The 280,601-nt window shown below is 28.9% G+C and overlaps 38 protein-coding genes, 1 long non-coding RNA gene and 2 pseudogenes across 51 annotated transcripts in view; 22 read left to right on the forward strand and 19 right to left on the reverse strand.

Moving 5' to 3' along the window:
* Positions 1-5,106: 5,106 nt before the first annotated feature.
* Positions 5,107-9,704, reverse strand: LOC145750674 (uncharacterized). Its single transcript, XM_082566751.1, has 6 exons — positions 9,543-9,704; positions 7,984-8,189; positions 7,439-7,510; positions 6,589-6,636; positions 6,321-6,437; positions 5,107-6,062 (listed from the first exon to the last, which is right to left on the reverse strand). Exons 2-6 carry the CDS (start codon positions 8,185-8,187, stop codon positions 5,778-5,780), a joined length of 726 nt encoding a protein of 241 aa, XP_082422877.1. The 5' UTR covers positions 8,188-8,189; positions 9,543-9,704; the 3' UTR covers positions 5,107-5,777.
* Positions 9,705-10,550: 846 nt separating this feature from the next.
* On the reverse strand, positions 10,551-28,047 carry LOC145751530 (glutamate receptor-interacting protein 2-like). Of its 2 annotated transcripts, XM_082567703.1 has the most exons (23): positions 27,857-28,047; positions 27,662-27,733; positions 27,274-27,409; positions 26,600-26,745; positions 26,135-26,294; positions 25,492-25,637; positions 24,255-24,402; positions 22,778-22,950; positions 22,516-22,683; positions 19,367-19,423; positions 18,068-18,284; positions 17,056-17,170; positions 16,713-16,824; positions 16,059-16,274; positions 15,708-15,852; positions 15,247-15,463; positions 14,567-14,771; positions 13,922-14,093; positions 13,687-13,773; positions 13,503-13,587; positions 13,193-13,384; positions 12,689-12,835; positions 10,551-11,334 (listed from the first exon to the last, which is right to left on the reverse strand). In XM_082567703.1, the coding sequence occupies exons 1-23, from the start codon at positions 27,906-27,908 to the stop codon at positions 11,146-11,148; spliced, it is 3,357 nt and encodes a 1,118-aa protein (XP_082423829.1). In that variant the 5' UTR covers positions 27,909-28,047; the 3' UTR covers positions 10,551-11,145. The 2 variants fall into 2 exon arrangements, with proteins under 2 accessions (XP_082423829.1, XP_082423830.1); XM_082567704.1 differs by lacking the exon at positions 19,367-19,423.
* On the forward strand, positions 20,404-22,226 carry LOC145751531 (uncharacterized). Its single transcript, XM_082567705.1, has one exon. The coding sequence runs from the start codon at positions 20,449-20,451 to the stop codon at positions 21,151-21,153; it is 705 nt and encodes a 234-aa protein (XP_082423831.1). The 5' UTR covers positions 20,404-20,448; the 3' UTR covers positions 21,154-22,226.
* Positions 28,048-28,669: 622 nt separating the features above from the next.
* Positions 28,670-38,193, forward strand: LOC145750208 (rho family-interacting cell polarization regulator 2-like). 2 transcript variants are annotated; one of them, XM_082566186.1, is made up of 23 exons: positions 28,670-28,959; positions 29,575-29,751; positions 30,067-30,219; positions 30,826-30,901; positions 31,028-31,051; positions 31,171-31,273; positions 31,802-31,896; positions 32,856-32,919; positions 33,453-33,622; positions 33,979-34,065; positions 34,195-34,256; positions 34,532-34,711; positions 34,899-34,992; positions 35,127-35,303; positions 35,511-35,654; positions 35,740-35,813; positions 35,903-35,984; positions 36,048-36,174; positions 36,334-36,495; positions 36,746-36,904; positions 37,204-37,403; positions 37,550-37,727; positions 38,084-38,193. In XM_082566186.1, the coding sequence occupies exons 1-23, from the start codon at positions 28,844-28,846 to the stop codon at positions 38,191-38,193; spliced, it is 2,814 nt and encodes a 937-aa protein (XP_082422312.1). In that variant the 5' UTR covers positions 28,670-28,843. The 2 variants fall into 2 exon arrangements, with proteins under 2 accessions (XP_082422312.1, XP_082422313.1); XM_082566187.1 differs by having other exon boundaries at positions 29,578-29,751.
* Positions 38,194-38,513: 320 nt separating this feature from the next.
* LOC145751030 (transmembrane protein 234 homolog) lies at positions 38,514-40,993 on the reverse strand. The gene is made up of 4 exons (XM_082567100.1): positions 40,624-40,993; positions 40,426-40,515; positions 39,895-40,077; positions 38,514-39,111 (listed from the first exon to the last, which is right to left on the reverse strand). The coding sequence occupies exons 1-3, from the start codon at positions 40,847-40,849 to the stop codon at positions 39,980-39,982; spliced, it is 414 nt and encodes a 137-aa protein (XP_082423226.1). The 5' UTR covers positions 40,850-40,993; the 3' UTR covers positions 38,514-39,111; positions 39,895-39,979.
* A 1,767-nt stretch (positions 40,994-42,760) lies between these two features.
* Positions 42,761-44,448, reverse strand: LOC145750972 (transmembrane protein 234 homolog pseudogene; annotated as a pseudogene). Its single transcript, XR_014283697.1, has 4 exons — positions 44,223-44,448; positions 44,020-44,109; positions 43,323-43,505; positions 42,761-43,122 (listed from the first exon to the last, which is right to left on the reverse strand). The product of XR_014283697.1 is annotated as a transmembrane protein 234 homolog pseudogene (transcript).
* Positions 44,449-47,939: 3,491 nt separating this feature from the next.
* On the reverse strand, positions 47,940-50,059 carry LOC145750974 (nuclear receptor 2C2-associated protein-like). The gene is made up of 4 exons (XM_082567042.1): positions 49,794-50,059; positions 49,594-49,679; positions 49,103-49,285; positions 47,940-48,335 (listed from the first exon to the last, which is right to left on the reverse strand). The coding sequence occupies exons 3-4, from the start codon at positions 49,223-49,225 to the stop codon at positions 47,940-47,942; spliced, it is 519 nt and encodes a 172-aa protein (XP_082423168.1). The 5' UTR covers positions 49,226-49,285; positions 49,594-49,679; positions 49,794-50,059.
* Positions 50,060-54,147: 4,088 nt separating this feature from the next.
* On the forward strand, positions 54,148-58,620 carry LOC145749551 (uncharacterized). 2 transcript variants are annotated; one of them, XM_082565347.1, is made up of 6 exons: positions 54,148-55,126; positions 55,250-55,324; positions 55,528-55,552; positions 56,974-57,156; positions 57,251-57,298; positions 57,476-58,620. In XM_082565347.1, exons 1-6 carry the CDS (start codon positions 54,824-54,826, stop codon positions 58,297-58,299), a joined length of 1,458 nt encoding a protein of 485 aa, XP_082421473.1. In that variant the 5' UTR covers positions 54,148-54,823; the 3' UTR covers positions 58,300-58,620. The 2 variants fall into 2 exon arrangements, with proteins under 2 accessions (XP_082421473.1, XP_082421472.1); XM_082565346.1 differs by having other exon boundaries at positions 54,149-55,324.
* A 524-nt stretch (positions 58,621-59,144) lies between these two features.
* Positions 59,145-61,336, reverse strand: LOC145751117 (nuclear receptor 2C2-associated protein-like). Of its 2 annotated transcripts, XM_082567202.1 has the most exons (4): positions 61,096-61,336; positions 60,892-60,981; positions 60,353-60,535; positions 59,436-59,575 (listed from the first exon to the last, which is right to left on the reverse strand). In XM_082567202.1, exons 1-3 carry the CDS (start codon positions 61,319-61,321, stop codon positions 60,438-60,440), a joined length of 414 nt encoding a protein of 137 aa, XP_082423328.1. In that variant the 5' UTR covers positions 61,322-61,336; the 3' UTR covers positions 59,436-59,575; positions 60,353-60,437. The 2 variants fall into 2 exon arrangements, with proteins under 2 accessions (XP_082423327.1, XP_082423328.1); XM_082567201.1 differs by lacking the exon at positions 61,096-61,336 and having other exon boundaries at positions 59,145-59,575; positions 60,892-60,975.
* A 2,174-nt stretch (positions 61,337-63,510) lies between these two features.
* LOC145749552 (uncharacterized) lies at positions 63,511-69,401 on the forward strand. The gene is made up of 5 exons (XM_082565348.1): positions 63,511-63,576; positions 63,751-63,775; positions 67,698-67,985; positions 68,095-68,142; positions 68,263-69,401. The coding sequence occupies exons 1-5, from the start codon at positions 63,532-63,534 to the stop codon at positions 69,084-69,086; spliced, it is 1,230 nt and encodes a 409-aa protein (XP_082421474.1). The 5' UTR covers positions 63,511-63,531; the 3' UTR covers positions 69,087-69,401.
* Positions 69,402-73,088: 3,687 nt separating this feature from the next.
* Positions 73,089-74,227, reverse strand: LOC145750976 (transmembrane protein 234 homolog). Its single transcript, XM_082567044.1, has 2 exons — positions 73,950-74,227; positions 73,089-73,182 (listed from the first exon to the last, which is right to left on the reverse strand). The coding sequence occupies exons 1-2, from the start codon at positions 74,225-74,227 to the stop codon at positions 73,089-73,091; spliced, it is 372 nt and encodes a 123-aa protein (XP_082423170.1).
* A 766-nt stretch (positions 74,228-74,993) lies between these two features.
* On the forward strand, positions 74,994-79,064 carry LOC145750513 (uncharacterized). Its single transcript, XM_082566567.1, has 5 exons — positions 74,994-75,727; positions 75,901-75,925; positions 77,430-77,612; positions 77,712-77,759; positions 77,926-79,064. Exons 1-5 carry the CDS (start codon positions 75,020-75,022, stop codon positions 78,747-78,749), a joined length of 1,788 nt encoding a protein of 595 aa, XP_082422693.1. The 5' UTR covers positions 74,994-75,019; the 3' UTR covers positions 78,750-79,064.
* Positions 79,065-81,922: 2,858 nt separating this feature from the next.
* Positions 81,923-83,138, reverse strand: LOC145750977 (transmembrane protein 234 homolog pseudogene; annotated as a pseudogene). The gene is made up of 3 exons (XR_014283698.1): positions 82,925-83,138; positions 82,718-82,810; positions 81,923-82,223 (listed from the first exon to the last, which is right to left on the reverse strand). The product of XR_014283698.1 is annotated as a transmembrane protein 234 homolog pseudogene (transcript).
* Positions 83,139-83,892: 754 nt separating this feature from the next.
* Positions 83,893-90,458, forward strand: LOC145750445 (uncharacterized). Its single transcript, XM_082566484.1, has 5 exons — positions 83,893-84,744; positions 84,919-84,943; positions 88,834-89,016; positions 89,108-89,155; positions 89,322-90,458. Exons 1-5 carry the CDS (start codon positions 84,025-84,027, stop codon positions 90,143-90,145), a joined length of 1,800 nt encoding a protein of 599 aa, XP_082422610.1. The 5' UTR covers positions 83,893-84,024; the 3' UTR covers positions 90,146-90,458.
* A 1,261-nt stretch (positions 90,459-91,719) lies between these two features.
* On the reverse strand, positions 91,720-110,049 carry LOC145750360 (uncharacterized). Its single transcript, XM_082566377.1, has 2 exons — positions 107,886-110,049; positions 91,720-93,068 (listed from the first exon to the last, which is right to left on the reverse strand). Exons 1-2 carry the CDS (start codon positions 109,257-109,259, stop codon positions 92,898-92,900), a joined length of 1,545 nt encoding a protein of 514 aa, XP_082422503.1. The 5' UTR covers positions 109,260-110,049; the 3' UTR covers positions 91,720-92,897.
* Positions 110,050-110,428: 379 nt separating this feature from the next.
* On the reverse strand, positions 110,429-125,983 carry LOC145750531 (SUN domain-containing ossification factor-like). Of its 2 annotated transcripts, none has more exons than XM_082566589.1 (22): positions 125,834-125,983; positions 124,943-125,360; positions 122,197-122,298; positions 121,703-121,792; positions 121,506-121,596; positions 120,908-121,018; positions 120,594-120,682; positions 120,118-120,243; positions 119,525-119,623; positions 119,215-119,312; positions 118,964-119,054; positions 117,884-118,033; positions 117,461-117,588; positions 116,843-116,926; positions 116,421-116,588; positions 115,312-116,017; positions 115,020-115,130; positions 114,629-114,756; positions 114,186-114,336; positions 113,695-113,825; positions 113,375-113,500; positions 110,429-113,001 (listed from the first exon to the last, which is right to left on the reverse strand). In XM_082566589.1, exons 1-22 carry the CDS (start codon positions 125,896-125,898, stop codon positions 112,509-112,511), a joined length of 3,756 nt encoding a protein of 1,251 aa, XP_082422715.1. In that variant the 5' UTR covers positions 125,899-125,983; the 3' UTR covers positions 110,429-112,508. The 2 variants fall into 2 exon arrangements, with proteins under 2 accessions (XP_082422715.1, XP_082422716.1); XM_082566590.1 differs by having other exon boundaries at positions 117,461-117,586; positions 117,867-118,033.
* A 1,738-nt stretch (positions 125,984-127,721) lies between these two features.
* On the forward strand, positions 127,722-132,050 carry LOC145751124 (gap junction beta-2 protein-like). Its single transcript, XM_082567214.1, has 10 exons — positions 127,722-127,864; positions 128,004-128,094; positions 128,535-128,647; positions 129,289-129,426; positions 130,162-130,272; positions 130,347-130,454; positions 130,638-130,841; positions 130,963-131,084; positions 131,298-131,389; positions 131,874-132,050. Exons 1-10 carry the CDS (start codon positions 127,832-127,834, stop codon positions 131,981-131,983), a joined length of 1,122 nt encoding a protein of 373 aa, XP_082423340.1. The 5' UTR covers positions 127,722-127,831; the 3' UTR covers positions 131,984-132,050.
* Positions 132,051-133,077: 1,027 nt separating this feature from the next.
* Positions 133,078-136,075, forward strand: LOC145751224 (gap junction beta-2 protein-like). The gene is made up of 9 exons (XM_082567328.1): positions 133,078-133,217; positions 133,397-133,487; positions 133,704-133,813; positions 134,328-134,429; positions 134,540-134,647; positions 134,830-135,033; positions 135,489-135,619; positions 135,713-135,815; positions 135,944-136,075. The coding sequence occupies exons 1-9, from the start codon at positions 133,188-133,190 to the stop codon at positions 135,959-135,961; spliced, it is 897 nt and encodes a 298-aa protein (XP_082423454.1). The 5' UTR covers positions 133,078-133,187; the 3' UTR covers positions 135,962-136,075.
* An 811-nt stretch (positions 136,076-136,886) lies between these two features.
* On the forward strand, positions 136,887-140,052 carry LOC145751654 (ras-related protein rab7-like). Of its 2 annotated transcripts, XM_082567850.1 has the most exons (5): positions 136,887-137,011; positions 137,175-137,230; positions 137,687-137,813; positions 138,553-138,771; positions 139,140-140,051. In XM_082567850.1, the coding sequence occupies exons 2-5, from the start codon at positions 137,178-137,180 to the stop codon at positions 139,359-139,361; spliced, it is 621 nt and encodes a 206-aa protein (XP_082423976.1). In that variant the 5' UTR covers positions 136,887-137,011; positions 137,175-137,177; the 3' UTR covers positions 139,362-140,051. The 2 variants fall into 2 exon arrangements, with proteins under 2 accessions (XP_082423976.1, XP_082423977.1); XM_082567851.1 differs by lacking the exon at positions 136,887-137,011 and having other exon boundaries at positions 137,169-137,230; positions 139,140-140,052.
* Positions 140,053-140,545: 493 nt separating this feature from the next.
* LOC145751391 (ATP-dependent RNA helicase DDX19B-like) lies at positions 140,546-144,169 on the reverse strand. The gene is made up of 6 exons (XM_082567523.1): positions 143,696-144,169; positions 143,216-143,506; positions 142,905-142,981; positions 142,484-142,684; positions 141,737-141,981; positions 140,546-141,404 (listed from the first exon to the last, which is right to left on the reverse strand). Exons 1-6 carry the CDS (start codon positions 144,000-144,002, stop codon positions 141,092-141,094), a joined length of 1,434 nt encoding a protein of 477 aa, XP_082423649.1. The 5' UTR covers positions 144,003-144,169; the 3' UTR covers positions 140,546-141,091.
* Positions 144,170-144,857: 688 nt separating this feature from the next.
* LOC145749304 (ATP synthase subunit d, mitochondrial-like) lies at positions 144,858-145,479 on the forward strand. The gene has a single exon (XM_082565032.1). It carries the CDS (start codon positions 144,908-144,910, stop codon positions 145,406-145,408), a length of 501 nt encoding a protein of 166 aa, XP_082421158.1. The 5' UTR covers positions 144,858-144,907; the 3' UTR covers positions 145,409-145,479.
* Positions 145,480-145,898: 419 nt separating this feature from the next.
* Positions 145,899-155,953, reverse strand: LOC145749303 (valine--tRNA ligase-like). Its single transcript, XM_082565031.1, has 20 exons — positions 155,838-155,953; positions 155,255-155,318; positions 154,919-155,120; positions 154,408-154,572; positions 154,053-154,169; positions 153,439-153,635; positions 152,874-153,062; positions 152,307-152,520; positions 151,937-152,026; positions 151,411-151,590; positions 150,947-151,132; positions 150,265-150,358; positions 149,975-150,088; positions 149,546-149,611; positions 149,111-149,233; positions 148,465-148,650; positions 147,534-147,782; positions 146,902-147,186; positions 146,417-146,527; positions 145,899-146,007 (listed from the first exon to the last, which is right to left on the reverse strand). Exons 3-20 carry the CDS (start codon positions 155,002-155,004, stop codon positions 145,933-145,935), a joined length of 2,727 nt encoding a protein of 908 aa, XP_082421157.1. The 5' UTR covers positions 155,005-155,120; positions 155,255-155,318; positions 155,838-155,953; the 3' UTR covers positions 145,899-145,932.
* Positions 155,954-156,445: 492 nt separating this feature from the next.
* On the forward strand, positions 156,446-159,872 carry LOC145750087 (COP9 signalosome complex subunit 7a-like). Its single transcript, XM_082566024.1, has 8 exons — positions 156,446-156,527; positions 156,936-157,132; positions 157,471-157,638; positions 157,768-157,892; positions 158,227-158,304; positions 158,406-158,511; positions 158,815-158,951; positions 159,283-159,872. Exons 2-8 carry the CDS (start codon positions 156,950-156,952, stop codon positions 159,323-159,325), a joined length of 840 nt encoding a protein of 279 aa, XP_082422150.1. The 5' UTR covers positions 156,446-156,527; positions 156,936-156,949; the 3' UTR covers positions 159,326-159,872.
* LOC145750088 (uncharacterized) lies at positions 159,607-160,725 on the reverse strand. Its single transcript, XM_082566026.1, has 3 exons — positions 160,409-160,725; positions 160,010-160,157; positions 159,607-159,715 (listed from the first exon to the last, which is right to left on the reverse strand). Exons 1-2 carry the CDS (start codon positions 160,562-160,564, stop codon positions 160,020-160,022), a joined length of 294 nt encoding a protein of 97 aa, XP_082422152.1. The 5' UTR covers positions 160,565-160,725; the 3' UTR covers positions 159,607-159,715; positions 160,010-160,019.
* A 251-nt stretch (positions 160,726-160,976) lies between these two features.
* Positions 160,977-165,189, reverse strand: LOC145749672 (asparagine synthetase [glutamine-hydrolyzing]-like). The gene is made up of 12 exons (XM_082565501.1): positions 164,950-165,189; positions 164,762-164,830; positions 164,609-164,692; positions 164,258-164,411; positions 163,644-163,835; positions 163,372-163,473; positions 163,047-163,174; positions 162,753-162,879; positions 162,416-162,557; positions 162,056-162,203; positions 161,693-161,848; positions 160,977-161,454 (listed from the first exon to the last, which is right to left on the reverse strand). The coding sequence occupies exons 1-12, from the start codon at positions 165,127-165,129 to the stop codon at positions 161,242-161,244; spliced, it is 1,695 nt and encodes a 564-aa protein (XP_082421627.1). The 5' UTR covers positions 165,130-165,189; the 3' UTR covers positions 160,977-161,241.
* Positions 165,190-165,907: 718 nt separating this feature from the next.
* LOC145750539 (gamma-glutamylaminecyclotransferase C-like) lies at positions 165,908-167,374 on the reverse strand. The gene is made up of 3 exons (XM_082566598.1): positions 167,175-167,374; positions 166,763-166,836; positions 165,908-166,569 (listed from the first exon to the last, which is right to left on the reverse strand). Exons 1-3 carry the CDS (start codon positions 167,355-167,357, stop codon positions 166,377-166,379), a joined length of 450 nt encoding a protein of 149 aa, XP_082422724.1. The 5' UTR covers positions 167,358-167,374; the 3' UTR covers positions 165,908-166,376.
* Positions 167,375-168,087: 713 nt separating this feature from the next.
* Positions 168,088-172,634, forward strand: LOC145750086 (uncharacterized). The gene is made up of 6 exons (XM_082566023.1): positions 168,088-168,741; positions 169,272-169,433; positions 169,933-170,079; positions 170,611-170,717; positions 171,159-171,320; positions 172,202-172,634. Exons 1-6 carry the CDS (start codon positions 168,115-168,117, stop codon positions 172,269-172,271), a joined length of 1,275 nt encoding a protein of 424 aa, XP_082422149.1. The 5' UTR covers positions 168,088-168,114; the 3' UTR covers positions 172,272-172,634.
* Positions 172,635-174,398: 1,764 nt separating this feature from the next.
* Positions 174,399-180,929, forward strand: LOC145751660 (acetylcholine receptor subunit beta-like). Its single transcript, XM_082567857.1, has 12 exons — positions 174,399-174,518; positions 175,065-175,139; positions 175,316-175,470; positions 175,902-176,010; positions 176,163-176,283; positions 176,646-176,846; positions 177,249-177,402; positions 177,769-177,923; positions 178,087-178,178; positions 178,351-178,518; positions 179,162-179,314; positions 180,629-180,929. Exons 2-11 carry the CDS (start codon positions 175,113-175,115, stop codon positions 179,303-179,305), a joined length of 1,326 nt encoding a protein of 441 aa, XP_082423983.1. The 5' UTR covers positions 174,399-174,518; positions 175,065-175,112; the 3' UTR covers positions 179,306-179,314; positions 180,629-180,929.
* Positions 180,930-181,745: 816 nt separating this feature from the next.
* LOC145750396 (ADP-ribosylation factor-like protein 6-interacting protein 1) lies at positions 181,746-183,386 on the forward strand. Its single transcript, XM_082566427.1, has one exon. The coding sequence runs from the start codon at positions 181,786-181,788 to the stop codon at positions 182,353-182,355; it is 570 nt and encodes a 189-aa protein (XP_082422553.1). The 5' UTR covers positions 181,746-181,785; the 3' UTR covers positions 182,356-183,386.
* Positions 183,387-183,567: 181 nt separating this feature from the next.
* On the forward strand, positions 183,568-188,110 carry LOC145750395 (vesicle transport through interaction with t-SNAREs homolog 1B-like). 3 transcript variants are annotated; one of them, XM_082566426.1, is made up of 6 exons: positions 183,568-183,742; positions 183,866-183,924; positions 184,593-184,706; positions 185,017-185,079; positions 185,321-185,497; positions 187,925-188,110. In XM_082566426.1, exons 1-6 carry the CDS (start codon positions 183,640-183,642, stop codon positions 187,973-187,975), a joined length of 567 nt encoding a protein of 188 aa, XP_082422552.1. In that variant the 5' UTR covers positions 183,568-183,639; the 3' UTR covers positions 187,976-188,110. The 3 variants fall into 3 exon arrangements, with proteins under 3 accessions (XP_082422552.1, XP_082422550.1, XP_082422551.1); XM_082566424.1 differs by lacking the exon at positions 187,925-188,110 and adding an exon at positions 185,831-186,223; XM_082566425.1 differs by lacking the exon at positions 187,925-188,110 and adding an exon at positions 185,831-186,223 and having other exon boundaries at positions 183,869-183,924.
* Positions 188,111-192,203: 4,093 nt separating this feature from the next.
* Positions 192,204-193,728, forward strand: LOC145749988 (glutathione S-transferase 1-like). The gene has a single exon (XM_082565890.1). The coding sequence runs from the start codon at positions 192,259-192,261 to the stop codon at positions 192,931-192,933; it is 675 nt and encodes a 224-aa protein (XP_082422016.1). The 5' UTR covers positions 192,204-192,258; the 3' UTR covers positions 192,934-193,728.
* Positions 193,729-193,731: 3 nt separating this feature from the next.
* LOC145750978 (uncharacterized) lies at positions 193,732-201,820 on the forward strand. The gene is made up of 18 exons (XM_082567046.1): positions 193,732-193,894; positions 194,175-194,358; positions 194,711-194,896; positions 195,369-195,481; positions 195,754-195,810; positions 196,247-196,402; positions 196,772-196,910; positions 197,232-198,097; positions 198,455-198,591; positions 198,954-199,046; positions 199,185-199,262; positions 199,612-199,707; positions 199,827-199,898; positions 200,087-200,194; positions 200,377-200,486; positions 200,685-200,745; positions 200,975-201,169; positions 201,443-201,820. Exons 1-18 carry the CDS (start codon positions 193,747-193,749, stop codon positions 201,527-201,529), a joined length of 2,886 nt encoding a protein of 961 aa, XP_082423172.1. The 5' UTR covers positions 193,732-193,746; the 3' UTR covers positions 201,530-201,820.
* A 780-nt stretch (positions 201,821-202,600) lies between these two features.
* Positions 202,601-210,521, forward strand: LOC145749985 (uncharacterized). Its single transcript, XM_082565886.1, has 11 exons — positions 202,601-202,864; positions 203,331-203,470; positions 203,749-203,834; positions 204,142-204,244; positions 205,195-205,343; positions 205,748-205,890; positions 206,332-206,419; positions 207,250-207,373; positions 207,539-207,693; positions 207,907-208,061; positions 208,388-210,521. Exons 1-11 carry the CDS (start codon positions 202,620-202,622, stop codon positions 209,763-209,765), a joined length of 2,766 nt encoding a protein of 921 aa, XP_082422012.1. The 5' UTR covers positions 202,601-202,619; the 3' UTR covers positions 209,766-210,521.
* Positions 210,522-210,826: 305 nt separating this feature from the next.
* LOC145750438 (cytochrome c oxidase subunit 6B1-like) lies at positions 210,827-211,252 on the reverse strand. Its single transcript, XM_082566476.1, has one exon. The coding sequence runs from the start codon at positions 211,190-211,192 to the stop codon at positions 210,935-210,937; it is 258 nt and encodes an 85-aa protein (XP_082422602.1). The 5' UTR covers positions 211,193-211,252; the 3' UTR covers positions 210,827-210,934.
* A 3,508-nt stretch (positions 211,253-214,760) lies between these two features.
* Positions 214,761-215,607, forward strand: LOC145751479 (ubiquitin-conjugating enzyme E2 D2B-like). Its single transcript, XM_082567643.1, has one exon. It carries the CDS (start codon positions 214,950-214,952, stop codon positions 215,409-215,411), a length of 462 nt encoding a protein of 153 aa, XP_082423769.1. The 5' UTR covers positions 214,761-214,949; the 3' UTR covers positions 215,412-215,607.
* A 4,457-nt stretch (positions 215,608-220,064) lies between these two features.
* On the forward strand, positions 220,065-223,034 carry LOC145750979 (alpha-tectorin-like). The gene is made up of 10 exons (XM_082567047.1): positions 220,065-220,218; positions 220,366-220,596; positions 221,237-221,454; positions 221,515-221,675; positions 221,828-222,008; positions 222,074-222,144; positions 222,213-222,399; positions 222,469-222,564; positions 222,654-222,756; positions 222,883-223,034. The coding sequence occupies exons 1-10, from the start codon at positions 220,065-220,067 to the stop codon at positions 223,032-223,034; spliced, it is 1,554 nt and encodes a 517-aa protein (XP_082423173.1).
* Positions 223,035-224,672: 1,638 nt separating this feature from the next.
* LOC145751070 (uncharacterized) lies at positions 224,673-225,210 on the reverse strand. Its single transcript, XR_014283706.1, has 3 exons — positions 225,143-225,210; positions 224,949-225,051; positions 224,673-224,821 (listed from the first exon to the last, which is right to left on the reverse strand). It is a non-coding gene; the product is annotated as an uncharacterized LOC145751070 (long non-coding RNA).
* LOC145750980 (zona pellucida sperm-binding protein 4-like) lies at positions 225,173-227,694 on the reverse strand (the record flags this gene model as incomplete). Its single annotated transcript, XM_082567048.1, has 9 exons — positions 227,646-227,694; positions 227,233-227,397; positions 226,944-227,162; positions 226,282-226,511; positions 226,057-226,217; positions 225,748-225,928; positions 225,611-225,681; positions 225,352-225,538; positions 225,173-225,238 (listed from the first exon to the last, which is right to left on the reverse strand). Coding segments are annotated over exons 1-9 (1,329 nt in total), but the record flags the coding sequence as incomplete, so codon positions are not given.
* Positions 227,695-256,450: 28,756 nt separating this feature from the next.
* On the forward strand, positions 256,451-261,440 carry LOC145750210 (arrestin domain-containing protein 3-like). The gene is made up of 9 exons (XM_082566190.1): positions 256,451-256,600; positions 257,291-257,437; positions 257,682-257,780; positions 258,025-258,152; positions 258,744-258,886; positions 259,227-259,383; positions 259,579-259,644; positions 260,398-260,650; positions 260,935-261,440. Exons 1-9 carry the CDS (start codon positions 256,483-256,485, stop codon positions 261,081-261,083), a joined length of 1,260 nt encoding a protein of 419 aa, XP_082422316.1. The 5' UTR covers positions 256,451-256,482; the 3' UTR covers positions 261,084-261,440.
* Positions 261,441-264,168: 2,728 nt separating this feature from the next.
* Positions 264,169-266,367, reverse strand: LOC145750981 (stearoyl-CoA desaturase 5-like). Its single transcript, XM_082567049.1, has 6 exons — positions 266,208-266,367; positions 265,923-266,053; positions 265,210-265,415; positions 264,952-264,998; positions 264,705-264,884; positions 264,169-264,386 (listed from the first exon to the last, which is right to left on the reverse strand). The coding sequence occupies exons 1-6, from the start codon at positions 266,365-266,367 to the stop codon at positions 264,169-264,171; spliced, it is 942 nt and encodes a 313-aa protein (XP_082423175.1).
* Positions 266,368-267,549: 1,182 nt separating this feature from the next.
* Positions 267,550-280,601, forward strand: part of LOC145749986 (nuclear receptor subfamily 6 group A member 1-like) — a 22,811-nt gene continuing 9,759 nt past the window's right edge. The window contains exons 1-3 of one of the 3 annotated variants that reach the window (XM_082565888.1): positions 267,550-268,019; positions 268,169-268,317; positions 268,700-268,801. In XM_082565888.1, the coding sequence (XP_082422014.1) occupies positions 268,260-268,317; positions 268,700-268,801 (160 nt within the window). In that variant the 5' untranslated portion in view covers positions 267,550-268,019; positions 268,169-268,259. Of the gene's footprint in view, positions 268,020-268,168; positions 268,318-268,699; positions 268,802-275,318; positions 275,412-280,346 lie in introns of those variants that run through there. The other 2 variants (XM_082565889.1, XM_082565887.1) reach the window with 2 other exon arrangements.

The raw sequence follows: 280,601 nt of genomic DNA on the forward strand, positions 1-280,601 counted from the left end.
CAACAATTCCGACAACTCCAGACAGAAGTATCCAAAAGCAATCAGTTAAGCATGGCAAATACCACGTAGAGTCGTTTATTCTCATAAATATTAGCATAGAAAAAGAGCCTAGTCCGCCAGCGTAAAACAGTAATTCAAAATTATTAATTACATTCACAACTTTATGTTCGGAAATAAGTCGGATTGAAAATGAAATACAACTTGCCAACGCAAGAAGAAATCCTTTAATATTGGTTAAGTTGTACACAACGCCTTTTTCGAATATAAAGGAAGGTCTTGCAACTAAAAATACTCCACCAACTGATATAAAAGCCAGCACGATATTAACAGGATGTGGTTTTTCTGCAAAATAACATAACATTTTAATTTGCAATATGTAAACAAATCTGCAAGTTATTCAACTAACTATAAGAATTTAATCAGTATTACACTTATGGTAAAACCTAATTTATGCCTTAAACTAGCATAATTAAAACAAGAACAATTCTTGAAATTACTAACAAATAAACAAAAAGCCTACCTTTAAAAACTACAAACAATATTAAAATTGTTGGTAATATATAAGCGTTTACTATCGCAAAAGCGTCTCCAAGGCTGATATATTCCAAAGATGAAGTTAAAAAAACTGGGTCCAGAAAGAAAAAAAAAGCAGCTGTAATTAAAAACAAAGTCGTTTTCGAAAAGTCAAAATTAAATCGAGATTTTTTCAGGTAAAACGTTCTGTATGTTACTATAGGAAGAGATGTTAAGTAGTATATTAACATCAAACCAAAAATAGCTTGCAGACCAGATGGTTTGGACAATCTAGAACATAGTAAACCCCATATACTGTTGAAAAATGAAGCAAGAAATGCATAAAACAAACCCAAGGACGAATTACATTTTACAAAATAACAGCTAGGCATATTTTAACTGATTTTTGCCCTATACAAAATGAAAATCTAGAAAATAATATAGTTAATATTGCTACATAAGATTAACAGATATCAGCTTAACTAAAAATTGTTAACACTCTGCTTGCTTAAGACTTATTCTATTTATTAATGATAGTAATCGAAAACTTCCTGTTACAACAAACAGCATTTAATGAATTCGTTTTTGTATATTTACAAAATACATTTTCATTTATTGCTAATCTACATACAATATAACATGTAAAACTATATATTTCTCTTCCCAATTATTTACAACAGAAAAACAAAAACATTATAAAAACAAGCAAACAACCAATTACTAAAATTTTGTTAATATACTTAATAACAGGAAAGAGAAACATATGTTAAAGATATTTCCTTCCGTGGAACTAGATTTAGAAGATGTAGTGACGTCATTATCAGTTAAATTCAACGTTGTCCCTCCACTTGTTGTATGACGTAATACAGCTATAAACAATTAAGTATTATTAAGTAATACAGTTTTACGTAATAAATTAGTTAACTTACTGTAAGTTTTTGTTGTTTCTTTTGATAAAGTGCTAAGAGATGGTGTAGGTCTGGTTGTTATTGCTTTAATAGGTGTAGTAGATTTATCAATTGCTGTGGTTTTAGTAACTGGCATAGTAGCTTTGTGAATAGTAGAACTTTCAGGTTCTAGGGGCATAGTTGCTTTTGTAGTAGTACTTTCTGGTTCTGTAGGTTCAGTGGTTTTATTTCTAGACGTAGTTTCTGGTACCAAATGTACAATTACCCCATGGATAGCTATTCTTTCTGTTTTCAAAGTCATGGTAGGATTAGGCAAGGTTGTAGCTTCTGCATTTGTTTTGGTGATTGGCTCCATAGGTTTTGGAACATTCATTTGAGCTGGCCAGTCTTTATTACAGCCATCTTGAAAACAGTTTTATTTTAATAGAAAAGCTATCTTTAAGGTAGAAGGCTTCCTATCGAAAAACGTTATGTATAATTTATAATATAACAACAAGTTTAATAATGTAACCAGTAAATCAGAAGTTAATTTTACGATTTCATATCTAAAACTGTCAAAGGCAACTTGAGACTTAATCGGGGTAACTAATGTTACTTTATGTTTAAGCAGTAAAGCCGACCTTCTTACGTTTAGAAGAAAAATATACAGAAAAAAAAAGCTTAACCAAATAGTTTATACCAGACTGACAAGTTGCCAAAGAACACGAAGCAGCTGCTAGGTCCCGCACTGCATTGCGACAAAAAGATTTTCCGTTTTGTCGAGAGCAACCTCGCACATAGTTGGTGTCTAAAACGAGAAAATAAATGTAGTTTTTCAAAACGCTAAACTACCCCTCTTTATTTTAAAAAGTAACACCTCAAAATGAAAAAAATTTATAAATTCGGGACGTTAGGATTTATCGCATTTAAATAACCGAATTTGGGTTGCTAAGATCACATTAAAACACCAAATTAAAACAATTTTGATGTGCAAACCTACTATTTTTTCACGTATAAAATAAAGTAAGTCACTAGCAAAACTATCTCAATTCTTACCCCCGCCACTGGCTACAAAACTTCCAACAATACAATAGATTTCAAGAGCCGAGCAGTCGTGCAATAACTGTTCCCCACACAGTGATTCCATGCAGTCGTAACACTGAAGACTTGACCCTTAACAACAGTTTTAAATACTTTTTGTACGAATCGAAAAGGGATATAAAAAACTGAAATTGCAACTCAATGAAGCAAGTTACTCTTACTACAGAGGCTAGGCCAAGCTTAAATAATAGGCATAACGTATAATTAGCAATTAAAATCTAATCATTACCTCGCTCAGTAAAAACAGCAAAAATCCACAAACAAATAAATAAAATCTTCATTCTAATATTAAAAAGTTTAAAATATTATTTTAAAAACAACTTATTTTGTTAATCAAGTTTCAACTGATTTGATAAACTAATATTTTTAAAGTTCAATTTCCACTGTAATTAGGTAAAGGAAGTAAATTGACAATTATATCGTTTAAAAGTTATTAAATTTGAAATAAAATTTGATAGATATACCAGTTAAAAAGGACATTTCAGTTTAAAATAATTGTTTTTAATGTAGATTATTACTCCATGTCATACGAGTGGCTAAGATTAATGTAGTTACACAAACTGCCTGTGACTGGGTTGGGGTAAAATCATGAAGTCAATCATATCTTAAACTTGAACAACTTTAGATTGGGTTGGGGTAACATCATGAAGTCAATAATATCTTGAACTTGTACAACTTTGAACTGGGTTGGGGTAACATCATGAAGTCAATAATATCTTAAACTTGTACAACTTGAGACTGGGTTGGGGTAATATCATGAAGTCAATAATATCTTAAACTTGTACAACTTTAACCTGGGTTGGGGTAATATCATGAGATCAATAATATCTTAAACTTATATAACTTTGAACTGGGTTGGGGTAATATTATGAGGTCAATAATATCTTAAACTTGTACAACTTTGAACTGGGTTGGGGTAACATCATGAGATCAATAATATCTTAAACTTGTACAACTTGAGACTGGGTTGGGGTAATAATTTGAGGTCAATGATATCTTGAACTTGTACAACTTTAAACTGGGTTGGGGTAATATCATGAGGTCAATAATATTTTGAACTTGTACAACTTCGAACTGGGTTGGGGTAATATTATAAAGTCATTAATATCTTGAACTTGTACAACTTGGGACTGGGTTAGGGTAATATTATGAGGTCAATAATATCTTGAACTTGTACAACTTTAAACTGGGTTAGGGTAATATTATGAGGTCGTTAATACATTTAACTTGTACAACTTGAGGCTAGTTTCAAAAAGTAAGCCATATTTTATGAATTCTCTTTAGTTAAGACTTTTTTCGAGTATAATATGTTGAAAATTGTGCAGTTTTAATTAAATGTATTCTCTATAACACCCTTAGTGGTAAATAATAACACAGGATAAAAAATAAACAAGAAATATGCTGCATTAAACACTTAGAAGCATGCAAACATGAAAAATGTGAAATAATAAAAGGATATGTAACTTATCAAAGGTCTTAACACACAAAATATTTAAGTATTTTTACTCACAAATATGCAACAAAAATGAAGTAATTAAAATGTAGATTGTGAATTGATGAAAGCAAAAATGGTAGAGCACCATAAAATGACGTCAGAATAAAAGGTGATCATGTGACAGGATGTTTAAAATAGCATTTCATGACCAAAATAATTAAATTGAATTTCGTTTAGTTGTGTTTTAAATTGTGTTTTAAAAACAAAAAAATAATTTTGAAGAAAATAAAATATTTGCAACTAAAGCAGTGAAGTAATACTGCATTTACATTTGTTCTACGGCCAAACAGAGCGATATTTGAAGCAACAGCACACTCTAGCGGAATATATTTCACAGTGAAAGACGTGGCAGTGATGACGTAATAATAATAAAACTATCCGGTAATTATTCGGTAATGAATTGAACATTGAAAGATAATGATAGAAATAAAGAAATTGTGAAAAATAAATTTTAACAAAAAAAAAATTTAAAAATGTCACATTATTTAAATATGTTGATATAAAGAATTTGAAGAATAAGTCTACAGTTGAATGCTTACAGAAAAAGTTTAAAAATTTACAGAAATTTAGAAAAGTTCAAATTTAAAATAAAACAAATTAATCAATTGTCGGTTTCGAGCCAAAAAAAGTAAAATAAAAGGGAGTAGAAACTGAAAATAATCAATATAAAACGTTCATAATGAAGCCAAAATCAGAATAAAACCCATATAAGCTTACTGAAAATACAAAATAATTTATTACACTAAGTTTAGACGTAAAATCATACAACTTTAAGCAACAAAGTTGTAGTTTTTTTTATAAAAAACACGAAAATTGATCTAAAAACATTAAAAAACAAATAAAAAATTGGTGGAACAAAAATGAACTATAATATGGAACATACAACATTGAAACTCTAGTGTAAAAATCATGCTGGCAAGAAACAAATGCAAAAATAAAAACACGGTTAGGTAGAAAATCTTTGGTAAATTGTTTGTATACAAATACAACATAAATAGAATATTACCTATGTTAAAAATATAAGAAAAATTCAGATCACTATTACTTAAAAACATATGCTGAAGAAAAAGCACTTATATAGCATTGCTGATAATAAAATATATGCTGAAGAATACAATTGAAGAAATATTATTTGTGATAATAAAAAATATGCTGAAAAAATAAGAATATTACCTAAGATTAAAATACATGCTGTGAAAAAAATCTATTCAGTAATTAATATTTATAAAGAAAATATGTGAAAGAGATACAAAATTAAATAACCCCACTATTACAAATAAATTCTCAACAAAAAAACGTTAAAATTTGGTTGATTATGACGTGTAAAGGCACGTGATGCCGCTTTAGTATGACGTCACAAAAATGGAATCATTATCACGTAATAATGACGTAACAAACACAAATAGAGGTAACAGCTAATAAGATTTGAGGTTTCGTGGAGGTAGACGCGTCTTTTGCCGATTTGTGACGTCATCTCATATTGTTATGACGTCACAAAAGGTGAAAGTACCAAAGAAGTGAGGAGAGGAGAATTGGAGGTAGATATCTTCTCTTCAATCTTTGCATAAAACCCGGTTTTTGTCTGACAACCATTTTGTGGAATTTTTTAAGATTTTATCAATAAAAAAGGAAAATTATTTTGTTAATTAAAAAACTTTGCCTAAGTAAAAAGTTGTAGAATTTTTCTAAAGTAAATTTGTATCAAAGAAAAAAAAAGTTTCAAATCCTCCAAAAAAGTAAAAAAACTCCTCCTAAATGAAGAGAGAAAGAAAAGTAAGAGATCATGAGGTAGTACTTGGGGGAGGCTGCTGGAGCTGCTGCATCCACAAAAGCTCCTCTTCTTCCTGCTCCTCCGGAGGAATGAGGAGTTGTTGGGAGGAAGAAGGCATGAGGAGCATTTGAGGGGGATCAGGCGGATGTTGGTGGACATATTGATGTTGTTGCTGCTGAGGAGGAGGAGGGATTTGCGGGATGTAGTGTTGTTGTTGTTGTAGTCTCATACCAGCCTCTTGTTGTTGTTGTTGTTGTTGTTGAGGATCAAGGTACATGTGACTGGGTCCAGGCATCTATGACATCACAAAACCCAATTTATGACATCACAAAACCAAATTGTTTAAACAAAAATATTGTTTGAAAATCCAATTTTAAAACTTTACAAAAATAAAAAGTTAAAAATAATTCAAATTATTTAAATTTAACAATTTTAAATGGCATACAACTATAGGTAAATGCTATAGACTACAGAACAAGCAATATTATAAACCATTTTAAATTTTTCACTCCCCAAACTTGACATTTTTTAAAATAAAGTTAAAAATAGCGACCTCATGTTGTGGTGGAGCGTGGTGTAATTGTTGATGATGGATTCCATGGTGGTGTTTAAGTTGTTGTTGCACCACTGCCTCGTGTGTTCGTTGAAATCCCTCCCACATCTCAGGTGGCTGAACATAAATCAAATTTTTAATTAAAAATTTTTTAAAGAATTTTCAAAAAAAATTTAGTTGCTTTAAGACAGTCTTTTTATGGCAAAAATGTGAAGTCTACATGTTTAAACAAAAGTTAGTTAAAAATTAAACAAATTTTTCGCCTCACCCATTTTCTGGGTCTCCCTCTTGGTCTTTTCGGCGGTCTTTCGATTCTCTATAAAAAATACATTAACTAATCAATTCCTAACCAGCTAATCATACTTCATGCATAATTAAAACTTAGGTACTTCCCCACATTAGTCAGGAAAGTTTGGATGGAAGGGCCGAGTGTCAGCAGTTTTTTTTTATTTAGTTACAAAATCGAAATTAAGAATAATTTTGCCACATTTCCCGAGGGGTTTAAAATGTGATTTAAAACACTCGCAGTCTTGCCGGCCCAAGAGAGAACAGGGCTAGGTCAAAAATGCAAAGATAAACACAAAACTGGACATACATGACAGATGACAACCTAATTTCGACTCTGTGGACCAATTGCGCACCAACACTATTAGATTAACTTCGCAAATTGACAGTTTTACAGAAAATTTAATTAATTTTGGGGTGGACAATATTAGGACATTTCAAACACAGTATTTCAATTATTGTAATTTTAAAAATTTAAAACTTTGCAGTTTTAATATAAATTAAAATTATTTAATACCAGAAAATGATAATTTTAATAAAATATTAAAGTAATTTTCATAACTTACCATTACCTCTTTTCTCTTAAAGCAAATTTAAAAAATTAGTAATTAAAAATAATTTTAACTTTAATTAAATTAAATAATTAAAAATATAAAATCTTTAAATTAATAATCAAAAAAAGTTTAATTTAGTATGTCATGGTCTATACAAATTTTATATATATTTTCTTTATAAATAATAAAGTATTTACATATTAATGGGATCAGACAGTTTACTATTAAAAATGCTATTTTAAATTAAATTTTATACAAAGTTTAAAAGTTGAAATTTACCTTTCTTGGCTTCTTGTTTTTCGATCCTTTCGGCCTCCCTCTCGGTCTGCTAATACCAGCTGGTTTGGGTGGCTACAAAATACGAGTCAGACATTAATTATACATGCACATATGTCCATCATATTATAAGGTTAAGTTACAGTTTATATCTGTAAACATATGTGTCATAAGATTATAAATATAATTCATATCAAGTCTGAGTCATCACTCATGTGCTTATGACAGTAAAATTAAATGCTTATACAAGCTGCAGTTCACAGACACAGCCAAGCTTTGCTAATAGAATATTTATAAATTTTGGGTTCATCAGTTTGACTCCAGCCAAAAGCATTGCCATTTTTAATTAAATTCGGCAAATGTGCTTGTTTCAGTGCATTTAAAAAAAAACTTTTTATATAAGTTAAAAAAGGAACTAGTTTATATATATATATATACATCCTTTGTTGACAATTTCCTGTACTTATTTAAATAAAGTTCAGGCAATTTTCTATTTTAAATTTTCCAAAATTAGTATTTGAATAAAAAGCTTAAAGTGTTTAACTTACATGAATACGAGGTCTTCCCGGCCCTCGAGATCTCATTGTTGAAGAAGTTCCCTGCTCTTGCTCTGCCGGGAGGCGATAACTTGGCCCCGGCTCGTCGTAGAAGTACTCTGAGGGTTGAGTAGGACGCTTTGGAGGGTACTTCCCCTCTTCTTCTTCCTCTTCTTCGCCCCCTGGTGGCGGTGGGTCCATTTTTCTCTTGCTCATTCCTACGAGAAAAAATTTAACAAAATTTAATTAAAAAATAAAATTAAACAAAAATTTTGAGCCTGATAAATTAAATGATAACAAAGGATAATCTACTTTTAATTTGGCTGAACCAAACTTGGTTTAAAAATTGATGTGAGGTCATTTAAATTAAGTAAATTGCACATGTTGCTTGTGTGCTTGCAATCATTTTTTAATCAAGAAAATAGGGTTGCTGGCAATGTCCTAATAATAAAAAAGCATAACAACTTAATGCAATATGTCATTGCCTACTTTATATTTTATTATATAATCTTATTATCTAACTTAGAATTTAATGATTGTTGTAATAAGGATTTTATTTTAATTAGGATTATTACGAAAAAACGCATTTTTTATCTGAATTTAATTGCAAGTCGAAAATTAAATCTAGACTTTATTGGAAGATATTTAGTCGATTGCGGCACAATTCCAGCTTTTTTGGATAAGAAAATTAAATTCTCCCGACAAGGGCTTATCAAATATTAATGAGCTGCGCAGACCATTTTTGCAAGACCGAAAGTTAAAACTATATTCTCTATATAAAATGAATATTTCTTTTTATAGAAGTGCTATATTAAAATGCCATACAACTCTTCTATTTTAAGAATTAATGCTTCTCTTTAATCATACAGCTTTACATATTTTCTCATCATACCAATATTAAACTTTTGATTGCTATTAACTCGACCGTACTATTAACTTTTTAATGTTTAAAATATAAAACTAGAGTACTTACCGATTGTTTTGAACACACACTAAAAGCAACGCAAAACTAGTTTAAACTGATCGATAAATTCAGACAAATTTAGACTCAGATTTCTCAAGTTCGAAAAAATAATTTTAAAACTTGAAATATAATTTTTAGAATAAAAAAGCTGATTTTATAGGAAAATCTGTTAATCCAAAGGGAAATAAAACCCCCCTCCGAAAAATGAATTTTTATTATGAGTAAGACTTTAAACTTTAATTTTAAATAAAAAATACAAGCAATTAAATATGTTTCATAAATTTTATGCCCACAACACCATATGGAAGTGTTAAGAAACTGATTTAAGTGTAATATGCCATATGGTTTATATAAAAAAAAATTTCGATGATTAAGAAAAAAAATTCGGGAAAAAAAATGAAAAAAATATTCCCAGACCCAAAAGTGCTTCATAACCCAAAATTAAAAATTACCAAAAAAACAGAAACCAAAAGTCAAAATCAAGTTTAAATTAGGAGCTAATAGGCAACCGAAATGTAATGCTTTTTTTTCCTATTAAATTAAAAACTATATAAAATCATAATCTTAAATTAAAAAATAAACTAATAACTTTAGCTCGAAAACTTACCAAAAGTTATTGGTTAAGCTGGTTCTATGTTGAAATATTGCAAAGCAGCAGTGCTGATATGTCGAGGTAGTTATATAATGTACTAGAATTGAGGTTAAATTGGTTCTCTTCATTCTTTATGATCTACACATATCACACCACCTTATAACAAGGCATGTAAATTCTTTGGTTGTGCAATATTTTTTACTTCAACATAACTACACTCTTAACAAAACAAACACTGCTTTGCTGTTGAAAAATGAAAAAAATATTGCAGGATAAGTTGAATAATTTTTCTTAAAATATAGTATCTTGCAGATCCTTTACATAATTTATGAAATAAAACATGGTAACTTGCCAATTTAATGCAGCTTTGTAATGCTTAGACCTATTTTCTCATTACAACTGCTTATAGAATACCCAACATGATAAACTATTAAAGCATTTGCACAATTCAGCATTAGTAAGAGTAACAAAACGAAAAAACACGTGGTTTAGATTACATCGAATTTTTCAATATTAGAAGCTTACGACCGAAAAAACTCAAGAATTTGACAAAAATTTAACTTTAGGATTAACCTTTTATTATCTAAATTAAATTACAACAAATTACATGGCTTAAATAATTAAAACAAACTAATTAAAACTTTAATTTAAAAACGTCTTCAGAATTGCACAACATGTGACCTAATTTTCTGAAGACATTGCACGCCTCACTGATTTCCATATTTTAAGTCTTCAGAACAGCTGTTTTTATTAAAAGGTCAGTTTTAACTTGGCTAAACTATCTTTACACTACATAAAATCATGTTTAATTTGTTTTTTTTATAAAAAGGATGGTCTGCAAATATTTAAATAATGAAATTAGGTGGCTAATTCTACATTTTTTCATTACTGATGCAATTATATTGCTTCAGAACGTTCCTATGAATTAGTTACCCTACTTAAAAGCTACCTTACAAACTATTTTGAACCATAAATCGTAAACAAAATGTTTAGTAGAACTATTAAAATCTTTTATTAGTCAGAAAAAATACTGCAAGAAGGTATAAATATGAATTGTACCAATATGTTACGAAAAAAAAGGTTGTTACTTTAAAAATAACAAACTATAAGCACCATAATTCGAATAAAATTTATATACCACTACTATGTAGCAGATGAAATTCAACATTTTTATGTTAAAGAGTTGATATTAACCACTTGGCATCGTTGATTTACACAGAAATATGCTGAACATAATGGTAATAAAGATATATACAAAGTGTCATATATATAAAACAACAAACAGGTAAAATGTTTAATTTGATTATCAAATAGTTAATAAAAAAGTCAAGGCAGATTTTAAAACGTTGAGGTATAATAAAAAGTTGGAGAAATTAAACCACCATCTTGCAAAAGTTAAAAAATATTCGTAGCACCGTCAAATAGGTTAATAAACAAACAAAACAGGCAACAATTTTAACAAAATTGCGTAACTTAGCACCGTCAATAGGATAAAAATGTATTTTTATTATATTATTTTAATATGCGTGTACCAAACGTCAAACAAAGGCAAACTTAGTTGAAAAATTCCCTTTCAAATTATTTGCACATTTACTTTTACAAGTGTACATAATCCACCCTACATTGGCGGAAAAACATCGTGGGCCCGAGTAGCTGGGGGTGTTAAAAGAGGTCTTCCTTGGTGGTGGGTTATCATTGAGTTGTTGGTGTAATTCCGGGATAACAATAAATCTAATCGGTTGTGAGCATTTGCAACTAAGGGTAGAGCATGATTGCAGTCTGAATCATGGGTCGAAACACCGTTTATCTAGTTAGAAAATTAAGTTTTACCCACTTCAAGACAGTAACTTTTTATTGTTAATATAAAAGGCTGACTTTAAGGGCCTAAACATAAGGTAACATTCGTTACATCGACCCAATCTCGAAATAAAAGTTTAAATTAGTAAGAAAGTACTGACAAAAGTAGAAATTAAAAAAGTTTTTTAAAACAAAAATAAGAATAACTTTTAGTACATTTCTGTAGTAAAAAAATTTTTAGTTAAGGCTTTTAAACCAGATTTTCCAATCAACAAAACACGATATAAAAAATTTAAGAAATATTTAATTTTTCCTTGTGTTTAATTTCTTGTTTACAACCGCAAAAAAGCTTAAAATTAATTAGTTTGGCCAATACCTTAATAGCTTTGGCATAATCTTGCACACCAATATTTAAATGATAAAACATTAAAATATTCAATTTCTAATTAATCAGACCTATCGTATTTAAAATTAATAATTAATAAATTGTAATCTTCAATACCGTTTAATTACTTGTAATGATAAGACGATGGGTTTATTTAATTGTAAAGCTTGTGGAAAGGTTAAATTGTCTTGGAGTTCAACTGATAAAATTACCGAGAACCATTTTACCGAATTGACATTTTTTCGAAAACCAAAATTTTAAAACTGATATTTTACCGGAATTTAGCAGGGTACGAATTAACGTTTAAAAAACGATTCGCTAAAAATGAGGTTGAATTTTTATTAGGTTCAAGTCATAATCTTCGTTTTTTTGTAACACTTGACGTGTTGCGTGGCATTTTTAAAATGTAACGTATTGTTAAACAATGGTTAAGAATATTTTGCACGAAAAACAAGACATTTTTAATTCTTTTAAGGCTGTGTTATGCATTTAAAAAATTGCGCAACAACTGAACGACCTCGGTAGCGAAATTTACGCATTGCCAAAACATGGAAAGTTATTGTTATTAAATGCCTTATAGTAACCTACATTTACGCAGGATTATAATGATGTAATTAAATTAGTGTGAAACCGGTGTAAAATAGATCGTAAAAATATACACGAGAGTTTTATCACTGCCTGAACCTTTTTTGGTTGATTCGCTAATTCGAATATATTTGTAAAAAAACGATTCGCTAATTTTAAAAAACGATTCGCTTTTAGCGAATAGCGACCCGTTATTTCGTTCCCTGTTTAGGTCAACATTTTGTTAGAAATTAGAAAGCATTTCCAACAGGGGAGTTTTAAAAAAGGTGTTCAATTAATAAGCGTTTTAGAAAAAAAAAATTATTTTGGTAATGTGGTTTTAGATGATATGACACAGATTTATCACAGCCAAAAAACCACACGACCAATACCTTATTTATAACGTTATATTTACCTGTAATATACGATCATATGGTAGCACTCCGCCCCTATAAGCTGGCCCACCAGGTTTAATAGAATGAACGTAAACGCCAGGTTCGATTTTGCCATCGGACAAAGAGAATCCGAAATCAGCTTCAAATCCTTCTTTAGTTATTGTGACCTGGCAAAAAGTTTGTAAATTACCATTTTTATTATATATCTCTTTGGGAAAGGGTGAGTTGTTGTGATATGTTAGGGCTAATCGTAAACGCTGGGCTCAAGGGTGATTAATGTGGCATTAGTGCGGCTCAAACCCGGAACCTTAAGGCTTTAATACATTGCTATGTCCACTACATTCTATTGGACAAGGTTTTTTGTTAGGACTAGTTACTATCTAATAATTGGTTTGAAAAAAAGTAAATGTTAAAATATTTTAAACATGAACAACTTAATATTAAGATTGTAGTATTCCAAATTGCGCCAATATTTAGCCTTACTGTCATATTTTCGAAGCGAAACCAACAAATTATAAACCAACCTTGTGTAGTTGTTGGTGGTAGTTTGGAGTATGTGATTTCATTACCTCCCTCCTTGAATAACTATCATAAGAGCCCTGTCTTCTATGGTAGGGTTGGTTATACTGGGGTATATGGGGTTGTGAGGTGTAGTGGGGGCTGGTATATTGATGGGGTGATGGGTTGTAGTCGTCGCTTTTAAGAGTTAACTTTGTCTAATAATAATAAGATTTTATTAGGTCATAATACAATATGTTTTACATAGTAAAATATATAATTATTAAATGGATATTATTTACATTTTAAATTATGTTTTTTTTGTATATTTTTCACCTCTAAATCTTTTAAATAATCCGACGATTGCCCAACTGATTGTAAATCATCGATTGCACTTTCCCAATCTACTGACTGCAGTTTACTAAAAGAGCAAATATATAAAATTTAATTTTAATTTTACTTAAGACCAATTAATAGGTATTAAAAGCTCTCTTTCCCAAGTTTTAATGGCCCCTATTACCTTGTATCTGGTGATCTTTGATTTCTGGCGCGAATTTGCTCTCTGGTTCCCCAAGTGTCCGAATACGTGCGCGAGCCTGTATCGTATCTAAGTAAAAAAAAAATTTAAATTAATAACAAAAAAAAATTTCAGACTTTTTAACTTAAATTCTTTACGTCATAAGATATTACGTCACAACTAATGTCATAAGATATGACGTCACATAAAACCCAAAATTTTGACGTCATCAACTTACTTATTTTTTAGCGTGTCGAAATGTTTTTTATTCGGTAAAATAGGGTCTTTAATTTTCGGTAACCTTGACATTGTTGAAGATTTCTCGGGTTTCTTTTTTCCCATTATGAGAGGAGGAGGATCGGAAAACGAGTGGGAGAAACTATTTGGAGGAGCGGGAGAATGGTGGCTTCCTATTGGTTGAAATTATTTAATTTTTTTTTTTAAATTAACAAAAAAAGTGTTTTAAAAAAATAATTTGCAACCTATTAATAACGCGCCTAATTCACTTTGAAAAAATTACAAATCTATAATAATAAACAATTATAAAAATACCTAAATAACTTTATTTAAAATCCAAGTTAATATGAAAAAAGGGCAGCGTGGTATAGTGGTGGTAACGTTTTGCTTCACTACATGAGGTCGTGTGTTTGATCCCCACTGCTCTCATGCTGTTGAGTAAGGCGCTATAAACGGTATGAACTCGTGCTGAGTCAGCACTTAATCAGCAGCTTAATTACCGGGCAATTATAATCTATCCTAAACTGTTAAAGTGAACTAGAGACTCGGTTGGAATAACTGAAGTTACGTCATGTTTAAGTCGTGAAGTCAACCTTCAAATATTAAGAATAGAAAAATATGAAATTTAAATAAAAGATCCACTTACCCACACTACTTCTTGTCCGATACAAATCTACACTTGAATCTTCCCACAATTCTACAGCACTATCAATACTCGGGGCTCCAGCCGGACCCGGTCTTACCCCCTTCACGTGACCGGATCTGACGTCATCGTTGGAGGAGTGGATGAGTTTCATCCGTTGTGGAAGGATGTCGTCTTCCGGATCACTAAGCTCGGGCGGAGAGTCGGTCTAAAAATTAAATCAATAATAATAATTTTAATACGGCTTTTTGATATCTTTATTCTCGGTGTTAGAAGGTTGACTTTATGACCTAAACATTGAGTACCATTTGTTACCCTGACTCAGTTTGGAATCGTCTTTGACAGTTCGAGATTTTGTTATCCTGGTAATATTGACCTTTTAACCTGATTGTAGTAAGTTTGTTTAATACCTTACATGTTTTAAACTAAAACGTCAGTGGGCCAACTAAGGGACAAAAATTTGGAAGAATTTTAACTCCTTTTATCGTCAAAACGTTACCCGTTCCAAAAGTGTAATATACCGGTAATAACATCGGACTACGAACCAAAAGGTTTTGGGTTCGAGTTCCACCAAATGCCACACTATTCGCTCTTAAGCTCGGCGTTAGCTATAGTTTAAATATCACGAAAATTATCAGAAAGTTAATCTAAAGCTTGTGTAACAATAATTAAAACCAACTTACAAAATGTTCTTGTTTTTCCATCGTACTTGTCGAAAACTGAGTTGGTTTCGGTTTAGGGGAATAAACCTTAAGTTCCTCCGATATTTGTCGTTTAATCTTCAAGTTGACAGTTTCACCAGCGTTTCTAAGCAACTGGATGGCCTCACTCAATGGTTTTGCTCTCAGTGAAACATTGTTAATGGATAAGATCTTGTCGCCTTCATGTATAGCACCAGTTCTATTTAAAAAAACATTTTCAAGCGCTGTTAGAAGTTGCAAAATGATTAATTGTAAAAATTTAAAACTTTTTTTTAGTTTTTTTAATAAGCAATACAAATAATAATGTTTTTTTATATTTTTTTTTGAAGTTGTAAAAAAAATTATTAAAAAATTATTTTAAATTTTTCAAAAACAAAAAATGTTGGATTTCTATTTAATTTAAAAAAAAATGTCCCCAAATTTATCCTCTTTTGTCCCCTTACCTTGCCGCTAATCCTCCTGGGGTAAGACCCGAGATAACGACGGGGTCGAAAGGCTCCTCCGTCCCCGAAATAGTGACCCCTAGTGGTCCCCCATGACGTTTTAGTTCAACTGTATAAGATATTGAACGACTAGTGTCAGGTTCTTCTATAAATAAATTTTTTTTTTTGAAGATAAATAAAAGTAAAATTTAGACAGAAGATGAATTTAAGTTTAACTTAATTTTTAAATTGTTTTCATATAAAAAAATTACACAAAATTGTACTCAAAAAATTAGAAAATTAACTTAATTTTTTAACAGAATTTGAACTAACCTACATTGTTTTTACAAAGTAAATTCCAAAATATTTTACCTGAATTTTCTTCATCTTTCTGTACTTTCAATCTGACCACATCTTCAGCGCTCGCAAGTAACTCATGAGCGTCCTCTGGTGAGCAATCATTCATCTTGACCCCATCTATTGCAAGTAATCGATCTCCTACTTCCAAGGTTCCGGTTCTGTGTGCAACTGAACCTTTTTTCACGTTGGAAATCAGTAAATATTCTCCTTGATGATGGCCTGTGGGACCTGGAAAAATAATAATTTTAAAATATTGGTAGCAGTTTACAAGTTCATTAACTTATTAGAGGGTGCCCTACAGACTGCATTTTAACCCATCCGGTCGGCTATAAGAAACCAACTGATGCTAGATGGTTGCAACAAATGTTTATTTCTAGGAATTTACTTGCATACACCAACGCCAGTTTTTTTTATTTTGAAAAGTTTTTAAAAGCACAAGAAAAAACAAGAATTTGAGTTATTTTAAGGGGTGTTTGGTTCAATGCCAGCTAACTGCTGTTATGCCAAAGTGCTCCTTAGTTAGGTTTTAACGTTGCTTACACCAAGCCAGCCATACGGTTTACAATCATCACAATATCGTCTTATTAGTATAACAAAAGTCCGGGTTGTTGTGACAAAATTTATTTTTTTACATTATAAATTAAATATAAATTAATGTTAACTCACAACTAACAACTATCCCAAGATCGACCCCTCTTCGTTTAGGAAGTTTAGCATGAAAAGTTCCACTACTTGGTAAAACTGATTCTGCTACATCGAACTCTATCTCAAGTAAAACCTAAAATATTATAATAAATTGTCACAAAAATTATGTTTAAAGAAGTATTTAAAAAATTAAAATAAATACAATAAATAGAAAATTAAAATAAATATAAATGTTGAAATTGTTTTATACATAGTAATAACAACATAAAAAGAGTTTTAAAAAAAGGATAATAATTAATTGTTGCTTACAAAATTTCAGTTTTAAATACTTGATATTTAAGGTTTTTTTTAGCTATTTTTGTACCTGCCCCTCTGAGTAGGCATCACTTAAAAGTTGGTTAATTTCTTCTACGTTGTAAGCTTCGCATGGAAATCTGTTAATTGAAACCAATCTGTCCCCTGTTTGGATCATTCCACATCTGAACAAGTTTAAAATAGTTAAAATAATATAAATAGAGAATGTGTAACGGTAGCACAATATTCAGAACACAAGCTAGTTTATTTATCATTATGTTTAACAATCACCTGTAAAAATCTGCCGTTTTAAATGTGTTACAAAACCTAGTAAAAGTCGCTTTATCTAAGGCATGGCATAACTGAGACGCCGCTTTATCTAAGGCATGGCACAACTGAGACGCCGCTTTATCTAATGCATGGCACAACTGAGACGCCGCTTTATCTAAGGCATAGCATAACTGAGACGCCGCTTTATCTAAGGCATGGCACAACTAAGACGCCGCTTTATCTAAGGCATGGCACAACTGAGACGCCGCTTTATCTAAGGCATAGCATAACTAAGACGCCGCTTTATCTAAGGCATGGCACAACTGAGACGCCGCTTTATCTAAGGCATAGCATAACTGAGACGCCGCTTTATCTAAGGCATGGCACAACTAAGACGCCGCTATATCTAAGGCATGGCACAACTGAGACGCCGCTTTATCTAAGGCATGGCACAACTAAGACGCCGCTTTATCTAAGGCATGGCACAACTGAGACGCCGCTTTATCTAAGGCATGGCACAACTGAGACGCCGCTTTATCTAAGGCATGGCATAACACAACCAATTTCTCTTGTTGCCCCAATTTAGCTCTAATATTCTGATAGTTTGGGATACCCTTAATGGAACAAACCACGATCCAAAAGGTTTCGGGTTCGAGCCGCACCAATGCCACACCAATCGCCCTTAAGCCCGGCGTTTACAGATAGCTTAAACACGTCACAGCAGCCCACTTTTTACCGAAAATATGCAAAAACTTTAGATATTGAATGACAGCAGTGAGAATCGAACCCAAGATTTAAAAACGTTTGTTTACCTTTGCGCTGCTCTTTCTGGTTCGACGTAAGCAATAACTGGCGCTGAATTTAAAATCTCGGTGGAGAAAATACTGCCTTGTAATTGGATGCCAAAATTCGGGGTCAAAGTTGAATTGATCACGTGGTCGTCGTCGTCATCGGTCAGTAAAGGAACCTCTATCGCCTCAGTGTGGACGATTTGGTTTCCGCTCAAGAAATCAGTCGAAGCTAGTGACACTAAAAATAAATTTAAAAAAAATTAATAATATGTAAAAATTAGATTTTAAATTAATTTATTAATTAATATCAGTAATATTTTTTTATCAAAAATCTTTTTATTTATTTTTTAATTGATGGTTTTTTAAAAGGCTAACTTTTTTAAAAAGGCTAAATAAATATTTTAAATCAACAAATTTTTATTCTAATTGATAAAAAAAACATTTTTTTCATTTAAAAAAGTAAAAATAATTATTCAAAATTAACAAAAATGCAAATTTGGGAATTTTAAAGCCACATGATTAGCATGATACGTAAGCAAGCTCCTTAAAACGTAAGCAGAAACTCCAGCCAAACACAACCATTGATTGATTAGAAGCAAAACTCGAAATCGAACAACAAAAGTAATTCGAAACAAGTACGCACCAGTTAGCACAAGAAATTAAAAATAAATTCTCTGTTCATTTAACTAGAAAGATAGCTAGATTTTTCCCAGCACCCTAAACCGTGTTTTATTTAGAATACAGATAACAAACTTGAAAATTAGATAAAATTACTGTGTCTGCTTACAGGCCAGGCCATACATAGTCAGGATTTTTTAACTGATAAAAATTATATGAAAAAAAATTATATAAAAATTTTTTAAGTGATAAAAATTATATGAAATTTAAATTTAGCGTTTACAAAATTAACTAATTATAAAAAAAAGCGTTAATCAGACAGTTTATATAAAGATAAATAACTAAGTTTAATACTACTGCGGGTTATATTAAGCATGTGTACATTGTATTATAGCATATATAGCAAGCACAGGCTTACTAGAAGCAGGGGTATAATAAACGCAGACCAAGTTACATTTGTTGTGCCATTTAACAATTGGTCAAAATAGCTAAAATAAGTCAAAAATTTAATCCTAATTTAAATTTTCTACAAGCGAGTATAATTTCAATTTAAAAGAAATACAAAATGAATTATTGTATGCAACAACTAATTAATTAAGCGTTTTTAATTAATAACCAATCTAATCACCAGCCAAAATCTAATAACTTAATATTTAAATAAAAACGTGCAAATCTACTGCTACAAGCTTTTTTGCGTCTTACTAATTTTTTCCCTTTTTTGCAAAGTCCCAAAATTGTCGGGGTCGCCGTCCAACCTACCTTTAAAAAAATCAAAAATTTCAAGTAAAAAAATTAAGTATTTTTTACCCATTTTTGAGTTTAAAAATCCCCAAAAATTAGGCGAATAAAAGTTACATAAAATTAATAAAATATGTGAAATTCTACTACATCTCGATAAGGGCAGGGCATTCTCAAATAACATTGTTACGCTTCACCCACGTCATAAAGAGTAATTGATAACATATTAATACTCATTATTTGGTTAGAAATACAACTAACAACTATAATCATATAAGGTATTTAAGTTATGAATTGTTAAAGTTAGAAACACAAAAAATGTTTTATGCAAACAATATCAAGTCGTTGGTTTAAGCTTTCAAAAAGCAAAATCAACTGAAAGTTTTACAAGCGGATTTTGACAACTTTTTGCTGTCAAGGATTAGGAACAATTGACAAAGTCAATAACTGATAATCTTAACTTAAACATTGTAATTTAAAAGACCAACGCAAGGTTAATTTATAGATATAGTAACAAGATAAAGGTGTTAAAATCAAAGTTTAGTCTTTAAAATATTATACCGAATTTTTTACGTTTTTTTTTGCAGAATTTTTGACAGTTTTTAATATAACATTTACACCAATATTGCTGTAGATATTGAATTTAATTTAGTTAATAAAAGTTGGCTAAATAGTCCACACCCTAATAAAGTCAATTTAATAAAACGCGATATTAAGTTTAAATAACCAACATATATGTTAGAAAGCTCTGCAAAAAGGTCTATTTAAATTGAATTAACCAAATCGTTTTTTTTAAGTTTAAATATAATTTTATTAATTTTTTAATTAAGTTATCGTTTTTTTTTAATAATGTTTTTTGTAATTTCAACTATAAGCTAGCAAGCGTCATTATCAGAGTTTGGTAAAAGTAAAGTAGATAAAAAGATCATTAAAAAATTATATAAAAATATAGTGAAGAACCTATATGACTTTTAAAATTAGAAATTTTGTTTTATAGATTTGATATTTATAAAAAAAAATGTTAAAAAAATGATTTAACAAAAAGTATGAAAAATTGTTGGATATTTTCCTATGGAATTTTCATTTTTCTGCTGAAACAAAACCTTGGAATAACAGTTCTATTTCTTAAAGCTAATGTTGATTATGATATAGTTTTAGTGGAGAACTGTACATGTACTTCTGATTTTAACTGTGTGCTGTTAGCTATTCTAAAATTGTGCCACTGCACAACGAACAACATCGACGATATTGAGACGATTTCGAGGGAAAACGAAGCTAATAATGCCGTGAGTTGGTGGTATACTGTACCGGTAACAATTTGTTGTAACAATGCCCCGAATTCAAATTCAAATAAAGTTGTTTTAAAAAATATCATCGACTATTCTTATTCTGCCAGTATGCGGTTGAGATACTGTCAGAAAATGGTCGATTCTGACGATTTTTTTACAATCTACGGACTTGAAACTTTTTCATTTACAGCACCAATATTAAACGAAGTATCAAGTGGTTATATTAACACTGGTGAAACCGACCTAACCCGAAAATCAAGATCATACCGTGACCACTCCGTAGCGTTTGTTCGAAAGGATTCGTATGGTGGAGATAAAGAGTTAAAATCAATTACGTATTTCACTTCAATACACGAGAAATTGAACGAAAAATTAGAGCTAGCTTTAAAAAGAGGTCCCGACCGGTTAATCCAGCACCCGGACCAGAATGTTATGTTGTTTATTATATATGGGGCTGACTGAATTTATTGTGTTTTTAATATGACGTGGTGCTATACGCATTGAAATATAATTTAATATGCAAAATTGATTTATAAATTTTTAACCAATGAACAAAGTAGATTTAAATAGAAAGTACTAATTAAATTTCTATAAATATTTTAATGCATGTGTAAAAGTGGTTTATAATTCAGCCTAACTTATAATTAAAATTACATTCACACCATTACCACTTATACCAATTAAATCCTCCACTTAATTCACACGAATATTATAAGTACAACTCTATACATTTCACACATATATAATTTCATGATGTTAAAATATACCAAGTAACATAAGTACCACAAACCACAGGCAATGTTGCATTAAATATTTAGTTTTACTAAGCGGAACTTAAATCAATCTAGAGTTACAGACGAGGTGTATTTTGGTGATGATTTAGGCATAACTCTACATGGAAAAGAAACTTTTTTCTAAATACTACTAGGCTTTGCTTTTTTAAATGGTTTTAACTGCTGTTTTATTTTGTCTAAAAATGTGTATACGGTAGTTATAGTACGCTGTAAATGTTGGCAGTTATTTAACACATATTTAAATATGTTAATTAAGCGCAAATTAAGTCTAATTAAAAAATATGTAAAGAAAAAAAAATTACTTTTTTTATCAAAATTTTATCAGAAACTTTTTAATTTCAAGGATTGGCGTTAAATTTTGAGTAATAACACAAAATTTTAAACATAATTTAACCTCAAACATAGAAGTTCAAAATAACTTCAATCTCTTAATCTCTCCAGTAATTGACCACCACAACTTTAAAGTTTAATTATTAATTTATCAGCACATTTGGTGATGATGGCCAGACGATAATATCTGCATAACAAACAACACAGAAAAAATCGGGCATTTTTCTCACACTGATTCGTACATTATGTTAAAGTGGACAACATAGGAGAGCACCAACCGTTATGAATGTTGTTTTAGTTAACATAAATAGTTAAGTTTCAGGTTTCCGTCAATTTTACAGACAACTTGTTGTAACTTTAAAATTATTTACAAAAATAGCGCAAAAATAATTCTATAAACCTGATAATTAAATACTCTATCACTAACTATTCTTTTAAAATTAAATTAGTTACATAAATTGAGTTAAAATATAGAATTTTGAGCATTTAAATCTGTCAATAAATTTAATTTTTTTGTATTGTAAACTGTATGCGTTTTATACAAAAAAGAAATTATAACTAAACGGGTTTTTTTTTGCTTGTTTAACCTAATTCACTTTACATCAAAGTGAAACAAATTATAACCTGTTTTTAATTTTATAAATACTAAAAAAAAAAATTTCAAGTTCTAAAAAAAACAAATTTTTTTTTTATTTCTTACTTGCACTTGCGCTATATTTTCCTCTCTGCATTTTTCTTCGACTAAACCTTCCGCTTCCCCCTCTATTATAACCCAAGGTGGCGCTGTTAGAGGGGTATCGGCCCCCCACAAATCTGCTGTTGAGGGCGTGCATCGATTGTGACGTGATAGTCGGTGCAAATCTGTTCTCTGTGACGTAATAATGTTAATTTATTTTTGCTAAAAATTAAATAAATATTTTATCTTCCTTCATAATACAAGTTTATTATGACGTCATACTCACGGTTGAATGGTTTGGCGGCAATCGCGAGACGAGCCACTGGTAAAATCTCTAATTTAACTTGATCGGAAACAGAGTTGAGCATATCTGAAGCTTCTTTAACGCTCACTGATTGGTTGGTCATTGTCACGTGATCTATGGATAGGATTTGGTCGCCAGTATGTAAAGCGCCACATCTGAAAAAAAAATTTTGTTATTTTGATTAAAATAATTAATTACATTTTTAAGGTGTGTTTATTAATTAATTTAATTTATTAAACAAAGTGTTTTTTTATTTTTTTAAAGTTTTGATTGTGAAATTTAATATTTTTTAGCTTAAATAATAATTAAATTTTTGTTGCGTTAATTAATTAAAATATTTAAAACAAAAGTTTTTTAAGTTTTAATTTTTAACTTATATTTAAACTTTTGTTTTATTTAGAAGTGGTTACTGTTTGTTATTATTTAAAAGCGATATAATTGAAATATTTAAACAATCTTATTTACAAAATAAAGCGCAGATAACCAAGATAAGAAGTTGATATTTTGTAAACTTTAAATTTTGTTTAAAAATTTTAAAACTTTATTTACTAAACATTTGGCTCAAGTAATATAAAAATAAACAAATAATTTTAACTTGTATGTCCTTTAAAAGAATTTAATTTGCTTTTTAAAGTCAATTTTAACAAAATAAAAATGGGAATTAAATATTTTAAAAATAAAAAATTAAACTTTTATCGTTAAAAAAAACTTTTTAAAATCGACAAAAAACGGAAAATTTTTGAAATATTTTGGCCGCCAATCAATCTGTGAGGTCTACGAAATTTAAACTTATTTAAGTTAACATCATTCTTAATCAATCAGCATTTAAATGAAAGCACTTAAAACTAAGGCTTACGTCTTCTCAACCGTATTACCACGAATTGAAGTAAACTTAAATGACTTCGTAGATTCCCGTGACTAGTTTTGTAAATTTTTAACACAAAACGACCGGAAATTAAACCCGTTACAAAATAGTATTTTATTTTAACCCAAAACTTTAAACTTATTAAGGTTTATAGGACCGCAGTATGTTTACTATACATTGCATTTCAACCTTAACTTTATATCAAATAAGAATGCTGTCAAAAAACTACTAAGATGTGCCATTTGATCTTGTTTTAATTTGTTAATTTATCGCAGACCGCTTGACTTTAAAATTTTGATATTTTGTTCTTTAACTGAATATATTAATTCTCGTATTTTTGTTTACTACACAAAACCATTAATTTTTAGCTTAAAAAGACAAATTTAAAGCACAATTATTAGGCAAATCATTGCCCTGTCTAGTTTTTACATGCACTAGAAAATAAGGTACATTATGAACCTGGTCGTATTATTCAAAAAAAAACTGGCTAATTTATTTTGGGTTAGATAAGAGTAAGTATTGTCAGCAGTAAGCTACAATAAACCAATTAATAAAAGGCTTACAATATTCTTATAGGTCAAATTAACACTTTACCTGTCTGATATGCTTGCAGGTTTAACATAATCGATACAAATACAAGGTTTCTTTCTGAACGTTGACTTGGTCAAAGTTAAACCTAACTCGGCACCCGGAGTTTTCGACATTTCGATTAAGAGTGGACCACTCGCATTTGCTACAGCTTCTAAAAAAGTAAAAATATTGGTCGTTAATGCTTAGAGTTTTGCTGTCACAAGGTGTTTTTTTGTATATCTTTATTCTCGTTGTGGAAAGGTCAAATACGCGACCTAAACATAGAGTAACATCAGTTACCTGACCCAGTCTCGAGTTGCCTGTGGAAGTTTGGGATATTATAGATTATAATTGCCTGATAATTATGCTGCTGATTAAGTTCTGGCTTAGCAGGAGTTCATACTGTTTATAGCGCCTTACTCAAGGGCGCTACAGCATGAGAGCAGTGGGAATTGAACCCAAGACCTCATGTAGTGTAGGAAGTGTTCTAACCACTCACCGCGTTGCCAGTTTTGTCAGTTTCTGTTTATTTTAATTAACCTGATAATTGTTTTTTTGTCTTAGTAGATTTACAAACTGTTAACGTGAAGTTTAAAATATTTTAAACCCTCAAATTCCCGACATTTTTGATCGATTAATGTTGATAATAAACAAAGATAAAAACCACTTAAATAAGGAAGTTATTTGATGTAAAATCTTAGATAAGAAAAAGACATTAAACAAATTTTTATATCGCAAATCTTTGACGTGAAAACGTGATATGAAACATATATGCAAACGTAGGATAAAGATTTTCTTGTTCATTTAAAGTCTATATACTTTAAAACGTTAAAATATATCAATTGAAATATTAATTGGTCTATAAATCTATTGTGTAAATAGTGTTAAAATACTTTTTTCGTTAAAATACATTTAAAAAATATTACAAAATTACAACCAACGCTCTACATGTTAATTTAAACTGTTTTTTAAATACATGCCACCAATACACAAATTGCCAACAAACAATTATTTTGACGATTTAAACGTCGAGACAATATAGTGTTTACTACGGGAAGAAATTAGGGCCAATTGTCTGCTAATATGATACAACACTCTAAACTATTATAACAGCTTCGCAAACATAGAAGTAAAACCACATACTCAAACTACTTGTAAAATGAATAGGAATATAGGTATAAATCACCAACACAGGCAATTTTTCTTTTATAAAATATCTTTTTAAGTATATTAAAAAGGTTATTTTAAAATGTAAGCTTACCCATTACAGATACATCATATTCGATAGTTAGTTGGGTATGGTCGTTACAACATCTTATTATATCACTAACTTGATCCAAAGTCATCGATATTAAAGGTGTATTTCCTATTGCTATTATTCTATCCCCTGTTTTAAGGCTCCCTTCTCTAAAAATAATTAAAAAAAAAATTGTATTACAATTAAGTGTGTACTTTATGTTAAAGCCTATGTTAATAAAACATTACAAAAAAACATTGGCAGCGTGGTGTAGTGGTCAGAACACTTGACTTTTCTACATATGATCCTGGGATCCTCACTCCTCTTGTGCTGTGTCGACCTTAGGTACAGCACTAACCTTAGGTACGGCACATGAACTCCCGCTGAGCCAGCACTTAATCAGAAGCGTAAATATTGAGCATTTATAATCTTTAATATCCCAAACTGCCAAAGCGACTCCAGACTGGGTCTAAGTAACTGATGTTACTCTATGTTTAGATCATGAAATTGACCTTTCCACATCAAAAATAAATAATAGTAAAAGGAGAGTTTTATGTAAAATCAAAAACTCTTTTTTAATTTAGAACATAAAAAAAATCCACAAAATATACTTAATTTAAACATGAAATAAATTTAAAGTCAACCTAGTTGAAATTAAGAATCTTACTTATCAGCAGGTGATCCAGGTGAAATATTGGTTACAACAATCGGTCGAACTTTACAATATTCATCATTATGACCCCCCCTTAAAACAAAACCGAACGAATTGTTGATTTTTCGCAAGTGGATGTCAGTTGTCTTTTGAATAATACTATTGGTTTGTACAGCTAAAAATTAATTGTTTGTGTTATAAATATATTTGCAACTAAAACTTGTTTATTCCATCTACATAAGCACAACCAAAATATATTTTTTAAAAAGTAAAAAAGTTTAAATTTAATACAAACAGCTACAAACAATTTGAACAACTTAGTAACAGGCTTTATGCCAGTTAGTTTTTTTTTTTTTAAATCTTTTTAAAAATATCCATTGGTTTTGCATAGGTTTGTATGACTTTCTTTATATATGTAGAGTTTAAAAACAATATCATAAATTTAAACTTTATTAAATAAATATTTTTCTTATAACTTACTAGTGGGGGGAAGTCTGTATTCAATTTCCAAACAAACTCGTTCACCAATATTTTTCAACAAGCTGATTATTTCACCGTGCTTGAGTTTGGAGGTTCGAATCCCGTTGACGGAGGTAATAAAATCATCAATTTGAAGCTGGTCACTTCTGTTTAAACACAATAACAAAAATTAAAAAATTTATATTTCCGTCAAAAAATACCTTTAAAAAAAACTATTTTTTTGTATATATCTATATCTTTCATGTAGAAAAGTCGAATGTACGCCCTAAACATAGAGTAACAACTGTTACCCCGTAAGTCTCGAGTTGCCTGTGGCAGTTTGGAATATTATAGAAAGTAATTGACTAATAATTATACTGCTGATTAAGTGCTGGCTTGGTAAAAGTTCATGTCGTTTATAGCGCCTTACTCAAGGCCGCTACAGCTTGAGTTCACAGGGGATCAAACACAGGACCACATGTATTGTGGAAAGTGTTCTGACCACTAGACCACACTGCTGGTTAAATTATTTTATGTGGAAAAATAATGTAAACTAAACAAAACAAATGTACAATAAGCTTTTTCATGTAAAAACTTAAATTTAATATTATATTACTAATTGTTTGGGATACATTTTAATTCAAACATTTTAAAATAATAAAATGACTTTTATAAATTGTTTATCAACAACTTACTTAGCAGCAATACCAGTACTTCTCAAGCTTGAAACTCTTGGTCTGGATTCTTTATCTACACCACCTGACACAGTTAATCCCAAACCACAACCATCTGTCTTCTCTAAATTAACCACACAGGTTCCTCTCTCTTCATCTGTGAAGTTTAAACATTTTAAAATTGACATCAACAATTTAAATTCATAAAATTAACATAAAAATGAAAGAATTTAACTTTGTATTTAAAAATCTAGTAATAAAACTAACTGAGACAATAACACCCCTAAAAAACACCCCTAAAAAAGAACTTCCGATTTTCATTTTAAAATTATTTTTCCTGAAGTAAAAACTATTATAAAAAAAGTATCCAATATTACACTATATATTTGCAAATTAAATAAATATAAACCTGGTATTTCATCGGGTTTGACTACGACGAGTTGCAATTCACTTTCATCCGCTGTTTTCCTTCTTGGCTTTTCTACAAAAAACAATTTATATAAATTTAATTTAAACCACATATTAAAAATAACAATCACATTAAGTCTTCTTTAGTATTACCAATTAAAAAAAAACAAAAAAAAACAATATTAATACTTTTTACCATGATTTTCTTGGTCTGGAGAAGCTAGACAAGACAGTTTTCTAAAAGGCATTCTTTTAGTTATATTTTAAACCATCAGATCATAGGTGAAATTATGCTTTTTATTCTGTTGCTAGCCAAGTAAAAAACAGCTTAAACTTCACTTAACTTTAATATTATTTTACTAAAATCGTCACTTCGTTTTCAATACCCTATTCGTCTTAAATAAACACATACGTTATATAGAATACAAAATAACTGCAATAGCATAGCATACAACATAGACAACTGAGTTATGTTGCCAGACAGTCTACTGCATGGTTATCTGATTTCATTCGCATGGAAACTAATAATAACGGTGTATAACTTCTTCTAACGGTCTAACTCTGAGAGTTAATTTTAACCTGAGCTATCTCTCTTAAATAGAAAAAGGTAACAATAAATATAATGTTAAAATTCACTTAAATACTAGTTATGATTAAAAACACCTTAATTTTACAGACTAGCAAAGTTAAATGTAATTTTAAGTTTGTTCACTTTCTAGTCAACTTCTAGTCAACATTTTTGATATTTTTCGTAAGAATAAAGCTGTCATATTTAGTACATGGTTTTACTAACATACTTGACCCAAATCTGTCTTATAATTTAACATTTTTTGTTTTAAAATACACGTGAAATATTTAGTTTAACATTTTACCTTTTTGAGGTAGTTTATTTCAGAAACAATACGAGAGAGATTCGCATGACCGATTCTCTCGGAAATAAAAAAAAGGCGCAACTTCAATTCATTAAATTCCGTTGCGAGCATTCTCATTCGGCTGTCAATCAAGTAACGTAAATAAAGTAAACAAAATATAATCTAAAAGCGGTATTTTAATGCATTTGTAAACAAAGCAAGGCAGTATAGCATATAATTATAGTCTTAAAGTGTTAAAAGGCTTGAGTATTTAGCATTTTAAGTTAAATTTGAGGCTAAGCTTACAGTGAAATTAAAGTTTTTCTTTTAAAATGCCTGATTCGGCTAGCGATAAAAAGAATAAAATAAAATCGAAAAAAAGTATTCAAGGATCGGAAACTTCGAGCCGAAATGTTTCTTCGTATACGTCATCAGTTGATGAGATCATGTAAATAATTTTTTAATAAATTACAAAAAAAATTATTTTTTTATATAAAAATAAATTCTTTAACGATAAATTATAAGTTTTGTGAAATAATTAAATTTGTATATTGCATTTTTTTAAGTATTTTCAACAATCTTATGATTATTATTCTAGTAAAACCAGTCCTTAAATTGTATTTAAATTGTTTTATTACACACACTATAATTTAGCTGCAGGCTTTTTTATTGTTTTATTACTAGAGTTTAAATTGAACGCCTCTGAATTTCTGTTTCGTTTATAAATAAAATATTCAAGTATTTTTATCAGCATATTAGATTTATTTTTAAACAAAATAAATCAATATTAATAACACCATATACTTAGTCAAGGATAATCTTTGTTAAAAACTAGATTAAGCTATGCTAGTGTAAAACGTTATAGATTTAAAAAGCCTGTAAAAAATATAATATCTGCCTTAACAAACATTTAAAATATAATTTTAATTCAAAAACTAATGTCTTAATTTAAATAACTACTAAAAAAATATGTGCCAGCATTTGGAATTAAACCTTCGACCTCTAGTAGACACTAACCATGTCTCATTGAATTACTACTGTTAAATATTTTTAACTTGTGCAGAAGTTCTTCTTCCCCATCTGTTTCACCCCCTCAAACCTTAAGGGGGTCAACTTCACCATCAATAAGGGAGTCAAGTCCCCAAACTTGGAGGGGGGCAGCAACCCTCCCCCATAATTCAACTTTATCGAGGTCTTACTCCATTCCCTGTCAACCCAGTTTCGATTCACCCAGACTTGGGTAAGGGGGGTTTTTAATCTTTAATATTTTTATGTAAAAATAATAAATAATTTGACAAAAGTAATTAATTTTAAAGAAAATGTTTAATGTAATTTGATTGTTGATTTAAACATATTTTAATATTGTCTACACATTTAAATGTTGTTGATTATTATAATTTATATATAATAGAACTTGGACATTAATCATATAAATGTATGTCCAATTTAAAGGTAAACCTAATAAATAATACTCCTGTTTGTGGTGTGCAGGTAAATTAGTTGTGATCATTATATTAACTAGCTATCTTAATAAAATATCAATTTATTTTATTAGGAGAAGCCGTTTATCATTTTTTGGTCGCAAGAATTCAGATTTAATGTCGGCTTCATCGAGCTCTTTTGAGCAAGCACCGAGTGGTAGCAACCCCAAAATGCCTTCTCCTTTAAGGTTAAATTTAATGTATCACGCTGTGCGTAAAGGTGTCAGGTTTGCGAATCTATTAAATTATTTATGTCTGGTTTTATATTTAACAACCTTCAATAAAATTTGAAAATATATTTAAAATGTATTTATTTATTAAAATTGCTGTTTTTTGTTAAGATGAAATTAAAATAGATTTTTTTCATTAATATAATAGGCTACCTTTAATTCTAGGGCCATTATTTTAAAGTATTTTTAAAATACAGTTATTATTCCCAAGCAATAGTTTATGAAATTGTCAGAAATTTAAGTTTGTCATTTCTTTGCCAAGTAAAAATGGGAAATAATACTTTACAACAACTTCCTTTATTATATCCAATTCTCTCAACCTTTTAAAACTGAATTTAAACAATTTTAAATTAATAAAATATGAATTTAAAAGTTTGGCAATGTAATTTTAGTTTTTAAACGTAATTATTTGTCCTAAATATGGTTACAATATTTGTTTATTGCCATTATATACAAATATAAAAGTCATTTAACAATACAGTCTTTAAAAAAGTTAAATTTTATCAAAACATAAAAAAACAATATTTTACCAAAGTTTTAAATAATTAAAGTTACAATAATTTATTATAATTTTCTTTGCAAATATATAAAAATGTTTTTTAGGGAGCATATATCTGTTAACACTGCTGAATTAAATGTTTTGCAAGTTAAACATTCGGAAATGCAATCTACAAATGTGGTAAGAACGTTCACTACTTTACTTTTACTTTATATAAGATTGTCAACATTACTTACTACAATATATAACGCCTAATAAAACATTAGTTCAATTTCTATAAACATTTGTTTTATATTTTATGTTTAGGCACAAAATTATGAAGTGGACAAGGTAAGAAAAATACATAAAAAAAAAATTTTTTAAACATCTTATAGTGTTGTTTATATAAAACATACTTGTATTTATGTCAAGTGCTAGTGTAAGTAATTAGTTCTCTATTTAATTTCTAGTACATCAAGCACTTGGAAAGAGTTATAAGCAAGTTACAATATCAACAAAGCCAGTTAGATGAGTTGCACGAAACTTACACTTTACAACAGAGATATAGAGAAGGTGATATTTAAAATAACATATACTAAAGCTTTCAATAAGAAGTATTAAATTTTTTGTACATATATATTCAATGTTATATATATTTTTTACATATTTTAAATTGTTATTTTCCCTTCAGTGTAATAACATTAGCTTAAAAGGTATTGATTTTTGTATTGGAAATGTTGTGATAACAATTTTTATTCAATTTGCCATTGCTGACAAATAGCATTGAAATAATATTTGTCACAATCAATAATATAAAAAGATCCAAAACATTTTAAGTAAAAATTTAGACATATACAATTAGGTACTTACATGTTTCTTTAATAACAAGTAAGGCAAGGTGATGGTATGGAAAAATACTACCTAAATTTAAGACAAAATATAAGTCTTCCAAAAGTTGATTGTAAAGCAATACAATATACATTCATTTTTTCTCCTTTTTAAAGTTTGTTGAATAGAGACAATATTACTTAATGTAGGCCTGATATTAATATTAATTGTTTTAAATGTGCTTAAGTTAACTCTACGTTTATTTATTTTAAGGAGCTTACAAGTTAAAGTCAGCACTCAGTTCCTCTAGAGTGAGTAGAAGAACATCAATGCTCGGAATAAAAACTGACTTATCCCGTTGCACGGAGGTGCTAGCATGTTACTTACTGGTGTCATAATTATGTCATGTTTTCTGTTTTAAAATTTTATTTTAAATTTTTATTTTCTCTAGGTTTTTTTCATTTTTTTAACAAAGTTTATTTTTTAAATTTAAGAATTTTGTTTTTAAGGTAACCAATACATAGGGCCTGTAAGAAACATAACATTTTATTGAATAACATAACATATAAGTTAAAATTATTGTGTAATGTATAATACATATGACTAAATAATGGTATAGAGTTACGTAAAAGTAATTATAATGAATCATATTAATATGTAAGTTATTTTAAACACATCAAGGCTTAACTTTTTAACAGTAACTTGGAGAGATTATGGTATGAAAATAGTTTCACATAAGTGTGTGATCTACTAATTGCTTCACTTTGTTTGATTACTAATTTAATTTCCTATACATTTCCTTAATCTCCTGAAATTCCTAATTAGATTCAATCTAAAGATTTTTAAAGTTTAATAATTTTAAAATAACAATATTTTTTTCCTACTAGGAATGTTAATTTTTAATTCATTTAATTAGTTTTGTTCTTACATATTTCTAAAATTATATACATCAATAATTATTAAGGGTCATTTTTTTCGACTATAGTAGTTTAAAAATGCTTTAATAACATTAATTTGGTGGTTATTAAAACATTTAATTAAAATTAATAAGCTTCAATCTGATTTTTCATGTAGTAAATCACTTTAATTCATGGTGGCTTAATAAGCTTTAGACTTACTTATGCATAATTTATAATAATTAATTAAGTGTACATTAAGTAGTATTTTAATTCCTAAAAAAAGCATGTCTTATTTATTATAAATTTAGCAAACTTTACAACTTATTATGAGAAATAAAGATTTTTTTGTTTTAACAGTTGCTATATGTAAATATGTTGTGTTAAAAATTTCCAAAATCATTTTTTAATATTTTTTGTTAAATTTTTAGACACTCTGTCAAATTGAACAACAGTTGGTTACATTTCTGGGCAGGTTTCATGTGGAAATGAAAGGTAAAATTTTAATACATTTACAAAACAATATTAACTCACTAATTGTGGCAAATATCAAACTTTAACTTTATCCTAAAAATATTTAAATTAAATTATATAAATTACTGGCTTATAAAAAACTATATTAAATAAATAAAGGTAATATCATGGGAATTAGAAATAATTCACATTAAAGGCCTTGTTAGATTTTTATGTCCACAGGGAATAATGTTTTGTATTAAAATATTGTTGATAATAACATGATGTCATAATAAGATTAATATTAATCATTATTGGGTAAATTAATTTAGATTCAAATTATTATTTGTTAATCTAAAGTAAAAATGAAGGGTAAATGTATGTTTACATGTACAGGCCAAAAACCAACAAGACTATTTTTATAATGGAGCTTAAGGCCTTTAAAATAATAAAAAAATGTCATTTGTACTTCCTGGGTATGCTACAAGCCTATATTAGTTACTTCTGTTGAAAAATTTAGATTTAAAATCAAAAATAATTTTATGTTTAAATAATTTAACAAAAATATTTTCCAGGTCTTTTGGGGTTTGCCCGACTAAGAACAGGAGACCATTATGAGGTCATAATAAGATACGGAACACAAAAGTGGAAAATGAAAGGTTCGGTGAAATCCTCGTTTGATCAAACGTGGGGGAATACAACGAGAACGTTACAACCCCTGCTCAATGACCTTATTCATATAAGAGTAAGAAATTTACCTTGTAGAGCTTAACGACCCACTCTAGTGTGAGATTAATTAACATACAATGCCACAATAAAAAATTCAAGTAATATAACACTTCAACAATCTACAAAAGAAGAATCCTAACTAATTTGGTGCGCTCAAGGGCAAATAGTATGGCATTGGGGGGATCAAACCAAACACCTTCTGATTTGGTTGTCATAGCTAATATACAACACTACCGGACATCAATTTAGATTCTAATAGCACTTAAACAGATGTATTTTTGAAACCTGTTTAACCAACAAATTGTATGAAAGGAGGTATTAAATATATAAGAGTAATTTGCTTATGTTATCAAATATACATTTGTTTAACAGGTAAATGAAGTTAAAATCTTAGGCAAGCATTCCACAGTTGGGAATGTAACTTGTGAGACTAAAGATCTGTTTAAAGTAGAACCTCAGGTAAGAACAGTTTACAACTTATAAATTATTATATTAAACAAGTTTTATTACACATAAGACTAAAGTAAAAATATGCTTTGCCAAATATAAGGTTTCAAAATTGACTTTTAAATATTTTTGTTGTTGTAGGATCTTCTGGTGGATTTAAATGATATGGCAACTCTGAAATTAAATCTGAAAATCTCATGGAGGTAAGAGTTTGTAAACTAAGGTATATTTCTGGTATAGAAAGCGCAATAAAGAGCTTGAACTGCAATGAAAATCCATTTGACTTGTTGTTAGCTGTGCAGTTTTAACTTAAAGTAACAACTGATATCTAGTACACAACGTTTAAAAAAATCAAACAAAGAAAAAAAACACATTTGAATTCATCTCAAGATACACTTAGATCTTTAAAACGTAATCTAAGGTTTAAAAAAAAAAAAAAACACTGATGCAAAATAAAACAAACACTGATGCATTTCAGCCCTTATGATGGATACGAATCTCCAGCAAACGCAAGTGTGGAACCTCCTTCCAATTCTTTATTCTCCACCACTTCAAGATTAAGATCAAAATCAGTTGTTGAGAGATCAAGTGATCCATTCATCACACCAAGAAGTCGACTGTCTACAGCTTTCTCAAGGCCATTATCAGTTATATATTCGTAAGAATTATGTTTTGTAGTTTTATAGTATTATAATATCAGGTAAACAAACTTAAGATGGAACTAAATATGCAACATAAACTGTATAGAAACCAAGCCTAAATTTGTATGTATAGTAAAAGTTGAAATAAAGTAAAGTTAAATGTATGAAAATTGTTTTAAAATATGTTGTAAATATTCTTTTTAGAGCTTCTTCTGCAAGAATGAACTACAATGGTAATAACAACAATAACAGCAACAACCAAGATATTGAAAACTTACAACCAGAATACAATGAAACAGTATTTAGCATTACTTTGTTTACATATAGTTGATTGCATGCATTTCAAAATTTAATATTTTCTGTTCCATATAAAGATTTACCTATCAGTATATTTTAAAACTCATGATAATTAATCCAATTTGTTTGTAACAGAACTTATCAAGGAAACCTTGCCTTAGTGAGGAAGATGCTTTCATGGCTGCACTTACGAACAATTCAATCAATAAACAACAAACAAAACCAGTTGAAAACATAGTGGAACTACCGACAGATAATGAAGTTTTTGAGACTACAACAGAACCCAATATTGAAGTTGAATCTGTTCAATTGGTAACATAAAATCTGGTTTTTGTTTTCCTTTTTTACATTAAAACATAGAAACAAAAGCATGTGAATATGTATTTGGAAATAAAAAACTTGGTAATTTAAAGGCTTTGTTGTTAAACCTAAATACTGCTTGGCTGAGTTTAAAACACTTTAGGTAATTTTAAAGTTGATAAATAACATTTGTTTTCGTGTATATACATATACATTTAGAATGAAGGTCCAGATAGACAGATTGGTTATGATTTAGTGGATTGGGGCATAAAGGTTAACTCACAAATGAACGATTACAGAGGAAGATATAAAGAACTGAAGGAACTGGAAACGACTTTAACTGATCTACAACATCAGTTAAAGGTTATTTGAAGATTTGACTTCATACAGTTTAAATAAATTCTTTCCAATTTGAAAAAAATATTGAATAAATTTGATGTTTTAACAGATTACATCAAATAGTTATGATGGAATTATATTAAACAGCACAGAATTACCAGATAGTGGCGACGACTATACAAAGTAAGTAACTATTATTATTTTTAACCAATCATTAAATTTAATTAGGAATTTGCCGGCTCATATTTTAACAAAATAAATTTGATGTTTAGAAAAGAATGGGCAACAAGTGGATCAATTATTTGTGATGAAGCTTTAACAATCCATCTAAAACTTGTGCATCAACTTCTTGTTGTAAGTTGTATAATAAATTAAATTATGGAACTGGTATATAAGTGAAGTACTTATGTTTCACAGAATGTTGGTGTGTTCGGTCCTTTAAAAGTGAATGAAATTCTTGCATTAGATCAACTGCAGGACCAGGCTGAAAATATCACAAGATTATGTGAGATTGCTGTTTCTAAACAACAAGTCAACTATGAGGGTAAGGTGTCTGATTCATAAATAAAGATTAACTTTACATATTAAACTCTATGTTATGTAGAGATCCAAGTTTTGCCTGATAATTACAACATAAAAGCAAAAATACTCTTGGTCTTAAAAACACAGCCTTTTTTTCAATAAAAATTTTGCTTTTTTAAAGAAATGAAGGAGTTTAAAGATCGGCCAGTTTTACTAAAACTTTGGCAATCGGCAAACGAGGATAAAGAGTCGTTTTGCATCAGTGGTTGCATGTTGAGACTTGAACTAACTTCGATGTTTGGGGCGAGCGTGAGGAGTCGACATCCAGATGTAGGAGATGATGGTAAGAAGATAATTTTAATTATTTTAAAGTTTAAAGAAATACAATTACTAGTTAATATAAATAGGTTTTTAGTTGTCATAATTTGGTTACAACTTTCAACTAAGATTTGCAAATTGGACATATAAATATATATGTTTATATCATCAACCCAGATCCAATATATGTAGATTTTTAAAATAAAACTTTTGAATGACTAAGTTAAAGTTCAATGGCGCTTTCAATAAAAAATTATTTGTTTTTTCTACTGTAGCATTTTCTGAACTTGTGAAAAGAATTTTGTTAAACGAAGAAAAGCTTGATATCGAGACAGAGATGGTGACCTTATTCCAGGTTACAACCTTTGTTTCTTCGTCAACTGATGATCAAGCCGATGATTTGGATAAAATTGTTGAGAAACTGGCACTAGAAAGTATGTCAAAAAAATTCAGTTCCAAATGTAGAAGTTTAAAAATCTAACAGCAAAACCAAATAGACCACCATACCATTTTTTTTCGTATTAACTATTACAAAATTGTCCCAAACTTTTAAAAATAAATTCTATAGTGATTGATAACATAACTTATCGCAAATAGAAGTTGATATCTGTTTTAAAAAAATATTTTTTAACGTAATGTACAATAAGACTAAGAAATCTGTCAAGGATTTTATATATAACAGAAAAAATTAAGGTATGTATCAGTACATAGAATATAACTCGATTGTTTTTAGTGTTCATAACATCAACATTACGCAGTGGAATTCGTGATTTAGTCCTGGTTGCTATTAAAAGACTGAGTTCACTTCTAGCTCTTAAACTTTCAAATCTGCGAGCATTATCTCATCTTTTACTTGATCAAGATGGGGCAATAAGAACTGCTGCTGCTGCACATATAAAACATATCTCAACAGAGAAGTTGCTTAGAGAAAAGGTCTAATAACCCTGTTTTATATAATACTAAACTAAATATAAACAAACTATACTAAATATAAACAAACTATTTATGTCTGAATTAACAAACAAAACTAACAATATTTTAATCAGAGACTTATACAACATTTATCTCTTTTTTTGTAGGCTATAACATTCTACGCAAGGTTACTCGAAAGCAAGGCAAAAACAGACCGGCAATGCGCTTGTATATCACTTGGTTTTTTATCAGCTGAGCAATGTATTCCACAACTTGCTTACTTATACCACAGTGATGCTGAACCTAGTGTTAGAGAAGCTGCTTCAAATGTTCTTTTATCACTCGGTAAGTGAAAGTTTTTTTGTTTAAAAGGGGAAAAAATAACCAACAATATTGCCCAAGATAAATTTAAATTTATACAAATCACTATTGTTTAAATCTTGCTAGAAAAGTTTGATTTAGAAAATATTCTGGTCTCATTGAATACTGGGTGTTACCATTGGACCACAAGTGAAAAGGTTTCAGGTTTAAGCCGCACTAACGTTACACTATTAACCCTTGAGCCGGAGTTTATGGAAAGCTTCACATACATAACACCCTGTTAAAAATACAAAAACAACATAAAATGGCCACCCAAACTGTAGCTATTTAACATTAACTGGCAATTTAGATACCAAATTAATTTTAAAATTTATATATAGGCGAAGAAGGGACAACTGCTTTGGACCATGCTTCATCAACTCTCTTAGCACAGACAATGACCCAACAAGTTTCATTAAAAAGTACAGCTAGAATGGGGACTGCAATGTAAATTATGTTCTTTGATATACCAAGTGCTTTAAGTGTTTTTTTTTGGTAATAAATCATTTTTCAGACACATTTTGTTTTTAATAATTTAGGTATTAATACAGTATAGTTATGTTGTGTACAAAATACAGAATCAGGCGTCTCCAAAAACTTTAGGACCAACAGCGATGAGACATGAAACAAAAAGGGTAACAGAAGTTTTAGGATTGTTACAGAAATGAGACGTGTAAACAAAATATGTCACAAAAATATTTCTAAATATTCCGATTACAATTTAATAACCCATTATTAGATAAAAAGCGATTACATTTGTTATAGTTTTTTTTTATTAAATTTATATATACTCGATATATACTTTTTTTAATTTATATATACTCGAAAAACTGTAATAATGGAGGAAGTATAGGGACTTTTAAGTACCCATTATTTAACCACATCTAAAAAAATCATCAAGTCCAAAACCCCAGTACAAAAAATAATAAAATAAAACTTGGCAACAAAATGGTTTCCACCTTTCACATTTTATTTAAATAAAATTCAAATTAAACAAAATAAATTGGAGATCAAGATTTTAACCACAATTATTCCAACAATAAAAACATGATCAGTATTTTTATACAATATCCAAATGGTAAACTGTAACCCTCCCAAAAAAGTCGGTAAAAGACTTAAAAATAATCTTCATAGTTTGTATATTTGGGTTTATAGAGTTTTCGTTTAAATTAAAATTTAAGTCAAAAGTTTGGATAGAGTTGATATCGTCAGGATAAATATCAGTAGAACATAAATTTCCTTCTTTATCAGAAACTTCAATGGTGCAATGCTTGCTACTAAACCCACCTTGGAATTGGAGTTTTAACTGATTAAGTTTGCTTATATCTAACGAGTTTTCAAACAAAAGTTTAATCCATTGGTGCTCACCCTATAAACAATATTGGAAGAAATTACTCATAAATTGGGTTTTTAAAGCAGTTTTAAACATGACCACTATTTATTTTTAAATCAGTGAATACTTATACTGTAATTAGGCATAATACTTGTATTCCCATGCAAACTTATATTAAGATAGATTTCCAATCCATCACAGAATTATCTTGCCATGCATTATTATATTAGTACTACCATTAAGAAAGAAAAGGCAATTCTTGTTTGTAGTACTTAGATTGCTTCAGTTAATGAATAAGAATGGTTAACTCCGCGTGCACATAACACTTATGCCATGCAGTATAACTATCAGTTTAAAGCAATAAAGCAAACGATTAAAGATTTTAATAGTTGGCTGCAGGTGAAGTATTAAACCAATTTTAATTGTTACTTATTCATGCAATAATCAGATTAATATGACTTGCAATATAAGGAAGAACTGTTATTTAAAAGTTAAATGCAAAAAAAGGTAACTTGGTTAGCTATACCAATGTTACACTAAGATGATTTAGCAAGTGTTCTGTGCCAATAAGATGTTATTTAGCTGACTTACCTTTGTCCGTCATATAGAACATAGAAATTATTTAGAAATTAAAGTTGGCAAATTACAACGTTGATGTGATAATATTTCACTGTTAAGGTTAACCTTCTAAATTCTTATCAGTTCATGCAATTTAGTAACATTATTTTGCATGCGTTTTGTTATAAAATAAACAAAAAATGACACAGATTTCTAATAGGCAAAACCATTTTTTAAATAAACAAAATAAATTATAAAAACCTGATCAGAATTCCAACAAGTTTCAGGTTTCCCATCAAGCAAATATTTCTTCCCGTATTGTTTTGTGTCCCTGTTTAGAACACTGCTAACTTGGATCTTCACCGAGTCCTTCAACATCGACATTTTTTCCAAGAACACAAAAACTAACGCCGCTGATGATTAGAATTGAACCAATAACTTGTACTAAACAATTAAAACTTTGTTATAATTAGTTTAATAAACCAAAACATTGGAAATCTAAAATGACCGGCAGCGTGGTGTAGTGGTCAAAACACTTCCTACACTACATAAGGTCATGAATTTGACCCCCAATGCTCTTTTGCTGTAGCGCTTAATTAAGGCGCTATTAACATCATGAACTTCTACTGAGCCTACACTTAATCAGCAGCTTAATTATTGGACAATTATAATTTATATAATATCCCAAACTGCGAATGTCAATATAAGATTGGGTCGGCGTAACTGAAGTCACCCTTCCCACATCAAGGATAAAAGAAATAAAAACTATAAATCTTGTTTTAATTTACTTACTGGTTGTAATTCTTTCTCCAAGGCAATATCCAGATATTGTTGTGAACAAAAGAGTTAAAGAGTTGGTTAAAGGCACAGCAAGAGTTATATCTAAAACATAAAATAAAGTTTTAAATTAGGTTTCTAAAAAGCTTATAGCTTTTCAATTAAGTAAATATACCAAACAGTTCTTTCTGTAGATTGTAAGTTAATACTGACCTGTTATAGATAGAGCAATATAATACAACACTGATCCAAACTGGTTAACAAGTAAAGGCAAACCACATCTCCAATTAAGAAGTAAATACGAAAGTTTTTTGAAAATTTCTTTGTATTTTTTGTCCTCTTTTATTTGGTCAAATCCTTTGCTACCTTTCTTAATAAATGGGTTGGTTATTCCCCAACAAAAAGCAGCCAAAACTACGCAAAATATTGCTTGCCACATAAACTTTTAGTTGCAATAAAGTAAAAATTGTTTGAAATTATCAAGTTACTATGCACACGTGTGCTGTTTGTATACAGTAACTACTTTAAACATGACCAGTAAACACTTTTTTGCCATAAAATATTACTATTATGTTTTAACAAATATAAACTACTTTTTATGTAATCACAATTAAACAAAATTTTACTAATTTTAGGTTTAATCTATTTTTTAACATAAACCTTAATATTAAATTGGCATACAATAAAATACATTTATAACAACTTTTCTATGAACAAACCTGTTTATAAAACTAGAGCACTTACTATTAAACTACAATCAACTATAAAACCTTTTAATATATACTAAATACAAGGCTTAACTATAAGGATAATTAAGATAAAAACGTTAAACGTACAAACGTATTTTACTTCAAGCTTAAAAACGCCAAGCGAAAAATATGACGTCATTATATGGTATGTTAGTTAAGGTTAGGTTAAAAGTGAACGTTAAATATTAATTAGTGGTATTTTACTGTTGTTAATGTAAAAAACATAAAATTTATAAACTAACTTAAAAATTGTTAAAATAATATGATTTATTTGTTTTAAATTTATTTTAAATTATATAAGTAAAAATTGTGTGAGCTTATAAACTGTGCTTACATTTTTTTAACATAATTTCCCCTTTTTTCTTTTTGTTTTTTTTTGAAACTAACTTTGATGTAAAAAAATAAAAACTCTTAAATTTTGTACAATTTTGTAAAAGTTTTTTAACTTCAAACCCCGCTTCTAAAATACGCGGAAACGCAAAAAAAAGAGAAAATTTCATAGTCTCTAACCAGCAGAGCTATAATAAGAGATGAAAAAAGGCAGAAAATGCAAGAAAAATATTTAGCGAGGCAGGTACTGTACACGGCGTTTCAAAAACAAGAATTTCAAAAACCAATTTTTTGTCGAATAAATGTTGAAATAAAAATCGATTATAAAAAAGCTGTAAAAATTCTAAAATACAAAACTACTAATAACTAATTCTAGACTAAAATATTTTACAAATTGCAAAAAAATTACAATTTTAGTTTTTTGTTAAAAATAATTTGCCCAAAAGAATTATCAAAAATCAGCAATGTGCTTCTGTATTGAGATTTTAAGTATTATTTTACAAATACAAATCGAACATTAATATGGCAATATTTACTTTGTACGATAAACAAAATTAACTATTTACAAAAAGTTAAATTTTAGAAATTTTTCAATTTTTGGATTTTAAATTTGGTCTTGCATAATGTAACGGATTGTTGTAGATTATGACGTGCAAACGCTAGCCAATCAGAATAAAGGAAAATGAATCAGAAGAAGATGGTCAATTTTTAGTTTTAAAAAATCTAGTAAAAATTGACTAAAAATTTATCTAGTGAATTTTAATGAATTTAGTTAAAGGGGGTAGGATGAAAATATGTATTATCTGATTTCGATTAAAAATTTTTTATATTTAAAACCAAGATTTTAACAAATATAACAAAAAAAAATAAAGTTTTAAAATTATCTGAGGTAAAAAAGTTTCAATTTTCGAATTGTACCGAAAATTATGGAACAAAAGTTTTAAAAATGGCTTTTTTAAAATAATTTAAATAAAATAACCGAAATTATTTAACAAAAAAGGCAAAAACAAGAAAAAATTAAGCTAAGTTATTTGTTAAAAAGCAAAATTAGATTTACGTAAATGTTGCATTTTAAAAACATGGCAAAAAAGCAAAAACTCGGTTTTAACGTTGCAGCAAAAAAGTGAAAAATAATTTGTAAAATATTTACAATTTATTCCCAAAAAAACAAATTTAAAATCCTATTTTTTACTTGTATTTTTAAACAAATTTAGATTACAAATGTACTGCTAATTTTTGTATTAAATTTTTGTAAAAATATAAACACCAAAATTTCAGGAAAAAATTCGGTATTTTTTCTACCACGTGGTGTCGTAAGCGGGCCAGTGTAAATCAATTTTGCTTTTGATGATTAGTTGAATCATGAAATTCATGATTAGTTGAATCATGAACTTTAATTGTAGCTGTTGCTTTCTGCTTGGAATCATCTCACGAAAACTCACGCTCACGAACAATCACGAAACTTTCATGAGTCTTTAAGAAAGCAATTTCATGAAACTTATCATCATGATGATACAAAATCATGTGATCATGACATGATTTCTCATGAACAACTTAGTGATCACAACGACTTCATTCTACCTCATGAATCTCATGATGTGGTTTTTAATCATGATCACAATAAAAGTCTTGGCTTTGATCATGTAAAATTAAAGTTGACAAATTACAACATTGATGTGATAATATTTCACTGTTAAGGTTAACCATCTAAATTCTTATCAGTTCATGCAATTTGGTAACATTATTTTGCATGCAGTTTGTTATAAAAAAAACTTTTATTTTCTAATTGACAGAACCCTTTTTTAGATAAACAAAATAAACAATTATAAAAACCTGATCAGAATTCCAACAAGTTTCAGGTTTCCCATCGAGCAAATATTTCTTCCCGTATTGTTTTGTGTCCCTGTTTAGAACACTGCTAACTTGGATCTTCACCGACTCCTTCAACATCGACATTTTTTCCAAGAACACAAAAACTAACGCCGCTGATGATTAGAATTGAACCAATAATTTGTCCTAAACAATTAAAACTTTGTTATAAATTAGTTTAATAAACCAAAACATTGGAAAGCTAAAATGACCGGCAGAGTGGTGTAGTGGTCAAAACACTTCCTACACTACATAGGGCCATGAATTTGACCTCCAATGCTCTTATGCTGTAGCGCTTGATTAAAGTCAACATAAGACTGGGTCGGGGTAACTGAGGTCACCCTTCCCCAGTCTGGAAAGTAGGGCACTGTGCACGCACAAGATTTTTTTATTAAAAAAAATGCACGCCTGGAGTTAGCGTTTTGCACGCCTGTTTTTTTTTAAAGGTGCATGCCCAGTACTGACGCCTAAAACATGCTAACATATATCACATGTGCACGCATAGACCAGAAATTTTGGTACGCGTGCACGCACGTTCACACATTTTTTACGCTTGCACGCACAAGATCTCGTCGAAAACTGCCCTACTTTCCAGAGTGGACCCTTCTCACATTAAGGATAAAAAAAATAAAAACTATAAATCTTGTTTTAATTTACTTACTGGTTGTAATTCTTTCTCCAAGGCAATATCCAGATATTGTTGTGAACAAAAGAGTTAAAGAGTTGGTTAAAGGCACAGCAAGAGTTATATCTAAAACATAAAATAAAGTTTTTTAAAGGTTTCTAAAATTTAAATGCTCATAGCTTTTTAATTAAGTAAATATACTAAACAATTCTTTCTGTAGATTGTAAGTCAATACTGACCTGTTATAGATAGAGCAATATAATACGACACTGATCCAAACTGGTTAACAAGTAAAGGCAAACCACATCTCCAATTAAGAAGTAAATACGAAAGTTTTCGGAAAATTTCTTTGTATTTTTTGTCCTCTTTTATTTGGTCAAATCCTTTGCTACCTTTCTTAATAAATGGGTTGGTTATTCCCCAACAAAAAGCAGCTAAAACTACGCAAAATATTGCTTGCCACATAAATTTTTAGTTGCAATAAAGTAGAAGTTGTTTGAAATTATCAAGTTATTATGCACACGTGCGCTGTTTGTATACAGTAACTACTTTAAATTTGTTAAGTAAACACTTTTTCGACTTTTTAAACAAAAATGTCGTTTATCCTCGAAAAAAATTAATTTTACAAAAATTGTTACTTTTAAATTAAGGTTTTATTTAAAATACAAAAAAAATTCAAGTTTTATGTGTATATATTAACGTAAGTGCTTTAAATTTAAAAACTTTAATTTTGAATTTAAAAGTTTATAACTTGCTATATTTGGTCTTTTAAATTAAAACATGGTTAAAAATTAACATCAAAAATTCAAAATCTTTCAACTGTACAAATACGTAAGGGTCGCAGTGCAAATTTTTTAGGAAAAAGCTAAACTCTAAATTTTAGAAAAAAAAGATTATTAATGTTTTCTTAATATTGTTAATATAATACGTTGTTGTTTAAAAAAGGAATTTAAATCTTCTACTAATAAGAACCACACCATTACAAAATATTTTATCTAGTATTGTGGTTTTACAAACAGACTTTGGTTGAGTTTCTGTTAGCTGTCAAGCCTACGTTATAATAGATTAAAGAATGTTAAGTGCTGATAGTTACGTTTTTAAACTTGTTTTAGTCAAGTTAAAGACGAATATAAAATCAGGCAAACAATGAAAGTTAAATGTATAAAATAACTTAATTTTATAGTAACAAAGACGAAATTAAATTCGAATATACGATTTATAAAAACGATAAAATAGACAAACAAAAGTAATTAACGATTCAAGTATTTTCAAGCTGTTAAGCAACTTTAAATTAGTAAATTATTATTAAAAGTAAAAAAAAATTGAAAAATCATCATGGCAGAAGAACCAGGTCAAATTGTTGAACAAATAAATCAACAAATCGAACAAATCCAACTCGAAGATCAAGCAGAAGCGGAACCAGGACATAATACACAACTTACAGTTATCCACGAATTACATCAACACATCCAAGAACAACAAGTTCCGATCAATAGATTCAATCTTAACCTTAAATTTATGGAGTTAAGGTTGGAAGGGCGCGCAGCTGAAATCATGGCCTTTGTAACAACAGGGGCCGTTATTGGGGCAGCTGCGGTAGGAATTGGTGCATGTGCTTACACCTTATTTACAAGTGAAAACAAAGAAAAGTTCTGTACAGATATGCTTAAAATTGTAGTAGCAGCTGCTGGTGGGGCTGCTTTTATTAACCGAGTGACGTCAGGATCTCTATCTGTCCACGTCATAGCTAAAGATCAAGAGGCAATGGATCTTATTTTGGCTGACTATGCTTCGAAAAATATGCTGAAGAGATTAAACGAATATGTGGCCGATTTTTCTATGGATTTCGGCAAGTTTGATAAAGTTGACCTTATGGGTGTTGAGGTTATTGAGACGGACGAAACCTACGAAGAAATGAAGTTGGAAGCTTATGAAAGATTAACTAGGATGTTGGCACAGGTAATTTTAACATGAAGTGATAAAAATAGAGTTTGCTAGTTATTAAATTTGAATGTAATTGTTAAATATGGATTTTAAATTTAAAAATTTACTTTAATTCCGATTTTTTTTTGAAAAGGTAATAATTTTAAATAAAACACACCTATATAATTTTTGTTTGTTTGTTACAGACAGATGACAAACAAGTTGATGTCGGTAAGTTCATACTTAAAAATAAATTGTCAACATTTTGTGAAATATAATATTATATTGTTTATTTATTGTGAATAGCACCATAATAGTTACTAGATAAACTAAAATAAACTTAAACAATTTTTTAACAGAACAAATTTCTAAGGATTTTGAAAAACGAATTTATCCGAAAAGTTTTTTACATGATGATGACCAGTCAAGCGTGTCCAGCGGGATAGGAACCTTATCCAGTGCGCAATCAACTGTGTCTGTTCTATCAAGCGTATCAGGTCACATGACCCAACCAAAACCAACAACACAGTCAGGTTTAAAAGGTAAACAATATCATAGAGAAAGCTATATACCACTACTTACTCTATAGTGCCCACTACCGATTTTTTTTTATTAAATCAACGTTTCTTTAATAATTTGCAGATCAAAATCGCCAGGAAATAAATTTGCAAACTCTATTTGACTTAGAAGGTAACAAATAGAACAATGTTAAATTTAACTTATTTTTAACAATAAGCGAATAAAACCTAAAAAATCAGTTAACATTATTTGCGCTAAAAATAATTTTTTGTAATAATAAGTGAAATTTTACTTTTACAACATTTATTTTACTGATAATATTTTACGTGTTAAAACATTAACAGAAAAGTCAGTAAACCACTGGACCAAGGGTGAATATGACAAGTCATTTTTGGAGCTAAAGACCCTGCATAAATTTGGAGCAAACGTCAATTACATTCCTAAACTCACCAAGCTCTATGTCTCAAGTTTAATGACGGACAGATTCAATACCGCTATGGAAATCATTACCGAAATGACGTCACTGATCCAAAACCACACTCAATTGGACGCAAGACAAATTAACTCATTTGCTTTTACTCTCTATGATAAAGAGAAATATCTGGAAGGAATTTTGTTTAGTGGAGTATCAGCAAATATGTGGATGAATGAAGAAAGGAATCCGAACAAAAATTTGGGACTTTTCCATTCAAGTTCGCGTGGAATTAGTTGGTGTGTTGATAGACTTAAAAAAAAAGAAAACAAGAAGAATATAATTCAAGGTCACGTGGCTCCACTCATGCAGAGAATAAAAACTTTTGTTATTAACAACAAACATCTGAGCGTCATTAACAAAGCTGAGTGTTTACAAATGATGGGGCATCACGAAAACGTCATGAAAATGGATGATATGTTACAAACACTTAAAACTGGGTTGAACTTGATGGATAACGAGTTTGGATCTAATGCAAATAAACACAAAGTTTACAACGATCTTTTACGCAGCATTGGTGATTATTATAAAGGTAAATCACAAAACTTAGATGCAAAAAAAAATTATTTTCAAGCAATCAAAGCTTACAAGAAAGCTGAGGATATAAAAGACGCAAAAAGGAAATGGTTGATCGGGATTTGTAATTCTAAGTTGTCTGAGATCAAAAAACAACTTCAATCTTCATCTAAGAAGTAAACTAAATTCAAGTTTTAATGTTAACACCGAACCCCAATTCAGTTGTGCTATTGTTTAAACAATTACCATTTGGATCGTTCTATGACATCATATTGTGCGTTGTAATTGTTTTAACGCTACAAACTTAATACTGGTTAAACATTAACATGTTGTACCAATATTGGTTCCTATACAGGTTTAAGATATAAACTCTTGTTTAAGAACAAAATTGTAATCCTGTGTTTTGTGTTTTCTTTAATTTCTGTGCATGATTTATTAACCATTAGTAGTTTGTATATAAATGCATTTAACAAAATTGTCTTAATTGCTTATGCTTAATAAACAATAGAACTGATATATTTTGTACTTAGACTATAGTTAAGGTTAAATAGTAAACACTATGGACCTGTGACGTCATCACATACTTATATGACGTCATCGATAAACAACATTGAAAAAAATTCGAAACCAACAAAAAGTAAACTGTTATTCTCCCACAAAAGGCGATAAAAGACTTAAAAATAATTTTCATAGTTTGTATATTTGGGTTTATAGAGTTTAAATTAAAATTTAAGTCAAAAGTTTGGATAGAGTTGATATCGTCAGGATAAATATCAGTAGAACATAAAATCCCTTCTTTATCAGAAACTTCAATAGTGCAATGTTTGCTACTAAACCCACCTTGGAATTGGAGTTTAAACTGATTAAGTTTGCTTATATCTAACGAGTTTTCAAATAAAAGTTTAATCCATTGGTGCTCACCCTATTAACAATATTGGAGGAAATTATTTAGAAATTGTGTTTTCAAAGCAGTTTTAAACATAACCATTATTTATTTCAATCAGTGAATACTTATACAGTTATCCAGTATAATACTTGTATTCCCATGCAAACTTATATTAAGATAGATTTTCAATCCATAACAGAATTACCTTGCCATGCATTATTATATTAGTACTACCATTAAGAAAGAAAAGGCAAAACTTGTTTGTAGAACTTAGATTGCTTTAGTTCATGGATATGGTTAATTTGGCATGCAACACTTATGCCATGCAGTATTGCTATTAGTTTAAAGCAATAAGGCAACTGGTTAAAGATTTTAATAGTTGGCTTCAGGTGAAGTATTAAACCAATTTTAATTGTTCCTTATCCATGCAATAATCAGATTAATATGACTTGCAATATAAGGAAGAACTGTTATTTGGAAGTTAAATACAAAGAAGGTAACTTGGTTAGCTATACCAATGTTACAATAAGAAGATTTAGCAAGCGTTCTGTGCCGCCCAAATGTTATTTAGCTAACCTACCTTTGTCCTGTCATATAGAACATAGAAATTATTTAGAAATTAAAGTTGGCAAATTACAACGTTTATGTGATAATATATCACTGTTAAGGTTAACCTTCTAAATTCTTATCAGTTCATGCAATTTAGTAACATTATTTTGCATGCAGTTTGTTACAAAATAAACTTTTTTTTTCTAATTGACAAAACCCTTTTTTAGGTAAACAAAATAAACAATTATAAAAACCTGATCAGAATTCCAACAAGTTTCAGGTTTCCCATCGAGCAAATATTTCTTCCCGTATTGTTTTGTGTCCCTGTTTAGAACACTGCTAACTTGGATCCTCACCGAGTCCTTCAACATCGACATTTTTTCCGAGAACACAAAAACTAACGCCGCTGATGATTAGAATTGAACCAATAATTTTTCCTAAACAATTAAAACTTTGTTATAATTAGTTTAATAAACCAAAACATTGGAAAGCTAAAAAGACCGGCAGAGTGGTGTAGTGGTCAGAACACTTCCTACACTACATAAGGTCATAAATTTGACCCCTGAAGCTCTTTTGCTGTAGCGCTTAATTAAGGCGCTATTAACATCATGAACTTCTACTGAACCTACACTTAATCAGCAGATTAGTTGTTCAACATAAGACTGGGTTGGGGTAACTGAAGTCACCCTTCCCACATCGAGGATAAAAAAATTAAAAACTATAAATTTTGTTTTAATTTACTTACTGGTTGCAATTCTTTCTCCAAGGCAATATCCAGATATTGTTGTGAACAAAAGAGTTGAAGAGTTGGTTAAAGGCACAGAGTTATATCTAAAACATAAAATAAAGTTTTAAATAGGGTTTCTAAAATTTAAATGGTTATAGCTTTTCAATTAAGTAAATATACCAAACAATTCTTTCTGTAACTTGTAAGTTAATACTGACCTGTTATAGATAGACCAATATAATACAACACTAATCCAAACTGGTTAACAAGTAAAGGCAAACCACATCTCCAATTAAGAACTAAATACGAAAGTTTTTGGAACATTTTTTTGTATTTTTTTGACCTCTTTTATTTGGTCAAATCCTTTGCTACCTTTCTTAATAAATGGGTTGGTTATTCCCCAACAAAAAGCAGCTAAAACTACGCAAAATATTGCTTGCCACATAAACTTTTAGTTGCAATAAAGTAAAAATTGTTTGAAATTATCAAGTTACTATGCACACGTGCGCTGTTTGTATACAGCAACTACTTTAAATATGTTAAGTAATCACTTTGTTGACATTTTAAACAAAAATGTCGTTTATCCTCGACAAAAATAATTTTACAAAAATTTTATTTTTTAATTTAAGTTTTTTGTGTTGACCAAATTATTATTATTTTTTAAATATATATTTACGTAAGCGCTTTAAGTCTAAAAACTTTAATTTTTAATATAAAAGTATTATAACTTTATAAACTTAAAACATGAGCCATAAAATATAACCATTATGTTTTAACAAATATAAACTACTGTATATGTAACCACAATTAAACAAAACTTTAATAATTTTAGGTTTAATCTATTTCTAAACATAAATCTTAATATTAAATTGGCATACAATAAAATATATTTATAACAACTTTTCTATAAACAAACCTATTTATAAAACTACAGCACTTACTATTAAACTACAATCAACTATACAACATTTTAACATATGTTAAATACAAGGCTTTACTATAAGGGTTATTAAGATAAAAACGTTAAACGTACAAACGTATTTTACTTCAAGCTTAAAAACGAAAGCGAAAAATATGACGTCATTATATGGTATGTTAGTTAAGGTTAGGTTAAAAGTAAACGTTAAATATTAATTATTGGTATTTTATTTGATTTTTTAATTCGTTTAATAAAATTTTAGAGCAAACTTTAAAGGACGAAATGTCATGTTAGGAACTCAGATCCGAATCGGAAAAGATAATGTTTCGGGGAACCCCCCGCTAGAACAAAACTTCGCGCGGCGCGTGGTTGGAAACGTTTCATTCATTACCATGACGATTACATTCAGTAGGGTTGGTATTTAGCTGAACAACAACACAAGGTCGCTATTCACAATAAAACAAGACCGTCGTCACTTTATTTGAACAGTTAAAAGTTACATAGCGTAGAAAAAGCGAGTGAAATAAAAAGTAGTGTTCAAAATATTAAATATTTAGTAAACTGACAATATTTTTATAGAGTATAAGCTAAACATATTTATTTTTATGAGGTGTTATAAAAGATATTTACAAAATCTTGAATATTTTAAATCTTTTGATACTAACGACTTGCTAAATATTGTTTTGTTGCCAAACATCTTTCATTAACTTAAACAAAATTGTTTTTAACAAAGTATAAATGGCTAATTGGCAAAAATTAAAATAAGATAAAATAATAAACTAATTTGTTAAAAAAGGTGAATGGTCTTTAAAATAATATTTTAACCTTGAACGTTTACGATTTTAGGCTAGTGGTGACCTAACCCACTGCTCTATATACCCTATTAAGTTTTTTTTTTGTGTTTTCAGTTTTTTATAAAACTACAGCACTTACTATTAAACTACAATCAACTAAACAACCTTTTAACATATGCTAAATACAAGGCTTTACTATAAAGATAATTAAAAAAAAACGTTAAACGTACAAAACGTATTTTACTTCAAGCTTAAAAACGCCAAGCGCAAAATATGACGTCATTATATGGTATGTTAGTTAAGGTTAGGTTAAAAGTAAAATGTTTAAATTTTAACATTGATATTTTATTTGTTGTTAATGTAAAAAACATAAAATTTAACTAATTTGAAAGTTGTTAAAATAATATGATTTATTTGTTTTAAATTTATTTTAAATTATATAAGTAAAAATTGTGTAAGCTTATAAATTGTGCTTACATTTTTTTCAATATAATTTCCCCTTTTCTTTTGTTTTTTTTTTAAACTAACTTTGATGTAAAAAATAAAAACTCTTAAATTTTGTACAATTTTGTGAAAATTTTTTTAACTTCAAACCCCGCTTCTAAAATACGCGGAAACGCAAAAAAAAGGAAAATTTCATAGTCTCTAACCAGCAGAGCTATAATAAGAGAAGAAAAAGGGCAGAAAATGCAAGAAAAATATTTAGCGAGGCAGGTACTGTACACGGCGTTTCAAAAACAAGAATTTCAAAAACCAATTCTTTGTCGAATAAATGTTGAAATAAAAATCGATTATAAAAAAGCTGTAAAAATTCTAAAATACAAAACTACTTATAACTAATTCTAGACTAAAGTATTTTACAAATTGCAAAAAAATTACAATTTTAGTTTTTTGTTAAAAATAATTTGCCCAAAAAAATTATCAAAAAGCAGCAATGTGCTTCTGTATTGAGATTTTAAGTATTATTTTACAAATACAAATCGAATAATAATATGGCAATATTTACTTTGTACGATAAACAAAATTAACTATTTACAAAAAGTTAAATTTTAGAAATTTTTCAATTTTTGGATTTTAAATTTGGTCTTGCATAATGTAACGGATTGTTGTAGATTATGACGTGTCAAACGCTAGCCAATCAGAATAAAGGAAAATGAATAAGAAGAAGGTGGTCAATTTTTAGTTTAAAATATCTAGTAAAAATTGATTAAAAATTTATCAAGTGAATTTTAATGAATTTAGTTAAAGGGGATAAGATGAAAATATGTATTATCTGATTTCGATTAAAATTTTTTATATTTAAAACCAAGATTTTAACAAAAATAACAAAAAAAAATAAAGTTTTAAAATTATCTAAGGTAAAAAAGTTTCAATTTTCGAATTGTACCGAAAATTATGGAACAAAAGTTTTAAAAATGGCTTTTTTAAAATAATTTCAATAAAATAACCGAAATTATTTAACAAAAAAGGCAAAAACAAGAAAAAATTAAGCTAAGTTATTTGTTAAAAAGCAAAATTAGATTTACGTAAATGTTGCATTTTAAAAACATGGCAAAAAGCAAAAACTTGGTTTTAACGTTGCAGCAAAAAAGTGAAAAATATTTTGTAAAATATTTACAATTTATTCCCAAAAAAACAAATTTAAAATCCAATTTTTTCCTTGTATTTTTAAACAAATCTAGATTACAAATGTACTGCTAATTTTTGTATTTATTTTTTTGTAAAAATATAAACACCAAAATTTCAGGAAAAAATTCGGTATTTTTTCTACCACGTGGTGTCGTAAGCGGGCCAGTGTAAATCAATTTTGCTTTTGATGATTAGTTGAATCATGAAATTCATGATTAGTTGAATCATGAACTTTAATTGTAGCTGTTGCTTCCCGCTTGAAATCATCTCACGAAAACTCACGCCAACAAACAATCACGAAACTTTCATGAGTCTTTAAGAAAGCAATTTCATGAAACTTATCATCATGATTATACAAAATCATGTGATCATGACATGATTTCTCATGAACAACTTAGTGATCACAACAACTTCATTCTACCTCATGAATCTCAAATAATCATGATCACAATAAAAGTCTTGGCTTTGATCATGTAAAATTAAAGTTGACAAATTACAACAGTGATGTGATAATATTTCACTGTTAAGGTTAACCTTCTAAATTCTTATCCGTTCATGCAATTTAGTAACATTATTTTGCCATGTGTTTTGTTATAAAATAAACTTTTTTTTGTCAATAGTTAAACTCTAAAATTCAAGAAAATAAAGATTATTAATGTTTTCTTAATTTTGTTAATATCACATGTTGTTGTTTTTAATAAAGCGAATTGTTTAAACACTGAAGATACAAACATCTTAAATTTAATCGTCTACTAACATGAACTACAATATTACAAAATGTTTTTCTGGGTAATGTGGTTTTACAAACAGGCTTCGGTTGAGTTATTTCTATTTGCTGTCAAACCCATGTAATAACAGGCTAAAGAATGTTAAGCTCGGGTAGTTACGTTTTTAAACTTAATTTAGTCAAGTTAAAGACGAAAATAAAATCAGGCAAACTAAAATAAAAGTTAAAAATAAACACCATGAAAATTGTGACGTCACTACATACACACGTGATGTGTATACTACATACACACGTGATGTGTACTACATACACACTGATAAAGAAAAATAAAAAAAAATTCTAAACCAACAAAAAGTTTTTTAGTTATTGGCAAAAATTAAAAATTTAATTAAAAAATTTATTGGAGCAAACATTATTGGAGCAAACTTTAAAGGACGAAATGTCATGTTAGGAACTCAGATCCGAATCGGAAAAGATAATGTTTCGGGAAACCAAACCCCGCTAGAACTAAACTTCGCACGGCACGTACTTGGAAACCTTTCATCCATTACCATGACGATCACCCTCAGTAGGGTTGGTATTTAGCTGAACAACATAAGGTGGCTATTCACAATAAAACGAGTCGTCGTCACTTTATTTGAACAGTTAAAAGTTACACAGCGTAGAAAAGCGAGTTAAATAAAAAGTAGTATTCAAAATATTAAATATTTAGTAAACTGACAATATTTTTATAGAGTATAAGCTCAACATATTTATTTAATGTGGTGTTATAAATGATATCAACAAAAGATTTAATATTTTTTTTTTATACTTACAATTTTATAAATAACTTTTCGCGGTCTAAAATTGGTCGTTAACAAAAACAAAATTGGTTTCAACAAAATAAAAATCTTTGTAAAACGTAAGTTCAAAATAAAAATGATTAAATAATTTGTGGGTTGAAATAAAAAAAAACTAAACAATAATAAAAAAAGTATTTAAGTAATATTTTAATATTTATTGTCGTTGATTTTAGATCAGTGCAATTAAATTTTTACTAATTACTTTGAATTTTAATAATGATTTGCTCTTACTTAACATAGATTTAAATTTAAACAACATTTTTGGTAATTTATCTTTACAAAAAAAGCATAACATTATAAAAAATAAATTTAATATCTTGTCAGTCTAATAATCATAATGGCAGAAGAAGCTGGTCAAATCGTAGCACAGCAAATAGTTAGTTCGTGTAGCGGAAAACTTTTGTTTATGGAATTTCAGTTGCATGGAGCTGCAGCTGAGAACATGGTTTATGTAGTGACTGGTACAGCTGCTGCAGTAGGAGTCGGTGCATGTGCATACACTTTATATAAAAGTGAAAACAAGGAAAAGTTCTGTACAGATATGCTTAAAATTTTAGTAGCAGCTGCTGGTGGGGCTGCTTTTATTAACCGAGTGACGTCAGGATCTCTTTCTGTCCACGTCATAGCTAAGGATCATGAGGTAATGGATCTTATTCTGACCGACTATGTTTCGAAAAATATGCTAAACAGATTAAACGAATATGTGGCCGAGTGTTCTGAAGATTTTGGCAAGTTTGATAAAGTTAAGCTTATGGGTGTTAAGGTTATTGAAACGGACGAAACCTACGAAGAAATGAAGTTGGAAGCTGATGAAAGATTAACTACGATGTTGGCACAGGTAATTTGAATAAAACAATAATAAACAATAATAATTTTGACAAAAGAATGATAAAAATAGATTTTTCAGTTTTTTAAATTCAATATAATTGTAAAATATGGATTTTAAATTTAAAAATTTAATTTAACTCCAAATTTTTTTAATAAGGTAATAAATGTAAATAAAACACAAACATTTAAATTTTACTTTTTTGTTTGTTACAGACAGATGACAAACAAGTTGATGTCGGTAAGTTTAAACTTAAAGAGATGGTTCGGTCGCAGAGTTTCTTTTTTAATTATGTTGGAATTTTTCCAACTTGCACGAGGATACCATTATTTTAAAAATTGGTCAAATAGTTTTTGAGATATCGGAATTTGAAGGTAAATATTGTAAATAGTCCCAACGCTCGCGAGTCACGTGACGCACGACGTCATCGTCGGAAGTTCATATGCTGGCAGACATAGGAAAATAGCCTTATTTTGCCCTCTCTGAGCCGTTTGTTGTACTTTTTTAAAAAAGTTTTTTTGCAGAAAACAAACTTAGCATGAAAAGCAAAGTTTATCCACATTATATAAGACAGTTGTTACTTTTTAAGTATTTTTAATTGGGTAGGCCGTATTTAAAAAATTTAACAAATTATGACTATGCTGTTAATTTTGAAAGTTTACCAACCAAAAAATCTTACAAACACTTGCAAGAAAGACCAGGTCAACTAAGTGTTATTGAAGCAAAGTTTACCTGTTAACACAGTCTTCGTTTTGTTTAAAATAAAATCACTTCGTTGTTGTTAACTAATATATTGTCAAATTGTTCAAGTTAGCTTATATATATATAAAGTCTATATAGACGATATATAACAATAATTTTGGTTAAATTTTTCCAAGTATAAAGCACAAACTAAAGTTAAGAAAGGCAGCGAACACTAATATTTGTTGCCAGGGGTACAAGTACTTATGTATATTGTAGGTTATATTAAAAATTGTTTGGAATTATTAATAAAAAAACACATTAAAGATGTTAACCAGAATATTTAGTGTTTATAGTTTATTGATGTATAATATACTTTATGTGTCTTAACCCATGTGACGTTTAGCGATTAGAACTATTTTTATATGATACCCAACAAAATTGTCGGATATATTAAATTTTAAACAAAACCTACTGTTCTAACAGGTAAACTTTGCTTCGGTAACACTCAGTTGACTTGTCTGTTTCTTTTAAGTGTTTGTCAGCCAATATCAACCGTTTCTAGCTGGTAAATTTTCAAAATTAACAGCATAGCCTTAATTTGTTAGAATTTTTCACATACAGCCTACCTAATTAAAAACACTTTAAAAGTAAAAAATGTCTTATATATTATGACGTCGTGCGTCACGTGACTCGCGAGCGTAGAGACTTTCCCTATTTAAAATATTTTAACTACAAATTCCGATATTTTAAAAACTACTTGACCAATTTTTAAAATAACAGTATCCTCGTGCAATTTGGAAAAATTTCAACATAATTAAAAAAGAAACTCTGCGACTACACCATTTTTTTAAAAATAAATTTGAAAAATTCAAGAATTCGAAATATAATATTTATATTATTTCCTATATTAAATCATAGTAAATATAAGTTGAAAAAATTAACAATTGACAAATAAATCTGAACAATTTTTTAAACAGAACAAATATCTAAAGAATTTGAAAAACGATTTTATCCGAAAAGTTTTCTGTATAAGGATGATCAATCAAGCGTGTCCAGCGGGGTAGGAACTTTATCCAGTGCGCAACCAAGCATGTCTGATCTATCAAGCGTATCAGGTCACATGACCCGATCAAAACCAACAACACAGTCACGTTTAAAAGGTAAACAATATTAAAGAGAAAGTAATATACCACTGCTTACTCTGTAGCGCCCACCACCGGTCAGTTTTTTTCTTAATTTTTTATTTTATTTTAGATCAAAATCTTCAGCAAGTGAATTTGCAAACTCTATTTGACTTAGAAGGTAATAAATAAAATAATGTTAAATTTAACTTATTTTTAAACAATAAACGAATAAAACATTAAAAATCAGTTTACTTTAATTGCGCTAAAATTCATTTTTGTAATAAGCTGAATTTAAATCTGAAACTTTACAATAGTTATGTTACTGATAATATTTCACGTGTAAAAATATTAACAGAAAAGTCAATGAACCACTGGACCAAGGGTGAATATGACAAGTCATTTTTAAAGCTAAAAACCCTGCACAAATTCGGAGCAAACATCAATTACATTCCTAAACTCACCAAGCTCTATGTCTCAAGTTTAATGACGGACAGATTCGATACCGCTATGGAAATCATTACCGAGATGACGTCACTGATCCAAAACCACACTCGATTGGACGCAGAACAAATTAACTCATTCGCTCGTACTCTTCATAATAAAGAGAAATATCCGGAAGGAATTTTGTTTAACGGAGTATTAGCAAATATGTTAATGAATGAAGAAGGGGATCCGAACAAAATTGTTCGATTTTTAGATTTATGGTTAGTTGGAATAAGTTTGTGTGTTAATAAACTTAAGAAAAAAGAAAACAAGAAGAATATAATTCAAAGTCACGTGGCTCCACTTATGCAGAGAATAAAAACTTTAGTTATTGATAACAAACATATTGACGTCATCAACAAAGCTGGTTATTTAACTTGGATCGGGAGTTACGAAAACAAAATGAAAATCAATGATGCGTTTCAAACACTTAAAACTGGGTTGAATTTGATGGATAACGAGTTTGGATCAAATGCAAATCAACACAAAGTTTACGGCCAACTTTTATATGACATTGGTGATTATTATAAAAGTAAATCACAATACTCGGAGGCACAAGAAAATTATCTTCAAGCAATCAAAGCTTACGAGAAAGCTGAGGATATGGACGATGGAATAAGAATATGGAGGATCCATAATTGTAATTCTCAGTTGTCTGAGATCAACAAACAACTTCAATCTTTATCTAAAAAGTAAAATAAATTTAAGTTTAAAGTTAACACCGAACTACAACCAAGTTGTGGTAACCATTGTTTAAACAATAACCATTCAGAGTGTTCTGTGACATCATATTGTGCGTTGTAATTGTTTTAACGCCACAAACTTAATACTGGTTAAACGTTAACATGTTGTACCAATATTGGTTCCTATACAGGTTTAAGATATAAACTCTTGCTTAAAAACAAAATTGTAATCCTATGTTTTGTGTTTTCTTTAATTTCTGTGCATGATTTATTAACCATCAGTAGTTTGTATATAAATGTATTTAACCAAATTGTCTTAATTGCTTATGCTAAATAAACAATAACAATAATCTTTTTTGTACCTAGACTATGGTTAAGGTTAAATAGTTAATGCTTTAGGACCTGTGACGTCATCACATACTTATATGACGTCATAGATAAACAACATTGAAAAAGTTTTAAAACCAACAAAAAGTCAAAGAAAAATTGCATATAGTTTAAAACCCTTAAAATACTTTGTAATTAAACATTTAATTATAAAAATATTGGTAATATTTAAACAACAATTCACTTTATAAAACCCTATACATCCTTTAAGACTAACAGCGATGAGACATAAAATAGAAAGTGTAACAACAAAAATAGTTTCGAATATAGAGATTAAAAAAACACTAACCTAACCCATTATAAGATATATATTGATTACATTTGTTACAGTTTTTTAAATTTATAAATACTCGAACTGTAAATAACGAGAGTATTACAGGGACTCTAAAGTACCATCATTCGACCTACATCTTAAAAAAATTATCAATCACTAAGTCCAAAACCCCAGTACAAAAAATAATAAAATAAAACTTGGCAACAAAATGGTTTCCACCTTTCACATTTTATTTAATTAAATTCAAATTAAACAAAATAAATTGGAGATCAAGATTTTAACCACAATTATTCCAACAATAAAAACATGATCAGTATTTTTAAACAATATCCAAATGGTAAACTGTTATTCTCCCAAAAAAGTCGGTAAAAGACTTAAAAATAATCTTCATAGTTTGTATATTTGGGTTTATAGAGTTTTCATTTAAATTAAAATTTAAGTCAAAAGTTTGGATAGAGTTGATATCGTCAGGATAAATATCAGTAGAACATAAAATTCCTTCTTTATCAGAAACTTCAATAGTGCAATGCTTGCTACTAAACCCACCTTGGAATTGGAGTTTTAACTGATTAAGTTTGCTTATATCTAACGAGTTTTCAAACAAAAGTTTAATCCATTGGTGCTCACCCTATAAACAATATTGGAAGAAATTATTTAGAAATTGTGTTTTTAAAGCAGTTTTAAACATAACCATTATTTATTTCAATCAGTGAATACTTATACAGTTATCCAGTATAATACTTGTATTCCCATGCAAACTTATATTAAGATAGATTTTCAATCCATAACAGAATTACCTTGCCATGCATTATTATATTAGTACTACCATTAAGAAAGAAAAGGCAAAACTTGTTTGTAGAACTTAGATTGCTTTAGTTCATGGATATGAATGGTTAACTCGGCATGCACATAACACTTATGCCATGCAGTATAACTAATAGTTTAAAGCAATAAAGCAAACGGTTAAAGATTTTAATAGTTCGCTGCAGGCGAAGTATTAAACCCATTTTAATTGTTACTCATCCATGCAATAATCAGATTAATATGACTTGCAATATAAGGGAGAACTGTTATTTAAAAGTTAAATGCAAAATAAAGGTAACTTGGTTAGCTATACCAATGTTACACCAAGATGATTTAGCAAGCGTTCTGTGCCGCCTAAATGTTATTTAGCTAACCTACCTTTGTCCTGTCATATAGAACATAGAAATTATTTAGAAATTAAAGTTGGCAAATTACAACGTTTATGTGATAATATTTCACTGTTAAGGTTAACCTTCTAAATTCTTATCAGTTCATGCAATTTAGTAACATTATTTTGCATGCAGTTTGTTACAAAATAAATTTTTTTTTTCTAATTGACAAAACCCTTTTTTAGGTAAACAAAATAAACAATTATAAAAACCTGATCAGAATTCCAACAGGTTTCAGGTTTCCCATCGAGCAAATATTTCTTCCCGTATTGTTTTGTGTCCCTGTTTAGAACACTGCTAACTTGGATCCTCACCGAGTCCTTCAACATCGACATTTTTTCCAAGAACACAAAAACTAACGCCGCTGATGATTAGAATTGAACCAATAATTTGTCCTAAACAATTAAAACTTTGTTATAATTAGTTTAATAAACAAAAACATTGGAAAGCTAAAATGACCGGCAGCGTGGTGTAGTGGTCAGAACACTTCCTACCCTACATAAGGTCATAAATTTGACCCCTGAAGCTCTTTTGCTGTAGCGCTTAATTAAGGCGCTATTAACATCATGAACTTCTACTGAGCCTACACTTAATCAGCAGCTTAATTATTGGACAATTATAATCTATATAATATCCCAAACTGCGAAAGTCAACATAAAACTGGGTCAGGGTAACTGAAGTCACCCTTCCCACATCAACAGATCAAGGATAAAAGAAATAAAAACTATAAATCTTGTTTTAATTTACTTACTGGTTGTAATTCTTTCTCCAAGGCAATATCCAGATATAGTTGTGAACAAAAGAGTTAAAGAGTTGGTTAAAGGCACAGCAAGAGTTATATCTAAAACATAAAACAAAGTTTAAAATAAGGTTTCTAAAATTTAAATGCTCATAGCTTTTCAATTAAGTAAATATACCAAACAATTCTTTCTGTAACTTGTAAGTTAATACTGACCTGTTATAGATAGAGCAATATAATACAACACTGATCCAAACTGGTTAACAAGTAAAGGCAAACCACATCTCCAATTAAGAACTAAATACGAAAGTTTTCGGAAAATTTCTTTGTATTGTTTGTCCTCTTTTATTTGGTCAAATCCTTTGCTACCTTTCTTAATAAATGGGTTGGTTATTCCCCAACAAAAAGCAGCCAAAACTACGCATAATATTGCTTGCCACATAAACTTTTAGTTGCAATAAAGTAAAAATTGTTTGAAATTATCAAGTTACTATGCACACGTGCGCTGTTTGTATACAGTAACTACTTTAAACATGAGCAGTAAACACTTTTTTGCCATAAAATATTACTATTATGTTTTAACAAATATAAACTACTTTTTATGTAATCACAATTAAACAAAATTTTACTAATTTTAGGTTTAATCTATTTTTTAACATAAACCTTAATATTAAATTGGCATACAATAAAATACATTTATAACAACTTTTCTATGAACAAACCTGTTTATAAAACTAGAGCACTTACTATTAAACTACAATCAACTATATAACCTTTTACCATATGCTAAATACAAGGCCTAACTATAAGGATAATCAGGAAAAAAAACGTTAAACGTACAAACGTATTCTACTTCAAGCTTAAAAGCGCAAAGCGAAAAATATGACGTCATTATATGGTATGTTAGTTAAGGTTAGGTTAAAAGTGAACGTTAAATATTAATTAGTGGTATTTTATTTGGTTTTATAATTTGTTTAATTAAATATTAGAGCAAACTTTAAAGGACGAAATGTCATGTTAGGAACTCAGATCCGAATCGGAAAAGATAATGTTTCGGGGAACCCCCCGCTAGAACAAAACTTCGCGCCGCACGTGCTTGGAAACCTTTCATTCATTACCATGACGATTACATTCAGTAGGGTTGGTATTTAGCTGAACAACAACACAAGGTTGCCATTCACAATAAAACAAGACGTCGCCACTTTATTTGAACAGTTAAAAGTTACACAGCGTAGAAAAAGCGAGTGAAATAAAAAGTAGTATTCAAAATATTAAATATTTTATAGAGTATAAGCTCAACATATTTATTTTATGGAGTTTCATAAAAGATATTTACAAAGGCTTTAATATTTTAAATCTTTTGATACTAACAACTCGATAAATATTGTTTTGTTGCCAAACAACTTTCATTAACTTAAACGAAATTGTTTTTAACAAAGTATAAATGGCTAATTGGCAAAAATTAAAATAAGATAAAATAATAAACTAATTTGTTAAAAAAGGTGAATGGTCTTTAAAATAATATTTTAACCTTAAACGTTTACGATTTTAGGCTAGTGGTGACCTTACCCACTGCTCTATAGCCTATTAAGTTTTCTCTTTGTGTTTTTAGTTCTCATGATTTGTTTTGATTTAATTTAGGTTACAGTTAATAAAAAACAATTTAATATTTTAAAAATCAAAGCATTAAAAAATCGCAGGTAAATTAACTTTTAAACAAACTACAACGAAAACGTTTTACGAAATATATATCGTATCTACCGAATTAACATCATGGCAGGAAAACCAGGTCAAATGGTTGAACAAATAAATCAACAAATCGAACCCGAAGATCCACAAAACCAACCCGAAGATCCACAAAACCAACCCGAAGATCCACAAAACCAACCCGAAGATCCACAAAACCAAGAAGATCCACAAAACCAACCTGAAGATCCACAAAACCAAGAAGATCCACAAAACCAACCCGAAGGTCCACAAAACCGACCCGAAGGTCCACAAAACCAACCCGAAGATCCACAAAACCAACCCGAAGATCCACAAAACCAACCCGAAGATCCACAAAACCAACCCGAAGATCCACAAAACCAACCCGAAGGTCCACAAAACCGACCCGAAGGTCCACAAAACCAACCCGAAGGTCAAGAAGGAGCGGAACCAGGACAAAATCAACAAATCAATATTATTCACGAGTTACATCAACATATCCAACAACAACAAGTTCCGATCAGTAGATTCAATCTTAACCTTAAATTTATGGAGTTAAGGTTGGAAGGACGCGCAGCCGAAATCATGGCCTTTGTAACAACAGGAGCTGTTATAGGGGCAGCTGCAATAGGAGTCGGTGCATTTGCTTACACTTTATTTACAAGTGAAAACAAGGAAAAGTTCTGTAAAGATATGTTTAATATTGTAGTAGCAGCTGCTGTTGGGGCTGCTTTTATTAACCGAGTGACACCAGGTTCTCTTTCTGTCCACGTCATACCTAAAGATCAAGAAACAATGGATCTTATTCTGGCCGACTATGTTTCGAAAAATATGCTAAAGAGATTGAACGAATATCTGGCCAAATATGCTTTGGATTTTGGCAAGTTTGATAAAGTTGAGCTTATGGGTGTTGAGGTTATTGAAACGGACAAAACCTACGAAGAAATGAAGTTGGAAGCTGATGAAAGATTAACTACGATGTTGGCACAGGTAATTTGATTAAAACAATAATAAAAATAGATTTTACTGGTAATTAAATTTGAATATAATTGTAAAATATAGATTTTTAAATTTAAAAAATTTAATTTAATTCCGAACTTTTCTAATAAGGTAATAAATTCAAATAAAACACAAATATTTAAACGTTACTTTTGTTTATTACAGACAGATGACAAACAAGTTGATGTCGGTAAGTTTAAACCTAAATAGATTCGGTTGCAGAGTTTTTTTTTTAATTATGTTGAAATTTTTCCAACTTGCACGAGGATACCATAATTTTAAAAATTGGTCAAATAGTTTTTGAGATATCGGAATTTGAAGGTAAATATTGTAAATAGTCCCAACGCTCGCGAATCACGTGACGCACGTCGTCGGAAGTTCATATGCTGGCAGACATAGGATAATAGCCTTATTTTGCCCTCTCTGAGCCGTTTGTTGTACTTTAAAAAAAAAAATTGCAGAAAACAAACTTAGCATGAAAAGCAAAATTTATCCACATTATATAAGTCAGTTGTTACTTTTTAAGTATTTTTAATTGGGTCGGCCGTATTTAAAAATTTTAACAAATTATCGGTATGCTGTTAATTTTAAAAGTTTACCAGTCAAAAACGCTTACAAACTCTTTCAAAAAACGGAAAGGTCAACTAAGTCTTATTAAAGCAAAGTTTACCGTTAACACAGTCTTAGTTTTGTTTAAAATAAAATCACTTTAACGTTGGTAACTAATATATTGTCAAATTGTTCAAGTTAGCTTATATATATATAAAGTCTATACAGACGATATATACTTTTATTTTGGTTATATTTTCAAAGTGTAAAGAACAAACTATAGTTAAGAAAGGCAGTAAACACTAATATTTGTTGCCAGGGGTACAAATACTTACGTATATTGTACGTTATATTTAAAAAATTGTGTTACAAGATAAGTTTGGTCGTCTCGTAATTTAGCCTAACGTTTAGGTGGCGATATAATAAAGGTCCTAATTGTATTAAACCCTCACCCTTAACTGTTTATTAGGACGAGACGATCTCCCTAATTTAGTAAAGCCTAGGATACCCCGCTTTAACGGTCCACCGTAAAAACCAAGTTGGCTAACTCTGTTATTTATATTAACATGTACGGTAGGTGTGTAAGCTTACTTTTAATAATCAATAAAAACTACTAAAACAATACTTGCAATAAAAACATAAGAGTAATGAAACAGTATAAAAACAATACGACTACACCTAACCGCACCCAAGTCAGAACTAACCTTTTGGTAGGCGCTACATACAACATTCGGCGCTACATTTCCGTTTAGGGCAAGATATCCCGATAAAGTTAACTAACTAGATATAATAGGGCATATACAGACTATCAGGTGTCAGGAGCCACTGACGCATGACAAAACATATATGTTACACCCCCCCACTTAAATACAACCAACTCCTGTGGTTGAAATACTACAAAAAACAGATTCCTTATGACATAAAGAAAACATCAACAATTACAATACTTAGAGGTAAAAAAAACGTAGGCCTGCAATAACATTGTGATACAAAAAGTGAAACAAACATTTAAATACTACTAAAGGCACGACAACAACAAAATCTGAACTTTTACGTTACAGGAAAATTCAATACAACAACAAACTATTTAAGTGTAAGCGTTAATAGTGTTTTAAATAACAAACACAATTAAGAGTAAAAGAAAACAAGAAACGCATTATAAACTACAAAACATGTTTAAGTGAAAGAAAAAACAATACTGTTGGTTATGATCAACGCAAGTCTAAAGTGACAATAATGTGCAAGTAAACAAAAACGAGGGAAATTTAGTGAGATAATATAGAAAAACATAAAAAATATCATTATACGTGGAAAATTCCCAGCTACTAACTTCTGCTCTTGTTGCAGGTTTCTTTTAAGGGCCATATGTTTAATCTTGTGGGCAGGGTCTTGATAAGCCTGTTTGTCCAGATTTAGAATATTAAATTTAGTAGACGTTTTCGTCCCACCCTTATCAAGTATTAAAGTGTTTACCATGTTGGGTAAAATCACAACTTCATTGCAATATTTATCTGAGGCATACGATGTTTTTACAATTTGCCTAAAATAGTCATTTAATACTGATTCCCACGTTCTTCTAATATTTTTGCAGTAGTTATGCTTTAACCCATAGCGTGGCTGATTTATTTGATTTAATTTACTGGAACAACTGCGAATTCGGACATATTGTTGTGCCAACATCGCCTTTCTCTGTTTTGCAGTTTTATGCAGGCCACCAACAACAGGGTTCTTTATATTTCTTGATTCATCGACTGAATCCATAACCGAATGTGGTAAATTATTTCTTTTCAGTTTGGACTCCATATCTGTCAAATCCAACTTCTCAAATGGGATTTCTTCTTCATTTTTATTGGCCTTTCGAGCCAAGATTGTTAACTGACGGTAAACGCCGGGGATAAGCATTTTGTGCACTGTGGCTTCCAAAGCCCTTTGAATAATTACATTGTAATCCAGCGCGTAAACATTGATGTCTCTTTGCTGAATTTTCGATTTTAGAATGACATCAATTTGGCCAAGAAATAAATGTCTCTTTTGTGCATCCGTGGCTTCAATACATGTACAAAACGAATTAAATTCATAAAAAAACTAAATAAAATTTTCTCCCGTTAGAAACCGTGGAGGAGTTATAACGTTAATATAAAACGGGGGCACATCATAACATCCATATACTACCATACTAACATAAGCATAGATTCCCAAGTACTGACTATATCTAACAGAGCTAGCACGGTGGCGGGGTCCTGGCGCGCTCGCCAATTTGTTACAAGATAAGTTTGATCGTCTCGTAATTTAGCCTAACGTTTAGGTGGAGATATAATAAAGGTCCTAATTGTATTAAACCCTCACCCTTAACTGTTTATTAGGACGAGACGATCTCCCTAATTTAGTAAAACCTAGGATACCCCGCTTTAACGGTCCACCGTAAAAACCAAGTTGGCTAACTCTGTTATTTATATTAACATGTACGGTAGGCGTGTAAGCTTACTTTTAATAATCAATAAAAACTACTAAAACAATACTTGCAATAAAAACATAAGAGTAATAAAACAGTATAAAAACAATACGACTACACCTAACCGCACCCAAGTCAGAACTAACCTTTTGGTAGGCGCTACATACAACATTCGGCGCTACATTTCCGTTTAGGGCAAGATATCCCGATAAGGTTAATTAATTAGATATACTAAGGCATATACAGACTATCAGGTGTCAGGAGCCACTGACGCATAACAAAACATATATGTTACAATTGTTTGAAATTATTAATAAAAAAACACATTAAAGATGTTAACCAGAATATTTAGTTTATAGTTTATTGATGTATAATATACTTGTGTCTTAACCCATGTGACGTTTAGTGATTAGAACTATTTTTATATGATACCCAACAAAACTGTCGGATATATTAAGTTTTAAGCAAAACCTACTGTTCTAACAGGTAAACTTTGCTTCGGTAACACTCAGTTGACTTGTCTGTTTCTTGTAAGTGTTTGTCAGCCAATATCAACCGTTTCTAGCTGGTAAATCTTCAAAATTAACAAGATAACCTTAATTTGTTAGAATTTTTTAAATACAGCCTAACTAATTAAAAATACTTTAAAAGTAAAAAATGTCTTATATAACATGGCTAAATATTTCTTTTCATGCCAAGTTTGTTTTTTTGCAAAAAAATTTTTAAAAAAAGTACAACAAACGGCTTAGAAAGACCAAAATAAGAATATTTTCTTGTGTCTGCCAGCGTATGAACTTAAGACGATGACGTCGTGCGTCACGTGACTCGCGAGCGTAGGGACTTTCCCTATTTATAATATTTTAACTACAAATTCCGATATTTTAAAAACTACTTGACCAATTTTTAAAATAATAGTATCCTCGTGCAAGTTGGAAAAATTTCAACATAATTAAAAAAAAAACCTGCGACTACACCATTTTTTTTAAAATAAATTTGAAAAATTCAAGAATTCGAAATATAATATTTATATTATTTCTTATATCAAATCATAGTAAATATAAGTTGAAAAAATAACAAATTGACAAATAAATCTGGACAATTTTTTGAACAGATAAAATTTCTAAAGAATTTGAAAAACGATTTTATCCGAAAAGTTTTCCGTATAAGGACGATCAATCAAGCGGGTCCAGCGCATATGGAACTTTATCGAGTGGGTATGGGACTTTATCGAGTGGGTATGGGTCTTCATCGAGTGGGTTTGGGTCTTCATCGAGTGGGTTTGGGTCTTCATCGAGTGGGTTTGGGTCTTTGTTCAGTGCGCAATCAACCGTGCCTGATCCATCAAGCGTATCAGGTCACATGACCCGAACAAAACCACCAACACAGCCACGTTTAAAAGGTAAACAATATTCTTAAGATCCAATACATACTATCCACTTCTTACTCTATAGCGCCCACTACCGATTAGTTTATCTTTCATTAATTTGTTTTTTTTTAATTATTTGCAGATCAAAATCGCCAAAAAGTGGATTTACAAACTTTATTTGACTTCGAAGGTATATATAATAATGTTAAAAACAATAAGCAAATAAAACTTAAAAAACCAGTTTACATTATTTGCGCTAAAATTTATTTTTGTAGTAAAAGTAATTTTTCGCGTGTTAAAATATTAACAGAAAAGTCAGTGAGGCACTGGACCAATGGTGAATATGACAAGTCATTTTTGGAGCTAAAAACCCTGCACAAATTCGGAGCAAACATCAATTACATTCCTAAACTCACCAAGCTCTATGTCTCAAGTTTAATGACGGACAAATTCGATACTGCTATGAAAATCATTACCGAAGTTACGTCACTGATCCAAAACCACACTCAATTGGATGCAGAACAAATTAACCCATTTGCTCATACCTTTTATAATAAAGAGAAATATCTGGAAGGAATTTTGTTTAATGGAGTATCAGTAAATATGTTGATGGATGAAGAAGGAAATCCAAACAAAAACATTAGAATTTTAGATTTATGTTTATTTAGAATAAGTTTGTGTGTTAATAGACTTAAGGAAAACGAAAACAAGAAGAATATAATTCAACGTCACGTGGCTCCACTCATGCAGAGAATAAAAACTTTAGTTATTAACAACAAACATCTTGACGTCATCAACAAAGCTGAGTGTTTATGTTTGATCGGGGATAACGAAAACTTAATGGAAATCGATGATGCGCTACAAACCTACAAAACTGGGTTGAATTTGATGGATAACGAGTTTGGCTCAAATGCAAATAAACACAAAGTTTACGGTGATCTTTTGTCTGACATTGGTCTTTATTATAATAGAAAATCACAATACTCGGAGGCAGAAGAAAATATTCTTCAAGCAATCAAAGCTTACGGGAAAGCTGAGGATATGGACGACGAATGGAAGAAAATGGTGATCCAGGGTTGTAATTCTTATTTGTCTGAGATCAACAAACAACTTCAATCTTCATCTAAGAAGTAAAATGAATTCAAGTTTCAAAGTTAACACCGAACTACAACCAAGTTGTGGTAACCATTGTTCTAACAATCACCATTCTGATTGTTCGGTGACGTCATATTGAGCGTTGTAATTGTTTTAACGCTACCCACTTAATACTGGTTAAACATTAACATATTGTACCAATATTGGTTCCTATACAGGTTGAAGATATAAACTCTTGTTTAAAAACAAAATTGTAATCCTGTGTTTTTTGTTTTCTTTAATTTCTGTGCATGATTTATTAACCATTAGTAGTTTGTATATAAATGTATTTAACCAAACTGTCTTAATTGCTTATGCTTAATAAACAATAGAACTGATTTATTTTGTACTTAGACTATGGTTAAGGTTAAATAGTTAATACTATAGGACCTGTGACGTCATCACATACTTATATGACGTCATAGATAAACAACATTAAAAAAATTTCGAAACCAACAAAAAGTCAAAGAAAAATTAAAAGATTTGATTAAATGAATAAATTTAAAAAAATATTAACAATACCGCCCCTAGTGACGAATTATATTTAAATAAACATTTCTTATAGAAAATAAAATTAAAACAGGCTCACATATAAACTAAAATATATTCTTTTCTATACATCTTAAATTTTAAAGACTCACAAAACCTGATCAGCAATCTAGCATTTAAAACCTTAGTTCAACTTCAAATAGTTTAATACCCGTTAAAATACTTCGTAATTAAACATTTAATTATAAAAACATTGGTAATATTTAAACAATTAACTTTATAAAACGTTATATATCCTTATACCACGTGGTCTGATATTAAATTATTAAAAATCTAATTATAATATTATATATGTAATAATAACTAAACAAAAATTATTAATTTACTAAAAACTTTTTACGTAACTTTTGACATACTTCTTATCTTACAAACGCTACAGCTAAACAAAAATTAACGTAAAGTTTATAAACCTAAAATATAACCATTATGTTTTAACATATATAAACTACTGTATAAGTAACCACAATTAAACAAAATTTTACTAATTTTAGGTTAAATCTATTTCTAAACATAAACGTTATTACTAAATTGGCATACAATAAAATATATTTATAACAACTCTACTATAAACAAACCTGTTGTTTAAACAACAGCACTTACTATTAAACTATTATCAATTATACAACATTTCAACATATGCTAAATACAAGGCTCAACTATAAGGATAATTAAGAAAAAATGTTAAACGTACAAACGTATTTTACTTCAAGCTTAAAAACGCAAAGCGAAAAATATGACGTTATTATATGGTGTGTTAGTTAAGGTTAGGTTAAAAGTGAATGTTTAAGATTGGTTGTTAATATTTTACTGTTGTTAATGTAAAAAACAAAAAATTTATAAACTAACTTTAAAATTTTTAAAATAATATGATTTATTTGTTTTAAATTTATTTTAAATTATATAAGTAAAAATTGTGTAAGCTTATAAACTGTGCTTACATTTTTTTAACATAATTTCCCCCCTTTTCTTTTTGTTTTTTTTTGAAACTAACTTTGATGTAAAAAAATAAAAACTTTTTAATTTTGTACAATTTTGTGAAAGTTTTTTAACTTCAAACCCCGCTTCTAAAATACGCGGAAACGCAAAAAAAGAGAAAATTTCATAGTCTCTAACCAGCAGAGCTATAATAAGAGATGAAAAAAGGCAGAAAATGCAAGAAAAATATTTAGCGAGGCAGGTACTGTACACGGCGTTTCAAAAACAAGAATTTCAAAAACTAATTTTTTGTCGAATAAATGTTGAAATAAAAATCGATTATAAAAAAGCTGTAAAAATTCTAAAATACAAAACTACTAATAACTAATTCTAGACTAAAGTATTTTACAAATTGCAAAAAAATTACAATTTTAGTTTTTTGTTAAAAATAATTTGCCCAAAAAAATTATCAAAAAGCAGCAATGTGCTTCTGTATTGAGATTTTAAGTATTATTTTACAAATACAAATCGAATATTAATATGGCAATATTTACTTTGTACGATAAACAAAATTAACTATTTACAAAAAGTTAAATTTTAGAAATTTTTCAATTTTTGGATTTTAAATTTGGTCTTGCATAATGTAACGGATTGTTGTAGATTATGACGTGTCAAACGCTAGCCAATCAGAATAAAGGAAAATGAATAAGAAGAAGGTGGTCAATTTTTAGTTTAAAATATCTAGTAAAAATTGACTAAAAATTTATCTAGTGAATTTTAATGAATTTAGTTAAAGGGGGTAAAATGAAAATATGTATTATCTGATTTCGATTAAAATTTTTCATATTTAAAACCAAGATTTTAACAAAAATAACAAAAAAAAATAAAGTTTTAAAATTATCTGAGGTAAAAAAGTTTTAATTTTCGATTTGTACCGAAAATTATGGAACAAAAGTTTTAAAAATGGCTTTTTTAAAATAATTTCAATAAAATAACCGAAATTATTTAACAAAAAAGGCAAAAACAAGAAAAAATTAAGCTAAATTATTTGTTAAAAAGCAAAATTAGATTTACGTAAATGTTGCATTTTAAAAACATGGCAAAAAAGCAAAAACTTGGTTTTAACGTTGCAGCAAAAAAGTGAAAAATATTTTGTAAAATATTTACAATTTATTCCCGAAAAAACAAATTTAAAATCCAATTTTTTACTCGTATTTTTAAACAAATCTAGATTACAAATGTACTGCTAATTTTTGTATTAAAATTTTTGTAAAAATACAAACACCAAAATTTCAGGAAAAAATTCGGTATTTTTTCTACCACGTGGTGTCGTAAGCGGGCCAGTGTAAATCAATCTTGCTTTTGATGATTAGTTGAATCATAAAATTCATGATTAGTTGAATCATGAACTTTAATTGTAGCTGTTGCTTCCCGCTTGAAATCATCTCACGAAAACTCATGCTCACGAACAATCACGAAGCTTTCATGAGTCTTTAAGAAAGCAATTTCATGAAACTTATCATCATGATGATACAAAATCATGTAATCATGACATGATTTCTCATAAACAACTTAGTGATCACAACGACTTCATTCTACCTCATGAATCTCATGATGTGGTTTTTAATCATGATCACAATAAAAGTCTTGGCTTTGATCATGTAAAATTAAAGTTGGCAAATTACAATGTTGATCTGATAATATTTCACTGTTAAGGTTAACCTTCTAAATTCTTATCCGTTTATGCAATTTAGTAACATTATTTTGCCATGCGTTTTGTTATAAAATAAACTTTTTTTTTCTAATTGACAAAACCCTTTTTTAGGTAAACAAAATAAATTATAAAAACCTGATCAGAATTCCAACAAGTTTCAGGTTTCCCATCGAGCAAATATTTCTTCCCGTATTGTTTTGTGTCCCTGTTTAGAACACTGCTAACTTGGATCCTCACCGAGTCCTTCAACATCGACATTTTTTCCAAGAACACAAAAACTAACGCCGCTGATGATTAGAATTGAACCAATAATTTGTCCTCAACAATTAAAACTTTGTTATAAAATAGTTTAATAAACCAAAACATTGGAAAGCTAAAAAGACCAGCAGAGTGATGTAGTGGTCAGAACACTTCCTACACTACATAAGGTCATGAATTCGACCTCCAATGCTCTTATGCTGTAGCGCTTGATTAAAGTCAACATAAGACTGGGTCGGGGTAACTGAGGTCACCCTTCCCCAGTCTGGAAAGTAGGGCACTGTGCACGCACAAGATTTTTTTCTTAAAAAAAATTCACGCCTGGAGTTAGCGTTTTGTACGCCTGTTTTTTTTAAAGGTGCACGCCCAGTACTGACGCCTAAAACATGCTAACATATATCACATGTGCACGCATAGACCAGAAATTTTGGTACGCGTGCACGCACGTTCACGCATTTTTTCCGCTTGCACGCACGAGATCTCGTCGAAAACTGCCCTACTATCCAGAGTGGACCCTTCTCACATTAAGGATAAAAAAAATAAAAAACTACAAATTTTGTTTTAATTTACTTACTGGTTGTAATTCTTTCTCCAAGGCAATATCCAGATATTGTTGTGAACAAAAAAGTTAAAGAGTTGGTTAAAGGCACAGAGTTATATCTAAAACATAAAACAAAGTTTTAAATAAGGTTTCTAAAATTTAAATGCTTACAGCTTTTCAATTAAGTAAATATACCAAACAGTTCTTTCTGCAGATTGTAAGTTAATACTGTGGAATTGATTGCTTGTGCAACCAATCCCTTTACGTGATATGGAGTGATATGAGAGATGGCACATTAAAGGACGCTTTTATTATGTGTATGGACAACGTGAAGCTAACCACTGCAAACAAAATATCAATGTGGCTAATAACTGCAAACAAACTATACTCTGTTTTTCAATGCCTGGTGCGGAAATCACAATGTCTGTTAGAACCTAATTAACCCGAAGATATACAGCTGTATCAGCGGTTAGCAAGGAGCACCAGTAAGCATTAAGCTACACGAGAACACGAATAATGTGTTTATGGACAAACTCCGAAATGTGCTGTCAATCAATTATCATTTTATATCGCGTGACACGTCACTTGTTTCCCTAATTTGAGTCATTGAATCGCCTATATATTTAATTTATTTTGCTTAATATTCAGTGAGATAAAGATTATGTGTTAAACCTATAGTTATCGTTGCGATTATTCGCATTGGTAATCATGTATCGCCAAGTTTACGCCGTTTCACTAATAAAAGTGTGACTGTTAACATACAATCAAGTAGTCTAAATTAGCTAATCAATTAGTGAGGTTCAACAAAGTAGCTTAAGTAAATCAACAGCAAAAAATAAACTCTGTCAATCAAACTAAAATAACAATTAACTATACAAATGGTGACCCTACAAGAATAGCAACCCAAAAACTCATTATATAAACTCTACAATAATGACCTGTTATAGATAGAGCAATATAATACAACACTGATCCAAACTGGTTAACAAGTAAAGGCAAACCACATCTCCAATTAAGAACTAAATACGAAAATTTTCGGAAAATTTCTTTGTATTTTTTGTCCCCTTTTATTTGGTCAAATCCTTTGCTAACTTTCTTAATAAACGGGTTGGTTATTCCCCAACAAAAAGCAGCCAAACCAACGCAAAATATTGCTTGCCACATAAACTTTTAGTTGCAATAAAGTAAAAAGTGTTTGAAATTATCAAGTTACTATGCACACGTGCGCTGTTTGTATACAGTAACTACTTTAACATGTTCAGTAAACACTTTTTGACTTTTTTAACAAAATTGTCGTTTATCCTCGAAAAAATTAATTTTACAAAAATTTTTTTTTTTTTAAATTAGGGTTTTATTTAAAATACCAACAAAATTCAAGTTTTTTTGTGCTGACCAAATCATGATTATTTTTTAATATATATTAACGTAAGTAATTTAAATCTGAAAACTGTTACAAATACGTAAAGGTTGCAGTGTGAAGTTTTAAAGTCAATAGTTAAACTCTAAAATTTAGGAAAATAAAGATTATTAATGTTTTCTTAATATCACATGTTGTTTAATAAAGTAACCTGTTTAAATTCTAAAGATACAAACATTTTAAATTCAATCGTCTACTAATATGAACTACAATAATCCAAAATATTTTTCTGGGTAATGTGGTTTTACAAACAGGCTTCGGTTGAGTTATTTCTATTCACCGTAATAGCCAGGTAATAATAGGTTAAAGAAGATTAAGCTTGGGTAGTTACGTTTTAAACTTGTTTTGATCAGTTTAAAGACGAAAATAAAATCAGGCAAACAATGAAAGTTGAATGCGAGAAATAACTTAACTTTATATTTACGTGCTAAAAAATATTTTAAATAAAAGATTAGAAAATCAATAAAATAGACAAACAAAGTAATCCAAGATTTAAATATTTTTAAGTAACTTTTAGTAAATATTGTGGCTAAAAAATCATGGCAGAAGAACCAGGTCAAATTGTTGAACAAATAAATCGACAAATCCAACTCGAAGATCAAGCAGAAGCGGAACCAGAACAAAATCCACGACTTACTTATATCCAAGATCAAAATATAAACCAACAAATCATCTATAATGTTCATCCCGAAGTGAGAGTTGAACCTCAACGTCCTCAGCAAGCTGAACCAGGGCAAGGTTTACCAGTTCAACCCATCCAAGAACAACAAGTTCCGATCAGTAGATTCAATCTTAACCTTAAATTTATGGAGTTAAGGTTGGAAGGACGCGCAGCTGAGAACATGGCTTATATAACAACAGGAGTCGTGGTTGGGGCAGCTGCAGTAGGAGTCGGTGCATGTGCTTACACTTTATATAAAAGTGAAAACAAAGAAAAGTTCTGTACAGATATGCTTAAAATTGTAGTAGCAGCTGCTGGTGGGGCTGCTTTTATTAACCGAGTGACGTCAGGATCTCTTTCTGTCCACGTCACAGCTAAGGATCCTGAGACAATGGATCTTATTTTGGCCGACTATGTTTCGAAAAATATGCTGAACAGATTAAACAAATATGTGGCAGATTTTCCTGAAGGTTTTGGCAAGTTTGATAAAGTTGAGCTTATGGGTGTTGAGGTAATTGAAACGGACAAAACCTACGAACAAATAAAATTGGAAGCTGATGAAAGATTAACTAGAATGTTGGCGCAGGTAATTTGATTAAAACAATAATAAAAATATAATTTACTAGTAATTTAATCTAAATATAATTGTAAAATATGGATTTTAAATTTAAAAATTTACTTTAATTCCGAACTTTTTTAATAAGGAAATAAATTCAAATAAAATACAAATATTTAAATTTTCCTTTTTTGTTTTTACAGACAGATGATAAACAAGTTGATGTCGGTAAGTTTAAACTTAAAAAGATGGTTCGGAGAATGCCATTATTTTAAAAATTGGTTAAGTAGTTTTTGAGATATCGGAATTTGAAGGTAAATATTGTAAATAAGGAAAATCCCTACGCTTGCGAGTCACGTGACGCACGACGTCATCGTCGTAAGTTCATGCTGGCAGACATAGGAAAGTGACCTTATTTTGCCCTCTCTGAGCCGTTTGTTGTACTTTTTTTAAATTTTTTTATGCAGAAAACAAAAAGCATGAAAAGCAAAGTTTATTCATATTATATAAGACAGTTGTTACTTTTCAAGTATTTTTAATAGGGTCGGCCGTATTTAAAAGATATTAACAAATTCTGGGTATGCTAATTTTGAAAGTTTACCAGCCAAAAACGCTTACAAACTCTTGCAAGAAAAAGACAGGTCAACTAAGTCTTATTAAAGCAAAGTTTACGGTTAACACAGTCTTAGTTTTGTTTAAAATAAAATCACTTCATTGTTGTTAACTAATATATTGTCAAATTGTTCAAGTTGGCTTATATATATATATAAAGTCTATACAGACGATATATAAAAATAATTTTGGTTATATTTTTCAAGTGTAAAGCACAAACCAAAGTAAAGAAAGGCAGCAAACACTAATATTTGTTGCCTGGGGTACAAGTACTTATGTATATTGTACGTTATATTAAAAATTGTTTGGAATTATTAATAAAAAAACACATTAAAGATGTTAACCAGAATATTTAGTGTTTATAGTTTATTGATGTATAATATACTTTATGTGTCTTAACCCATGTGACGTTTAGTGATTAGAACTATTTTTATATGATACCCAACAAAATTGTCGGATATATTAAGTTTTAAGCAAAACCTACTATTTCTAACAGGTAAACTTTGCTTCAGTAACACTCAGTTGACTTGTCTGTTTCTTGTAAGTGTTTGTCAGCCAATATCAACCGTTACTGGCTGGTAAATTTTTAAAATTAACAACATAACCTTAATTTGTTAGAATTTTTCAAATACAGCCTACCTAATTAAAAATACTTTAAAAGTAAAAAATGTCTTATATAACATGGCTAAATATTTCTTTTCATGCTAAGTTTGTTTTCTGCAAAAAAAATTTAAAAAAAGTACAACAAACGGCTCAGAGAGACCAAAATAAGAATTTTTTCTTGTGTCTGCCAGCGTATGAACTTAAGACGATGACGTCGTGCGTCACGTGACTCGCAAGCGTAGGGACTTTCCCTATTTAAAATATTTTAACTACAAATCTTGATATTTTTAAAACTATTTGACCAATTTTTAATATAATGGTATCCCCGTGCAATATGGAAAAATTTCAACATAATTAAAAAAGAAACTCTGCGACTACACCATCTTTTTTAAAATAAATTTGAAAAATTCAAGAATTCGAAATATAATATTTATATTATTTCCTATATCAAATCATAGTAAATATAAGTTGAAAAAATTAACAATTGACAAATAAATCTGAACAATTTTTTAATCAGAACAAATTTCTAAAGAATTTGAAAAACGAATTTATCCAAAAAGTTTTCTGTATGAGGATGATCAATCAAGCGTGTCCAGTGGGTATGGGACTTTATCAAGTGTGCAATCAACCGTGTCTAATCTATCAAGCGTATCTGGTCACATGATCCGACCAAAACCAACAACACAGTCACGTTTAAAAGGTAAACAATATTATTAAGATACAAGATATACTAACCACTGCTTACTCTGTAGTGCCCACCACCGGTCAGTTCTTTTCTTAATTTTTTATTTTATTTTAGATCAAAATTTTCAGCAAGTGAATTTACAAACTCTATTTGACTTAGAAGGTAATAAATAAAATAATGTTAAATTTAACTTATTTTTAAACAATAAACAAATAAAACATTAGAAATCAGTTAACTTTAATTCATTTTTGTAATAAGCTGAATTTAAATTTGAAACTTTAGAACATTTATGTTACTGATAATATTCAACATGTTAAAATATTGACAGAAAAGTCAATGAACCACTGGACCAAGGGTGAATATGACAAGTCATTTTTGGAGCTAAAAACCCTGCACAAATTCGGAGCAAACATCAATTATATTCCTAAACTCCCCAAGCTCTATGTCTCAAGTTTAATGACGGACAGGTTCGATACCGCTATGGAAATCATTACAGAAATGACGTCACTGATCCAAAACCACACTCAATTGGACGCAGAACAAATTAACTCATTTGCTCATACCTTTTATAATAAAGAGAAATATCCGGAAGGAATTTTGTTTAGTGGAGTATCAGCAAATATGTGGATGAATGAAGAAAGAAATCCGAACAAAAATATCGGAATTTTAAATTTATGTTTAGATGGAATAAGTTGGTGTGTTAATAAACTTAAGAAAAATGAAAACAAGAAGAATATAATTCGAGGTCACGTGGCTCCACTTATGCAGAGAATAAAAACTTTCGTTACTAACAACAAACATCTTGACGTCATCGACAAAGCTGATTGTTTACGAAGAATCGGGGTTTACGCAAACGTCATGAAAATCGATGATGAGTTACAAACCTACAAAACTGGGTTGAATTTGATGGATAACGAGTTTGGATCAAATGCAAATAAACACAAAGTTTACGGCGAACTTTTACGCCACATTGGTGATTATTATAAAAGAAAATCACAATACTCGGAGGCAAAAGAAAATTTTCTTCAAGCAATTAAAGCTTACGAGAAAGCTGAGAATGTGGACGACGGAGAAAGAAAATGGTGGATCCAGGGTTGTAATTCTTCGTTGTCTGAGATCAACAAACAACTTCAATCTTCATCTAAGAAGTAAAATAAATTCAAGTTTAAAGTTAACACCGAACCCCAACTAAGTTGTGCAGACCATTGTTCTAACAATTACCATTCAAATCGTTCTGTGACGTCATTTTGTGCGTTGTAATTGTTTTACCGCTACAAACTTAATACTGGTTAAACGTTAACATGTTGTACCAATATTGGTTCCTATACAAGTTTAAGATATAAACTCTTGTTTAAGAACAAAATGGTAATCCTGTGTTTTGTGTTTTGTTTAATTTCTGTGCATGATTTATTAACCATTAGTAGTTTGTATATAAACGTATTTAACCAAATTGTCTTAATTGCTTGTGCTTAATAAACAATAGAACTGATTTATTTTGTACTAAGACTATGGTTAAGGTTAAATAGTTAATACTATAGGACCAGTGACGTCATCACATACTTATATGACGTCATCGGTAAAGAACATTGAAAAAATTTCGAAACCAACAAAAATTCAAAGAAAAATTAAAAGATTTGATTAAATAAATAAATTTAAAAAAATATTAACAATGCCGCCTCTAGTGACGAATTATATTTAAATAAACATTTCTTATAGAAAATAAAATTAAAACAGGCTCACATATAAACAAAAATATTTTCTTTTCTATACATCTTAACTTTTAAAGACTCACAAAACCTGATCAGCAATCTAGCATTTAAAATCTTAGTTCAACTTCAAATAGTTTAATACCCTTAAAATACTTCGTAATTAAACATTTAATTATAAAAATATTGATTATATTTAAACAATGATTAACTTTATAAAACGTTATATATCATAATACCACGTGGTCTGATATTAATTTATTAAAAATCTAATCACAATATTATATAAGTAATTATAATTAAACAAAAATTATTAATTTACTTAAAACTTTTTACGTAACTTTTTACATACTTCTTATCTTACAAACGCTACAGGTAAACAAAAACTAACGTAAAGTTTATAATCCTAAAATATAACCATTATGTTTTAACATATATAAACTACTGTATAAGTAACCACAATTAAACAAAACTTTACTAATTTTAAGTTTAATCTATTTTTAAACATAAATTTTAATATTAAATTGGCATACAATAAAATATATAACAACTCTACTATAAACAAACCTGTTTATAAAACTACAGCACTTACTATTAAACTACAATCAACTAAACAACATTTTAACATATGCTAAATACAGGGATAAGGATAATTAAGATAAAAACGTTAAACGTACAAACGTATTTTACTTCAAGCTTAAAAGCGCAAAATATGACGTCATTATATGGTATGTTAGTTAAGGTTAGGTTAAAAGTGAATGTTTAAGATTGATTGTTGATATTTTCATTGTTGTTAATGTAAAAAACATAAAATTTATAAACTAACTTGAAAGTTGTTAAAATAATATAATTTATTTGTTTTGAATTTATTTTAAATTATATAAGTAAAAATTGTGTGAGCTAATAAACTGTGCTTACATTTTTTTCAATATAATTTCCCCTTTTTTCTTTTTGTTTTTTTTAAACTAACTTTGATGTAAAAAATAAAAACTCTTAAATTTTGTACAATTTTGTGAAAGTTTTTTAACTTCAAACCCCGCTTCTAAAATACGCGGAAACGCAAAAAAAGGAAAATTTCATAGTCTCTAACCAGCAGAGCTATAATGAGAGATGAAAAAAGGCAGAAAATGCAAGAAAAATATTTAGCGAGGCAGGTACTGTACACGGCGTTTCAAAAACAAAAATTTCAAAAACCAATTTTTTGTCGATTAAATGTTGAAATAAAAATCGATTATAAAAAAGCTGTAAAAATTTTAAAATACAAAACTACTAATAACTAATTCTAGACTAAAGTATTTTACAAATTGCAAAAAAATTACAATTTTAGTTTTTTGTTAAAAATAATTTGCCCAAAAAAATTATCAAAAAGCAGCAATGTGCTTCTGTATTGAGATTTTAAGTATTATTTTACAAATACAAATCGAATATTAATATGGCAATATTTACTTTGTACGATAAACAAAATTAACTATTTACAAAAAGTTAAATTTTAGAAATTTTTCGATTTTTGGATTTTAAATTTGGTCTTGCATAATGTAACGGATTGTTGTAGATTATGACGTGTCAAACGCTAGCCAATCAGAATAAAGGAAAATGAATAAGAAGGTGGTCATTTTTTAGTTTAAAATATCTAGTAAAAATTGACTAAAAATTTATCTAGTGAATTTTAATGAATTTAGTTAAAGGGGGTAAGATGAAAATATGTATTATCTGATTTCGATTAAAATTTTTCATATTTAAAACCAAGATTTTAACAAAAATAACAAAAAAAATAAAGTTTTAAAATTATCTGAGGTAAAAAAGTTTCAATTTTCGAATTGTACCGAAAATTATGGAACAAAAGTTTTAAAAATGGCTTTTTTTAAACAATTTCAATAAAATAACCGAAATTATTTAACAAAAAAGGCAAAAACAAGAAAAAATTAAGCTAAATTATTTGTTAAAAAGCAAAATTAGATTTACGTAAATGTTGCATTTTAAAAACATGGCAAAAAAGCAAAAACTCGGTTTTAACGTTGCAGCAAAAAAGTGAAAAATATTTTGTAAAATATTTACAATTAATTCCCGAAAAAACAAATTTAAAATCCAATTTTTTACTCGTATTTTTAAACAAATCTAGATTACAAATGTACTGCTAATTTTTGTATTAAATTTTTTGTAAAAATATAAACACCAAAATTTCAGAAAAAAATTCGGTATTTTTTCTACCACGTGGTGTCGTAAGCGGGCCAGTGTAAATCAATTTTGCTTTTGATGATTAGTTGAATCATGAAATTCATGATTAGTTGAATCATGAACTTTAATTGTAGCTGTTGCTTTCTGCTTGGAATCATCTCACGAAAACTCACGCTCACGAACAATCACGAAACTTTCATGAGTCTTTAAGAAAGCAATTTCATGAAACTTATCATCATGATGATACAAAATCATGTGATCATGACATGATTTCTCATGAACAACTTAGTGATCACAACGACTTCATTCTACCACATGAATCTCATGATGTGGTTTTTAATCATGATCACAATAAAAGTCTTGGCTTTCATCATGTAAAATTAAAGTTGGCAAATTACAACATTGATCTGATAATATTTCACTGTTAAGGTTAACCATCTAAATTCTTATCAGTTCATGCAATTTAGTAACATTATTTTGCCATGCGTTTTGTTATAAAATAAACTTTTTTTTTCTAATTGACAAAACCCTTTTTTAGGTAAACAAAATAAATTATAAAAACCTGATCAGAATTCCAACAAGTTTCAGGTTTCCCATTGAGCAAATATTTCTTCCCGTATTGTGTTGTGTCCCTGTTTAGAACACTGCTAACTTGGATCCTCACCGAGTCCTTCAACATCGACATTTTTTCCAAGAACACAAAAACTAACGCCGCTGATGATTAGAATTGAACCAATAACTTGTCCTAAACAATTAAAACTTTGTTATAATTTGTTAAATAAACCAAAACATTGGAAAGCTAAAATGACCGGCAGAGTGGTGTAGTGGTCAGAACACTTCCTACACTACATAAGGTCATGAATTCGACCCCCAATGGTTGATTAAAGTCAACATAAGACTGGGTCGGGGTAACTAAGGTCACCCTTCCCCAGTCTGAAAAGTAGGGCACTGTGCACGCACGAGATTTTTTTCTTAAAAAAAACGCCTGGAGTTGCGTTTTGCACGCCTGTTTTCTTTTTTAAATGTGCACGCGCGGTACTGACGCCTAAAACATGCTAACATATATCACATGTGCACGCATAGACCAGAAATTTTGGTATGCGTGCATGCACGTTCACGCATTTTTTACGCTTGCACGCACAAGATCTCGTCGAAAACTGCCCTACCTTCCAGAGTGGACCCTTCTCACATTAAGGATAAAAAAAATAAAAACTACAAATTTTGTTTTAATTTACATACTGGTTGTAATTATTTCTCCAAGGCAATATCCAGATATTGTTGTGAACAGAAGAGTTAAAGAGTTGGTTAAAGGCACAGCAAGAGTTATAATATCTAAAACATAAAATAAAGTTTTAAATAAGGTTTCTAAAATTTAAATGCTCATAGCTTTTCAATTAAGTAAATATACCAAACAATTCTTTCTGCAGATTGTAAATTAATACTGACCTGTTATAGATAGAGCAATATAATACAACACTGATCCAAACTGGTTAACAAGTAAAGGCAAACCACATCTCCAATTAAGAACTAAATACGAAAGTTTTCGGAAAATTTCTTTGTATTTTTTGTCCTCTTTTATTTGGTCAAATCCTTTGCTACCTTTCTTAATAAATGGGTTGGTTATTCCCCAACAAAAAGCAGCCAAAACTACGCAAAACATTGCTTGCCACATAAACTTTTAGTTGCAATAAAGTGAAAATTGTTTAAAATTATCAAGTTACTATGCCCACGTGCGCTGTTTGTACACAGTAACTACTTGAAACATGTTCAGTAAACACTTTTTTAACTTTTTAAACAAAATGTCGTTTATCCTCGACAAAAATTAATTTTACAAAAATTTTTGTTTTTAAATTTTAGTTTTATGTGTGAACTAAATCATAATTATTTTTAAACATAAATTAACGTAAGTGATTTAAATCTAAAAACTTTAATTTTGAATTTAAAAGTTTATAACTTTCTATATTTGGCCTTTTAAATTAAAACTTGGGTTAAAATTAACATCAAAAATTCAAAATCATCCGATTGTACAAATACGTAAAGGTCACAGTGCAAAATTTTTAAGTAAGTAGTTAAACTCTAAAATTCAAGAAAATTAGCATTATTAATGTTTTTTTCTTAATTTTGTTAATATAACATTTTAATGTTTAATAAAGTAACTTGATTAAATTCTTAAGATACAAACATTTTAAATTCAATCGTCTACTAATATGAACTACAATATTACAAAACATTTTTCTGGGTAATGTGGTTTTACAAACAGGCTTCGGTTGAGTTAATTTCTACTCACCGTAATAGCCACGTAATAATAAGTTAAAGAATGTTAAGCTTGGGTAGTTACGTTTTTAAACTTGTTTTAGTCAAGTTAAAGACGAAAATAAAATGAGGCAAACAATAAAAGTTGAATGCGAGAAATAACTCAACTTTAATTACAGTGCTAAAAAATAATTTAAATAAATGATTAGAAAATCAATAAAATAGACAAACAAAGTAATCCAAGATTTAAACATTTTTAAGTTACTTTTAGTAAATATTGTGGCTGAAAAATCATGGCAGAAGAACCAGGTCAAATTGTTGAACAAATAAATCGACAAATCCAACTCGAAGATCAAGCAGAAGCGGAACCAGAACAAAATCCACAACTTACAGTTATCCACGAGCAAAATATAAATCAACAAACAATTTATCAACACATACAACACATTCACCCTGAAGTACGGGTTGAACCTCAAGGTCCTGAGCAAGCTGAACCAGGGCAAGGTTTACCAGTTCAACCCATTCAAGAACAACAAGTTCCGATCAGTAGATTTAATCTTAACCTCAAATTTATAGAGTTAAGGTTGCAAGGACGCGCAGCTGAGAACATGGCTTATATAACAACAGGAGCCGTTATAGGGGCAGCTGCAGTAGGAGTCGGTGCATGTGCTTACACTTTATTTACAAGTGAAAACAAGGAAAAGTTCTGTACAGATATGCTTAAAATTGTAGTAGCAGCTGCTGGTGGGGCTGCTTTTATTAACCGAGTGACGTCAGGATCTTTTTCTGTCCACGTCATAGCTAAAGATCATGAGACAATGGATCTTATTCTGACTGACTATACTTCAAAAAATATGCTGAACAGATTAAACGAATATGTTTCCGAGTGTTCTGAAGATTTTGGCAAGTTTGATAAAGTTGAGCTCATGGGTGTTGAGGTTATTGAAACGGACGAAACCTACGAAGAAATGAAGTTGGAAGCTGATGAAAGATTAACTAGGATATTGGCACAGGTAATTTGATTTAAATAATGATAAAAATATAATTTACTAGTTATTTAATCTAAATATAATTGTAAAATATAGATTTTAAATTTTAAAAATTTTCATTTAATTCCGAACTTTTTTAATAAGGTAATAAATTTAAATAAAACACAAATATTTAAACGTTACTTTTGTTTATTACAGACAGATGACAAACAAGTTGATGTCGGTAAGTTTAAACCTAAATAGATTCGGTTGCAGAGTTTTTTTTAAAATTATGTTGAAATTTTTCCAACTTGCACGAGGATACCATTATTTTAAAAATTGGTCAAATAGTTTTTGAGATATCGGAATTTGAAGGTAAATATTGTAAACAGTCCCAACGCTCGCGAGTCACGTGACGCACGACGTCATCGTCGGAAGTTCATATGCTGGCAGACATAGGAAAATAGCCTTATTTTGCCCTCTCTGAGCCGTTTGTTGCACTTTAAAAAAAGCAAAGTTTTGCATGAAAAGCAAAGTTTATCCATATTATATAAGACAATTGTTACTTTTTAAGTATTTTTAATTGGGTAGGCCGTATTTAAAAATTTTAACAAATTATCGGTATGCTGTTAATTTTAAAAGTTTACCAGTCAAAAACGCTTACAAACACTTGCAAGAAAGACCAGGTCAACTTAGTGTTATTGAAGCAAAGTTTACCGTTAACACAGTCTTAGTTTATAGTTTAAAATAAAATCACTTTAACGTTGGTAACTAATATATTGTCAAATTGTTCAAGTTAGCTTATATATATATAAAGTCTATACAGACGATATATACTTTTATTTTGGTTATATTTTCCAAGTGTAAAGCACAAACTAAAAGTAAGAAAGGCAGCAAACACTAATATTTGTTGCCAGGGGTACAAATACTTACGTATATTGTACGTTATATTTAAAAAATTGTGTTACAAGAAAAGTTTGATCGTCTCGTAATTTAGCCTAACGTTTAGGTGGCGATATAATAAAGGTCCTAATTGTATTAAACCCTCACCCTTAACTGTTTATTAGGACGAGACGATCTCCCTAATTTAGTAAAACCTAGGATACCCCGCTTTAACGGTCCACCGTAAAAACCAAGTTGGCTAAATCTGTTAATTATGTTAACATGTACGGTAGGTGTGTAAGCTTACTTTTAATAATCAATAAAAACTACTAAAACAATACTTGCAATAAAAACATAAGAGTAATAAAACAGTATAAAAACAATACGACTACACCTAACCGCACCCAAGTCAGAACTAACCTTTTGGTAGGCGCTACATACAACATTCGGCGCTACATTTACGTTTAGGGCAAGAAATCCCGATAAGGTTAATTAATTAGATATACTAGGGCATATACAGACTATCAGGTGTCAGGAGCCACTCACGCATGACAAAACATATATGTTACACCCCCCCACTTAAATACAACCAACTCCTGTGGTTGAAATACTACAAAAAACAGATTCCTTATGACATAAAGAAAACATCAACAATTACAATACTTAGAGGTAAAAAACGTAGGCCTGCAATAACATTGTGATACAAAAAGTGAAACAAACATTTAAATACTACTAAAGGCACGACAACAACAAAATCTGAACTTTTACGTTACAGGAAAATTCAATACAACAACAAACTATTTAAGTGTAAGCGTTAATAGTGTTTTAAATAACAAATACAATTAAGAGTAAAAGAAAACAAGAAGCGCATTATAAACTACAAAACATGTTCAAGTGAAAGAAAAAACAATATTGTTGGTTATGATCAACGCAAGTCTAAAGTGACAATAATGTGCAAGTAAACAAAAACGAGGGAAATTTAGTGAGATAATATAGAAAAACATAAAAAATATCATTATACGTGAAAAATTCCCAGCTACTAACCTCTGCTCTTGTTGCAGGTTTCTTTTAAGGGCCATAGGTTTTATCTTGTGGGCAGGGTCATGATAAGCCTGTTTGTCCAGATTTAGAATATTAAATTTAGTAGACGTTTTCGTCCGACCCTTATCAAGTATTAAAGTGTTTACCATGTTGGGTAAAATCACAACTTCATTGCAATATTTATCTGAGGCATACGATGTTTTTACAATTTGCCTAAAATAGTCATTTAATACTGATTCCCACGTTCTTCTAATATTTTTGCAGTAGTTATGCTTTAATCCATAGCGTGGCTAATTTATTTGATTTAATTTACTGGAACAACTGCGAATTCGGACATATTGTTGTGCCAACATCACCTTTCTCTGTTTTGCAGTTTTATGCAGGCCACCAACAACAGGGTTCTTTATATTTCTTGATTCATCGACTGAATCCATAACCGAATGTGGTTAATTATTTCTTTTCGGTTTGGACTCCATATCTGTCAAATCCAACTTCTCAAATGGGATTTCTTCTTCATTTTTATTGGCCTTTCGAGCCAAGATTGTTAACTGACGGTAAACGCCGGGGATAAGCATTTTGTGCACTGTGGCTTCCAAAGCCCTTTGAATAATTACATTGTAATCCAGCGCGTAAACATTGATGTCTCTTTGCTGAATTCTCGATTTTAGAATGACATCAATTTGGCCAAGAAATAAATATCTCTTTTGTGCATCCGTGGCTTCAATACATGTACAAAACGAATTAAATTCATAAAAAAACTCAATAAAATTTTCTCCCGTTAGAAACCGTGGAGGAGTTATAACGTTAATATAAAACGGGGGCACATCATAACATCCATATACTACCATACTAACATAAGCATAGATTACCAAGTACTGACTATATCTAACAGAGCTAGCACGGTGGCGGGGTCCTGGCGCGCTCGCCCAATTTGTTACAAGATAAGTTTGATCGTCTCGTAATTTAGCCTAACGTTTAGGTGGAGATATAATAAAGGTCCTAATTGTATTAAACCCTCACCCTTAACTGTTTATTAGGACGAGACGATCTCCCTAATTTAGTAAAGCCTAGGATACCCCGCTTTAACGGTCCACCGTAAAAACCAAGTTGGCTAACTCTGTTATTTATATTAACATGTACGGTAGGTGTGTAAGCTTACTTTTAATAGTCAATAAAAACTACTAAAACAATACTTGCAATAAAAACATAAGAGTAATAAAACAGTATAAAAACAATACGACTACACCTAACCGCACCTAAGTCAGAACTAACCTTTTGGTAGGCGCTACATACAACATTCGGCGCTACATTTCCGTTTAGGGCAAGAAATCTCGATAAGGTTAATTAATTATAGATATACTAGGGCATATACAGACTATCAGGTGTCAGGAGCCACTGACGCATGACAAAACATATATGTTACAATTGTTTGAAATTATTAATAAAAAAACATATTAAAGATTTTAACCAGAATATTTAGTTTATAGTTTATTGATGTATAATATACTTGTGTCTTAACCCATGTGACGTTTAGTGATTAGAACCATTTTTATATGATACCCAACAAAACTGTCGGATATATTAAGTTTTAAGCAAAACCTACTGTTTTAACAGGTAAACTTTGCTTCAGTAACACTCAGTTGACTTGTCTGTTTCTTGTAAGTGTTTGTCAGCCAATATCAACCGTTTCTAGCTGGTTAATTTTTAAAATTAACAACATAACCTTAATTTGTTAGAATTTTTTAAATACAGCCTACCTAATTAAAAATACTTTAAAAGTAAAAAATGTCTTATATAATATGGCTAAATATTGCTTTTCATGCTAAGTTTGTTTTCTGCAAAAAGTCAGAAAGACCAAAATAAGAATATTTTCTTGTGTCTGCCAGCGTAAGAACTTAAGACGATGACGTCGTGCGTCACGTGACTCGCAAGCGTAGGGACTTTCCCTATTTAAAATATTTTAACTACAAATTCCGATATTTTGAAAACTACTTGACCAATTTTTAAAATAATAGTATTCTCGTGCAAGTTGGAAAAATTTCAACATAATTAAAAAAAAAACCTGCGACTACACCATTTTTTTAAAAATAAATTTGAAAAATTCAAGAATTCGAAATATAACATTTATATTATTTCCTATATCAAATCATAGTTAATATAAGTTAAAAAAATTAACAATCGACAACTAAATCTTAACAATTTTTTAAACAGAACAAATATCTAAAGAATTTGAAAAACGATTTTATCCGAAAAGTTTTCCGTATGAGGATGATCAATCAAGCGTGTCCAGCGGGGTAGGAACTTTATCCAGTGCGCAATCAACCGTGTCTAATCTATCAAGCGTATCAGGTCACATGACCCGACCAAAATCAACAACACAGTCACGTTTAAAAGGTAAACAATATTAAAGAGAAAGTAATCCACTGCTTACTCTGTAGCGCCCACCACCGGTCAGTTCTTTTCTTAATTTTTTATTTTATTTTAGATCAAAATTTTCAGCAAGTGAATTTGCAAACTCTATTTGACTTAGAAGGTAAAAAATAAAATAATGTTAAATTTAACTTATTTTTAAACAATAAACGAATAAAACATTAGAAATCAGTTAACTTTAATTCATTTTTGTAATAAGCTGAATTTAAATCTGAAACTTTAGAACAGTTATGTTACTGATAATATTTCACATGTTAAAATATTAACAGAAAAGTCAGTGAACCACTGGACCAAGGGTGAATATGACAAGTCATTTTTGGAGCTAAAAACCCTGCACAAATTCGGAGCAAACATCAATTACATTCCTAAACTCACCAAGCTCTATGTCTCAAGTTTAATGACGAACAGATTCGATACCGCTATGGAAATCATTACCGAGATGACGTCACTGATCCAAAACCACACTCAATTGGATGCAGAACAAATTAACTTATTTGCTCATACCTTTTATAATAAAGAGAAATATCTGGAAGGAATTTTGTTTAGTGGAGTATCAGCAAATATGTTGATGGATGAAGAAGGGAATCCGAACAAAAATATCGGAATTTTAAATTTATGTTTAGATGGAATAAGTTCGTGTGTTAATAAACTTAAGAAAAATGAAAACAAGAAGAATATAATTCGAGGTCACGTGGCTCCACTTATGCAGAGAATAAAAACTTTCGTTACTAACAACAAACATCTTGACGTCATCGACAAAGCTGATTGTTTACGAAGAATCGGGGTTTACGCAAACGTCATGAAAATCGATGATGAGTTACAAACCTACAAAACTGGGTTGAATTTGATGGATAACGAGTTTGGATCAAATGCAAATAAACACAAAGTTTACGGCGAACTTTTACGCCACATTGGTGATTATTATAAAAGAAAATCACAATACTCAGAGGCAAAAGAAAATTTTCTTCAAGCAATTAAAGCTTACGAGAAAGCTGAGAATGTGGACGACGGAGAAAGAAAATGGTGGATCCAGGGTTGTAATTCTAAGTTGTCTGAGATCAACAAACGACTTCAATCTTCATCTAAGAAGTAAAATAAATTCGAATTTTAAAGATAACACCGAACCCCAATTAAGTTGTGTAGACCATTGTTCTAACAATTACCATTCAAATCGTTCTGTGACGTCATTTTGTGCGTTGTAATTGTTTTACCGCTACAAACTTAATACTGGTTAAACATTAACATGTTGTACCAATATTGGTTCCTATACAGGTTTAAGATATAAACTCTTGTTTAGGAACAAAATTGTAATCCTGTGTTTTGTGTTTTCTTTAATTTCTGTGCATGATTTATTAACCATTAGTAGTTTGTATATAAATGTATTTAACCAAATTGTCTTAATTGCTTATGCTTAATAAACAATAGAACTGATTTATTTTGTACTAAGACTATGGTTAAGGTTAAATAGTTAATACTATAGGACCTGTGACGTCATCACATACTTAAATGACGTCATCGATAAACAACATTGAAAAAATTTCAAAACCAACAAAAAGTCAAAGAAAAATTAAAAGATTTGATTAAATGAATAAATTTTGTAAAAAATCAACGATACCGCCCCTAGTGACGAATTATATTTAAATAAACATTTCTTATAAAAAATAAAATTAAAACAGGCTCACATATAAACAAAAATATCTTCTTTTCTATACATCTTAAATTTTAAAGACTGACAAAACCTGATCAGCAAGCTTCATTTAAAATCTTAGTTCAACTTCAAATAGTTTAATATCCTTAAAATACTTTGTAATTAAACATTTAATTATAAAAATATTGATAATATTTAAACAATGATTAACTTTATAAAACGTTATATATCATAATACGATGTGGTCTGATATTAATTTATTAAAAATCTAATTATAATATTATATATGTAATTATAATTAAACAAAACTTATTAATTTACTTAAAACTTTTTACGTAACTTTTTACATACTTCTTATCTTACAAACGCTACAGCTAAACAAAAACTAACGTAAAGTTTATAATCCTAAAATATAACCATTATGTTTTAACATATATAAACTACTGTATAAGTAACCACAATTAAACAAAACTTTACTAATTTTAAGTTTAATCTATTTCTAAACATAAACCTTAATATTAAATTGGCATACAAAAAATATATTTATAACAACTCAACTATAAACAAACCTGTTTACAAAACTAGAGCACTTACTATTAAACTACAATCAACTAAACAACCTTTTAACATATGCTAAATACAAGGCCTAACTATAAGGATAATTAAGAAAAAACGTAAAACGTACAAACGTATTTTACTTCAAGCTTAAAAACGCCAAGCGAAAAATATGACGTCATTATATGATATGTTAGTTAAGGTTAGGTTAAAAGTAAAATGTTTAAATTTTTACATTGATATTTTATTTGTTGTTAATGTAAAAAACATAAAATTTATAAACTAACTTGAAAATTGTTAAAATAATATAATTTATTTGTTTTGAATTTATTTTAAATTATATAAGTAAAAATTGTGTGAGCTTATAAACTGTGTTTACATTTTTTTAATATAATTTCCCCTTTCCTTTTTGTTTTTTTTTAAACTAACTTTGATGTAAAAAATAAAAACTCTATAATTTTGTACAATTTTGTGAAAGTTTTTTTAACTTCAAACCCCGCTTCTAAAATACGCGGAAACGCAAAAAAAGGAAAATTTCATAGTCTCTAACCAGCAGAGCTATAATAAGAGATGAAAAAAGGCAGAAAATGCAAGAAAAATATTTAGCGAGGCAGGTACTGTACACGGCGTTTCAAAAACAAAAATTTCAAAAACCAATTTTTTGTTGAATAAATGTTGAAATAAAAATCGATTATAAAAAAGCTGTAAAAATTCTAAAATACAAAACTACTAATAACTAATTCTAGACTAAAATATTTTACAAATTGCAAAAAAATTACAATTTTAGTTTTTTGTGAAAAATAATTTGCCCAAAAAAATTATCAAAAAGCAGCAATGTGCTTCTGTATTGAGATTTTAAGTATTATTTTACAAATACAAATCGAATAATAATATGGCAATATTTACTTTGTACGATAAACATAATTAACTATTTACAAAAAGTTAAATTTTAGAAATTTTTCAATTTTTGGATTTTAAATTTGGTCTTGCATAATGTAACGGATTGTTGTAGATTATGACGTGTCAAACGCTAGCCAATCAGAATAAAGGAAAATGAATAAGAAGAAGGTGATCAATTTTTAGTTTAAAATATCTAGTAAAAATTGACTAAAAATTTATCTAGTGAATTTTAATGAATTTAGTTAAAGGGGGTAAAATGAAAATATGTATTATCTGATTTCGATTAAAATTTTTTTATATTTAAAACCAAGATTTTAACAAATATAACAAAAAAAATAAAGTTTTAAATTTATCTGAGGTAAAAAAGTTTCAATTTTCGAATTGTACCGAAAATTATGGAACAAAAGTTTTAAAAATGGCTTTTTTAAAATAATTTCAATAAAATAACCGAAATTATTTAACAAAAAAGGCAAAAACAAGAAAAAATTAATTAGATTTACGTAAATGTTGCATTTTAAAAACATGGCAAAAAAGCAAAAACTTGGTTTTAACGTTGCAGCAAAAAAGTGAAAAATATTTTGTAAAATATTTACAATTTATTCCCGAAAAAACAAATTTAAAATCCTATTTTTTCCTCGTATTTTTAAACAAATCTAGATTACAAATGTACTGCTAATTTTTGTATTAAATTTTCTGTAAAAATATAAACACCAAAATTTCAGGAAAAAATTCGGCATTTTTTCTACCACGTGGTGTCGTAAGCGGGCCAGTGTAAATCACCATCCTCGATAAGTTGATTAACTTCATCAAAATTAATATCAAAAAGATCGAAATGTGATTTTGACCTTGTGGGGTCGGTCAAGGGCATCCCACTACCCAAGGTCATTTGGTTTAGATCCAAATGGTAATCTCCCTAAAATAAGAAAATAAAAATTTGATTTAATTTTTAAATATTTCAGTTTTAAATATCATTTTATTCATAATATGGTTAAATAATTCGCATTTTTTGCTGTTTTTAAAAGAACAAACAACCACTTATTATGACGTAATAAACACGCGCGCGCGTGTTTCGCGTTAACCCAAAACCACAATTTTGGTTTCAAATTTAAAAATTATTTGTTTTTAAAACCATAAAAACAATAACTCTTTGACCTTGATTTGCATTCCTATTAACTTAAGCGAATAAACTTTTTAACCTATATTGAGTTACTGGAATATAATAATGTGAATTTAAATTTTTTTTATTAAATTGAATGATTAAGAATAGGGTGCAAAAGTTGACATAATACTAAAGTTGTAAAATAGAGCAAAATTTTTAATATTTAGTTGTAAAAATTTACAAAAAAATTCTTCTAAAAATTGACTTTAAATTTGTTTTTGTGCAAATTTTTTGCTTTTAAATAATTCAGGGAACACACAATAAGCTCAAATTGTTTACTCGATAAAATATTCATGAAAACTTTAACAAAATATTTGATTTTTAAACATTTTAACATTGATTATATGTTGGGTAAAATTAGGAAAAATTTATTAAATAATAATGTTAATTAAAGTCGATATTGCTTAGTCAGCATGACATTAATTGATTTTTTGCAAAAATTGCTGCATCATTATTAAATAAAATTAGATTCTTATATTTTAAATTTATGTAATTTTGTGCTGGCTTGCAAAATAAACGTTGTTCCAATATTTAAACTATTGATTTTGAGCGAATATAATCAATTTTTTAGAGAAGTTTAAATTATGTTTTCCTGAAGAAAATGTAAAAATCGATAAAAGGTCGTTTGGGATTTGACTCAGAATAAATATTTGGTTGCAAGGAATTTCCAAAAAAACTTTAATTTAAAATTCGATTTTTATCAACTTAGTCACGTGACTATAAATTAGAACAAAAAAAAATTTATTTTAGATTTTCGAAAAGTTATTAAATATTTGCTAATTAGATAATTCTGTTAAATTTTTGCTAATTATAAATTTTGATTAATTAGCAAAAATTAATGCATCGCACTAAAGACCTATTAAGCCAAAATATTGAATAGGTTTTTTCATTAAACGCAAGCGTATTTTTCTTAGTAATTAAGTGGCATTAATAAGATGACCAATACTTTGTTAATTGTAATTTAAAACTGGTCACACACTAAAGGATGTTCTTTTTAAAAACGTCAAAAATTCGTTCAATATTTGAAGGACATTTCCTTGTATTCAAATTTGCTAACCTAGCTACATTTGTCAGTTTAAACAACAACCTTTGGACTTGTTTATGTAATAATGGATATTTATTATTCATTTGTTTTGTAATAATAAGAATTGTTGACCTCATAATATATAATTTTAATCAAATATTTAATTTTATATATTTTAGAGACATTATTCATTAAAAACCTTTCTAGCTTTTAAATTTAAGATTAATTATAAACATGTTAAGTTAATTGTTAATATATCATGATGCTATGTCATTGTTTCATTTAATTAAACTAATAACTTGTTTACCTATCAGCATGTTTATTAAATTAAGTGAAAAATACTGAAAACCAGCAAATATTTATATATAAGTCTTTAAAAAGCAGTCTTACCCGTATTACCAATTATTAACTTTAAATTAACACTTAAGGACTGCGTTTTGGCATAAATTTGTGGTACAGAAAATAAATTTGATTTCTATTATGTAATTGCAGAGCGCAGAAGCCTGCAAAATGCGAGAGAGGCTTAAATCAGCTGATTTTTATTTAAAGAGCGGTTGCCTAGCGACTGTAAACAGAGAGAAGGTTGCTGACGTCAAAGTTTCTCTCGTTTTTAATTCAGTTCGGCGCCAGTAAAATAATATTTCGTGTACAAGACGACTTTAAAACCCAAAATTATAATATTTTTACAACATTCAGCCCCCACGGCGAAATATATTTGAGTTTATTATAGTTAAAATGTATTTTAACTTGAATATCTAATAAAATACGACAGCAAAAACCTAATTTTGTATGACTAGCCTACTAGGGAAACCGTTTTAACACTTAAGATTGGTTTTGAAAATTACTTTTCAACGCCTTTAGATTAAAATCACAGAAATGTAATAATCTTTTCAGGTAATATATTTAACTTTTTATCAACCTTTAAGTCAAGGTTATCTTTGTGCGATAAGAAGTTGGTTTGAAACAAACCCGTTTAACTGATATTTTTAAATTATTAAAACTTGAATATTGGATATATTAAAAAATTCATGACCAGTTTGTTGAACAGACTTTTTTACTGAACCCATTATATTTTAATTTTTACCAAATGTCTGTCGCGATATTAAACTAAAAATCATGTCCGGACTTGCCCTATACCAAATTGCACCATTTCAAATAAATATATTTTTAGAAAATCGAGTTTTTTTATCCTCAAAAATAAAAACACAACATAGGCTTGTGCTGGCTTGCCTTTACGCTTGTTTGTTTTCAATTGAGGTCTATGACGTCATAGTGTGGGATTTAAATGAATTGGATTTGAATTAGTATTTGATTGAACATCTGCGTGTAGTTGAATGAAGCAATTTAAAAGCTGATTTTTGTTGTTATATTGCTTTTTTAACTGATTTTGTCTGTTTTTTAAACAAATTAATTTCAAAAACATTAGGTTGTTGGGTCATTCAATGTAGTAATGCTTTATAGCTTGGGAAACAAATTTAACACGAAATAATTAATAAAAAAACATTTTTAATTTAAATTTTTTTTACAACTTATTTATTACCATAAAAAATGCCTTAATTAACCCAACTTCTTATTTTTCACTTTATATTTATACAAAACCTAACATATAACAGATGGTATTCGTGTTTTAAAGAAAATTCGGCGACCATATGCTATCATTTTATCTGGTCAACCAGAAAGGCTTTAATTTAAATGCTTTGTATAAGGTTACTGGGAAACAGAAATTTATGTGAAAAAAATATTTAAATTTTATGAATTTTTTTACCCTTTAAATCAGTTTTAAATGAAGTTAGGTCAAATAACATATGTTTTTAGATATTATTTTTTATCATTTTCATCAAATATAATTTTAAATAAAATCCTAAAATATTAACTAGTGTGAAATCGTAAAATGTTGAAACTGAAATGAATAATTAAATAAGTTTAAATATTTAATGTTTTGTAGACAACCACATATGGTTGGTTTATATTTAACTTTAAAAAACCAATACCCGTAAAATGTTTATGAATTTACGTGAGAAAAAATTCTTTTTAACAATAAATCTTAAAAATGTAATTTTAATAAATTGTTAACTTTACTTTTCATTAAGGAAAATGCTTAAAACCATGTTTTATTGAACAAAAAAGTAGAATTTACATCTAACAAAAACGATTTTTTGAACAAAAATGAATAAAAACCATTCTCAAAACCCAGTTAAACAATTCTTATAAAAACCATGAATATCGCGTGGGTATAATGATATACAAAACATAAAATTTATTCACCATTATTTTATTGTTAAAACCCACTCGTATAACCCCATATAATCTTCCTTTATCTTGCGTATTATGACGTCATAATAAAGCACGTGCGACCATGCCATCAGCCCAACCGTCGAACTTTTATTTTAAACAAAGCAATCGACCCATGGGGCTTCAAACGACATTCGATTTCCGGGGTAAAGAAAGGATTTTTTGGGGGGTGAAAAACGTTTTTTTGGGGGGTAAAAAAGTGATTTGTTAAAGGGTAAAAAAGGATTTTTTGGGGGTAAAAAAGGAATTATTTGGGGGTAAAAAAGGGATTTTTCGGGGGTAAAAAAAGGATTTTTTAGAGGGTAAAAATTTATAGTAACACGTGTTTAAGATATAAAAATAAAACAAGTAACCTTTGATTTAATTTTTAACTTTAAATTGTTAAATTTTTACAAAAATTATGATTTCCATTTTTTCCTAAAAAAAACGAATTTTCGCGTTCAATGTTGCGTCAGATTACGCGACAATGGTAATGGCGTGATGTGGTTATGTGACGTCACAATCAAATAATGACCACGTGTCAAATTCAACGTCGCACGAAATGTTAAAAAAGTTGCGCTAGGAACGCGACCACATCGCTTATTTCGATGCTGACTCATTTTAAAGAACGAGATCAGATTGGTTTGGTATAGATCACGTGACCTTACCCCAAATGGTGCAATAATAAAATCCCAAAATAAACTTAAACAAAGAAACCCCCACGATTTAAATTTTACTTCAAGTTCTATATTGTCGGTTATTTTTTATTAAAAAAATGATAAAGTTGGTTACACTGAACACAAAAATGGTTTAACTTTATATAATTTCACCTACTTTTTAAGTTATACAACTTTAAAGAAAAAATTTAATTATTAAAAAAAGGGAAGCCCTTTTTGTGATGACGTAGAAAGCACTAGCTTGTATACATTCACTCTGCTACTTTCTACGTCAAGGGTTTACAAATATAATCTTAATTTTTTGTAGATTATATTTTAAAATTTTAAATTTCCCCTAATTAGAATATAAATATTTTATATTTTTATTTATACGCCAGTTAGTAAGCCGTGTTCAGCAGTACTAAGAAATCTATAAATAACCCCCAACCCTTTAACACCTCAACACGTTGGTGCTATGACGTCACAATACCGATCTTTATAAACATTTTAAAGGTTGAGGGATTCTAAATTTAAAAATCAAATAACCAAAAATCAACAAAATTAAATTTTTATAGGGTCACGTGATTTTGACAAACAACCGAAAATGTTCTAACAATGAATCAGCTTTTTCGATTTATTATAATTCTAGAACGTTAATCTGATTGGTTTAAACGTGGACACTGCCCTTTTACGTCATTGCACTGCCCCCCTAAGTGTGACGTCATAATGAGTAAGTGTTTGTAGTAAAATTGTAAGCAAATATGGGATGTTCAAATTGTGATAAAAAAGATGATTAATAAGTTTTATATTTAAATATTTTGAACTAGTATGAACTTAAATGATAAATTGAAATAACCTACGTAGATTAAAAAATAAATATACATAAAAGAACATTAATATACACGTGAAAAACCCAAAAAATGACTTTTTAATATGAACACTTGTTTATAAATTGAATCTAATTTAAACCATGAAATAAAAGATATTATCTTCAAACAAATTTGTGTTAACCGCAAACCACAGAAATTAACCAAAAAAATCGCTCAAAACCGACGTAAAATGATATTTAACTGTTGTAGAAGGTAGCTACAGAATGAGTCAAAAATGTCTCGTTTTTAAATGAGTGTAAAACGATATCTTGTTCTATTGTTTAATTACATAGCAGTATATCTAAAAACCGCGATTCATTTTTCCTATACATTTACTTACAAAGTGCCCCAACAAGATGTGAGTAAAAATCAAGCACAAAAAAGGGTTTTATACAATACGGAAATGAAGTCACTTTAAACCTAATAAGGTAGAAAAAGGTGGTTTGCTAGGCTAGACATTGTGTTGTGTTACATGGTAATTTGAACTTTGGATTTTTGAATTACCTTTAATGTCGTTTAAGTTCGTTTAAAATCTTTAATCTAAGGGATTTTAAATTTCCTTTGGACCAGTATTAAGTTGTACAAGTTTAAGATATTATTGACCTTATGATATTCCCCTAACCCAGTCTTAAGTTGTACAAGTTTAAGATATTATTGACCCAATGATATTACCCCAACCCAGGCTTAAGTTGTACAAGTTTAAGATATTATTGACCTCATTATATTACCCCAACCCAGTCCCAAGTTGTACAAGTTTAAGATATTATTGACCTTATAATATCAACTCAACTAAGTCTTAAGCCACCCTATAAAGCTTACTGGTTTTAAACCTTTTTAAATATTCCATAACATATTTAAAAGTTTACATACTTGTTAGGGGCCCTGTCAGTGGGAATTAAACCCCAGACACTGGGTCTTATTGTAATGGTCTAATTAACATCGGTTAAAACAGCAACATTTCAATTACTTTATAACCCAACCCTTAAAAAACTAACACGAGCGTGTAAGACTTAAGATCTTTATTTACTTTTGTTCCTATTTAAAGGAGTGTAGCTTTAAAACAATCAGTAAATACAGTGCCCAACTGTGCTTTAAATTGGTGTTATTTAATGTTTAAGACAACTTATATGTTGTTATATTGAAAATATGACAGGATTTTTTACTATATTTTATTATATTAGCTTTAAATTTAAAAATAGGGCAAGCTTTGGCCCCTTTATTTTGGCCTGGCACGAGTCCATTAAAACCGAATGTTTACAAAATCAGTCAGCAATTCACTGAAGCATGGAGACACACTTTGCGAGTCAGACTTGTACGGAAATAAAGGAAACCTTTCGACTGTCCATTTTCGCTTATGTAATATTGAGTAGATATGTTATTTTCTTTGGTTGAGTTATTCAATATTTTTGCTGATAATATTTGGCAGGTGAATTTTAATTCTATGAATTCTTATGTAATAATTAACCAATATTTGATTTTCTTACGTAACAATTCTTATTACTGTAACGTCACAATGAATATTATTATCGAGTATAAGGATTTAGCGCAAATTTGTATTCGAGTTAGGGTCAAAATTGTTGAATTTTTATTGAAAACAGGTTTTAATTAGTTTATTATTTGATTCATCATTTTAAATACAAAACAATTGCATTTAAAACTGACAAATTTCCAAAGAAATAAATGGATTTTTTGACATTTAAATTACTGTGTTGATGAATTACTTTTTAGATAGATTTTTTTAAGATAAGATTTTATCATTTAAGTATTAAATTGCTTTTAAAATATTACACCAATTGACGCAGATTGATAACTTTTAAAAACACAGAATTTTTATTAAATCACAAAGTCTAGTTTATTACATAACAATCATTTTTTTTATAGAAATCCAGCTTTAAATTTTTTTTTTAAATCAGATTTAAAATTAAAAATAATTCTTTTTAAGCCGAAATTAATGAATATTTTTTAAGCTGTTTGCAGACTGTTTATTTTGTGTATTTCAATAGATTTTCCATTCCAATTCACAAATAGAAAACGTGCTGAATACATTTATTTAAATAAAGAAGGCTTGTTGGTTTTAAATTTATTTTTCTTTTAAATTGAAACACAATCTCTTGAAAATGTTAAATAAATACAATTTCTAATGTTGGTATTTCATTTAAACCAACCAAAATAAAGATAAAAACTGAATATTATGGCAGCTGGAAATCACATTAAAAAGTTAAATAAAATATTTAGAGAGCAGCTGTTATAACACAAACTAAAACAGTTTTTTTTTTATTAAATTTTTTTTTCATATTTTTAATAATAAATTTATTAATCCTGTGGGTTAATTTGTGACCAACAAGCGTGAAATATAACCCTATGACGTCACAATTACTTTGATGACTCATAAGAAACCGAAATTAGAGGTTAGTTTCAACGATTTTAAAAGTTTGTAAAAAACTCAATACTTGGTTTTTGTTAAATTGGTACAAACCGTTCACACGACGCTTTAAAGCTCATTATGACGTCACAATTAAAAGTTTGTTTGAATAGCACTCTAGAATAAAGTGCCTTAAAATGTCGCCAAAAAGTTTCATGTAAGTCTGTTTTAAAAATATTTTAAAATGATTTTTTTCAAAATTTAATTTTTATGTAACAATCATTTTTTTAATTTCTCTTTACTTTTTCTTGAAACTGAATTTTAATCCGAATTTTATTTTTAATTTAAAACGATTAAAAGTTTGTTACTTGGAAATAAATTACAACAAAGATTACAAACTTATAATGTCTTAAGGTTAACAACTTATAATTACTTTTAAACGGAAATATTAACATAAGGTATGGGCTGTGAATCGCGTATTGCTAATAATGTAAAACCATGTTGTTATAAAAGTTAGTTGTATTCGATTTAAATAGTGTTTGTAAAATAAAAAATTGAAGTTGAAATACCGTTACTACATGTATTAAAGCATGTATATTATACAACCAATTATTTTATTATACAATTAGGTTTAAGATGGAAATCATGTATTGCTTATATTGTTAAAATATAATGTTATTAAAGGTACTAGTATTCTATTTAATTAGTATTTGCAAAATAAATAAAAACCCAATTTTTGTAATTTTTAAATGCCTTTACAACATGTATTAAAGCTGTATATTACAACCAATTATTTACATCTAAACTCGTGGTTTAAACGCCCTATTAATTAATATTTTAATTAGAAAACATATAAGATTAAATCAGGTAACCGCACGCCATATGCTATAAACAACAAGCTTACAGATGCTCGAATTGATTAGAGTTTTACTCACGATAAGCAGATGTTTTATATTTATATCGGTTACCACCTGCCTATATTAAACAAGGATTTAAATATAAGTTTAAATACTGGACCGCAGGAATTAAAATTTTTAAATTAAACAAAAATTGCGATAGTTATTGATACAATATTAAATATATAAATTAAAAATGTTGTTTTAAATTTGTAGTCTTACTTGAATACCAAAAATGAAACAAAATTGAGATTTTTAAGTTACTCAATGCAGTTGAAAACTTATATAAACTTAAATCCATTATTAAAATTTTAATAAATCAGCCGAGCGAAATATAATCTCATATTAACGGAAACAATCAAAAAAAAAAAACAATATCATAATCTAAAACTTCCCGGAAATACGTCATCACTCGATGACGTCAGCCTAAAATTTCCCCTTTCTCCCAAAGGATGTCGAATTGTGACGTAACAGTCAACCACGTGTTTCGACGAAGCGTTAAGTTTTAACACGATAGGTTTACTTATAAGGAAAAAGGTTTGTTTATGTTCGGTTTTCGTGGTGATGTAAACTTAAGTTTAAGTGTATGACGGTATAAGATATATATAGATGTATATTGACCTAATTTCAAGCTGGGATTTTTAATTTAAAGAGTTTAAAATTCGTATTAAAAAAATTTAAAAGTTTTTTGAATGTTTTTAACTAATTAATACACCAATAATTAATATTAAAAATTGATTTAATTCAATAAAAAGTTTAACTAGCAATACTATAAAGATTATGTCAATATTTTTAAACTTATAAGAAATATAAATCACTTATTTTTTAAATTTTCATCATATTTTATTTATTTTTAAATTTTTCGTGATATAAGTTTCAAATATTTAAATTTTTTCCTTAGAATCGTAATATTAACCTTACACGATTCAGTCTGCTTGAAATTGTGTCAAATTTCACATTTAAATACACTTTGTATATGAAGCCAAATATAGTAAAAATATTAAAAATGTGCCAAACTTATTTTTAAATATGAACTTAGATATGGCATTTACTTTATTTACTACTGTTTCAAGTGCCAAATTTATATCACAAAAACTTATTTTTAAACAAAATTAATAAGTTTTTGTTTGTTTTATTGACAAAAAACCTTTTTTAATCCAAATTCACAACTAACTTAACTTAATTAACAAGAACGCACCCAGTTCTATATTTATTTGTAACCGATTAGCAGATGTTATAAAGTACTTACCTCTACTTTCTACTTTAATCCTTTAAAAAACAACACGATTTTCAAATTAGAGGTTTTTAAATTAAAATCAGATTATTTTTAAAATTACAGGTTTCAGTCAATTCATGTTTGTTTAAGACAAAGTGATAATGTGAATAAATCTTTTCTGTACCACGTGACCTTTAGACGGAAAGGTGTGAATAGATTATGACGCAACAAGAACGTATTTGTGGTATAACAAACGTTAAACTTGAACTTAATTTTAGTTTAAATTCGTAATTCAAATTCAAAGTTATATTTAAATAACGTTAACGTAGGGATATATACAAAACAACATCATTCATGTTTTAGAAAATTTACTTGCGTCATAGTAATCTCTTGATACGTCATAATCTTTAACTTATCGTTACAATCAAGCAATGACCTTTAAAAATTTAAAATAATTAAACAAATTAAAAAATTTCTTAAAACAAAATTTTTGTAGGGATTTAAAAAATAGACAAAAGGGGTTTTTTAAAAATTTAGTAATGATTTTATTTTATTAATTCAACAGAATTACCTACGTATTGGACTTTGAATTAATTTATATTTAGTATCACCATGCACTAAAAAAAACAACCCACAAAAACAACGCAAAATATTTTCTCTTACTCTACTTAACAGAGATCAACAAAAAGGGAATTCCCCCTTGTTCAAAACAAGAAATATTTGTGTTTTGTTGATGCCAAAAACAAGAACGAATCGATCAACAATTCGGCAAAATATTTGAACAAGATAATTTTTAGTTTGTTGTTTATATTTAAACCAGGCTTTTAATAAAAAATAGGAATATATTAACTAATAATGATAAAGTTGTATTTAAAAATAGTTAAACTACAAACAGAATGGCAGAAATTTAAACTTAAATTTTAAAGTATTTTTTAAAAATTGCTTCCAAAATCTTTTTAAATCTTTATATTGAAATTGATTTTGAATTATTAATATCCATAAAAAGCCCCGCCTTCCTCTCGACCAATCAACGTCGAGCACGTGAACTCAGGATCGGTAGAAAAACAAAAATCAAGAAAAACACGTTTTAATCACGTGACTAAAAAACCTAAAGCGAGGTTACGACATTGTTTTTGAAGCTTGTTTATTACTTAACAATGTATATGTTTGTTGTTTAATAATAAGCTTTGCTTTTTAACTGAATACAGGGTTTTTGAATGTAATAAACTAATAATTAAATTTTTGCTTTAATTATGTTGCTTTTTATTTAAATAAACAAGGTTTTAATTCATGAATTCATTAATTTTAAATTCGCAAAACACTGCTACGATGACGTCACGCGGTTTTAAAGGACAAAGTCAACAGAAGGGTTCGAAATAAGAAATTAAAAAAAAATTTTACGCAAAATAAGAAAAAAAAATCTAATTTTAGAAATTTTGAGCCCCATATTATAAAAACAAGTTTTAAAATTTTTGATTCCAAAAATAGTTTTAAAAAAGTTGAAAACAAATAAAAACAACGACCTTCCCGAAACTCGAATCGTGTACTACTTCTCTACTATGACTCATCCAATTATGACATCAGCAAAAAAACAATCGAATTTTTCCACTTAGCTTAAAATTAATTATTCGATCACGAGACAACATTTTTAACTTTTAAAATTATAATTTTTTTGTAAATTAAAAAAAAATTTAAAAAAAAATTTGAAGGGGTCATGTGATGTTATTTATTCTAAAAGTTAAATTTACTAAAATTGAAATATAAAAACCCGAATAAAAATGCCATAAATTGAGGTGAATGTTTGCTCTTTTTGTGGCACCAATATGTTGCACCACTTTATTGAAAACCAAACAAACCTAAAATAAATATTTGAGTTTTCTGTTCCTCGTATTTAAACGATAAAAAACGGGGGAATTTTAAAGAAAAAGAGAACAACAACTTTATTTTAGATTTTCCCTAGTTTAAAATAAGTTTTTTTTAACTTTTAAATTTCCATAAAAATCACATTTTTAAACTTGTTGATTGTCAACTTTATTATGACGTTAAATTAAGTTGACTGTGACGTAATAAACGGGTTTATTCACTAACCACAAAGTACGAACAAGTACTCTTGTGACGTTATAATTCTTAATCACAACAATTTGAAAATATTTAAAAAAGTTATTTTTAAATTAAGTTCGTCCTTAAATTTAACTTTTAATATTTTTACAGAAATAGAGAAAACGTGTTCCGTGGTTTTTTAGTTAATATCTGCGTCATCAAAAAAAGAAAGTTAAAAAAATGTGTTAAAAATTAAAATGTGTTAATTTTTTTTTTTTCAGATTATCATAAATTATTAAAAATCACAATTAGAAATAGTGTGAATAAAAATATGAATCGTACTAAGAAAAATTCCTGTTTTTTCAGTATGAATATGTAAATTAGGCACCCCAGTTCGGGTCCAGTTTTAAACATTTGCGTAATTTCCCAATTATTTGCATATTATTAAAAAAACCAAAACACAAAAAAAAAAAAAAAACGGTTTTCAAAACTTATTTCCATTTATAATAATTCAAAATTTAACGAAATCTTTAAATTAATATTTTTTATTAATTTAGTGGATTTTTAAAATACGTGATATATTAAGAAAAAGTAGTAGACCACTTAGCCAGGGTCTAGTGTTTTGAAACAGCATTTTAAAGCTACTTGTTAGCTTAAGTATGTTTAAGATGCTAAAATACGAAACTTTAAAACTGTTTAAGTTTTCAATTTTGACCTAATTTATTGTATTCCGATTTTTTTAAGTTTTTTTTTCAAATATTTTGAACAAATTTTAAAGACCCTAATTTACATACAAGTTGGTTGTAAAGTTTGTAGCTATTTATATATGTAATAAATGTAATACTAAGTTTAACAACCTAATTTAATATTCATATTTAAGGGCGTTGTTTTATAATTCACAATAAGCCTAACTTTTAACAAACAAAATAAGCAAATAGTTATTTTGTAAGGGCAAAAAGGGGAGGTTTTCAGATATAATAAAAAATTGATGTGTTTTTGCGTTTGTTGTGTAAGAATGACGTCATAGAAAAATGATTATTCGTCATAGAAATGGCTTTATTACCACAATAGAAAACCGTGGTAATTAGGGGCACAGCAGGTTACCATAAAAACAGATGTAAAAGAGTTTCCAAAATTCTTTATTTTGGGTCATTAATTATTGCTTATTATATAACACATGACCTGGTTTTAACATGAAAAGAATGAATGTGGGAAAAAGAAAATTGAAATTAAATATGATTACATCATGCTGTGTTTTATAATTCTTAAAATTAAGACATGTAACTAAAAAATTAAACCAAACTCGGTGTAATTCTGGTTCAACTGTTATAGATTTATGTATTAGGTTAAGTTTGTATTAATATTGACTTTACTATAAATATATACGGCCTTAAACTTAAATATTGACTTGAAAAATAAAGCTAATTTAGCAACCTTGAAACATTGACCTAGATTATAATAATGTAACACTATAGACACATAAGGCTAAAAAAGGTTCATTTAATGTATATAAATACGTAATCCAAGCCATTGAGTTGAAAAAATCTATAAAGGGTCAGCCAACAATGTTTAACAAGTAACTTGATAAAGCTACTAATGTTACCCTGGTATAAATAGATGGAGTAACCTAACACCTTGATTTTAAAACGTCCTTGTCTATTTTAAACGGGAACATAAAATTTTAAAGCAAGAATTTGACGACCTTGTGTTTAAAAACCAAATAAACTTAATTAAATTAACTTATTTATAATTTTAAGTTTTGTAGAAAAATATAAGAAAGCGAAACATATTAGATGTCTTTTTTTAACCCAATTTCTTTAAAAAAAGCGCCGTAAATCTTATTTTTAAAGTAAAAGTTGTTTTAATAAAATAAACCGAAATTAAAAGTGAGTAAACATATATAATGGAATGAATTTTCTTTTTAGACACGAATTCCTTTAAAAAACAGAAACTTATTTTTAAAACAGAAAGTTGAATTTAAAACCGTGCTTTCGATGTTTAAATATCAATAAAACCACAATTTTAGGAACTACATTTTAAACATCAAAGTTATAAAACTTCTACCAAAAATTCAAATAAAATTAAACTAATAAAACTAACATAAAAACCTAAATTAAAAACTTTTAAAAGTAACTTCATAAAGGAGAACTATGTCGTAAAAATCAATAGCCATATGACATCATAAACATCATTGTTATTGTTATTTACCCTAAGGGCAGATGACATTGGGCTTTACGCCCTACTTTAGCTAGTAAAAAATTAACTCGTTACGTAGTAAGAGCTTTAAAGCAACGCAAGCGCGATATTAAACTTTACATTTTAGCTTCGTTAATTAACGCTTTTTTGATAAAGTCACGTGAGTTTTTATTGTGAATTTTGAAGGTCAGCAGTAGTAAAAAAAGGCTTTGAAAATTCTGATAATTCAGTTACCCATTAATGTAACTGTCTGACATTTTTTTCGTGAGTTTTTGAAATAAAATTTCAGGAAAATCAAAGCATTAATTAAACTTTAATTTCAAAGTTACGTAGAAAGTTCGTGACGATTAGATATTCAATAATTATTGGTTTACAAAAATTTCACATACCTAATTTCAACTAAAATCAAACATTTGACCTTTTATAAATACGACCTTGCGCGTTTATTTTACCTATAACGTTTTTACTTTATAAACTTTAAATTTATTCCGTTTTTGGGAGTACATTTTGAACAGTTTTTTTAATTATTTTTGGACAATTTTTAACATGTTTACTGTTTTGAAGTGGAATTTTACATGAATAGCTTGCTTATGGTATTTTCAATACATACTGTAGTGGCCTATTTTGTATTATAAAACAAGCTAGAAAATACAAGTTTCTATAATTGTCCTTAATTTGATCATTTATTCTATTCTTGTTCTTATAGTCATTAGTTTATCAGTACACAACTAATTACTCAATGCATTGAATATCAATAATAACTAACTCATCGTCACGATTTATTCTGACGTCATTTCTACGTCACTTCCTCGTACATACATTGCCTTCGATTTGACAGTTTTGAATGTTTACTGTTTAAATTTTATTTGAAGCCCGCGATTTTTTTTTAAATTGACTTGATGATTGTACAAGTATTTAACTTATTAGTTTACCAAACATACAACTTAATACGGTGTTAAAAACAGCAAAAAATGTGCGAGTTTTTAAATAATATCATGCTACGTTTTAGCACTTTTTTAATTAAACAAATTAAGATCCTACCTTAATTAATTCCTGGTGAAATTGTAATGGTTGTTGGGTTCGTTTTATGGTTGTCTTATTGTTCGGTTGGTATCCTATATTCTCTACACATCCATTAACGATGTGGACGTTGTTGTCCATGGAGTTCGAAATTGGGACGAAACCGGGATGTAGTGTTTTTTGGTCGCTTTTTATGGTGGTTTTGTTGTTATTGTTTGGCTGTACAGTATTGGGTTGGCCGGAAAGTAATATGAACTGCTGATTGCCCTCGGTTTTTATGACTGTGCCTTTAAACAGTTCGACCCTTCGGTTAAGTGTTTTAGGGTCCTTTAAAGTTAAGTTGCTTTCTAACTTAATTTTCTTCGCCCCGACTGCGGTCAGGCAGGTTAGTCCGTTGATGTTCGTCGTTGAAACTTCATTTGCTCGTGAGTTTAAAGCACCTTTGGTATGATGAGGTACGTTGTTGTTAGTTGTTTCGTTTGCATGGTTTGAGTTAGTTGGATTGAGAATTGGCTTGTCGGTTTTCATTTCCACTTTGACGCTGGCGAGTTTACGTTTCACTGACTTTTTAACGGCAGTGGTTCCTTGCGTTGCGGTCTTTCGCTTTTTCGTTTCTCCCAAAGCGTCTTGTTGCGTAAACTCGCAATCAGCTGATACATTGTCGCCTAACAATTCACTTTTCGCCGTTCCTTTGGTCTTTTTCTTTGGTTTGTATTTGTAATCGGGGTGATCTCGCATGTGTTGTAAGCGTAGTCGTTCAGCCTCGATCAGGAAAGGTTTTTTCACATTCTCGGGTTGCTCTCGCCAGATTTTACCCAAATTTCGGCTGATCTCAGCGTTGTGTACTTCAGGGTTCGTAGCCATTATCTTTCTACGCTCAATTTGCGACCAAATCATAAACGCATTCATTGGACGTTTGATGTAACCTGGCCTGGCCGCAAACTTCTTCTGGCTACTTGGAGATGGTGGTGGCAACTTGATTTGGGTATCGGGCAGGTTTTTAAGTTCCTCCATAATGTGTTCAAGGCTAGCTTTACTAGATTCCGAAACAGTTCGAGGCCTTGGTTGTTTGAATTCCTGTTTAAGTGGTGATAGGCCATGTTCTGTTTTAATATTTCTGTCGAAAATGTAAGGTTCGTTTGTTTCTGGGCAGTTGATACACTCTAGAGTCGGTGAAGGGGAGTTAGCGTGGTTTGTTAAGTCCTTAAGCCTGTTCAGTTGTTCTTTTTGGGTCGATATCAACTCTTCGTCTAACTCACTGTCCGAATACATACTAGAGACAGCCGAGTCGGGTGACCCCGGCGGTTTGTTCATATTTCTGCGGTCAGAAAAGCTCGAATACCCCGCGGAATTCACCATCGCTTCCTTTCTAATAATGTTCTGAGACTGAAGCATTTTTATACTTTTCGTTGCGAATAAAACACAGTAAACTTATATGTAAAATATTATCATTTAAAACACGTTTTCAATAGCAGCATTTCTGAAAAATCCAAATAAGACAGCGTTAACTACTGGAACTAGTATTATAATACTGAATCAACTTAACTAGCGTTGAATATATTAAGTAAAAAGGAAATTATGATAGTACTTTTCTGTTATGATATTGTTTAAAAAATGACTTAATGAACGATGTCATAATATCCTGTATCGAAATGACATATTAAGGTAGGTGTATAAACAAACTCGATGAAAATGTAAACAAAACTATAAAATATTAATAAAAAGAGTTCCCATTACAATATCCTGACTATGCTAAAATAATATGGCACTTAATATTGAGCTAAGTAATATATTAAAGCTGTCTGCCTGTTTTTTTTAAAGTTCTGACCTTTAAACTAGTTTTTTGCTTACTTTTTCCTGTTACATAACTCAACAAAATTCCAAAAACCCGATTTTAAAAAAATGAAAGCGTTTTCCGTAAGTGCTTAGTTATAAATGACCTCACATTTTCGTTTTGTTTACGATTTCCCTTTTTTCTATCGCGAATTTTCATTTTTTTCTTTCGCTCTCTCGCGTTTCGTAATCTCTCGCACTGATAAGAAAAATATTAAATTTACGATTTCGATTTTTAGAAATTAAAAATTTTATATTTCTGTGTAAAATATTAACAGATATGCTTATCATTTAAATTAATCTGTATGAAGCTGATATTAAATTATAAGCCAGTATCTTACTTTAATACCCATTTTAAATACAATTTTAGTCTTTTTTTATACCTTTTCAAAGTAAGATATAAATTATGTTGTTAGTTTATTGTATATTTCTTGCTTAAAATAATGCTTATACTATTACATACCTACAAATGAACTCAACTAACTACATAATTACAAAGCTGATATAGTATTAGTAACATCCGTTCTCTGCAAAGTTTGTTTACAAACTACCTTAATTGATAATTAATACTAATTATTATTAATCAATTAAATGTCATAACAACTCTATCAATATAGCAAATAAATAACCAAGTGAATTGCATATTTATGTCTTATTTTTTCCTGAAATATATTGACATAAAAAATCTAAAATGTGAATAATATCGACGTTTAAAATAACCTCCTTATGACGTCAAGACATGAAATATTATGTAAATGAAGATGTTATGAATATATATATAGAGACCTCACGATAATAAAATGTTATGCAATTTGTTGATTCGATTTTAAACATTGCGCCAGAGGTTCATTAAAATTTCGCCATCGACGAAAAAAAGGAAAATTTTATTGCCGAGCGTTGCAAAATCGTCGACTTATTTTGCAAAAATATCGATTTTTTTATTAAATTACAATCTTAAATTTCGTGAAGTCGTAGCCGCACGCTGATAAACATTAAAAATTACATTTTACTAATTAAAATCTTAATAAATTTTCAGATTACGTTCGCTTTAGTGACTTTCTAAGAAAAGCGAAATAAATTAAAGATTTGCGGAACTAGCAAAATTTGAGCGAACTTGCAGAACAAGAAACTCAACTTTAATTCAAGGTACATTAAATTGCACCATTTAGTTACAGAGTCAGCTTTTTTCACGAGCGAAATTACAGCCAGAATCAAAACAAACTCACACTCTACCCAGTCCCAATGTGCTAGGCTCGCTCGGCCCGTAGGCACTTGATAATATTACACCATATGGCGAATTACGATTTCCAGAGAATACAAACGAACTTAATAGCGTAGCGAGCGTCCTTGGTTTCCTCAATGTCTGTATTATGACCTCACAGATAAACAATAATACTAGAATTGAAGAGCTCGGGCTGCGTAAGCATCGTTACGATACTTAAACTACTTTTGTGTTGCTTAAAATTATTTTAAAAATAGATTTTAAATACACATAATTATTTGTAAATATTCAATTAATTGAAATAAATAATTTGCATATTAATTCAAATTAATTTAGTTTTCGTGAATTTTATTTGTTATTTTTAAATACTAGTGGGAACTTTTAAACAGCTGATTGAGCTAGTTTATTTGTTGTTTTATTGGCTTACTTTTTCTCGGTATAAACTTGCAAAAACTTGATTTCAGCGGCAGTAAATTGCTGCAATACGAATATGTATAACCAGTGCTCGGTTGCGCCATCTGTCGGTTAACATTCTTAGCAATTTATTTTAAATTAAAAAAAGTTCAGCTTTAATAAAACAACTTAATTTTAAAGATATCTAAATCTAAACTTTACAGATATAAAGTTTTTAATAAATTTAAATATATTATCTCTTTCCTAATATACTTAAAAAAAGTAAAAGGCTAGGGTTTACTTTTTAACATATTTAGTTACCTTTGATAAAATTTAACAAAAATTTTGTGTAAGTAATTTCTTTATACAATGATCATATTTAGTTACAACTCCTGTTTTAATTTGTGCTGTATACTTCTACAGAAGATTCATTAAAACAATATCTTAATAATAAATACTAAAGAATAATATTGTAATATCTAATACACTGTTTCAGCTAAGCAACAAACAGAACTAGTTTAAAATACCAGAACATTTTAACACCATCTAAAATAAATAAATTATTTAACAAAATCACCAGATTTTGACAATTTAAACTAGTTTGGGCACCAACATGTAAATAAAATGAAGATTTAAGGCATAAGATGATCCTAAATGTTGTTTTAACACAAATAAATAATACTTTACAAAATAAAATAAAAAATATTTAATATTTAAACCTATCATTGGTTTTTATAAAACAAAAATATAAACAGTCAAACCTATGTTGTCATAAAAAATTAATATCCCTAAGTTGGATATTTTGAAATAAATAATTCATGTTGTTAGTGGTATCCACACAGTTGTTGTGCATATTATATAAAAGGACGTTTCAAACAATATTAAAGTTATATTGCACAACCTTGGGTTAATTATTGTACATTATAGCAAATTATTTACAATTATATATTCTTAGCACAAATTGTAATAACATTTAAATTATTTCTACAAAAGTGTTTTTAAAGTAAGAAATTGCCAAAAAATACCATTTTTATCTCTTAACAGATTATTTTTACTTTCTAACTTCAATTACATTTTTAATTAATTAATGTCAAATTAAAATTAAAGTGTTTTAGAATATAGAAAAGTAAAGCTGCCCAAAAACCTTAAAATTATTGCCCAAAGATGTTCTAAGTTTAACTTTTTTTAAAGAAATTCTACCTTGCTTTACCCGACAGAATAATTGGATTCTGCCACGGAGTATCATTAAAATTATTTCCACAACTGGTTAAAACATTCCCAAAATCATTTTCATTAAAAGCCCCTATATCATTAAAACCATTTGTGTAATTAACCGGGTTTTCAATTGGAATTAACTTTTTTTCGTTCTTAATATTTATTTTTTTAGGTTTGTTAGTTTTTGTTAACAATTTTTCATCTGAATTCCATTTTCCAAGAGGAAGGTTTTGTTGTTGTTGATGTATTGGGGTCGTAAAACTAACTTTTAAACTATTTTTTCGGATTTTTCCGATATAGTGATTGCCCACTTTTCTATTATGCATTGGATAGGGTTTAGTTAAGCCCCGCCGTCTTATAATAGTGGGTGAAGGGGGGTTATGTGGGGTTGGTTTTTGTAGATCGAGTATTGAAAGTTTTGAACGACTTCGTTTTAATATTTTGGGAGGGTTTGTATCATGAGATTTTACATTTCTGATAAAAGTAATTAAAAAAATAAGCTTTAGTTGCTATATATGTTAAAAAGGACATCTTCTATTTTTATACATAAATATTCTTAATGTGGAAATGTTGACTTTACAGCTTAAACATAGAGTAACAATTGTTACTTCGACTTAGTCTTAAGTTGCCTTTGACAGTTTGGGATATTATTGATTATGATTGCCTGATAATTGATCTGCTGATTGGTATTGGCAAGTTCAGATAGTTTATAGTGCCTTATTGAGGGCACTTAAACATGTAAGCAGTAGAAATCGAACCCCAGACCTTATGTAGTAAGGTCAAGCGTTGTAAAATATTGATTTCATAATATTTATGAAAACCTGGAAAGTTAAAAAATTCAACTTACTGTAGTGTTTCAATGTTTTGTTTAATTTTAGTAGTTAGTTGTTTCTGCTTGGTATGTGAACTCTTTTGATGCATCTCAAGTAATTCTTGCATTTGTAACTCAGTTTTTTCTATTCTTTTAACCAATCTAAGAAAGAAAATATAAAGTTAACTGCTGCACATAAGGTTAACTTCAAAATATATAAATCGTCACAATTTTTTTTAACTTTTATTTTTTTTTTAAATAATGCCTTCGGAAAGGATAAAAAAGTTTAACTTTATTTTTTTAATTATTTTATTATTACTGTGCCATTAAATGTTTTAATTAAATTTTATCCTCACCTTATTTGCCTTACTCCAAAGCAAGTTACACAGATGGCAATTAACACTATGCTCTCTACTGCCATTAAAAACAAGTGGCGAGCTATCATCTCCTTGTTTAACTGATCCATGGACTCCTGGGTGTTATGCAACTAAAAAACAAACAGTTTATTTTAGTTAGATTCTAATGTCAAAAAACGACTTTTTAGAACCTAACTATAGAGTTTCTTATTACTAAAACCATGCCTAAATTTGCATTTAAATTTAAATTTGCTCTATAACAGTTTGTTAAGATAAAGATTTCATGATAATATAGGTTTGTTAATTTAATTATATTTAATCATTTTAAAGACATCATGTCAAAAACACAACACACCAAAAGAGGGTATTTAAAAACTAATGTTATCAGTACATGTAAATAAAATTTAAACTAATGCAAGTAAAGCCTTAACCACAACTTAGTTAGATTCTAACAAAATATGGATTTTTAAAACTTAAACAATTTCACTCACCACTTGCTTAAGTTTTTCTCTGTCACTTTGAGCTTGTGCAATGGCCTCAGATTGTTTTAAATCATTCTCTTGAGTAAGTTTTGAAGACTCAAACAATTTGGTTTGAGTGCAGTTGAAAGCTCGCTGGGTTTCATCCATTTGTTTCTTATACCTAGAATAAGAAAAATGGATATTTATTTAAAATTCAAGTAATATAATAGTGTATTTATTGTTTTGTAGGCACAATTTTATATTATGTTTGTAGGTTAAAAAGGACAATTATCTTATACTAGATTAAGGCAAATATGATGTAAAATCTAATGTAATATTTACATGCATAAGTTAAGGTTTAAATGTTATTTTGCAATCAAAAATATAAATCTAAATCAGTAAAATTACAATTAGTATACTTCTGCTTGAATTATATTAATTTTTAACTTGAAAACAAACATAAACCAACATACCGTTGACTAAGGTCTTCCAAATAATCGCTACTAAGTGCCATATTTTGTTCTAAAGCACGAATCCGGTTGCTTAACCTCATAAGAACCGATTCCTTCTGGTTTGTGCCCGGGTTGATTACTACTTGATCCTGTGGGGTTAAAAGGGTTTAAATTAAAATTTGCGAAAATATTGTTGAAGATTTAAACATAATTTTTAATAATAGTCATTAGCACGCCCTACGGTTGGCATTCTAATTGTTGTAATATGGTTGCTCTCAACTAATATTTGTTTGTGCTAATCTACCCAAGCACCACAAATGGCAGTTTTAGTTTTTTGTAAGCCTATAAATTGGACATACATACATGTATATCAACCCTTACACTCCATTACATGTAGATATATAGAAGTTACCTCATTGTGAGTTAGTATTTGGTCGACATAATTATTCTCATCAACTTTTAAAGGTGGAATTGCAGTGGCCACTTCTTCAACAGGTTTGTCAGCAATTTCTTCATCATTTACCTAAACGAAAAGTTAAAAAAATTATTGATAATCCTTTAATTAAAAAAGGAATAAATGAATAAAATTTAATACACGGTGCCATCAGACTTAAAATTTAAAAGTAAGTTGCCCTATAATTGGGTTATGTTATTGCCCTTTCTTAAGTTAAAAATAAATTAGTTTTTTATGTAAATGAAATCACCTTTATAGGTTCTTGGTCGACTATTTCTTCCTTTATTTCAACTTCTTTATTAGGTTCTTGAACTGAGACGACTTTTTTGTCCGAATTTTCACTTTTTTCTGGATCCTGTTCCGTTTTCTCGTCAACTTTAACAATGTCTTTTAAATCTTTCTTATCTACAACTTTGTCCTCAATTTTATTGTCATTAATTTTAATATTTTCAGTTTCAATTTGTTTGTCTTTAGTGTTTTTATCGGCAGGAATGTCACATTTCTTAGGAGTTTCAAAATTTTCAAATAAATTATTTTTTTCTTCTTTTAATTTCTCTTCTTTCTTAGACTTTTCATTGTCAGAATCTTCTAGATTAGTTTTAACAGCCTTTTCATCATTTTTAATTTCAATATCACCATTTTCTTGCATTTTGACCTTGATTTCATCATTTTGAATGTTTTCATTTTTGATAGAATCAACATCTTCATTTTCAACATTTTTTTCAGTCAAAAATTTTTCATTTTCAGCGTTATTTTCCTCCATTTTTTCTGCCATTTTCTCCCCAACAATCACAAAATTTGGCTCTACAATATCGGAATCACTTTCTTTTACTTTTTCCGGTTGCTCAGATAGATTAGACAGAAGTAAAGTTGTGTTTTTGTTAAAGTTTGTTGCAGGAAAAGCTCCATAAGTTGAAGTTTGATTGGAGTGTACCATACAATGGATTATTGAAACTCTGAATAATTTTTAAAGGAGTTTAATTTCTATTTTACATCAATTTTAAATTAAAAAAACATAACAAAATTAAGGTGCTACTAGCCAAAAATGTTGTAAATGGATGACTGTCATGTAGTTTAAGTTTCTGTAAAGCGTCCTTATTGAAAGGGCTTTTTACTAAAAACTACATGCCTGAAAACTTACTTTACTTATAATAAGACAATTTTTAATAAATCCCTTTACTTAACTTAAAAATGCCTTTCAATGGAACCCAAATTAAAGTGAAATATGATTTTTAAAACCTAAAATTTCAGGAAAATATGTCTATTCAGTAAATTGGTTTTTAGTAATATGTAAAGATACAACAATAAATAAAGTTTCTAAAAAATAAAATTCACAAAATAAATAAAGAATTTTCCTACCTATATACAAACTCTAACAACCAACATAGTTGAATATTGAAGTCAGTTTTGATAAATTGATCAAGGAACACAAGTGGGTATAAAGGGGGGTGAGGAGGGGTGTTAACCACTCCTGTCTCAATAAGGGTTATGATCGGTGAACGAGATTGTAAACTTTCGACTTCGGATCTATAAAAAAAAATAATTTTTTGATTTAAAATTATAAAAAACTTTGATTTTTTAATTTTAGATAAAAGTTAAAAGTATTTCAGTATAAGCAAAAACAGTTTGTAAGAAAATTTAAATTATTTTTTATTTTGGGTAATAAGAAATTACATCAACATTTTATTGTTATTATGCTTTATTTGGATCTAGATTTTATATGACATGCCATAAGTATTAAGTTAAAAAGAGCAAATATCAAATATGGTTATGAAACTCACTTATTAGTGACTAATGTAACAGGGGATTCCCAATTTGGATCAATTATTTCTTCTTCAGTTGAGCTTACATCAGGTTCATTTGTACTGAAACATAAAAATAAAGTTAAAACCATGTAAGTACTAAATTTAATAAACAAAATTTTTGATCCATCAGCATGATGTAGTGGTCAAAACACTTGGTCTTACTACATGAGGTTATCAGTTTGATCCCCACTGCTCGCATGCTTTAGTGCTTTTAAGCGAAGCCCTACAAACTGTACTGCTGCCTGGTTAAACCAATTAACAGCTTATTTACTGAGCAATTATAGTTCAAAATATCCCAAATTGGCAAAGTCAACTTGGGACTACATCGGGGTAACTTGGAACTACATCGGGGTAACTTGGGACTAGATCGGGGTAAAAATGCCGCCATAAGCTACTTGGGACTGGGTAATTGATGTTACTCTATGTTTAGGTCAGAAAGTCAACCTTTCCACATCGAGGGAATTTAAATCAAAAAAAGGAGTTTCCTAAACTTAAAAAATAAAATGTACGACGTAACATGTTGTAATGTCTTTTTTAAACAACTAAATACATCTATCTATCTTTCACAGAATTTGGTATCTATTTTAAAACCACCTGGTTGAGTTGTTATCCTTGTTTTCTTCATTATTTCCAAGTAAATTATCAACTGCTGTTTTGACAATATTGTAAACTTTTGACATTGATCCTTCCTCGTCTGTTTCCTCTATATCAGTGCTTTCAGTCTGTAAAGATATTTAAAATAAAAATATTAAAAAGAATATTAAGATCATTTAATAAATTTTATATTTTAGTCTGTAAAAATATTAAAAAAATTTATAAATAAATGAAGTTTGTTTCAAAATAAATTAAATAAGTTTATAAATTGCAGTGTTCTTTTAGTCCTATGAAAGAATTTTTAAAACCCTTTAATATTTAATTTTAAAAATTAATTTACTACTTTTAAAATTGTTTTAAAAAGTAAAACAAATTTATTAATTTATAAAAATTATTTTTTTTAAATTTGATTTTTTTGATTACCTGTTCTGCATCATTCATTTTATTTCCTATTTTTTCTTCGTCTTGTTTATCCTCATTCTCTTCATATTCTTCGACCATTGAGAGTCCCAACAATCTGACCAAAGTTAGCGGACAAAAATGTTCGTTGCCAAAATGACTTTTCATCTCAAACTAAAAAAAAATATTAAAAAAATTTGACATAAAAAAGTTTCATAAAAATTTAATTAGCAAGATAATTAATTATTTAATTTATTAATTATTATATTTAGTTTGTATATTCAATATTAAGTTGTACAGTTATGTTAACACATTGTCAGTTAATAGCAAACAGTGTTAATTGACAGCCTGTCAAAAAGATTAAAAGTCTATCAACAGCAAATTTTACAATTAACAAAAATTTAAAATTATTAATTTTTTCGCTAAATTTAAAAAATTTTTCTTTAAAAAAACAACTGAAAAACACAGGATATAAAATTACAAATCAATATTGAATGACCCTTTAAACAATATAAGTTATAACAAGTACTATACAAAGTACCACTTACAAATATAATATCAAGTTAAGGGCCATTATTATCATTTGTATTTCCTATTCATCTTTAAACACTTTAATATTTTATAAAATGATGCAACAATGTTAAATTCATTTGTAAAACAAAATTGATGTAAAAATTTGAAAAAATATGAATTAATTAATAATTTAACACTTTGGAAAAAAACCTTTTGAATCTATTGTTACAATTTTACCAAAAAATTGTAAACCAAAATATTATAGGATAATTACAACAATATAGAAAACTAAATTTTGGTTGTATAATATGGCATTTTAGAAATACCTTCTAAATTAAAATTTAACAAGTAATTTTTTTACAATTTTTAAACCAAATTATTAAATTTAAAACTAATTTAAAACTACTTTAAATACAAAATCACCTAAGGCCTTAAAATAACTTTTCGTGTTTTTCAATTCCAAGAAAAATTTTCACGTGGTTGATTTTAAAGTTTTTGTGTAACAAAATAACCCGAATTACCAGGCATATTAGGCTTGGATTTATATGCTTGATGTATTTTGAAACATATTTGTTACAACAATTTACTTACTTTTACATATTTTGCAAACATTAATTCCTCTCGATTTGGGACAAAAGTTTGTAAAGTTCGTTCATTTCTAGCTTCAAATGTTCCAACCAATCTGACATAAACAAACCAATATTATGACACCACAAACATAATAGTGATCCAACTTACACTTATTTTATAAATTCATACCAATAGTTAAAGTCTACCATTTTATATTTTTAAAACAAAATTGGCCAATTAGTCTAAAATTTACAAAAAAAAAAAAAACATACCTCCATTCTCTTGCTGGAAACCTCTCACTTATTAAAATATTGAAAATTCTTGGAGAAGAAGAAAATAACTCAAAATTGGCAAGTTGTAGTTGACGAATCTAAAAAACAAAAGTTTTACAGTAAAACTATATAAAAAAAGATTACAAATAGTGTATACTAACATTTATTCTAAGATTATTATTAAAAAATAGCACAATAATAAATCACAATGATAAATGACAAATATTATAAAAATGCTTTTGTATAATCACTAGCTAAATAATGGTAAACAACCATAATTTTTTTAGGTATATTGAACACATTAACTTACTTGAATTGGCTCACAAAGTTCAATAACAAAGTGAATATCAGCAGAACAAGGGTTAAGCATATACATATCTTTATTCTCATCTAACACTGCTGCTACATGCTAGGATATAAACAAAGTTTAATCAGAATAAACAACAAAAATTAAAGCATAAATTGGGTACCTAAAACAGTATTAAAATTTACTGGATCCAATAAATTAAACCTTAACCCTTATTCATTTATAATACACCTAAATAATGCATTTTTTTCAATATATTTGTTTTTGTAGATTTTATAGGTAATACTGGTTCAAATGTTGAAGAGAAATATAAGACCCCGTTTAAAGTTTAAATGTTAAAGTATTTCAAGAATTTTATTTATGGCTGTGCCAGATGGATATATTATTGACACAGTAATTTTACAATCTGATTTTTAATAGTTTTAGTACCAAAAACAAACTTAGGCATTCTAGCATAAAAGCAGTGGAAATCAATCTATTAAAATAGGCACTAGAAAGAAATTAAACCAATAAAAAAAAGAACTGGAATTCTAAGGAAAGCATTTCTACCAAAAATACCATGATGTTAATTCACGAAGTAAAAACACTTAACTTACCTTGGCTTCTGAGTTGTGAGTTAAGATCTTTGCTCCGCAATCTTGAGATGCGTAATTTACTTGAGTTTTCTTCGCTCTTATGGTGCGTTGAGGCATGACCACATTCTCGGTGGCTGCAGCAACCTCCTAAACATATGGAAGATAAATTTTATAAATAATCCTCTAACTGTGTTGAATTTTTATAAAACTTTTTAAGAATTTAAACCCTACAAAAAACAAATTTATAAATAGTGAACATTTAAATTTTTAAATATTATACATAACACTTTTTTTATTTAGGTTTTTTACGCATTAATAAAAGTGATAACAACCATAACATATATATAATAAACATTGTATTATTTATTGCAGAGGAAAACATGACAAAATCAACCTATGCCATAAATAATAATGTTTTCATGAAGATTTTATGTTAAATTATGACATAGTATATTTTATTTCTGTATCTCTCTAGTTTTATAAGTTTTAATACTAACCCTGCTTATAATTTGTTTCTTTTTCCATTCCTCAAATGATTGAATGCTGTCCACCTCCAATGCTACACCTTCATCTCTTTTACTTGGAGCTAAATTGAAACATTTGTTAAAATATTGATTTAAACCATTTATTAATAGATTAATTATTAGGCAATTATAATCTGTGATATCCCAAACTGGCATAGGCAACTCGAGACTGGGTTGGGGTAACTGATGTTACTCTATGTTTAGGTCGCATATATGACTTTTCCACAAGAATACAAAAGTTGTAAAAATCGAGACTGGGTTGAATAAATAATAAAGTTTTAATTTACTTTCAGTTTTCTCAGTTTCTTGTTTTTCGTCCACTTTTATTTCAACTTTTTCATCCACTTTCTCTTTTTCTTGATGTTCTGTGTTTTTGTTTTCATTTATGTCTTTTAATTCTAAAAAGAAAAAAACAACTAATTAGTAAAAACTAATTACCAAATCGAAGATAAATAAATTTGGTTTATTACAATTTACTAAAAATTCTAGTGAGTTTATGTTATAAAAGACAGATGTAAATATGTATGATATATTAGACTTAAGGTTTAAATAATTTGCCGAAAACTAAATCACTGAAAACAAACAAAAAACTTTTGTCCAAAATTTAAACAAAAAAATGGAAATTCCAACAAAGAATTTTGTTTGTTTAGAGAATTACTGAGTTATGACAACCACTGTAAGTATGAAGTTTCTTAGAGGTAGGCTTTATGCTTACATAGCTACTACTTTTAACTATTTTAAGACTTAAAAAATTAAGTTAAAGTCCAAATCAAAGGTTATAGAGTTTTTTCTAATTAATCAAGTCTGTCTTTGTTTTATTGTATATGTGTATAATAGTAAAAATTTATAAATTTTGGCTTGTTTTTATAAATTTTTAAATTTTACCTTGTTTTAATTCTTCATTAGTTTGTTGTTGATGATTAGGTTCAACTACTTCACTTTTTTCTAGATTTTCTGGCTCTAAGGTTGGGGGTATCTTTATAGAAAATAAGCATTTGAATTATGTGCCGTATAACCCTAACCCTTGAATTAGAGGGTTAAAATAACTACATTTAATTCCTAGTAAATTGAACCTAACTTACTTGTTCAGATGAATTAGTTAATTTGACTTCTTCTTTAATTTCCGCTTCAACTAATTTAGTTTTAATTTTATCTTCAGCTTCAAGTTGATCCTAAAAAAGAGGAATTTATTAACATAACTTTGTGGTTAAGAACAGATAGTGGGAATCTTGTGTTTTTAAAAAAAGTAAAAATACAAAAAAAATGTCAGAAGATTTTCAAAATTTTTTTTTATAAGCTTACAAAATGTTGCAAACTTTTGCTTTCTAATGTAAATGATTTACAATTTTGTTACAGGCCCTTAGGTGCCTACAACTTTTCAATAGGAGAGAGTAAAGGTTAGGGATTTGTATAACATTTAAATGCTGAAAAAATAAACAGGAAAATTACAATAACAACAACAAATAACAACAAAAAGTATAATTTAATTTAGTTTTGGAAGACAAGTATAATAATTGACCATTTTTACTATTCATTTTTTGTTTAAATCTATGTAAAATCACAAAAAATAACACACCTTAGTTTCAATAACATTTTGGTCTTCTGTTTCAATTTTATTATCTTCATTTATCTTAGAATCCAAATTTAAATTGTTTTCTTCATTTGCAGTTTCTTCAACCTCAAATTTAAAATAAAATTAATTAGTTTTTAAATTAAAATGCAAATTTTTTTATTTTTTTATTTTGAAAATAGAAAAAAACTAAAAAACAATTACGTCAAAAAATTGGTTTAATAATTGAATTAAAAATAATTAATTAACACATATTCTTTAATTAGCTATGCTCTAGTTTCTACCTTTGTAGCAAAAATGCAGCAAAGTAGTAAAATAATAATTATTTGAATTTCAAAATACTTCATTTTAACTAATGTCAAAATGTATTTTAAAATAATAAATATATCTAAATAACTTGACAACTAACATCTAAAATAAACAAAATTTTATAACATTTAAAAGAATTATTAAAATATAGAGTTTATAAGCCTAAGCATCTTTTAAAGAAACTGTTTACGAGAAAAAAAAGCAGTTAACTCAAGATTGGTAATATCCTACTATAAACATTTGCTTTAAAGAAATTATTAAGAAATTTGACTGTTTCTTTGATTACTGTATCCTGTACTTTACTGTATATAAACAAAATTGTATATCTTCCTTAAAAAAATTCATATCACATACTTTTTTAATACTATGATAATTTATTTTTTATACACCAAAAATACCAATTAATTTATTTGTTTTTTGTCCTGGTATAACGTCGTTTAGAAATACTAATACACCTAAAATATCAATTATTATCAATATGTAATAATCACTTCAAAAATCTGCAAAATAATTAATTAATTTAAAAACAATCTACAGAATATAACAAACACTATGATAGTAATATAGGAATAGCAGCCAATAATAATATACCGCGTTTATTTAAACAATTAATTGCTCGTACGTGTTAAATCTACATTGCTTGCTAGAAATAACAATCGTTTTGTATACTTTGTCTAATTATACTACTCGTCTAGTAAAATAATATCAGCTTTTAAACAAAAGAATATTTACCTAAAATATTTTACCCTGAAAATGTTGATAAAAAACCTTATCTATGCACTTAACAATGTAAATTAAAACGCGTTACATTTTACATAACAAAATTTGCTGATATTTATTATTTTGAATCCTTGTATTCACTTAAAAATTGGCCAACTAAACTAATAGCTTTAAGTAAAACTAAGAGATAGACTCCTAAAAAATATCTATGATAATTTTTATTCTGTATAACACTAAACATTTCACTTATAACTATAATATAAAATATTTTTCTATATAGCAATAGGGCTACAGCCACACATTTCAAACCCAACCTTTTCTATACTCAACCTGGCAAGTCAGGATATCCTTAAACCTAGGGCTTCCCTATAACAACCACACAATTATATCAAATATGTCACATCAGCAATTAATAATAAATTAAATTTTTATATAAATGTATTTGAATTAGGTAGGTTATACCTTAGAATTTAAATAACTAACATAAAAATATATTACAAACACCTGTTTAGCACAAATTACATTTAAAAGAAAGACAAAAATTTCTTTTCTATGTAAGTACTTAACTTATAAAAATAAATTTTTTTAGCTTTTGTCTTTTTGATTAAACAACTAACTTAACTTTTATGTAACAACGCATCTAAAAAAGAGAGTTTTTATTTCTAATTTAATAGCTTTTTACTTGAATATCTCCGCTATAAAACATTTAATCATTTCAAGACTTTTTATTCTATTCACCTAAAGTACACAACGAGAAAAGAACTTAAGTTGTCTAAACTATTACAAATATTTATTAAACAAATAAAGCTGACTGTTGACTAAACCTGATTTATATTTGAAGCAATATTTAACCAAGCATTCAAAGTCCAGGATTAGCAAAACATTTAAATACAAAATTATTGAAAAACTAAAGTCATTTGAATATGTATAAACCACTTTCAGTTTAAGGTAATAAAAGAGATAATAACAATGTTTATTCTGTAACATACCGGCCCCTTATTTCTAAAGAACCAACATATGAAAATTAGCTTGCCATGGACCTTTTTTTTATTATTAAGAGGTAATAAAAAGGTTCATCTAAATACAATTCTTTCTTGGCAGAGTTTTTAACAATTTTTTACCATCAGTACTTTTCATATTATTTTAACAAACAGAAATACTGCAAAAAAATCTAAAAATCCAATTACCTAATATATAACCTTGATATTAACCTGAATTTTGTTCTATAACATCGACAATAAACAACAATATTGAGAACAAAATATGTAAATAATAACCAACTTCCTGAATACAACATTGACAAAATACCTGACAGCGATGAATATGAAACTTTTATTTGAGGTTATGAAATGTTTACTTTGTTGTGGTGTTGCAAACAATCTTTGTACCATGACCACTAATCATATATTTGGGAATAACAGAAATTGTATTAAAAGTGAACCTTACTAGTAATTCTTTTACTATCTTATAGCTTAAAGTTAAGAGTTTTTAATTTAAATCTAAACATAGTAAACTTAGTGGAAAATTAATGGAATTTCTATATTAATTTAATTGCACGAAAGTTAAAACTTTTATTTCAATTTTTTTAGTTTATAAGCACTTTTTAATACTTATGTTATTAATAATTCAAAAAAACAGGCAATTTATAATTCTTTTTAAAAAACCTATATTGTTGATAATTTAAATTCAAAACTTAAAAAGTGTTAAAATTAAACAAACTTACCGGTTCATATTTTTCTTGTTCTTTCTCGACATTTTCCAAATCTTCTGTAGATTTAATTTCCTCTGAATCTTTGAGTTCGTTTTTGTTTGATTTTAATTCATTTTCATTTTGTTCTTTTATGTTTTTATTGATTTCAAAACTTGGATCTAGTACTTCAATATTCACAATATTGTTTTCAGTATTTTCATCTACTTGTATTTTTTCTTTATTTTGAGTGTTAATATCCGAATGTTCGTTTTCTTCAGGTTGTATACTTTCTTGGTTTATTTTTTCAGTTTTTTGCACATTGTTTTTAGATTGTTGTTCGTTGTTTTCTTTAATTGGTGATTCTTCTAATTTTTCCTCAAAAATTTTGACCAAATTTTCTTTATTGTCTTTTCTTTGAAATTCATCTGGAATAACCTTTTTGTCTTGTTGACTAAAAAAAAAGTTAATTTATAGTAAAATAAGTTGACAAAGTTTAAGATATTTTCAACCTCATAATATAAACCATAACCCAGTCTCAAGTTGTACAAGTTTGGGATATTATTAACTTCGTGATATTACCCAAACCCAGTCCCAAGTTGTACAAGTTTGTGATATTATTGACCTCATGATATTACCCCAACCTAGTCTCAAGTTGTACAAATTTAAGATATTATTGACCTTATAATACTACACCAACTCAGTTTCAAATTGTACAAGGTTAAGATATTATTGACTTCATGCTATTACCCCAATCCAGTTTCAAGTTAAAGTCTTATAATAAAAATTTCATTATTACAATATAGTCAGACTGACATAAAGACTGACAGGCAGAACATATATTAAAAAAATCTGTTTAAACTATATTGTCTATATATGCCAGAACCAGATGGTCACACTTTAACACAACAATAAAATCCTACATACCTGTATGTAAGTTGAATCCATATTGCTGTTAAAGTTATAAGCCACTGAAGTTTTCGAAAACTCATAACCTCCGTTTCTTGTTTTTTTTTTATTTTAAAATTTTATAAATTTAACTAGACAAATTTTTGTACTTTGTTCACAGCATTTTCAATATCTGTTAAACATAAAATATATAAATTAGTTTTCTTCCTTAGTTTTGTATTATAATACCTAAATACTAAGCATATTGTTGGCTAACACGTCACATTAACTTGCGTAGCCTAAAAAAGAGAAAACCTTTAAATTTAGTTTTCGATAGAATTTTCTACAACTTACTAGAGTAGACACTTTTTCGATTATACTTCAAATAGTAAGCACTTTAAAATTGCATAAAAATACTGTAAAATTTAACCAAAATTTTTTTAAACTTAATTTACTTATAATAACTAAAAATTTAGGTAATAAAATATTAAAACTATAATCAAGTTGTTTTTTTAAATGCTTTTTTAGCAAAAATAATTTAAATTTAAAATTTGTTTATTAAAAGAGAATTTTTAAATTTTTTTTCACAAATAAAAATTTTAAACAATAGCAATAAAGCAATGTGATAGTCTAATTTATGGTTATTTAACAAAATTTGTACAAATTTTTCATTTCACCCAAGTTTAAAATTATACCACTCATTGCTCAAGAGCATCATCTCGCGGTTATTAGATTAAGAAAGTATTTAAAAATTGTTCCATATCAAATTGCATGTACAAAAAAATTTATTAATCAAATTTTTATACTAATTAAATAAAAAAGTGAAAACTAAAATGTAAATTATCTTAATAATAATGAATTTTAATAAATGTATTCTTTTATAATTTAAACAAGCTAAATAACTAAATATTTACTTATTAAAATTTAGCAACAAAATCATATGTTAAAAAAGGTTATTTTTAATAATAAAAATTTAAAAAACCTATTTAAATATTAAAACATTTTAAATATAGTGTTTGGATTTAACAAATTTAAAGCTTAAATTAGTTTAAAAAGACCATAAAATTCCACTTCGAGATAATTAAATTGTCTTTCCGGTACGTGTTTAGTTAGACTGCAAACGTTTAATTGATTAATGGACGTTAAGTAAGATTGCTTTAAGTGACTTAATATTGCAACACATTTATTCACGCTAACAAAAGTGTTAGCTAAGAATTTGAAAAAATAAAAAAAACGAAGTTTTTTATATAAAAAGATATGAGTTAATTTAATTTTTAAAAAAACGATAGAATAAGTTAAAAGTCATTTTTTTAGGTTTTGGAATAAGTTTATAAAAAAGGCTAAATCATTTTATTTAAATTTAGGTATTTCTACAATTAACTTTTAACCTATTCCCTATTGTGATAATTTATAAATCCCTTAGTATATCATTATCAATAAAATTATTTAGGTTTAAAAATAAGAAAGCAGTAAAGGTATATGACGGTATAAGCAGTTTATAACAAAAAAAAAATTTTAAGAGATTGTATTTTTAAGTGTCAACAAAAAAGTTTTATTAAGTCATAACAATGTCTATGACGTCACAACATAACAACCGCATCCGCGAGAAAAATCTGTTTCTAAGAAAATTAATCCAAGAACAAGACATTTAAGAGATCTAAAAAAGTAAAAATTTGTGGTCAAAATGTTATTCTTAAAACGTCTAAAAGTTGATTCCGGAATTGTTTAACAGTCCGACAACGTGACTTAATATTGTGACGTCATAGTAAGATGTCGTGATTGGAATAAATGTTACTGCATTGTTGAGTAACCGCACAGTTCTACAATTAAAACTGAGTTTAAAATTTAACATTTTGTGAATTTTCATCATATTTGGAATTCTTATTTTTATTTTTTTTTAATATTTAAATTTTTTTAATTTTGTTTTTAAGATTTGATGTATACAATTTTAGATAAATAAAATAGTAGTTTAGTAAATTTGAAGGAAAAACAGAGAAAAAAATTTAAGAAAAAAAGGATTGAAAAAAAATAAAGAGAATGTGGGACTGGTTTAATAAAATAGCTGGACAGGTAAATTAATTAATAATTAACTAAAGCAATTAGGTTGATTAAAATGATCCATTTTTTATTGTTAAAAAAATAAATATATGAGTTAAAATTTAGGGGTACTTATACAGGTTTAATTAATTGAAGTAAAAATTTATTTTAGATCGTTAAATACAGCACTTTTTTTGGTCAAATTTGGTATATTATCGTATTTGTATTTCGACTTATAGTTGTAGCTACGCTTGGGAGTTCAGGTAAATATGAAGTTTGAGTTTACATATTATAAAAGTTAGTACTCGTTTAGTTTTGTTGCCCTTGCTTAATTTGGTGTTTGATATATTTTTTATTTATTAAATAAGGCCATACGTTTTATCCCTACTGCCTTTAAATCAAACTATATGAATACATTTGTCAATAAGCCAGTTAATAGTCAGTTGTGTAAAAAATCATATTATTAAGGTTAAATAAAATAACTACCGGCAGCATGGTGTAGTGGTTAGAACACTTTCTACACTACATAAAGTTCTGGGTTCGATACCCAGTGGTCTCAAGCTGTACCGTCCTTAAGTAAGGCTGTATCAATGGTATAAACTCCTGCTAAGCCAACATTTAATCAGCAGTTTAATTATCGGGCATGTTTAGGGTAAAAATTGAATATTTTATAAAACTAATTTAAATATTACTTAATTTACAGTTTATAATGACGAACAATCAGCATTCACATGTAGTACTGAGGTCATAGGGTGTCAGAATGTTTGTTTCAATGAGTTTGCAAAAATTTCACATCTTCGATTTTGGGCTTTTCAGGTACTACGTTTGTCCTCAATTTTAAATCGATGTTTTATAAAAAATAAAAAAATTCAATATTTTAAAAGTTCTTTTGCTAAATTTCCCAATTAAAACGCATTAAAACTTAACTGATAATTAATTAGACTTTAAAATGAGACAAAAATTTCATCGAACAAAAGTAATTAAGATGATGATTAGCAATATTTTTGGTTTTAGGGAATAGTTATTTTGCATAGGGGCGTATTTTGAAACGCCTCCTCCCTCAAACAAAATTAAATAATTATTTAAATCCTGAAAAATATATTTCTTTCACAAAAATAAGTTTCTTACTTTATACCACGTAACAAACAAGAAACTGTGACGTAAATATGCGTGATCACTGTGACATCATACAAGAATATAACAAAAATAAATGAAGAAAGAAATTTAAAATAAAATTTTTCGAAACATTTTTGGCAAGCTTTTATATAACACATGACAAAAATATCGCACGATTTGAAATTAGAAAACAGCGCATGTCTGTATGTCTTAAATGCTTAAATTTTATCCCAAGGTAGTTAAAATATTCAATAAAAATCATAAAAATACAAAATAAATAAAAAAGTTTTAAATTTTTTCTCTTTATAAAAATTTTTCTTTCATAAATTTTGTATTTTTAGTTACTTGGAATTACTACACCCGTCGTTGCTTTTCATTTTTTTTCGTTGTTTATAACTGGACAAATTGCAAAAATTGACTCGGCTAAAAAACTGTTGAGTTCAAGTGATAATGATGAAGTCTTATCCGGGTCCGGTGATGTAAGAAAACTGTTTAATTTAATTTAACTTAATATTAAGTACATATACCTATATAACCAACATAATATTTATTAATGACTCTAAACCAATATAAAAAGCTTGATAATTTCAAGAAAAGGCAACATACAACTGTCTGAATACTAACTCGTTTCAGATGTCTAGGTTATTTTTTGGAAAATTAAAAGTGACATTTTGTTTTTTAAGGTTTTTTTTTTATTAAGAACAGCAGTGAGAATTAAACCTGGAATTTTGAGTTATTAAAAAAGTAAAAAATTATGTGAAAAATATTGTAAAAAAAACGGATATTTAAGAATAAAGGTTCATTTTTGCCCTTGTTTCAGTAGATGGTTGTTAACACAAGTTTAAAAGTTTTAAATGTAACTAGTTTTTCAACACATTTTTAGTAGTATTTCCTTATTGAAAAGTTTAAAATATTATTTAATATTTTGTCATATCATGTTTTGTATGGCTAGCTATTTAAATAATGAAGGATACGCCGGACTGTCCTAAACAAATTATTCTTAGAAATATTTTAGTTTTTATTGTCACGTTTTTTTATATTCTTATATTCATCCTTACAAAGCAGTTATAATTATAGCATGTCTTTGTATAACAATTCTCAATATATTTAATAATAACAAAGCAAATTTTTTAATTCTAACAAATTTTTAAATTAAAAAAAAAATTTGTAAACAATTTTTTAATTTAAAATTTTTAATTTTTTTTGAATTTTAGGGATTTCGTTCTCATGCCCAACAAGAAGCTTATCGCCAAATGCAAAGACGACAACGAATGGTTGGAAAAGTTCGCGAAAAAAGAGTTTTCGACGGAGATAAAGTAGAAGAGGTAACTTTCTTCTACAATGTTAAACCCAATATAATTTCACCCCAGAAATTCTAAAACTTTTTTTTTATTTATAGATTCCAGTAACAAACGCGATTCAGATCGCTTATTTCGTCACAACTATTTTTAGAGCGGCTGTTGAAGGGGCATTTATAGCTCTCGGATATCAATTTTATTTCTTCTACGTGAGTTCTGACGTCATATAAACTTATAACGTCACTTCAGTAAAAAAATAACAAAACAATTCTAAGTTAAAATTATTTTTGGCATTTTTTTGTATTTGAAATAAGTATACGAACTTAACATTTGAAAAAAGAAATCATATTTTAAAAATCCATTAAAACTATTTTATTTTTTTAATTCCTCAGAACCCGATCTGTGATGGAAGTTTAGTTCAATCTACTGAGAAATGCGAACCAGAATATACTGCTTCACACTTAGTATGGCAAACTGTACCAGCCATATTTGTCTGCCATCCTGACCTTAGTGCTGAAGTAATAACAAGCTGTAGTCAACATTTTTTCCTTGGTGGTAGAACTGGGTTTGTTCCGTGCTTTGTGTCAAGATCATATGTAAGTATGAAGTCTATGGTTTGATCCTCAGTGGCCCCAATTTTGAAACAAAATTTTAGGGTCGTGTGTTTTTTAAGGTCCTCTAAAACAAATTAACAAACTTTAAAATTTTATTTTTTAGGAGAAAACTGTGTTCCTTCGCTATATGAACTTTTTGAGTGTAATTTGTTTTTGTCTTTGCTTGGCAGAGCTGGTATACATTCCAATAAGGTTTATCTTTAAAAAACAACGAAAAACACGCAGGTAAAATAGTACAATTAAATCTAGATAACCTAGTGGATAATTTTACTCTTTATTTAAATATTTTAAGTAAACAGGCCGAAATATTAAACCTTTTTTTTCAATTTGCTACCCATGAATTTTGTCATATAATAAAGTAAATATGGATTTTATTAAACAAACAAATTCAAACAAAATTATCCCAATCTTTACTTTAAAAAAATATGATAAATTTAGAGCAAGTAGTTACAAATACCCAACTGACTACACCTTACACCCGGTACATAACCATCATGATATGTATTATCTGGAAAATAATCCACTTCAACGTAAGTTAAACTCTTTTAACATTTACCAAAATCGTAAAAAATAAAAATTAAATGCAGATAAAGTTTTAATGTATAAACTAATTGCTTGAATTAAGATTTTACGATTGGTTTAGTTAATAACAGTAAACTGTTCTAAATATTTTGCTTGGAGTTTTCTGATTTATTTTAATTAATATTGACGAATTCGTTATATATATATTACTCAATAGCGCCACATGCTGACAGTTGACTATTAACAGTCAATTTTATTCATATTTGACCAAAAAAATTTTGTTTTAAATTGCAAGAGATAAAATTTAAATACATTAACAGTAAATTAATTAACCCAAATTGCTTTAATTAACCTTGTTCAACTGTTTTAGTTTTTCTACCAGTTAAGTTTTTTGAAAGGGTTTTAAAAACTGTTGCCAAATTTGTTTTAGAAATTTAGTAAAAAGAGCATTAGGTAACTTTATATGTTTTTATCAATTTAAATATTTTTCAGGACCACCGACTACATTGTCAAGCATACAACAACAACCGGCAAATATGGTTGTAAAAAATAATAAAATACAAACCATTGACAACCCAAAATATGACGACGAAGCCCTTTAAGCTTTTAATGTAAATTTGAAATGATTAAGTTAATAACATGCAGGTTATTAAAGTGCAATAAACAACTCGCTTTCTATCCTGTAAATATGTGATTTTTGTTCTTATGCACTTTGTAATTTTTCTTCAAATATCTTAACTTTTTCAAATTTAATTTTTAAAATTTTTTAATGTATATAACGTAGACTTAATTTTTCTTTGACAAATATTTTGAATTTTGTTCCTTTTGAAATGTTAATTAAACTTGGAAATTATCGCATCAGTTAGCAAAATAAATTTTGTAAATACTGTAAAATCTGAGATTTAATTTTAAGTAAGCATACTTGATAACACCTATTTCAAGTACCATTTAAAATAGTTCGACAGTTTCTAAAATAAGCTAAACAAAACGCACATGTTTTTCTATTTTTAGCCTTTACAACAAAGATAATGTAACAATACTCTATAACTTCAGTACGCGCAATTTAAACACAAATTTTGTACTTGGTTGAAATATTAAACCGATCAATATTAAAAAAAATTGGTTAGAAATATTACAATAAATGGTGAAGTTTAAACTCCAAAATATGTTTGAAATAAAGTATTACAAACATTTATAACTCCTTAGTCATTTTTATTTAATAAAATATAACGTAATGCAATAAAACGATGGTTGGTGGCGCTTTATTCGGTAATTTGAATGGGGAATTATAAAGGGAAAATTTTTGAAACAATTTTCAAAGAAACCGGCACACCAAAATTCATCATAATTTGTTCCTATCTAAACCAAAAATCCAGCAACAACAGTGTAAAAAACAGCTTGATGACGATAAAATATTATAAACAAGTTAATTTCCTTGTATCATATTGCCACTTCTTTTACTTTATCGTTTATTATTGCGCAAATTTAATCTTAACCAACACTTGAATTGTATCATATATAATAATTCATCAACACAACAATGCCCGTGATGGGTTTATTAAAAAAAAATTTTACGGTGAAGTACCAACGATTTTCCCTAAAATTTTCCATGCTTTTAAGCCTATAAAAGAAATTCTATATAGGCCTAAGGCAGTTGTTAACAACAAATGTACAAAATATATATATTAAAAAAATGATTTTGTTGAAAAACTTTGTTTAATTTATATATTAGAATCAATAATGTGTTTTAAAATATTTAGATTAACAAAAAAAGACTGATATTCTTTTAAAAACCTGTGGAAAATAATGGGTCTATTTAAAAAACTAACAGAACAGGTATATACAATCACGTTTTAAAATAACTTGTTTTTTAAAAAGCAGAATTTTTTGTTTATGTTAAAATTTTTATGCAATTTTCGATCCAAAAACTATCAATTCAAGCTTTTATCGTATTTAACTTGATGTTAAACATGTAATTTTGTCAATGTTAGTGAGTCAATTATATTAACTTTCAGATCATAAAATACAGCACATTTTTTGGTCAAACTTGGTATATTATCGTATTCGTATTTCGACTTATGGTTGTAGCTACGCTTGGGAGTTCAGGTAAATATGAAGTTTAAGTTTACATATTATAAAAGTTAGTACTTGTTTAGTTTTATTAAAGCTTTATGAAATTAAAATTCTTTTGGGTTTTATTAAAGGCAAATAGTATAAGTTTAAAAAATGAATTAATTTTATTATCCTTTATTGTAAAATTATTTTTTTACTATTTTATGTTAGATATTGTGAAATATAAACATCAAATTATTTAAATTTTAGTGTTTGAAGACGACCAAACCAATTTTGTATGCAGCACTGACATAGAATGTCAAGTTGTATGTTACAACGAGTTCGCGAAGTTATCTCAAATTGTGTTTTGGGCTTTTCAGGTATTCAGTTTATTCTTTATATATTTTAGTTTAACGTTTTTCTAAACATGCAAAGCTGTAAACGAAAATATTTTAGGCTATCAAAATTTATTTTGATTTTTTTCAAATTTGTTAGAGTTTTTTAATAACTTTTTTTATTGTAAATACAAATTGTTCTTTTTACAAAAATTGCACGACTTGTGACGTTAATATCATGACTTTGTGACGTCAAATGACGTTACAGTTGTGCAATGCATGACTAAACAAAAAATAAATTTAATTAGTCATTAATAAAAAATGAGTAGCGCAATATACATAATTTTCTATATCCCCTTAAAGGAATAAGTTTTTGATATTTTTATCGGATAACGTTGTGCAGTGTTGTATGTGTCTAAGCTATCTATAAACGCCGAGCTCAAGGGCAAATAGTGTGGCATTGGTGCGACTCAAAACCGAAACCTTTCGACTCGTAGTCTGACGCCATGACCGTATTACCACACTACATGGCTCATTACATAATTAATGTTAATTTTAGTTACTTGGAATCACGACACCAGTGGTCCTATTTCACTATTTCTCGTGGAAGTGCACTCGAAATTATCAGAATAAAGTTTCAAGAAAGGCAACAGATAAACATGTTAGGCATTTATAAATATTACATTTTTAAATATTAAATACATTTTACTCTGCATAATAATAAGCCCTTATGACTATTATAAAATTTATTTTACCGAATTTAATTTTCAGATTTCAAAAACAAACCAATTCTACGGTGCTTACTATATAACAGTCGTTGTTCGGATGATTGTTGAAGGTTCGTTTATCGTGATTGGATATCATCTCTACTATCTTTACGTAAGTTCTGACGTCATATAAACTCATGACGTCAGTAAAAACAAATTTAAAAGTTTTACATAACGTTTAACATGTTATTTTAGATGTTTTTTTTTTATAATTATCAATACTCGAAATTAATTAAATTTTAATTACTATGAGTTTAATTTATGACGTCATAGACCTACAATTGTATTTACTAGGACCCGATCTGTGATGGAAGTTTAGTTCAACCCACTAAGGTATGCGAACCAGAATATACTGCTTCACACTTAGTATGGCAAACTGTACCAGCCATATTTGTCTGCCATCCTGACCTTAGTAATGAAGTAAAAACAAGCTGTAGTCAACATTTCTTCCTTGGTGGTAGAACTGGGTTTGTTCCGTGCTTTGTGTCAAGATCTTTTGTAAGTTTAAAATATATGGTTTGTTTTCAAAGCGCTGCTTGTTAATTTTAAAGAGGAATTTAAGTTTGCAAAAAAATATACAGATATATTTTTTTGGGAAATATATTTAACCTCGATGTGGAAAAGTCGAATGCGCAACCTAAACATAGAGTAACATTGGTTATCTCGACCCAATCTCGAGTTGTCTTTGGCAGTTTAGGATATTATAAATAATAATTGCCCGATAGGTAAACTACTGATCAAGTATTGGCTCAGCAGAAGTTTATACCGTTAATAACGCCTAACTCACGGGCGCTACAGCATAAGATCACTGGGAAACGAACCCAGAACTTCACGTAGTGTAGAAAGGGTTTTGACTACTACATAACGCTGCCGGTTTTATTATCTTTAAGTCATGTTTAGTTTAAATATATAATTTACCATATAAATATCTTTATACAATTTTTTCTTTTTAGGAAAAAACGATATTCCTTCGCTACATGAACTTTTTAAGTGTGATATGTTTTTTTCTATGCGTATTGGAATTAATATATATTGCAGGAAAATATTGTTATAAGAAAACACGAAAAAATAACAAAGTTCGTCGGTAAGTAAAAAGATTTTTAAGTTGATTATTTAAAATTTACATATTCAGACTTAAATAAATCAATTTTTGTTATATTCTTTTTAATTATTACAGCCAAAAAATGTACAAACAACTACCTAGTTTTAGCAGACCTAATAACAACGGGGGCTTACCAAAAAATTACCATAGTAAAGACTCTTCCTTAACCTATTACATAGTAAGTAGAACAAAAAGTTTATTGTATTGTCACATGATCAACTTTCATTACACAACCTATAGAATTTTATCAATAATATTATAAATAACATAAACAGTAAATTTTCTATGTTTGTTTATGTTTAACAGAATCAGGACAACTTTTAAGAAAATGTCGAAGAAATTTGATTAACGACGATAAAGTACAAATTATAAATTACAAAGAAAAAGAAGCCCAACTTTAAAGTGCATTCAATATTTTATCATGAGTGAAAAGCAAGCAAATGTAAACATTTTTCTTTGTAAAAATATAATTTTTCTTTTTATTTATTGTAATTCTTAAAGATTTTCTAGCGTTATAAATGTATATTAAATTTTTGTTTATTTTGTTTTTTGCATATAACACCCTTCTTATGCTAATATATCGTTATTTAATTTTAAGAATAAATTTACGATTTTAACAAAAGTATAATTAAGCACAACTGTTTTGTACTGTTTTAATTAGAAAATATTTAGTAGATCAACCTTTATAACGTTAATTTAAATGTTATGAATCGCTATTGATTTACTTTTTCAAGATTTAAAGTTCTATTATTTATTTATTTTTTAAAATTTTTGACATTTAACCCTTTAGTAGTTTCAAATTATTGTTTACAAGCCAAAAAACAGAACCAAGTTGTCAGCAATGTCTCGTGACCGTGACGTCACCGCCATAGAAATAATAAGACAAAGCGATGTTGCAAGCTTGGGAAAAAAATAAAGAAAAGTAAACAAAAGTTGAAATATTATTCATAAAACTGATTGGGTTGGGCTAATCTTGTTTTAAATAAACATTTCATTGAGAATTAACTTTATAGTGTTTAGTTTTATATGGGTTTCGTATAAAAGTCTAGTTTAAATTACCAAAAGTCAAAAAATGTCAGATAAATTTATCAAAGTTCGTTAGTCAGCTGTTAAATTTTGGTTATTTGCAAAAATAAATGGCAAAGGCTAAATTTATTAACATAACTGTGATTTAATTAAGTAAATTTCTATTAAAATTCGACATAATATTTTGTCTGCCCGTTTGATATTAATCTTTTTTCAAAAAATAATTTTTAAATGCCTTAATTATTTAGATTTTTTGTTTCAAATAATATAAGATTTAAAATATATTTTTTGTATTGCAAATATTTTGGATTTACAAGCGATTATTTAAACTTTTAATCAATCTAAAAGGTATGTCAAGTTAAAATGGAAGTGTTATATTCTAACTAAATGTCAACTATCATAAATAAAATATCCTAAATAAACTTTTAAACTGAAAATAAAATTGTTTAGTTGGAAAAGTAAACTGAAATATCCACTTTCACTTATTAATATTATTTGATTGTTTTTTTAGAAAATGGCTTCAAGAAAGAAGGTTTTATTAAAAGTTATTATACTTGGAGATAGTGGGCAAGTGTTTATTAAATATATTTACATTTGTTTGTTATTTTATTATTGAATTTATTCTAGACCAAAAATGATAACCACCATATCATATTATAACATAGCTGACAGCGGTTTAAACAATTCAAACAACAAAGTTAAAACATCATATTATTTATTGATATTCAACTAAATTGTTTTCATGTTAAAACCAATTACAAAAAAGGACTTTCGGAGCTCTATCAGCGTTGTCAGCCGAATTTATAAACGCGGAAAGGGCAGAATTTTTATAACCTTACCCTAATCTTCTCTTGTACATTCCGCCAGTTTTGTATTCATTTTAGTACTACTCGTTTAAACCAGTGGACGACGCTAATAGAGCTCTGGAAATTTTAAAACCAAATGTATTTCATTATTCCAAAACTTTACAAAACCAATTCACTATTTTAGGTTAGGTTTGAATTTATGTTTTTACTTTTACAGAGTTGGAAAAACTTCACTAATGAACCAATATGTGAACAAAAAGTTTAGTAACCAATATAAAGCAACAATTGGTGCCGACTTTTTAACCAAGGAAGTGATGGTTGAAGATAGACTGGTTACCATGCAGGTTGGTTTATTTTAATTAAACTCAATTTAAAAGGTCGTAAGTGTCACCTAATAACGAAGTAACCTTAATTACTTTGGCCCAGTCTCCAGTTAAATTTGTCAGTTTAAATATCTTTGTTTTAGTACATTTTAAAACAGTTTCAATATCAAATAATACATTGTTTATTTTTAGGTCTTTTTAAATAGGTTAATGATTATTCTAATCCAAGAATTATTTTATTAAGATTTTTGTAGGTATAAAACTGTCACTGATGTTTGTATACATAGTTTGTATTAGGAATTCCTTAAGCTTTAATATCAACAGTGTAGATAAAATGTTTTATACAATACTATGAGTGGTGTATAGCACAGTGATTCATCTTAAAATTACTCATACTTAATATAAAAATCTTTCATGGACATTTTGTTAAGGTAGAAATGCTAAAAAAGTTGTTATACCTTTAAGATAAAATACACAAAAGTTAATTAGGGCCATATATCATACAAATGTCAAATAACTCTGGTTTGCCAGATTCAATGCAAACAAATTAATGATCCAAATCTTAAGAATATGCTCACAAAGTCTTATTAAAGCTAAGCAGTGGTACAAGAAGTTACCCTGTTATAAGGTTTAGGTTGTTTTCTTTATGATAAAGACCATACTAATACAACATTTAAAAAATATATTTATAAATATTTGTTGCGGCTATCACCATTTTTAAACCGTGCATTATTGTAATATTTAAATTAAAATTATATAGATCTGGGACACTGCCGGTCAAGAACGATTTCAGTCACTCGGTGTCGCATTTTACCGAGGAGCAGATTGTTGTGTGTTGGTCTATGATGTCACAATGCCCAATACATTTAAAACCCTGGATAGTTGGAGGGACGAGTTTTTGATCCAAGCTTCACCCAGGGACCCAGAAAACTTTCCATTTGTGGTGATTGGGAATAAAATTGATTTGGAAAACAGGGTGGTGAGTGCCTTGTTTATGTTATCAAAAAGTATCTCAACATTTACCTTAATATGCATACTCTCCTTTCTTACCTTTGCAGTCAGCTTAATTTTGGTTAACTTGACTTATTTTATTGGTGTTTTAATTGTTTGGGTATAGGTATGCTACTTACCTAAATTGGAGTATTTTTTGTATATACAAATTTTGTATTTATGAAGGTTCTTTTAATTGTCTGAGTTTTGGGACTTTATTTTTTAATAAGAATAACCTTAACAAGTATATTTGCTGTACAAGTTTGTTTTGAATGTAGTAAACCTGTGCATTTATTTTTAACCAATTGTATTTTACATTGTAAAGTCATAAAAAACTAAACTAACTATTAAATTAAGGTATCTCACAAACGTGCACAAAACTGGTGCAACAGCAAAAACGCAATTCCCTATTTTGAGTGTTCGGCCAAGGATAACATCAACGTTGAACTTGCGTTTCAAACCGTGGCAAAACAAGCATTAATCCAGGAATCAGACGTGGAGTTATACAATGAGTTTCCCGATCGTATTGATCTTAAAAACACAGAACAACGACCAAAAGATAGTAATTGTGGATGTTAATTAAAAGGACTTTTTTGTTGAGTATATATCTGTGTGTAATGATAATTTTGGACAAATTTTGAGGATGTTTTAAAAGTTTGTTTTTTGGGGAGGGGTATATTTAACAAAAGTTTTAAATTTTGGGGCAAAAATAATGATTTCTAACTACATATTTTTTTATATTGATAGCCTATATATTTATAAAAAAAGTATTTTGGCAAACCATCCAATATTAATGAAAATAGGTAATATAAGTTATTAATTTGTAAAGGCCGAATATACCTTCAAAGACAAAATATTTATAATTTCCTTTTTAAAAATGATATTATTTAAGTTAATTTGATCAAAAGTTTGCCTGGTTGTTTTAACCCAGTTTGTCACAAAATGTTATAATAGTTTTAAATATTTTGTAAACATTTATTTCTGTTTACCATTAATAAAATAATCAACAAACTAAGAAGTAGAGTTTTAATTTTGTGACCATTTTTGTTAATTTCTAACATACATTGTATAAAGTTTTATGTACAAACTTCTGATTTTTTTCTGTTATTTTTTTCTCTCTAAATTTATCTGTTGTAAGATCTTAGCAAAACTGCATTATTTAAAGCCTTAAATTTTTTACTAATTTCGCCAATAATTAAAATAAATAAAAGTTCCAAAATTCGTTCAAGCATGTGCAATATTTTTAAATTGCTTAAAACTTAATATTTTGCTGATTCAACCAATTTTTTCACATTATTATCCAATAAAATATTATGATTGTAAACTTAATTGTGTAAAACTTTTATTATTTCTAGTTACTGTACAGTTTAGAGTAGACTTAGGTTTGTGGTTCTTCCAATATTAAACATTATTTCCAGTCAATAAAGTTTGTATCTATGTCAGATCAACCAACTGCCAAAGACACCTATACATATTAAAGCTTAGTAGAAGATATATATCTAATTAGTAAGCCTACAAAATTGCCAGTTATAGATCAAATATTAGTCAAGAGCAGTGCCATTTTATAACAATTAAAATGCCAACTGTAGGGCAGGCTATCGATGAGTTATTTTAATATATATATTATCTTATTGGTTTAACTTACTTTACTTGATGTTGAAAGCAAGATATCCTAACTATAAAGTAATTTTTATAAGAGCTTAATGTATATTGTGATAGTTTTTAGGTATTGAGTAACTTGCAATTATGATTAAAGTTTTATTAACGAACTTTTAAGAATAAGAACTACAAAGATTTTTAGTAAAAAGAATTAGCAAAAATTAGCAGTGTTGTATTACCATTGTGATTGGCACATAATTGAGTTCATCAAAAGTAGAAAACAACTCTTGAGTTTCAGCTTTAAAATCTTGATTTTACCTTCGATATGTAACTGAAATTTTGGGATTTTATACAAAATGTTGTGTTGCAATGAAAAGACGTATCCTTTGGATAAAAAAAAAAATCACATTTTTTATAGAAATGCTGAACCCAAATCAAGATAAAAAAATCTTTTCAAAATTAAATAAGTTTCTAAAAAGATTATCGTAAATTTGTTGCTGGCAATTCCAAAATGACATTGGCAAATTCTTTAGTAAAAGAATTCTTACAAAAAGATCTTTTTAACACAGGTCAAATTACTTAAAATATACTTATGTAGGCTGAATAGATCAGACATGTATGTGTGTAAAACACATCAAATAGTATATTTCCCCAGAATGAGAACTCTTGAAACGTCAGTAAACATTAGCAAGCTCCTGCTGACCCCCTATTTATTCATCCCCTAATTTCTCGTTCATATCATTATAATCATCAGTATCCAAACTGTTGATCTTTGTACCAAAATGGGCCTCAATATCTTTAAGTATTTTTAGATCGTAATCATTTGTCACAAAATTAATCGCGACGCCTGATTTTCCGAAGCGACCTGTTCGCCCGATTCGATGTAAGTATGTCTCGTTGTCGGGACGACCTTGTTGGTCAATGGGAAGGTCAAAGTTCACGACCAAGGTCACTTGTTCGACGTCGATCCCACGGGAGCAAACATTTGTGGTAACTAAAACTCTTTCTTTTGCTTCTTTAAATCTAGTTTAGGTTGGGTAAATATTTTTATTTCAAATATTTTTTAATCATCTGTATCCTTAATGTAGAGAAGCCAACTTTAGTAATATTTTTACCTTGACCCAGTCTCGAGTTGACTTTGACAGTTTAAGATACCTTTTAATAAATTTTGGTTGATAATTAAGGTGCTAAATAAGCGTAGGCTTAGCTGAATTTTATATCATTTATAGTGCTTTACTAAAGAGTGTTACAGCATAAGAGCAGTAGGAATAGAATCCTGGACCACATGTAGTAAAGATGTTTAAAGTTACAAAATTAATACAAAAAAAAAAACAAAAACAAAGGAGCCAATTTACCTTCTTAAAATAGCTGCTCTTTGTGCCACATCCAGTTCACCACTGAGTAGAGCAACAATAAAAGACTCCGCACACATTTTCTTAGCTAGCCATGAAGCTGTACGTCTAGTGGCACAAAATATGATCGCTTGACCAACTGACAGAACTCCATATAAGTTGGTAAGCGAGTCATATTTCTGGTCTTTGTTGTTGCATTTGACGTAATATTGTTTGATGTTATCTAGAGTTTCTTCATCTCTTCGTAACTAAAGGTAATGTGAAAGTAGATTTTATTATGGTTTATAAATTTATTAGGTAAGGGTATGCTGCTGTGACATGTTTATGGTAAAAGAAAATGATGGGCTTCAGGGCGAATAGTGTGGCATTATTGCGGCTTAAACACAAAACCTTTTGGTAGTAATTCGAAGCCATGAAGGCTTTACCACACTACCGTAATGTATATAAAAATATTCCCCATATTCTTTACATTATCACGCTTAAAAGACAATATGTATGCATCATAGTAATTTAGAATAAAACCTGCTGTTTTTGGTGCACTGGTAATTTATCAAAGGCAAAGGTTAGGTGGAAGTTGGGACCATATTACAACAATAAAAATGCAACTCTTTGGGCAGGTAATTAACTAGTATACATAATTAACTAAGCTGGAAAAGTCAGCCAAAATTAAAAGCAATGACATGTAGAAGATATATTAAAAGATTTGGCATACGTTAACCTTCACACTATAACAAGTAATAATTTACTTACTCTTATAATATTTGGTTGTGAGACGATCTTTTGTGCAAACTCCATGACCTCATCATCATAAGTTGCACTAAACAACAAGAACTGGCAATCCTTCCTCAAGCTTCGGTGGATTTTGATCGATTGATCTTTAAAACCTTGTGTGTCAATCATAACATCTGCTTCATCGAGGACAAATACCTTGATCTTACTTAAATCAAATGCCTGAAATAAACAAATCAATTGATAACAAAGGGATAATAGGTCATAGTTATAACCCAATAAAGTTACATAACACAATAATTTAAAAACATAAAGGTTAACATAAAAATACTAATAATAATGTAAGGTTTATGTATCATAAACACAGCTTATAAAATGTTATCAGCTTTTTATACAATACTTTGTATATACTATAGTTAAAAATACTGATGGTTTAACTTACCCTTAGTCTTGACCAATCCAATGTTGTTCCTGGAGTCCCAATCACAATCTGAGCATTTATTGTTTGGTTTCTCGTAACTAGAACAAAATTAATAAAATAAAACAAGTATGAGTAAATTCCATAGTTGTAGAAGATAACCAATTTTTACAGATTCAGATTGGAAAAAAACTAATGGCCCTGTTAGTGTTGTTCAATAAACAGTGTTCTATATTAAAACAATTACCAAACTGTGATATTCAGGGCAATTATCTTGTTTTAATAGCTATAAGTTTATACTTACTTCAGTTTAGTACACAATAAAACACACAAACCTCTATTCCCACGCACAGAATATGCAACTTTTAAATCCTTTAAAAACGTTCCCATTTGCTCAACAGCTCTCCCAGTCTGCAAAGCCAACTCATAAGTCGGTGACAAACATAAACATTGTGGATATGGTACATCAGTTTGAATCCTTGATAACATTGTGAGAACAAATGCAGCAGTCTTTCCAGTACCTGATTGTGATTGGGCAATCATGTTTTCTGCAGGGTTAGCAAGAAGTAATGGTAATGCTGTCTCCTGTATTTTGGAAGGTCTGTTGAAGCCCATTGCAAATATTCCTAAAATAAATATATGTTGTTTTACATAACATTTTTACTTCTGTTTTAATATTAACTTAACTAATAAATATTTTAGCATGCCTTTTAAATATACAAACTTTTGAAAACCTTTAATAACACAATTACTTGTTTATATTGTATGCTACAAGGGTTTTAAAGCATAAACTAAGCAAAGTAAAAAACAAATACCATCTAATAATTCCTTTGGCAGCTGAAGCTCTTCAAATGTTTTAACAGAATACAACGGTGAGTTGGGATCTCTTTGCTGAACCTGCAATTCTTGATTATTTTGAACCAATTTGTCCCTCAACATTTTCTTTAAAAGTGAACTCTCTTCGTGAGTGAGTGGTTTCTCGTAGTTTTCATCTTTCGCGTTTTCATTTTGTGGTGGTGGTTGTGCTGGTTGTTTTTGTTGGTTGTTTATCTGAATATTTGCGACATTGTTTGACAATTGTTCTTGTTCATCTGCAGCATCCGCCCAATTTTCATCCGCCATTTTCGATTATTTGCTGGTTCACTATTGATTTTACTTGAATTTTTTTTATCGCAGGCAATTATTTTACTTATAAAAATATATGTAAACAAACTTATATAGTTATATAGTTATATGAAAACGCTTTAACTGCTTTAAAAAACTAAAGTTAACAATAAATAAGATTAGGAAGATTTATAAAGCGTTTCGTGAAGTTTAAGTTATTCTAATTATTAAAATGCACGCCTAGTAGAACAGAAGTTGTAACGTAATTCATGTATTTTCGTTGATTTAGCGTTGAGTTTAATTAAGTGGGGTTAACTTTAAAGAATTAAGAACTGAGTATTACTAAATCAAGAACATTATTAAAAATCCCTAATAACAAAATTTATAGTTTCCTAATAATTAAATTAAAAATAACATCACATACAATTTCGCGCTGTGGCACTTACGTCGAAGTGGTTAAGAGTCGCACTCCAAGGTTATGAACGTTTTTTAGATGATGTGAATTTACCAAACTTTAAATTAGAGAAAATTTAATAGCATTTTAGAGTACAAATTTATACTCATTAGTGTACGTGACCTTTGGTTAATATTGCACTTTAGTACTGGCCTTTTAAAATTTAAATTATACCGGTTTACTACAAAAATGAATAAACAAGTCAAAGTATGCGTAACCCGGTTTGACAATTTAATACCTGGCTAACGTTGCGTTTTAAGGTCCTATTATTGTAGTGAAATGCTTTCCATAAGTCTACACTTTACACACTATTATCTGAAATGATTCATGATTTTTTTAATTTAAATGCCCTTATGTTTAATTTGAAATTGATTGTAAAGTTCATTATAACTGCCTATAAATTATTCAAAGATTTTTTCACTTTTTCTAATTTTTTACAGTTATTAGATTTTTCCAAATAAAATCAAGCATGACGTCCAGGGCAATAATTAAGTCTGTTAACTGGAGTAAACTTATGGAAAGAGTTGCTCCAGAGGCCAAAGCAAAGATGACCTCTTTCAAAACCAAAAGTGATTCGATTCTAACCGATTACATGCGAGCAAAGGAATTTAAATTGGAAATTGATTGGGCGCACTACAAGAAAGCAGTCTCTAATACAGCGCTGGTTGACGATTTCCAGAAGAAATATGAATCGCTTGAAATACCAAAACCAAAGGATACAAAGTCTTCGATTATCGCTCAAAAAATGGTCGAGGATAAAGAAAATGTAAAGAAGTTTCTGGAGGAGAGCGATCAGTCAATTGCGAGCGTGATGAAGGATTTGGATCGCTTGAATAAGTTGCCGCCATTTGAGCAGATGACGGAGGACGACGCTCGTGAACATTTTCCACAACTTCGTCGAGACTTCAAGAAATACCCTGTTTATCCTCACGTGGAGAGCACCGATGATTTCCGACTGGCACCAAAATAATTTAGTTCAAAATAAAATTTTTCTCGTTTAAGATTTGGAATTGGTTTACAAATAAATATTAATTTAAAATATTTGTTGGCGTTGTTTTGAAGTAAATTTTAAACTAGAAGTTGTTCTATTATTAGGCTCCAATGCTGCATTTATTAATAAAAAAAATAGTCATAATTGTACCTATAAAACAACAGAACTGCATGGATTAAATAAAATAAATTTTAAATGAGTAAGGGATAGGGTGTGATCAAACCTATCTATTCGATCCTGTATGTTTTAAACTCTAAATATAAAACAACAAAATATGGTCTACAATCCTGACTAAAAACCAAATTTACAATCTAGGTCAAAATTTTTTTACCTTAATTAAGGGCATTTGAAAGGTTAAGGGTTAGGGTAGAAAGTGCTTAATAGAAATTGCCATTTTGTCGGTAAAAAAATTGTGTTTTTGATAATATGTTTGTAACTCAAATAATGTTTTGAATTAAAATTACGGAAGTAATATTTTGTAAAAATTTATTAAAACTAAACAATTATTTTTTTTCAATTTTTTCAAACAAATTAAACAAAATTTTGAAATTCTCAGCTCTTTCTTTTATCTTAGAAATCTAAATATAAATCAGAAAGTTAAAAAATTAGTTTTTTTATATATATTTATCCTTGATGTGTAAAGGTCGACTGCACGACCTTAATATAGAGTAACATCAATTACCCCAACCTTGTCTCGAGTTGACTTCGGCAGTTTGGAATATTATATTTTATAGTTAGCCAATAATTAAGCTGCTGATTAAGAGCCGGCTCAGCAGAAGTTTTATAGTGCCTTACTCAAGGGCACTACAGCATGAGAGCAGTGGGAATTGAACCCACAACCTCATGTAGTGTAGCAAGTGTTTTTACCACTACATAAAGCTGCCGGTATTATTTTAAAACACATAAATTGGTCAACTGGTTATATTAGATTATCAATTATTTAAATTTGAACCATAAAAGTAAAAGCTAATTTGGAATTTTTGTCACCCTTTTTCTTTGATCGTTTGGACGTTTTTCTAGGTCTTCAATTTTTTCAATCAGGTTTTTGTATTGCTCTTGAAGTAAATGTTTGTTAGTTGCAACATACAATTCAGGATTCTAAATAAAAAAACGTAAAATTTAACTGACAAAAATTTCTATTTTATAAACAAAAGATTTATACTAAAACTTTTAATTAAAAATAAAATTAAGTGGTGTAGTGGTCAGAACCCTTTTCACACTACATTACGTCCTGGGTTCGATCCCCACTGATCTCATGCTGTAGTCCCCTTGAGTAAGGCGCTATAAACAGTTTAAACTCTTGCTGAGTCAGCACTTAATCAGCAGCATAATTATCAAGCAATTATAATCTATAATATTCCAAACTGCTAAAGGCAACTCGAGACTGGTTCACGCATTTGACCTTCCCACAACTAAGATAAATTTATATAAAAAAAAATTATTATTATTAACAAAAAAATAAATTTAAATACCCGAAGTTCAATAAGCAAATTCACTTCGTCATCTACTTCAAAATTTAAACTTTGGTCTGACTCTGAAATATCATTCATATTGGCAACTTGGAAATTACAGCTAATCAGATTGGCCATTATAGTCACATGCTTTTTTAGTATATCTTTAAGTTCTTCATTTTTGCATAAGATTGTTAAAAGGATATCACAATATCTCAAATTGTATTGCGTACATTTAGATTCTATTCCGTGTACATATTTTCGCACCAATTGCATTTCTTTTTCTAAAGTTTTATTTCTTTTGTACTAAACATAAAAATGTTCAAAATTATGATAAGAAATTTTTTTTACATTTGATTATCCCGAAAGTCAAAAGTTGACTTTAATCTTAACACAGACTTTGAGTTCAAGGGTACGGCCCCAGTAAGAATTAAACCTTAGGTAATAAAGGCCAAGTTATTTAACCACTACAACACACTGCTAATTTGAAATTGGTAAATGTACGACAAGCAAATTGAAGCCCCTTCTTGTACCATCACTACAGGCCTTATCAGATATATAAATAAACAATTTGTACTTCTTACAACTAAAGTTAAGTAAAAAATAGGAAAGTTACTAACATCAAGAATAAATTAAATTTACAACAAACAAACCTTGTCGTTACATTGCGGATACTGAGAAATTGTAATGCTTTTCGGTCGATCAACACCCGGTAACAACTGCCATGGCAACCGTTGCCATAGTTCCTCGCTAAGAAACGGAGCAAATGGGGAAAACAATCTTAAAAAGCTTTCGAAGATTTCGAAAGTGTTTAACAGATATGCAAGTCCTCTGTCGCTCACGATAAGGTATTTAATGTTTTCCGCTGTGTTAATGTTGTGAGGTAAATTCTTTCTTATTTCCTGCAAAAGAGTTTATTTAATATACCGGAAGCGTGGAATAGTGGTAAAAACACTTGCTACACCACACACGAGGTCGTGGGTTCAATCCCCCCTGATCTCAAGCTGTAGCGCACTTGAGTAAGGTGCTATAAACAATACGGACTCCTGCTGAGCCAACACTTAATCAGCAGCATAATTACCGGGCAATTATAGTCTCTATAATATCCCAAAATGCCACAGGCAACTCGAGACTGGGTCGGAGTAACTTATGTTACTATATGTTTAAGTCATGCATTCGACTTTCCCACATCGAGGATAAAGATATATATAAAAAAAATATATATATTTATTTTACTTAATTTCAGTTAAAAATTAATGTTTTTTAGCTTGTATAACACCAAGATATCAATCTTTTAAAAGGTTATTTAAAATGCAAGTTTAACGATGCACTTCATGAGGTCATGTGTTTAATCCCAACTGCTCTCATGCGCTATAAACTGTATAAACTTCTGCTGAGCCATCAATTAATTAGGAGCTTAATTATCAGGCAAATATAATCGATAACATCTAAACTGATATCTAAACTGGCAAAGGCAACTCGAGACTGGGTCGGGGTAACAAATGCAACTCTGTTTGGGTCATGTGGTTGACCTTCCCACATCGAGGATAAAAATATATACAAGAAAATAATTGTTAAACTTACTATATAAGTATTTCCAAAATCGCTAACAAGAAATTTATTTAAAATAGACCAAGCAACAGTGAAGTTGTTATTTTCCAAGGCTTTATTAACTGATTCTACAGCAAGTTCATATTCGCTTTGAATCCACTTCGAGGAATCACATAAATGTTTGTCCAAATTCCTCCGATCAAAGTCTTTCTCATTTATCTAAAGTTATCCTTTTTTTAACTTTTTTAAAAGTGTTGACCCCCATGATTAGATTTAAACGGTTTATAAATAATTTATTTTTTAAAAAAAAAAAAAAAATACTAGGTCAGGGTAACTGATCTTCCCCCATGTTTAGGCTGTGAAGTCAACCTTTCCACATTGAGGATAAATAAACACAAATATGTTAATAAAATTTTAATGTTATAAAAGGGTAGGATTTTACAGAAACAGAGATCCTAAAACAACATTTAAGATAAATGCATACATTTACAATAAAGTATTATTTTATAAATATATATATAAATTTATATATATATATACATATATCTGTTTGTCCAATATATTTATTAAGATTAAGTATATATACCAATTGTATAGACATCATTATATCTACATTTAAACCATAAGGTCGGCTTTCTCACATTAAGAATAAAACTAGAAAAAAATAAACATTAAAAACCTTTTCTAAAGCATAAGTTTGGTCTTTAGCTATGTCCGATAACAAATGGAAAAGATGATAAATTTTATTTAAGAATTTTCGGTTTGGTATAACATCCTCCACTCTGAACTTAATTTGATTGCTCTAAAATAGAAATAAAACTTTGTTTAATCCTGATTGCAAGATTTAAATTAATATTCTACTACAGTAGATAGCAAATCTTTATAAAACAGAGCTTCGAAATGATAGATATTTATGTATGTCCAATTTAAGGGTTCTTATAATTAATGAAACAGTCGTTTGTGGTGTGCTGGTAAATTAAGACAAATATAAGTTAAGAGTTGCGAACATATTACAACAATTAAAAATGCTGACGTTACAGCAGACTGTCGGTTAGTTTAACTTATTTTTATAAAATAAAAAACAAATTTTTAACAGAAAAAGAACTTAATTTACCTCCAAGTTGTTTTGTAATAAAGCAAGCCTTAACGAATCACTTCCACATCTTGGAACATTCTTCACCTTAGAAAAATATTTTTTAGAAATATTTATTAAACTATAAAAATAATATAAAAAATGTTTTTAATTTGGTGGGAAGGTCAACTTCACAGCCTAAACATAAAGTAACATCAGTTACCCTGACCCAGTCTTAAGTTAACTTTTGCCAGTTAGTAATATTTTTGAGTATAAATGCTTGTTAATTAATCTGCTAATTAGATTTTAGCTTAGCAAAAGTTTATATTGTTTTAATTGATTTGTTTTAACCGAAATAAAATCAGGTTTTTAAAAAAATAATTCTTTAAAATGATAAATCAAATTTAAGCCTGCAAATTTTGACCACTTTGTTTAGTTAAAAATGTTGATTTCAACAAATAATTAAATTACCAAACAACCATCGACCAAGGTCACAGGGTCAATTACATTTCCAATAGATTTGCTCATTTTTCTTCCATATTTATCACAAACCATGGGATGGAACAAAACTTTCTTGAATGGAACCTAAAAATTATTCCACATAAATTTACAAAAAAATTTCAAGACTTTGCATTCCATAAATTGTTTTTTTTTTGTATATATAATTAATTTTATCAAAGTATTAACTAAGTAAAATAATAGGTTTTTAACATTAACAAACTTGAAATACTTGTCATAATAAAATTAGTAGTAAAAAACACCTGTCCAGTGAGGTGAATGCCTAACATCAACATTCTAGCAACCCAGAAAAAAATCAAGTCGTGACCGGTCTCCATCAAATTTAAAGGATAAAACCTGGAAAAAGATTAACATTGCTTGGTTTGGGAATGAATTTGTGATATAGGAAGGTCAACTTTACCAATTAAACATTGAGTAACATTTGTTCCCCGGACCCAGTCTAAGTTGCCTTTGATAGTTTGGTTTATTATTGATTATAATTGCCTGAAAATTAATCTGTCTTTAGTTTTTGGCTTGGCGGAAGTTTGTTTAGTCCACCGGCAGCATGGTGTGGTGGTAAAAACACTTGCTACACCACCATGAGGTCGTGGGTTTAATCCCCACTGATCTCATGCTGTAGCGCCCTTGAGTTAGGAGCTATAAACGGTATGAACTCCTGCTGAGCCAGCACTTAATCAGCAGCATAATTATCGGGCAATTATAATCAATAATATTCCAAACTACCACAGGCAACTCAAGACTGGGTCGGAGTAACTGATGTTACTCTATGTTTAAGTTGCGTATCGACTTTTCCACATCGAGGATAAAAGTATATACAAAAAAAGCACCTTACTAAGGAGAACCACAGGTAGAAGTTAGTGGGGAACACACCCAAGACAGCATGTAGTGTTTCTACAACTACACAATCTTCCGCACAAAACTTACTTTTTATAATCCTCAGTATTATTTGGCCACCCGAGGGCAGCAAAGGGAAACAAAGCTGACGAAAACCAAGTGTCCAAAACGTCGGAACTCTTCTCATAAGTAATATCTCCTTCTTTAACTCCTAATTCCAACTTTGCTTTCTTTTTTACATCAATTAGTTTCTGTTTTGAAACCCAGACAGATTTGCTAGAAAATATTTAGTTCAATTTAAATTAACTTTAACTTATTTTTTACACTTTTTTAAGGTTTAAAAACATTTTTAGGAGTAAATTTTAACTGGTTGCCGATTGTTCAATTTTAGTTTAGTAATGTACCTTTAGTACAGATTAAAATGTACTTTGTATTTAAGTAAATTTTAATACAATTGCGCAAAAATAAAAAAGAAATTTAGGTCCCACAAAGTAACCATGCAACCATTAATTGCACCCTTTAAATTAACAGTAAAATTAAAATGATTCACTTACCCTGTATTCTTATCAGTACACTTATAAGCAGGTAGAGGATGTCCCCAGCTGATTTGTCGTGAAATGCACCAATCGTGTTGGTTGACAATCCAATTGTTCCATTCCTTGTGATATTTCTCTTGGATTTCAACTTGATTGCTGTCCACTGCTTCTTTAGCTGCTTTAGCCATTTCTGATGTTCTGTGGAATCATTTAATGTTAATTAAGTCTTGGTATATAAAGCCTTACTTCAGTGCATTTAATAAAAAGGACAATTGTCCTGATGCATTTATTTATTCAAATATATAAAGGCCAACTTTACAACCTAAACATAGAGTAACATTTGTTATCCCAACCCAGTCTCAAGTCGACTTCGTCAGTTTAAAATATTACAAATTATAATTGCCCGTTAATTTATCTGATATTGGTTTTGGCTTAGCGCAGAGATCGAACCCAGGACCTTAATTTGTGAAGCCCAAGGTTCTAACCACTATACCACGCTGTCGATTTTATAATAGCCAAAATTATAAAAAATGTTATTTTTTACCTTAAATACCACTGGGTGGTTAGCATGGGTTCAATAACATCTCCACTTCTTTGACATGTTCTTAAAATCATTTTATGTGGATGACATCCCCTGTTTTAAAGAATTTGTAAAACGGTCACAAATTCGCCACTTTACTTATTTACTTAAGTCTTGTTTACTAAAGATTTTTGTGCATTAATAATAAACTATTGGTATAGCTTAAATTCAATTAATATCAAGAGCAAATGTCCATGCAAAACATAAAGTCTATTAATGAATTATTATAAAATTTTAAACACAAACTAAAACTAACTTTAAATACCAAAGTGTGGATATAACTTTATGTAAAAATTATCTTTTGAACATAAGAATAATTAAAATCTAAACTTACCTAAATTGGTCAATATCCATCAAATATCTATCGATTAAATCTCTTGCTTCAAATCTGTGAATTTTATCGAGCTTTTGAGCAATAATTGGGTCTGGATTATACTTTTTTATTGACATGTGACCATCATATGTGAAACATGGGGTTATTGGAAGGTCATGACGTTGTGCAATTTCAAAGTCAGTTAAGTCGTGCGCTGGTGAGACTTTAAGAACACCTAAAAGTTATCTGCATTTTTATAATATTTTTAAGATCAAAATTTTTTTTGTTTTTTATATCTTTATTCTTGATGTGGAATTATCAACTTCACAACCTAAACTTAGAGTAACATTATTTACCCCGAACCAGTCTTGAGCTGCCTTTGGTAGTTTTATAGATTATAATTGCCAAATAATCAAGCTGCTGATTAGGTTTTGTCTTAGCAGAAGTTAATAGTGCTTTCCCCAAGAGCGCTACAGCAGAAAGAGCAGTGAGAATCAAACCCAGTCCTTATGTAGTGAAAACAAGGGTTCTGACCACTACACTATGCAGCTTGACAATAAAGTAGTAAACATTAAAACCAATTCTTACCAGTTCCTAATTCCATCTCCACAGCCTCATCTGCAATAATTGGAAGTTTCTTGTGCGGCAGAAGTGGATTTAAAACAAATTTTCCGACCAGGTTTGAATATCTAGGATCGTTTGGGTTAACAGCAATAGCTTCATCTCCAAATATTGTCTCAAGTCTGGTGGTAGTTATTACAACTTCTTCAACATCACCTTTTTTGTGAAAAAAAATGTTTATAAATTATGAAAATGTAAAGTATTTGCGATGTAAGATGAGGTGTAGTGTTTAGAACACTTAGTTTTACAACATGAGATCTTGGGTTCAATCCAAACTGCTTCTATGTCATAGTGCCCTTAAGTTGGGCATTATAAAAGGTGTAAACTAGAATGCTATAATTAGTAAAAAAAGCTAAATAAGAAATCTTAAATTTAATTTTTAGCTATTTATGATCAATAATATCCCTAACTGCCAAGGTCAACTTGAGACTGTAGTAGGGGTAACTGATATTACTCTATGTTTTAGCTGTAATGTCGGCCTTTTCAATTTAAGAACAAAAAATATATATTTTTCAAAGAAAAATTCACCTACCAACTGGTTCTACCAGCTTATATGCAATATGAAACAAAATTCCAAATTTGGCATGATCATAAAGATGAGGAAACTTGATTGAAATCGGTTCTTCTAAATATTGGGATTGAACTTCAAGGTCAGATAATGAAGTGTTTAACTGACAACACCAGTTCTGTAACTTCTTGTTCCGATATATTAAACCTTCATCGTGGAGTCTAAATAAATAAGTTTTATTCAAAACTTAGTCTAAGTTTTTAAATCTAAAAAGAAATTGCTTCAAAAACTTATATACTGATAATACAATGAAGTAAACAATTAATAGTATAAAAGGTATTTGTATATACCTTTGTTTAACAAAACAAGCAATGGACAGACTAAATTAGCAGCTTTATTATCAGGCAATTATAATTAAAAATATCCCAAAGTGACAAAATCAATTTAGGACTGGGTTCAAGTAACAAATGTTACTCTATGTTTAAGTTGTGCATTCGACTTTCCACATTGAAGAAAACAAACACAAAAAACATATCTTCAATCTTCAGAAGTAATTTTTAAGATAAGAAGAAACAAAGTTGATTTTTTTAGGCCGTAAATTAGTTGTTGTTACAAACAAACAAAATATATTAACTTACTTGATAAAAGCATGTTGAACAGCCAAACTATAATTGGGGTCAAGAGTAAAAACTGATTTATTCCAATCCAAAGAAGCTCCCAGCTTTCTTAGTTGTTGGAATATCTCATTTCCATTTCTATAAATAAAAGTGGTTTAATGCTTGATATAGTTACAGCACCTCCAAACAGGAAGGATTGTTGGCCTATGGAAAATTATGTTATTACTACTATCTTAATCTATAACTGGGCTTAACTCTGTTAGTTTAAAGTACTTGGTAGATTAATTAAAATGCTAAACATGAGTTTTTAAAGTGAGCATGATATGGTGCTCTATATTAAAATTCTTTAGTTTTACTGTAACCGAAATAAAAATACTTTTTTTTCCAAGCCCATATAGCACTTTGTATTTCTTGTTGATTCAAGTTCTCCAACCCAACTTCACTTGATTCAGCAAGTTGTCTTTCAACGATTACTTGAGTTGCCATCCCAGCATGATCGCAACCTGGCAGCCACAAAACCTCTTTCCCCAACATTCTTTGCCTAAAAGTTTTAATACATGTTATTTAATCTTATAATAACACTGGGATGGTGTAGTGATAAGAACACTTGGCTTTACTAAATTACAACAGGGCCTTGGGTTTGATTTAAATTAATAGAGTAAGGTGCTACAAATGATACAAACTTCTGTTAAGCCGAAAATCGATTAGCAGCTTTAAATATTGAGCAATTATAATCAATAAAATTCCAAACTTTCAAAGTCAACTTGAGACTGGATCAGGGTAACTAACGTTACTTTATGTTTAGATTGTAAAGTCAACCTTTCCACATTAAGATTAAAAAACACAGAATAAAAAGTCTTAAAATAAAACACTTAAAATCAACCCACCATCTTACTATAGTATCCTCAATAGCACAAGTTAAAGCATGTCCCAGATGTAAGTTTCCTGTGACATTAGGTGGAGGTATAACCATGCTGTAGGTCCCATTACTGGGTTTGGGTTGAAATAAACCATCTTTTTCCCACCATTCGTACCAGTTTGATTCAACATACTCTGGGCTGTAAAAACTAGGCAAATGGGAGCTGGTATCTATAAAAGGTTTACAATAAAATAATTAGACAAATTTTAGGTTTAATTAGTTTAAAAAAAATATAAAAGAGATTACACTTCAAGCAATTAAATACTTTAAAAATTAACTTTTTATTAAAATAATTTGTTGGAACCTTTTTTTTCTCCCAATTTATTTTTTCCAACAAATTCAATATCTGGAAATTCAGGTTTGGTTTTCTACAAAAGAAAAATTTAATATTTAATTATTAACATAGAGTCTAATTAATTATTTTTTAATTTATTTCATCAAAGTAATAAAATCTATAATATTCTTTGATTATAAACTTGTTATTGGATATAAAGCATATTGATAAATGTTTGACTTTTTATGTTTAAAGATATCAGTTAACAAATTAAATACTAGGTATTTTAAGTTATTGTTTAAAGGTAAAATTAGACAACATTTTTTACAACTTGTATCACTAAAAATAAAGAGCGTGGTGTTGTTTAGAACACTTGGCTCTGCCACATGAGGTCCTGCGTTCAATTCCCACTGCTTCCATGCTGTAGTGCCCTTGAAAAAGCTATAGACAGTAGTATTTCTTGCTAAAGCAATTATAACCAATAAAACCCAAACAGCTATAATTATCATAAAACTAGACTAAGGTAACAAATGCTATTCTATGTTAAAGCAGTAAAGTTATCATTTTTACATTGAGGATAAAGATATAGTAAAAATAAAAAGATATTTCTCACAGTGTTTTTAGGTTGTTTGTCTAAAGTTTCTTGAAATTCCACAGTTAGTTTTTTTTTTAATTTTCGTTTCTGTTTGTTAATCCAATCTTTGTTTGTTACATGGATATTGTGTGCGTTACACCGAGATGCAACAAGTAAAAAATGGCGAGGATATAAAAGATTAACATTGTTTATAACCCGAAAATACATTTTATTTAACTTATTTTAAACATTTCCATCAAATTTTTAATCTTTTTTTAGTTTAAAGAATAAAAAATGTATTGTTTAGCAGCTTGAAGTATATTATTTATTAAATTTTACGTTAAAACAATATCAAAATCGACCAAAAACGTGTATTTTATTTTAATAACATTGTTATAGTTTACAAAACAAAAGCACGTGCTTTTCGGGGACAAGAGTTGTGACCATTTTTTTTACGCAAGGTGACCTTAACCTCCTAAACTGCTCCATCTGTTAAACTTAAATATTAAAAATTAATCGATTTTTTATTTTTTATAGATTTGTTTTTTACATGTTGTAACTTATTCAGCATTTTTAAATAAGAATGCACAAAAATGTGTTATTTGCTTGACACCAAATTTTGACAAAATGTGTCAAAAAAACGTAACCGTTCTTAAACTAGTGTTGCCAGTTGAATTATTTTTTAATGTTTACATTCTTATAATTTGGCTAACAATTAGACAATAAAAAGTAAGTATTATTTTAAATCTGTAAATTGCCATAAAAATACAGATGTCAAAACTTGATTAAATATGTTAATAAAATTTATGTCGGCAGCGTAAGGTAGTGGTCAGGACACATGCTACAATTTACACTACTTGAGGTCGTGGGCTCGATCCCCACTGCTCTTATACTGTAGAGTCTTTAAGTAATTTGCTATAAAAGGTATGAATTTCTGCTAAACCAGCACTTGATCAGCAGCATAATCATCGGGCAATTATAATCTATAATATCCTAAACTGTTAACTGGTTAAAGGCAATTGTAGACTGGGTCGGGGTAACTGATGTTACTCTATGTTTGAGTTGTGAAGTTGATCTTCCCACACCGAGGATAAAAATATATTTTTAAAAAAATGTTTAATAAAATCTTTTTTTTAGTTTAAATAATCAAAATGGAAAGTGATTTATCGAATAAACCCGATATAAAACAAGCAACAAATCAACCCTTGGAACCTTTTCTGGTGCTTGCAAAGTCTGCCAAGGGAGCAGCTTTAAAAGCATTAGTTGAACAAGTACTAGAAGCGAATGGAGTTTATGTGTTTGGGGAATTACTTCAGTTACAATCAATTCAAGAGGTAAAAAAAATAATGTGATATATTACAAACAATGATTAATGAGTTTTTTATTTTAGTAACAATATTTTTCATGATAGTGCTTGGTTAATTTTTCCATTTAAAAGCCCTATAAACTGTTTAAACAGATAAACAGATAAACTTCTACTGGGCCAAAAAACAATTAGAAAGACATTTATCGGGACATTATAATTAAACAATATCTTGAACTGCAAAAAATAATTCTTGACTGGATCATGGTAACATGTGTTAATCTATGTTTCGACTATGAAGTCATCCTTTTACATTGAGAATAAATATATTTTGAAAAATCCTTTTATACATTTTTTGTTTATTTTTAGATGGAAAATAATGCTGACCTTGCAAAACACTTCAAACTTTTAACAATATTTTCTTATGGGACTTTCAGGGACTACATGAATCTTGCAGCTAATTTACCTCCTTTAAGTAATTTAATGAACAAGAAACTTAAACTTTTAACCATTGTAAGCATGGCAGCAAAATCCAAGGTAAAGAAAAGTTAAAATGATTGTAAAATAATGTAGTTTTGTATATTTTTTATTTGTTTAAAAACTATCATAATATAAACTTTTATTACTTGCTGAAGCTTTAAAGGTATAACCAGTATTTTATTACAGTATATTAACTACAACGCTGTGATTGATGAACTAAACATCAGTGGCACAAGAGAGTTGGAAGATTTGCTGATATCAGCAATTTATGCTGGGATTATACATGGAAGATTAGACCAACAAAATACAAGGTATAAAACATGATATATATTAAAATTTTATGCTTTAAAGTTGCTGCTAGCGTGGTGTAGTTGTCAAAACACTTGACTTTTCTAAATAGGGTCCTGGGTTCGATCCCCACAGCTCTCATGCTGTTGCGCTTTTAAGTAAAGTGCTATAAACTCCTGCAGAACAAACTCACAAAACTCGGTCAGGATAACAGATGTTACCTTGCGTTTAGGCTTAAAGTCTACCTTCCCACATGGGTCAGAGTAACTGATGTTACTCTATGTTTAGGTTGTGAAGTTGACCTTCCCACATCATGGATAAATTTTAAAAAAAAAAGTTGTTAAATTTATTTGTTAGGTTTGAGGTGGATTGGACAATAGGAAGAGACTTAACCCCAGAAGATTTGGATTACATCACTAAAACTTTGTCAACTTGGTATTCTTCTATTTACCAAATTATCAGATATTTTTTTACTCCTTTGTATACTGTGTCACTTCAAAATTGATCTAACTGTTAATTTAAATCTTTTCCTAAAGGTGTACAAGTTGTGAATCAATGTTACAAAGCATAGAAGGTCAGGTACGAAATGCAAGCAAATATTTGAGTGATGATGCGGCCAAAAAAGCACAAATTGCAACAGAGGTAAAACTATTACCAATATTTATTATTTCTAAATAAAAAAAGCATCACCTAGTTGCCTTTTTCCTTATTTATCCTTGATGTGGGAAGGTCAATTTAGAGTAACGGTTTAAACATAACATTTGTTACCATAAACCAATCTTGAGTTGACTTTGCCAGTTTGGGGTATTATTAATTATTATTACCCAATAGTTAAACTGCTGATGATTAAGGGGTAAGCAGAAGCTTAGACGACCTCTAGTGCCTTACTTGAAGTGCTACAGCATGAAAGACGTGTAAATCATTCATATTTCTTATTTTCATTAGGTTACGAATATAATGAGCACAATTAAAAAAGCAAGTAGCCAAGATTTAGATTATATGTCCACTACTGAACTCCGTACGAATCATCCTTCCCCATCTGCTGGAGTGGAAGTAAAACCAAAGAAGTCAAAAGTTAAAGGGTGGGTTTGGTAACTTATGGCATACTTGAATATTAAATTACGTGTTTGGTTACAAATTTTTTTTACTATCTAACATCTGTTACCCCTACCCAATATTAAGTTGTCTTTTGTAGTTTGGAATATTATAAATTTCAACTGCCCGGTAATTCGCTGCTGATTAAGTGCTGGTTCAGCAGAAGTTTATACTGTATATCGCCTTACTTAAGGGCGTTATAGCACAAGAGCAGTGGGGGATAAACTCGGGACCTTGTTTAGTGAAGTCAAGTGTTCTGACAACTACACCACGCTGCTGGATCAATTTTCGTTGAAACTATATAAACTTTTATTTTAGTTTAAGGGGAAGTACAATGAAGTTATGGTCCTCCAAAAACTAAAATACTTTTTCTATGATTCATTCACATTATATCTAAGCTAGGGTTAAACAATCAATTCATTACCCCTTTAAAGTGTAAGGGACCCTGGTATGCTGTTCTAGGGGCCAATTTTGAATTTAAAGTTTTAATATTTATTTCAACTGTATGGCTCTACTGCAGAAATGTGCAAATTTATTCTATTTTCTGGTTCTATTGTTATTTTTTTTTGATATAACATCTATCATGCAACTGTAGTTTTTAAAACAAAACTTAATTAAGCTGTTGATCTAGTGTTGTATTTAATTAAATACACAAATTTTTAGGTCATAAATTTATTTAAAACTTGTACACAAAAAATTCCAAGATAGTTTTGAATTTGGGGAACTTTAAATAACATCCACAAGAAAAATTCTGTAAAATAATAAAAAACATCTTTAATATATAATAAACAACATGAAGTAAATTAAAAAACAAAGCATTTTATGCAACTTCATTTTTGGGTTATCTGGTATTCTGTTCCCATTCATTAATTTTTTGTTATTTTAATGTTGTAGCACTTTTTATTACTTTGGCATGTAAGTATTGAAAATCAAACCAAGTATTATAAGTTTGGTAAAAAGTACATACCATCTAATAATGAAAAACATACCCATACATGTGGTGTGATATTAAAAAAGGGACGTTTACACTGAAAATTTAACTTACAAAATAAAAGTTAGTCATCATCTTCTTGCCATGAAGCTTTAACACTTCTGAACGCTCCATACTCCTTAATTTCCTCGAACAAAGCATCAGGGTCCAAGTTTGCCATGTGTGCCTCAATTTGATGTAAACGGCGGAAGTAACATACGTACTAGAAGAGAAAAATTAACATTGATTAAGGTTTGATGCATCAGAAAACTATCCTGTGTACACAGTTAAAAGGTGGATGGTCTAAAGGCTTAAGCGACAATAATTAAAACAAATCAGCTAAATGTTGAAAATTGCATTTAAACTAAGCTAAAGATCTTGAAATGTCTACAATTTAAAGAATCTAAAAGTAAACATAACATATTAACAGTTATTTAAATCATATACCAAACCACAATTTTCAATATAACATACCAAAGCAGCCCCATAACAAGCAAACGATGTAACGGTGAGTGGGATTGCCAAAGTTTTAAGACGTTGAAGTAAGGCACCTCGCATTCCGTCTGGCTTGGCAAGTGGGCCCTTTGCCAGAGGTGCAAATTTCAAGAGTTTAGTCGCTACACTCGACATTGTGCTTGGTTAAAATAAAACTGAACTAAAATTAAGAGATTGTTTGTAATTAAAGTAAAACAAAATTAAATTAAAAAAATTGTCAAACTGCAAAAATTTGCTTCGCAATTTTTAATATTTTAACGGTATTAAAATAGTTTTAAAATAACTTTATACTTAAAATATATTATATAGATGTATTTTTAATAAAAATTAAGTTTTTAAATAAAGTATAATTAACGTTAAACCCATTTTAAACTAGTTAAAAATACGTGAACGTGAGTTTCTACAAAAGTCAACAATCGCCATTTGCTGTAAATCACTGAACCAAATTAAATAACCTGAAGGTCGTTTTTGTCGGTTATCCTCTTTTTAGATTTTATTTTAAAAATCGCATTTTGCCTTAAAAACATGATTTTACGAAACACGTCAGTATAAATAAAACATATGATTTATTTTTTGTGAAATTTAACCTAATATTATATCTAAAAGCACCAAGAAAGCACAAATTAACTTAAAAATGGAAAGAAAATGCAAAGTAATCGCATTTTTTTAGCAAAAAAACAATTCTATAGAAAAATAAACACAAATTTTTAACTAAACCGCATATTATGATTTGTAAAGTATTTTGCAATTGGCTACAGTTTATTATTATTATAAATCTACATTATATTATGCACTTCGTTATGTCTTATACATTAATTTTCGTCGTTTTTGTAGAGAGCCAAGACTCTAGCACTCGGGTCGTTATTGCATTCAACCCATCTTGGCAGCCAAGTATATGGAATAAGCTTTGATAGTGCTGGACTAAACATTTTCTCGAATGTTTGCCGATAGTAAAACGCTTCCTTCGACTTTGGGGTATTATTTGGATAGATTTCCTCAGCTCTTTGCATATCAGCATCAGAAACCTATAAACGTTATGGTTAGTTTGTCAATAAAGGTTGGTATTTATTTATATAATAGACTTATTTTAATATTCGATAGCCCGCCCTATAGTGGGCATCTTAATTGTCGTAATATGGTTGCAACTCGCAACTAATATTTGTAATTTATCTGCGCATTAAACATAAGTTTTAATTATTTTTGTGGGCATATGTCCACTAAGCCCGATCCAATATATATGTATAGTTTAAAACACAAACTTACCCGTTTTTCAAAGCAATCATGTAAGATTTGAAACCAGGAGTTTTTCTTGGATGAAACACCATCACTAAACGCTTCTTTCTTTCTCCATAAAACCTCGTTTGGAATAAGTTGCTGGTTGTCGAACGATGATCGAATAATATATTTCTCTATACCGTTCTATAGAAACACATATTTTGACATTATTTTTATAAAAGAACACTTTTAAAAAAGTCAAAAACATATTCTTGCTTAAATTTAACAACCTGACAAAACAAGCTATAACTTAAATAAAGTACTAACCCAATATTAAAAGAACAAGTTTAAAAATAATTGCATCAATAAAATGTATTTTTACAAAGTTTTAAACTTGTAAAAAATATCTACCCTTGGTCTTCTATATTCTCCGGGCAGAGATAGAAAATATGAAGTGAAAGCGTGATCCAAAAATGGAGCTCTAACTTCTAACCCATGAGCTGCAGTGCTACGATCTGTTCGTAAGACATCAAACAAGTACAAATCCTTTAAGATTCGTCTAAAACAATGAGATTATGTTTAACGTACGTTTGATGCAAACCTATTTTTTAGAATTCCTGATTATTAGATTATATAAGAATTGTACGTGGGTAGTTTTAGATCCGCTAATGTAATGCAATTTCATTATTGTTATTTTAAAATTGTATACTTAAATAAAGTTTTTAGGTATTAAAAAAACTTTACACTTATGTTGATTTTGAGCAAATTCACCTGCTTTCAGCATCGCCTTCCTCGGTACTTGGTTGCTTGTAAAAGTAAAGATAACCTTGTCCCAGCTCATCAGCGCCCTCTCCCGACATGACCACAATCGTGTCAGTTTGCTCGCTGACATACTTTGATAGCAGGTACATTGCTATATGAAAATAAGTGTGAAAAAATAAATAAGTGAATGTTGCAATTAAAAGCTCTAATGTCAAGCTGACGAAAATTTCTTCATCATTAGAGTTTTGATTAATGTAAAATCCACATAAATTTTTACAGCTTGTGTGACATATATATCACTAGAAAAATATAACTAAGGTTTAATTAAAATTTTATTGAAACTCACGCGTAGAAGCCCTTATGGTTGTAATATCAAAACTCTCTGTGGCAAAAATAACTTTATCAACCGCTTGTAAACCTTCTTCTGCAGTGAAACTAACTTCATGGTGATCGCTTCCGATATGTTTAGCAACCTTAACAAAGTACAAATATATTTAAGATGCTTATAACGATATGGTGAAAATTTTAATTAAAAGTTAACAGAAGAAATTTAAAAACAATTTTCTTTTAAAATTTGAAGTGAAAATTTTGTCAAATCTTGATGTAATCTGCCTAAACTTTTTATAAACGCCAATGTTACCTTTCTTGCGGCAATAACATCTGGGCTTTCTCCCATTCCAATACTGAAGGTTTGCAGAGGAAGTTCTGATCCTCTTTCCTTTAACTTTTGGGCTGCAATGGCCGCTACCAAAGATGAGTCTAAACCACCTTTAAAGAAATAATTAGAAACATCATTTTACAGAGTTATATTAACAGTTTTTATAGGAACTCAAATAACATTTTACAAGAAATGTTGACAAGAAGTATGGGTTAAGTTAGATATTTTAGAGTCTTAAAGATACAAATTGAAGTTATTAACATTTATGTTTTATTAAACAAGCTCAAAAATTAAAATAATGTTTTACCCGATAACAAACTTCCAACCCTTCGGCTTGACATCAATCTTTTATCAACTGCGTTTGTCAACAAAATTTTAATATTTTCTTTCATTCCTTCCTCACTTTCGTCTATTAAAAGATGAAATTATTACTTGATGTCAAAATTAAGAGAAGTTGATGACTTCACGTAACAAAGGGGCGTTTATATGACGTCCTGTTTTGCTCGAAAACAGCAAGGAAAACGCTTTCTTAAAAAAAGCATGCTAGTAGTGATAACAAGGTACTAAAAGTGTGTTTACCCTTGACAAGGTTAACCCCTTGGTATTGCCAATGTTCTGGCGTAATGGCAAAGTCGTGAAATTTTTCGCTTCTTTCCAATATCAGTTTATCCCCTTTTTGGACATCAAACACCATGAAGTGAGCCGGAGGGAAGATTTCCAAATGTTTCGTCATATTACTTCCATTATTTCCTTTAAGAATTTCCGAAAGACCTGAAAGTAATTTATCAGTGTAAGAGTCAATGTCTACAATTTTAAGAAACATATGGATGCGTATAACACTGGCAGCGTTGTGTGGGGATCAGAACATTTACACTACATGAGGTCTTTGGTGCGATCCCCAGTTATCTCACCCTGTAGCGCCCTTGAGTAAGGCACTGTAAACGGTATGAACTCCTGCTGGGGCAGCACATAACCAGCAGCTCAATTATTAGACAATTATAATTAATAATATTCAAAACCGGCACAGGCAACTCGAGACTGGGTCGGAGTAACTGTTGTTACTTTATGTTTAGATTGCGCAGTCGACCTTTCCACATCGACAATAAAGATTTATACAAAAAACATATAGCACAAACAATGTTTCTAAATTCTAACTTTAAAATACAACAAAATATTGGATTATTTTAACCCACCTTTTGCTTCGGAACAAACCCCAACTAACCCCGAATCAAGAGCAAAATAAAACATGGGTCTAACTCCGTGGGTATCACGGGCAAACATCACTTTGCGGGACCGGGTGTCGACGATTATCAAGGCAAAGACTCCGTCCAATAGCTGGCAAGTTTTCTAACAAGTAAATTCATGTATTTAAAACAATATACCAAATCTATTTTGGAACAAAACTGATTGTGTTTTATCTTTAGTTTACTTCTTTATAGGTTTTTACAATAAATTCGATTTCATAATTTAAAACAGGACGTAAGTATTTATGTTTACATGACGATATTATGTTATGGGATGGTCACTAAACCCAGTTATATTACCTTGATTCCAAATTTTTCGTACAAATGCAAAATAATCTCGCAATCACAGGCTGTTTCAAAGTTAAAACCAAACTCTTTTCTAAGCTGCAAAAAGATGAGAAAAAGTTAAGTTTTGGAGGTTGATTTTAGGAGATAAAATTTATTTTTACTTACTTGATCAAAGTTGTAAATTTCTCCGTTACACATTAAAGTTAGATGCGGATATTGCTGCAATCTCATTGGCTAAAAAATAACGAAAATTATTTTAAAATTAACAAATATTTTGTATTTAAAATATATAGTATCACTTTGAGGATAAATTATAATTAAACACAAATATATTAAACAATGCCCATTGTTACCTGCATGCCTCTGACATTATCAACAACTGTCAGCCTGTGGAAAGCCATAGCACAGTTATTCAGTTGGGTAAGGTTTTGTAGATGATAACAGTCTGGTCCACGGTGTGCTATTTTAAAAGCACTTTCATAGTAACTAACGGACGATTTATCGCAGCCAAAAATAGCCCAAATTCCGCACATTTTGCTAATTAATTTTGATATAAAATAGGTAGATATATATGACTGTAACAGTATTGTAAACCTGTGAAAATATGCCTAAATTATTATATGTAAGAACCTACTTAAACTATAAAAAACAACAACATCTGGCCTATAACAACACTACTAGTAGCAGTGTGATCTAAATGAAACTGAGTAACTAAGTCAGGAAGTATTTCTCAATTACCGGTATTTAAACGCCAAAATTTACCAGTATGTATACGCCGGAAACAACAAAAATATCTTCTAAACTAGCTTTGTATAATGTAAATGTCATTGTAATCTACTTAACAACGATTCGTTTGTAAACATTAAATAAAAAATAACAGTTTAAAATAAGTCTATACAAGATACAAATCAATTTAAGTCTAGTGTAACCTGTTTACCTACAAACATAAACTGCCACGTTAAAAAACGTCAATACAATTTTCTCTTTTTAAATGTCTATTATAAATAGGCCGTTCTTTGTCTTTGTCCTTTATTTGACGTAAACTGCTTAAGGTTTATTTTAACAGATTTCTACCTTAAAAAAAACTAAAATAACGTCTTGAGTAAGATGACAATAATATGTTTACATCGTGAAGCTTATAAAATGTTACATCATTTTTTTTCAATATTTTGACTTACGCAATATTGCCGGGAGCGTCGTCTGCGGTTACACGGTGTTACAATATTATTATAATTCAAGCTTACGAATTCCCCTTTCTCTGTAGGTAATAATTTATATTATAACACCAAGCATGCATGAAGAACATAACAGTACGGTGTTATTTATTTGAGATGTATGTTATTAACACAAAGTAACACTTATAATAAACACAATAAATAAAACCATTATATTAAAACTTTAAAAATGAGTTTTGAAATGAATTGTAAAAAAAATTATGTGATACACAGCCTTTAAAAGCATAATAAAATAAAATGTGTCATCCTAATTGTCATCCTAAGTCCTAATACACAGTAACACTGTATTAAAAATACAATAGTCAATAACATTTTTACGGAACAATATGTCAATAAAATTTTTGAGTAATTTCGGTATTCAAAAAAATGCTGAAATACTTACAAAGATTTGGGTAATATGAATAAAAACGTTTTTAAAAAAGCTTTTGAAAAATAAACGTTTAAATATTTCCATTTTGGATTCAATAAAAACATGCACAATTAAGGTAATGGTTAGGTACTTAATTGTATTTTTAATTCAGCAAGTAATAAACTTTTAAAATATTCTAATTATTCTTAACTGCAAATAAAACATCTTTCGATGGTCGATCAGCAGGTGGAACGTAATCCTTTGAACCCGAATAACATTCTAGAATATCTAGATCAAGTAAATTGGGTTTGAAATCATATAAAATGTAAACTCCACAATTTAGAGTTTTATTTTCGGTTGTTATTTCTATGCTGGTCCTTGTGTACAATCTAAAAAAAACAATTTTTTAAATTGTTTTACTTTAAAATTTACAAATAAAAATAAAAATTTTAGTAACAATTTTACTCCCTTTTTCCTTACATATTAAGGTTGAATAAAAATTCTAATATTTGATTTTTTTAAATAAATTTAATTTATTAAACTTGAAGCTTAAACTTATAAAACTTTAAAATAAAATTTTACTTTGGATGATTTTCAAACTTGTCCAGAAATTCTAACATTTTATCATTAACTTCATAGACTTCACCAGGTATGTTCTAAAAAATAAGTTTTTTGAAATTTAAAATAAATTTAAAAAAAATAATAGGACTTAATTTGTTAGTTGAATAATTTTTAAGTATATGTTGTTTATTTTAAAGTATAAAAGTTTGTTCCTTAAATAAGTTTAAAAATACCATATGTTAACTACCTTTTTGTTGTAAAAACTCTGTGATAATAAGTAATTTAATATCATAGTCATTAAAATATCCACATACAAAAAACTGACTTAACACATATGTTGTTTGTTTATTTAATAATATTATACAATCCAGTGTAGTTAAGGTAATGTTATATATATATTTTACAATCAACTTTATTTACATATACTACTTACATGACCTTGGCCTTTTGCATTCAATAAGAATGGGATAAAAAATGGGGTAGCTATCACCATTGGGTATTTATCTTTTGTTTTACCATTACAAATAAACTTGGCCATTCCGTTATTTTCATCGTTTAAATGATGGTAATTTCTAAACCCCTTTTTTAATGTTCCATACACAAATACGTTATGCATGTTGCTTATTATCTATCGTTATCTGAATGGAAAAATTTTATGAATATTAAGTAATACAAAGATATCGCTTAGCTATGCAAAACTATACAGAATTTTGTAATACAGTATTCATTACACTAAGCTTGGCAAAATGAAACGTTTTATATTTGAAGCAGTTTTGAAAAAAAACGCTTAGTCATTTTGTTTACCATATGTAAGCGAAAAATACTTCATTGTTCAGCGGAGCGAAATATTAACAAGAATAATTAAATTTCATTTTTGATTATTGTCTTTTATAATTTAATTAAATAAAAAGATTATGTTTACCAAAATTTGTAAAAATGAAGTATTTAAAACATTTTTAGCGAAAGAAATATGCGTTAAAAATAACAATGTTGCGATATAACATTTCGGGGAAACACTGGCGTTAATTTATCGACAATTTTTATCAATAAATAAACTTGTTTTCGAAATAAAATCCTCAGAATAAGTTTTTGTTCGTAGGATGAGGTTCGATTCTGCGCACTGCTATTTAGAAATATTTTATAAAAGCAATATTGTCATAGTTTTATTAACTAATGGTGATATTTTGGAGAAAAAGTAATAGAAGTAAATAAGTTAGTTTTGAATACCTAATCCTTAGGCTGGCAGGCGAGAAATTTATATTAATTTATCATTGACGTTCGGGTTCAGGCAGTCGGGGCATGTTTTTGTTTTTTTCTAATAAATAATATTTTTCACATTTAGATTGTGTAAGTTAATAAATACTAATATTGAAATGGACGAATTTGGGAGCTCATTTTTTGACGTTGCAACTCCATCTAATAACGGGTTCTCACATTGTGCAACAACTTTATCGAACGTTAATATGTTTGAAAGTTCTAGAAACTCATATTTACATGAACAAACTACTGACCTAGACAGCTTAATAATGGGAGATATGGGCTTTAATCCAATAAATAACTCAACAAACTTGCTGGATATGTATTCTACTAACACTAATCAATTTACAATGGAAGATAATAAACCTAAAACCTCAACTAATATAACAGGATTTGAAACAACACAATCATTAGATTCTATGCTGGAAAATACTTTAACTGAAACAACGTCTATAAATACGGTTATTAAACAAGAACCAATTGCAACAAATGCTCAAGTTTTTACAAAATTAAAACCTAATTTGACTCCAGGATCTTCGAATATAATACGAACATCAAAAGTTGTCACACAGAGTGGTATTATGGTTAAAACGTTGCCAATATTAAACTCGAACCAAACGATTCCGATAAAATTTTATTCGGGTTTATCGGAGAAAAATGTTGATGGAAATAAAGTTTTTATTCAAACTGTGCCAACGATAAAAAGTGAATTCTTACCTCATGTGAAAGTTGAACAAATTGAGGTAATTCGTAGTTTAATAACATTTTTGGGGTTTTTTGTAGATTGTATGGCACTGTGATAAAGGGTGTTACTTGTCACGCCTTTTTAAAGCTTGGTTTGATATTAAAAGCATTATTATAAAGTGTTAAGTTTAACAGTAAATACAATAACCAAGTTAACAAAGTTGCACACTATAAGAATAGCATTTTGAAATGATCAGCGTTATGGTGTAGTGGTTAAAGCAATTTGGTTTACTACATGAAGTTATGTGTTAAATCTCTACTGCTTTCATTCTGTATCTCTATTGATTAATAATAAGGCAATCATAATAAACAACATCCTAAATTCTGAAAATCAACCTATACTTGATCAGGGTAACAAATGTTACTCTATGTTAAGGCTATAAAGTCAATCCTTTCACATTAAGAATAAAATTATACATGTCAAAAAAAAAACAACTATTATAATGGAAAAAAGTTACTTTTATAAGGTTAAAATAGGGTTTTACCAATATATGCAAAGGTTAATTTAATACTTATATACTTTCTTTAGAATGAAATTCAAATTCCAAAATCCAACCTTGATTTAAAAGATGGATCCAAACTTAGAGTAATAATTTGCAATGTGGTCGCCTCATTCAGAGTTCGATGCCATCTAAATTTAAGACAAATTGCTCTACAAAGTGTGGATGTAGTTTATAAAAGGGAGTCTCAGGTAAAGAATAAAAGTTTGATTAATAATTTAAAGCTGCAATCAGCAGCCTTTGTGGCTTAGCTTTTAAACTTACTTTCTTTGTGTAATTTAAGCAGGGAAATAACCTGGTACATTATGGTTGTGTATAACACGATACCTATGTTTGTATATTTTTATCTTCAATGTGGGAGGGTCGAATGCCGACCTCAACATAGAGTAACATCAGTTACGCTGACTCAGTCTCGAGTTGCCTGTGGCAGTTTGGGATATTATAGATTATATTTGCCCAATAATCATGCTGCTGATTAAGTGCTGGCCCAGCAGGAGTTCATACAGTTTATATCACCTTTGCTTAATGGTGCTACAGCATGAGAGCGGTGGGAATCAAACCCACTACCTTATGTAGTGTAGCAAGTGTTCTAACTACTACACCACGCTCCCAGTGTACTTTTGTAGGTCTTTATCCATTTTTTATTCATAAAAATACAATGTTATAATACTTAATCTATTTTATTTTCAGAAAATAGTGATGCGATTACGAAAACCGAAATGCACGGCGTACATGTGGTCGTCAGGTAAAATAGTTTGCACCGGATCTAGTTCCGCGAATGATGCAAAGTTAGCTGCAAAAAGATTCGCAAGAAGGCTTCAAAAACTTGGATTTCGGGTGAATATTTGTTGATTGGTTTAATGTTCTAAAACGGGTCATGGGCTTCTTAGTTTGTAAATTTTTGTTAGTTTGTAAAATTTACTTTTTTTATTCATTTTGTGAATATTTTTTTTGGTATTCATTGAAAACATATTTTATCTGGTTATTTTTCCCTTTTTTACGTTTTTATTAGTAAAAGTTCAATATTTTTTAAGTTACGGGGACTTTTTATGTAACATATGATTTTTTAATTCTAAAAATAGCAATAAAATAAATATTATTGTTACATGTTAAACTTATGTAAGAAAGTATCGGTTACATAATATCAAAAAAGGAGATCAAATTTGATTGCATAACAGCAATTAGTTTGACCTAAATTCTTTTATATTTTTACCTTATTATCACAAGCAATTTTTTATTTTCGTAAATTGTGTATATATCTTTTTTGTACCTTAACTTTATATTATATATGAAGAACTGCTATACAGTCCAACACTATGGAATATTTGTATTAAAACTTATTTAATAAAACAAGTATTTAACTTTTAGGTTCGATTTGCTGACTTTAAAGTGGTTAATGTTCTTGCTGTGAGTAAAATGCCATTCGCCATCGATATTAACGAGTTTTCAAAGTCACAAAGAGGAAGACATTGCAGGTATTTGTTTTATATTAAGTGTATTTATACTTATGTAGTTTTGTTAAGTGTCTGATGATCGCATTTGTACAAATGAGTAAAAAATTAATTTTAAACAAACTGTTTTTATCACATTCTCAAAACAAGGAAAATTTTCCATTTTTTACAGACAGATTAAATCGTGTTGGTTTATTCCCCACTGCTCTTGTGCTGTAGCGCTCTTGAGTAAGGCGCTATAAACGGTTGGAACTCCTGCTGAGCCAACCCCTAATCTGCAGCATAATTACAAGGCAATTATAATTAATAATATCCCAAACTGCCAAAGGTAACTCAAGACTGGGTCGGAGTAACTAATGTTACTCTTATGTTTAGGTCATGCAGTCGACCTTCCTACATCAAGGATAAATAAATATAAAACAGAAATTTTATTATGAATTAAAATTAACCCCTATTATGTTTTAGTTATGAACCAGAATTACATCCAGGAGTGACTTTTAGACACGCTGACACGAAAGCAACTTTAAAGATTTTTTCAACGGGATCGGTTACGGTTACTGCTCGATCTGTTCCACGAGCTATCGAAGCTGTCAGGAATACCTATCCTCTATTTGAACCTTTTTATAAGTAAGTTTTGCTTTTAATAAGATGTTGTTATGAATGGACTTTTGTTTAAAACTATTGACGCTGGTCATTCAATTTAGATAAAACAACAATGTTTTTGTATTTATTTATTTTGATATGAAAAGGTCGAATGCACGACTTAAACATAGAGTAACATTTGTTACCCCGACCCAGTCTTGAGTTAAATTTGTCAGTTTGGAAAATTGATTATAATTGCCTGATAGTTAATTTGCTGTTTGGTTTTAGGCTCTGCTGACCTCACTTTAGGGTACTTGAGTATAGAAACTGTGGGAATTAAACCCAGGGCCTCATGTAGTGAAACCAACCTTTTTAAACACTACACAACGCTGCTGGTTAATTTAAAAATTTATTCAGAAAAATGACAATTTCATAATCTAAAACATATTTATATTTTTCACCATTAGAGTCATATTAAATTATTCCATACCCAGGCATAATAACAATAGACTTACATCTAAAATTTGAATAAATTACTCTGAATAATCAATCTTAAAATATTGACACTCTGTTGTAAAGCAGGATACAGTTGTTCTAGTTCACTTCCTTATATTTGTTTCAGCTTTTCACACATTTAAAATAAACAAAGCTAGTATACAGGACTTACATTATGTAATTCTATAACAGTTACTTAATTGTATGTATTATGGCAAAAACTAGAACTAGCAAAAGTTTAAAAAAATTTTTTTCTTGTTTTTGCTGTACTAAATATAACTTGATGTTGCATACTAAAAGTACATTAAGTCCATATTAAAGGACCTTATACAATTGTTGCTAATAAAATTTTAAATTAAATTATTGATATAATGCTTGAAATGAAAGCATAATTAGATTTATTTTTAACTAAATTTTACTTTCAATTTTAGATTTATGAAACCCAATAATGAGAATGATTACCAAGATGCTTTACCTAGTGACACTGAGGACTTAAGTTAATAAAAAACTTAATTTTAAAGTTGATCACTTTACTATTAACAATATAGGCAATCTATTAAACCTTAAAGTTATTCAATGTTAGTAAACTGTAAGTTAATGTTATAGGCAATTTTTGTCCATTTTTTGTGGTCGATTAAGACCTTAATGTGCTTGTTCTTTTGAAATTTGTTTAATTTAAACTTAATGACAATTGTAACCAATTCGTAATGGTATTATTACGTGAATATATCATTACAAAAATTTTATACCACTTTTTTTATTTTGTAAACGATATTAAATTTTGCCAGTTCAGTTAAAATTAAAATAAGTTCAATTTAAAACTTCAAATTTCATGTTTAAAAAATTTAATATTTTTTTTTCTTTTAGGGCAATTTATGACTGTTTTTTTTATTAGTATTTATTAAAGTATGATAAATATTTAGTAATATTAAAGTTAAATTAATAAAAGTTAATTTCATGAAATATAAAAATGTTTTTATTTGAAAAAAAAATAAAATAATTTAGTCAAAAATTAATTGAAAAATGAATATTATTTTGAACCTTTTTTTTTTTGCACAGTCTTAAATGCAGTGTTTTGTATTCTTATATTTGGCCATATTAAAAAAACCTTTTTTTATAAAAGGACTTGAAATATATATGGAAATTTGTGTTACCTATCTTTTAACAATATGTAATTGTTTGTTTTTCCAACAATAATACTCATTGTTATAAACAATATAAAAAAGTGATTGTTTTACTACAATAAACTACAAGTTGATTATTATATCAATTGTTAATAACTTTTTTTTAATTAAAATTTAAAAAATTCGTTTATTATTTTAAAAAAATCGTAAAATTTCAGAAATGTTTAATGCTGTTTATAACAGATTTGTTATTGTGTTGTTGTGCTTATTACGTTCGATATTAACATGACAAATTAGTAAAATTTTCAATTTTTGTTTTTACTTTTATTTTCTTTTTGTGTTGAATAAAATCTAAAAATTTAACTTAGTTATAATTTAAGTTTTAAGCAGTGCTAGGATTTAAACTTAGGACCTTGAGTAGCAACTTAATATGGTGTCATATTTCAATAATGTTGTTAAATTAGTTTAAATAAAGAAATTTAAAAATGATTCCTTTAAAAAAAAATTTTAATTGAAAAATACATAAACAATTATTTTAAAAAACCAATTTAATTTTAAACCTATTTTCACTAACTTGAGTTTACTAAATATTTTTTAGCTTAACATCTGCACCTGCAAATTTTAACTTAGGGCAAAATACGTAAAAAAGTTGCCAAAACTTAGTCAAAACAAAAGTGTTTTTAGCTTAAATTTTGTGCTATGCATTGCTTGTATAAATCTAGTGTTAACTTAACGAATGTTAAATCAAGTTGGTGAAGTGGTTTTGTATTTTTAAACTTAGTCTGTTTTGTATCAATTTGTCAAGACGCGCGCATGGTAAAAAGTAGCAGACAAATATATCATCATATATATCTCTATATTTACAGCATATTTTAAACTATAAAAAATATTATAAGGACTAGTCTGTGGTTAAAGTATATTTGAATGCTTGTTTATAAGTGGGATTAATATTTATAATATAAGCATATGCGTAAACAATTAAGTCTGGTGTTCTTTTAGTTTTATATCAAAGAAAGTGCCTCATTGTGTAGTTAGTATTAACTTATAATGTCTAATTAAATGTAGTTTATTTGTGGTAATAGGTTCACGTAGTACAGGGTAATTTCAGAGTTAATAAATCTGTGATTCAATCAGCTGCTGGAATGGCATTTTTATGACGGGGTAGATTGTCTCTTGGGATAATTTTAAAGTTGCAAATAAATCTGTTTTAAAACTACTTGACTATTTGTTGTTTATTGGATAATATTTTAATAGATTTACATTTGACTGTTTTTAATTTTTAATTGTGTACCTGAAAAAGATATATGCGCACAAATAGTTATTTTATTTAAGTAAGTTTGTACTATTTGAAGATTTTAAGTCATTTTAAGTTAAGAGGTTTAAAGTTAAGGACAGATTTTTAGAACTAAAAAACAATCTGACCATTAGTAGATTTTAATTTTAACTTGTTTTGTTATGATTTTTATTATTAGGTATATAAATTACAATAATGAAATACTTTTTAATAATTTTAATTTGGTTGAATTTAAACAAAAACGCGGCATCAAAAAATGTTTCTAAAACTTTACATTTTTCTGAAGAAGGAAAATTGATTAATAAGCTTTTGACAAACTATTCAGCCACTGTAAGTCATTTTAGGTTAACTGATGTTTTTGATAGTTTTGTTTATTCGTTAAACTATTTTTAAATATTAAAAGTAGGGCCTTGTTAATATATTATAGGGTTGCTTTACGCATATGTCTTTTTTTGTATTTATATTTAATGTAAAAAGGACGATTTTACGACCTAAACATAGAGTAACATTTGTTACCCTGACCCAGTCACAAGTTGACTTTAGTAGTTTGGAATATTATAGATTATAATTGCTTAATAAATATGCTGCTGATTTAATGCTAGCTCAGCAGGAGTTTATATCGTTTATAACACTTTACTTAGGGCGCTACAGCACGGGAGCAGTGTGGATCAAACCCAGGACCTCATGTAGTAAAGCCAAACCACTTTTAAATTTTAAAATGTTTAACAAACCCGCTTAGGTTTATTAATTTTTTTTGTATATAAATTTATCCTCGATGTGGGAAAGTCGAAAGTGCAACTTAAACATAGAGTAACAACTGTTACTCCGACCCAGTCTCGTTTTATAACATCGCTTAAATTGTTTTTTATTTAAAAGATTCGACCACGAAGCAGTCAAAACGAAGCAACTGAAGTTAAAGTCGGAATGACCTTGCTACAAATTCTGAGCGTGGTTTGTGTTAAAAAAATTATTTAAAAAAATGAAAATTACAAAAAATTATTTAATTTTTTTTTTAATTTTTTTTTTTTTAATAAAATTTTTTTTTTCATAATTTTCTTTAGTTTTTAACTTATATTTTTTTAATTTTTTTTGTTTTACTTTTTTTAATATTTTTTTAATTTCCACAGAAAGAGAAAACTCAAGAGATGAAGATAAGTGGTTACGTTACTTATGAGTGGCAAGACGATCGTTTAAAATGGAAGCCGAGTGAATATGAAGGAATAAATATTACAAGAATTCCGATTGATTCGATTTGGGTTCCACGTATTGTGCTTGCAAATGGGTAAGAGGGGGTTATTTAGGGGATTTTTTATTTTTTTAATTATTTAGTTTTTATTACTTTACAAGCCTAAACATAGAGTAACATTTGTTACTCCTACCTAGTCTCGAGTTGACTTTGGCAGTTTGGAATATTATAGATTATAATTGCCCGATAATTAAGCTGCTGCCTAAGTGCTAGCTCAGCAAGAGTTTATACAAATTATAGCACTTTACTCAAGGGCGCTAGGGCATGAAGGCAGTGGGGATCGAACTCGGGACCTTATGTAGTGAAGTAAAGTGTTCTGACCACTACACCAAACTGCTAGCCACTTAAAATAATTTATTTTTTTTTAAATTTTATTTTTAAGAATATTTATTTTATTTTAACTTTATTTTTATTTAATATTTGCTTCTAAATTTAATGTAATGTCACCATTAATATTTATGTTTAAGAAATTCAGAGAATATTCGAGAAGCATTTAGAGTCAATGCGTTGGTCAAATATAATGGACATATTTCATGGTTACCTCCGATTATTTACGAAACAACTTGCAATATAAACGTAAGAATGCTTGATTGTCTTGTCATAACAATATATTATAAATCAATTAGATGATTTTACATTTGAAAAAAAACTGTTTAAATTTTAGTTATTGTACCAACATAAATTAATGTAATTATTAAGCTTAAAATATTTAAATTTGCCCTATTTAGGTTGCATTATTTCCTTATGACTGGCAAAATTGTTCTGTTATATTTGAACCTGCTGATTATGACCAGTCAGAACTAGTATTTGGTTTGGCTTATGAAAGTTACATTTATATCGATGTAAACGGTAATTTTATATTGTTTTTTTGCTATAGTTATAATGTTGGAAAGTTGAATTAGACCCTCAACTTAAATTTTCTTTTATTTATTTATTCTCGATGTGGGAAGGCCGACTTCACAGCCTAAACATAGAGTAACATCAGTTACTCCAACCCAGTTTCAAGTTGCTCTTGGCAGTTTAAGATATTTTAACATAGCAATGTTTTTTGACTGGCCTATAACTTTAGGTTTTTGACATAAGTTAGTACTGTTAGCAAAATTGCTAGTTATACTGAGCACTTTTTCCAAGGCTATTTTTTATAAGTTGAATTTTCTTTTAGAAAATAAAACTACGGTAGCAACATTTTAACTAAATTAAAATATTTTAAGCGTTTGTCCCCAACGGTGAATGGGATTTATTACAACGACCAATCTCAATTGTGACGTGGCCAAATAACAATAAACGACAACAAATATGGTTTCACTTTATCCTCGGTAGAAGGCCACAGTTTTATGTTTTAAACATGTTATATCCATGTGTTATGCTTCTTATGTTATCTTGCATGGCTTTTTATCTACCAACAGTTGGAGGTAAGACCTGTATCCAATTTTTGCTTGATATAAACTTATTTATTTTTATTTATTTTGATGTAAAAAGATTGACTTCATGAACTAAACATAGAGTAACAACAGTTACTCCGACCCAGTCTTAAGTTGCTTGTGGCAGTTTGGGATATTATAGATTATAATTGCCCGATGATTATGCTGCTGTTCAAGTGCTTGCTCAGCAGGAATTCAAACAGTTTTTTATTGCCTTACTCAAGGGCGCTACAGCATGAGAGCACTGGGGATCGAATCCTGGACCTCATGTAGTGAAGCCATATGTTTTGAACACTACACAACGCTGCCGATACAATTAATTTAAAATTGTCTGATATAGACTAACAAAATTGAACCCAACATGTTTTATTTAAACAACTTATAATCTTATAGGTGAAAAAATATGTTTGACAATATCTCTTTTACTTGGTGACACCATTTTTGCTTACTTGTTCGCCCAAAAAATGCCGACTGTTGCCAGTGTTCCATGGATTGCGGCCTTTCTTTTATTCTCAATGTTGATGCTAAGTGTTTGTATTTTACTATGGTACGTTTGAAATCAACTTTAGATGTATTTTTAAATTATTTGATCTAGTTTTTGTATTTTTAGTTACGTTTAATTTAAAGTATAATTATTTAAACATTTTTAAAAGCATTGTTTAATTTTTATTGTTACTCTTTTAGTGCTAAATTAAATATATTTATTTTTTTGTATCAACTTAAGGTGATAGGTTTAATATTTTATTTGGGAAGATGTGCTGTTGTAACCTGCTTTTAAGCTATCTGTAAACACATAGCTTAAGGGGCGAATAATGTGGTGTTGGTGCGGCTCAAACTTGAAACCTTTCGGCTTATAGTCTGATGCCATTGTCGGTAAATCACACTATATTAGTCTAACGGAATTTTATTTTAGTGTTATAGTAAGCAACGTTCATTATCGTTCTCCCTCAAGTCATAAACTAAATCCGAAGGTGAAAAATTTTTTTATTAAATATCTGGGCCCTGCTTTATCCTTGCATCAACCTAAACAGAAATGGAATTCAACGGAAAATAAATCAACAAATTCAAGTTAGTTTTACAGATATAATTAAAGTATACATTAAAAGAATATCTGTATGTTTTTTAATATACCGTTAAATTTTAAAACTTAGTTTATTTAATATATTTATTTGAGTATTATCTGGTTTTTAATTTTTTTATTTTTTACCTTTTTTTAAATGTTTTTTAACAGAAACTTTTAGAGATCACAATTTGGACAAAACAAACGAAAACCAAACTTTAAGAAATGGACATTCACTTAGCGAAAACTTCTACAATAAACACGTAGCTATATTTAATTTTCATATTAGTTTTAGAGTAAATAAACAAATTTTAGTTGAATAAGATAATAAAAAGTTAATTAAATTACAATAGCACTAAGTAAACAATATCTTTAACAACCTTCATTTCAGTTTAATAATCAAAATTTATTGTGTTTCTGATTTAAAATAAACAGGCAACCCTGTTTGGTTTCCAAACCCGGCGACGGAACGAACCGGAATTGATCGAACTTGACCCGATTATACCATCCAGTATTCAATCTCCACCTCGTTTTATTAAACCTTCGATGAAGCATGCTCGATATATTGCTCAACATAATAAGGCAGCAAGGGCGCAAGAAATCGTAAGCGTTTCTAAAATTATTTTTTCAGTGTTTTCCAATATACTTAAAAAGAATTATGTTGCAATTTCTCCAACTTGCACGAGGATACCATCATTTTAAAAATTGGTCAAGTAGTTTTTGAGATATCGGAATTTGAAGCTAAATATTGTAATGGGGAAAATTCCTACGCTTGCGAGTCACGTGACGCACGACGTCATTGCTTAAGTTCATACGCTGGCAGACATAGGAAAATGACCTTATTTTGTCCTCTCTGACCAGTTTGTTATACTTTTTTTAATTTTTTTTTGCAGAAAACAAACTTAGCATAAAAAGCAAAATTTAGCCATATTATATAAGACAGTTGTTACTTTTTAAGTATTTTTAATTGGGTAGGGTGTATTTGAAAAAAATTAACAAATTATGGGTATGCTGTTAATTCTTTTAAAAAATAATGGTATCCTCGTGCAAGTTGGAAAAATTCCAACATAATTAAAAAAGAAACTTGTGTTTTAACCACTACACCTATTTGTCGGTTTAACTTATAATATTAACAGAACTTGTACCGTATTGTATCAAATAAAATTTTCCATACACGTTTAGCAAATTTAACTTTAGTATATTAAGGTAATACTCTTAAATATAAAATATTAATAAATAATTGTAGATACGGGATGACTGGGCTTATATAGCGATGATCATCGACCGATTATTTCTGTGGATCTACTTGGCTGCCTTTGCATTTGGTTGCATCGCTTTCTTTATAAGAATAAGCACTTCATATTATCCCAAGCTTATAACATACGAGTGAATAATTCAGGTAATAAATAATTTCTAATTTTATTTAAAAAAATTTTTTTTTTTATCTAAGTGACGTCATTATATTACGTCTAAGTACTTTAAGTAGTTATGACATCACAATTTGATGATTTTATAAGAATTTAAACACGATAAATTTTATGAGAGAAATGTCTTATAAGTGACGTCATAAAGTGTGTGTTCAAAGCAGTGACGTCACAAAAAGAATGTTTTATGTTGGTGACTTCATAAAGCTTGTGACAAAATTATTAACTTCTCAGAAAGCATTGTTTTATGTTTGTGACGTCATAAAGTGTGTGGTTAAATTGGTGACGTCACAGCACGGCAAACTTTTCCTTATGACGTCATTAAGCCTTAAGCTTTTATTTATAACATCATTATTATCGGAAAATGACGTAGGTATGTGAGATAATGACGTCATACTGGTAGAACAATTGCAGCAAGAAATAACTTGATCTTCGCTAAGTCCGAGTTTAAGTTTCAACGTTCGAATATATTCGATGGATTCGATTAAAATTGTTAAAATTTCTTCGCTGTTGAGTTCGTTGAAATCTTGTTCCACCAAGTTTGTGTTGTTTGGAAGAATGTTTCTTAATGTGAGATATAAACGGTGTAGTTCTCTTGATTCATAATCATTGTTTTGAGGTTCTTTCTGCTGGATTTCGGTTAAATCTCGATGTAAATCTGATTTGCTATTTTCGTTCATCTTGGTTAGGTTGACCTTGATTAGGTTGACCTTGATTAGGTTGGCCTTGATTAGGTTGACCTTGGTTAGGTTGACCTTAGTTAGTTTGACCTAAAGTAAGTTGAACTTGTATACTTTAGCTGTAACTTTGTTTTAAAACAGTTATAAGCTAAACCATTTAGATTTCTGCCTAAATTCTGTAATATTTAATATAAGTTTAAGTTACTTTGCCCTAAAAGGCTTAAATTTTTAAAAACTATTTTGTAACTAATTTGTAAAAAAAAGTAACTTAAATGGGTAAATTGAATAAATTTTAGCTTTACGTTATTCCTGAAAACTTTCTCGCTATATCTTTGTAATTAGATTACCGTAAACAACAAACTATTATAGTAAACTTAAGTAGTTAGACTGAGTGGCAACTTTATTGTAAAATGAACAAAACTAAATTTTACGGCGCCAATCGCTGAGGTAAAAGTAATGCTGGTTTTTAAATAAGACAAAACTTTTTATTTCTTTATATTTACCGCTTAAATTCAACTTAACCCTCGATTTTGTATACAAACGTAAAATTTCCCCTTTTTCTTTTTTATTTTAATTTTTATAAATATTTAAATTTAAATTTTTTTTTAGATTTTTGGATCGTTCCTGCGTCATTAGACAACTCGTTCTAACTCGACACCCTGTAACAATCATCTTTTTATTACGTCACAATTCAATTAAGCAACTCAAAGTTTAAACATCTTTAAATTGAGAGGTTTTGGAGTACGCCAGGTGCGCCAAAGAGGTTGAAAACAGCTGATCAGACACTGGAGAATCTAAGTTTGTTAGAATTTCTAATACTCTCTAAAGCAGCTGATTTGATTCTTTAACTAATTTTGATTTTTTGTTTAAAATTTGCCAATCACTTTAAGGCAGCTGGTTCGACTTTTTGCAAGGTTTAAATTGGATCGAATTGTTTAGAAACTTTTATATGAATCATGTAATTGAGAATTTATAAATAAACTAAAGTTTAACAAAATATTTATAATTGATTAAATCAATATCATGACACTGAGTAATAATTGTATTGAAAATTTGCTAATAAATATTTAATTTTTGCAACTTTTTTGGATAATATTTAAATTTTATTACAATAACATAGTTTTTTTTAATAATAAGAAAATATTGCGCAAATTTAGGATAACCTATTTAAAATAATTTGGAAACACTAAAGCATTTTTGTTTATCCTCAATCGTTTAAATATTTTGCTTTGTTTTGATTTTTGTAATGAGAAAACGTTGTTTTTCCGTGTTATGAGTTGCGTAATATTAATGCAATTAGTCATTTAAAGACATTTAATTATTATTGTTGTAAGGCAGTAACATTTTATTTATTACTACGCTTTAATTTTGATAGTTTTACATATTTTATTAGGTTACGTTCAATTGGAATCGAACTTAAGATCTTACTAGTTAACACCCGCTTAGTAGGGTTGAATTTTTTCTTTTTTGGTAGGAGATTTTTAAAACAATTGTCTTGTATGATTACGAATACTGCTTGGGCACCACAAACGGTAGATTTTTACCAAGAGACATCTATATCGTTTATAAACTTTAAATTTATATAAAGAGATTTTTAAAGGCAAGCCTGTGTGTTACTTAGTATTAAAACAATAATTGGAATATAAGAGTTACAGCATGACTAGCCTGGCTGTTTTGCATTAACTTGAATACACATAAAAGTAATAAAAACAAATTATTTAGATAACTATATTGTGATTAATTAAAAATTTAATAAAATTAAAAAAATGGATGTTGTTACTGGATCAGGTGACGCACGATCTTTGAAATCGAATCTTAGAGGATGGAGAGAAATATTTGTGATTGCTAGCAAGTTGCTAAAATGGGAACAACCGTACTACCCTGGCATTGTAATTGGAATTATCACCCTTAATTTCATATTCATATGGTATTTAGACCCATCTCTTATCACAGGGGTCTCCATGTTTCTTATGATCGCATGTTTGTGTGATTACATCGTTCCGTTTGTGTCGCCGATGGTGTTCCCGGAAGCCAAATGGGATTCAACAAAGGAAAAGGAGTTCTCACATGCTTGTGATGCTTTATATGAGGCCAGGTCATCCGTTAAACAGAGTTTGTCAAGTTTGTTTAAACTGAAAGATACAAACCCGTGGTTGTACGTAGCTGTGTCCACTGTTTCTCTGAGCACACTAGCTTGGCTAGGCAACCAAATGCACAACTTAATGTTGGTTTATTTCATGGTTCTGATCATTGCAATGATCCCAGGATTGGCACACCATGGTTTGTTGAAGAAGGGAGCAAATGCTATGGGTAGATTTAGCAAGAAACAGGAATAAAATCATCAAGAAAAAATTTAAAAAACACAAGTGAAAATATAAAACTTTAAATTTTATAAACTCGTAATGCCAAAGATTAGGATTTTTTTTTCATTTTATGAACACCTACTTTACAACAAAAATTATAAATAAAACTGTTTATATTTCTTGTTATTTGATACCAATTTCACCATAAAAGATGTGTTTTATACTTGTAAAAAGAAACACAACTGTAAAAGAAAGTAAAAATTTTAAAGAAAGTAAAAATTTTAAAGCCTAGCATGTATTGTTATTATGATGTAATATAGTTGACAATCAAAAGTGTCATCTTTTCCTGTTGTTTTCATTTTTAAAGTGTTCATGTAGAATTTGTAGTGGATTGTTAAATTCTAATTATTTGCATGGTTGTTAGATTTTGTATTTTCTGAGTTAAAATCTTTATGGCTATTGGTAAAAAATTACAGAATTGCAAAGTTAACTATAATTCATTTATATATTGTCATATAATTTTACATGTTATATCAAAATTTTTTAGGGACTACTACATATAACATATGGAATTGCTTATGTTTTTTTTGGTTTATGTGTTATTGTTTTGCATGAAAAACAGATTTATAAAAGTTTTTTTCACAAAAATGATCTTGCCTATTGTAAATACTGTGTAACTGTAAACTGTGAATTATTGAAGTTCTATAAGTAAAGTATAAGACACTGCCCATTGAATTATTGATGACCCAGCATTTTATTTAACTGCATTGCTGAATAAATTTAAGTAAAACAGTTCCAAGCGTTTGACTTTTTTTACTGGTCAAATTTGAAATAGAAAATGATTTTTTTACATGTTTTATATCTTATTTTGTACTTACAGTTACTGTATTTTAAAATAATCAAATTTTGATATAAGTCAATATAAATTCAATTATAATATACGTAATTTTGTTGTACCTATTTATTGTATAAACCACACAAATAAGCCTGGATTTTTTTAAATATGAAACAGACAAAATGATTTTACAATATTGTGATGTCATCTTTTATAAATAATTTACACGTACTTAAATTGTTTTTTGCAACAAACTTTACTTATAGTGATTTTTTTAGTGTTGCAAATTTTTGAAACAACAATTTATTCATCTATGTATTGTAAACTGTTTTTCATTTATTATTATTGGATTATAATTGGAAAATTAATATTTAAATTGAATTTCTCACATGTCTACTAAGTGTTAAAATATAAGACACTGTCTAAAGTTTAAATTCACATTGGTTCAATTTTGTAGTTTCATTTTATGTATTTAGATAAGCATGAGTAGTAGTGAAATATATGAAGATATAAAAGAGAAAATAAGAAGTTTAATTGATGAATTGAAAGTTATCAACAAACAAACTGACAAGTTTATTACTGGAGGTAAAAAAATGTTAAAATTAATAAAAAAAATTATCATAATTTTAAATCTATTTTAAAATTGAGTTTTGATTCTTGTGTTTACTTTAACTTAAATTTGTTGAATTAAAAGTTTTTTTTTATTAGCAGAACGGCAGCAAAATGAAAAGAAAATTGCAAGAAATGTTTCACATACCAACATGTTGGTAAGTTAATCTAAACTTTTTTAAAATTTAGTTTGTTTTGTATTTGTTCTTTATGTAAGCCGTAACGTAAAGTAACATCAGTTACCCTGACCCAGTCTTGAGTTAATTATATTTATAATGATATAAAAAGTTCGACTTCATGACCTAAACATAGAGTCACATTTATTAACCTGACCCAGTCTCAAGTTGACTTTAGAAGTCCAAACCAAGTTATACTGGTTATGGAGCCTTCTTTTGCAGCATTGAAGCAGTGGGAATCAAACACAAGACCCAATGATGCAATGTCAGGTGTTCTAACCAATACAGGATGCTGTCCTAGTTTTTAAAACCGGCAGCGTGGTGTAGTGGTAAGAACACTTGCTACACCACACATGATGTCGTGGGTTCAATCCCCACTGATCTCATGCTGTAGCGCCCTTGAGTAAGGCGCTATAAACAGTTTAAACTCTTGCTGAGTCAGCACTTAATCAGCAGCATAATTATCAGGCAATTATAATCTATAATATTTCAAACTGCCACAGGCAATTTGAGATTGGGTCGGAGTAACTGATGTTACTCTATGTTTAAGTCGCGCATTCGACTTACCCACATCAAGGATAAAGATATATACAAAAAAAAATTTAATTAACTTTTGGTGTAGAAAGTTTTATGTATTTAACACTTTTTAGTTAAAAGACCTTGAAAATGAGATTTTCCATGCTCCTATGTTATTGAGAGCTGAGATGAACAGAGAACTTAAAAAGTTTTATTTTGAACTTGAAACTGTTGAACGATCGCTGAAGGTAAAACTTCTCTCATGTTTACCATAATAAAAGGTAGTAACAAAATATATTTTAGTTGCAATTTTAAATATTTTGTATCACTTGTACTTTATAGTTATTAGAAAAACGAACTTACTTAAAAGTCCTTGCTAGTTCTTTTTTATACTTTATGGACGTAAGTTTTTTGCAAGAATCATGAAGTTTACGTGCTCCCAAATTTTAAGTTTATTTGTAAGAAACATATGATATGTAAGAAGCGTATAAGCTTGTATTTGTACAAGTTGGATGTGAATGTTTATGCAATTTTTTTTAACTTTTGTGTTATTTTTAGCATGAAAATTTAGCTTACACCAGACAAGCTTCTTATGGTAGGGGAAGCACCTCACAATTCAGTGTAAGTTCCAAGTTTTTGTAGTTAAAAACAATTTATACCACGCGGAAAAATCAATAACAATTAAATTAAACTATCTATGCTACCATTTTAAAGATTAGTTAAATTAATTTTTATTACCATTTGACTCTTAGATTTATTATTTTGACATTTTTAGTGAAAAATGATTCAATATTAGGATATTTTTCCATGTAAAAGTGATTTATTATTTAAAAAATGCAACATTTTTATTTTTGTTTTTTAGGAGCCCACACATTCCAATGAACAATCCAACTTATTATTAGGTCATAAAAGCTTACAAAGAGCAAGTGAAAGTATTGCAAGATCTCATGTTATAGCTACAGAAAGTGAACAGATTGGAAATAATATTTTGGAAGAATTAAACGACCAAGGTGACCAACTTATCAGGACAAGAGACAGGGTAAGTGACTTTTAATTTAATTAATATTGATTTATCCTCGATTTAGATAGCTTTTATTCATTTTTATATATCCTGTCTGTTTTTTTTATGGTTCTAATTGTAAAGCTAAACTGATAAACATGTAAAGTTTTTTGCAATTTTATTTTTGATGGTTAATTAATTAGGCTTATTGTATATATATGGTTAGATTTTATTTTTTTCTAATTCTAAGCCTTTTAATTTGCCTTTTTATAGGTTTTTTTATAAATTCTTTCAAAAATTGACTTTTTTTTAATTTTTATGAATTCGTTTATATAAATGTATTTTGTAACTATTTGTTTTGTTTGTTTATAGTTGGAGGGAACAAATAACGAATTATCTCGTTCAGTAAAGTTAATCAGAAAACTAAAAACTAATGTTTTGGGAAATAAAGTGTTTCTTATTATTTTTATCTCACTAGAGCTTGTAGTTTTGGGTCTTATAGTTTATTTAAAATTTTTTAAACGTGGTAAAACATAGAAATTAATACTGCATTTGTTTTTTCTTGAAATATGCAAAATTCTGTAAATTTGTTTTTGATTTTTTGTTACAGTTTTAAATCTATTAAATAGTGTTTATTTTTTTGTTGATTCTTATTGCCTTCACTTGTAATTGTTTATATATTATCTTGTTCTGTGTGATATTACACTAATACTGTGCAATTTGTTAAAATACGATTTTTATTGCAAATTAAAAATGATTTCATGATTATAAGTTATAACTTATTGGAAAATTGTGTTTGGTGTATATTAGGGTTTAATAAAAAAGTTGTTAAATTGGGGATAAATCAATTTTAAACTAAAACTTTTTATTAAGTAAGTTACTTTACATTATCATAGTTTTTTTTAGAGAAAATTTTATTAAGGCCCAATAAAAATTTGATATTTTAGTTGTGTATTTGATAATATTTAATACTCATGATTTTGGATGATGGTGAAGGCACTTGGCATCGCCACATCTTGGGTTCGATCCCTACTGTAACCACGCTGTAGTCGCCTCAAGTAAGGTTTTAATGATATTTACTTCTGGTACTTGGGTACGCGCGCAAAAAATCAAAAACTTTGATATTAATTTATTTGTCTAAAACAACAAAATTTACTCCAAGTACTTTTCAAATTAAATAATTTCCGAAGCTCCTTGAGTGTTTAATATTCCGAATCGAATTGACCAAGTACCTGATGCTTTGATATACCTAAATTTTAAAACAAATAAAACAATAATTTTAAAATACTTTTGCAAAAAGTTAAATATTTTTTTACATAGACTACAACCATATAGATATTTATTAAATTAACTTTATTTTTTAGGCATTGGGTATTTTATTATGAGTCAGTTATTTTTTATTTGATTTTGATTAAGAAAATATGTTTAATTTTGGTAAATATGAAGTTATTTAGTTAGTTTAAACAATATTTATTTAACTGTTTCATTTTTTTTTTTGAAACTAAATATCATCAGCTTAAACAGTCTGCACTTGAAACAAATTTAAGATTTTTTAAGAAAAAACTTGAGACTTGGTTGGTTACGGGTTGTTGACAAAAAAACTTGAAATTTTTTGTTATTTTAACGACCCGTGCGTTTGTTTTGTTATTGGCGAAATATATTTTACTTTTAAATATCGTTTGATCGGGTTTTTATTGGTTTGTTTTACTTTTTTATATCAAAATATTGGTAGAAAATTTTGTTTTGATTAATGACTTTTTTACTTTAGATTATTGGACTACTTTAAATTAAATTATCTTATTTTTTATTTATTTTGTTTCTATAAAAATAATAATTAATACCATAAATTAATTGCTTTAAATTTTGCAAATTACGTATAAAAATATATAACTTTCAAAATTTTTTTTGAATCACAAAAAACGCTTTTATCAAATCATTTTTTTTTAAAACTTTTTTTTCTTAAAATGGCGACTGGTTGTGACGTCATATTACTAAGTAGCAACGTTATTTTTTCGGATTCAGTTTCAAAAAACAGGAAAAAGATTTTTTTTTAGTAATCGAATATTTGCAAATCTGTAACGAGGTGGAAAATAAATTTAAGTTTGAAATTAAAAAAAAATAATAATTCCTATAAAATATTTAAAAGTTTTTTGCATTGTTTAGATTAAAAGCAATTTAGAGTTTAACAATTTTAATAAAAAATTTACGTAAAAAATATTTATTTGTAAGCTTCGGAATAATTAGCTTTTGCTTGACGTTAGAAAAATAAAAAGTTTAATAATTTTATGAATGTCTAAAGTTTAATAATTTAAAAAAACGTTGATAATAATTAATGTTAAATATAGTTGTCAGAATCTTACAGAAATAAGAGTATAGCTTTTTAACTAAAGATAAAAAAAATACGAATAAAAAATTTAAAACTAGATTTTAACAACTTTTACCAAAACAAATTTTTATAATTTTCAGATTAAAATTTTAATCAATCATGAAAGGAGTTTTCCAATATCCAACCACTGAGAAAGGAGCTCGGAAACCAAAATGCGCAAGATGTCGGAATCATGGAGTAATTAGTTGGTTAAAGGGACATAAGAGAGGATGTCCACATAAAGATTGTGTTTGTGTGAAGTGCAAGTTAATATCAGAGAGACAAAGAGTAATGGCTGCACAGGTAGAAAAATTATATTTATTTTCTAATGTTTGTTTAATAAAGTTTAGCCACTTCTTTAAGATAGTTTTGTTTTTTAATTAAAAACATTTTTTTATTTTAGGTTGCTTTAAAACGGCAGCAAGCCGCTGAAGACGCTATTGCTCTCGGTTTAAGGTTTGTTTCTGGGAATTCCCCTCGCGTGACGTCATCGGGTCAACGGTCGGAGAGTGTGACGTCATCAGAGCATCACGTGCAGGCTGTGACGTCATCACCCCCACACGCTACGTCATCGGAAAACATGTCAAAAGGTAACTACATGAGATTTTGTTTTAAAGTCTTTTTAAAGTTTTAAAGTCGAATTTTTAAAGTCTTTTTAAAGTTTTAAAGTCGTATTTTATTTTTATTTAGTCGCTAAAGTTTGGTTATAAAATGCTAAAAAACTATTTGAATGCTGTTCAGATATAAGTTTAATTTAAAATGCCTAAATAAAAAATTTAACGTAGTATCAAATTTGGAACAAACCTTAAAAAAAATTAAATTGAAAAAAAGTAATATTAAAAATAAAAAAAAATTTGCATAAATTTTTACGACTTACTAAAATTATGGCTTACATGTGGTATCAATATTAGCCTGATTATAAGCGTGCCAAGGCCTTCAGTTCCCACAAAATATGACCTTTAAATTAACCTTCAATTTGTTACCAGGATATCGGTTATCTTATTCGCGTGATTAGCGATATGTCCAAGTTTGACCTTAACTTAACCTTGTATTTCCTACAGTTGTAAGTTGCTAAATAATTAGCTCGAATTACCCCCGTTTTGGGGGTGAAACGTCAATCATAAAGTCAAAAAATTAAGCTGTAATGACCTTCAGAAAGGTCACAGTAATTTACTTTGTAAAACAAATTGCAAAAAAAATTTAAAAAAATTGGCATTTTAATACAATAATATTAACGTTTATTTGGCATTATTAGTTTAAACATGTATTAAAGCTTTCAATAAAATACTTTATCTGAATTCGCTACATTTTGTAAACCTACAAACGATTTATTTTTCCTAATTAGGAAACCGAAAACAATTAGAAACGATCAAGTTACCCAGACCTAAGTAACCTTAACTTTAAACTTTGTAAATTTTGGTTTCAACTTAATCCTAATTATAACAGATTGGGCTTAAGGGTAAAATACAAGTATCAAGTTAACAGGTTTAAAAGTGCAGGATTTTTTACCCCATTTTTAAATAAATATTCGTTCAAAATAAAATTTAAGTAAAAATAAAGCATTTAAGTGAAAACTGCAATCTATATTTATAAAAAAAAAATTAAAAGTTTTAAAAAAATAGAAAATTTTAATTTTAATAAAAAGTTGACTCTTTATAAAATTTTGCAAACAAAAAATCGGCTTTATTTTGTAATTTAGTGAATAAAAAATATTAAAATTCCTTTTTTACATAAAACCAGACTTTTAAATCTAACAGCTTTAAAACATGTAACGATAAATCCATAGATATTTGATATTATTGTCCTTGAACCGTTAAGTTTTAGTCAGTAACGAGCCTAGGGTAATAAAACACCACAAATATATATTTTGGCATGGGAAACGGATTGGCAAATCTAATTATGACGTCACAGCTAAGGTTAATTCACTAATAAAGTAAGAAAAATGTAGGGTGGCGGACCGGTCATGGCGTCGGACTACGATCCGAAAGGTTTCGGGTTTGAGCCGCACCAACATCACACTATTCGCCGGATAGCTTACGGATAGCTCAAAACACGTCCTAACAGCACACCCTTCCCCAATAAAAAATATAAAATATCACCTTAAGGTGATATAAAAAAAAAAGCAAAAAAAATGTAAGTTATACAACTTTTGACGTTTAACAAAAAACTATATTTTTAGTTGCACTACATCGCGTTTTACCAATTATTATTTGTCCGAAAACGCCATTTTACCAACGATTAAACATTTTTTATCAACCCTTTTTTACTCTAACTGTTTTCCTTGAAAAATTCTTTCAATTTCCGTAAAAATTTTAACAAAATTTTCAATAAATTTTTAAACAATAAACTAGAAAAAATCGTAATTATATACACACAAATATAAGGTATTTTGGTTTTTTTATTTGCTTTGATATTCTGAGTTTAACTTGTTTTGGGTAAATTTGAACTTGGTGACATTATTTTAACCTTGGTTTTGCCCACTTTAACTTTGTTTGTTTTACGTTAAAACTTTATGCGAAAAAGAACTTGGTTAACTTTTAAGATATTTACTAATTATTTGGTTTAACATTTGTTTAAACTTTTTAACACGGTATTAAATGAAAGATATCGCTTATACCTCTTAAAATTTATATAATTATTGTTGACAGGATACCTAAAGTAGACGTTAATTAAAAGACTATTGCCAATTATTCGGTTTAACATTTGTAATCTTTTTTAATGCATTTAGATAAAAGAATTTGCTAAAATTAACAGTTAGATGTAAATAAAAAATTATAATTTGAGTCAAAATGCTATTATTTTAATATTTATGTTTTCGGTATTTGCTTGAATAAAAATGTTAAAATTATTATCAAAATTTTAATTAAGAATAATTTATCTTTTTTGGAATTTAGATAATAATGTTGAAGCTCCATATAACCACGTGACAAAGCAAACACGTCACGTAAGCCAAACAGAAAGTGACACGTCATCAACCGACAATTTAAAGGTCACGAACTCTATTGCGTCGTCATTTCGACCTGGTCGGTTGTCGAACCCTGAGATTCTAACTCGATTGTTTCCCGATCACGACGTCACAATCAGACAATTAGTTTTACAAGGATGTAATAATGACGTAGTCAAGGCGATCGAACATTTTTTGTCGGTCGATGATTTGAAACAGAATTCGAATTCTAGAACTTCAGAAAAAGGTGATGTTCAGGAAAATGATGACGTCAATGTTCCTAACAGTTATGACGTCATCTCGCCAGCTATCAGTGACGTCATTTCATCGGGTACGAATGATTTTATTTTACCGAACAACGTGGAACAATTGAATCCAAATTCCCACGACCCCGGAAATGTTTTTTCTTTCAATCAAGTCGATATTTTAAACTTACGAAAAAAATCATTTTCGTCAAATTCTGGACATTTTCTGAACCGAATCCATTTAAACTCGAACCCAGGAAATTTCAGGATCAACGCCGGAAATTCTTTATTATATCCCGAGGGATTGGCTTCGAGTTTCCCGATGTTAGAATACCATCGAAACCGGGCAACTTTTCCCGGGAATTTAAACGGATTTTTCCCGCGTTTTGGTCTTAATTTGTTTGATGTTAGTCCACGTAAACTTCTGCCATATCCGTTGCCTTTATATCAAAACAAATAAGTTCTTATTTGCTAAAGTTATGATAACTGAAATTGCATCTAGTTACAGAATAAAAACAAAAATTAAACTTTTAATTAAAAATATGCTTTTTTTGCTCTATTTTTAAAAAACTGTTAAATATTAAAAAATTAAAAAGATTACAAAGCAGGTTTAACAATATATGTTTTTATTAAAGTTAAGACGATTTTTGTTGATTTAAAATTTAAAAAATTTATAGGTGATCAATTTCCAGTTATTTAACTAAAGAGAACACTTAAAAGTTTGTATACTTTTATGCAGTCAGTAGAGTAGTATATCTTACATTACGTAAATAAAATTTTTGCGTTTCGTGAATGAATTACATGCCGGATCACGTTGTTAATTAAAAATAAGTCATTAACGTGGCTTGACTGTCTAATTAGTGTAATATTTTAGTTTAAAACTGGGTGTCTAGTCTGCTAGTGGATAATAATCAGGGCATGACTGCATAAGTAAATTTTTATTATACGTTTTACGTTTGGGCTATACTGCTATATCAGGCAATATTTAAATATTAGCAATTTAATAATATCCCAAACTACCAAAGTCAATTCAGGACTGTGTCGGGGTAAAAAATGTTAATCCTTGTTTAGGCTGTAAAGTCGGGTTCCCACATTAAGGATAAATTTAAAAATAAAAAATAAAATATTTAAATACTTGTTGCTTGTAAAGTTATTTTTGTATGAAAAACAAATATTTGTATTTGTAGACAGCAAGCTGGTAAAATAATTTTTTGTTTTATTAATTTAATTTGTGAATCATCTGATCATGGCATCTGAAAAAATTCAGTTTTATTATTCAACACTTAGTCCTCCATCTTGGTCTATCTGGCTTTTATTGGAAGAGCTCGGTTTAGAATATGACGGACATTCACTTGTATTGTCTAAGGGGGAACATAAGACCGAAGAATATAAGGCCGTTAATCATCGACAAAGATGTCCTGGGATAAAAGATGGTGATTTTTCGATGGGAGAAAGTCGAGCTATAGCTCAGTATTTATGCGACAAATACGCTAAAGGGGATCTTGAGAAGTTGTACCCCAAGGATTTAGAAACAAGAACAAAAGTGAACCAAGTTCTTTGGGTTGATTTTGATGCGTATAATGTGATAGCAGATTTTGTTGGAGCTATCCCGTTGCTGTATAAGGGAATAACTCCAGATCTATCTAACTCAACTGAGGTGGAGATAAACTTGGCGTTCTTGGAGTTTTTTTTGGAGAGTCGCAAATACTTGGCTGCTGATCATATGACAATCTGTGATATTTGTGCATTCTGTTCATTGTGTGTCCTGAAGGTTCCTGAGAAAGATTTCTTTGTCAATTTTCCGAAGATTAAAGCATGGATGGTAACAATGAAAGGTGAGCTGAAAAGTTATGAGAAATGTGTGGGGGTCAATTTAACAGAATTTGCCAAATTCTATCGTGGAGCCTGTGCCAAAAAGTAAATTTCTTAACCAAAATATTATTATCTCCTGATTTACATTATATGTTAAAAAATCAAGTATTATAATTTTTTCCAATGCAATATTAATCCCTATAACCATTTATTCATTGTAATTTGTAATTCTTTATATTTGTACCTGTGTATGAAGCTTCCTTTAAAGTTCATTTATGTATGTATGCTGTGTTTATAATAAAGCATTTGATATGTAGGTCTATCCTATTTAGTTCCATTGTTTTTATTTAAAAAATTAATACATTTTCAACTGAAGAATCGATACTAAACATATCATTTATCTATGCCAATTTATTAACAGATTTTTTGTAATGTTATGCTCATTAATCATGCTATGAATGATATTCAAATTATCAATTTAATTGTTTGTTTAATTGTTTTTGTTTTTTAATTAATTGTAAATATTTTTGATTTATCGTGTTGTTAATTTCTCATTTACGAGCATTTATTTTTCCCCTTAATATTGGCAAGTTGTTTTTAACATACAAATCTTATGTAAGACCATACCACAAAAAGACCAAATAAGGGTTTTAACTAAAAATGACCAAATTTATAAAGCAATTATTTATTGTCAAACCTCTACATGAGATTCTAAAAATGTGTTAAAGTCATATTTCATATTTCTAGTGTTGTCATGTCAATTTTCTTTAAAAATATTCATATTAAAATATTAGCTTCTAAGATCTTTAATCTAACATGACAATTGTTTTTTTTTGTTATTATCATGACATAATTGTTTAATTGTGATGTGTACGACTCACCTATTCATTTACTTCATTATAGATATTAGGGTTAAATAATAATGAGTGAATGTTGTTATGCTGTTGTGAGAAATATCCCAAAACAGTTTCATTCCTCCGATCTCAGAAGTTTTTTCTCACAAGTTATTGAAGAAAATTTGTTCAGATGTTTTCATTATAAACATAGACCTGAGATCCTGCAAAATGCTGGTAAGATTGACTTGAGTTAATTTCTGATTAAAGCATGTTGAAATCATAAAATAATTTTTTTTTAGCTTGACTATATTGTTTTGAATTTATTTACCCTTGATGTGGAAAGGTCGACTTCACGACCTGAACATAAAGTAACATAAGTTACCCTGAACCAGTCTCGAGTTGACTTTGACAGTTTGGAGTATTATAGATTATATTTGCCCGATAATTTATCTGCTGATTGTTTTTTTAAAATTTTACAGGAGTTCAAGAAATCACTAAAATGTTTGATTTTTAGAGAATGGATCAAAAATTCATAAATCTTGTTCCTGTGTTGTCTCGTTTGTCTTAGATCAGCACCGCAATAAATTCATCGAGAAATATCACAATCATAACTGGACGGATAAAAGTGAAAAAGTTTTAAAAGAAAAATGTTTTATTTTAAGAATAACAATCGACAAATCTAATAATCTGTTAACAAGGTAATATTTATTTAAAAAAAGTGTTTTAAAACACTATAGTTTATCATAAAATAAACCAAGTTTTTATAATACATTAGTTAGTTAGGTAAAGCAATTCTTTAAAAGTGAGTCTAATATTAAGTAAATCTGGTTATATTTTTACATATTCATTTAAAAAAAATTATATATATACGTATATATCACACACTAACATTGTAGTTAAAATAAAAACCTTCTAATACTTTTTTTGGAAAAGCTTTCTTTTCTAAAGCAATCTTAAACTTCATAGAAATTAAAAATCATTTTTGTTTGAATTTTGAATCGTAAATTAAAAACATTCGCATATTAACAAATTGTGATAATAATTTTACAGTCCTTACTACACTAAAGCTGAACTGAAACGTCGCAAACGACACACAATGTCAGAAACTTTCACAAACGAGGATATTCTGAAACTCTCCGAACTGAACCCCCCTATTAATGTGATGCCGAAGGGTAATGTTGGAACCCCGATCCCCACATTCCTTAAGTTAATCCGTGATTGTAAATTACCCCCAAAGTGAGTAATGTTGTGGTGATATGTAAAATTTATAAGAAAAGTTCTGGTTATATATTTTTGTGTAATTGTATTAAAAGTTGTGATGGTATTTATTTGTGCCAAATTATAATAACGTTTTTTTACCTAGTTAATTACCTATGAGTATAAGTGGTTTGGTATTTTGATTTGTAGATGTTAAGTTCTTTTTGATAACTAGGCAACCTAACTCTGTCTAACTTAACTCAATACAAACTCAACCTTTGTGGTTTATTTAATTATTTTAAGTAGACAAATAGAGACATTGTTTGGTTGGTTGATCCAGGGTTAAAATGTCTCAAGGTTGAATTGTTATGGAATCTTTATTTGTTTATTATATGTAATCCTAAAATTGATTGGGTAGCAACATTTTTAACTACTTTTGAATAGTTTAAATTTTTTTGAAGCTGTTTATTTTAGCAGTAAATTCTAATTTAAATTTGTTTATTTTTTTTAGATTAATTAAAAGTTTGGGGTTAGTATTTCCAGAGACCAACAGTAAAAATATTTATGGCAATGTTCAATTCAACTATAGGGGGCAAGTACAAGCTAACTCCTATAATGATGAAGGTAGATTTAAACTAGGTATAGTGGGTTTGGTGACCATGCCATAACATACTAAATCTTTATGTAAACATTAATACTTTTGGCATGTTTTAAATCATTAAATTGATTTTGTCATTTTTTCCCGTCGCATTGTTGTAATATTAATTGTATATCGTATTTATTATTTACTTTTATCAATGTGCGACAAACCAAAATAAAATAAATAAAGTAAATAAATAAATAGTTAAGCTAGGCTAAAACATGAAGCTTTTTATTAAAACTAATATTTTGTTTAGATTTGAATCCACCAGATTTAGACCAAGACAATGTAAAAATGGATCAAGGTGATGAAGGTAAAAAGTACAATATTTTGGTTTTAGTAGCATCGCGTATTTTCTTGTTTTAAGAATTCTTATTGTCTAATTACATAGTTTTTAATTAAACATAGAGTATGCCAAATTTATACATCACAAGCCTATCTTAATTAATTTGTGAAATTTGTTTTCATAGAAATGTTTATTTTTGGAATTTTTGTTAAAACGTTGTGGGCTTTAAACGAACTTTTGTCGGTTCATCTTTTGAACTTTAAAAATTTTGTTTTTAACCACAACCTGTCAATCAAACTTGTTTTGCTAAGTTGTGGAATTCAACTGTTCGGATTTAATTTTAAAACTATGCGTATGTTAAAATATTTAAAAAAATAAATAAAATTTAAATTGCGTCCAAAAAAAAATATTGGTAAAATTTTAATTTTTTTAATAATTTTTTACTATTTTATTTTTTTTAAAGATTCCTCCTCAGATGATGATCGGGGAGAAGAGTGGGATCGTCACAATGCTCTCAATAATGACACAACATCACAGGAGAGGTGTAAGGAGAGGTTGTTTGAGGAGGAGATCGAGTTAAAGTGGGAGAAGGGGGGGAGCGGGCTTGTGTTCTATACAGGTCAGATATTTAAGTTTCAGTTTGTTTTTAATGTGATCAGGCCAACATTGTAATCTGAACATTAAATAACTGACTGATTTTGTAATTTTATCAATAAATATTATTTAACACGGAATTGATTTGAAAAAATATAAATATTTTTAGTACAAAATGGCTCTGGTATCCTTTGTTTATTTACCCCTGGTATTGTTTGTTTTTTTTAATAAAAGACTGAGGGTAGTTTACTGTTGAAACAGTTATAATAAACCTAAATTTCTTTCTTTAAAGGCTTTACTGTCGAGCTTTTTAACCATGTGTCATTACTACTCATTTATTTTTAATTTTTATTTTAGTAAAAATCTTAAATAATTTTAATTTTTGTACCCCCAGATGCTCAATACTGGGCTGACCAGGATGGAGATTTTGATGAACAGACCACGGATGATTGGGATGTGGATTATTCCGGGTATTATGGGGAGGAAGGGGACAGGGATAACAGGGACTTTATCAACATTATGAAGGAAAAAAGGTCTCGTGTTCCATTCCAATATTTATAAAATTATGAAAAGTGTTTTTGTAGTTTGTTTGAAGAGATATTTCAATAACGCATATTAACATTGATTTCTGTATTGCCACTACTAACTTAAACTCTACCTTTGCTTGCTCTTACTTTATATATGTAATCTAATACCTTGCTAGCCTTAACTCTTAGTAGTAGTAGTAGTAATATGATTTCAAAAATAGTGGTATTATTCACTTTAGATACCATATGTTTGTATGTTTTTTTATGTACTTATTTGATGTTACCATTTCAAGTACTAACCTTTGAATTTTGAAACTTTATTTACAGATTACGAAATGGTCAAAGAATTCCCAAGCACAAATACATGCAAAAAAACAAACAAGACTTTGGAGGATTTGAGGAACATACAACCGGGATTGGAAGTAAATTGTTAAACAGAATGGGATGGGAAAAAGGAAAAGCGATTGGGAATGGAATTATTGATCCTGTGGAATTACAAGGTCAAAACTCAAAGAAAGGACTTGGTTTCCATGGTGACAAGTTGCAAAAAGATGACATGATTAACCATACGGAACATTATGAACCTTCTAATAAAGTTTTGAAGAAAAATATTTATAAAAATGAAGATTTTTTAACGAATAGAAGCGTGGAACCTTTAGCAAGTCATTCTTGGATTTTTCCACAATTTCGAAGCAATTTGACTTCAGTTTTAAGTCAACATAAACCTTTAAGACCAGAAGAACGTCAAAAATTGATCCCAGGAGAAGACGGGATTGTGATTTCAACAATTTATGATGAAAAACTGGATGTTGATTTGGACAGTGGGTTGTTAAGGTCACAGTTTTCAACTGCTTTAAAACATCGAGAAAAAACAACAAAAAATATCAAAAAATTTTCTGATAAACAAACTTATAAAGATATAAACAAAACCCATTTAAATTCTGATAACGCTGACCCAAATAAAGGGGTTAAAATTGATAAAAATTCTAAAGAAATTAACAAGAATTTTCCTAAAAACTCAAATAGTATTAAAGTTAAAACTGGATCAAAATTGGTGAACCCTGAACAATATAAAAAACATTTTAATGAACATAATTTAGATGAAAATGTATTGGATAAAAATAATCAAAGTTATTCTGGCTTACATTCAATGTCGATTCAATTTGTTAGACCTTCTAATAAAAAAGATTATATTACTTGATTTTTGTTTTTTTACTGTGTTTGGAGTTATATATTATTACGATTTTTTAGACTATTTATTTTGTTATTTTAATATTTCAATTAATATGTTCAGAATACTTTATTTTTTTTTATTTTTAAATTATGCTTTTTCAAAATACGCACAAAATGTTTATTTATTAATAATAAAATTTATTTTTACTTTTTTAGTTTTTAGGTGCTATAAAAATTGTTTAAATAATTAATTAAAATGTTTTCAAGTAGTGGAGGATCATTCTTTAGTAGTTCAGGTAACTTTATTTCATTGTTAAAAGAATGTTTTAAGGCTATTTAGAACCCTAAAAATTGATCTTTTTTGCATCAACTTTTAGCCACTGCTAACACTAACCACAACCCTATGAAGGACATTGAAGTTTCGAGTCCACCTGATGACAGTGTAAGTTGTATGGAGTTCAGTCCTCCTGCCATGGCTGGTACTTTCCTGGTGGCTGGATCATGGGCTAATGATGTAAGTTTGATTAGTATTATGATAACTAAAGTTTAAGTTTCAAGGTTTGATCCCCACTGCTTTCATGAAGTAGTAAGCTATTGAGTAAGGTGCTATAAACAATATGAACTCCTACTGAGCCAAAAACCAATTATATTTTGGGCAATAATTGATGTTAAAAACTGTCAAAGTTAACATAATACTGGGTTTAGGTAATGAATATTACTCTATGTTCAAGCCATGCAGTCGACCTTCTACATCGAAGATAAATAAAATAAAAGTTAGACAACTATGATCTAATTTCTATAAAAAGTTATATTTATGTGGTTTGGTCAAAAAATGTAACATTCATTCTTAACAATGTTGTTTTAACTTTTATTCAGATCAGATGTTGGCAAATAGAGGACAGTGGTCAAAGTGTTCCAAAAGCTCAACAAATGCACCAAGGGCCAGTGTTAGATGTCTCTTGGAGTGATGTAAGTACTTCATTAATTTATTTTGGTGTTTTGGCACAGGTTAAAATTTAAATATTGTTAACTTCTTTATTTATACGGTATAACATTTTGGCACTTATAAAAAACTTTTTAAGACTTTAAATGATTTTTAAATTTAAGGATGGTACTAAGGTCTACACAGCTTCTGCTGATAAAACTGCTAAAGTTTGGGATCTAGCCTCAAATCAATCTATTCAGGTTTCCATATTTTTATTATTTTTTATTTAACCTTGGTGAGAAAAGTTTTTTTTTTTGGATATATATTTATTCCCCGATGTGTGAGAGTCGAATGCGCAAACTAAACATAGAGTAACATTTAAGTGCTTGCTCAGCAGGAGTTTATACCGTTTATAGCGCCTTACTCAAGGGTGCTACAGCATGAGATCAGTGGGGATTGAACCCACTACACCACGCTGCCGGTCCCTGTTGATTCTTAGGTTTTATTGTATGTTTATTAATCTGCTGGTAGTTTTTGTGCTAAACAGAAATACATTTAGTTTAGCATTTTAATAAAGATTGTTGTGACAAATGCCTTTATGTGTTTTAGGTGGCCCAACATGATGCTCCAATCAAAACTTGTCACTGGATCAAAAGTCCGACTTATTCTTGTTTAATGACTGGATCATGGGACAAAACATTAAAGGTCGTGATTGTTAACTTTATATTTTCAATATACTGATTGTTAGTTACCTAGTAATAAGTGAAATTATTTTAGGTAATAATGTAATTGTTTTAAATTATGGAAATGTTTTTTTTGTTTAGTTTTGGGACACTAGATCTCCAACTCCAATGAAGACATTAAACTTAACAGAAAGAGTTTATTGTGCAGATGTGGTGAGTTAAAGTTTATTTTGTTGAAACTTGATTTTATTTTTACCATAACTGCTACAAGATTATTTTGCTAGAATTTTTATCATAAATTTAAGTGGGCTTGAAGTTATGGTTGTTTTATATAAACTATTCACAAGAAATTTGGTTAAAATAAATGGATAAAAATTTTTAATTAAATGTTTTTTGTATAGAAATACCCGATGGCAATGGTAAGCTGTGCTGACAAAAAATTAATTTGTTTGAAATTAGAAAATGAACCTTCAGAATATCAGAAGTTTGATTCACCGCTTAAATATCAGGTTGGTTATTAAACTCTTTGTTTTTTTGCCAGTGTAAACACATCAAGGTTATATCTAAGTCAAACAACCTTAAGTCTTTAAAAGATTTCATAAAGAATATCATTGTACAGTTCATCATTTAAAATCTTTTACCATTTAAACCAGACATATATTTATTACTTATATATCTTTATTGTTTACAGCATCGTTGTATAAGTATATTCAAGGACAAAGCTCAACAGAATCCTGTTGGTTTTGCACTAGGAAGTATTGAAGGAAGAGTGGCTATTCATTATATTCAACCCAACAGCCCGTAAGTACAATTTAAGTTATAAGTCAAAGTTTTAAAGATTAACAGTAAAAACACAATATGCACATGTTAATTATGTTTTTTAATCAGTTAGTCCTAGGTTAAATTTTTGCTTTTACATACATATAAAATTGAAATCAGGAAACTTAGAAATGTATTAAAGGGGCTAATTAATTCCTGAATCAATTATTTTAATTTCAGACGAGATAATTTTACTTTTAAATGTCATCGTTCAACTTCTCAACCCCAAGATATATATGCTGTAAGTATAAGCATTCACCTATAAGTAAATAACATATTACAAGCCCTTAAGAAAAATAAAAACAAAGTTAACAGGTTTAATTATGCCACCATTAATAGATTAATGTGTGCCAGTTAATAAAATTTATGACAAATTTTATTTATTGTAATAATACATTATATTGCAATAAACCTATGTTGTAAAGCATATTCACAAATCTTTAAACAAAAGTTTTTTTTATCGTTTAAAGGTAAATAGCATAGCCTTCCACCCTACATATGGGACCCTAGCTACAGTGGGGTCAGATGGAAGATATAGTTTTTGGGATAAAGATGCGAGGACCAAGCTGAAAGGATCGGAGCAGCTTGATCAATCAATATCTGCTTGTGCGGTCAGTCATAACGGAAATATCTTCGCTTATTCTTCAAGTTATGATTGGTCAAAGGTAATTTGTATTGTAATTAATTTTAAATTGGCAGTTTTGTAAATAAATTCAAAATACTTAAATAAAAAATTAATTCTAATAATTTTTATATATTTTATAATTAAGTGGTTGTTATTAAATTTTTTTTAACTTAAAATACTCAATTTTAAATTACAATTTCGAAATAAAATTTTTGAAAACTATTCTTAATAACTTTGTCACATAGTTTTTACCTTTTTTATTTATATTATCTTTCTGAAATTGGAAATAAATGTATAAGTTAATTTGTTTAAGGGTCATGAGCATTATAACCCTCAGAAAAAGAATTATATTTTCCTGAGAAGTTTTGCAGATGAGATGAAACCAAGAAACAAAAAATAAAAAACATTTGAGAAAAATTATTTCTTATTTTTTATTAAAGTTTCTGCAGAAAATCTTCTAAAAGTAGAAATTAAAAATCCTGTAGGTCATAACTGATTTCTTATTAAGAGGTCAATTTTGTTTCATATGTTGATATATCTTGTTTCAAAGTTCTCTTAAAACAGAATTTACAAAATGGAACTTCAAGTTCAAATTTTTTTGTATTTTTTTTACATGTGCTGTATTAAAATGTTTGATTTATTTCAATGTAATAAATTGTGTTTTAACACTGCCTTATAAACTTAATATTATTGATTAAAAAACTTGTTGAAAATATATCAGTTGTTTAAAATATATAATTGAAATTTATTTAATTTACTATCAATATACAAAAAACAAATAAAGTCTAGGAATATGCAAAAATACCCAGGGTATAAGAATATACAAAAACAATTTTAACACGTTTTTATCTTACAGAATTAAGAAACAAAATCAATTGAATTTTGGAAAGCTAATATCTAACTTACTATTGTAACAATCAAATGTTAAGACAAACTATTTTATTTAACATATCAGACACATTTGCAAGAATGATTATTTTCATTTTCAAATAGCGCGTCGAGGATAAATTATTTTTTTTAAATCACCAGACCGAATACATTTTACCGAAAATGATGTTTTACCGAAAAAAGTTACGCGCTGCTGAACTTTGGAACAACACTTGATTTTAGTTTTCATCAACATAAGAGTTTAATAAATCTATAAATAAACAAGTGATACTGTTATATGTATTGTAGGCCTACCAAATTAAATGTAAGTTGTTTAATTAAAATCCAACTGACTACCAAAAATGTTTTATTTTATATATTAATAGCAGATTTGGCGGATGAAATTACGAATAACTAAAGACTGAAAGATTGTCTATAAACAGATAAATGTTATTTACAGTGGAATTACAGCAAGACTGACATTATTAAAATAAAGATTACTGTAAGTTTATAGAATGGAAAACAAAAAGGGGATTTTAAATAAATCTCAAAAAGTTGAATTTAAAAATATTTTAATCGTTTTATCTTTGTTTTACAGAACTAAATAAGTCAGTAAGTTGTTTATGGATTACCATGAAATAGAAAATAACAATAATGTATATCCTGATAATGATATAATTCAACAAAATCTAAAACCTAGTTATTCTATATCGTCATGTGATTCAAACATTGGAATTAAATCGATGCCAATTCTGAAAACTTCTTATCCTAATAAAAGTGAAAAGTTGAGGCCAGCTGGAGATATTTTAATGGAACTCGAAGCTGTTGTTTTAAGTGACAAAAATGAAGACAATTTCAATGAAATTACGTGAGTTCAACCAACAGCGTGGTGTATTGGTAAGAACACTTGCTACACCACATGAGGTCGTGGGTTCAATCCTTACTGCTCTCATGCTGTAGCGCCTTTGAGTAAGGCAGTTTAAACGGTATGAATTTCTGCTGATCCAGCACTTAATCAGCATCCTAATTATTGGAAAATTACAATTTATAATATCCCAAACAGTCGAAGGCAACTCGAGACTGGGTCGAAGTAACTGATGTTACTCTATGTTTAAGTCGCGCATTCCACTTTCCCACATCGAGGATAAAGATATATCCCAAAAAAAAAAAATACTGTTAAAAACTGGGTTTGGGTAACAAATGTTATTTTATAATTAAGTTATGAAGTTCTATTCACAAAAAAAATATAAAACAACAAAAAGCCATAGAAATATTTTTGTGACTTATAAATATTTCCACAATTAGTTAGCAAAAAAATATTTTTAAAATTTTAGAATTGAACCTGATGCTGTCCCAATCCGAGATGGTCGAACTTTAGTTGACGATAAACAACGTCATGGTGATGATGTCATCGATGCTGTGCCAACGAGGGACGACAGAAAGTTAGTCGAGGATAAAGTAGAAAGTAATTGTTGTAAGTTTTTTTTAATAGTTTATGCTGCAAGACTTGAACTATTTCATATAAAATTGAACATTTTAATTTTTTTTATATCTCTGTAACTGTAAAAGAAAGATTTTATTTAAATATTAAAAGATTTTAATCAATCTATGAAAGATTTCATTTAAATTATGTTCTATTATTTATATATACAAACAATATTGTGGTGTGTTGTAATATTGTTAAATTACAGCTGTTTTATTAATTCAATAATCAAATATATTTATTTAATTTTTAATTTAAAATAATTTAAGCCAATGAAATGACAAGCTCTAAAGAAACAATAAGAAAACAATCAATTCATGATAATGCTTCAACTATGACATCAGAATCCTACCAGGTAATATTGATTTAAAAATTACTAATTTTGATTTTTTATTAAGTTTTATTATGTTTTAAATTATTGTTGTAGTTGTATTGATTCGAAATATTATTTTTGTCTTATTTTAGTCGTTATTTTAAAATTGTTTAAACTTAGAGTTAAATATTATAACTACTTAAATCAATATAGCCTTTGTTTGTTAATTTAAATTCCATAAATAATTAATTCTAAAATGTTCAATAATTTTCTACCATAATCTTTATAGAAAATAAGATTATATAAATCTGTGCTGTGTTTATTTAAATAAAATTAAATTATTTTTTAGGGTAATGATGCTACAGTCACTTGTGCAACGCTAATTTGTATTTTGTTTCAATTTGAATATTTGTTTTCGAGATATTCAGCTGTAGACCTTATTTTAACTATTGGTAAGTTGTGTAAACTTTATTAAATTTTGTTTAAAATTTATAAATATATTTTAATAAAGTTTGTATATATTTGGCATACTTCATACTTCAAATTTATTAAAAAAATTATTTTTGGAGCTGTGATATTACTAATTTAAACTTTGTTTAAAAATTTAATTAAATTTTGGAGAAACTGTTTTTGAAATTAAAAAAAATGCTTATTTTAGTTTTTGCTGCATTACATTACTCTATGTGAATCATATTCATAAATAATAAATATTAAAACGTCTAAAGTCCATTAAAAATATTTCTTGTCCTAATTTGCAATTTCATGGATTTAATAAAAATCTTTTGTATTTGTTTATTAAATTTTTAAAGTCTCGCACCAATTTTAAAAACAATTAAGTTGCAATATTGAAAATGTGTTGTGAAGGAAGTAGTAGAAATATAATAGAGGATATTGCAATATTCATATTTCAAAACTTTTTGGTAAACAATTCCTTTTACGCTTCTTTTGTTTAAGGTTTAAATTATAATATAACATTTCTCTGGGTTTTAAAATTTTGTATTTAAATTAAAATATTAAGTTTCAATTGTTTATCAATAGACAATCACTGATTTAAATTTAATTAATGAACAACGTAAAATAGTTGCTAGAATTGCACAAGACAAATATTTGTAATTGTTATCTATATGTAATTAAGCCTAATGTACATACATATACGTTTACTTGAAAGCCTTTAAAATAAAAAAACTGTTGTTTTTGGTGCGCAGGTAAATTTTTACAGATATATTATGGTTGTGAGTTATAACCATATTACAACAATTAAAATGCGGACTGTAGGGTGGGCATTTACCTATTAATTTAAATACAACTTAAATTTGCATAAAAAAAAATCAATGTGATATTATAGACAATAAATATTTTTTTATTATTTCTTGCGCTAACTATTTTTTGTTTATTTTTACAGGTTCAATTGGACTTTATATTTTTGACTCTGTCACGGATGTATTAAACGGGCTTGCATATTACTTCAATTATGACGAACAAAACCAAGACAATTTACTTTATTTTTACCTCACAATGGTCTTTATTATCATTCCATCTCTAATCATGCAGGTAGATTTTATCATGTGTTGTTTAATTTTGGTCTCCTGTGTAGATGTTGTTTGATTTTGGTCCACCATGTAGATGCTGAATTATTTAGTAGTGGTTAATACTTGCATGCTAGATAAGCTTTAAAGTTATGTTCGGGGCACTGTTAATGCACTTTGTTTATTATTTGTTTGTTCTCTAAATTAAGACATAAAAATAATCAAAATAATTTGGGTTTTTTGCAAATAATTTAAGCTTATTGGTAAACATCATGTTAGAGATATTAATATAGTAGTTATCATGTTATGTTGTTTTTGTGTTTTTTATTTATTGATTTATAAATCTATTATATCTTCAATATTTATGTTATGTTTCTATTATTTTTTAAAGATTATTTTTTCATTTATTTCAAAATTTTTATTTTTTAGGTATTCTCAATATGGTGGGAGTTGGAAGATTCCAATCGGATTAAAAAGAAGAAGGAGGAGTTGGGTCGGAAAGTGGGAAGTCGATGTCTCTACATCATCATTGTTTCATTACCCCATATTCTACAAGTAGCTCCTATATTCAGGTTGGAATATATTAAATTTTTGGGGGATAGGTTTTTGATATTTTTATTGGGTAAAGGTGTGCAGTTTGGAACAGGTCTGAGCTATCCTTGAACACTTGCCTCAAAGGTGAATGGTGTGGCTCGAACCCGAAACCTTCAGGCTTTTAATCCGAAGCCATTACCAGTTTACCACACTACTGTTTTTGTATTGCTTTAAAGTTAGAGTTAAGTTTTTCAAACTAAATGTTCGATTTAAAGGTCTGGAAAAAAAATTGCTGTATGTAGTGCTGGTAAATTATTGCAAGCTAATATTAGTTGAGAGTTGTGACTATATTACAACCATTAAAATACCGACAGTGTGCCGAATAACGACTAGTATTAAATCCTTTTTTTTAACCTATTACTAATAAAGGCCTAAGTAGCTAATGTAAAACAAATTCCAATTATTTTGTTGTTTTACAGATATATCAGATCCGCCTATTTCGGAATAAAATCCAGAATTAAAGAACTGCAGGGGAACGAAAATAGGAGAAATTTTTATCATAAAAGGGTAAGTCATTATTTTTATGTTATTTTTAATATCACAGGCAATAAAATATCTTTTATTGGGTTTTATTGTCATTAAATTTATGTTACAACTTCTCATTAATTTCAATCTATTGTTTGAAGTAATAGAGGCGTCAATTTGAATAACAAGGTGAAAATAAATTAGTTTACAAGAAAAGAATTTGAATATATTCCAATGTCATGACAACATTGACTTTATAAATAATAAATATTTAATTTACTTAAGTAAGAATTGAAAGTTTAAAAGCACACAGTTGAAACTAGATAAATAAATAATAGGAATTCAAATATTCCGTTGAACTACTGAAATTTTAATGAGTGCGAATGTAAAAACAAAATGAATAAATTGAAAATATATTTTCTGGTTTTGTCATTTTAAATACTAGTTTATAGCCCCACCCTATGGTCTAGTTTCTAATTGTTGTAACATGGTCAGCATAGACAACTAATATTCTTTTTTTATATCGCCATAAGAAGATAAGTTTTAATATTTTTATTGGGTAAGGGTGTGATATTTACACATGGTTAAGCTACCCGTAAACACCAGGCTTAAGGGTGAATAGTGTGGCATTGGTGCGGACTCGAACCTCGAACCTTTTGGCTCGTAGTTTGTTATCATGACCGTTATACCACACTTTTAGACTCTAATCTACCCACGCATCACAAACAGCAGTTTTGTCCATTTTGTAGGCCTTTAAATTGAACACACATGCGTTTTTTAACTTTATATATAAATATTTATTTGAAGTAAACTGTGAACAATTTAAACCTAAAGTACAACCAATTCACCCCAATTAAAAACTGTTTGTTTAGTGGAAATATGAATTATGTGACGTCAACTTCCTAAGGTTATTTGAATCCTTTCTAGAGTCAGGAACTCAGTTGGTTTTACAGATCTACATCATGCTGAGAACCCAACAAACTCCTTTTATTACTGGTAGGGTGAATTGTTTGTTCTGGTCAAAATTAATATTAAATATCAAGTTATCGGATGTTTTAGTACTGGTGCACGAATATACCTGTTCAAAATGCAGGAATTTTATTAAACTTTTGATTAATCCACAACTTTTTATGTTCTTATCATTTTTCCCTTTTTCCTTAGTCCTCTCATGTTCTGTGTCTCTGTTTGGAATAGCAGCAGTGTTTGTCGCATATCAGCGAGCATTGAGAGACTCTCATCCTGAAGAAAAAAATCAGATCTCAATTATTGGAAGCATTGTGTTGTTCCTATACCGAACATGTACTATACTGTCGCGGGTATAAATAATAATTTTTAATTATGCTAATACGTAGCTTCGAAGCCCTGTAATTAATATATTTTAATCCTGTATTATTTAAATAGAATTGGGGCAGTTATTTACTATATAAAGAAGCTACATTTTGTATCTAAAAAAGTTAACTCTTTACTTCTAATTCTGTAACAAAAGACATATAAAAAAAAAATTAAATTTGGTATTTTATTTTGTTTAGGTCTTAGCTCTTGCCCTGTTATTGAACGTCCATATATGGGCCTGGATTGGTTTGTTTCTCTTCCATTGGTTGTGTATGTCTATCTGGGTTTCATCACAAAATACAATGTTCTGTAAATCAAGAGCTGGAGAGTTTGTTTATGATGTTGTTATAGGGTAAGTTTAATGTTTTAGCTAAACTAACTTCATCTGCAAAGTGATAATTACATTTAATATGATGCAAACTTAGTTTTAGTAATTTTTGCCCTTACACTGACTTTTAAACTTCTATTAAATTTTTAAAAACTTAAAAGGTTTTAAATTAAATTGTTCTTGACTTTAACTACTTTATTTCATTCTAATTTTATTAATTAAATTAAAGTTAAAACTACTTTCTTAAAAACTGCTTTTATTAAAATATTTAAAGTATATATTTTGTTAGTATAAAATATAAATAAAATTGACGTTAAAATATTTTTCAATTTATTTTAAATTTTTTATAGATTTTGTTACAACTTTGCATACATCAACGTACATCAAGGTCCCCACAATAAATATAAAATGTTGGTTTATTACATCATAATGGCAGTTGAGAACATAGCCATGGCTTTGTCGTGGTTCTATCTTAGAAAGGGAGGCGGAAGTTTAATCGACGCCTTGTTCGGGAAAACAAATTTTGAGAATTTTGACGTCACATCCGCTACTATGCTTACCTCCAATGAGAGCTTCCCGGATGATATTGCTTTAGTATTGGTTCTTATGGTACCTGTGTTACTTCTAGTTGGGGTGGGTTTAATGTTGTTTTATTATGGATGTTTACACCCTAAACCTGTTAATAAAAGCGAACAGCTTCCTGATGCCAAGATAAATTTAGGAGGTCTTGTAAACGTTGTAACTATGAGGCCACATTGTGGTGACAACTACCGCTCTCAGCGTAAATCTCCATTATTTCGATCTTGGCACAGTGGTTATGACGAATTTTACTCGGACGTTAATTTTGAAACGAAGCCCAAAGTCCGGAAACGAAGGCCAAGGTCTGAGATTTTACTTCAGGGTGAGGTTACTACAAAGCCATTAATTAACAAGGAACAACCAGATGTGAACAAAGAAATTGTGGTCAAAATTGAACCTGTGAGCAAGGACTCTAAAAAGAGGTTTAGAACAGCCTCAGAAGAGGCTAAGTACTGCCTTAACTCAACAGCTTGTTCTTGTTATTCTTTGAGGCATTCATCCCATGTTTACAACACAACTTTTGCACCAAAAAGTGATTTAAACACTGACTCCGCAGAATTAACTTTTGAAAAATTAAGAAAAGATTTTGTTGGTGATACGGAAGCTGAAGTTAAAATGAGAGAAGTTGAAATCAAACTGGAGCAAAAACAGCGAGAAAAAATGGAGTTAGAGAAAAGAAAAAAGCAACTTTTGTTGAGCACTGAAAAAAGGTCGCCGGTTAAATCTAGTTTAACTTCCCCAATAAAACCAAGTGGGTTCGGGCCTCAGGACTTGTTCAATAGAAGAGATAGAGCAAAATATTTTTACACTGAAAGCTTACCTGTGCCTGAACATGATGATTTATTTCCTAACTTAGAAATGTCAACTTTACATCAAAAAAGATTGTCTGGTTGTAATTCTGGGATAACAAATGTGACCTTTAGTGGCACGTTTCCACGCCGATCCAAGTCACAAATACGACAGAACACTTATCCTTTAAACAAAAGAGTTCAACAATTAAAACCGATCTGTGAAAATAAAGCTTCAACGTACAGTGCTTCGCTGACAAATATTTCCAATAAAGTTGAAGTTAAACGTAAAGTCCCAAGAGCAACAAGTTTCTCTGTTTCCCACAACGAAGAACTTGTCTCGATTGAAAGCTCTTTGTGAAGATGATGAACTGATTTAAGATATTAAAACATTTTTCAGTCAACTTTTTCAAAGCATATTTGCATTTTTTATATCTTTATCCTTAATGTGGGAAAGTCAAATGTGCAACTTAAACATAGAGTATCATCAGTTACTTCGACCCAGTCTTGAGTTGCCATTTATATTGATTCGCTTTTTTCTTTTTTGTATCTAAGTTGCCATGTTTCTTATACTGTAATTTAAAGGTGCCGTACTAGAAGGTCTTTAAGTTTAAAGGGGTAAAAAAGAATCGCATATTTCTCTTTCTTTAAAATTGGTATTTTAATAACATTTTTTTTATTTTTTAAAGGATTTTTTTTTAAATTGTTTAATATTTACTGTGATTTTTTAGCAACTATTTTATTAACATAACTGTTGATTTATAACCAATATTTGTATTTTTTAAGTTTTTACTCATAATTCCAACGTCTTTTTATTGCCATAATACCTAGCTTCACCATAATACTTTGTATTAAGTCAGATATTTGCTGTGTAGTTTTAAATCCTGAAAAACATCTTTCTTACATGACTAAAAACTGTTTGTGTTTTATGCAATTTCACATGACCTGTATTCCTCATCATATATTAATCATTACCATCATTAATTTATCACAATTTAAACAACTTCAACCTTGTAGAACTATCTATATTTGTGTTTTATGAACTATTTTTAAAGAACTACCATTTAAAAAAGTGATTTGTTTATAGTTTTTTTATATTGTACCAAATGATTTAAATTCCTGATTGTCAAATCTTTCGAAATTGGTTTAGAATGTATTTTATAAAGTTTAATAACTCTTAAACTGTATTTTGTTTTATAAATATAAAACTTGTATCATCTAATGTAAATTTGATTGCTTTTTCGATTTAGTTATAATAGATGTGGGAAGGTCAACTTTACAGTCCAACATAGAGTAACATTTGTTACCCGTTCCATTCTCTTTTAGGTTACTGATCTGCCGATTGCCAGAATTATATACACCCTTACCCAATGGTACTACGGCATAAAAGCTGTGTTTTTTATTTATCATAAGAGTTCCTAATACAAGAAACCACTTGGAATTTATTTATTTAATATCAATAATTTTCATACACAAATTTCGGTTTAAAATATTTTAAGGATTCCCAAAAAAGTTTAAATATTTGATGGATTAAATTTTAGCTGGAAATATATTTTCCTCTCTCCATCCGTCCCATCTTTCCTTCCACTCGTTTGGACAAATTGATTCGTAACACAACTTGAACCAATTGCATGGGTAAGTTGACTTTCCCTTTTCGGTCATAACTTTCTCGCAACGATGGAAGTCAAGATAATCACGAAAACAATGTCGAGCTTGGTTATTCTGCGGAAACCTCGGATCAAACGGAGTGGTTCGGAAATATTTGATCTTCTCCTCAATGGATGCCATCCTGCAGGTTTTGTCAAATTTAAAATAAAAAATATCTCTGGAAAAAAAACAAGGAATTGTAATAAAAACTCAAATAAAAGCACTTGAATTTACTATGTAAGGTTCTGTGTTTAATTCTCACTGCTTTCACACTGAGGCAACTTTAAATTGGGGTTGTTACGCACTGTAGTTCTGTAAAGACACCAGTCACCTGCTAAGCCAAAATGTTTATTGGCCAATTATGATCAATAATATTCAAAACTGCCAAAGTTAACTTAAGTTTGAGTCAGGGTAACAAACAAAACAAATGTTACTTTATATTATTATTTAGGTCTTAAAGTCAACTCTGTCACATCGAGGATAAAAAAGCAAATATTTGCACCCATCTTATTTTTTGTATAATTTTGAACAAAAATAAAATAAAACATAGTTTAAGTAAAGTAATAGCTTTGGTTGTTATACGAAAATGTTTTGGTTGTTATACGAAAATGGTTTTTGTTGTTATACAAAAATAATTGCAGCTACGTGCTGACGTGACTAAATGGTAAACGCAATTTAGCAGCATTTAGACAACGTTTGATCGGTATTAAATGCCTTTTAAACTCAAAAAAATAACATTCAAGTTGACCTGTACTTTTTGTGTTTTTGAAACAACATTTAAACTAGAAAAAATTAAAATTTTTAACTTTAACCTTCAAACCTAAAATTTAAAGAAACAAAAATTGTCATCAAAATAATCAACAGAACTTGTAACTATGTTGCGACGCGTGAGTTAAAACGTCGGTTTCTAAGGAATTATATTAAAATATAGTTTATATTAATTTACTTTGTACAATGTTAAAAAAATAGTTTACACAACATTTAGGCTTACAATGCGTTAAAGTAACCTTTTTTTATAAAGTAAAACAAAAAATTTGTAATAATAAAAATTTTTTAAAGGCTACGTTATTTTTTGCTTTAAGCTAAGCAAAGGCTACGCTAAGTTAGGCTTAGGAAATCGGGTTTAACTAAGGACCACAAATAGGATTATTTTAGGCTTAACCTAGGCTCAAGATTTCGATGTTTAACTTACAGTTAGGGAAGTTTAAATGGGAGGCCTCCCACAGACAAATGGGAGGCCAAACACTTCTCCGTACGTGGATATTCATTGGTTTTATAAGCGCGTCTGATCAGCTTGTAGTGCCTTTAGGCCGATGGCTTTGATCGACTGTTCGCTTTTTTGAATATCGGATCACCTACGCTATGGCAGGAACTGTTTTTCCCATAAATTTTGCCCACAGTTTTTTAGTCCCGAGTTTTAGTCTGTCGTAATGTTTAGGTCTCTCGCTAGGTTTTTTGGTAGATGTGTTGCGCTTTAGTCGTAGTAGTTAAGTCACTTGCTAGGTTTTTTGGTAGATGTGTTGCGCTTTAGTCGTAGTAGTTAAGTCACTTGCTAGGTTTTTTGGTAGATGTGTTGCGCTTTAGTCGTAGTAGTTAAGCCACTTGCTAGGTTTTTTGGTAGATGTCTTGCGCTTTAGATGTAGTAGTTAAGTCGCTTGCTAGTTTTTTTGGTAGATGTATTGCGCTCCGGTCTCAGTAGTTGGTCGCTTGCTAGGTTTTTGGTAGATGTGTTGCGCTTCAGTCATAGTAGATAGGTCGCTTGCTAGGTTTTTTAGTAGGTGTGTTGCGCTTCAGTCTTAATAGTTAGGTCGCTTACTAAGTTTTTGTTAGATGTCTTGCGTTAGTTGTGTGTTAAGTTTGTTTTATTCGTGATAGACTAAGTGGAGCTGTTTGGTTATAGAGTTATTTTCCTTGAAATTTAAAGTCGTTGGTTGTTAGATGTTTAGCCTTGTTGTTTATAATCTTGTTAGTTATAAGCAGTTAACTACGGTGTTTATGTTGTTAGTTGACATTTTGGAAGCTATGTTAAGGTTAGTTTTTAGGACAAACTTTGTTTTGGTAATCGCTCTTAGGGCTTTTCGTGCGTTCTGTGAAACTGGTTAACATTCCTTTCAACTTAGAAAATTGCTGCGTCGTTTAAAAGTTAAAGCGCGTTGTTTTTTAATTAGCTATACTTAGTAATTTAGTGTATGTTATCTGTTTGTTAATAAATAGTTTTTTAAGAGTTTTTATGAGTAGTAAATATGCAAAGTAAGTGTTTAAGATATAGAAATATATTTTACTTATAATATTCAAAGTTATATTTAACTTAATAATAAGAAATAGCTGTTGTAACAAAAAACTTTATGTTTGTTAAAAAAAATAATGTTAATAAAGAGTTAGCTCATGTATATATAACACATACATATGTTTATTTTAAATAATAAATATTTTATTTTTTTTGGAAAATTTGTAGATATTGACGCTTGTTTTCTAAGTTAGCTACACTTAGTAATTTAATTTGTATGTTAAAAGTTTTTTGATAAATAGTTTCTTATAGAGTTTTTATAACTAGTAAACATTGTAAGTTAGTTTTAAAATTATGGATAATTTGATAATAAAGAAAAGGCTGTTGTAAGTCTAAAAACATAAGTTTTATTTTAAACAAAAAACCTTTTCTTTTTATAAACTTGTTAATATTGACATTCCGTTCAAAACAAGCGTTTTTTAAGTTAGCTTTATTTTACTTAGTAAATATGCAAAGGAAGTGTTTAATATATATATTCAATAACTACCAAAATATGTGATTTAAACTTTAAAAAATTCATGCAGTATTTTAAAATTATAGATAACTTGGTAATAAAGAAATAGCCGTTGTAAAAATATAAACAAAACTTTTATTTTTTTAAAATATTACAATTTATTATTTGTTTTGTTTAAATACTAAAATATGTGATTAATAAATAAAAAAAATGATAAAGTTTGATAAAAAACCATGGATAACTTAATAATAAAAAAAAATAGCTGTTGTAAAAATACAAACATAACTTTTATTTTAAATATTAAAAAAATATTTTGTTTGGTTAAATAGCATATGTAATTTAAAAGCATTAAAAATTATAAAGTTTTTTAAAAATCATGGATAACTTATTAAAAATAAAATAAAAAGCTGTTGTAAATATATAAAAACATATAATAACTGTTAATTTAATGAGGCCTATTAAATTTATATTTTTGTTTAGTTTATATAGTAAAATACGTAATTTATTAAATACTAAAAACCATGAATAACTTAATAATAAAAAAAAATGTTGGTGTAAATATAAAAACCTAACTTTTAAATATTTTAAATACTACGTTTATATTTTGTTTAGTTTAAATACTAATATATGTGGTTTATAAATATTAAAAATCATAACGTTTGTTAAGATTATGGATAACTTAAAACTAACTTTTATTTTAGATAGGTGTATTTAATTTATATTTTTGTTTAGCTAATATAGCTGGCTAAATAACTCGTACTGATAAAATGTCTATGGTATTGCAATTAAACGGGTCATACCGAACGTGATGAAAAGCCTAAGCTGCCATATGCTCTAATTACAATACCACCTACTTTATATCGATGTAATCACTTTATCGGAAATACGTCATATTAAAATGTATGACCTGTCATTAAACGTAATGGCGCGCATCGTGTAAACAAAGCATTACAACTGAGTGTTTATAGCGAAAGGCAGATTTGAATTGAAAACTTTACGCGATAAAACTGAGCGGTTTGCTTGAAAAAATTGGTTTGGATGTGACTTAAAAGAAAACTTAAAGTACCGAAACTAGTCTTAAAAGAGTTTAAATACGATTTTGGGATATACCTAATTAAAAAAAAGTCAGTTCAAACCGCTTTAGGCAACAAAATTCAATGTTTACCGGTCAGATGATGTCGTCAAAAAGGCTTCGTAAAGAGGCTTCAGAACTAGTGAAAGAGCCACCAAGTAACTGCAGCGCAGGTCCTGAGGACGAGAACCTATACCATTGGATTGCTAAAATAACAGGACCTCATGATACTCCCTACGCAGATGGATTGTTTACGTTGTCAGTTGAATTCCCAACAGACTACCCGTTCAGACCACCTAAAGTTAAGTTTGTGACTACGATCTACCATCCTAATATAACATCAAGAGGCGATATATGCTTGGATATTTTAAAAAGTCAATGGTCTCCGGCACTTACTATAAGTAAAGTGTTGTTGTCGATATCTTCGTTATTATCAGACCCAAACCCAGACGATCCGTTGGTTCCTAAAATCGCAAGTCTTTATAAAACAGATCGAGAAACTTTTAATCGAAACGCAAAAGAATGGACAAAGAAATATGCTATGTGATACTTTTTACCTCTACGTTATTTTAGTTTTAAATATTTGCAATGTTAACTCATCGACAGTGTTATTGTTTGTTATTGTTTAGCATTAAATGCGTGTCACTAACGCCACTCACTCAGTGTTGTTATTAAAAATTAGGTAATTTTTTATTGATGAGATACTCGACAAATCGTGTTTGACGTTTTACGGTTAAAACAAATAAAATTAAACACCATCAGTTTTAATTGTTGACTGTAAAAATATTTTTAAACATTTTAATTTTCAAAAAATTTATCAAATCTTTACTACAACAAGTTGATGCAAAGTCTACGAGTTAGCTACTGACGTCACTAGCAAAGTTGTTGACATATAGAAAACCTTTGCTAAATAAACTAGTTATTGATTACCTATTTTATGGTTGCATTTAAAAAAGGTAACTCTTTATAAAAGTTTATATTTACAACTTGTAATGATGTTGTGGTTTTGTGAAGGTTTTTTAACACAAGGCTACAATGACTTTAAATGATTAAATATATGAAAGCTTTTGAAATATGTATTATATCACTTTATAAAATGTGTTGTACATTTAGCTAAATTTACGTATAGTAAAATATCGAGTCACGCGGTATATTGTACTGCGGAGCTTATCTCCTGAAGTAGTGGGCCGTTCTAGCTAATACGAAAAAAGCAATGAAATCATCATCCGACAGTTGTTAAAACAATTTAAGCTAAAGGGAAACGATAAAGCAAATGTGTTGCAACGTATTCCGTCTTTATAACGGAGTTGTTTCAATTAGGGTAAGCGGTGCGGAGATTTGTTAAAATAAAATTACAACAATTTGCCAAACGATGGGGATCCTTTGGATCTTGGTTATTGCAAGTTTAACTTTAAGTAAGTTGCAGAAGCAGTGCAGAAATGTACTTTTGATGTTCTGAACTTTTTTTAGGAGCAAAATGGCATATGCTTTTGAAATGCCAAAAAAGATTTTGCACAGTTCATTTAAGACTTTTTTTCTTTGAATATTTTATATTAATTGTATTTTAAATTATCTAACAATACCGAGCAGTGTTTTTTTATGTTAAGGCGACTTTGCACCAAGTGTTTCATCTACTTATGTCTTGAATGGAAATGAATAACATGTTTGTTCAAGTTTTAGTCGTTTGTGTGGACCAACTTCACCGATGAAGATCAAAAGATTTACGTCCACTGCACAGTTACTTTTTGCGACACTTCAAGCGGCGAAAATTGCACAACTAATGTAAAATTAAGTTTAAGTTAGTTTAAAAAGTAGTTGGATTTTTGAATTGTAAAAAAATAAACATGTAAACAAAGAATAATAATTTAATCAAATAGGTTTGTTCTAAAAGACGACGTCGATCCTTAGATCAAAGATATAGTCACGTGATCTCAGTTGGACCAATGAGCATCAATGTCGACTTATGCGAAAATGTAAGTTTAAAGCTTTGAAACTTTGGTTGAACTAACTAAATTTTAAAAATAAATTAATGCAATAAATGACGTATTACTCTTACAGGACAACGAAGGCTGTGAAGAACTATGTACAATGGTTAACAGTTAAAGAATGGGTTCTTGTTTTGGGGATAAGGTCATCGGAGAAGACCAAAGCTCGTGTGTTTGTAAGAGTTTAAATAATTTTGTCAGAACATTTGAATCAACAACCCAGCCTTCCTAATAACCACAATTATTCGGTCGTAAATAAATAAGTTGTTTGTTGTTAAGATATTGAGCAAATTGTGTCGAGCCTAAGTCAGAGTCAGATGTTGGAAGAAACAACTTTGTTTGGATGGTTGATCTTTGTTATTTTGATTGTTGGCATTCTTGTTTTCTACATCAGAAACAAAAACCATGTAAAAGAGTAAACTTCTACAATATGTATAAAAAACGAATATATACTAATCACTTTATCTTATATTTATTATTTATCCAGTTTTTTGTGCTGGTTGAAAAACATATATTAACTAAAATCTTAACAATTTGTACTTTATACTTTAAATAAGTAAGTTGGTAGGAAAGCAACTTTTAAAGAAGTAAGTTGGTAGGAAAGCAACTTTTCTGGAGCTATTACAACTTTGTATCCTTCAAATGAGGAAAGGGAAAAGTTAGAGGCGTAGGCGACAACAGTGGTTGTTTCAGCACATTCGTCCACAGGGAGACCTAAAAATAAAAAGTTTAATATTTTTAGTTACAGAATGAAAGTCGCAATGTATTATCCTAATTAGGTTAGTACAGTTTTATATTTATTTAATTAGTTATACAGTTGATAATATGTTACAAAACATATCAATATTACATTCTTATGTAACTCTGTATTGTTCATTGTTTACAATAATCCCAGATGCCGGAGCAGCTAATGAATCACACCCGCTTTTAAGCATCCTACTCATCCTGTTGGTATAAACCAATCAGAACAGCACAGAATTTTAATACTTCCTTCTAACACTGTATTTAATTTAAGGCTAATCGTCGCTAAATATTTAAATACCAACATAATACCGTTAATATTTCATACTTTTTATGTTAACAGTTATTTGTATATGTTTTACATTGAGTTGACAATTTTAAAAGATTACAAAAAAGGGGCCTTAATTTGGTGAGTGCGTCGTTGAACATGTAAATCTATGAAAGACATACAAAATATTTCATTTGTCAATTAAACCGGCGTTGCTTTAAAACATGTTTAATTAATATTTAAATTCACATATCAACGCGATTTTATCTTTAATGCATACACATGCTAACATATATGTCCCCTTCCGCTACCAACAACTAAACCGATATAATCCACAAAACTTACCTATTTGACAAATAACGCCAATATGTACGGAACAATTTGCAACCTCCCATAGTAATTGGCCATTGGCCGACGTAGAAACGCAAGAAAAAGTCATATTATTTGGTTCGCCATTATCCCACATGGCCTCGACATCAGTTAAAGTTCGCCCGTCATTCCATTGAAAATCAGAGTTATTGTTCCCAGAAGTAACTCGTTGAAGTCCAATAAAGTAATTATCAAATGACCCAACTTCTACAATAAAAATATAAATTCAAATTTGTTAATTTTTAAGTAAAAGTCGCCTCAAAAAATAGAACTTAAAATTTGCCGCTTTAATGTACATTATGTAACAGTTTTTTTTTTGAAAGCGAAATAATGAAAAAAAGTTTGTTCACTTACTTCCTAAAATGTCTCTATGAAAATTTCGTATTTCAAGACTATCAACAATAGCTGGTGTTCCACCAATCGCAATAAGTTGTTTGTTGTTAAGATATTGAGCAATAAGTTGTTTGTTGTTAAGATATTGAGCAAATTGTGTCGAGCCTAAGTCAGAGTCAGATGTTGGAAGAAACAACTTTGTTTGGATGGTTGATCTTTGTTATTTTGATTGTTGGCATTCTTGTTTTCTACATCAGAAACAAAAACCATGTAAAAGAGTAAACTTCTACAATATGTATAAAAAACGAATATATACTAATCACTTTATCTTATATTTATTATTTATCCAGTTTTTTGTGCTGGTTGAAAAACATATATTAACTAAAATCTTAACAATTTGTACTTTATACTTTAAATAATTCTGGCTTTTATAAATTTTTAATCAAAAACTTTTTATGATTTTCCATAAATTAAAAGAATTTCAAATTGCAAAATTTAATGTGTTAAGGTCTGTTTATAAATTTTTAACACTTTGCTTAAAAAAACACCTGCTTCCAAATTTTGTTAAAAAATTTTTTTTTCAAGTTCTTAAAAAACATTTCTATTTTTAAAAAAGAAGACTAGAAATATTTGAAATAAATCAATTAAATTTAACGAAGTGGTTAGATTAGATATTAGAATACTCTGTAAAAGTTGTTAAACGTTTGGCAAAATTTATACAGTAATCTTAATAGTCTCATAATTTATAATATAGTAAACCATCTTTCGTGAAATAATGCGCTATTCTAGCCAACATAAAATTGTAAGAGCGACACAATAGCAATGACATCATATCCAGATGTTGTTAAAAAGAATCAGTCTAAAAGGAAACTATATAAGTTTATATGGGGACCTTGCAACGTATTCTGTAATTATTACGGAGTTGTTACAATTAAGATAAGTGCGGTTGAGATTTGTTATAAGTAAAAGATACCAATATTTGTTAAACGATGAAAATTTTTTGGGTCCTGATTTTTGCAAGTTTAACTTTATGTAAGTTGCTACTAACAAGTTGATAACGCCTTAATTTTTTTTAAGTAATAAACGGCAAATACGACAGAGTGGGGTAGTTATCGAAAAACTTGCTACACTACATAAAGTATTGGGTTTGATCCCCACTGTTCTTATATTGTAGCGCCCGTAGAGGGATTTAAACGGTATAAACTTCTGCCGAGTAAACATTTAATCTGCAAATTAATTATCAGGCAATTATAATCGATAATACCAAATTATGAAAGGCTACTTAACTGGGTCAGGGTAGCTGATTGATGTTATTCTATGTTTCGGCTTTAAAGTCGACTTTCCCACATCGAAGATAAATTTACATAAAAAAATCTAAATTACCCCAATATTTATTACATTTTAATACTAATTTCATATAATTATTCCACCAAAATTGTATATTAAATTATCTGAAAATACCAAACAGCATTTTTTATGTTAAGGCGAATTCGCGCATGGTTACATGTCTAACCATGTCTTGAACGGAATCGATTATGCCTTTCTGACTGAACCCGACACGTACGATAACCAGGTCATAGCATGTGCAGCGATTGGTGGAACACCAGCTATTGTTGATAGTCTTGAAATACGAAATTTTCATAGAGACATTTTAGGAAGTAAGTGAACAAACTTTTTTTCATTATTTCGCTTTCAAAAAAAAAACTGTTACATAATGTACATTAAAGCGGCAAATTTTAAGTTCTATTTTTTGAGGTGACTTTTACTTAAAAATTAACAAATTTGAATTTATATTTTTATTGTAGAAGTTGGGTCATTTGATAATTACTTTATTGGACTTCAACGAGTTACTTCTGGGAACAATAACTCTGATTTTCAATGGAATGACGGGCGAACTTTAACTGATGGCGAGGCCATGTGGGACAATGGCGAACCAAATAATATGACTTTTTCTTGCGTTTCTACGTCGGCCAATGGCCAATTACTATGGGAGGTTGCAAATTGTTCCGTACATATTGGCGTTATTTGTCAAATAGGTAAGTTTTGTGGATTATATCGGGTTAGTTGTTGGTAGCGGAAGGGGACATATATGTTAGCATGTGTATGCATTAAAGATAAAATCGCGTTGATATGTGAATTTAAATATTAATTAAACATGTTTTAAAGCAACGCCGGTTTAATTGACCAATGAAATATTTTGTATATCTTCCATAGATTTACATTTTCAACGACGCACTCACCAAATTAAGACACCTTTTTTGTAATCTTTTAAAATTGTCAACTCAATGTAGAACATATACAAGTAACTGTTAACATAAAAAGTATGAAATATTAACGGTATTATGTTGGTATTTAAATATTTAGCGACGATTAGCCTTAAATTAAATACAGTGTTAGAAGGAAGTATTAAAATTCTGTGCTGTTCTGATTGGTTTATACCAACAGGATGAGTAGGATGCTTAAAAGCGGGTGTGATTCATTAGCTGCTCCGGCATCTGGAATTATTGTAAACAATGAACAATACAGAGTTACATAAGAATGTAATATTGATATGTTTTGTAACATATTATCAACTGTATAACTAATTAAATAAATATAAAACTGTACTAACCTAATTAGAATAATACATTGCGACTTTCATTCTGTAACTAAAAATATTAAACTTTTTATTTTTAGGTCTCCCTGTGGACGAATGTGCTGAAACAACCACTGTTGTCGCCTACGCCTCTAACTTTTCCCTTTCCTCATTTGAAGGATACAAAGTTGTAATAGCTCCAGAAAAGTTGCTTTCCTACCAACTTACTTCTGAATATGACTTTTGTTCCCCAACAATGACTGAACCAACCTGGGCATCATTTACTTTTAACTTAACTGACTGTTTTCCCTTGGTGCAGGTACATGTTTATATTTAAACTTTTTAGTAAGACTTTTAAAAAAAAATGTTTATCTTACAGGACGACGGAGATTACTTGAGTTACACTTACACAGTTTGGGCAATAGAATTCGAAAATGCTTCATCTGTAGTTCTCCGCTATGGAGATAATTGCTTGAACAAAACTTGTGTTTACCCCAACGAACAAAACAAAACATCTGACTACGTTGTTCCTACTATTAGGTAATGTTAAACTTTAGTTGTTTGTATTTTAACCTAGCTTCTCAATTTCACGAATCATATTTTTGTTACATTGTTATCACACTTCATGATACGATGTTGAATTTAAGTTTTAGCTTTTCCAACTAATTGTTAAATTGGCGTTTGGTTTGTAGAAAATTCACTTTCGATGCAGAAATGGGACAAGGCGAATTTAACCTTGAGTTTGGACTTTATGCATACGCTAATTGCACTTTTGAAGAACCTTTCACTGGGTTGCCATCGAGTGTTAAAGTTCCAGATTACGTGTTTGCCAAAATAACAGATGACGTTGAAAGTTCTGACTTTATACTTCAGGTAATTAACATTGTAACTTACATAATGTAAACTATGTGTTAAATTAAACATTGTATTTGTTACAGGCGCAGTCCTGCTGGGCATCGCCGTATGCACAACCATTTACCAATGTCACATATCCAATCATAGTTAATAGGTAAGTATTTTAACATTCACCAACATAAAAATATTACCCTTTTTGACGTTTAATGACATTGTGTACAGATGCCCTGCAGATAACCCATTCGATCCCGCTAATGCCATTGAGATTATCAAGAACTTCAACCAAACCATTTTGTTCAAGTTCAAGTCGTTTGTGTGGACCAACTTCACCGATGAAGATCAAAAGATTTACGTCCACTGCACAGTTACTTTTTGCGACACTTCAAGCGGCGAAGATTGCACAACTAACGTAAGATCAAACCAGTTCAATTGTTAATAATTTAAAATGTAAACCGAAAATAAAAAGTTTATCGAACAGGTTTGTTTTAAAAAACGACGTCGATCCATAGACCAAAGAGATAGTCACGTGATCTCAGTTGGACCAATGAGCCTTAATGTCGATCTGTGCGAAAATGTAAGTTAAAGCTAGACCCATTTATTTGGATTAAAAATATTTTAAATCATGATATACAATAAAAAATAATTAACCTATGCTTTTTACAGGACAACGGAGGCTGTGAAGAACTATGTACAATGGTTAACAGCCAAAGAATGTGTTCTTGTTTTGGGAATAAAGTCATCGGGGAAGACCACAGCTCGTGTGTTGGTAAGAGTTTAAATATTTCTGTATGACATAAAGCATAAAAAAAATCAAGCTAATAACCCAAAAACTTTTAATTTCACAAATAACACAATTGTTTGGGTAATATATATAATATTGTAAATTATAAAGATATGGAGCAAATTGTGTCGAGTCTAAGTCAGAGTCAGATGTTGGAAGAAACAACTTTGTTTGGATGGTTGATCTTTGGTATTTTGATTGTTGGCATTCTTGTTTACTACATCAAGAACAAGCAACAAGCTTACAAAAAAGTTTCAATGTAAAAGGAGTATTTACTATAATATATTCCTTAAAATAAGGACTAATATAAACTTAAACTTATATCTTATATCATATATTTATATAGTCTGTGTGGTGGTTTAAAAAAACATATTTATACCTTAAAACTTAACAATTTACATTTAAAACACTAATAAACCAGGAGATCATAATTGTCCTGTTAAAAATTGATAAAGTTTTTTGTTTTTTATACCAAACTTGATATTAATTTAAGTAAAAAATCGATGGCTGTCGACATGTTTTTTACTTTTTACTTACATAAAACCAGTTGCTCTTAAATTTTGATTTGTGTTTAAAAAAGTTTTTGAAATCTAAAATAAAATTTGGTGTTGAAAATCCTCTTTGCAACTTATATGATAAACAACAACTTTTTTATCATATTCACGTTTTTATCTTTACTTTTTGAAAAGTATAAAACGAATTTGTGCAATATTTATTAATTACTAATTAGTTGATCACAGTTGTTAGAACCCTAATTGCAACCAGATATTTTTACATTCACGGTATCAAAAATATAAATTAATTGTTTTGTCGTGTTAAAATAAACGTTATATTGTTAATTGCGTCTACTATCAAAAAGAATCAAATTTGCAATTTATATTATTAAAATCCACAAAAAGAAATCTAAATCATTTAAAAAAATCTCACCTAATTGCTTATAAAATACAACTATTGATTATACTTTTACCTTGCTTCGTTGTATACTATACATACTATACTAAATTAACTAACAACATATGGTATATATATAAGGATAGGCCTATAACAGTTTAATATGTAGTAATGTAAGAAATAATAACCAAATTTGTTCACCTAATATAATTATTTTAAGTAATAACCTAACATAAAGTATTAGATAATGCAAAAAATGATTAATAAGATTTTAAATCAATAACAAAACGTGAATTGAAAAAAACATAGATTTAAAATCAACACCGAAAAAAGCTGTTTGGTTTAAATGGTATTTAAACTATAGCTACTGATTTATTTTGATTGGTATAGGGTAAACGGAGCTAATTTAATTTATGTTATCCTGCCCACAACAATACAATGTTAATAAATGTTAAACTAACTGATTTTAGGATTGCAAGTTTGATTTTTTTCTTTATAGTTACCATAATTAACAAACATACATTTATTTTATTACAACAAACACTTTATTATATTTTGGAAATGTAAATAGAAGAATACAACTTGGATTCTAATGAATGTGATCAACTAAGTGAGGCTGATAGATGTTGCACATTTTTTTTTAAAACTATTAGAAAGAAAGTGAAAAATAACGTTTGTTTAAAAAAACAAGTTTTTATCTTATAAGTTGCAAAAGTGCATTGTAATACGAATTCAGAAAAATCAAAACAGACATTTTGTGCAAACATAATAAGTTGTAAAAATTTTCTTAATTTATGAAAGAACACAAAACCTAATGAAAATTTTTGATAAAAAATAATTTTAAGATTTGTTGTAATAAAGAATAAAGTGTAAATTGTTAAGTTTTTAGATCAATGTATGTTTTTTAACCACCACAAAAACTGTATAAATAATTAATATAGGATATGGGTATAATTTTTAGTTTAAATTAGTTTTTTTTAATTAATATACTATAGTGGTTTCTTCCTTTATATTAAAATCTTTTTTTAATATCGTTCCTTGTTCTTGATGTAGAAAACAAGAATGCCAACAATCAGAAAAACGAAGACCAACCATCCAAACAAAGTTGCCTCTTGATAAATCTGCCTCTGACTTAGGCTCGACAAAATTTGCTCAATATCTTAACAACAAAAAATAAATTAAATTGTGATCAAACAATGATGGTTATTAAGCGTTTGAATTTTTTTAGTTTAGTGTCTTGATTTGCATTAAAGCACTACTTGTAAACAAAATATTTAAACTCTTACCAACACACGAGCGTTGGTCCTCCCCGATGATTTTATCCCCAAAACAAGAACACATTCTTTGACTGTTAACCATTGTACATAGTTCTTCACAGCCTCCGTTGTCCTGTAAAAGTAATGGGTAAATAATTTATTATTGTATATCTTGATTTAAAGTTTGTTCAACTTTAGGGAAAAAGCTTAAGTTTAAAACTTACATTTTCGCACAGGTTGACATTAATGCTCATTGGTCCAACTGAAATCACGTGACTATCTCTTTGGTCTAGGGATCGACGTCGTCTATTAGAACAAACCTGTTTGAAATAATTATTCAAATTACTATAAGTATTTTGGTTTGTGTTTACATGTTTATTTGTTACCAATTTACCAATACGAGTATTTTTTGAATAAATTTTTTTGATCTTACATTAGTTGTGCAATCTTCGCCGCTTGAAGTGTCGCAAAAATGAATTGTGCAGTGGACGTAAATCTTTTGATCTTCATCGGTGAAGTTGGTCCACACAAACGACTTGAACTTGAACAAAATGGTTTGATTGAAGTTCTTGATAACCTCAATGGCATTAGCTGGATCAAACATGTTATCTGCAGGGCATCTGTACGTAGATAATATATTTATATGTCATTAAAGGTAATACTTCTAACCTAGTATATGTTAAAATACTCACCTATCAACTATGATTGGATATGTGACATTGGTGTAAGGGTATTCGTATGGGGATGCCCAGCAGGATTGAGCCTGTAACATAAACAATGTAAAGAATTTGTTAATCAGTTTACGTTTTTAAGTTATAAAGTCAAATACCTGAAGTATAAAGTCAGGACTTTCGACGTCATCAGTTATCTTGGCAAACACGTAATCTGAAACTTTAACACTTGATGGCAACCCAGTGAAAGGTTCTTCAAAAGTGCAATTAGCATATGCATAAAGCCCAAACTCAAGGTTGAATTCGCCTTGTCCTATTTCAGCATCGAAAGTAAATTTTCTGCAAGCAATAATTAATATTAATGTTGCTTGTTAGCACTAAGTTACAACAAGGGCTCTATTTTGTAACAAAACTTTTTGTATTTTTTAGGTAACTCTATAACACCAAAACACCAACTCATATTTTACCGAATAGTAGGAACAACGTAATCAGATGTTTTGTTTTGTTCGTTGGAGTAAACACAAGTTTTGTTCAAGCAATTATCTTCATATCGGAGAACTACAGATGAACTATTTTCACATTTTATTGCCCAAATTGTGTAAGTGTAACTTAAGTAATCTCCGTCGTCCTGTAAGGTATGTATTGTTTTTTTTTGTAAAGTTTTAACAACATGTTTAAAAACAAACCCGTACCTGCACCAAAGGAAAACAGTCAGTAAAGTTGAAAGTGAATACAGCTAAGCTGTCTTCAAGCAATGTTGGGGAACAAAAGTCATAATCAGAGGTAAGTTGGTAGGAAAGCAACTTTTCTGGAGCTATAACAACTTTGTATCCTTCAAATGAGGAAAGGGAAAAGTTAGAAGCAGGAACGACAATAGTGGTTGTTTCAGCACATTCATCCGCTGGAGGGGGTGGCAAAGGACCTACAGTAAATAATTATTTTCCAAATATTTTAAAGTTTTAAAAAAGCGTTTACTTTATTTTTTTTTAAAAACGATGCTTACAATAAAATAAACTTTAAATTGGTAACAACATGGTTTGATTAGAAAAATTACATAATTAGTTTATGTAATATTTGTCTTATAATATGGTGTTATATTGTTTATTATTAATAATGGTATTAGATTCCGGCACAGCTGGTTGAATCATACCCGCTCTTAGGCACGGGAAATAATTAAATCCTAACGTTTCCTCCTAACAATGTAATGTGTTTACCAGTACTAACAGTAAAGAAAAACTGTAATTATATGCTGTTTTAAAACAAAGGTCTTTCGCTTATTAGGCATGCGAACTTGCTCAGTATAAATAAACCAGCTTAAAATTCCTTATATGAAAAAATAAGACTTTAAACTTACGTTTGTTACAAATAACTCCGTGCATTTCCGAACAATCTAAATCTCGCCATTCTAATGTGTTACCAGGTGCAGCCACGCACCTATCTAAAACATTGTCTGGTTGACCCACCTCCCACATAGCTTCGTCATCGGCCAGAATTCTACCGTCGTTCCATCTGTAATTTGAGTTGGCGTTCCCGTCGGAGATTTGACTAAGGCCAATATAATACGTGGACGAACCTGTTGTAGACAAAGCCATATTTAATCTATGTTAATTGTTTTATAAATAAAAAAAAAGTTGAATAATTACCTGTGGTCTGTCTCAAAAGAAAATCTCGGATTTCAGTTGAATCAATAATCGCAACAGTCATATCGAAAGCATTACATGTATCTTGCTGACTTAGGTAGCCACCAGTTGAATCCATAATAGCGTATTCAATCCCATTGAGCACTAGCTGTCCATGTGCAATTTCCTCTTAACATTTCAACACATAGTTTTTAAATTTTTTATTTATTATTTATTTCGGTCATTTTTAAATAATTTGATTTTTTTTAAATAATCAAGGTTTTCAGATATAAATTTTTTATTCAAGTTTTTTGTCAATTTGAATTCTCAACATTGCAGGAAATTATACGCTATGAGCTTTATTTAATTAAGTTTAACTTATAAACAGAAATTAAATAAACTAGTTTAGTTAAGGTAACATAATAAAATAAACTTACTTAAAGTAAAAAACGCAACAATCACAACCCACAAATTTAAAACCTTCATCGTTCGACAAATATTCGTATATATTATTTTAAAAAACCTCCGTAGCACTAATCTCTACTGGTGCTTTAACTATAGTAAAAATATTGTATATATCTATGTTTAAATAAACCCCTGTCATATCGTGGTCACAGTACTTTAATGTTTAACAATAGAACGCAATTTCCGATATGATGATATCTTAATCGTTTTTCCGAGCATAAAAAAACCCATTAGATTGGCATTTTAGTTAAAGCCTTAAAATCTTTGAAACTAAAGGCGTTAGTATATAATAATGGGATTTGCCCTTTTATTTTGTGAAGTATTTAAAATTTTGAAAATGTTTTTTTTATTAATTTAGTTCAATATTATTGTGCTTTATTATAGTTACAATGGATGCGTTTGTAAAATAAATACTAAATCGCAATAGTCTTGCGAATATTTTTCACGTTCTATTAGTTTATTAAAACAATGTACAAAGGTCTGGTAAACAAATAAAAATTGCGGACTTTTATTGAAAATTATTTATGTAACTTACGACTGTTTTCTTTTAGCTGTTAAATGTTACATTTTTTTGGCTAAATGCATTTGTTTTGTTTAACGTTAATAAATTACTTCTAAGGTTGATTTACTTTGAATAGTTAAAACAATTAACAATCATACACTTTTTTATTTTAAAATATTGCACAAAATGTTTCCAGATTTAAAAAAAGCAAAAAAAACAAATAATGCTTTCTTGAGAAAAAATTTTTAATTTTCATATTGCAAACTTGTTTTAATTTTTTTAAACAAAATTTGGTTTTAAGCACTAAAACATTTTTAAAGCAACCGCCTCAAACCAAGTTAAGTGCTTAAAGGCCTGTTTACATCAAGCGCGTGCGCCGTGCGCAACGCAAAATTTTACGTTTGTTTTATTATGTCGGGGATTCGCCGAAAAGCTCTTATTTTAGCCTCTAGAAGCGACAGACGCGAATCTCGCGTGTACGCAAAAAGGTCACAAAAAGGCAACTTAATTTTAAAATAAAAAGTTATAGACGTTTACAAACTTATATTATTAAAAAATACATTAAATTGGATTACTTACGGGTATATTTTGTACTAGAATACCTATATTGACATATATTTCAACTGTAAGTGCACCCCAAAAAAATAAAATATTATAATTTTTTTAAATTTACTGAAATTAATGTGTAAAAGTTATTTTTAAACAAAAATTTAAAAAAATATTTGATATAAGAAACGTATGTAGGCGCCCACCCGTGTGCGTTTAGTGTAAACGCTCGCCTACGCGCAAAGCGAATTCCCGAATTTTGCGTTGCGCGCTTCGCGTCCTATGTAAACCGTCCTGAAAAGAAAATTTTATAAACCAAATCATATTATGCAAATACCATAAATCAGTGTAAAATTTTTATTATTATGTAGAACACAACGTTTTTACTAAGTTATATTAAAAAAATATTAAATTTTAGGATTGGTTTGTTATATAAAGGGCAAATTGTTAAATTTTTAGATAAATATATGTTTTTTAAACCACCACAAACAACTGTATAAATAATTATTATAGGATATAGTTTTAAGATTATATTAGTTTATTTTAAGTATGATTTTGTAGTAGTTTCTTATTTTACATTAGAATCTTCTTGTAAGCTTGTAGCTTGTTCTTGATGTAGAAAACAAGAATGCCAACAGTCAAAATACCGAAGATCAACCATCCAAACAAAGTTGTTTCTTCCAACAAATGCTTCTCGCTTAGGCTCGACACAATTTGCTCCATATCTTTACAATAAATTAATTTTTAAGAGTTTGGTTAAAGTTGTTTAACATAATTAAACAAATATTCTTAAAATATTTAAATCTCACCAACACAAGAGCGTTGATCGTTTCCGATGACTTTATTCCCAAAACAAGAACACATTCTTTGGCTGTTAACCATTGTACATAGCTCTTCACAGCCTCCGTTGTTCTGTAGGAGAAATAGGCAGGTCATTTAGTATATTTGTTATTTACCGATTGTCATTAAAGTGCTAAGGCTTTTAACTAACATTCTCGCACAGGTCGACGTTGATGCTCATTGGTCCAACAGAAATCACGTGACTGTCACTTTGGTCTAGGGATCGACGTCGTCTTTTAGAACAAACCTGTTTAGTTAAATAAATATGAGCACTATTGTTTCTGTTTACATGTTTTTTTAACAATTTAGCTATACGAGTATTTTTAAAAAAATTTGTTTATTCTTACATTAGTTGTGCAATTTTCGCCGCTTGAAGTGTCGCAAAAAGTAACTGTGCAGTGGACGTAAATCTTTTGATCTTCATCGGTGAAGTTGGTCCACACAAACGACTTGAACTTGAATAAAATGGTTTGATTAAAGTTTTTGATAATCTCAATGGCATTAGCTGGATCAAACGGGTTATTTGCAGGGCATCTGTACGTAAGTAATTAAGTTAAATGTAATTAAAGTTGATACTTATATGTTAGTAAATGTTAAAATACTCACCTATCAACTATGATTGGATATGTGACATTGGTGTAAGGGTATTCGTATGGCGATGCCCAACAGGATTGAGCCTGTAACATGAACAATTTTTGAACCTTGAACTTAGTTTATTTTAAGTAAATTATAAAGTTAATTACCTGAAGTATAAAGTCAGGACTTTCGACGTCATCAGTTATTTTGGCGAACACGTAATCTGAAACTTTGACACTTGATGGCCATCCAGAAAAAGGTTCTTCAAAAGTGCAATTTGCGTATTCATAAAGCCCAAACTCAAGTTTAAATTTGCCTTGTCCTATTTCAGCATCGAAAGTAAATTTTCTGCAAGCAATAATAGATATTTATGTTTCTTTTTAGCAGTAAAAGTTACAACTTTACAAAATTACAGTTGCAAAGGCTTTATTTTGTAACTGCACCTTTTGCATTTTAAAGTTACTTTGTAGCATTGAAACATCAATTTATATTTTACCTGATAGTAGGAACAACGTAATCGGATGTTTCGTTTTGTTTGTTGGGGTAAACACAAGTTTTGTTCAAGCAATTGTCTTCCGAGCGAAGAACTACAGATGAAGCATTTATACATTCTATTGCCCAAATTGTGTAAGTGTAACTCAAGTAATCTCCGTCGTCCTGTAATTTATATATTGTTTTTTTGAAAATTCTTACTAAAAAGTTAAATTACAAACCCATACCTGCACCGAAGGAAAACAGTCAGCTATGTTAAAAGTAAATAATGCTAAGCTGTCTTCAAGCAATGTTGGGGAGCAAAAGTTGTAATCAGAGGTAAGTTGGTAGAAAAGCAACTTTTCTGGAGCTATTACAACTTTGTATCCTTCAAATGAAGACAGGGAAAAGTTAGAAGCAAAGGCGACAATTGTGGTTGTTTCAGCACATTCTTCCTCTGAAGAGGGTGGCGGGAGAACTACAGTAAAATCAATATTTTCACAATTTTAAAAAGTAGTTTATTATATTTTTTTTAATTTTTAAAGCTTACAATAAAATAAACTTTAAATTGGTAACAACATGGTTTGATTAGGAAATTAACACGTTTAGTTTAAGTAATATTTGTATTCTGATGTGGTGTTTATATTGTTTAATGTTAACAATGGTATTGTTTAATGTTAACAATGGCATTTAATGTTAACAATGGCATTTAATGTTAACAATTACATTCCGGCACAGCTGGCTGAATCATACCGGCGCCTAAGCACGGAAAAGAATTAAATCTTAGCGTTTCCTTTTAACGATGTAATGTGTTTAACAGTATAATAAAACTGTAATTATTTGCTGTTTTAAAACAAACGTATTCCACCTCATAAATAAAAGACTTTACTTAACTAAAATAAAACAGTTTAAATTTTTTTGTATAAAACAATAAGATTGTAAACTTACATCTGCTACAAATAACTCCGAGCATGTCCCTACAATATACGTCTTGCCATTCTAATGCGTTACCAGATGCAGCCACGCAATGATGAAACATATTGTCTGGTTGACCCATCTCCCACATAGCTTCGTCATCGGTCAAAATTCTACCGTCGTTCCATGTGTAATCTGAGTTGGCGTTCCCAGGTAAGAATTGAGTAAGGCCAATATAATACATGGATAAACCTGTCATTGACATAATTTTTTTAGTCTATGTTAATTTTCTACATAATTAACAAAGTAGTTAAATAATTATTTACTCATGGTTTCTTTCAAAAGAAGATCTCGAATTTCTGTTGAATTAATAATCGCAAAAGTCATACCGAGCGCTCTACATGCAGCATGCTGTTTTTGGTAGGTACCAGTTGATTCTAAGATAGTGTATTCAAGGCCATCGAGGACAAGTTGTCCATGTCCGATTTCGCCTTAACATTACATGACATATTTTTTTAAATTTTTTATTGGATATTTATTTGGCAAATTTAAGAAAAAGTGTATAGAAGTTGTTTGCAAATTTTGATTTTCAACTCTGCAGAAAATATTACATTTTGAGCTTAATTCAGTTAAATTTAACTTATTGGTAGAAATTTAATAAATTAGTTGAGTTAAGATCAATTAACAATATTAACTTACCTAAAGATAAACTTGCAGCGATCATAACCCACAAATTCAAAATTTTCATTGTCAAACAAATATTTGTATTTTTTACTCTGATAAATCTTCGTAGTACTAATCCCTAATAGAGTTACAACTGTTATGGAAAGATTGTATTTATCAATACTTTAATAAACCATTGTCTGGTTTTGTGGAAGTTGTGATTTAATGTTTTACAATAGAATGCAATTTCCGATATATTGACAATAGTTCTTCTACCAAGCTCAAAAGGAAACTATTACGTTGACATTTCTTTAAGCCTTTATCTTTGGTGTGTATCTTTAGTACAAGAAGAGCTGATATTATAATATTGCAATTTTCGCTTATAATCTTTTAAAATATCTAAAATGTTTTTCTCAAAATTTTGGTTCTGTATAACCATATCTTTTAAATATAACAATAAATAAATTTTAAAAATGTTAGTTAATTTACAAACTTTTAAACATATCTAGCGTTGTGGTGTTTCAAAAACAGTAATTAAATAGACGGTTTTTAAATTAAAATTGCGCACTCTAATATTAACAATTTTTTTTTAATTTTACTGGTTAATAACATTTCCTATAGGCTAAATGTTCTTTTTTGTTAAGTTTAAAAAATATTAATCGCAAGTTTAATTTTTTTTGATAATTAAAACAATTAACAATAAAACACTTTTTATTCGTGAATATTAAACAAGTTGTTTCTTAAAAAATAGGAAGCAAAAGTGTTAACCTAAAAGTATCGTTTCTTATTTTGGTGACATAAAACATTTTTTTTAATGTTTTTTGACGAAATTTTACTTTTAGATATTAAAATATTTTTTGGAGAAAAACTTTTTAAAGCAAATTTTATGAACAAAGTTATATTTTATGCCATTACATTAAAACACTGTAAAATTATTTAAAATAAAGTAATAGCAATAAACTTTTACTAAGTTCTGGAAAAAAAAATTTAAGGTTTGTTTGTGATATAAAGTGTAAAATGTTTAGATATGGTTTTAAGTTGACATTAGTCTTTTTTAAGAAATATTTTGTAAAAGTATTCAATTTTACATAAGAATATTTTTGTAAGTTTATTTCTTGCTCTCTATGTAGAAAACAAAAATGCCAACAATCAGAATAACGAAGACCAACCATCCAAACAAAGTTGCCTCTTGATAAATCTGCCTCTGACTTAGGCTCGACACAATTTGCTCAATATCTTTACAACAAACAATTTATTTAATTACGACCAAATAATTGTGGTTATTAAGGATGTTGGGTTGTTGCATCAAGTGTTCTGACTTAATTATTTAAACTCTTACCAACACAAGAGCGTTGATCTTTTCCGATGACTTTATTCCCAAAACAAGAACACATTCTTTGACTGTTAACCATTGTACATAGTTCTTCACAGCCTCCGTTGTCCTGTAAAAGTAATGGGTAAGTAATTTATTATTGTATCTCTTGATTTAAAGTTTGTTCAACTTTAGGGAAAAAGCTTAAGTTTAAAACTTACATTTTCGCACAGATTGACATTGATGCTCATTGGTCCAACTGAAATCACGTGACTATATCTTTAGTCTAGGGATCGACGTCGTCTTTTAGAACGAACCTGTTAAAAAAATTAATTAAACTAATGTGAGCATTTTCGTTTCTATTTACATGTTTATTTGTTACCAATTTACCAATACGAGTATTTTTTGAATAATTTTTTTTAATCTTACATTAGTTGTGCAATCTTCGCCGCTTGAAGTGTCGCAAAAAGTAACTGTGCAGTGGACGTAAATCTTTTGATCTTCATCGGTGAAGTTGGTCCACACAAACGACTTAAACTTGAACAAAATGGTTTGATTGAAGTTCTTGATAACCTCAATGGCATTAGCTGGATCGAACGGATTATCTGCAGGGCATCTGTACGTAAATAATATATTTAAATGTAATTAAAGATAATATTTACATGTTAGTAAATGTTAAAATACTCACCTATCAACTATGATTGGATATGTGACATTGGTGTAAGGGTATTTGTATGCCGATGCCCAGCAGGATTGAGCCTAAAATTTTTTTTTTGTAAGAAAGTAAAAAAAAACATTGTAAGGATTTGTTACACAGGTTACTTTATGTTATTTATAAAGTTACTTACCTGAAGTATAAAGTCTGGACTTTCAACGTCATCAGTTATTTTGGCGAACACGTAATCTTAAACTTTGACACTCGATGGCCACCCAGTAAAAGCTTCTTCAAACGTGCAATTAGCGTATGCATAAAGTCCAAACTAAAGGTTGAATTTGCCTTGACCCATTTCTGCATCAAAAGTAAATTTTCTGCAAGCAATAATATATATTTATGTTAAGTAACAACAAGGGCTCCATTTTGGAACAACACTTTTTGTATTTTTTAGTAACTCTATAACACCAAAACACCAAATTAAATTTTACCGAATAGTAGGAACAACGTTATCAGATGTTTTGTTTTGTTCGTTGGGGTAAACACAAGTTTTGTTCAAGCAATTGTCTTCGTAGCGGAGAACAACAGATGAAGCATTTTCGCATTCTATTGCCCAAACTGTGTAAGTGTAACTCAAGTAATCTCCGTCGTCCTGTAAGGTATACATTGTTTTTTTATGAAGTTTTTACCAAAATATTTAATTACAAACCCGTACCTGCACTAAAGGAAAACAGTCAGTTAAACTAAAAGTAAATGAACTAAAAGTAAATTGGGGAACAAAAGTCGTAATCAGAGGTAAGTTGGTAGGAAAGCAATTTTTCTGGCGCTATTACAACTTTGTATCCTTCAAATGAGGAGAGGGAAAAGTTAGAAGCAAAGGTGGTAATAGTGGTTGTTTCAGCACATTCTTCCGCTGGAGGGGGTGGGGGAGGAACTACAGTAAAATTATTATTTTTCAAATATTTTAAAGTTTTAAAAAAGCGTTTACTTTATTTTTTTTAAAAACGATGCTAACAAGAAAATAAACCTTAAATTGGTAACAACATTGTGTGATTAGAAAAATTACATAATTAGTTTATATAATATTTGTCTTATAATATGGTGTTATATTGTTTATTATTAATAATGGTATTAGATTCCGGCACAGCTGGTTGAATCATACCCGCTCTTAGGCACGGAAAAGAACTAAATCCTAACGTTTCCTCCCAACAATGTAATGTGTTTACCAGTACTAACAGTAAAGAAAAGTTGTAATTATATGCTGTTTTAAAACAAAGATCTTTCGCTTATTAACCATGGGAACTTGCTCAGTATAAATAAACCAGCTTAAATTTTTTTTATATATAATAATAAGTCTTTAAACTTACGTCTGCTACAAATGACTCCGGTCTGAAACAAACAAACTAAATCTTGCCATTCTAATGTACTACCAGATGCAGCCACGCACAAATCAAAAACATTGTCTGGTTGACCCGACTCCCACATAGCTTCGTCATCGGCCAGAATTCTACCGTCGTCCCATCTGTAATTTGAGTTGGCGTTCCCGAAAGAGATTTGACCAAGGCCAATATAGTACGAGGACGAAGCTGTTGTAAACAAAGCCTTATTCAATCTATGTTAATTGTTACATAAATAACTAATTAGTTGAATAATTACTTTTGGTCTCATTCAAAAGAAAATCTCGAATTTCAGTTGAATCAATAATCGCAACAATCATATCCATTTCTTTACATGCAGCTTGCTGCGTAAGGTAGTTACCAGTTGATTCTATAACAGCGTATGTAATCCCATTGAGCACAAGTTGTCCATGCGCAATTTTGCCTTAACATTTCAACAAATGGTTTTTAAATTTTTTATTTTTAAATAATTTAATACAAGGTTTTCATCTTTAAATTTAAAACAAAATCGTTAAAGTTCTTTGCCAATTTAAATTCTCAACATTGCAGGAAATGATACGTAATGAGCTTTATTTAATTAAGTTTAACTTATAAGCATAAATTAAATAAACTAGTTTAGTTAAGGTAACATAATAAAATAAACTTACTTAAAGTAAAAATCGACAGATTTAAAACCTTTCCACAGATTTAAAACCTTCATTGTTCGAAAAATATTCGTATATATTATTTTAAAAAACCTCCGTAGCACTAATCTCTACTGGTGCTTTAACTATAATGAAAAGATTGTGTTTATCTATATTCAAGTATGCCCCTGTCATATCGTGAAAGCAGTGCTTTAATGTTTAACAATAGAACGAAATTTCCGATATGATAAAACCCTAATAGTTCTATGGGGCATGAAAAGGAAATCATTAGATTGGCATTTTAGTTAAAGGCTTAAATCTTTAAAACTAATAGCGCTGTTATTGTATTAATGTAATTGCGCTTATATTAAGTTAAGGATTTTGAATTCTAAAAATGTTTTTTTTTGTCATTTCAGTTTAATATTATTATGCTTCTTATAGGTACGATAGGAGCAGTTGTTAAGTTAATACTAAATCGCAACAGGTTTGTAAATGTTTTTCACGTTGTATTAGTTTATTAAAACAGTGTGCAAGTGTTAGGTAAACCAAACAATTTGCGAACTTTTATTTAAAATAATTAATGTAACTTACGGCTGTTTTGTTTTTGCTGTTAACTGATTTATTTTTTTGGCTAAATGCATTTCTTTTGTTTAACTTTAATGATATTACTTCTAAGGTTGATTTACTTTGAATAGTTAAAACAATTAACAACCATGCACTTTTTTATTTTAAAATATTGCACAAAATGTTTCCACATAAAAGCAAAAAAACAAAAAGTGTTTTTTTAGAGAAAAAATAATCACTTTTCATGTTGCAAACTTGTTTTACATTTTTTTAAACAGAATTCGATTTTAAGCACTAAAACATTTCTCAAGTAAAAACATTTTTAAAGCAGAAAATTTTATAAACAGAATCATATTATGCAAATACCATAAATCACTGTAAAATTTTTATAAATTATGTAAAACACAAAATTTTTACTAAGTTATAGTAACAAAATAATAAATTTTAGGATTGGTTTGTGATATAAAGTGCAAATTGTTAAATTTTTAGATAAATATATGTTTTTTAACCACCACAAACAACTGTATAAATAATTAATATAGGATATAGTTTTAAGATTTTATTAGTTTATTTTTAAGAATATTTTGTAGTAGTTTTTTCTTTTACATTAGAATCTTCTTGTGAGCTTGTAGCTTGTTCTTGATGTAGAAAACAAGAATGCCAACAATCAAAATACCGAAGATCAACCATCCAAACAAAGTTGTTTCTTCCAGCAAATGCTTTTGGCTTAGGCTCGACACAATTTGCTCCATATCTTTACAATAAATTAATTTTTAAGAGTTTGGTTAAATTTGTTTAACATAATTAAACAAATATTCTTAAAATATTTAAATCTCACCAACACAAGAGCGTTGATCGTTTCCGATGACTTTATCCCCAAAACAAGAACACATTCTTTGGCTGTTAACCATTTTACATAGCTCTTCACAGCCTCCGTTGTCCTGTAAGAGAAATAGGCAGGTCATTTAGTATATTTATAATTTACCGATTGTCATTAAAGTGCTAAAGCTTTTAACTAACATTTTCGCACAGGTCGACGTTGATGCTCATTGGTCCAACAGAAATCACGTGACTGTCACTTTGGTCTGGGGATCGACGTCGTCTTTTAGAACAAACCTGTTTAGTTAAATAAATATGAGCACTATTGTTTCCGTTAAAATAAATATTAGCACTATTGTTTACATGTTTTTTTAACAATTTAGTTATACGAGTATTTAAAATAAAAAAGTTTAATCTTACATTATTTGTGCAATCTTCGCCGCTAGAAGTGTCGCAAAAAGTAACTGTGCAGTGGACGTAAATCTTTTGATCTTCATCGGTGAAGTTGGTCCACACAAACGACTTGAACTTGAACAAAATAGTTTGGTTGAAGTTTTTGATAACCTCAATGGCATTAGCTGGATCAAACGGGTTATCTGCAGGACATCTGAACGTAAGTAATATATTTAAATGTCATTAAAGGTAATACTTCTAAGCTAGTAAGTGTTAAAATACTCACTTATCAACTATGATTGGATATGTGACATTGGTGTAAGGGTATTCGTATGGGGATGCCCAGCAGGATTGAGCCTGTAATATAAACAATGTTTTAACTTAGAACTTAGTTTATTTTAGGTAAATTATACAGTCAATTACCTGAAGTATAAAGTCAGGACTTTCGACGTCATCAGTTATTTTAGCAAACACGTAATCTGAAACTTTAACACTTGATGGCCACCCAGTAAAAGGTTCTTCAAAAGTGCAATTAGCGTATGCATAAAGTCCAAACTCAAGGTTGAATTCGCCTTGACCCATTTCTGCATCAAAAGTAAATTTTCTGCAAGCAATAATAGATATTTATGTTTATTGTTTGCAGTGAAAGTAACAACAAGGGCTCCATTTTGTAACAACACTTTTTGTATTTTTTAGTAACTCTATAACACCAAAACACCAACTTATATTTTACCGAATAGTAGGAACAACGTAATCAGATGTTTTGTTTTGTTCGTTGGGATAAACACAAGTTTTGTTCAAGCAATTGTCTTCGTAGCGGAGAATTACAGATGAAGCACTTTCACATTCTATTGCCCAAATTGTGTAAGTGTAACTCAAGTAATCTCCGTCGTCCTGTAAGGTAATGCAATATATTGTTTCTTGTTAAACAATAAACGGCATTTTGATTTACAGACCCGTACCTGCACCAAAGGAAAGCAGTCTGTTAAGGTGAAAGTAAATGATGCCCAGGTTGGTTCAGTCATTGTTGGGGAACAAAAGTCATAATCAGAAGTAAGTTGGTAGGAAAGCAACTTTTCTGGAGCTATTACAACTTTGTATCCTTCAAATGAGGAAAGGGAAAAGTTAGAAGCAAAGGTGGTAATAGTGGTAGTTTCAGCACATTCATCCGCTGGAGGAGGAACTACAGTAAAAATTCTATTTTTAAAATCTTTACAGTTTTAAAAAAATCATGAAAATTCATTTTAAAGAAGCAATGTCTATAATTAAATAAAACTCATATCGGCAGCAATATTGTTTGATTAGTAAACTTGCACTATTAGTTAAATATTTGTATCTAACGTGGTGTTATATTGTTTAATGTTAACAATGTTGTTAGATTTCGGCACAGCTGGCTGAATCACACCAGCGCTTAAGCACGGAAAATAAATAAATCCTAACGTTTCCTCCCAACGACGTAATGTGTATAGTAGTGTTAACCATAGAACAAAACTATAATTATATGTTGATTTAAAACAAAGTAATTTATACTATAAAGCATGGTAATTCGCTTAACTAAAAAGAAACTGTTTAAAAACTCTTATACAGAACAATAGAACTATAAATTCACTTCTGTTACAAATAGCTCCGTGGAGAGACGAGCAGTATACATTTTGCCATTCTAATAAGGCACCTTCTGCAACCACGCAGCCTTCTAATTTATTGTCTGGTTGACCCGTTTCCCACACAGCTTCGTCATCGGCCAGAGTTCTTCCATCAATCCATTGATAATCTGAGTTGTTGTTTCCCGAAGTAATTTGAAAAAGACCAATAAAATATGTTGACCGATTTTGAGTATGGGGCAAAATAAAATTTCGTATTTCTGGGCTGTCAATAATTGCAAGAGTCATATCCATTACGGAACATGCAGTTTCCAGGATGGGGAGATCACCTGTCATTTCTACAATAGCGTAAGCAATTCCGTTGAGAAAAAGTTGTCCATGTCCTATTTCGCCTTAACATTATAACATGTTTTTTAAATGTTTTATTTGTAATTTATTTCGCTTAATTTGAAGTTATTAAACACAAGTTTTTTTTTAATCTAAAACAAATATAATAAAGCTGTCTGCAAATTTGAATTCTTAACGTTGTAGAAAATTATACGTTTTGAGCTTAATTTAGTTAGCTTCAACTTATTAGAGAAATTCACTAGTTATGTTAAGATAACCAAATAAAATAAACTTACTTAAAGCAAAGCTTGCAACGATTACAATCCAAAAATTTAAAACTTTCATCACTCGACAAATATTCGTATACTTCACATCAAAAACCTTTCGTAGCACTAATTCCTTATAATGCTCCAACTTTAATGCAAAGATTGTGTTTATTTATATTTTAAGGAACTCTGTCGTATGGTAAATATTGTGTTTAATGTTTAACAATAGAACGCAATTTCCGATATAATGATAACTTAATAGTTTTACCGAGTATGAAAAGGAAATCATTACGTTGGTGGTATTTAGAGCCTTAACAATTGTAAAACAAACAGCGCTGTTATAATACCAGTATGATTTGCGCTTGTTTTTCTGTTGAGAATTTTAAAATTTGTGATTGTTCTTTTTTATCATTTTAGTTCAGTATTGTCATGCATCTTTATAGTTACATTTATTGCATTTGTGAAGTTTTTTCTTACGTAGAATTGGTTTATAAAAAATGTCTGGTAAACAAAAAATTTGCGGACCGATATTTAAATAAAATAATATAACCTACGTTGTTATGTATAAAAGGTAGAATAAGACATTTTTTATTTTACTTTTTAAAGATATATTCTCTCGGTTAAATGCTTTTCTTTTGTACGACTTAAATGGTATTATTCTAAGGTTGATTTTTTTTATTAATTAAAATGATTTACAATATTACACTTTTTATTTAAAATTATTACAGAAATTGTTTTCACATTTAAAAAATATGTAAACAAAAAGTGTTTACTTGAGAAAAAATAACTTCTTTTTATAATGTAATTTTTGTATTACCTTTTTTTAAGAAGAAATTTATTTAATATACTGAAATAGTTTTAAGGAAAAAAACATTTTTTATGCAATCGTTTTAAAACAATTTTAGTGTTTAGTAGTAAATTTTATTAATAGATTTATATACCATAAATCACTGCAAATACCATAAATCACTGTAAAATTGTTTTCAAATATGTAGAAAAACAAAGTTTTTACTAAGTTATAGTGAAAAATAATAATTTTAAGGTTTGTTTGTGTTTTAAAATGTAAATTGTTAAGTTTAAAGATAAATATGTGTTTTTTAACCACCACAAACAACTGTATAAATAATTAATATGTCTTTATGATGAGGCAGATATTTGTGAAAGTTTCCTCTTTTACATAAAAATCTTCTTGTAGGCTTGTTGCCTGTTCTTGATGTAGAAAACAAGAATGCCAACAATCAAAATAACAAAGATAAACCATCCAAACAAAATTCCTTCTTTATACATATGACCATGGCTAAGGGCCGACACAATTTGTTCAATATCTTTACAACATATAATTGAATAAATTGCAACTTAACAATTGTGGATTTTAAGCATTTAAGGTAAACAAAAATATCTAAATCTCACCAACACACGAGCGTTGGTCTTCCCCGATGACTTTATCCCCAAAACAAGAACATATTCTTTGACTGTTAACCATTGTACATAGTTCTTTACAGCCTCCGTTGTCCTGTAAGAGTAATAAGCAGGCCATTCAGTGTATTGTATATTTTAATTTAAGGGTCATTTACCTAAGCTAGGTGCCAATGTTTTAAACTTACATTTTCGCACATGTCGACATTGATGCGCATTGGTCCAACTGATATCACGTGACTATCACTTTGGTCTAAAGATCGACGCCTTTTTTTAGAACAAACCTGTTTGATTAAAAAAATAGACAAACTAAAATTTGGATTTTCTTTTTATTTACATAATATTTTGTTAACAATTTAATGATACAAGTATTTGTTTAACTAACTTGCTTAGTCTTACGTTAGTTGTGCAATCTTCGCCGCTTGAAGTGTCGCAAAAAGTAACTGTGCAGTGGACGTAAATCTTTTGATCTTTATCGGTGAAGTTGGTCCACACAAACGACCTGAACTTGAACAAAATGGTTTGATTGAAGTTTTTGATAACCTCAATGGCATTAGCTGGATCGAACATGTTATTTGCGGGGCATCTGTACGTAAGTAATTAAGTTAAATGTCATTTGAGGTAACGCTTCTAAGCTAGTAAATGTTAAAATACTCACCTATCAACTATGATTGGATATGTGACATTGGTGTAAGGGTATTCGTATGGCGATGTCCAACAGGATTGTGCCTGTAACATAAACAATGTTTAAATTTAGAACATAGTTTACGTTATGTAAGTTTTAAATTCAAATACCTGAAGTATAAAGTCAGGACTTTCGACGTCATTAGTTATTTTGGCAAACACGTAATCTGGAACTTTGACACTCGATGGCAACCCAGTGAAAGGTTCTTCAAATGTGCAATTTGCGTACGCATAAAGTCCAAACTCGAGGTTGAACTTGCCTTGTCCTATTTCTGCATCGAAAGTAAATTTTCTATAAACAAAACGCAAATTAAACAATTAGTTAAAAAGGGTATGTCTAACTTAGAACTCTACAAAAAAATCAAAAACTTGTATTTTTATTAAAACGTAATAATATTACTGGTGCTTATGTTGTTTCAGAATCTTAAATAAAGTAGAAACAACTAAAATTACCTGATAGAAGGAAAAACGGTATCAGATGTTTTGTTTTGTTCGTTGGGGTAAACACATGTTTTGTTCAAGCAATTATCTTCGTATCTGAGAACTACAGATGAAGCATTTTCACATTCTACTGCCCAAATTATGTAAGTGTAACTTAAATATTGCCCGTCGTCCTGTAAGGTATACATTATTTTTTGTGAAGTTTGAACACAGTGTTTAAAAACAAACCCGTACCTGCACCAAAGGAAAACAGTCAGTAAAGTTGAAAGTGAATACAGCTAAGCTGTCTTCAAGCATTGTTGGGGAACAAAAGTCATAATCAGAAGTAAGTTGGTAGAAAAGCAACTTTTTTGGAGCTATTACAACTTTGTATCCTTCAAATGAGGTCAGGGAAAAGTTAGAAGCATGAGCGACAATAGTGGTAGTTTCAGCACATTCTTCCGCTGGAGGGGGTGGGGAGGTACTAACATGAAAAATTAATATGTTGATTTTTTAAATATTCACAGATTACAGAATTAAAAAAATGACCCCAACTGTAAGTTTAACATATGAAATTTACCTGATAAACCACTGCTTATATTATGATTAAAAATCTAAAGCCTTCATTAGTTTATAAAAACTTTTCTTTGTTGGGTTACTTTTAAATTAACTTAACTTGCACGATGCTGATTTAAAAAAAAATTAATCGGAAAATAGTCTTAATTTTAAAAACTAATTGTATTTAGAAAACATTAAACTCCAAGTATTTTACAAAAAAAAATTGATATCCAACATACATAATATATCACCCTATCGCAATATTAAAAAAAAAAATTCACAACTCACTTATGTTACAAAAAATCCTGTGATTTGATGTGCACGGTACGTCGTTCCATTGAAACTGCGCATTACCAGTAGCAACGCATTGATGTGAAGTATCGTCTGGTTCGCCAACAATCCACATAGCCTCGTCATCGGTCAGAATTCTTTCATCATTCCATTGGTAATTTGAGTTTGCGCTGCCATTAGTGATTTGACGAAGTCCAAAATAGTAGGTTGGTGGTACAACTATCACAAAAATAGCGGTTTCTCATTCGTGTTTCAAATAAATTTTAACCGTCGTATTTCTAGGCTATCAAAAAGAAACTGTCGTATTTCTAGGCTATCAATAATCGCTGGAGTTGCCCCAAGATCTGCGCATTCTTGCACCTGATTTTCATAAGTATCGATGCTTTCTATAATAATGTACTCAATTCCTTCAAAAATAAGTTGCCCAAGTGCATTTTGACCTTAAAGTTAAAAAACAACTAGTTTTAAAACATTTTTTGATGTTTATCATGGCTAATATTAAACCATTCAATATTATTAAAACCAATTTTATCAAAGTTTCCTGGTGATTTAAATAGTTTAAAATTCATTTTACAAGACATAATAACATTTTTAACTAAATTAAATCAAATTTAACTTATTAGTAGAAATTTAATAAACTGGTTTAGTAAAGATATCATGACAAAACTAACTTACCTAAAGATAAACTTGCAACGATCACAACCCACAGATTTAAAACCTTCATCGTTCGACAAATATTCGTATACTCACTCTAAACACTTATCTTTAATACCAATACAACTATTGTAAAAAAAACATTTTGCCTTTTTTGTACAGTATGTAATGATTTCATTTTTTACAATAAAAGAATGCAGTTCCCGGTAAGATGATGACAACATTTTACCGAAACTGGAGAGGAAACTATTAGTACCAGTTTAAACTACTTTTAACAATGGTATTTATATAATATCTTTACTGCAAAAGTGTTATTTACCATACGTATTTTAAGGTTTTATTGTTAATAATTTTATGTTTATTTTTCTTATCATTTTAATTTAAATATTGTATTGGCAACTTTATATAATGTTAAATATAAACCTCCAAGGCTTTTTTTTTATAAACGTTATAAAAAAGGTTATAAAGGGAAATATCCGAAATTAATTTAGTGCTGTTATTATGTTTTTGGTTGAAAATTTTATTTGTAAAAGTTTAATACTAATTGTAGTTTAATATACTTTTGTTAGTAATACATTTAGAATATGACGTATACTTTAACACGACAAAACAGTTATTCAATTTTTGGTATTGTAGATTCAACAATATTGACTTCGATTTAAGTCCTATTACATGTGAACAACTGACCAGCTGAACTAATAAATATTGAACATACTGTTATGTGAATTATATTTATCGATAAAAAAGTTGTAGTTTATGATATAAGTCACAAAAGATAATTCTAATACATATTTTGAATATAATTTTAATTTGAATTAAAAAAAATTGATAAAAATTTTTAGAGCAACCGAATTAATGCATCCAAAGTGTCAAAAATTTTAAACAGACATTTCGTACAATAACATTAAATTGTACAACTTAAAATTTTAATAATTTTTGTATAAACACAATTTTTATAAGATCAAAGTTTGTTTGTGATATCAGGTGTAAATTGTTTGGTTTAAAATATAGATAGGTTTTTTAACCCATCACAAGCAACTGTATAAATATTTAATATAAGATATAAATTTTAGTTTATATAAGTCTTCAGGTTAGGACCATTTTTTTCTATTACAATGGAATCTTTTTGTATTCTTGTTGCTTGTTCTTGATGTAGAAAACAAGAATGCCAACAATCAAAATACCGAAGATCAACCATCCAAACAAAGTTGTTTCTTCCAACATCTGACTCTGACTTAGACTCGACACAATTTGCTTAATATCTTTACAAATACCGATTTAATATATATTACCCAAACAATTGTGTTATTTGTAAATTAAGAAGTTGTTTGGGTCATTAGCTTGATTTGCTTTTATGTTTTATGCCATACAGAAATACTTAAACTCTTACCAACACACGAGCTTTGGTCTTCCCCGATGACTTTATCCCCAAAACAAGAACACATTCTTTGACTGTTAACCATTGTACATAGTTCTTCACAGCCTCCGTTGTTCTGAAAAAGTAATAAGTAGGTCATTAGAATTGTTTTTAATAATTAAAATTTATTCAACTTAAGCAAAGAGCTATATTTAAACTTACATTTTCGCACAGGTTGACATTGATGCTCATTGGTCCAACTGAGATCACGTGACTATTACTTTGGTCTAGGGATCGACGTCGTCTTTTAGAACAATCCTATATTTGATTAAATAAATGTGCAAACTAAAATGAAATTTTTATCGAGATCTACATGTTAATTTGTTTAAAATTTAGCAATCCTATAATTTTTAACTAAATTGTTTAATTTTACATCAGTTGTGCAATCTTCTCCGCTTGAAGTGTCGCAAAAAGTAACTGTGCAGTGGACGTAAATCTTTTGATCTTCATCGGTGAAGTTGGTCCACACAAACGACTTGAACTTGAACAAAATGGTTTGATTGAAGTTCTTGATAACCTCAATGGCATTAGCTGGATCAAACGGGTTATTTGCAGGGCATCTGTACGTAAGTAATTAAGTTAAATGTAATTAAAGTTGATACTTATATGTTAGTAAATGTTAAAATACTCACCTATCAACTATAATTGGATATGTGACATTGGTGTAAGGGTATTCGTATGGCGATGCCCAGCAGGATTGAGCCTGTAACATGAACAATGTTTAAACTTAGAACATAGTTTACGTTATGTAAGTTTTCAATTACCTGAAGTATAAAGTCAGAACTTTCGACGTCATCAGTTATTTTGGCAAACACGTAATCTGGAACTTTAACACTCGATGGCAACCCAGTGAAAGGTTCTTCAAATGTACAGTTTGCATATGCATAAAGCCCAAACTCAAGGTTGAATTCGCCTTGTCCTATTTCAGCATCGAAAGTAAATTTTCTATAATAAAAACGCAATTAAAACAATTAGTTAAAAAAGGTATTAGAACGTAATAATTATTACTGATGCTTAAAGTAGAAACAACTAAAATTACCTGATAGAAGGAACAACGTAGTCAGATGTTTTGTTTTGTTCGTTGGGGTAAACACAAGTTTTGTTCAAGCAATTGTCTTCGTAGCGGAGAACTACAGATGAACTATTTTCACATTCTATTGCCCAAATTGTGTAAGTGTAACTTAAGTAATCTCCGTCGTCCTGTAAGGTATGTATTGTTTTTTTTTTGTAAAGTTTTAACAACATGTTTAAAAACAAACCCGTACCTGCACCAAAGGAAAACAGTCAGTAAAGTTGAAAGTGAATACAGCTAAGCTGTCTTCAAGCATTGTTGGGGAACAAAAGTCATATTCAGATGTAAGTTGGTAGGAGAGCAATTTTTCTGGAGCTATTACAACTTTGTATCCTTCAAATGAAGACAGGGAAAAGTTAGAAGCAGGAACGACAATAGTGGTTGTTTCAGCACATTCGTCCACTGAGGGTGGGGGAGGTACTAAAGTAAAAAAAAATTAGCGTTTAATTGTTAAAGTTGACTTACGCTTATTGCAAGATTAATATCAATAATAACCTATTATACATCACCAGTATATCTTGTATACAAAAAAAAAGCAAACGTTACACCGTCATTAAAAAAATAAAACATTTTGTAAATGGTATTTATTTTTGCATGATGTAATTTGTATAATTTTGATTATAAAACAGTTAAACCTTTAAAAAAACATGTAATCCCTTTTAATATTTCAAAAATATAAACCTTTACAACTTACTTATGTTACAAAACACCGGAAAAGTTGATGTACATGGCACATCTTCCCATTGTAACAGGTTATTAGCAGTAACGACGCAAGCATGTGTAACATTGTCTGGTTGATCTGTTGCCCATGCAGCTTCGGAATCAGCCAGAATTCTTCCATCATCCCATTGGTAATTTGAGTTAGCATTACCGGAACTGATTTGACGAAGTCCAAAATAGAAGCCGGTGCCGAAACCTACCACAAGCATGATTAAAGTCCTTGTATATTTTAAATAATTTAAAATATAGTTGAATTATTACCTAGCGTGTCTATAAGATATTGTCGTATTTCTGCACTATCAAGAATTGCAGGAGTCGCGCCTCTACCTTCGCATGCTAAGACCTGGTTATCATAATCGCCAGCGCCTGTTACAACAATATACTGAACCCCTTCAAAAACAAATTGGCCAAGTGCACTTTGACCTAAAGGCTAAAAACAACTAATTTTGATTCGTTTATTGATGTTTTTTGGTTAATATTAGACAATATATTGTAAAGTTGAAACCTTCTATTTTAAAACGAAATTCAAAGTTAAAAATTTAAATTGTTTGTAATAAAGTTTAGAAGACATTTTAATTTATGAACTACATTTTTTTAAGTTTGACTTGTCAGTATATAACAAATCTTCACTGGTTTAGTAAAGATATCATGATAAAACTAACTTACCTAAAAATAAACTCGCAACAATCACAACCCACAGATTTAAAACTTTCATCGTTCGACAAATATTCCTAAATTTTACTTTAACAAATCTTCTCACAACCAATCTCTTGTAGAAATAAAACTAAGATGTAATGATGAAATATTTTACAATATTTTGTACAGCGTGCGATGATTTCATATTTAACAAAAGAATGAGGTTTCCGTTCAGATGTTGACGATAGTTCTACCGAGGATTTTAGGAAACTATTTACATATAATTTTATTCTCTCTCTTTACGGCATCTCTTTACCGCAATAAGAGATGTTATTAAATGTAAATATTCCGTTGCTTTATTTTGTTAACGATTTAATATTATACCATTTTTCTCTTAACATTTTAATGTAATAACATTATGTTTTACGCATTTTTGTATCGCCAACTTTTTACAAGGTTAAAATTAAACCTTATATTGAGGTAATGGGTAATTATATGCTATGCTGTGTGGTTTTTAAGAATATCTTGTATGGTAAATAACAGAACAAGTGGCAGGCGGTAATCTTAGTTATTAAGGTAACCTACTGTTGCGTTTTATAATTGTTAAAATGTAGGTTTGAAGTTTTTATACTTTAAACTAATTTGGTGTTTTAAATTTGTTACTTGCTTAATGTTTTTATTTGTTAAATTTAAATATTAATAACTTTGAGTTTAATATACTTTCGATAAACAAAAATAGACAATATACCGTTTATTGTATCACGACAAAACAAACTTGATTTTTCGTGTGTTGCCACACTGTTTCCCCCCCTTTACCACAATTAACCATGTAAACGCTTAACATGTTGTTTTAGTACGACCGTTCGCACAGAACAGCGTACAAATGACTTTGATTCAAGTTTTTACATGGTACATCAGCCCAATTAGAATCCACATCATAAACAACTCAGTCTTCGTTGGGCAAATTATCAGGTTGACCATATCTCCAATGTGACCACGTCATAGGTTGCCCATCATCCCAAAGCTATGCTGTGTCATAGGTAATGTTGGTTAATCCGAAATAGGTATAAAAAGTTACAGGATTGTTTAGTAAGTTCATGTATATATACCTAAAAAAACCTTAGTAAATGGATAGTACAAATAGGATGAGTTCTAACGTTAGTCTTTAGCATAAAACGCTAACATGTTACATGTATAAGTTAACACAGACTTAAATGACCACTCTGCTTAAAAACTAGTTGTTAGATAAATTTAGCATGTCTTAACGATTCAGAAACTTTGTTTAAGAAACCTAAAATTACCAGTTATAATACGAGCTTTTTGGGCCGTGAACAGCAATTGAACCATCGATTGCTGCACAAACCAACTTAGCTTCAGCATATCTATACAAATTATAGCGAACTACGTACTGGTAACCGTTACCTGGTCTATATGCATCTGCCCATTTAACTATAATGTAAAATATTTAAATTTCAGTACTTATGTACAATGATGCTTGTTTAATAACTTATTTAGTTAAATATAATATGAAAACGCCTTACTTCTAGGACAGGAACATGTTTAAGCTGATGCAATCGGTAGAAAAAACAAACAAACCCACAATAAGACTGATTGATAAAATCATATTTCTTAATCGTTAATGGCTTAAACCTTAACAAAGCTATGTTTTTTTAATAAACATGTGGTATTATAGGTTGACAAATGGACACTAACAGGCAAGGTTGCCCTGGGAGAAAATTGTTTAAAAACAGCTGACAAACAACAATAAAAAGTATTTTAGGACGTTACGTTTGCTCTATTTTAACAAACAAATACTAAATTCTTAGGTGGTTTGCTTAAAACAAAAGAGCACAACATAACTCGTCTATTTCTCGCTAAACAAGCCTGGGCTCTTACGTTTGTCAATGCTATTTTTAATGCTACGTTTGTCAATGTCACGTTCGTTCTGGTAAAACACGTGATATTGATATTGAACAAAACTAAAAGACGTTGAAGTGAAAATTACTTGAAAACCTTATTGGAAAAAATTAAATGCCTGCTTAATTTTATTAAACGCCTGCTTTAATATTGATGTCTTGTATTAACGGCTATTATTTTGTTGAAGGCTATTTATGCCAATTAAGCGTTAATTTACTTGAACCAAATTTAGGATATTTTGTTTTCTGTAATAAACCATTAGCAGCATATTATTATTTAATATTAATGTAAAATCTTTTAGTTGTCCTGTCTAATGCAATGTTATGTAAGCAACGTTTTACTGAGGATAAATAGGGATAAACACACAATTCTAAAATATTTCTTAATCAAAAGAAAAGCTAGAATTTGTCGTAAATAATGACAAAAATATTTACATCTTTCGTATAAAAAATGGGCATTTTCTGAAGTGAAATGATCTTAAAAACATGACGACTTTTTTGTTATAGTTTAAGGCATTGGACTTATTAAATTAAGTTTCAAATGTTAGTTTAATCTTTATTGTAATGTGGTATGACCTTTATAACCAATTATAAGCCACTAGAAGCTAATGTGCGGTACTCGAAAACATAGTTTTTCCCAAAACAATTAATCCACAAATTCGATATTTCTAACCTTTAAATTGCTGTTTTCACCGTGCTAAAAAGTTGTTACAATAAAGTTTTAGGTTTTTTTTTAGATTATATTTCAAAAGTAAGTCTAAAGTTCCGTGATAGTTAACTCAACTTTAAAGAAAGGTTTTTAAACAGGACGACGGTACGTTTTTCTGTGAAGTTGATAAAACAAATTTATATTGTTTATTTATCGTGTTGTGTTTTATTTAAGTCACCCCATAGGTGGACGTTTTATTTAGCTGTGTGTGTTGTTGATAATAAAAGTCAATATTAATCAAACTATTATTCCCTTCAGTGTACTGGCTTTATTTAGTATTTTTAAGTTTTTCTATTTTGGCCTTTTTTTTACATCTTAACATTTTTATTAAATTAAGCAAAAATACCAATCACTGTTTAAATTTTTAAAAAATGATTAGAATTTTAAAAGTTCAGTTGTTTGCTAAAACTAAAACTTTTCTTTTATTGAACATACTTAAACTGATTCATAGCATCAACACAGTTTTACCCTTAAGTCAATTTATTAAGCACACCATTATCGCCATTGGATATTAAAAACCCATTACCATTATATCCAATCATAACATTGTTACGTGTTTTATAGCGTAGGCCTTTCGCACAAAACGCCCATTATAGCAGTATAGTGGTGGTCGCAAGTTGTGTCATGCCAAAGCCCATTTAATGAATAAACGACACAATCTTCATTGCCACTATTATTTCCGGGCTGTCCCGCATCCCAGTTTGACCATGTTAAACCTTCACCATCATTCCATATAAATAAACCCTCTGTTACCATGTCCTCCAATCCAAAATAGACATAAGAAAGTTCAAGGCTTTTCAATAGATTGTCGGTAATGAATCTTAAAATAAAATAATAATTTAACTGTACTCTTTTTTATTGGCAGGAACGGTCAAATAATTTTATTTTTAAGCAATTAAAGCTAAAAAAATTTAAATCAGAATTTTTTACGCACTTGCTGTAATATGGGTTTCTTGGGCCCACGACAGCTATTGTTCCACCAATTGATGCGCATTCCATTTTAGCGTCGGCGTAGCTGTACACATCAAATTGAATAGCATACTCATAACCGTTTCCTGGTCTATATGCGCCTGGCCAATCAACTGTAAAATAATGTGTTATTTTCTTTTTAAAATTATGTGTTATTATCTTTTTCTTATTGTTTTATTCTTTAACAAACAAACTACAACTTAAGCGTTTTTATATATTAATCTAAAATTTACCTTGACTACAATAACACATTTGACCCGAGACAAATGGGAGAAGAACAATTATACCAACAGCGAAACTTGCTAATGAAATCATATTTTAAAACTTTTGTTAACTTGAGTTCAAAAAATAATTTTAAGTACTTAAGATAGACGAACTAGCTTGGCAAAGCATCCTCTTTTATAGTATAATTCCGCGTGTTAAAACAATAAAATAACCCTAAAAACTAATAAGCTTTGTATTCCAAATTAAATGATAAACAAAACTTAGAATTATTTTGAAGGGTCACGTTCGTTGTAATTAAACATGTGGTAATCTTAAAGAAGGTAAATGTGTAACTTTGAAGCATACTGAACCTGAGAATAAGCAACATAAAAAACATATTGTAGTTTACTCAATAACATTACCTAAAATACAATAAAGTGTCATGTTTTTTTTAAAGATGTGACATGGTGTAGCCTTAAAGTAACTTGAACATGAGAATAAACAACAAAAAAACATCTGTATTTATACCAAGAGGTTTTTACCAAGAACATAAGCTTGGTGCTTGAATAAACTTAAAGATGTGACATGGTGTAGCCTTAAAGTAACTTGAACATGAGAATAAACAACAAAAAAACATCTGTATTTATACCAAGAGGTTTTTACCAAGAAACATAAGCTTGGTGCTTGAATAAACTTAAAGATGTGACATGGTGTAGCCTTAAAGTAACTTGAACATGAGAATAAACAACAAAAAAACATCTGTATTTATATCAAGAGGTTTTACCAAGAAACATAAGCTTGGTGCTTGAATAAACTTAAAGATGTGACATGGTGTAGCCTTAAAGTAACTTGAACATGAGAATAAACAACAAAAAAACATCTGTATTTATATCAAGAGGTTTTACCAAGAAACATAAGCTTGGTGCTTGAATAAACTTAAAGATGTGACATGGTGTAGCCTTAAAGTAACTTGAACATGAGAATAAACAACAAAAAAACATCTGTCTTTATACCAAGAGGTTTTACCAAGAAACATAAGCTTGGTGCTTGAATAAACTTAAAGATGTGACATGGTGTAGCCTTAAAGTAACTTGAACATGAGAATAAACAACAAAAAAACATCTGTCTTTATACCAAGAGGTTTTACCAAGAAACATAAGCTTGGTGCTTGAATAAACTTAAAGATGTGACATGGTGTAGCCTTAAAGTAACTTGAACATGAGAATAAACAACAAAAAAACATCTGTCTTTATACCAAGAGGTTTTTACCAAGAACATAAACTGATAAATACTACTAGGAACCACCTCAATAATACTAGGAACTGTTATTCATATTACAAAGGCAAATTGTGCAATTTTGTTTACCCGGAAAAAAACATCTGGAATTTTCTACGAAGAACTTACACTGATAAACAATACCAAGAAATAATGTAGTATTACTAAAAAAAAACGTTTATAACCTCTAATAGTAACTTTTAGTTTAAGTTTATTAAAGGTGTCCGGTGGAGTGGTATACAGTTCATAACAATAGGTTCAGAAGGTTTGAGTTAAAATTGCAACGATGATCGTGCAAGCACCAAGCTAAAGGCCGAACTATGTAAATTTGTTGCTTACCATACCAAGCCCGAAAACAAAGTATACAAAACCTTTTATTAACAAACTTTACCAAATAATAATTTATTAACAAACATTACCAAACAATTTGGAGAGTCACGTTTGTTTTAATTAAACATGTGATATTAAAAAAGGGTAAATTGTGTGGTTTTAATGCAACTTAAACCTGAGAAAAAACAGTTAAAAAACATCTGTGAGTTTATACCAAAAACATTACCTGAAAAACAATTACAATAATTACTTTAAAGTGTCACGTTCGTTCTGATAAAACACGTGATGTTTGGTGGTCTCGTTAAACAAACAAAACTAAAAGACGTTGAAGTGAAAATTACTTGAAAACCTTATTGGGAAAAAATTAAATGCCTGCTTAATTTTATTAAGCGCCTGCTTTAATATTGACGTCCTGTATCAACGGCTATTATTTTGTTAATTGCTATTTAGGTCAATTAACCGTTAATATATTTCAACCAAATTTCGGATATTTTGTTTACATTTTGTTTTCTTTGATAAACAATTACCAGTATACTTTTATTTCATATTAATGCAGAATCTTTTTTGCTGGCTTGTCTAATGCAATGTAATTTTAAATAATATAATGTTAAAAACTTGTTATTATTTAAAATTACGAAAAAATTATTTAAAAATGAAAATAACATTTATCGAGGATAAATTAAATAACACATCATTCTGGAAAAAAATTTTCGACCAATAGAAAGGCTAGAATTTATCGTAAATAATGACAATAATATTTACATCTTTTCAAGCTTACAGCAAATGAGAAATGGACGTTTTTTAAGGTTAAGTAACTTTTTAGTTAAAAGTTTAGGTTTTTAACTTATTAATGTAATTAAGAAATGTTAGTTTAAGCCTAATTGTAATGTAGTAAGGCTTACAATCAGTTATACAAGCCACTACAAGCAGCCTTTAGAAATGCTAATTTTTTCCTGACAATTTACCCGCAAATTTAATATTTTTAACGTTAAAATTGCTTTTTTTGCTATACTAATAGGTTGTTACAATACAATTTTATGTTCTTTATTAGGTTATGATGTTAGTAGCAGGCTAAGCCTACAACTGCAGATTGGTTAACTTTTATTAATGATAGGCTACCCGGACCGGACGACGGTAGGTTTTTTATTTTTTTACCGTAGGCTAAAGTAATTTTGGTCTTGTCGTTTTAATAAATAGCCTACTTTTTAGGCAGTTGACAACAGTTTTGTTAGTGCAGTGTTCCACATGTTATTTTTTTAAGAAGATCACAAAACTTTTGCGAAGGAACAAAACTGTGGGGTCGGTGAAGCAATGAGCAAATATATATATTTTTAATTGTTGTGTTTTACTATTTATTATACTAACGCCCATGGGTTTTTTGCCAATTCTTGAGTTTTGCGTTCAATCAAACTCATTGACCTTTAAAAATATATGCCTGGCCCAGTTTTAAGTTGACTTTGGCAGTTTGGGATATTTTTTCATATTTATTTATCCTTGGTAAGAGACGGTCGACTTTTTGGCCTAAACATAGAGTAACATTAGTTACCCTGACTCAGTCTCGAGTTTCCTTTGGCAGTTTTGGATATAATATTTACCTGGTTATTATAAGCTGCTGATTATGTATTGGCTTAGCATAGGAGCAGTGGGAATTAAACCACACCTTGCTTTGTAAAGCCAGGTGCACTTACTTATTGCACTTAACTTTAAGGTCACCTAAAGTTGTAGTGCCTAAACTGCTGATTGATTTTAACCCAACAGATTTTCGTTTAATTTATTATGCCTTACTTGAAGGTTTACAGCATAGAAGCAGTGGGAATCAAATCACAGATATCTTGTAAAGCCATATGTACTAACTAGTACACCTCGCTTTGGGCTCAGCTGGAATTGTTTTGCCTTACTAAAAAGAGCTACAGTATTGGATTATTGATTATCAAACCCAATCTTCACGTAGTTATTTTTTTCTGTTGCTGTATGTACTCTTAATGTAAAAAGGCTGAGTTTAAGGCCTAAACATTAAGTAACTTTTGTTTTTCCGACCCAATTACGAGTTGACTTTGGCAATTTGGGGAAATATTGATCCTATTTGGTTTTGATTCGGCAATAATTTGTACCGTTTATAAGATCTTAAGTAATTACAGCATGGAAAAAGTGAAAAACGAACCAAGGACCTTATGTTGTAAAGCTAAATGTTCTAACCAGTAGGCCAAGCTTTGGGACTAGTCGAAGTTTATAGCGCTGCGGCTGGGGACGAGTGTGAATCAAACCAAGGTTGAGTAGTTATTTTTATATGAATTTATTGTTGATGTGAAATAGCCAACTATACGGCCTAAGCATAGAGTAGTAATTGTAACCTACTCGAACCCACTCTTAAATTGACTATGGGAATTTGGGATGTTTTATTTGGCTCGGCTTAAGTTGAAACAGCAAGTAAAGCATTACCTAACAGCGTTATAGCCTTGGAGTAGTAGGATTCAAACTTAATACCTTATGTTATAAAAAAACGCTCAAACCAGAACACCACGCAGCGGGTTTGTACTTTATTTTGGACACTTATTAGACTGTGTCCCTTTTTGACACTGGAAATGCCGGGGTCCAACTACGAAGCTATAATAAAAAAATGGCCGTTATTTTCGTGGTAAATTTTATGTTCGCTTTTTGGTCTTTATTTCGGAACCTTTATGCTGAATTGTTATTACAGTAAATCGTTCGGTTTAAATTTGCTGACGTCACTAATGGAACAGCTACGTCATTGTTGGCGATCCTTCTTGGACCATGTGTAGAGCATAGGCGTGCCTCTATAAGTTAAGCCCTTTAAACAATTGCATTAAGATGCCGCTATTAAATTCTATTTAGGTCAGTAATTAGAAGGCATTATCATATATTTAATAATATTCATTTAGTTACCAAGCTTATTTTGAGGGTTGAATAAAATGACTTTTAAACAAACAGACGAAATGTCAGGTTGTACTTCTTTTTCTGTCTGTTTCAGTTATAAAAGATCTAATTTAGTCTCACACGTACTTTTTTTTAAGAATTATTTTTACTGTTTAAAATTGTGAAAAGGTGACAAAATGGGTAAATTGGCTGCCTTTTACATCACATTTAATGAAAACAAAGAGGTTTATGTTCCGGGTGAATTTGTATCTGGAACAGTTGTAATACAACTAAATGATTCAATGAAAATGAGAGGTAATAATTTTATAAGTGGCAATATTTTTATCTTTATTTTCTATGTGAAAGGTCGAATAAGTGACCTAAACGTGAAGTAACCACTGTAACCCCCACCCAGTCTCTAGTTGCGTGTGGCAGTTTGGGATATTATATATAATTGCCCAATAATTATGCTGTTGATTAAAATCTTGCTCAGCAGTTTACTTAAAGGCGCTACAACATGAAAGAAGTTTGGATTGAACCCACAGCCTCATGTGGTGTAGCAAGTATTCTTACCACTACACCAGTCTGCCGGTAAAATAAGTTGTTATTGACAGCACCGCATTAAAACACCTGCCCTTTTTTAGGTTGTTTGATAGTTTTGGATGTTATTGATAATAATGCCAAATAATTTAAAATAAAAAAGGCACCAACGGGAAATCTTTTTTTTTGTTCCTTGACGTGGAAAGGTTGACTTTACAACCTAAACATAGAGTAACATTAATTACCCAGTCTCATGTTGCCTATGGCGGCATTTATGAACTTGGCAGACTACGCTAATAGAGCTCCGAAATTTGTTTTATTGTAATAGTCAATATGGTGTAAAGACTTTGTTAAAATTAGGATTTGGAAATGTTCTAAGAAAATCTAAATAATTGTCATAAATCTTGCTGTTCAAAACCTAAAAATGATCATATTAAATGCTAACTGTTTTATTTTGATGTTTAGCTGTAAACTTGGAGTTTGTGGGGAAAGCTTATGTACATTGGACAGAATCTCATAGCACAGGATCAGGTGATAACAGAAGAACAGAAACAAGACATTATTCCGGAAGAGAAACTTATTTTAATCAAAAGGTTGCCATTTTTGGGCAAGGTGAGATTACAATGCATTTGGCATTATTTTACCACATTTGTGAGATTACAATGCATTTGGCATTATTTTATCACATTTGTTTTAGTTTAGGTTTTATACATATGATGTATGATTACCTTTTAAGGTGGGTTTAACTAATGACTACTTACCAATATTGCTGGATAGTGTTTAAAGGATGCTGTTTGTTGATGCAATTAATCATCGGAACCATACATGTTATTTCTAACACAAACTTTGTTCATAGGTTCTGCTGTAAACAGCACTGCCGATAAACTTCCAACTGGTCAGAGTATTTACCCATTCCAATTCCAACTTCCTGTCAGTTTGCCTTCGTCTTTTGAAAGTAAGTTTATGATGTTATTTAGCTGTCAAAAGTTGAAATTTTAGGTATTTCAGGAGTTAAATTACCGCTTTGGGGCTGTCTTAAGTTGTACAAGTTTAAGGTGTTATTGACCTCAAAATATAAAATAGAATTTATGTAGATCTAATTCTATAACTATAAAACATTTCCAATAACATAATCTGGGTATCAAAATACATTTAATCTTATAAAATTTAACTTTGGTTTAAAATTACTCAACATTTAGGCCACACTGGAAATGTTCGTTACTCAATAAAAGCCTCAATTGACAAACCTTGGAAATTCGACCACAACACGAAAAGAGTTTTTACTGTTTTGGACACTTATGATTTAAACTTGGACCCTAATGCAAGGGTGAGTTGGTTTTAATTTATTAAATGCTTATTTGGTTATAGGGTGTTTTTTTTGGTGAATTTGTTGTTATTTTAACTTGGTTTTAAGATTATTTAGTTCCAGTTATCTTACAATTACTTATACAATTGTTCTACTGAATAATTTAAAATAATTTACCTTCTCTTTGCGCTAGTGAAAATATAATTGGCACGAAAAACATTGCTTATTAATATTTGCATTAAACTTTTATGATTTAAAAAAAAGTTTTGTCGTTTGTTATATACACACAGATATTGTCACAAGTTTACTTTATGACTAATATAGAAAATATCTGACAGGATTTGGGTCATTGTTATTAAGATAATCATGTTATGACAAAAATTATGTTTCACTTTTAAAATGTTTTATTTTTTTCTCTTCAACGCAGTTATAATTTATTATCTTCATTCTTTATTGACAATTACAAACATCACCAGCAATAAAAATACAGTTTATAGGCCTGTTGGTACTGTAATAAAACAAGTTTAACAAAATTTATTTATCTTATATTTATAGTCATTGTTTGGTTGAAATTCCTTATGCCTAAGATTAATGATTTATTCTTTACTTTAGAACCAAGTTGGTGTAAACGACTCGAAGACTTTGTGTTGTTTATGTTGTGCAAGTGGTCCGATTGAGGCTCAACTTCATCTTAACCGACAAGGTTACGTGCCAGGAGAGTTTATTTTGGTGAATGCCAATGTAGAAAATGCAAGGTAACATATATATCTATTTAACTTTTTTTAGAAAATAATAAAAACATCCTGTTTTAAATAGTTGGGTCAGTTGCTATTTCTCCTTTGTACGTACTGTTTTCCTAGGTCTCAGTTGTACATTCTGGTACCCGCCTATTTTCACTTTTACAGTCTAGTCTTCACCAATTCTCTTTTGTACTTATACAGTAAAATACAGGGTAGTTATCAAGTTAATAATTAACAGACAATTTAATCTTGATCTGTAGTTTATGCCACAGTAATTAAAGTAATGTTTTCTATAACTATTTTACTTCAGTCTTATAACTTTCTGCTTTATTACCAATTTTAAATTAACTTTTAGTTCATCGAAACTCCCTTCTACCAATGCAACCTTGATCCAAACAGTCACCTACCAAGCCACCACCAAATCTCGGAGTCTTTCCAATAATGTTTCACAAATTGCTGGGCCTGGGTGTGAGGCTCATAAATCTGTTAACTGGCAGGGTGAGAGACTTCAGGTTTGTAACTTTGATTTTCTTTGGAATTGAGTAACAGATAAGGGGTAAATTTCTTTTGTTATTCCATTATTCTAAAAAAAGGCCTTTTTAAAGTAGAAAAATTCTTTTTTGTATATTACAAATTGGTAACAAGTTTTTTTTCTATTAATTCTGTACAACAGAATAAAAACCAAAACTCTTTGTTGTTTTTTTTAGATTCCACCGGTTCCACCTTCTTTTCTAAGGTTTTGCAACATTATCAACATTGCTTATACAGTGCAGGTAAATACAAGCTATTTTTTTTTGTATCTTTATCCTTGATGTGGGAAAGTCATATGCGCGACTTAAACATAGAGTAACATCAGTTACACCCAGTCTCGAGTTGCCTGTGTCAATTTGGGATATTATAGATTTCAATTGCCCGATAATTATGCTGCTGATTAATTGCTGGCTCAACAGGAGTTCATACTGTTTATAGCGCCTTACTCAAGGTCGCTACAGCATGAGATCAGTGGGGTTAACACCCACGACCCCATGTGTGGTGTAGCAAATGTTCTTACCGCTACACCACGCTGCCGGTTAAGTTTTATTAATAAAATTTTGCTTCTGGGCTCACATTTTTAGATGGGCAAACAATTTAGTTGGGATTTTTATTCTGGGTAAACCAATGACATGGCAGAGTAATAAAAGCACCAAACATTATTACATAAGGCCCTAAGTTTAAATCTTAGTTGTATTGTTTTAATACCAGCGACATGGTTAAAACAATCAGCATAACAGCTCAAGGTCTTTGGTTCAATTCCCACTGCTTCCAGGCTATTGCCTTTGGAGTCCATAAACGATGATTTTCCACCAATCGGCAGATTAGTTATCGGGGAATTATAATCAATGATATACAAACTGCTAGAGTAAATTTGAGACTGTTTTGGGTAACAAAAGTCACTCATGTTTAGGCTATAGAGTGAACCATTTCGTGCTCCAATAAAAAACACATAAAATACTCTAATGTTTGTAATTAAAGCATTTTTCTTCCAGTATTGTGTGGTGACTCCTGGTACAAGTATAAACATGAAGATCAGTGTACCAGTGATCATCGGTTCAATTCCACTTCAAGGAGCCTCACCCTTTTCCATGTTACCCCCTGCTGGGCCTCCTACTATGGGTGCTCCCCCTGCTGGACTCCCTTATCCAGAAGCTCCCCCAAGTATGCCCCAGCCTGATATCCCCCCTGAGGCTATGGGTATGACCCCCACCGCACCCCCAACAGCTGGAACAACAAATTTTAACGGTTTGTTTGTTAAATTAAAAAAATTTTAAAAAAGAATTTTTTTTGTTTGTTCTGATTTTCTGAAATTTCTGATTTATTTGTAAATTTTTAGTTTGTCATAATCTTATTTGTTGTTTTAAAACACAAATTAACAAAAGCCTATCTTTAAACAAAAAAACACAAATTAACAAAAGCCTATCTTTAAACAAAAAAACACAAATTAACAAAAGCCTATCTTTTTTTTTTTTTTTTTACACTGAAAATAACTTAAAATTTAATAAATAATGTAACCTCCATCTTTTTAGCCCCCCCTCCTTCTTACATGGCAGCAACAGGTGGAGAAGTTAGCGTACGGGAGGATGAAGACAATGAACACTTGATGGGGCAAACATCATTTGCGCCTCAGTACACATACTATGATTGGTCACAACCTGCGTTCACATATAACAAATAGAGGACAAATATTAAAACATTTACACATTTACTTATATTCACTTATATTTTTTACTAACTGATCTGTTATGTTAATAATTATGATAAATTAGTTGTTTACAATTAATTATAAATAACTCATTAGTAAAGTAGTAATTAATGAATATTATTCTATTGTGAGTTGAACTACACCATATATTTTTGTTTTCATCTCTTACTAACTAACTAACAAGAAAATTATGTTTTTCATCATATTTTTAAACTTTTTTTACTCATTTTATCATCCCTGAAGCTGTCTTTAATCAGGCTTTTAATTTTAAACCTATTAATTACCTAATCACAGTGTTTACTTTATTCTAGTGTCATATGTAAGGTCATTTTCCTACTGCTTCTTTTTTTTTTTTAATTTAGTAACTTGTACTAAAAATTGTAATTTTTTTTTTGAAAAGTTTTTTAAAGCTTTATACGCGTTTGTTTTTAATTAAGTTTCTTACAAGATGCGCTAAGGTTTCACACATTTTCATATATTATTAATTTTAAAGTTTCAGACATTGTGAAAATTAAGTTACTTTATATTTTATTCAGGAATTTTGATTTTTTTTAAAAAGTGTCTTAAATATTGTTGATATATTGCATGTAAGATATTTTAATAATCATTATTTTCAGATTTTTAAATAACAAATACTAATAATAGTATGTGTTCGTTATTATATGCTGGTTAACAATATTAATTTGTATTAAATGCAAAGGTGGGCACCAAATCGTTAATGCGTTAAACGTTAAATAACGAAGTTAATTTTTTTGTTAAAATTTAACTTTTAAGTTAATTTTAAAAATCGTTATCGGACCTGTTAACTTTCGTTAAATTGTGCTTCCGTTAAATTAAGCCCGTTAACTCAATATTTTACAAGTAAATCCATGGTAATATAAGGAATATATATGTTTAAAATCGCCGTTTTTCGGGTTTAATCGTCGCAATTTTTAAACGATGTAAGTAATTAATATCCGGCCACTGTTATTTGGGCATTAGGCCTATGCCAGTTTTAAAAACTTCTTCTAAACCATTTTCGTCTAGTTAAAACATCGATTAAGAAAATAACTATTTTTTTTAAATCTTTTTTTATAAAAAAGGTAATTTCTTTGTTTGTTTTAATTAAATATTAACGTTAACGTTTAACGATAACTTCCGTTACACTTGGTTTAATTTACCGAAAAAACGTTAGCGAAGTTACTGTTATGTGTAACGAATAACCATTTAACGAAGTTGCTTTTTCGTTTAACTGTGCCCACCTATGATTAAATGACATATTCACTTTAAGATTGATCATTTTTGGCCTCTACAAGTAAGTAAACACAAGTAGGGAATTTCCCTTTTAGTGTTTATATTTTTCCACTATGGCCTAATAAGCGTTATATTAAATTTTTAAGTAAAATTTAAATAAACATTTTCAATCCGTATCTTTCCGCTTTTTCAACATGTTATCAAAATTTATTTAAATAATAAAGCATAATGAATTGTTTAAATAAAAGTTTATTTACCTCAATTTCTATTAATAAATAGGTTAAAAACTATTTAATTTAGGTTTTAAAAAACTATTTTGATTATCTTTACAAAAATCAAAAAAATTGTACTTTAAAATTTTGTTTCTGTTTGCTAAACGGATCCATAACCAAACCTTTAACTTAGGCTTAGGACAAATTTAGGCTTTTATTAAGGACCACAAATAGCATTATTTTAGGCTTAACCTAGGCTCAAGAATTTGATGTTTAACGTACAGTTAGGGAAGTTTAAATGGGAGGCCTCCCAACGACACAATGGGGGGCCAAACACTTCTCCGTACGTGGATATTCATTGGTTTCATAAGCGCGTCTGATCAGCTTGTAGTGCCTTTAGGCCGATGGCTTTGATCGACTGTTCGCTTTTTTGAATATCGGATCACCTACGCTATGGCAGAAACTGTTTTTCCCATGAATTTTGCCCACAGTTTTTTAGTCCCGAGTTTTAGTCTGTCGTAGTGTTTAGGTTCCTTATCGCTAGGTTTTTTGGTAGATGTCTTGCGCTTTAGTCTTAGTAGTTAGGTCGCTTGCTAGGTTTTTTGGTAGATGTGTTGCGCTTCAGTCTAAGTAGTTAGGTCGCTTGCTAGGTTTTTTGGTAGATGTGTTGCGCTTTAGTCTTAGTAGTTAGGTTGCTTGTTAGGTTTTTTGGTAGATCGTTCGCTTTAGTCTTAGTAGTTAGGTGGATTGCTAGGTTTTTTGGTAAATATCTTGCGCTAATTATATACAAGAATTCGTTTTGTTAGTTAGTCATGAAGCTTGGTTTGTTTGCAATATAGCTAGTTATGAAGCTCAGTTTGTTTGTTATGGACTAAATAGAAAGAGGTTTTTGGTTATGATGCTTAACTTTTGCAGTTTTTGATTACTCTTTTAGAATGTAACGTAAGGCATCTAACATATTTGAAGTTTGTATTATAAATAGTTTTTGTATATCTCGTAGGTTTTCTTTATTTGACCTAAATGTTGTTTAGTAATGAAAATCGGTTTAACGTTTGCTTTGTTGAATTATGTTTAATGAGTATGTATTTTAAGTTGTTGAGCCAAAGCACATTTTATATATTTGGAAAAAGGCGCGTTAAAGGTTCTTTTTAAATTAATAATATTTCATCTTTTATAATCTCTGTTATTGTTTTTTTAGTGAAATTAAAGGAACTTACCATTTTTAAAATCACAAGAGTCTACTAAGTAACGTTCAATAATTAAATTTTTTTTATATAATCCGATTACTTTGAATACTTAATGGATTTTGGGTTTGCGGTTATGGGTTATGGAGTTATGAACTTTTTTTTACATAACTTAGCTAACAAGGAGGTGTACATCCCAAAAACGTTTTAAGGTAAATTTTGTGAGCGAATTCCAAACATTTTGCATGTAATACGTTTTTAAATTGAATTTTTATTAAATAAAGAAGCAATATTAATAGCAACGCATAAAAGCGATTAAAAATTGAAAGTAAACAATTAGTTTAAAATAACGTTAGTTTGTACGATAAAGGTAAAAAAATATATATCACAAACCTTTCTTAATGGTCTTTTTTTTAGAATAAATACTAATTAACTTTCCTTATCTAAATCGTTGTTTATTTTAATCAAATTTTTATTTTTTAGTTTTCTGGCTTCAATTGCTTGTTTAGAAACAGTTTTTAAGTCGTATGCGAGGCCCAGTACGGCCATAAGGTCAATGAACATTGTTGTAAAGTTGAAGTAGGGACCGAATTCACTGGTTGAGTAATCATAGGGAAAAGTGTGGTGGTAATTGTGGAAACCTTCACCTAAGAATTGAAAAGATTTGGTGTTAAGTCACAATAATAAACACTATACTTAAAACCGTTTACATATTTTGCAGTAGAAATTAAACTAAGTGACTTTGTTCATACTTAAAAACGTTACAATATGCCAGCAGTGGGAGTTAAACCTAGGACCTTAGATCCTACTTAAGGATGCTGCAACATGCTAAAGGTAAAAATTGAATTCAGGATCTAAGTCTAACAACATGTCTTTAGTGGGATTTAAACCAATGGCCCTCAACGTGAGAACTTTAATAAAAAATTAGTTATTTGTTACAGGACATATGATAAAAAAAAATTAACCTCCCGCTAATAACGAAACAAACAAATTTTCCGAAGGATTAATTGTGACGTCATAAGGTCGATTGCCCCACTTGTGCGCGGCGCTGTTAACCAACCAGGTCACGTGTTGACTGTAAGTATAACGTAACAAACACCAAGCGTATGAGGTCATAATAGCTTCGCCCCACATTAAGGGTATGACTGTAAAAGATAATTGTTTTAACTATTTAGTTCAAATTTCAGTTATTTCAACTAGTATTAGACTAACCTGTTGGTAAAATCATGCACGCTGTTGTAGCTAAAGCTACGTAGTATCTAAAAATAAATAACATTTCTTTATCGTGTAATGCTTTTCTATCGTATTATCGAAAACTATATGCCTTATATTGCCATTTTATTCGGTAAAATTTTTACCGTCGTTTTGTTAACCCAACACAAATATTTTCAAAGTTAACTTGTACATCGTTTATTATAGAAACAGTTAAACGCTCGATTGTTAACATTAAACAATTTAATATAAACAAACTTGTGTTGAAACATTATAATTCGATCTGCTTCGATGTCGCTTAAATCGATCTTACGACCTTTCTCTATGACGTCACTATGTTTACGCACCAATAGCCAACCCATGTGACTAAAAAAGAACCCCCTTTTAGCGTTGTGAGGGTCAGCGTTAGTCTCCGAATGTCGGTGGTGGACCCGGTGGTCTCGAACCCAGTTCCATATCGAGCCCTGTGGTAAAAATATTCAAGTTTTGTTTATTTTAACGTTGTACAAGTTACTAACTTAAAAGCCCGTTTTGACTTTGATTCATTTAAAATTGAACCATCAGTTGGTTTTACTAATTACTTTTGGGATTAGTGTTGTCTCAACACAGTTAAGTTAAAGGAAATTTTTGTGTAAAGTGCAATAAAAGAGCAATTGTGCTACAAAAACAATGTGATGTAAACGTATGACTGAAAGGGTTAGGTGAAAATTGCGTACAATGTAGTCTTTTAGTACATGGGTTTTGACATATTTAAAAAAAAATTTTATCAAATGGAGGTTTTACCAAAAATCATATATGCCAATATTTTTATTGAACTCTTTTTACCCCAACTTATTTCTGGAAAATAATTTTAATTTTTTGAGAAAAATGTGCCTTAAATTTTGGGAAAATGAAGTTAATAAAACTTCGTAATTTCGGGATAAGTTCATTCGTTAAAATGGTTTTCGGTATTATATAACATACAAACAAACCTGAAAAGCGACAAGGTTTGAATAGACCAGAAATAAACGAAGTAAAAGTTTAGCTTTGTAAGATCTGTGAGCCCATAACCTGTGCGCTCCTGCAGTTATACCAGGAATCATTACGAAAAACATAAATATTTCTGCAAAAAAATGATTTATTTAAGGCATTTGAATATTTCTGCAAACTAAAAAGTACACATAAACTGGTCTTAAAATTTGTAGATCAATTTTTCTAGCTACAATTACATTAATTCTTAATTTAATGTTTAAAACGTAAATAGAGTAAAAACTTACCGAATAAAATGGTATAAATATTCGTTTTATTGATTATTAGAATCGCATAAATTGAAGCAATATGAATAAGAGTTAACACAATTATGTTACTCCATTTTAACTTATGTGTTTGCAATATATCCTTCTTTAAATATTCGTAAAAACTTCGCATTTTCTGCATTTTTAATTGTTGTTTTTTAATATTGTAATTGGCCTTTTATCTAAATAAATAATTAGTTTTATGGGTAAATGTAATAAGATATATTTCTAATAATGGTGAAACCACTATTTCCTTTTCTAATTTTATAATACTTACATCTTTTACACTTAACCTTTAATGTTATTAAGTTACATCAACTTTTTGTCACACTTGCTTATAAAAACAAATAAAAAACTGTTTGTTTATATTTACCATATACGCTTCTAAAGCTAGTTTACAGTTCAATATCTTGATTATTTTTTACTTATATTTAAAATAAATTTTTCCTGCGGTTTTGTAATTTAAAAATCTATTTTAGGTTTAGGTATTTTTACTAAGATTATTGAGCTGCAAAAAAATGTAAACAATTTTTGTTAAAAAATTTTCTGATATTTGATCTTCTACTAAGTTACGCTTGATTGAATATTGAACCCCCTGGGATTAAAAGTTCAATGCTGCGTGACTTGTGACGTAATAGAAATGCAATGTTGCGTACCATATGACGTCCCATTTTTTTGTGCTTAGTTTAATTTAATTTAATAAAAAAGAACTAATTTTTATGCAATATATTTAATTTTTTAATGTTTTAAAATCTTTATTAACATTTAAAATTTTCAGTCTTATTCATCTTTCGTTATAAACTGACCTAAACTTAAACTTTCTAATTTTTATTTTGCAAATGCGTTTTAATCATTTTTTCCTAGCATTATTAGCTGTAAATACCTAATATACTCAAACCTAAAATGTTAATGCTTACAATATCTAATGCCGGAGGGTAGCTTTTATATGTGACTAAATGGTGATAAGATTTTAATCAGTCTATTAAAATTTGCTCTGAAATAAACAGGATTTGGATAAACGTTAAAATTAAATAACAACAATAAAAAATATTATTAAATACTTTTAAAAACGAATATTTTTTTGGAAATGGTATACCATTTAAAATAGGTAATTTATTGAATAATTATTAAATTAATTTTATTGTAGACACACCCCAGTTACATTTGTTGTCCATTCATTAAGAGTAAAAATTTGACCTAAATCTGTCACGAGCTTCATTCAATCGAAACGGTCAGAGTAAAAATTATTTTTTTCAGTAAATTTTTTCGCCGTTGGCATTTTAGGAATTGCAGACTTGTAGTAACATCAACCACGTGGTTAGCATGTGTTAAGTTTGTTGTTTAAGTTAAAGTTTACATGAACTTATCTCAGGTTTAAGTGTTTAGGTTTTTAAGCCATGTTTTGTCTTTAAAATCTAATGATTGACGTTTTGAACTTTCAGACTTTTGGAATTTGAATACCGTTTTTTTTAAGATATTCAATCTTTCTTTTTTAGTTTTATAAAGTTTGTTCAACTAATATATTACATGTTTTGCTAAATCATATTTACCATAATCATTTAATAGAATTTAAAACATGATACTTGACTTTTTATAAAGAATATATTGATAATATTGTCAGATGGTCATCAGTCTGTCAGTATTTATAGTTGTTCTGTGAATTTATTCAGCAGCAACTTTATTCTTCAAGTTATTAATCATGGTCTTATTTTTTTTAGGCAACAATCTAACAAAGAATGAATCATAAAATGACCACACAATATTTTTAGAACAATTGACTTTTAATCAGCTTAAGTAGATATATTTATACAATGTACATTTTGAATAGTTATAGGTTTATAAAAACTGGTTTTAAGGGTCTTAAAAATACAAGTTAGTGAATATTTTTTACGTAATATTAAACTTATTTTTTAAAGATTAAAAATTGTAATTCTTTTTTACAGATTAAATAGGCCTTACTAAGAGATTAAAATGTTGACCTCATGACCTCAGTTTTTCACCTCAAATTCAAATTACCTCAACTTTTGATAAAGTATGGACATTGCTATTTTTAATCAAGGCTACAACTTTCCTGATACAGTTGACATGTCACGTAAGATTTTTAATATTTTAAGTTTTGAAAATGTTGGTTTGATTAATTTTTATTGTAGTCAATTTATTATAGGCTTACTTATATTACTCTGACTTTGTCAAAAATTTTTTAAATTTAATTTAATATTACATATGACCGCAAAACTTGTTGGTTTTTCTGATATATTTGATTTGGATTATTTTACAATAACCTTCATTTTTCTTAATGTAGATAATTCTATGATTAATTTAAACATAACTTAAGCTCATCTGGCAAAGAAAATTGAATATTTGCAGTTTTAGTTTTGGTGGTCATAAGTTATATTTCTTTTAGTTTTTATTTGCTTTCTAATTAAACAAATTTGTGTAATTTTATGTAACTAATTATTTACATTTTACCTCAGGGTACCCCGGTTGGCAGGGTCAAAACCGAATCCTTCCCCCAAACCTCGATTCACCCTCCCCCCACCCCAACTTAGAAGTGAACAACAACGCAACATTTACAGGTAGGTTGGTTGGGTAAAAAATTTGGGAGATATTTTAAAATATATTTAATTGTTAATTGCTTCATATTTTATGTAAATTAATTTTATTCATATGTGTTTATTTCATACAAAAACTCATTTTGTTTGTTAATCACACAAAGTGCCATAAAAAAGGTATTTTGTTAATTTAAATGTTTAAAATGTTCAAAAATGAACTAAGTTATTCTTTAAAATATTTAAAGTCAATTTTTTTATACAAACTAAAATTGCGATTTAGCAATCAGTAAACTCCAAAAACAATAAAAAACTTTATTTCTCTTTAAAATTAAATTTATTTTTATCGATATTTAAAACCTGTTGAAAGGAATTTTGTTTACCACAATTGTGGAAAGAAGGTAAATACCAAGTTGGTTTAATATTTAACTTTTATGAGAATCTATATTTGTCTCACAAATGTTCCCACAAAATGAATTAATTATTACCTATTTTTATTTAGAATCTATGAATTTCATATTTGAGTAACATTTCTCAAAGTTAATATTCTTTTATTTATCTACTATAAATATATTAAAAAAAATTAACCACTTTAAAAAGGGGTTACTGAATTAATTTTGAATTAGGTTTAAAATTGACAAAACACAAAGTTTAATGTTGACTTAACTGGTTTAGTGGTGAATATAAAACTATGTAAACTTGAAACTTAAATATTGGTTTGGGTTCTAGGATAATCAAACCACAACCAATAAGGTCATGCCACATCCTTTACTTTTAAATATTCTTAAAATTATTTAATCATTTATAAAACGAGTAAACATGTTTACTACGCAGGAAAATGGAATAAAAAAATTATTTAAGGCTAATACAGGTTGAGTTTGAAGTGAAAATAAAATAATATTTCGCAAATATTTAGATTTTGATTTGAAATAATTCCTAAAAATGTTTAAAAATGGCGAAAACTACGAAATAATTGAAGTCGCTATGACATCATAGTACGGTCAGTCACGTAAATGACGTCATAGGATTAGATATTAACTCAGGCACTTAACAATGTAGGTCACCCGTATACAACATTGTTTGGCAAAGTGTTGCCATTAAAAAAAATTAAAAGTTTCTAAAATAATGTTGGGTTTTTGTAAAAAAATTTTGTAACTAAATAAATGTTTAAATTTTGTCTTTTTTTTGTTTAAAACTTGGCTAAAAACTAGAATTTTTTCTCGTTTTTCTTGTTTCACTTTATTTGTATTTTTCAAGCTTTAATTAATGATGGAATTTTTTGTATCGCTTCGTTATTTAACTGTTTGTAAAAGTTTATGTTATTAGATTTAAAGCTAAGTTTGTAGATAGGAGATATTAAAGGTGAATTCTATAAAATAACATTTTCTTAAAAATTTTTCAAACGATATTTTAAAAATGGTAATAACTTAAAAATCTCAGTTTAAAGTTTAAATTTATTTTAGAGAAAGGTTATTAAGTTATTTTTGTTAAAGCTTGGGTTTTGTTTTTTATAAAATGATATTTGAAATGTTAAAACTTTTAAAACGTAATTTTAAAAATCGTAAAAACTCAAAAATTTCGATTAAAAAAACGTAAAATGTTGAAAAATCAATTGGCAACCCTGAAGAACCGAACTGAACCTTTCGCCTTAACTGAAGTAGCAAAATTAGGTCATCACTATGACGTCACAATTAAATGAACCAATGAGCTTCGATGGACTCGCTTAAACTCGATCGAAACTGGGTCAGAATCGCGACGCGTCGCCTTTTTTGTCACGTGGGTTGTCTGCGCATGACGTCACGGCTACGTAACAAGGTGTGGTAATGCGTTTTTGTTTCTTATGACGTAAATTTGTATTTATGACGTCATAGGTAAAATTGAAATCGCATAAAGTGACATTTTGATCTTGAGGATTTTTTTTTTGTATTTAATCTTGTTTGTTCAAAATTTATTAATTGTAATTTTTTTCAATTGTTAATCACTTTGCGTTTAATTAAAGTTTTAATATTAATTGTGTTTGAAATTATTTGGCGTTTTTTTGATTTTTTTCGGTTTTGTAAAATCCTTTTTTTTGTCAGCGCGTAAAATTGTTGAAATTAGGTTAAGTGAGTTTAGACATTTCGAATCATCCAGGGAATTCAATTTTCTCAATACTTAGTCCTTTTAACACTTCTGCTTTTAAACCCCGCTTTGTGTTTTGTTCCTTCATTGTTCAACTGGAAAAATTCGTTTTTTTGTCATCGATTTATAAATGAATGAAGTTTTTTGTAACTAAATTTAAACTGAATTTTAAACTGTTTTCACTTAACCTTCCATTTTGTATTGAAATATAAATAAATAAGTGTTAAAAAATTAAAAATCAAAGACATAGTTAGCACTTATAAGATCATAATTTTAACGTTTTAAGATATTTTTCAATTCTTGTTTCAAATCTTGAAATTTTTTAGCGTCTGTCATTTAGGGCCCCTAGGGAGAACATTATTATAGAATTAACGTATTAAGGACGTGCGCTACCATGGGAAGTTGAATTAACCTCACGCGTGTGACCCCGATTAAACTTTGACCCCATTTATGACGCACTCTTAACGCTGTGATGTCATTAGTCACGTGTAATTTGATTGGTTAGGATTTTAAAATTGGTAAATTCAAAAATTGATAAAAAATAAAATGATTTTTTTTTTTAAAAACATTTAAAATCACAACTTTAAAAAACAATAAAAAATATTTCAAAAATTATTAAAAAATTACAAACGTTCAATTTGGGTATACAATTAATTAAGTTCAGAGAATGATATCCCTTTCCTTTTGTAATTCAATAAAATATTCGGTTTTTGTCGCTTTGAAATTTGATAAAAATTTCTCGGAAAAATGAATCAGTTTCGGGAAACTTCCATGACTCAAACTCACCATATGTTTCGGTGAAGTTCGTCTTAATATTTCGGTGAAGTCCGCGTGGTATGCAAGGTTCTTAAACATGAGGTTAACGATAGTAAAGGGTTTTTAAAAAGGGGGATAATTTGGTAAAAACACCTGGTAATATTATTTGGTTCAGTTTTGGGATTTTTAGTAAAATATTTTTGTTAAAATTCTCTCGAAATTGGAATTTTTTGTAAAGATTTTAGTTATTTTTTTCTGAATTTTCGAAAATTGAATAAAATGGCGTTTATTTAAAGATATTTAAGCGTGATTCAGTTAAATTTAGACTACTTTTAATTAGTGATTATAAAACTTAATATAAATCCAGACAGAATTAGAAATCTTTTATTTAAAACTTGTTTGAAATTATTTGTAAAGATGTCGCAATTATTTACCCTTGTATCGGCTTGTAATCGAATCCTTTAACGTTAAAATGTATTGAAGTTCACTGTAACAAGATCCACCAACGATGGCTCGTCATTTTTAACTTTAACAATTTAAGATTTTATTTCTTTTCAATTCAACTTTTTTCCCAGAGTTAATGTGGTTTGGAAAGTGAAGTAAAGTGGAGATGAAAGGGCGGCTAATAGTTTAAAATACAAATAAGAATTAAAACTGTCTAGAATTTGGGACTTTCAGGGAGTTAAAAGTTAAATTTTAAACAGTTTAGTTTTAGTTTTAAAGAAGCACCTGTTAAGGAAGGCAGTTAGGGAGAATAATACAAAAATATCTAAACTTTAAATTAATTTTAAACCAAGTTAACTTATGTTTGTTAAAAAAATAGTGATTTTAAATTTAAAAATTAAATTTAAACTTGACTTTAAAATCTTTTTCAAAGTGGAGTAATTTCAACTCGCTCTAAGAACTGTTAACCAGCGGATGAATACAAGTTGACCATCGTCGTTTCGCGCGAACTATTTACTTTGTTGCAACAATCGTTTTTAAATATTTAAATATTTTATTTTATTAATATTTTCCAGTTTTATTTTTAGCGCGAACATTAAAGGTTAAAACCATTGTTGAGTTGTTTGTTTAAGTTATTAATTGTTTAAACATTGTGATGTCAGAGAGCATTGTGTGACGTAGGTTGGGTTGTTTTTGTAGTTTGAACTTTAAACTTGTTTACTCCCTTGATTATTTATTAATTTATTTAAATATTAAGAATAAAAATTAGCGAATTGTATTATTTGCAGACATTTTGTTAAAAAAGTTAAATTTTTTAAAGTTATATTTTAAAATAGAATTTTCTTTATTTAATATCGAAAAATTGACATTAAAATTCTTATAGTTATAGATATTGGTATTATGGTCGTGTGGTTATAATAGAATCTTGTTCTAAACAAGAACAATTGCACTTTCTACAACGTTATAGTAAACCTTGTGGCCATGCGGTTTAAATACGAAACCTGAGACTTCCTTAAGTTGACCTCTTTCCATTCTAACTCTTAAACCATCGATATTTTGTTTTAAAAATTACATTTATGTTTTAATCAAATTTAATTTATAAATTGTAGTAGAGGGGGCGTTGTATGCTTAAAAGGTTATTAATTTTTGTTTTAAAATTTGTTTTAATTAGAATAATTAGAAGTGTTGTAAAGAATTAGGGTAAATTTCGGTCATATCCCGATCAAATCTTAATTTTAACTTGTTATAAAAATAATTTTTTTTTTTTTAAAACTGACATATCCTATAACGTTATCCGGTGTTGATATACACTGACCAAATATTTCTAAATATTAATTTCAACAAGATTTAAATATTTAAAAAAAAAATTTAAAATAGACAAAGTGGGTTTAAATTAATATTGGGTATAGAGGGCTAAAGTATTTAGTTGTTTGCTTGTAAATATTTACAAAAAAGAATATAAAAATTTAAGTATAATTCAATAAAATGTTATTTAAAAATATAAATGTAATAAAATTTATTTTTTATTGGTCACCAACCTTTGTCGAAAACAAACAAAAAAAATTGAATAACAAGTGTGACTCACAATTCCCTTCTCTCTCTCACTTTCTCCTTCTCTCTCTCTTTTTAACCACGTCAAGGTCAACAAACGATTTCTCTCCGTTCCAGTCCGTTGGTCGGGTAATATGTTGACCAATGCCCAGTTCCAATAGGTTTAAGCTTATAGTCCAAGTCGAATGTTTTGAGTGCTCGCTAGTTGGTCGAGTAGGGCGCTTATGTATAAAGCAGTTATAAGGCATTTTTAAATTGTTTTTGTGCTTTTTAGGGGTAATTTGGGATTCTTTATTTTGATAAATGTTATATTTTAGAAGAGTTTTATAGTTAGGGTTTTGATTTAAGTTAATTGTGTCGTTGTATTTTATTTTTTCGGAGTTGAATTATTTTTAAACAAATATTTGTGGTTAGTTAAACTAAACACTTATTCGAAGTAACATTAACGACAGTTAGTTGAAATAATTAAAGTAAATAAAAGGGAATTCACGTAAGGTGTAAACATTATTGTTATGTTCGTTTAATGTTAAAATATTTCGGTTTTGATTAACTGAATTTTAAGTGTTTTTTGAAAAAAATATTTTTTTGCATGGAATAGTGTAAGGTATAAATATATATTTAAATTTTAACGAAAGTTGTGGTACGTTAGATTAATACAAATTCACAGGTGTTTATATACTTTCATTTTAAATGTATCATAAATCCAAAATATATTTAATTTAAAGTGCTACTACTTTTCGTTCACGAAAATTAACCTGTGATGATCTCAATTTATTGACAAGTTTTGATATTTTATTTCAATATAAACCCGAATAAGAAACTAACAACTTATAAATCAAAATAATAAATAGGTCGAGTTAAACTTATGTTAATATAAGGTCGTTGTTACAGTTAAGTTTCCTTTACTTAACCGGTAACACACGAAGTAACAAAGCATATGTTTATTGTGTTCCATGCGCGGTTGTTTTAGTGTTAACTTGTAAGTAGGTATTTGAGATAAATTGTTAATTTAAAGTTCACGTTAACATAGTTTACTGGTAAATCTAGATCAGTTTTGTTGTAATTTTTAAATGAAATTTTTAACAAAGTTATATGTAAATGATAAGTCGTTGTTTTAAGTATTTATAGTTTTAAAAATTGGTTAATAATTATTTTGTATCGGTTAAGAATTAAGGATTCGTCATTTTCTTTAGTTTTTTGCATTAATTTAAACTATACTTATATAATCGTTAACTAAGTCAGTTAGATATACATTTTAAATAGTGATTTTCAATATGTAATTAATAATAGACTTCCCTATATATAATAAATATGTTAAATTTTTGAAAGAATGTGGTAATATTTTAAAATCAATCAACAGAGGTAATTATGACTTAACCACTTTAACTTTAAATCTATTTGAAGGACTTTGTTTTTCAAAAACTAACGCCAAGTACAGTAGGGGGTGTTTAAAGTTATTTTTGTTTAAATTTCAAGGTTTCATGCTACATTAAAGTTATTGGTATAAACTCAGATTTTTTGGGGTGAAAAACATATTTTAGAAATGTTATATTTTGTGTATTTTATAAAGTTTCATTTATCCTTAATTTTAATTTTGTAAAAAACAAAAACATCGTGTTTTATGTAGTAAGATTTGAGCCCAGTTTTGTTAATTTGTGATCTTGTTTCTTCAGATATATTTAATTTATTTTAAAAATGTTTATGGTAAGATCTCATGATTTAATCCAACCAGAACTTCAGCTAAACTACGAAAAAACCTTTTCAGGTAAAACTAAAAAATAAAAATTAATTTTCTCGAAAAATTTGATTGAAATTTTTTAATAATTTAAATAAGTCCTAGATCTTTTTGACCTTATTATTTTATAAGTAATTAAAAAATGTTAAAAAAATTTTTGTGTAAGCTTTGTTAAAAACAAATTTGTTAAAACCAAATTTTTACAAGTAAGTTAAAAATTTGAAAAAAAAATGTAAAAATCTTCGATATTATTAGCACATTATAATATTAAACATTATTGACCCCCGAATAGTTATTTTTATAAGTTAAGCTGGCGACTCTAAATACTTTGAAAAAGTTTAAACTCGTAAATAAATCGGTCATGACTCACAAAAACTTAAGTATTACGAAAGCACATTGGTCAAACAAAAATAAAATACTTCGAATTTTTGAAATAACTTTAAATGAGTTAAATTATATAAAATGTTGTTTAAAATTTGCCGATTAAATATGTTTTTTACTGCTTTTGAATTATGGTAAATGTTGTTTAAATTATTACTAATTTTTAGAGTTAATAAAATTGTTTTTGATGTTCGTTCTAATTTAAAGTAAAAATGAGTCAAAAGATAAAAGTAATCTCTTTGAATTAGGTTTTGTGACGTAACAATGGTTAAAGTGACTCACAATCTTGTTGTTCGTAGCTCGAGTTTCAATTTGAAAGTGAACCACGTGATAAGGTCACGTGACCATGAAAAACGAATCTTTTAAAGAGGGTCAAAAATTCGTTAAACTTTAAAAAAAATTCGATTTTTCGAGATTTTTTTATTTATTTTTTTGGAATTAACTAAAACTGTTATTAAAAACTAATTATTAAAGGTTTTGTAGATGCAAAAAAGTACCTAAAATTGATTTTTATTTAGATTAAAAATGCGAAAAAATAATTTAAATTTTGGGCATAAAAATCTTATAAAATAAAACTTTAAATTGTGGTGTTTTAAATCTGGTATAAACGTTACAACTTCCCCCCTTTCCTTACAACTATGTGGTCAATGTGTCAAAGTAATTTGATATCTAGGCGTTTTGAAACTATGTTGAAAAATTCGTTAAACGTTGAAAGATTTGAATTCAAAAATAAAATTAGGAAAAAATGAAAATTAAATACTTGTACGTTAATTAAAATTTAAACAAATTAAAAAAAATATATAAAAAAAGGGCAAAAATTAAAAAAACTGTTTAAAAAATAGAAATTTGTTAAAAAAGTTAGGTTAAAAACTGCATGGAAAAAAAGCTTTTAACAATATGTTGTTTAAGTTGAATTAGCTTCTTTAATATTTCCTAATTCTCTAATTACTAAAACTTAAACGAAGTCAACCCGGTTCAACCTGGTACCACTTCCTGGTTTCCATGGGGACCCCAAGTGGTTGTTTGGTCGAGCGAGGATAATTTAATAAATATTTTGAATCCTAAAAAAATTTTTTTGAATTTAAAAAGTTTACGAAGGTTCAAAGTTCTTAAATTCCAAATTGTTTTCCCGTTTTTTTATGTGACGTTACGACTAATCGTTAATGACGTATTTTGAATCATCATTATTGGGGAAATCCTTGATTATTGACGTTGTTTGAAGTCCATTGTTTGTTTATTATGACGTCACTTTAAAGATTATCCGAAAAATGTCGGAAAATGTTTTTGTCTGTCTTCTGTGATTTTGTTGTTTTTTTGACGGATTTTTTACAAAATTTTAGTTTAGTTTAGAATAAAGTTTGGTGTTAAGACGAAGAAAAAATAAAGTTGTTTATTTATTTTATTATTTCGTATAATAGGTTATAACAGTTAATATCTAAACGTTAATAAGTTGGTCTAAAAATATAAATGGCCAAATTTAAAAAAAAATTTACTTTTTATTTTAAATTTTTTAAAAGTTATAAAACTTTAAACTTCGTTGATAAATTTAAAAAAAAACGTAAAAACTTGGGACGTCAAAACCATTAACTTAAAAAATCGATAACTTCTTTTAAAATGTTGTTGACCTGTTGAATTAATTATTAGAAAATAATTTGATTTCTATAGATTTCAAAATAGTTTTATTTAAATATTTGTCATAAATTGTAAAATTAATATTAAAAGTTTATTAAAACGTAAAGATATGTTGTAATAGTCAAAACATGCGGTTGTAAATATTAATTTAATCAATCGCTAGATGGAATTAAAATGATTTTTTACAGACATCATTTTGTGGTACTTTGCATTTTTTACATCAAGATTTTTAAATATAGATTAATAAGTCTGTGTTTGATTCCTAGTCTTACCAAGGTCATGGGTTCGAAACCCACTGCTTCCATGCTATAAAAGTTTTAATTCTTTTTTAATTAAGTTTAAAACTACTCTAAAGGTTGATAGTCAGACATAAAGTCAATATTATAACTAGTTGAACTTAAGACAAGGCCAAAACCCCAACCTCAATATAATATAGACTTTATAAATTTGTAATTAGGTTGTAAATTTAGATTAAATAATGATATTACATCGAGGATAAACCGACATATTAATTGAAATAATGAAACTCCTGTGCAGAATGTTGCATGTTTGTTTGTTATTTACCTCACAACAAACAATTTGGTCATTTTCCTGTATTAATGAATCACAAAGACCTATATATCGTCTATTATGACGTCATACAACGTTATAAGATTACGTGGTCGACGTGAGATAAAAAAGTTCAATTGAGGTTGTCGTGATATTTCAGTTTAGAAAATCGTTTTCAGCGATGACTTGAGTTATAATTAATTTTTTGATATCTAAAAATAAATAATTTTTAGAAAAAATTTTTTTTTTATTTGAAGATGAGAGAAAATATTAGTTTGTAATTAGTTATTAAGGTCATTTTAACAAGCAATTAGCAACGCTTAAATATTGATTTTGTGCTTTGAAATATTTTGAGTTATGACCCAAATTTTTTAATCTTTTTATTTCAACTAAAACCATGCAAATTCAAATGCAACGCTTATGCTTAATTCGGTCAACCGAGTTTCTGTCTCTTTTTAATCCCAGTTTTTGTCTGTTTTGTTTATTTTTGCAGTTGTGTATTGAAAATGTTGTTTATTGAGTATTAAAGGAGAGAAAGTTAAATATTTTGTTAAAGTTAGTTTAAGGTTACAGGTGTTTTTTGTGTTAAATTATTTTTTTACTTACTTTTTAGTTTAGTTTATTTAGTTGTTGGATTTTTACAATTTTTTTAATAACTTTAAAAATATTTTAAAAAGGCTTTTTCAAGAACAGATTTAATTTATTTTAATATTTAGTTTTTGTTAGAGTGATAAAGAAAAGACTAAACCATAAAATACAATAAATTTAATTGAATTAAACTTTATATTAAAGGGTTTATTTAAACTATGTTTATTTTAATTTTTATTTTTCTTGGGACAAGTTTTAATTTCCGTTATTTCAAGTCTCATTTTGGGTTAGCGCATATAATATTATAATATAATGAATAGATCTTACAATACCGTATTTACCTAAAACCAATTAAATGCCTGGTTAAATATCTTAATCTTATGAATCCGACAAAACGTTTAAAACCAAAACAATCAACACAACCACACACACACAACTTATAAATCCTCGACACAGACCCGGATTAATTGTGACAATGACTCAGATCACATTCCTTCCGCTTCTTGTGAATATCCCGGCTATAAAACAACCTATGTTGGTTGCTTGTGAGTTAACAACGATTTTGTAGTAACAAAAACAGTACAGCGAAGTTAGAGTCATGTTATAGTCTTATAAGCATTATATTCTATATTTATTAAAGTAAAATTTAGGTATATTGCGTATTAGAAATGGTACCCTATTAGTTGTAGTGTTTTTAGCGCATTTTTATTGCTTAAAAACCAGTATTAACTTGCTTAATTTAGTTTTTTCTATAAGTTTTTGTAACAAATTAAATTTATTTGTTTAAACTTTGAGTCGCCGTTCTTGAATTTGTTTAACAAAAATATCAGTCTCGAGATGGCGCTAAAGGGTATAAATTAATTCATATACTTTGTAGACGTGGCTAAATATATAACTATTAAAATAATAACATTAACAAAAATTACAATCAACGTTTATTAAAGGGTTGGATGATACTTAATAATTTTATTTTGAATGAACTCGATTATAATTGTAAAATATCAAATAAACCGAGATCGGAAAAATGTGGTTTTTCGGAAACAACGAAAAATATTTAATTTTAAAGATTTGCGGCTCAACCTAAACTAATAACCCTGGGTCGTAACATTCAATAATATTCTTTATAAAAAGGTTAAAAATCCACACTTAAAATTAAATTTTGTAAAGATATTGTTTTTTAAATATATTAGTTGCATATTTTATTTAAATTATTTTTATTAAAACTAAAAATAATAAAAATACCTAAAACGCATTTTTAATAAGAATGAGTAAAAACCTGATGATGCTATTTGGAATAGTTTTAATATTTTAAAAACCTCTTTATATTTTTGGTAATTAATAATAACCGTGTGGGTTAAAAAAGTTAAAATTTTTGGTATTTTTAAAATCGTTTCAAAATTCTAAAAGGGAAATCATTTTAGGTGGTCATCATATGCTGGCCCTTATGTTAATCTGCGCGGAGTTTTTATTTTAATAAAAAAAAATTTTAATTTTTAAAAACTTATGTTTTTGAATCAAGGTTGTTGATAAAAAAAAACAATTTTTTTAACTTAGAAAGTCGTTAGTTGTTATTTGTTTTATGATTATGACGTATAAAGACATTTCTATTGTTTATCGCTTTACGTTCGATCTTGAACAATGAAATTATTTTACTTAATTACCACTCTACCTTGAATTATAATTAACCTTTAACAAATGTGGTCTTGATGTCGCATTAAATAAAACAAAAGATTTCAAGAAAAAAGAAAAATTTTAAATATTTTGTAAATCAATTTTTAAATTATTTTATTCACGCAAATTCAAATGCAGTGTTCAGTCAGAAAAAAGTCCTAAAATAAGGTTTGTATAGAAGAGATAGAAAGAAATAGATTAGTAATATAAACTGTAATATAAAAAAACAGAAATTAAAATAAGAATAAATTTGATATTTAGCGAAATATTATATTTCACCAGCGAAAAAAAATAACTAACATACGTAAGATTGATAATACCCTTAACAGAAAAAGGGCAAATGATTAGAAGCAGTTGAAACAGGAAATGACGTCATAATAGTCGTTTGTGTTGGACATT

The sequence above is a fragment of the Corella eumyota genome, chromosome 4 (genome assembly GCF_963082875.1).
Source record: "Corella eumyota chromosome 4, kaCorEumy4.1, whole genome shotgun sequence".
Taxonomy (NCBI): Eukaryota; Metazoa; Chordata; class Ascidiacea; order Phlebobranchia; family Corellidae; genus Corella; species Corella eumyota.

What these genes read in the sequence shown, in the direction of transcription:
- LOC145751124 (XM_082567214.1), top strand. Translation starts at nt 127,832, where the DNA reads ATGTGGGACTGGTTTAATAAAATAGCTGGACAG. An exon ending in TCTTATCCGGGTCCGGTGAT is followed by an intron (nt 129,427 to 130,161) that starts GTAAGAAAACTG and finishes TTTGAATTTTAG; the next exon opens with GGATTTCGTTCTCATGCCCA. An exon ending in ATCAATTTTATTTCTTCTAC is followed by an intron (nt 130,455 to 130,637) that starts GTGAGTTCTGAC and finishes TTAATTCCTCAG; the next exon opens with AACCCGATCTGTGATGGAAG.
- LOC145750086 (XM_082566023.1), top strand. Translation starts at nt 168,115, where the DNA reads ATGGACGAATTTGGGAGCTCATTTTTTGACGTTGCAACTCCATCTAAT. An exon ending in TTTATAAAAGGGAGTCTCAG is followed by an intron (nt 169,434 to 169,932) that starts GTAAAGAATAAA and finishes TTTTATTTTCAG; the next exon opens with AAAATAGTGATGCGATTACG. An exon ending in CTATTTGAACCTTTTTATAA is followed by an intron (nt 171,321 to 172,201) that starts GTAAGTTTTGCT and finishes TTTCAATTTTAG; the next exon opens with ATTTATGAAACCCAATAATG.
- LOC145750360 (XM_082566377.1), bottom strand. Translation starts at nt 109,259, where the DNA reads ATGCTTCAGTCTCAGAACATTATTAGAAAGGAAGCGATGGTGAATTCC. An exon ending in TTCACCAGGAATTAATTAAG is followed by an intron (nt 93,069 to 107,885) that starts GTAGGATCTTAA and finishes TTCTTATTTTAG; the next exon opens with GGAGATTACCATTTGGATCT.
- LOC145751531 (XM_082567705.1), top strand. Translation starts at nt 20,449, where the DNA reads ATGAAAAATTGTTGGATATTTTCCTATGGAATTTTCATTTTTCTGCTG.
- LOC145751224 (XM_082567328.1), top strand. Translation starts at nt 133,188, where the DNA reads ATGGGTCTATTTAAAAAACTAACAGAACAG. An exon ending in TTAAAAAACTAACAGAACAG is followed by an intron (nt 133,218 to 133,396) that starts GTATATACAATC and finishes ATTAACTTTCAG; the next exon opens with ATCATAAAATACAGCACATT. An exon ending in TTGTGTTTTGGGCTTTTCAG is followed by an intron (nt 133,814 to 134,327) that starts GTATTCAGTTTA and finishes TGTTAATTTTAG; the next exon opens with TTACTTGGAATCACGACACC.
- LOC145751660 (XM_082567857.1), top strand. Translation starts at nt 175,113, where the DNA reads ATGACCTTGCTACAAATTCTGAGCGTG. An exon ending in TTATCTACCAACAGTTGGAG is followed by an intron (nt 176,847 to 177,248) that starts GTAAGACCTGTA and finishes ATAATCTTATAG; the next exon opens with GTGAAAAAATATGTTTGACA. An exon ending in AAATAAATCAACAAATTCAA is followed by an intron (nt 177,924 to 178,086) that starts GTTAGTTTTACA and finishes GTTTTTTAACAG; the next exon opens with AAACTTTTAGAGATCACAAT.
- LOC145750210 (XM_082566190.1), top strand. Translation starts at nt 256,483, where the DNA reads ATGGGTAAATTGGCTGCCTTTTACATCACATTTAATGAAAACAAAGAG. An exon ending in TGATTCAATGAAAATGAGAG is followed by an intron (nt 256,601 to 257,290) that starts GTAATAATTTTA and finishes TTTGATGTTTAG; the next exon opens with CTGTAAACTTGGAGTTTGTG. An exon ending in TTTGCCTTCGTCTTTTGAAA is followed by an intron (nt 257,781 to 258,024) that starts GTAAGTTTATGA and finishes CTCAACATTTAG; the next exon opens with GCCACACTGGAAATGTTCGT.
- LOC145749304 (XM_082565032.1), top strand. Translation starts at nt 144,908, where the DNA reads ATGACGTCCAGGGCAATAATTAAGTCTGTTAACTGGAGTAAACTTATG.
- LOC145749552 (XM_082565348.1), top strand. Translation starts at nt 63,532, where the DNA reads ATGAAGTTGGAAGCTGATGAAAGATTAACTACGATGTTGGCACAG. An exon ending in AACACAGCCACGTTTAAAAG is followed by an intron (nt 67,986 to 68,094) that starts GTAAACAATATT and finishes AATTATTTGCAG; the next exon opens with ATCAAAATCGCCAAAAAGTG. An exon ending in AACTTTATTTGACTTCGAAG is followed by an intron (nt 68,143 to 68,262) that starts GTATATATAATA and finishes AAATATTAACAG; the next exon opens with AAAAGTCAGTGAGGCACTGG.
- LOC145750981 (XM_082567049.1), bottom strand. Translation starts at nt 266,367, where the DNA reads ATGCAGAAAATGCGAAGTTTTTACGAATATTTAAAGAAGGATATATTG. An exon ending in ATTATAATGTTTCAACACAA is followed by an intron (nt 264,999 to 265,209) that starts GTTTGTTTATAT and finishes ATTTATTTTTAG; the next exon opens with ATACTACGTAGCTTTAGCTA. An exon ending in GTGCATGATTTTACCAACAG is followed by an intron (nt 264,885 to 264,951) that starts GTTAGTCTAATA and finishes TATCTTTTACAG; the next exon opens with TCATACCCTTAATGTGGGGC.
- LOC145750087 (XM_082566024.1), top strand. Translation starts at nt 156,950, where the DNA reads ATGGAAAGTGATTTATCGAATAAACCCGATATAAAACAAGCAACAAAT. An exon ending in TTAGACCAACAAAATACAAG is followed by an intron (nt 157,893 to 158,226) that starts GTATAAAACATG and finishes TTTATTTGTTAG; the next exon opens with GTTTGAGGTGGATTGGACAA. An exon ending in ACTAAAACTTTGTCAACTTG is followed by an intron (nt 158,305 to 158,405) that starts GTATTCTTCTAT and finishes CTTTTCCTAAAG; the next exon opens with GTGTACAAGTTGTGAATCAA.
- LOC145750531 (XM_082566590.1), bottom strand. Translation starts at nt 125,898, where the DNA reads ATGAGTTTTCGAAAACTTCAGTGGCTTATAACTTTAACAGCAATATGG. An exon ending in CAGGTAATCAAAAAAATCAA is followed by an intron (nt 117,587 to 117,866) that starts ATTTAAAAAAAA and finishes ATCTTTACAGAC; the next exon opens with TGAAAGCACTGATATAGAGG. An exon ending in AAGGATAACAACTCAACCAG is followed by an intron (nt 116,927 to 117,460) that starts GTGGTTTTAAAA and finishes TTTATGTTTCAG; the next exon opens with TACAAATGAACCTGATGTAA.
- LOC145750396 (XM_082566427.1), top strand. Translation starts at nt 181,786, where the DNA reads ATGGATGTTGTTACTGGATCAGGTGACGCACGATCTTTGAAATCGAAT.
- LOC145749985 (XM_082565886.1), top strand. Translation starts at nt 202,620, where the DNA reads ATGGATTACCATGAAATAGAAAATAACAATAATGTATATCCTGATAAT. An exon ending in CAAGTAGCTCCTATATTCAG is followed by an intron (nt 205,891 to 206,331) that starts GTTGGAATATAT and finishes GTTGTTTTACAG; the next exon opens with ATATATCAGATCCGCCTATT. An exon ending in ACAAACTCCTTTTATTACTG is followed by an intron (nt 207,374 to 207,538) that starts GTAGGGTGAATT and finishes CTTTTTCCTTAG; the next exon opens with TCCTCTCATGTTCTGTGTCT.
- LOC145750979 (XM_082567047.1), top strand. Translation starts at nt 220,065, where the DNA reads ATGTCTAACCATGTCTTGAACGGAATCGATTATGCCTTTCTGACTGAA. An exon ending in TGGCGTTATTTGTCAAATAG is followed by an intron (nt 220,597 to 221,236) that starts GTAAGTTTTGTG and finishes TTTTATTTTTAG; the next exon opens with GTCTCCCTGTGGACGAATGT. An exon ending in AGACCACAGCTCGTGTGTTG is followed by an intron (nt 222,757 to 222,882) that starts GTAAGAGTTTAA and finishes TAAATTATAAAG; the next exon opens with ATATGGAGCAAATTGTGTCG.
- LOC145750395 (XM_082566424.1), top strand. Translation starts at nt 183,640, where the DNA reads ATGAGTAGTAGTGAAATATATGAAGATATAAAAGAGAAAATAAGAAGT. An exon ending in TGACAAGTTTATTACTGGAG is followed by an intron (nt 183,743 to 183,865) that starts GTAAAAAAATGT and finishes TTTTTTTATTAG; the next exon opens with CAGAACGGCAGCAAAATGAA. An exon ending in TTTCACATACCAACATGTTG is followed by an intron (nt 183,925 to 184,592) that starts GTAAGTTAATCT and finishes AACACTTTTTAG; the next exon opens with TTAAAAGACCTTGAAAATGA.
- LOC145750674 (XM_082566751.1), bottom strand. Translation starts at nt 8,187, where the DNA reads ATGAGCAAGAGAAAAATGGACCCACCGCCACCAGGGGGCGAAGAAGAG. An exon ending in GAGGGAGACCCAGAAAATGG is followed by an intron (nt 6,438 to 6,588) that starts GTGAGGCGAAAA and finishes ATTTATGTTCAG; the next exon opens with CCACCTGAGATGTGGGAGGG. An exon ending in ACGCTCCACCACAACATGAG is followed by an intron (nt 6,063 to 6,320) that starts GTCGCTATTTTT and finishes GTGATGTCATAG; the next exon opens with ATGCCTGGACCCAGTCACAT.
- LOC145750539 (XM_082566598.1), bottom strand. Translation starts at nt 167,357, where the DNA reads ATGCATAACGTATTTGTGTATGGAACATTAAAAAAGGGGTTTAGAAAT. An exon ending in ATGCAAAAGGCCAAGGTCAT is followed by an intron (nt 166,837 to 167,174) that starts GTAAGTAGTATA and finishes CTTATTTTTTAG; the next exon opens with AACATACCTGGTGAAGTCTA. An exon ending in AAGTTTGAAAATCATCCAAA is followed by an intron (nt 166,570 to 166,762) that starts GTAAAATTTTAT and finishes TGTTTTTTTTAG; the next exon opens with ATTGTACACAAGGACCAGCA.
- LOC145751654 (XM_082567850.1), top strand. Translation starts at nt 137,178, where the DNA reads ATGGCTTCAAGAAAGAAGGTTTTATTAAAAGTTATTATACTTGGAGAT. An exon ending in ATTATACTTGGAGATAGTGG is followed by an intron (nt 137,231 to 137,686) that starts GCAAGTGTTTAT and finishes TTACTTTTACAG; the next exon opens with AGTTGGAAAAACTTCACTAA. An exon ending in ATAGACTGGTTACCATGCAG is followed by an intron (nt 137,814 to 138,552) that starts GTTGGTTTATTT and finishes AAAATTATATAG; the next exon opens with ATCTGGGACACTGCCGGTCA.
- LOC145750978 (XM_082567046.1), top strand. Translation starts at nt 193,747, where the DNA reads ATGAGTGAATGTTGTTATGCTGTTGTGAGAAATATCCCAAAACAGTTT. An exon ending in TAGATGTCTCTTGGAGTGAT is followed by an intron (nt 199,047 to 199,184) that starts GTAAGTACTTCA and finishes TTTAAATTTAAG; the next exon opens with GATGGTACTAAGGTCTACAC. An exon ending in AACCCCAAGATATATATGCT is followed by an intron (nt 200,746 to 200,974) that starts GTAAGTATAAGC and finishes TATCGTTTAAAG; the next exon opens with GTAAATAGCATAGCCTTCCA.
- LOC145749988 (XM_082565890.1), top strand. Translation starts at nt 192,259, where the DNA reads ATGGCATCTGAAAAAATTCAGTTTTATTATTCAACACTTAGTCCTCCA.
- LOC145751030 (XM_082567100.1), bottom strand. Translation starts at nt 40,849, where the DNA reads ATGTGGCAAGCAATATTTTGCGTAGTTTTGGCTGCTTTTTGTTGGGGA. An exon ending in TATTGCTCTATCTATAACAG is followed by an intron (nt 40,516 to 40,623) that starts GTCAGTATTAAC and finishes TTTATGTTTTAG; the next exon opens with ATATAACTCTTGCTGTGCCT. An exon ending in TGGAGAAAGAATTACAACCA is followed by an intron (nt 40,078 to 40,425) that starts GTAAGTAAATTA and finishes TTAATTGTTTAG; the next exon opens with TACAAGTTATTGGTTCAATT.
- LOC145750976 (XM_082567044.1), bottom strand. Translation starts at nt 74,227, where the DNA reads ATGTGGCAAGCAATATTTTGCGTTGGTTTGGCTGCTTTTTGTTGGGGA. An exon ending in TGGGTTGCTATTCTTGTAGG is followed by an intron (nt 73,183 to 73,949) that starts GTCACCATTTGT and finishes TTTATGTTTTAG; the next exon opens with ATATAACTCTGTGCCTTTAA.
- LOC145751479 (XM_082567643.1), top strand. Translation starts at nt 214,950, where the DNA reads ATGTTTACCGGTCAGATGATGTCGTCAAAAAGGCTTCGTAAAGAGGCT.
- LOC145749303 (XM_082565031.1), bottom strand. Translation starts at nt 155,004, where the DNA reads ATGGTTATACCTCCACCTAATGTCACAGGAAACTTACATCTGGGACAT. An exon ending in ACCACCCAGTGGTATTTAAG is followed by an intron (nt 151,591 to 151,936) that starts GTAAAAAATAAC and finishes ATGATTCCACAG; the next exon opens with AACATCAGAAATGGCTAAAG. An exon ending in CCTTGGTCGATGGTTGTTTG is followed by an intron (nt 149,612 to 149,974) that starts GTAATTTAATTA and finishes TATTTTTCTAAG; the next exon opens with GTGAAGAATGTTCCAAGATG.
- LOC145749551 (XM_082565346.1), top strand. Translation starts at nt 54,824, where the DNA reads ATGGCAGAAGAAGCTGGTCAAATCGTAGCACAGCAAATAGTTAGTTCG. An exon ending in TAACTACGATGTTGGCACAG is followed by an intron (nt 55,325 to 55,527) that starts GTAATTTGAATA and finishes TGTTTGTTACAG; the next exon opens with ACAGATGACAAACAAGTTGA. An exon ending in AACACAGTCACGTTTAAAAG is followed by an intron (nt 57,157 to 57,250) that starts GTAAACAATATT and finishes ATTTTATTTTAG; the next exon opens with ATCAAAATCTTCAGCAAGTG.
- LOC145751117 (XM_082567201.1), bottom strand. Translation starts at nt 60,475, where the DNA reads ATGTCGATGTTGAAGGACTCGGTGAGGATCCAAGTTAGCAGTGTTCTA. An exon ending in CCTGTTGGAATTCTGATCAG is followed by an intron (nt 59,576 to 60,352) that starts GTTTTTATAATT and finishes TATTGTTTATAG; the next exon opens with GGTGAGCACCAATGGATTAA.
- LOC145751391 (XM_082567523.1), bottom strand. Translation starts at nt 144,002, where the DNA reads ATGGCGGATGAAAATTGGGCGGATGCTGCAGATGAACAAGAACAATTG. An exon ending in TGGATTGGTCAAGACTAAGG is followed by an intron (nt 142,685 to 142,904) that starts GTAAGTTAAACC and finishes TGTTTATTTCAG; the next exon opens with GCATTTGATTTAAGTAAGAT. An exon ending in AGAGCAGCTATTTTAAGAAG is followed by an intron (nt 141,405 to 141,736) that starts GTAAATTGGCTC and finishes AACCTAAACTAG; the next exon opens with ATTTAAAGAAGCAAAAGAAA.
- LOC145749672 (XM_082565501.1), bottom strand. Translation starts at nt 165,129, where the DNA reads ATGTGCGGAATTTGGGCTATTTTTGGCTGCGATAAATCGTCCGTTAGT. An exon ending in GAAGGCGATGCTGAAAGCAG is followed by an intron (nt 162,204 to 162,415) that starts GTGAATTTGCTC and finishes TCATTGTTTTAG; the next exon opens with ACGAATCTTAAAGGATTTGT. An exon ending in GAGAATATAGAAGACCAAGG is followed by an intron (nt 161,849 to 162,055) that starts GTAGATATTTTT and finishes GTGTTTCTATAG; the next exon opens with AACGGTATAGAGAAATATAT.
- LOC145750438 (XM_082566476.1), bottom strand. Translation starts at nt 211,192, where the DNA reads ATGGCATCCATTGAGGAGAAGATCAAATATTTCCGAACCACTCCGTTT.
- LOC145750208 (XM_082566186.1), top strand. Translation starts at nt 28,844, where the DNA reads ATGCCTGATTCGGCTAGCGATAAAAAGAATAAAATAAAATCGAAAAAA. An exon ending in ACTTATCCCGTTGCACGGAG is followed by an intron (nt 31,897 to 32,855) that starts GTGCTAGCATGT and finishes TTAAATTTTTAG; the next exon opens with ACACTCTGTCAAATTGAACA. An exon ending in TGAGAAACTGGCACTAGAAA is followed by an intron (nt 36,905 to 37,203) that starts GTATGTCAAAAA and finishes GATTGTTTTTAG; the next exon opens with TGTTCATAACATCAACATTA.
- LOC145750513 (XM_082566567.1), top strand. Translation starts at nt 75,020, where the DNA reads ATGGCAGAAGAACCAGGTCAAATTGTTGAACAAATAAATCGACAAATC. An exon ending in TAACTAGAATGTTGGCGCAG is followed by an intron (nt 75,728 to 75,900) that starts GTAATTTGATTA and finishes TTGTTTTTACAG; the next exon opens with ACAGATGATAAACAAGTTGA. An exon ending in AACTCTATTTGACTTAGAAG is followed by an intron (nt 77,760 to 77,925) that starts GTAATAAATAAA and finishes AAATATTGACAG; the next exon opens with AAAAGTCAATGAACCACTGG.
- LOC145750974 (XM_082567042.1), bottom strand. Translation starts at nt 49,225, where the DNA reads ATGTCGATGTTGAAGGACTCGGTGAGGATCCAAGTTAGCAGTGTTCTA. An exon ending in CTTGTTGGAATTCTGATCAG is followed by an intron (nt 48,336 to 49,102) that starts GTTTTTATAATT and finishes TATTGTTAATAG; the next exon opens with GGTGAGCACCAATGGATTAA.
- LOC145751530 (XM_082567703.1), bottom strand. Translation starts at nt 27,908, where the DNA reads ATGCCTTTTAGAAAACTGTCTTGTCTAGCTTCTCCAGACCAAGAAAAT. An exon ending in CAAACCCGATGAAATACCAG is followed by an intron (nt 27,410 to 27,661) that starts GTTTATATTTAT and finishes TAAACTTCACAG; the next exon opens with ATGAAGAGAGAGGAACCTGT. An exon ending in ATGCCTACTCAGAGGGGCAG is followed by an intron (nt 16,825 to 17,055) that starts GTACAAAAATAG and finishes ATAATATTTTAG; the next exon opens with GTTTTACTTGAGATAGAGTT.
- LOC145750445 (XM_082566484.1), top strand. Translation starts at nt 84,025, where the DNA reads ATGGCAGAAGAACCAGGTCAAATTGTTGAACAAATAAATCGACAAATC. An exon ending in TGACAAACAAGTTGATGTCG is followed by an intron (nt 84,944 to 88,833) that starts GTAAGTTTAAAC and finishes TTTTTTAAACAG; the next exon opens with AACAAATATCTAAAGAATTT. An exon ending in AACTCTATTTGACTTAGAAG is followed by an intron (nt 89,156 to 89,321) that starts GTAAAAAATAAA and finishes AAATATTAACAG; the next exon opens with AAAAGTCAGTGAACCACTGG.
- LOC145750088 (XM_082566026.1), bottom strand. Translation starts at nt 160,564, where the DNA reads ATGTCGAGTGTAGCGACTAAACTCTTGAAATTTGCACCTCTGGCAAAG. An exon ending in CTTGTTATGGGGCTGCTTTG is followed by an intron (nt 160,158 to 160,408) that starts GTATGTTATATT and finishes TTTCTCTTCTAG; the next exon opens with TACGTATGTTACTTCCGCCG.